This window comes from Aquarana catesbeiana, linkage group LG01 (assembly GCF_042186555.1).
Source record: "Aquarana catesbeiana isolate 2022-GZ linkage group LG01, ASM4218655v1, whole genome shotgun sequence".
In the NCBI taxonomy this organism is placed as follows: Eukaryota; Metazoa; Chordata; class Amphibia; order Anura; family Ranidae; genus Aquarana; species Aquarana catesbeiana.
The window spans coordinates 36,004,759-36,212,565 of NC_133324.1; the positions used below are offsets into that span (position 1 = coordinate 36,004,759).

The 207,807-nt window shown below is 41.9% G+C and overlaps 1 protein-coding gene across 1 annotated transcript; it reads right to left on the reverse strand.

The window, feature by feature from the left end:
* Nucleotides 1-2,714: 2,714 nt before the first annotated feature.
* LOC141140274 (vomeronasal type-2 receptor 116-like) lies at nucleotides 2,715-166,853 on the reverse strand. Its single transcript, XM_073627299.1, has 5 exons — nucleotides 166,674-166,853; nucleotides 165,089-165,871; nucleotides 81,332-81,550; nucleotides 19,470-19,593; nucleotides 2,715-3,607 (listed from the first exon to the last, which is right to left on the reverse strand). The coding sequence occupies exons 1-5, from the start codon at nucleotides 166,851-166,853 to the stop codon at nucleotides 2,715-2,717; spliced, it is 2,199 nt and encodes a 732-aa protein (XP_073483400.1).
* Nucleotides 166,854-207,807: the final 40,954 nt, after the last annotated feature.

Consider the following 207,807-nt stretch of genomic DNA (forward strand, 5'->3'; position numbering starts at 1 on the left):
GGTGATCATATACCACCAAAAGAAAGCTCTATTTGTGTAAAAAAAAGGACGTCAATTTTGTTTGGGTGCAACGTGGCACATTGCGCAATAGTGAGTTAAAATGACGCAGTTCCGGATCACAAAAAGTGCTCAGTTCAGGAAGGGGGTAAAATCTTCCGGGGCTGAAGTGGTTAAGGGCTCCCAGCCTCTCCAATGTGCAGATAGCACAGAGGGTCCACTAATCAGTTTATCCATGGAAATCTGGTGCCATCTGGCCTTCAGAAATTGTCTTTTTAACCCATTATAGACACCCCTCTCTCTACTCTCACCTAGGTGATATTCCGTGTAGCCATCACCTCTGCCAGGCAACTATCAATATTTTTTACTGCATTGCTTCCCTTTCTTATGGCTCTTGTTTCAGGAAGAGGGTAGTTTGATGTTTGCATTTATTTTCAGGTACGTTGATTATTATTTTGTGATGAGAGGGCCTTTCTTTCATTCTGAACTGATTTTTGCAGCAGGGCTTCTCTATAGAAAAGTGTGCTTTTGTGACTGACTGCATTTGTCTATGTGGATCCAAGTTACCCGGCTGATTTATGTATACACAACAAGTGCTCTATGACCAACTTATCTATTGAAGAGATCAGACTTATAAGGTGAGAAAATTACGGATTGGGGGGGGGGTCATGAAGAAATCACTTGAGGATTTTCACATGTTGCACATGATTTAAGGGAATTTGATCGTTTTGCACATTCTTTGGCACTTTTATTGCCTGATGAATTTTTGTATGTTAAATCATTGGAGATCAATGTACCGTATTTATCGGCGTATAACACGCACTTTTTTCCCCTTAAAATCAGGGGAAAATCGCAGGTGCGTGTTATACGCCGATCCCCTGCGATCCCGAGCTGTCACATTTTCAAAATCGCCGACCGCGATTTGAAAATGGCGCCGCCGGCGCCGAAATACACAGAGCCGATCCTCGGCTCTTCCCGGCGGCTCTCGTTCATTTTCGGCTCCACTCGTAGTCCCGAGCGGAGCTATCCGAACCTACTCGGCTAGGTTCGGATAGCTCCGCTCGGGACTACGAGTGGAGCCGAAAGTGAACGAGAGCCGCCGGGAAGAGCCGAGGACCGGCTCTGTGTATTTCGGCGCCGGCGGCGCCATTTTCAAATCGCGGTCGGCGATTTTGAAGCCCAGAATGGCAGGGATCACTGGGGCAAGGCTGCACTGGGGAAGGCTGCACTGGGGAAGGCTGCACTGACAAGGCGGCACTGGGAAAGACTGCACTGACAAGGCTGCACTGGGGAAGTCTGCACTGACAAGGCTGCACTGGGGAAGTCTGCGCTGACAAGGCTGCACTGGGGAAGGCTGCACTGACATAGCTGCACTGACAAGGCTGCACTGACAAGGCTGCACTGACAAGGCTGCACTGACATGGCTGCACTGATGGGCATTTAAATGTAAGTTTTTCTTTTCCCTTCAACTTCCCTCCTAAAAGTTTTTTTTTCCTTAAAATTCCCTCCTAAATTGGGGTGCGTGTTATACGCCGGTGCGTGTTATACGCCGATAAATACGGTATTCATCTTACACTGTTTGGGATTTTTTTGCACATTTAATAGTTTTTATGTAAAAGTGATTATATTTACTTGAGAAATATTGATTAATATTATATAATATTTATGGGCTTTATTTGTATATATTTTTTTATTTTTATGCAGCATTGTTCTTAGTGTGTATGGTTTGAATATTTATAGGAAGGGACTGGGGGGAGTGTAATTTCCTATTCTGTTTAGCTTTTTCTTTGACACGTCTGACTAGAAGATCTTGGTGATGGTGAAAATACCCTGTTATGGGGCCCATATGAGTAAGAACATTCATTTCAAAACATATTAAGCTAACATAATTCTAACGTTTAATGTCTTCTTCAGAATACATCTTATGATGGATCAATGAGCACCTGGAACCTGTTTTTGGCTTTAAAAGCTTTCATATCAGGATCTGGCAAAGTGTGGGGTAGGAGTGTTGTCTCTGCAGCATTGTATGGGGAAGCCGAATACTAACTCATGGAAGCAGTTTACAAAGACATTTATACAAGGAGACAGAGTTTTTATTAGGTCCTATGGAGAACATATTCTTTAAAATTCACTCACCTTATCATTTAAAATGTGAACTTCCTAAGAAGATGCTCTCATAAACTTTAACTAATATGAATTTCTTTTTTACTACACCAGCAAAATGTATTTATTAATATAGTGGATACATCTACATACAATATATTTAAAGTGACCCTGACACTAAAAATACATTACAAGCAGCTTATAAAAGATCATGTTTAATATTTATCTTCTGGAAGGGTGGTGAGTGAAATCTTCCCTCTCTTGAAGGGTGATGGGTGGCTCTGGTATCAAACACATTAGGATGATTTGGATAATTTGTCCCCCTCTGATCACCATGGTTACTCCTCACTAAGCGACTATATTGTTCTGCAGTGAAGTAACAGCTGTTGGGAGGAACCACTACTCCCAGCATGAGACAAGGTTTCCAACAAACCCAAAGTGTGCAATACCAGTGGTGTGCAGAGCAAAAACTAGATTTACTATCCATTGGAGAGGTAAGTATTAAGTGTTTATATTTAACAGTGTTCATTCTCAATACACTAGGAAAATACTAAAATTACCAATGATAGAGATAATGCTATAATTACTGGTAATCCAGTGTTGCTCCATACACATTAGCGAATATTCGTTTTTGTATTCAGGTCAGGTCTGAACAGAATTATGTAACATTTTGGGAAAAATATACAGCCAAGAAGTCCAGAACTTGAGGCCATTATAGCAAAGGACTCCACAGTCACCATGTATTTCCCTCTGGTGCTCAGATAGGCCGGGATCATGGCAATCCAGACACTGCAGAACACCAGCATGCTGAAGGTGATGTACTTGGCCTCATTAAAACTGTCTGGTAATGTCCTGGCTAAAAAGGCTATAATGAAACTCACAGCTGCTAGAAGCCCCATATATCCCAGGACAGAGTAGAAGCCGATAACTGAGCCCTGATTACACTGAATGATGATCTTCTCCTGATAAGAGTGAATGTCCCGATCCTGGAAGGGGGCAGAAATAGACAACCAAGTGACACAGATTATGACTTGAACCAGTGAGAAGACACAAATGATAAAATTGGGCAGTTTGGCACCCATCCATTTCCTCCAGAGGCTCCCAGGTTTGGTGGCCTTAAAAGCAATACACACCATGATACTTTTGGCAAGTAGAGTCGAGATGGCAACTGAGAAGATTACACCAAAAGAGGTTACACGCAGCATGCAGGTTACATCTATTGGATGGCCGAGGAATAAGAAGACACAGAGGAAGCTCAGCATGATGGAGACCAGGAGAAGATAGCTCAGGTTCCGGTTATTAGCTTTAACGATAGGGGTGTCCCGATAATGTATAAATATCCCCAATATGAAACCAGTAAGAAGACAACAGAGGATGGAGACAGCTAAAAATATTACAACAATAGTATCATCAGTGTAGGAGAGAAATTCTATCAATTTTGGAACACACCGATCATTCTTCTTATTTGGCCATTCTTCATCAGGACATTTCATGCAGTTCTCACTGTCTGCAGGAAGAACAATAGAAACACAATGAAAATCGGGGTCAGAGCTTCTGAGAAAATGAATTGTCTTGTGTTGTCTCACAGCTAGCAATGGGATTTCTATCAGTGCATTGTGGGGAAGAAAAAGAGAATATATATAATACAAATATAAATATAATAAAAATATAAATTATAATCTAATATATGACCTAAATATATAATTTACTGGCGTATTGGCACACTCCAACGATGCCCGTGTCCCTTGGACACAGCGCATCTCTGATCGGCAGATGGGCTCTATGATTGGTCCTTCTGATTGGCCTGTTAATTAACCATACCTCTGCCTGCCACCAAAACTGACCACACCTCTGCCTGATGCATTTACTGACCCTGGCCTGTTTATGGATCATGTTCCTGCCTGCTGCCTGGACCAATACTTTGCTGTGTTGACCATGTCTCTGCCTGCTACCTGTACTGACCTGGCCTCTTTATGGGTCATGTTCCTGCCTGCTGCCTGGATATCAGTCTGCTGCCTGCAATAACCCTGGATTGTTTATGGACCATTTTCCCACCTGCTTCCTGCATGTCAGCCTGCTGCCTGTATTGACTTTGTCCTGTTTACAGACCATGTTCCTACGAGACACTAGTCCCACTCATCCTCTGCCAAAAACCACACTAATAAAAGCACAGGTGGGTGTTTCTTTTTTAAAAATGTGGTTATTTTGTGGGTGTTTCCATTGTCCTGGTGCTCCATGGTCTCAAAAAAATGTGATAGGTAGTCAGGAATTAGATTTGTACTTTATGCCCCTAAAACCTATAGGTGCTCCTTAAATGTTGGCCTCTCTATTAGGGTTGCCACCTCATCCCTTTAAGCTCGAACACATATGAATTCCACAGGTTAAAGTGGTAATTAAACTCACTTGGCGCCTTATCAACATTAAATTAGCCTCAGAACCTGTGTAATTTATATGTGTTCAGGTTTAAAGGGATGAAGTGGCAACCCTACTCTCTATGTGGCCAGGCTGTGAAAAAGTCTCACATATTTGGTATTGCCATATTCAGGAGAAATAGAATAATGTATTTTCGGGTATAATTCTTATTATGTCCATGATGTTTCATTTTCTTTCCACATTTTCCAAAAATGTTTGGCAAACAATTACATGTTAAAAAGGCTCATTATGCCTCATAGAATATTCATTGGGGTGTTTGCTTTCCAAAATGGGGTCATTTTAAGGATAATTCCATTGTCCTGGTGCTCCAAGGCCTCCAGATATGGGATAGTCAGGAAATTAGATGTGTAATTTATGCCCCTACTCCTGAAGGTACTCCTTGGATGTTGGGTCTCTCTGTGTGGCCAGGCTGTGAAAAAGTCTCACACATGTGGTATTGCCATATTCAGAAGGAGTAGCAGAATGTGTTTTGAGGTTTAATTGCAAGCATGCCCTTTGCAGTGTGTTAGAAATATCTTGTTAATTTGACATTTAAAAAACAAAAAAATGTTTCAAAGAATTGTGGAAAAAATTATAGCCATTTGCCCGGTGGGCTGGGAGCTGCTGGGCCGCATGTCTGGCCTTGACAGGCAGGGCCAACCATGGGTTTTCGACATGCAGGGCCGGACATTCTGCATATGCTGGCTGTGGTGGGAGGAGCGGAGGCATTTTCCGCCTACCAAGCCGTTCCATGGCAACCTAGGCTGCCACTAAACAGAGAGTCCCTGTTCGCACATGCGCCCTGCAGCTGATGGGCCAGGAGAGGAGGAGGGATGGAGAAGCCAAGGAAGAGGCCTTTTGCACCGAAGACCCGCATCCTGCAAGTTAAAGCCGGCGAGGTGCTGCGGCTGCCTATAGGGAAAGCACTGAGGCTGGTGTATGCCCACTTCCTTTCCCACGAGTGAAGAGGTCGGATTTGAATGCTCCAGGCCAGAAAGCGCTACTAATGGTAATTTAGTAACTCAGTAACTGCAGTGCACCCACATGCTGTCTCTGGGCACTCCTCTCCCTCAGCAGCCATGTGCCTGGCTCAAGCTGAAGAGGAGACCATTCTACCCAGAAAAGTTGACTGTGGATGAAGTATTTAACAGACTAACAAGCCCTACTAAAAGTAATACTCAAAAAGCCAGTTACTAAGCAAAACTCCTTTATAACTGGCTTTGTAATGTTTTATAGCTGGCTCTGTGAGTAATGCTTTAACTGGCATTGCAGTACTAACAAAGCCAGTTGTAAAGCATTACTCACAGAGCCAGTTATAAAACATTACAGAGCCTGTTGTAAAACATTACAGAGCCAGTTATAAAGGAGTTTTGCTTAATAACTGGCTCTGTGAGTAAAGCCTAGTGCACACGGGCTGAATGTCAGCCGACATTCAGCCCGTGTGTACAGTAGCTGGTCCAACAGAAGCCGGCCATTTAGCCCGGCTTCTGTTGAAGGCTCATGACCGAAAAAGGTCAGCATTCTTAGCCAATGGATGAGAGCTCTGACTGGTATGTTCTGGTGGGGGGGCACTGTCAGAACACAATAGCTCAGCAGGGGAGAACGCTGTACTAACATTGGATTGTTAGTACATTGGCTCTGATTTCAGCTGTTCGTTTAGTGGTGTGTGCAAAGCTTAATAATTTATAACTGGCTTTTCAGTAGTCACAAAGTCAGTCATTACGCAGTATTCACAAAGCCAGTTACTTGCAGGTATTGGGGCTGATCTGAGGTGTGATGGTGCAAAGCTCAGTTAATTTATTACTATTATTCAAGTGGTTTACAGCATTTACTTAACTATAAAGATTCCTTTCCATGTGAAGTTGACAGTTTTTTTGTTTTTTTTTATGTATCTGGCACTCTCAATTTCTTCGAAAATCTTTTTACGTGCATTATGCCCAAAAGGTTGCCCCTGGATTAGAGCAACCCTCATCTTGTGCTGCTTCATACTATTTTCAGGACTCCACCATCAAAACCAGAGTGAAAGTAATCAAATCCACACATCCTGGAACCCCACATCCCGCCATCAACCGCCCCCACGAATGCTCCGCCCCCCCTGGGCTGCTAATTCTAAAATGCATGGGCCCATTTTTTGCCCCAGTCCCGGCCTGCCTCTTACTAAATAACTTTGGACTGTCTTCTTTCCAAAAAAGGGGTAATTTGGGGGGGAGGTGTTTGTACTATCCTGGTATGTTAGGGCCTCTAGAAATGAGATAGGCAGTCAGTACATCAGGTTTCATCAATTTTCAGTGATGAGTACCATAGCTTGTAGACTCTTGTAGACTGGCCACCCGGTTACGTAACCAGATGGCCCCGCCCCCTCTGACGCTACGGAAAATCCATAGGGATATCCCTGTGCATCAGAGGGGGCGGGGTCACCCGGCGATGTTATCGTGTGGCCTCGCCCTCAGTTATAAAAGATCTGTCACCTGAGAGGCCTGTCATTATGGCGGGTGCCTGCCATGGAGGCAGATCGTAGGCGGCTTGCGGCTTTTTTTTTTTTTCGGTTCGTCGGAGCGTGAGAAGAAGAAGAAGAATCCATGTGACAGTTTTGTTTTTTAATAAAGGACTAGTCCCAAGGCATGTAGTGTTGTTTTTTTTACCATTTTCATACATATTTTGTGAAATGGTAGGGGTACATTTGTCCCCCCTTACCATTGCACACGGGGGGGCTGGGATCTAGGGGTCCCCTTGTTAAAGGGGGCTTCCAGGTTTCGATAAGACCCCCACAATCACTGGGCAAGGGTTGTGGGGATGAGGCCCTTCTCACCATCAACATGGGGACAAGGTGCTTTGGGGGGGCGCTACCCCAAAGCACCCTCCCAATGTTGAGGGCATGTGGCCTGGTACAGTTCAGGGGGGGGCTCTCTCATCCCCCCTCTTTTCCTGCAACCTGCCAGGTTGCGTGCTCGGATAAGGGTCTGGTATGGATTTTTTGGGGGGACCCTACGCCATTTTTAAAAAATTTTGGTGAGGGGTTCCCCTTAAAATCCATACCAGACCTAAAGGGCCTGGTATGGAATTTGGGGGGACCCCCACGCATTTTTTCTTTTTCATTTTGGTTCGGGGTTCCCCTGTGGGGGAATCCCATGCCGTTTTTATCAATGACCTGTTATGTGTATTGCCGGACCGACAAAACCGCGAGTAGTTTTAAATTACTTTTTTTCCTTTAGAAATGTCATTTTGCTGTCAGACTGTTCTAAACATGGGAAACATGCGCCACTTTACAAGCATACTATAGACACCGCCCTGGTATAAAACTTAAAAGAATATTACACTTTTATTGTATCACTTTAAGCATTAAAGTCACTGCTCCCAAAAAAACGGACGTTTTTAAAACATTTTTTTGCATTGATACATGTCCCCTGGGGCAGGACCCAGGGCCCCAAACACTTTTTATGACAATACCATGCATATAAGCTTTTAAAATGAGCACTTTTGATTTCTCCCATAGACTTTTAAAGGGTGTTCCGCGGCTTTCGGATTTGCCGCGAACACCCCAAATTGTTCGCTATTTGGCGAACAGACGAACACTCGATGTTCGAGTCAAACTTACGTTTGACTTGAACTTCGGGACCATCCCTAATAGTGAGTTTCAAATTAAATTGTATGAAAACCTTGAAAATGAACACCTTTTAATTACTACCTTTTGGTCTGTTCAATTGATAGAGTTACATTGTGTGTAAAGTTGATTTCAGACACCAGTCCATCCAGTTCAACCTGTGTTAGTGAGTGTGTATGTGATTAAAATGGTTGTAAAGGTGCAAGGTCGTTTACCTTTATGCATTCTATGATTACTGTCAATCACAGCTAGTGGGCCATTGAGGAGAGAATGGGGCGGGGTCAAGCCGCATCTGTGTGTGAATGTAAACACAGAGCAGCATCTTGGGAGTGAGCTTGCAGCTTGCTATGGGGGAACTTGGCAGAAGGAAGGGGCCAGGAGTGCCGATAAGGGATCCAAGAAGAGGAGGATCAGGGCTGCTTTATGCAAAACCACTGCACAGAGCAGGTAAGTATAACGCGTTTGTTATAAAAAAAATAATAATCTGGCTTTACTATCACTTTAAGTCACTACCATTTCCAAAATTCCCAAATTCCTATATATTGTGATTGCTAGGATACCCATTTGAAAGTTTTTTGAAAATATCAACACTCACACATCCTTAGCACTTTTTTTACCCCCAACCTCATTGTGTGGCTGCATTTTTTTCTAAGTGACCTGGGACTAAATAATTTCCTCCCAATGCAATAATCAACATTTAGATATTTGTATATAGAGATGGGCCAAACACCCCTTCGTTCAGTATGCGCCTGAACTCTTGAACATCGCAAAAGTTTGGACCCGAACAACAAACCCCATTGAAGTCTATTGGACCTGAACAGGAACAATAAAAAGTCCTCATTTTGAAGGCTTATATGCAAGTTATTGGCCATTAAAAAGGGTATAGGGGCCCAGGTACTGTCCTGGAGGACATTTATCAATGCAACAAAAACTTTTAAAAAAGATGTTTTTAAAGGAGCAGTGATTTTAATGATGCTTAAAGTGAAACAATAAAAATAAAAAAAATCCTTTAACTATAGTGCCTGTGGGGTCCTCTTAGTCTGCCTGTAAAGTGGAACATCTGTACCATGTATAGAACCTGCTGCAGCAAAACTGAAATTTATAAAGACTAACAAAATTACATTTAAATTTATTTTCTCTGCAAGATTTCTTTATTTTGTAAACAATGGCTTGGGGAGTGTCAGAAACCATGAAGACCGAGGCAGAAGTACAGTTAAAACATATTTGTTTAATAATAAAAGTAAAAGAACAAACGTAGTTAAAACATAGCCAAAGTTCAGTAGCCAATTCAATGTAGTGGAACAGCAAGCCGGATCCGCAGCCAGAAGGGATGTTAGCAAAGCCAGTCTTTAAACAGGAACGCAGGAGATGTTTCTTGTGATGTTGAGCAAGGCGAAGGCAGAGCTTCTCTGGACTGGACGGCTTAAGTAGGCAGGACTGACGAGCAGGATATGATGAACAGCTGAGTAACTGTGGAGAGAGATGGGAGTTGGCAATTAGCCCACAGCTGAGCGGCCAGCTCAGAGAAGGAAGGGCTGAGCCCAGCCCTGAAAGGGAGCCAATCTGTATGATGAGGCAACATTTTAGTGCACTCAGAACAAGATTAGAGATATTTTGGATACATTCTGGTGTTGAATGGGTGCTGCCTCATTAGATATATATACAATGGGTAGGGGTGGGTACCATCATCCTAATTGAATATGAAAGAAGGGGCGGGTTACCTAAGGCTACTCCATTGCTGTTGCCCAGTAACACCAATATTGGAGATGGACTATCTCGGTACCCAGTAAGTGGACACATAAAGGTTAAGAAAATTTGTTAAAAAATAGACAATGTAAAGTATGTGACAAAATTGTGAAAAATAACACATTAACAGTTATTTTTTTCTAAAACCCATCAGGTAGGTGGGAGCAGGATGATGCAGGTAAGAGCAGGTCCTCGACTAGTTTTGCGTTTCACGTTTGTCGCTTCTTCAGGAGGTGTTACCAAAAAGCATCTAAAGTAAATAGATATAGTCTCATTGTTACATAGATGCTGGAGGGGACGTGGCGCCCTGGGGACCTTTGCACACCTATGGTGGGACTGTGTGAAGATCCAGCCTTATTGGGAAAGGATCATAGATAACATTTACCAAATAACAAGAGAGCATGTTTGGAAAGAGCCGTGGATATGTCTGTTAAATTATACGGATAAAACAGTAGCTCAATACAAGAATACCTTGGTACCCCACCTTCTGAATGCAGCCAAAAGCCTGATCCCAAGAGTGTGGAGAACTCCTGATCCCCCCTCAATGAAAGAATGGATAGTAAAAATAGATTGGTTAAGATCAATAGAGGAAACAATACATAGAAGTGAAGACTCCATGGAAGCATATAACAGTGTATGAGAGAGGTGGTTAGAGTTTAAAAAATCATCAGAATATATGATGATGGTGGAGTGTTAAGAGGAGTCATGAGGGTGGATGCATGGGGGGTGGGAGAGAGGGAGAGAGAGAGAAGGGGGGAGGGAGGGGTGGTTATGGGATTTATTTAATTATCTACTAAACTTTGAAATTTTCTTTTCAGGTCATGTGATGAGGGATGGTATGTCTAATATAGATTATTGTATTGAAAATGTAAGGCGGAGATATCAACTTTTGTAAAAATATAATAATTAACAAGGCTGTTTAACCTGAGTAACCTATACCAATAAAAAGAGAATATACAAAAAAAAAAGAAAGAAAGAAAGAAAGAAAGAAAGAAAGAAAGAAAGAAAGAAAGAAAGAAAGAAAGAAAGAAAGAAAGAAAGAAAGAAAGAAAGAAAGAAAATAGGTAAAAATATATATATGGTGGGAGCCACTCTTGTGCACAGACACCAGGATAGGAACCGGAAAGGAGGGGGAATAAGGGAAAGGAGGGGGGGAGAGGGATGGGGGAGGGATGGAGAGGGAGGGATGGGAAGGGGGAGGGAGTGGAAGGGGAAAGGGAGGGGGGAAAGAGGGAGGGAGAGAAGGAGGACAGGGGAAGGGAAAGAGGGGAGAAAAGGGGGGAAGGGGGGAGGGGAAGGGGGGAGAGAAGGGGGAGAGAGAGATGGGGGAAAAGGAAAGGGGGAGGAAAAGAAAAAGAAAAGAAAAGGGGGAAGGGGGAAGTAAAGAAAAGGGGAAGAGAAGGGGGGTCTGGAAAGGAGGTGGGGTGGGCGAATGGAAAGTTAGGAGGGGAAAAGGGGCAAGGTGGAGCAGTGAGTGCACAGGGGGTGACACTGTAAAAATACCCACCCTGTGGTGTCTGGTTAGATTTTAACACCCGGGAATGGCAACACACTGGGGGGGTCGTTTAAGGTAGATAGTAATTCAACCCCAATGGAAATGAGGTGTGGACAAGGAAGTCTGATAGCAACAGCTTCTTGTTGTAAGATAATAGCCTGGTGAATCTGTAAGTAATATACAGCACCGGAGTCAATATGGAATGTGGATATCAAAAAAGATAGCTGTTCAGCTATAATAGCTTAGAATTGAAGGCCATAGAATCCTCAAGGAATAGAGAAAACTTACCTAGTAGTGGATGTGTGGTGTCAAACGTTCCTGGGCATAAGCTGTACCGCTTAGGGGCCACTGGAGCCGCCTTATAAGCCTCCAATGCGGAAATAGTGTCAAAAACGGCAGCGCCGAATGATGACATCACCAGGCCCAGCACTCCCAGTGCACGCGCATCAACTGAAGGGTGCGCGCGCACTGACCCTTGTTGTGTCTCTTTGCCAGACTTCGGATTGAAAGTTTGCAAAGTTTTGCACCACAATGAGCAAGCCTTATGTGAAGAAGCAAAATGATAGTACACTCATGCCAAGATTAACAATTTTCTTTTAGATACAGTCTGGTGTTTCTTTCGTAGACTTTGGAAAGAAGTAACAGGTGCAAAAAAATTGTTTTTTGTGTGTTGTTAGTGCCATCACCCTGTAACCTTGTCAAGGTAGTTTTTGATGAATGCAAGAATTAGCCTTGCTGTAAAAAAATTGAAATTTGAAGCTCCTTTTAAAACAGTTTCGGAAAAATTGGTCTTTGGGTGTTGTTGGTGCCTTCACCCCATAACCTTCTAGAGGTAGTCTTGACGAAAGCAAGAAATGGCCATGCTGTAAAAAAATTTCACATCCCGTCACACAATTGTGGAAAAATAGATCTTTGGGCATTGTTAGTGCCATAACCCTGTAACCTTGTCAAGGTAGTCTTGATGAAAGCAAGAATTGACCTTGCTGTAAAAAGATTAAATTTGATGCCCCTGTCTCACACAGCTGTGGAAAAATTAGTCTTTGGGTGTTGTTGGTGCCTTCAGCCCGTAACCTTCTAGAGGTAGTATCGATGAAAGCAAGAAATGGACGTGCTGTAAAAAAAATTAATTTGATGCCCCTGTCAAAGTTGTGAAAAAATTGGTCTTTGGGGGATGTTGGTGCCTTCACCCCGTAACCATCCAGAGGTAATGTTTATGAAAGCACTAATTGGCCTTGCTGTAAATAATTAAAATTAGATTCCCCTATCAAATAGTTGCGGAACATCTAGTCTTTGGATGTTGTTGGTGTCCTCACCCCGTAACCTTTAAGAGGTAGTGTTGATGAAAGCAAGCATTGGCCTCGCTGTAAAAAACTTAAATATGACGCCTCTGTCACAGTTATGGAAAAAGTGATCTTTGGGTGTTGTTGGTTTCTTCACCCCGTAACCTTCTAGAGGTAGCCTTAATGAAAGCAAGAATTGGCCTTGCTTTAAGAAAAAAAGACATTTGACACCCTTGTCACACTGTTGTGGAAAAATTGGCTTTTGGGTCTTGCTGTACAAAACCTTAATTTTGACGCTCCTGTCAAATAGTTGCAGGAAAATTGGTCTTTAGGTGTTGTTGATGGCTGCACCCTGTAACCTTCTAGAGGCAGTCTTGATAAAAGCAAGAATTTACCTTGCTGTAAAAAAAAAAAAATGAAATTTGATACCCTTGTCACACTGTTGTAGAAAAATTGGCTTTTGGGTGTTGTTGGTGCCTTCAACCCATTCTACAAGTAGTCTTGATGAAAGCACTAATTGGCCTTGCTGTAAAAAAAAAATTGATGCCCCTGTCAAGAGGAATAATTGTTTTTTGGGTGCTCTTGGTGCCTTCAACCTGTAACCTACTAGAGGTAGTCTTGATGAAAGCAAGAATTGGCGGTGCTGTAAGAAAATTAAATTTGATGTCCCTGTCACATAGTTGTAGAAAAATTGATCTTTAGCTGTTGTTTGTGCCTTCACCCCGTAACTTTCTAGAGGTAATCTTGATGAATGCACTAATTGGTCCTGCTGTAAAAAAATGTAAATTGGATGCTCCTGTCAAATAGTGACAAATAGTGCCCCTGTCAAGAGGAAAAATTGGTTGTTGGGTGTTGTTGGTGACCTCACCCCATAACCTTCAAAAGGTAGTGTTGATGAAAGTAAGAATTGGGCTTGCTGTAAAAAATTTAAATTTGATGCCCCTGTCACACTGTTGTGGAAAAATTGGTCTTTGGGTGTTGTTGGTGCCTTCGCCCTGTAACCTAAAGCAGACTCTTCTGGCTTGCTTTAGAAGATCTTGCAATCCTGGGTACCTATTTAAGAAACGCTGCACCACCACATTGAGGAAATGTGCCAGGCATGGCACATGTGTCAACCTACCCTATCGAAGGGAGGACAGAAGGTTAGTTCCATTATCGCACACCACCATTCCTGGCACAAGTTTCCATGGTGTAAATCACCTCTGGGCCTGCCCTTCCAGAGCTGAAAGAATCTCTGCTCCAGTGTGTCTCCTGTCCCCTAGGCAGACCAGCTGAAGCACTGCATGGCATCTTTTAGCCTGACTGGTGGTTCATAGGACAATCTAGCAGAGGAGGGCATGGAGGAGGAGCAGGGGGTGGAGCTGACATATCTTGCATCATCACCACCAGCTGTATGGAGGTGTGGTGGCAAAATAAGCTCCAGCACTGAGCCCTGTCAAGCATCCTTCTTAGTTGCAAGCAGAGTTGCCCAGTGTGTTATGAATGAAATACATTATCCCAGATCATGCTTGCTGGACCACGAGCAGTAAGGTGGACCTTGTGGCTTACTGCCTTGCCCAACTATGCCAAAACATTGCCTTCCAGATGATGGTACAGAGCTGGAATGGCCCTACATGCAAATAAATAGCAACTGGGAACCTGCCATTGTGGTACAGCACATTCTGCGAATTCACAGAAGGGGGAGACTTCACCAGACATAAAGGCACGAGTTGTAAAGCCAGCAATTTGGACAAGCTGAAATTTAGACACTGGGCATGTAGGTGAAAGGGAGTATATATATATTTTTAAACTGCAACTGCTGGGGCAGAGAAATTTGCCTGCTTTTCCCCACAGCTGATGGTGTGTTGCTTGCAGACATGTTGCATGGACCTCTGACACCCTTTGCTATAGCATCATCCCTTCCAGTGGAGGCTGCTGAGAGGTCCTGAGATATTGCAGGGTTAAAGGGGTTGTAAACCTATGCATTAAGGTGAAAAAACACCTGGCAGTGACCGGTCCCCCAGCCCCCATTTTACTTACCTGAGCCCTAGAACTTGACCCACGGGGACACCCTGTCTCTCTGCCCGGGGCTCTTGGCTCTTGATTGGATAGATTGATAGCAGCGCAACCATTGGCTCCCGCTGCTGTCCATCAAATCTAATGATGCGTGGCCGAGTCCTGCATTTAGCCTCAATGGACGCCGAATGCTGGACTTGGGAGCGCACACGCAAGGTAACCCCCTGGGAGAGTGCTTCTCCCAGGGGGTTATCTGATGCAGGGAGGAGCCACCAGAGCCACAGAGGGACCCCAGAATGGCAGGTTCGGGGCCACTCTGTGCAATACGAGCTGCACAGTGGAGGTAAGTATGATATGTTTGTTATTAAAAAAAAATGAATCCTTACAATCACTTTAAACACCAAAGGTGAGGAATGAGGAGGAGAAGAATTTTGCCCCTCATGTGTGGCTTGCAGGTGCTCTTGCCAATGGGCTATGTGGTGGGAGGTTAAATGCCTTGTCAAACATGTGGTACCCAAATGGCTGGTGTTTTTGCCAAGCTTATTTGCTTGCGGTAGAGATTGCAAATTGCTGCACATGTGCTAAAAAAGGCCGGGAGATAACAGCTCCACAATTTAAAGGTGTAGGGTGAGTTCTCTCTACTCTTCTATGATGCCTGCCTCTAGAGGAAATCCTGCCTCATTGGGGTTGTTTCTCCCCCTCAGTTTCCTCCTCTGCTCTATCTGGCACCCAAGTCACATCAGCGACCTTATCATCAGCATCCCCTCCATCCTCATAATCACTGGAGCCAACTTGGCAAAACTTTGTGGCTGGGGGAACATGGCTGCTAATTAGTTGTTAAACAGTGCTCTCCCCTCTCTGTTGGCTCTTGTTAGTCCCTTCCTCTACCTCAGAACCAACCTCTGAATCAAGTAATGTCTGTGCATCCTCAAGCAGCAAGTGGCTGATGCTGTGTTCAAATATTTTAGCTGACTCCTGCATGCATGATGCTGGGGCTATGGCAGGAGTAGCTGTGGACAAGGAGGCAGAATAAGCCACTCTGGCAGCTGTGGTGGAGTCCACCACCTCCTCTGCATGCTGTGGCTGAATAGCATGGGCAACATCACTAAAAAGAGACAAAAGTGTCCTGCGTGTGGAAGGACCACATCCATCTTTGCCTGTGACCCCCTCATAGTGGCATGGGAACATTTGCCTCTCCTTGTTGACCTCCCAGACATTATGGGGAGCTTATTTCCCAAATGTTATAGATACTGGGAAATGTGTAATTAGATGCACTTTATTCAGTGAAAAATGGTGTTTGACAGACATTCTGACAGAAATGTAAAAGCTATAAAACAAACAAATAAATAAAAAGGGAGAACACCACATCACAGTCAGAAAATCCATGGCTGGCAATTTAAAAGATGAGGGACAGGCAGGGGACAAAAAAAGACACAAAGAAACATGTGGCGAAACTAAAAAAAGGGTATACAGCACTGTATACAACACTAATTGTATTGTAATGTTGTATTAAACACTGCACTCCACTAACACACTACACTGACACACTATTCTCACACACTATACTAACAATATAATTATTAAACAGTATAATTTAATACATGTAATGGGAGATTTACTACATGTAATGTGGGTTAATTTACTACATATACAGTAATAGGGGGATTTATTACTTGAAAATGGGGGGGGTACTATATGTAATGGGGTATTTACTACATGTAATGGGGGGGGGGGGGATTTACTACATGTAATGTCTTGGCTTTGCTACTTGCAATGGGGGGATTTAACGCATGTAATTGGGTGAATTTACTTCATATAATAGGGGGATTTTCTACATGTAATGGTGTGGATTTACTACATGTAATGGGGTAGATTTAATATATATAATGGGGGGTTTTTAAATATTGGTGCTACATTAGCTTTTCTCCAATCACCTGGTACCATTCCAGTCAGTAGACTGTCAGTAAAAATTAGGAACAATGATCTGGCTATTACTTGACTGAGTTCCCTAAGTACCCTCGGATGCAAGCCATCTGGTGCAGGTGATTTATTAATGTTAGATTTCCCAAGTCTAATTTTAATTCTGTCCTCTGTTAAGCATGGAGGTGCTTCATGTGATGTGTCATGATGAGGATAAACACTGCAGTTTTGGTTAATGAAGCCCCCCGATTCCCTTGTGAAGACTGAGGAGAAGAATAAATTCAATACCTTCGCCATCTCCCCATCCTTTGTAACCAGATGACCTTCCTCATTCTTTCATATCTCCAATATGGTGTGTCCTCCCTTTTTAACTGTTTACATACTTAAAGAATTTCTTGGGATTTTTTTTGCTCTCCTCTGCTATGTGTCTTTCATGTTCTATCTTAGCCACCCTAATTGCACCCTTACATTTCTTGTTGCATTCTTTATAAAGTTTGAATGCTGATGATGATCCCTCAACCTTGTATTTTTTGAAGGCCATCTCCTTTGCTTTTATATGCATTTTTACATTGGAGTTAAGCCAACCAGGACTTTTGTTCGCTCTTTTAAATTTATTACCCAATGGGATGCATTGGCTAATGCCCTTATTTAATATGCTCTTAAAGAAAACCCATCTCTCCTCCGTGTTCTTTGTTTCTAAGATTTTATCCCAATTCATGCCTTCTAACAAGGTTCGTAGTTTAGGGAAGTTGGCTCTTTTGAAATTCAGTGTCTTTGTATTCCTCTTATGTTTCCTATTTGTGTGATTTATACTGAAGCCAATAATTTATACTGAAGCCAATGTAATGGGGAGTTTTACTACATGTAAGGGGGGGGGGATTTACTGCATGTGATGAGTGTATTTCCTAGTAATGGGGGGGGGGATTTACCACACGTGATGAGTGGATTTCCTACATGTAATGGGGGAATTTACTACATGTAATGGGTGGGATTACTACATGTAATGTGGTGGAGTTACTACATGTAATGGGGTGGATTTACGGCTGCCAACCAATGTAACGAGCCCCTTTGCTCGCTCGGTTCCACTCTCCCGACACTCCTCTGCAGCCATAGAATCAGATTGCAATGTCTGATGGTTCGGTCATCCAATGCTCCGGGATTAGAACTTCAGCTATGTGCCATTCTAACCCAGTTGTGATAGCTTAGAACAAACACCAGGCAGGCTGTATGTAAGTTCAAACAGGAATCTCTCCTTATTGACAAAATACAGGCTTTTATACACTCAAATTGGAGATGCAGACCTCCTGCTCATATTACTCTAACAATACAGCTGTAACCTAATTAACCTAATAAACATGAGCTAATTAACTAATCCCTTTAGACAGCCTAGATGACTCAGACATGACCGTTAGGCCAGACTGGCCGTCTTGTAGTTCAGAAAATCCAATCAACGTTATCACAATCAACATAGACTCTTCTTCACACAATAGCAGAGTTAATTAACACAAATAACAATGGGGATCTAATGACTCTTAGATCCCATAGTAGACTTATTTACAATACACATTTTAGCAGACAGTAGACAGACAGGTGTTGGAATTTACATCAGCACTGTCTCCTAACAGTATCTGTCCCAGCATTATGAATCAGCCACTATTCCAATATGGCAAATCCAGGGTCCCCAGACATACAGCTCACAAAGAGCACCATTCCCTCAAATGCAAGGGCCCCCGATCGATCGGCAAGAGGCTAGCATACAGTCCCCTCCAAAAGTCTCTTTCCCGGCTAGTCTGTCACAGGGGGTATTTACTGCATGTAATGTGGTGGATTTTCTACCTGTAATGGGAGGATTTAATATGTGTAATGGGGGAATTTACTACCTGTAATGGGGGGATTTAATACATGTAATGGGCTGGATTTACTAAGGGCACATAGTAAAGTTAAGCAAGCATAACAAGTGATTTTGAGAGCGCTTAGTAAATGAGGGGAAGCTCTGCTGTCTTCCATCATCCAATCATGTGCAAGTAAAAAGGCTGTTCAATTTCTTCCTTGCTTGTGATTGGGTATTCTTTGTAAAGTGAAGCTTCGCCTCATTTACTAAGCTCTGCAGCAACTTGCACAATCCACATTCATTTTGCCTTGAAGTATAACTATCCTAACTATTTGCCCAGTGTCAGCATCCTCCACACAGTTACAAAACAACTCCCAGGGGACACATTTAACCCTTTGATTGCCCGTGATGTTAACCCCTTCTCTGCCAGTGTCATTTATACAGTGACAGTGCATTTTTTTTTAGCACTGATCACTGTATTGGTGTCACTAATCCACAAAAAGTGTCACTTAGTGTTCATTTTGTTTACCGCAATGTCGCAGTCCTACTAAAAATCGCTGATCACCGCCATTACTAGAAAAAAATAATAAAATTAAAAAAGTTCCTAAATCTATCCCATAGTTTGTAGACACAATCATTTTTGTGCAAACCACTCAATATATGCTACTTGGATTTTTTTTTTACAAAAAATAAGTAGAAGAATACAAATTGGCCTAAATTGAAGAAGAAATTAGATTTTTACATAATTTTTATTGGGTATGTTGTATAGCAGAAAGTAGAAAAATACATTTTGCACATGTCTATTAGTAAAAGTAGCAAAATATAACAAGGCGGGGCTGAAAATATCTCTTTTGATCTCAGGCACCAACCTCCTGTATGTTGCCTGCCCAAAAGGAGGTTGGTGCTGAGTGCATTTCTGGCAGGATCAACAGGTATCATTCTGTACTTGCAGGGTGTTTAGAAGGATAAAACTTGAGGAAATTTACACACATTGCAGAGATGTTCTTCTTTTTTTTCCCCTGACATACACTTTATCTACAGTAGTAACTTCTGTCCAGTTAATAACTTCCTAGCAAATACAAAATATACCGGAAATGTTGGATATCTCTCCTTCTGGACATGGGACACACTCATAGCAACATTTATGAATTGAAGATCCAAACTTTTTTCTGCTTCCAGGTAAACAGGGATCTGAGCATCGAGATACTGGAACCTGAAATCAGATCATATTATTATTATTATTATTATTATTATTATTATTATTATTTAAAGATCCATCATATCCCATGAGGTTATACAAACTGAATGTTACAAATAGGAATGAGGTTCTGGTTTGCCTCTACCATGGGCTCAAGGTGAATTCTACAGGTTTGAAATCAATTCAAGGTGAAATATTTTGGGGGTTTTCATTCACTTTGGGTGTTTATTCATCTCAATTGTATGGTGGCCTCTGTTTTAGGTTAAATTGCTCTTTTATTTCAAGGCTATGCTTTAAAAATGGAGGGTTTTGATTGCAGGGTTGTTGTTTTGGGCTTTTTAGAATTTCGTTTGCAATTTTTTGTATTTTTAGATTATGTTGATTGGGCTTTAAATTTTTTAAATACAGATGAAAGAAAGAGTTAAATTTAAAGAAAGAGAAATTAAATATAAGAATAGTAGGCAGCTAAACCACCTCACAGTATATGCCTCACATTTACATCAGCCCCATCCCCCCAACGTGCGTGGCCGGTGGCCACGATGTCCTCCGGCCACCCACGATCGCTCCACTGAGAGCAAGAATGGGGATCTGCCAATGTAAACAAACAGATCCCCGTTCTGTCAGGGGAGTTCAGAGTCGTCGTCTGTTCCTAGTGATTAGGAACAGCGATCTCTCTGTACTCCCAGTCAGTTCCCTTCCCCCACAGTTAGAAACATCTCCCAGGAAACAAATTTAATCCATTTATCACCCCCTAGTGTTAACCCCTTCTCTGCCAGTGAACATGATTGTGATAATGTTGATTTATACAGTAATCAGTGGCTATTTTTTAGATCTGATCGATGTATAAATGTCAATGGTTTCAAAAGAGTGTCAAAAGTGTCTGTCTGCCGCAATGTCGCAGTGCCGCTATAAATCGCTGATCACTGCCATTACTAGTAAAAAAAAAAAATTAAAATTAAAATCCCGTAAATCTATTCCTTATTTTGTAAATGCTATAACTTTTGCGCAAACCAATCAATATGCGCTTATTGCGATTTTGTTACCAAAAATATGTATAAGAATATATATTGGCCTAAACTGATGAAGAAATGTATTTTTTTTTTACTTTTTTGGTGATATATTATAGCAAAAAGTAAAAAATATATATATATTTTTTTTTATATTAAAACTGCTTTTTTTGTTTATAGAGCAAAAAATAAAAAAAAAGAGGTGATGGAATACCACCAAAAGAAAGCTTTAGTTGTGGGAAAAAAGTACATACATTTTATTTGGGTAAAGCATCGTACGATCACGCAATTGTCGGTTAAAGCAACACAGTGCCGTATCGCAAAAAATGGCCTAGTCATTAAGAGGGCAAATTTCCCAGTCCTAAGACATTAAAATGGTTCTAAAGCCTTAAAGGGGTTGTAAAGGTACATGTTTTTTCACCTTAAATTAATTCTATTAGCAGCCCCCCATTTGCTTACCTGAGCCCTCGAAAATTGCGCGTCGTGAATGCACTGGCTTCTCGACCGGGCTTCTCGGCTCTTTCATTGGATGATTGATAGCAGCACAGCCATTGGCTCCCTCTGCTGTCAATCAAATCAATGACGCGATGTGCCGGTGGGCGGGGCCGAGTGATACAGCAAGCTAACCCCCTTGGGAGAGTGCTTACCAGATGGGGTTTAGCGGTTGTGGGGAGGAGCCAAGACAGCCACTGAGGGACCCCAGAACACGAGGATCGTGCAAAACGAACTGCACAGTGGAGGAAAGTATGACATGTTTGTTATTTAAAAAAAAAAGTAACCTTTACAACCACTTTAAGGTTTTTCACCTTAATGCATTCTATTCATTAAGGTGAAAAACCTTCTGTGCTGCACAATCCCCCCCAGCCCCCTTATTCTTACTTGAGCCTGATTCGATCCAGCGATGTGCATGAGAGCAGTGGCTCTTGTTGCTGTCTCCCTTTTCCCTGGGAAGATTGATAGCAGCAAGGGCCATTATCAATGGCTGTGCTGAGGGAACAGGGGCAGGGCCAAGCCCCATGCTCTGTGTCAATGGACGCAGACAGGGTGGCTCGGGAGCAAGCCTGCACAGGTGGCTTTCCATGGGAGCACCCACCAAAGAGGAGGGGCCAGGAGCACCAGTTAAGTACCCCATAAGAAGAAGATTAGGGCTGCTCTGTGCAAAACAATTGAACAGGGCATGTAAGTATGCCATGTTTGTTTTTTTAATAAAAAAAAAGAAGCTTTAATGTCACTTTAATTCTTTTTAGTAAAACCCCAGTCTGTGCTCTTTTTGGCAAATTTTGGCCTAGGTTTGCTATTTAAATTAGTCCAGATTATGAGACACTAGTTTTCTCTCTACCTTCTCTTAAATTTGCTATGACAATGGAACCATCCTCCCCAGCATAGTGGCAGCATAGCTACTAAGTTTGAAGAAGAGAGGTGCTCACAGAAACACACAGCATTCATGTTCTAACTAGAAGACCTACGCAGGCAAGATGGCACCAAACCCGTGGGCTCAGCAGCCAACTCAGCTACTCTCCAAACATCACATCCTTTTGTATCAATGAATCTGCAAGATAACTCAATGGAAGTTCAGATTACCCCTGACAGCTCTTCTGCATCTCATCCAGGCACTCCTGTCACCAGCAGCCCAGATAAAGCAAGGATGGGGATAGATTCTCCTGTGACTGACATCCATGAGCCAAGTCATCCTTATATCTCTCATGGGTTCCAAGGGGCACAACCTGATGCCATAGCCTTTTTCCTACTAACATTCAACCAGTGTTGGACACTACCCTCAAGGATATGTTAATGTCCCTTAGACACAGTCAGATATGCTTTCTCTCATGCAGTAATTTAATCATGATATTACCTCCCTAGGGGATGGAGTGACACATATGGAAACAAAAATGGGGGACTGTGAATCCACTATAAATTACCTTATTGATACTCATGATGCACACATTGAGGAAAATAACTGAATCAAAGAAGTTGGCAGATCTATTCCAGATTCCGCTGGAATAACATCAAAATCCAGGGATATTTGAAGTTCTGACAGAGATTAAAAATATTGAGCTGGTCATTGACTGCATTCACAGGCTCCCCAAACCTCAACACCTGCCTGACTCTATACCCAGGGATGTTATTCTGTGCATCCCTTTCTGTAATGCAAAAAAAAACTTAAGCAGAATTCTAAAACCGCTGGGACTCTGCCTGAACCCTATACTTACCTACTACTGTTTGCTGACAATATACAATAGAAGTAGAGTTGGGCAAGCAAATTGGGCCGAGCAAAATTTTGGCCCAACATCGCCTGTTCGCCCTGTATGGTGAACACCCGAATTTACAGGGTGCTCAGCTGGATGTTCACCCGCCGAGTGCCCCACAATGCACTGCACACTGCACAGTGCATTCTAGGGCCCTAATTGGATGCAGCAATGCACCTCGTAGATCAGGTGCAAGGCTTTGCCCAACCAAGGCACAGAACACAGTCAAATCCATGATTGGGCAAAGTCATGATGGCTTTTTTCCAATCATGGCTCAGTGCTCATAGTCCCACCCCATACTATAAAAGGTTGCTTCCCACAGGAACTTTTTACAGTGTGTTGTTGAAATAGAGATAGTTAGAGCAGGGCTCTGTTTGCTACTAGTTAGCTAGTGTGTTCTTGTGACCCTGAGTGTAGAGTGTCAGTGTAGTGTTAGTGTAGTCTATGTATAGTGTAATGCCATGTACACACAGGCAGATTTTTCGACCAGACTGGTCCGGCAGACTTTCCAGCAGACTTTCGACGGACTTTTGACGGACTTCTGATGGACTTTCTAACAAACGGACTTGCCTACACACGATCACACCAAAGTCCGATGGATTCGTACGTGATGACGTACACCGGACTAATATCAGGAAGTTGATAGCCAGTAGCCAATAGCTGCCCTAGCGTAGGTTTCTGTACGTCGGACTAGCTTACAGACAAGCGGATTTCTGGGTCCGGCGGAGTTACAATGTAAAGATTTGAAGTCTGTTCCAAATCTAAAGTCCGTCAGATTTGCGACTGGAAAAGTCCGGTGAAGCCCACACACGATCGGATTGTCCGCCGGATTTGGTCCGTCGGCGTCCGTCAGACCAGTCCGGTCAAAAAGTCCGACCGTGTGTATGCCCCATAAGTTTTATGTAGTGTCAGTGTAGTGTGTCAGTGCAGTGCTAGTGTAGTGTGAGTATAGTGTGAGTATAAAGAGTGATAAAAGAGCGTGTCTGTCCACAGACTCCGTTGACCACCTGACATTTGTCAAAATGAACAGTCCTGGATTAGCAGCTATCAAGCCCCTGATACTGATGTCACTGATTAAATGTTTTTAGGATTTGGAATCTCTGCAAGATTGTCTAGGCTGCCTAGCTTTGTGGGTGTTTATTTTATCTTGAAGTAATTTTTTGGTATAGGTTTCATGGGCACAATTAACACCCAATGACCAATTTTTCTGCACCTGTTTGACAAGTTTGCATCATTTCAAGTTTTTACAGCAAGGCCAATTCTTGCTTTCATCAAATGTACCTCTATAGGGTTATGGTGTAAAGGCACCGCCAACACCCAAAGCCCAATTTTTCTGCACCTGTTTGACAAGTGTATATAATTTCATTTTTTTTTTTTTACAGAAATGCCATTTCCTGCTTTCTCTTGCAGTCTGCAGGGAAGTTTCTTCTTCCTTTCACTGGTCTGTAGAACAGCAGTGGCTTCAGGGGCTGAATGAGTTTGTCACTAAACCCAAAACCATTCCTTAATGACCTTACTGGTAAGCCAGTAATGGTGAAACTGAAGTGGGGGATAGAATACAATGGATACCTGGTATCTGTGGATGGCTACATGAACATGTGGTTCACCAATACAGAAGAGTATATTGATGGGGCATTTTCTGGACATCTTGGAGAAGTTCTAATAAGGTGTAATAATGTATTGTATATACGAAGAGTAGAAGAGGACGGAGAAGATGGCGAGATGAGAAAATAAAGCAATTTCCAAATTAGTTTTGTAAATTTATTTTGAATCTTCCCTTTTGAGGTTATTGTTAGACATTATTTTTGTATGTTTTGTTAAGAAAAATAAACAGATTTTTTTTCACGAGTACCTCTATAGGATTACCAACTCGAAAAGCCCTTTTAAAAAAAAAAACTCTTCTAATGGCCAATAACTTGTATATAATCCTTCAAAATGGGCACTTTTGATTTTTCAAGTTCGGGTCCCATAGACTTTAATAGGGTCAGAGGTTCGGGTCTGAAATTTAGTGATGTTCAAGAGTTCTGGTGCAAACCAAATCGGGTTGTGTTTGGCCCAAATTTACTTACAACGTTGCAGGAAGCTTAATACATTAACAGAAGCCCTGCAAAAGCACAAAGTCCCATATAAATTGGTCAACCCTGCAAAGCTGATGATTATATTCCAAGGAACCAAGCACATGGTATCCTCCCTAGAGGAGGGCCTACATTAGCTGCACGCATGGGGTATCCTATCAAAGCCTCCTGCTCCTCCATCCATGCAGCAAGAGAAGACCAAACCACCTCCTGACTGCCCACTGCCTCAATGCAACAACAATAGGCCTAGGCCTCGCTAAAACAGTGCCATGGAGCAGGTTACTGCAGGTCGGGCTGGGTGTTTCAGCAAGGTTGGGACTCTATCGCCTCCACCTGGTTCTGGAGCACCATAGAAGCTTCCAGAAGCCAGTGGACAGGAAGGTTGGAGACCTAAATCTGCATGTTTATGGGAGTCTGACCAATCCCAGGCTTGGAGGCCCTAGTAGTGTGGTAAGGCTAACCCTTAAATTTGGGAGAGGTGGACCAGCAGAGGAGTCGTGTGGAAGAAGGAGTGCCGAGGAGACTGTTGGTGCCCTGGGAGGGGTCCACTAGTTCTAGGGGGGCCTTTTCCTCCAGGCTGGTCTCAGACTGGCTCAGGAAGATCCATTCAGCATCACAGTTTAAACAGGATTCTTGCCTAGGACCAGTGAGAACAAGGAGGAGTAGAGTGAGTCCATCAATACACCCAGGGATTCACAAGGGGAGAGACTGCCATATATAAAGAGCCTTCAAAGGATGGCGCTATGCTTAACCCTTTATTCTTGTCCTGGGAGATCTACAGAAGTCAGGAGGGCTGATAGTGTCTGCAGGCTGTGGAGTTGGAAGCAGTTCTACAGGGGAGAGGAGATACTTCTGCATGTATTTTGCAACAATCTGTTCTAACTTTCAAAGGAGCCTGAGAGTCCCTAGTCCATGAAGGGCTTTTGCTACTGATCCATAAAGACTGACCATATCCAGGGAGGAGAACAGTCCAGGATCTTTCTCTGTACATATGAAGGAAGTTGTTCATGTGCATTGCTTCAGTCAAGTTGGGCTTCCCATGATCCCTATTACCCTATCCAAGTTATTTCCCCTAATAAAATATAAAAAATCAAGCTCATGGATTGTTCACTGACTGTGGAAGCAGTTAAGGAAATGCATGTTAACTGGCTGTGCAGAGCTTAGGGCAGGGTTTCTCAACCAGGGTTCCGTGGAACCCTACGGTTCCCCCAGAGGTTTCTAGGGGTTCCTTGCGCAATGGGCAATTTCTACCTCTCAGATAAGTTCCCAATGTGATCATTGACCTTTTTAGCTACGCTATATTGTCTAAAGTATTGGGACACCTGCCTTTACACGCACATGAACTTTAATGGCATCCCAGTCTTAGTCCATAGGTTTCAATATTGAGTTGGTCCACCCTTTGCAGCTATAACCGCTTTAACTCTTCAGTTTGACCATTCTTCCAGAAGTAAATTTGTGAGGTCAGCACTGATGTTGGACAAGAAGACTGTGGTCTCCGCTCTAAAAGTTGAAGCTGTCATAGCTGCAAAGGGTGGACCAACTCAATATTGAACCCTACGGACTAAGACTGGGATGTCATTAAAGTTCATGTGCGTGTAAAATACTAGTCCCAATATTTTTGACAATATAGTGCATCTGTAAGGGAGTAAATCTTCCCAATGACCATAAGTGTAAGGCGCTTTCTTCCCACTCACTGTCACACAAATGTATCATGAGTTGTAGTTTTAAAATTTTTGGCAGGGGTTCCAGGTGACTGGAAAGTTATTTCAAGGGTTCCTCTGTGTTGAAAAGGTTGAGAAAGGCTGGCTTAGGGGGACTCAGAAACACAGGGTCAAGAAGGTAATGCTACACTTGACACAAGGAGTGCCAGCAACCCAGGCAGTTTTTGTGGGTTATCAACCCACTTTTGGTTTTCAAGTTATTTTTCTTTTTTTTATTTGGATTCTTCAACAACTACTAACTGCGTTCACACCACTTGTGCTGTGTACTCCCTCTCCACCAACAGTTTTTATATTTATGAGGTGTACACCTGAAAACCAGCTCACCTGTGGAATCTGACATTTGCAAGGCAATTCCATGCTACCTACATTCACTGCTCTCTGTGAAACCTATTCCCCTCTTCTCTATTTTGCCCCCAGATTGACTACCATGACTATTAAGATACTCGTCACCATAAACGCCAAAGAACTCAATCATCTAGCAAAAAGATCTTCATTATGGAAGCTAGTTCTGAATGTTCATTGCAATGTTCTATGTGCACAGTAGACACACTTCCATGCTTCTCACCAACCTTCCTGTACCAACAAGAACTTCCCACATACTGTATATTCACAGTGAGAACCCAAGCCAAAAAGAAAGGTGTACTTCTAGCTATCAAAGCATACAGTATCTTTTCAAGTACATAACTGTACTGGAGACACAGAGGATCGATATATTATCCTTTTGTGCACTCTAAATAACTCTCAATATATGATAGTTAATGTGTACACCCCTAATACACTTCAAGTTTGTTTTTTTACGAAAGCTTCATAAAAAGATCACTGGAGTGCAACAAGGCTGCCACATGGTGTGGGGACTTCAAAATTGTCCCAGATCCACGGCTCAAATCCTTCCAAAATGGGAAAACCCCACATGGACCCTCTCCTATGGGACTTTCAATTGTATGGCATGTGGCACTGCCAACACACCATGGGGGGGGGGGGACTACACCTTCCTCTCAGCATGCCATCATTTTTATTCTCATATTGACTTTTTTCTCACAGAACAGTGGCTTCTAAAGAAAATATCATCCTCTGACATATTACCAACCACATGGTCAGACCACTCATCTGTCTGTAATTCCATTGAGGCTCTAATCCTACCTTTGTGTGGAGAATGAACACCCACCTTCTACAGTCAGTCAAATACATGCAAGAACTCTGATGACACCTACTGTAGAATATTTTTTTATTACTGATACCAACTCAGTATCTGACCCAACTACTGTAGGCTGTGCATAAAGCCTATATGCACAGTCTATTTATTCAGCTTAGTACAAGAGCAAAGAGGGCGAGGCACAGCACATTGAAAGCCTATTATCAGAAATACAAACTACAAACTTCCTGAAGAACAAAAAAAAAATCTAGACCTGAAGTCCAAACTGGGACTTCGTTTACAGCTTAAAACACTCCTAATCGACAGATTGGAGAAATTACAAAAATTCTTAAAAATTACCTTTTATGCATCAGGTAACAAGGTGGGCACACTTTTAGCCCAACAAATAAAAGGCCTCCGCCTCAAGTCCCACATTTCCTTTTTGTACCATCCATTCACTAGGGACTGATTAACCAACTCACAACCAACCTCAGATGCTTTTAGTGCATATTATAGCCCCCTCTACAATCTAAAAGAGGAACCATCCTAATCACAGCCTGACCTTGCTACCACCCAATCTTTTCTTAATGCAGTACAGCTACTGAGCCTAACCACCACCCAGTTAGAGCACCTTAATTCCTCATTCAACAACATAGAAATGGGTAATTCTATTGACTCCCTCTCAAATAATACATCTCCAGGACCAGGTGGCTTTGTGGTCGAATATGTTAAACTTTTTAAACACATTCTTCTTAATCATCCGACCCAGCTTTTCAATGCAGCTGCCACCTCACCTTCTTTTCCGGAAGCCCTAATTATCACACTACCAAAGCCAGGAAAGGAGCTCTCCCCTCAAAAAAAAACCCTTTTGCCTGATTTCCTTATTAAATCACAACCTAAGGTGTGTGCCAAAGCTGTATGCTAAAGTTATAACAAATCAATTGATAGATTTACTCCCAAGCCTAATAAACTCTGACCAGTCTGGATTCACAAAAGACGCCACACATCGCATTATTAATATCATCCATCACACACAGCAACATCAAATGCCTTCTCTGCTCCTCTCTTTGGATGCAGAGAAGGCATTTGACAGAGTTTATTGATCATACTTAGCAATGACCTGAAAAAATGTGTTACCCAGGGCCACATCTTTTCTGCAATCATGGCTCTGTACTCATGCCCATCTGCTCAACTCTACCTCTCAGCTTTGTTGTCTAAATCATTTTATATATCAAATGGCACTAGACAAGGGTATCCCCTCTCCCCTCTTGAAGGATTCATGATAATTCTGCAGTCTGTATTCTGTAAATTTGCATGATAATAATATCTGAATTTAACTTAGAATGTGTTTTTCTGTGAGATATGTTTAGGCTAAAAGATTAGAATGTCTGTAATTTCTATATTGTTTTGGAACGTATTGAAACATTTTGATATGACATTTCAATGTTTGCCCATCTCACACAGAATATGAAGAAATTGCACATTATATGGAAAAGAACACTATTTTGATAGAAATTGTTATTCTGTTGCTTTGTAGTCATGTCTTGAATGTATTGTAAGCCATCCCATTTGTATTCCTTTGGGCATCTGCCCACAATATAATTGAACATATTTTGAGATCCAGTGGTGGGAGTCAATCTGTGTTACCGAGGCCTCATGTAGAAACTATCCAGGTGTCCGGTAGGGGTCCCTTACAGGCTTGGTGGCGGCGGCGGAACACAATGTAATCTAAGGTGAGTGACCTGTACCTGATTTTGGCGCATTCTATCACCTCAGCTCTGGTCAGTTTGCAATAAAAGGATAGAAGTAGGTAGGCTAAAAGGGGCCAGGATTCATTTGGATCGGATATTTGTTATAGCTTTTTTAGCACAGATCAGATATTTATTAAGACTTGTTAACGGGTCAGATCAGGTAAACCAATTTGGTTGCACTCTGCATTAAGACTTGTTAACAGGTCAAGTCAGGCTAAGCTTTGCAGTAGTCTACACCAGGTGCTGTGTCTGGTGCATGGCTGATGTCTGGGTAACTGTACATATTGATGCCATTGTAAAAACTGTACATATTGCTTGTGTTATATGCTGCATGCTTAAAGTGGTTTTAAGATTTGTATATACAGTATGTCAGATACTTATATGTGGATGTATGCTCGGGTCTGAAAGAACACGTACGCACAGAGGGGATAGCAAGAAAAGAAGTCCTTTGGTACAGTGGCTTTTCTGCATCCTTATAGAGTGTTTAAAGTTTGTTTGGAAATGGGGTCTTAAAATGGTAAAAAAGCTCCTCCCATTTATGGAGAAAGTTTTTTTTTCCAAATAAAGCTTTATTAAGTTAAATCCATACAGAAAAGTAGTATACAAAAGCAAGGTTTGAGATAAAATGATAACAGTGTTATACAGAGTGAACAGTCCAGAGAGTAAAACGTTGTATTTTAACAAGTATTCAAATCTACGACTGTGGAGTTGTTGAAAAACACATTACATCTGGGGTGTGTATATATGGGATTACAGAGTAGTGTGGGCAGAAAATATAAAGAACATATATTAAAGCAGGTAAAACATTTTTTAAACATGTTGATTTTTGAGGGCGAAAAAGATTAAAAAGGGAGAGAGGAGTAAAAACCGTATTATAATAGATTGCCTATGGTAGCTTTAGTATATGAGTCTGAGATTTTTTGTTGGATTGTGTTTGGAATAATCGTAAATTACTATGTCTGTGTGAGAGTGTGAAATTGATCCTGGTGCATGGTGTCCAGAAGTCGGGTAATGTCTGTAGATAGAGATATAATCATAGCATACAACAATAGATACCTAACATAGCAAAGTTTCTATTAAATGGTGGTCAAAATATAGTGAGAAGTACAAAAGGAAGGTAGTGGAAAGTTATTTCCCGTCCCTGACTCAGCCATGGGCCTAACGGGAAATATCTATACAGAAGGACCAAGTGTCAGGAAGAAAAGCATAATAGAGCTTTTGAAGTGAATTCTGTATGCGTAATGATATAGTTGCTTCCTGAATTTTGTTTCATGCACGGCTATAGGGGGACTATAGACATTTGGGATGTATGATGTGTCTTATGGTGTGCTGGAGGAGGATTCCTGACAGATTAATTGGGTATATTCAGATGTTGTGCGGAAATGTAGCCAACAGGCCCAAGTGTTCCTGTATTTAGTATAGGAATCCTGTGCTTGATGTACAAGTTCCTCCATTTCAGCTATTTTGTTTATTCTTTTGAACCAGTCTGAGATTGTGGGTGGGTTGGGTGATCTCCAGAGAACTGGGATACAGAGTTTGGCAGCATTGATTAGATGTACTGCTAGGGATTTGTGATAAGATTTCATCGGTAGGGAGGAGTGGTGTAGGAGGGCTTGTGCTGGAGAGAAATCTAGCTGAAGTGCAGTGATTTGGGAGGAGAGGTGAAAAACTTTAGTCCAGAAGGCAGAAATCGCAGGGCAGTCCCACCATATGTGAAGGAGTGATCCGTTTTTGTCATTACATCTCCAACAATTAGATGGGATCTCTGGATTAATGGTGTGCAACTTGAGAGGCGTTTTGTACCATCTGGAGAAAAGCTTGTATCCGTTTTCTTGAGTTGTTACATTAAGGGAGCCTTTGTGTATGTTAGAGTATATCTTTTCCCATTCCTTATCAGAAAGGTGGGTGGAAAGATCTTTTTCCCATTTTTCACTAGCTATATTTGTTTTAGGAGTATGTTCGAGAAAGAGGTTCAAGTATATGGTGGATATCAGGTGTCTTTGTGGTTCAGTGGCAGAGCAAAGGGATTCAAAGTGTGATTGGTTTCTTGAGTATGCAGCCCTAGTTTGGGGATCAAGAAGAAAATGTCTGAGTTGCATATAAGACCAGAAAGGGATCTGGTGATTTGTTTCTTGGGAGTTCAATGAGGACAGTGGTTTAATATTCCCCTTAGCGAAGAAATCTCCCGCTGTCATCCTTGTCTGGGATCCTATTTGATGAAGGAAAGAATCAGCAATGCCTGGTGGAAAGTCTGGGTTATGTTTGATTGGCGTGAGAGGGCCTGGAGAGGAGGAAATGTGCAAATGTTTACATGTCTTTTTAAAGGAATTCAGTGTTGTACCGATAAGGGGATGTTGTTTGCAATGTGGAGAGATGTGGCGAGGGTGAATCCAGGGTAGATTATGGAGCGGGATTTGTGAGAAGGCTTGTTCAATTGCGATCCACGCTTTAGTTTTAGGGTGAACATTCCAGTCCACTATTCGAGAGAGTTGACATGCCCAATAGTATTTTCGAAGATCCGGTAGGCCTAACCCACCTTTCATTTTGGGTATGGTCATTCTGTTGAAACTCATTCTAGGTCGCTTATCGTTCCAGATGAATTTCATACAGGATTTGCGGTATGCATTGAAAAAAGATTGTGGTAGTGACACTGAGATTGTTTGGAGCAGGTATAGAAATTTTGGCATTATAGTCATTTTTATAATGGAAACTCTGCCAAACCATGAGAACAAACCCGTTGACCAAGTGTTGAGGTCTTTTTGAATTTTTTGGATAATGGGAGTATAATTTTTGCTGTATAAGTCCGATAGCGAGGTTGGAATGTATACCCCAAGGTATTTAATGGCGCTCGGTTTCCATTTGAAAGGGAAATTAGTTTGACATTGTTTCACTATATCTGGTGGTAGAGTGATATTTAAGGCCTCTGATTTAGCGAAGTTAATTTTAAGATATGTGAGATTTTCAAAGAGAGTAAGATCTTTGAGGAGATTGGGTAGCGTAATGTGTGGCTCTTTCAGGAATAGTAGGATGTCATCCGCAAATGCCGCTAATTTATAGGTAGATTTTGCGATGGTTATTCCTTTAACGTTTGGATTGTTTTTTAGATGCGTTAGACATGGTTCCAGTGCCAAGACAAAAATAAGCGGAGAGAGTGGGCATCCTTGTCTTGTACCGTTAGATATGGAGAAGGCATTCGACAGGTGTCCATTTATCCGGACTTTGGCAGTTGGGGTGGAGTATAGAGCAAGAATAAATTGTAGCATGCGATCTCGTATGCCAATGTGTGTTAGGACCTCTTTTAGGTAGTCCCAGGCCACCCTGTCGAATGCCTTCTCCGCATCAAGGGAAAGAAGGAATCCCGGTTGTTTCTTTGAAGTCAGCCAATTGTGAATACTGATTGCCTTTAGGGTGTTGTCCCTTGCCTCTCTACCTGGGAAAAAACCAACTTGGTCCAAGGAGATAAGGCCAGGGAGAAGGGGTAAAAGTCTATTAGCCAAAATTTTTGCATATATTTTCAGGTCAACATTTAGTAGAGATATTGGTCTGTAGTTGTGAACTAAATTTGGATCTTTATCAGGTTTTGGAATAACCACTATGTGGGCTGTGAGAAGATCTCTGAGAGGGGGGTTCTCAGATGAAAGGGAGTTGAAAGCATTTAAGAAGTGAGGATAAAGCGTAGCTATCCTGCTGTTAGGCCATCTGGACCTGGGCTTTTGCCTGTTTTGAGTTGTTTGAGCACAGTCTCTAGTTCATCCTTAGAGATGGGACGTTCTAGATGCGATGCTTCTGCATTAGAAATGGGTTTGGGACCATGTTGGGCTAGAAAATCTTTAATCAAGTGTGTTCTACGATCATTGTTTATCATGGGTTTATGTGGATTGATATTATAGAGCTGCGAGAAATAATTCACAAATTGGTCTGCTATCAGTGTATTAGACGTTACTTTAGAACCCGAAGGGTCATTAATGGAATGAAGTGTTGTAGATGATCTTTTTGCACGGAGGGCTCTGGCTAGAATTTTACCGGATTTGTTGCCATGTTCGTAGAATATTTTTTGTGATAAAATGTATTTGCGTTTTATTTGTTTATGTGACTTCTTTCAATTCTGTCCTCACCTGAGTAAGTTCCTCAAGCGTGGAGAGAGCTCGAGTTTTCTTATGTATTTCTTATGTATTTTTTCTAAATCCTGTATGCATTTGGAAAGGATAGAAATATGCGCTTGTCTTTCTCGTCTTCTCTTGGAAGCGATAGCTATTAGTTTTCCCCTTATGGTGCATTTGTGGGCTTCCCATTTCATCATTGGGGATATTTCAAAGGAGTCGTTATCCTGGAAATAAAGTTTTAGATTGTCGTGTATAGTAGACACTATTGAAATGTCTGTCAGCAGTGAGGGATCAAGACGCCATATTTGTGAGCGAGTCTGTTTGGATGGAAATTCCAAGGACATGGTTATCGGGTGGTGATCTGATATGTACATTGGTTCGATGGAGGTGTGCTTGAGCATGGTGAGATCGCTTTGTGAAATAAAGAAATAGTCAAGTCTGGAGTAACTGCCATGTGGGTTGGAGAAAAAAGTGTAATCTTTAGTTGAGGGGTTTAAAGTACCCCATGCGTCATGTAATGTCAATTCTTGAAAACATTGTTTAATTGCTCGTAACGCGGAGAAGGGTAATTTGGATGCACCCGAAGATGTATCTTGTATTGGGTTTAAGGGAACATTAAAATCTCCTCCAGTTAATAGTATACCCTCTTGAAACGATGCGAGCAATTGCAGTGTGTGTCGGAAGAACGGAACTTGTTTAATGTTGGGGGCGTATATGTTTGCTAAGGTTAAAGGTTTACCGAAAAGTGAACCTTTGACAAATAGAAATCTTCCATCTTCATCCGCTAGAGTGTCTTTGATTATGAGTGGACACTGTTTTGAGATAAGGATAGAGACACCTTTTGTTTTTGATTGTTTGTTGGTAGCATGAAAAGCTGTTGGATAACGTAAGTTGGAGAATTTGGGGATAGAGTCCGTTTTGAAATGCGTTTCTTGGATGTATATAATGTCTGCCTTGAGTTTATGCATAGAAAGGAGAACTTGTGTACGTTTCTCAGGGACATTTAGTCCCCGTGCGTTGAGCGAGACTAGTTTAGTAGTGATGTTGTGGTGAGATATTGATGCAGAATTGTGTGAGACCGGTGTCATTCTGTAATTTGGGAGGAGTTGTGAGTTAGACTGGAGTGGTGTTTACTGAATATAGTCCGCGTTGCAGGTGTATGAGTGGCAGAAAAAGAACAGTAGTTGGACTTGTGCCTTATGCTCTTATGTGTGGAAGGCGCATTCTAGGAGAGTGATGAGATTCTATTCAGGATGAGAGTAGATTGTTCAGGAATAGGGAGTGATGTGAGGGATATTGGGTATGCGGGGGAGAGGAAACTGTAAAGACCACTGTGTAGTGTTGTTAGGGGTTATAGGTAGTGGAAAGTAATCCGGGGACTAGCGATGCCTGCTCGCTAGGCTATGTACGAGTATACACTCGTGATATATGGTACCGGAATGGGTCAGTGGTGGTTTAAAGAAGGGTTGAGGGAAGAAATCAGGTAATCAGTTGAAACCACTGTTTGGGAAGGTGACCAAACGATAACGTAGAGAAAAGTAAAACCTGTCAGTAAGGGACAAGAGCCGCTGACATATGGGATAGATGTAGGAAGAAGGCATGGACTGAAGACGGTCCATGTGTGAAATGGTTGCATTGAGATTGCTGTGAATGCCGCCTATTAACTTTCTCAGTGGATTTGGAGAAACAGCATGGGTCAGATTTGCGAAAAGCAGATAAAAAATTAGGCGTATGGTCAGATGAAACATTAAGATAATGACATATTATGTGAGATCGTTCCCCTTGTGATCGTGAAGTGAGAGGAAAGAATGAAAAAACAGAAAAATAAAAAAAAATAAAAGAAATAAAAATCCCCATGAGTAGCACATAAAATAAGCATCTGGTGAGGCGCAGATATTCATAGCTCAAAAGTCTATGTAATAATTCAGTTAAACAGTCAGCCAAACAACTTGAACAGTTTGTAGAGCAGAGTATTCAACATAGGTAGAAAGTATTATCTCTTAAGATAGATAAACCGTGCCTGAACTAATTAATAATTAACTACCCCTTAAGGCTATGAAGAAGCTTGTCAAAATAATTAATAAAACGAAGTATCCATGTAGATCGTTATGCTAATTAGGAGCATATCTCAGTGGATAGGAGGGGATGATTATATGAGAAAGATCAGTGTCTGTGAAACTCTCTTAGAGTGCCTTTGTCTGAGAAGCCTTTCAGTTCCGTTTTGGCATGTAGACAGCTGTCCAGTTAGGGAAAGGCACTTGTAAGGATAAGTTCTATATAATCATACAGGGTAGTGAGTGCCCTAATCTTTGCGTAATTCATGACAGATAAGGTGATGTTAGGACTACTAAGGAGATGGATCATGTGTCACAATCATCTCGGACTGGGATGACACAGGTATCCTCCTATGGGAGGTGCGTGTGTGGAGGCAGGGGAGAAGGACTGCAGTGTGTCACCAAGGTAAGAAGTCAGGTCTCCAACCTTGTGAGAGCCAATGAGCGACTGCATGAGTCATGTTGGGGGAGAACTTGTTACCTCAGACCTTGGCTCCTCTCATGAATTCGCGCCGAAAGACAGCAACCAATAGAGCGATGAACAGCTGGTTGTCATGGCAATAAGATTGTGTGGTAGTTCTAGAAGTTGCCTAATAATGTAGTTGCTATCTAAGAGAAACAGAGAGTTAATACAGGATTAAAATAGGGGTGTCAATGAGTATTACTAGCAGCCTGTTGTTTGTAAGAGAAGGGCATATTTGCAGTTAGAATTATCAATCCGTGTAATCGGAGCAGGATGAAACCCTGTTAAACTGTCAGTGTACCGATCAGCTAGAGGAGGGAGAGATAAAGTAGATTGGAGATCTCTGAAGATCCTATACCTCATTAGATTGGAAAATACAGTCACATAAGAATTTAATTATAATAGAGCTCTAATGAAGGGTGGAACTGCTAGTGTAGGGCTGTATTGGAGAATAAGGTGTGACAGAACAAACCATGTAGGCAAAGCGCTGCTTTGGTAGTCAGCGTTAAGGGGGATAAAGATATGCCTGTGTGTTGTAGAACTATGATCTACCTAAACTAAACTTAACATATTGAAATACTTTAGGAACATATTACCAGCCGGGGCATGAACTGTCAATACTCTAAAAACGGCACATGGACAGTCAGAGGAAATCTTTCAGCCTATGTTGCAGATGCCATCTGTGTTCACCGATCTCTTCTAGCTCTTCTGGAGCATGGAGGTTTCGTCGGGCTGTAGATGGAAGGAGACTGCGGGTCGGGTTGAAGAATTCTTGGTTCCGATGGCGAACGGTGTCTTCGGTAGCTTGTGTGTTGGGTCTCCATTGCTTCACTCCTGGAAGGTGCTTTAGATGCTGTAGGTGTACGAAATTCCGCGTACCAATCTGGTACCTCCATGAGAGGGATTCCGAGTGTGTCACAGAAGGAATGTAGATCCTCAGGGACTCTGAGGAGAGCTGAGCGACCTTGTACTGTTGCCGCCAAACCAAAAGGGAACTTCCAGAGGTAAATTATACCCTTGGCCCGGAGTACTGACAGAAGGGGTTGCAGCTCCCTTCTGCGCTGCAAGGTTATATTTGATAAATCCTGGAATAGGTGAAGTTCTGTGCCGTTATGTAGTAAAGGGGTCAGGGAACGTGCAGCCCTCAGGATGTTTTCCTTCAAACGGTAGTCAATAATGCAGCATACCACATCCCTAGGCGGGTCAGAGTCCTTTCCCTTCGGTCTCAGGGCACGGTGGATTCTTTCCATCGCAATAGGAACATCTTTGGGTCTGCCGAGTATGTTATTAAAGAAATGAATAACTTCACTTTGAAGGTGATCCGCATCTACGGTTTCAGGCAAACCTCTCAGCCTGAGGTTATGGCGTCTGCCGCGATTGTCTAAATCTTCCAAGTGGCGATTGACATCTCTTAATTGCCGTGTATGTGTGTCAATCGCCAGATTCTGGTGACGGATCTTGGATGAATGGAGGGCAGTCGTTTGTTCCACTGCCTGAACTCTGCCTGTAATAGCTTGGATTTCAATTTTTAAATCTGAGATTGCTGCTGTCAGGGTATTCTTAATGTCCTCAGCTACGGATCTGAGATCGCTCAGGCTCGGATGCTGATGAGGAGTGAGGAGAATTCCCCCGTCATTGAGATCAGCGTGTGATGGAGAGGCAGCAGCATTAGGGTTAGGAGGATGCTGATGCTGGCTCCGTGAGGTGGGAGCCGGCGTCGAAGTTCCCATCTATGCCCGGAACATCTCCGGAATGTTCTGACTGGATCTTGCCGGTATTTCACGGGGAGAACGGGACCGGGAGGTCGACGAAGTTCTGGAGGATGTACCCATCGCTTTTCGGTGGTTTGGGAGGCCGTTGACCGTCCTTGGAATTCAGATTTCTATCCCTGTCAGCTGAGCTCTGAAGTTAAGCAGCCATTCTCTACGAGGTCAAGCCACGCCCCCCCTATGGAGAAAGTTGTAGGGATTATGTGCACAGAGTGTCATTAACAGGTTATTGTTATGTGGACCTTTGGGTTTTGATATTTGGCAGCCTGGAAGTAGGCTATGGGGAGTCATGATCCTTTTCCCCCTGGTCAAATAAGGAGTTCAATATGAACATGATAAAGGGTTTGTGTTTCGGTGACTGCTTTTTCATCTTTTGGACCCGATCCTGGATGGGATATGACATATATGAGAGAAGGAGATTTAAATTGATTGAATGTTGATCCTTGGTGGACAGCAATGCCTCCACCAGAGGATAAAAAGAAAGGTAGAAAGAAAGGCAGAGTAAGTGCACAGCCCAGTCCGTTACTGCCCAGCTCACAGCTTGAGAGAACGGTATTGCCTATTTCTCATAAAAACTCCTTCTGTACTACACAGCACAGGTATATCCTTCTGGATATAGTCAGATCTGTCCTATTTTGGGTAGAACTGACTCTGATGTTTTAGTTACAGAATATTTGTTCCCTGCTGCTCCGGCCCCTCAAGAGCAACAGGATGTCCTGCCACTGGTACCCGTGGTGGTCCCACCACCACCGGACCATGTCCAGGACCAGGAAGAAAGGATAGATGGTGGTGCCCAAGCCAACGGAAGTGAAGCACACCTAGAAATACAGCAGGAAAAAGATCATTAGATGGAAATGTTAGCTAAAATAGTTATATGTCAAACTGAAGAGGAAAAAAGAGTGAAGGATAGAGAGGTTAAAACTGGTCATGCGACTGAGGATGTGTGTGCCATAGGGGGGCACTTCTGCCTTTACTTCTAAGTCACTGTTCCCTTCTTGCACCAGGCTCAGATCTCAGGCCTGCCTGTCTAGCAGGGTAGCAGGGGAAGTTAGTGGGGAATTACAGTTGGAACCCCCTCTTCTACTCCCACTTCCACCTCCTTATCTTTTTGGAAGGGGATTTGTTTTAAGACCTTTCTCATTGGAAAGGCAGGGCTCAATTTTTTCATAGACAGTATTTTTTGTCACAGGAAATGATTGAAGGTATCAGACTTTTGATGCAATCTTTCCAGTAACAGGGGATAATAAAAGAGTGATATTTTTTTACAATGTTCCCATTGCAGAATGGTACTTACAGATGTGTACAGGATTTGAGAGAAATTAATAATTTTGTTGTACTTATATCAGCCACGATAACTCTGTGATATACCATAAATGTACATACCCCACACAAAGTATTATTTTTGTTTAAGAGTCTGAGCAATCAATATGTGTCCTTTCAGGAGGATAACCTCCTTTCCACTGCAGCTCTGACCGTTGGTTTTGTTTCGCCCACCTAGAAACCGACTCCTGTTCTGAGTACCATGTTTGGTTTTAAGGGAGAGGTGGATGAGGTGGTGGAACAACATGACTGTATAGAAGTTATGCATTCTGTGACCTCACTAAGGTCTGATCTAGTGTACTTAATAGTTTTATTATGTAGGTTGGAGCTGTCCGTGATCATGGATGGATCTAGCAGCAGAGAGACTTTGTAGCAGCAGATGGCAAATCAATTGAACATTCTGCTCTTATAAATGATCTCTTAAAAGCCATACAGTTCCCCTCACAGCTGGCAATTATTCACTGCAGGATACACAAGGACACAGGGAAGATCTATAAATCTTTTATATTGATATTCACAAAGTTTGGAAATGACTCCAAAAGGGGGCATTGACAAAAAGAGGGGGGTAGATACACCTTAAAGCATTATGGAATGGGAAGGAGGGGAAATAAGCAGCAAAGGTTTTAAATGTAGATATTTTTGTATATAGAGAGATGGGGCTGTCCATTGTGGATCAAGACAGACAATGGGCCAGCTTTCGATTCTAAGGACAAGATTAGAGAAGCTACTGGGAGCAGACTTGCCAGGTGGGAAGTTGTGCTGCCAGCAATGACATCTACTGAATGAAACAATTGAGCTATCACCATTTGAAGTGATTGTGGGGAGATCATTTCCAATACCCTGGGCAAAAGGCCAACCTGTTTCTATGAATTGAAATTGATTCAAGAAGAGTATTGTAGAAAATTGGTTTAGACCTTGAATGGCATCTATGATGATGTATCTGTCTCTTCACAGGAATCAACACACCCTTTCCAATCAGGAGATGGGGTTGTGATAAAGCTACTGAATAAAGTCAAGAGATCTGGATTCCCCTTTGGACCACGGACAATGGTGACCACAGTGAACAGAACAGCAGTTCTGATGGAACAGTGTCCCCAGTGGATCCAAGCGACCAGAGTAAAGAGAGTAACAAAGAGGGGTGAAGCAAGTGATACAAGACCCCGGAAGTGAGACAACAGATAAGCCAAAAGAAGACACAGAAGATGTCCTGGCTACTGTCTCCCCAAACTTCTAAGAAAACACTTTGTGGACTTAGCCTCCTGATCCTGGCAATATTTTTGTCAACATGAATCATAACCAACTGTATGTATCACCTGGAGGACTTAGCCCCATTTAGGTCTATGTGTTTTGAGGACAATTACAGTATGAATGAGTCAAAATTGCCCATGATACACACTGTTGCTCATAACACTATGAACAAGTCTGAACACAGAAAAGCAATGCAAAGACATTTTCAATTTATGACACTTTAGGAGTACCGAGTATATATTTTGGGGTAACAGAGGAGAGTTTTGTAGAGTGGATGAAGAGTGATTTAACCCGCACACATGGAAATTGTACTTGTTTGCCTAATGACTCGTGTCATTTTTGGAACTATGGTACCCCATGACCGGATAGTGTTGGAGGTAGTTGCAAAGCAGGGAGTAGTTGTGTTATTTACTAATGCTTCTACGTGTGTGATAAATGTTATCAGGAATTTGACGTTGTATGGAAAAAGTGGAATCATACTCACCCTCTTTCTTCCCTTTTTTATATAGAGGAGGTAAAAACCCATATGATGGACCCATAGATGGACCGGGTCTTCTATAATATGGCCCATAGGCTCCAGTATACTTATAACCAATGATTCAGAAATTACTAATAGCTTACACCTTGCGCTAAGTATTTAACTCCTAAAGTAGATAATAATACCCATGTACCTATAGCTAGTACCTGTACTAACACCTCTTTGTCTAATCAAGAAATCCAAGTAACTTTTAACATTACTACACCCAATTTATTTACCTGTAATCCTAGTTCACATAAGAGAAAGAAAAGAGCTTGGTATGACACACTTCTGGGGGGACAGGAACCACCTTAGGAATCCTGAATGGTATTGATTTAGAAACTGTCACAAGTAAACTTGCAGCTGCTGGAAAGGATAGTGTGGATGCCCTCCACACATTGAGTGACTGAAGCCCCACACTTTTGGCACCTCAGGTGGCACAGTTGAATCTAGATAAATCCATAGTGACTCAGATTGGCAATTTGACTGTGCTAACAGGGGATTTGAAAAGGGTCTTGCAAATTGGACCATGTGTGCTGTAAGGTTCCTTTGGATAAGTCAACAGAGGTATATGTTGGAAAACAGACTTGCATCCCCAGGTTGCAGACAGCTGAGTAGGGATGAGCTTGAGCTCGAAGAACAGCAAACATTATGGGGCCTTCGTGGCAAATTTGAGTGCCGTGGAATGCCCCATAATGCACTTCGAGTTTGCAGTGCATTGCTGTATGATGATTGGCCAAAGTATGCACCTGGCCTGCATGCTTTGGCCAATCACAGCGCCCTCTGCTAAGAGAGCCATAATTGGCCAAAGGCAGGGTGCCTTTGGCCAATCATGGCTCAGGGGGACTAAGTCCACACCCCACACTATATAAGGCAGCTTACACGGTGGCCCTGTGTAGTGTTGTTAGCGTGGACAGAGAGATAGCTTGAGTTACAGTAAACAGGCAGTATATATATAAATGAGTACACCCCTCACATTTTTCTAAATATTTTATTCTATCTTTTCATGTAACAACACTGAAGAAATTACACTTTGCTACAATGTAAAATAGTTAGTGTACAGCTTGTATAACAGTGTAAATTTACTGTCCCCTCAAAATAACTCAACACACAGCCATTAATGTCTAAACCGCTGGCAACAAAAGTGAGTACACCCCTAAGTGAAAATATCCAAATTGGGCCCAATTAGCCATTTTCCCTCCCCGTTGTCATGTGACTCATTAGTGTCACAAGGTCTTAGGTGTGAATGGGGAGCAGGTGTGTTAAATTTGGTGTTATCGCTCTCACTCTCTCATACTGGTCACTGGAAATTCAATATGGCACCTAATGTCAAAGAACTCTCTGAGGATCTGAAGAAAATAGTTATTGTTCTATATAAGGATGGCATAGGCCAGTGATGGCAAACATTGGTACCCCAGATGTTTTGGAACTACGTTTCTCATGATGCTCATGCATTCTGCAGTGTAGTTGAGCATCATGAGAAATGTAGTTCCAAAACATCTGGGGTGCCAAGATTCACCATCACTGGCCTAGGCTATAAGAAGATTGCCAATACCCTGGAACTGAGCTGCAAGCATGGTGGCCAAGACCATACAGTGGTTTACCAGGACAGGTTCCACTCAAAACAGGCCTCATCATGGTCGACCAAAGAAGCTGAATGCACATGCTCAGCATCATATCCAGAGGTTGCCTTTGGGAAATAGACGTATGAGTGCTGCCAACATTGCTGCAGAGGTTGAAAGGGTGGGGGGTCAGCCTGTCAGTGCTCAGACCATATGCCTCACACAAAACCTGCAAAAAGTTTGCTGAAGACAAGCAGACTAAGGACATGGATTACTGGAACATGTCATGTGGTCTGATGAGACCGAGATAAACTTATTTGGTTCAAATGGTGTCAAGTGTGTGAGAAGTACAAAGACAAGTCTGTCTTGCCTACAGTCAAGCATGGTGGTGGGAGTGTCATGGTCCGGGGCTGCAAGAGTGCAGCTGGCATAGGGGAGCTACAGTTCTTTGAGGGAACCATGAATGCCAACATGTACTGTGACATACAAAAAAGAAAGGGGGGTTGGGGTATGAATACCCCTGGGATTTTTAAGGTGCTTTTCAAAATTTTTGGTAGGTCAGTAGGAAAATAAATTAACCTCAAAAAGAGAAAGAGGCACTGTATGCAAATTGCCAAACTGACTAATAAACTTCTTAATTCAATATCTTTAATGGTTACAAATGATAACAAAACAATCATCTAAAAACATACACAATCTTGAACAAACATAGTCAGATAGTGAAATATTTAAAATTTGACACCACTTTGCGATACCAATCTCAACATGTTTCGCTCAATGACTGAGCTTCATCAGGAGTTTTTTGGTACAGATGTGGCATACTATAGATAAAGAGAAAAAAAGAAAACAAAACAAAATATAAATACAATGCTTACAAAACACTTAAAGATATTAATTTATCAAAAAAACGTAAAATACATTAAGTAGTGCTGAAAAAAACATCAACTGATGTATATACATTTGCATACAGACAATATATATGGGTAAATCTCCCATATTTTCCTACAAGTCTATAATAATAAACAAACTAATCAGTATGAGCAAAGAATTAGAAATTATTTATATACTGCGTATTCCATTAGTTTCCAGGTCCCCAAAAGGAAGGAACATCAATGTGGACATAGGAAAAGTATAAACAACATAAAAGAAAGAAAATGGATGAAAGGAGTAAGGGTTTGCTTACCAAAGCCAAAACAGATTCAAAGATGACTAGTAGACAAACAATGGGGGCCCTAGAGGTATCAAACTCCCCTTTTAGGATACATGTGCCCGGTGGCCAAATTAGCGAGATATTCCCCCTTACTCTAATTTTTCATTTTTTCCTTTCTCCACTCCCTTCCTTATTTATTTATTTCTATTTTTTCTTTGATCCTGTTAAATTGGGACAATTCATTGGCATTAAACATATCAGACAGTTTTTGATAATCTGCTGGTTATTTATTAATAAATTCTTTTAAAATATTAATTATTGTTCAAATGTTTTTTGATACACAGCCTTTTCATACCCCCTTTTTCTTCTTTCCCATTTTTTTTCCCTCAGTCAATATGGCTGACCGTCATTTGTCTTCTTGCTCTGCTCCTGACAAATATTTTATAACTCCCAGGGCCGTGAGTACCTAGCCCTCCTCCGGGCTTGCAGTGCGCCTGCGCGGCAACGGGCCTCGAATGACGCTCGTTCCCGGCGTGCGCATGCGCCTACTCACACCGTCGAAATAAATGACGGAAATATAGTCGTCAGTTTAGGATAGGACAGACCTTGGATGGTATCTGGTCTCGCCCTTTTGTCACCCATTGGCCACATGGAGCCTGGGGGAGGTGCCTCACAATACGTCCGCATCCCGATGGTGACGTCAGACGCCACTGGGATGGAGGAGCCTATTTAGTTCGGCTCTTTAGCCGCTATCTCCTGACAGTGGCGCTGAGGCTGCAAGGGGAGGTATACGCCGCTCTCCCCTTCCGTACACATCCACCCCACCTCTCAGGTAAGCTAAGCTCTTCATTTGAAGGGGGTTATACTCCTTTTTGAGGATCGATTTCATGGCATGTTTAATAAGACAATGCTCTCCTGAGTAATTGTTTTATTGTATTATTTCTTGTAGTTTACTGGGGCAGCATACACTTGGATCTTCTGATCTGACTCTCAAGGGTTGTCCTTTTGTGATTGCCACCTTGTGGTGAAACTGGAGTGTTGTCCTCCTTTATGTTTTTGTTCATATAGCTATTATAGCCCTGAACATTTACCCTTGATTCAACCTAGAAGGTAAAGTTTTAAACCTTTCATTACTCTACTTCACCGACTGCCCTGTTTCCCCGTTATTAGTTCAATCGCTCAGAAATATTCTCATTACTTTTTTGTAATATTCAATTTCAGTTACTCTACACTTGGGCCCCTCTGTGGACCAAATAACGGTTTGGGAGGCCCTAGACGGGTGAGACGCATCCTTTTGATTGGCATTTGAGCCACGGCACTTTATATACGTTCACAACTTGTTTGTCTACTAGTCATCTTTGAATCTGTTTTGGCTTTGGTAAGCAAACCCTTACTCCTTTCATCCATTTTCTTTCTTTTATGTTGTTTATACTTTTCCTATGTCCACATTGATGTTCCTTCCTTTTGGGGACCTGGAAACTAATGGAATACGCAGTATATAAATAATTTCTAATTCTTTGCTCATACTGATTAGTTTGTTTATTATTATAGACTTGTAGGAAAATATGGGAGATTTACCCATATATATTGTCTGTATGCAAATGTATATACATCAGTTGATGTTTTTTTCAGCACTACTTAATGTATTTTACGTTTTTTTGATAAATTAATATCTTTAAGTGTTTTGTAAGCATTGTATTTATATTTTGTTTTGTTTTCTTTTTTTCTCTTTATCTATAGTATGCCACATCTGTACCAAAAAACTCCTGATGAAGCTCAGTCATTGAGCGAAACATGTTGAGATTGGTATCGCAAAGTGGTGTCAAATTTTAAATATTTCACTATCTGACTATGTTTGTTCAAGATTGTGTATGTTTTTAGATGATTGTTTTGTTATCATTTGTAACCATTAAAGATATTGAATTAAGAAGTTTATTAGTCAGTTTGGCAATTTGCATACAGTGCCTCTTTCTCTTTTTGAGGTTAATTTATTTTCCTACTGACCTACCAAAAATTTTGAAAAGCACCTTAAAAATCCCAGGGGTATTCATACCCCAACCCCCCTTTCTTTTTTGTATTGATTTAACAGGGATGCGGTGCTAAGGGTTAACTGTCCATGCCCTCTAACAAATACTTCATGTACTGTGACATACTGAAGCAGAGCATGATCCCCTCCCTTTGAAGACTGGGCTGCAGGGCAGTTTTCTAACATGATAACGACCACAAACACACCTCCAAGATGACCACTGCCTTGCTAAAGAAGCTGAGGGTAAAGGTGATGGACTGGCCAAGCATGTCTCCAGATCTAAACCATAATGGGCATCTGTGGGGCATCCTCAAATGGAAGGTGGAGTAGCGCAAGGTCTGTAACATCCACCAGCTCCGTGATGTCATCATGGAGGCGTGGAAGAGGACTCCAGTGGCATCCTGTGAAGCCCTGGTAAACTCCATACCTAAGAGGGTTAAGGCAGTGCCGGAAAATAATGGTGGCCACACAAAACATTGACACTTTGGACCCAATTTGAACATTTTCACTTAGTGGTGTACTCACTTTTGTTGCCAGCGGTTTAGACATTAACGGCTGTGTGTTGAGTTATTTTGAGGGGACAGCCAATTTACACTATTATACAAACTGTGCACTCATTGCTTTACATTGTAGCAAAGTGTCATTTCTTCAGTGTTGTCACATGAAAAGATATAATAAAATATTTACAAAAATGTGAGGGGTGTATTCACTTTTGTGAGATACTGTATATATGGATACTTTGCATCCAGTATAGCCTATATCTACAGTACAATCTGTTATGTACTGTTTCTAATACACTTCAGGCAGTGTATACAGTACCTAATACAGTGTGTACAGTTTCTACTACACTTCTGGTTTTGTAAACAGTACACAATACAGTGCAGCCATAGTACAGTTGCTAATACAGTGCACGTGGTGTACATAATATCAAATACAGTGTGTACAGTGTCTACTACACTTCCGGTGGTGTACACAGTATAAAATACAGTTCAGCCATAGTACAGTTGCTAATACAGTTAATACAGTGCAGGCGGTGTACACAGTATCTAATACCGTGTGTACAGTTTCTACTACACTTCTTGTAGTGTACACAGTACACAATACAGTGCAGCTGTAGTACAGTTGCTAATACAGTGCAGGCGGTGTACCCAGTATCTAATACAGTGTGTACAGTGTCTACTACACTTCTTATGGTGTACACAGTATAAAATATAGTGCAGCCATAGTACAGTTGCTAATACAATGCAGGCAGTGTACACAGTATCTAATTCAGTGTGTACAGTTTCTACTACACTTCTGGTGGTATACACAGTACACAATAAAGTGCAGCCGTAATACAGTTTCTACTACTTTTCTGGTGGTGTACACAGTATCTAATATAGTGTGTACAGTTTCTACTACACTTCTGGTGGTGTACACAGTATAAAATACAGTGCAGCCATAGAACAGTTGCTAATACAGTGCAGGCGGTGGACACAGTATCTAATTCAGTGTGTACAGTTTCTACTACACTTCTGGTGGTATACACAGTACACAATAAAGTGCAGCCGTAATACAGTTTCTACTACTTTTCTGGTGGTGTACACAGTATCTAATATAGTGTGTGCAGTTTCTACTACACTTCTGGTGGCGTACACAGTATCCAATGCAGTGTAGTGTGGTGTTGCAAAACAAAATATACATCATGTCCGGAACACCACCAAGGAGAGGCAGGCGCTTACAGGCCACTAAAAGAGGGCAAGCTGCCTCTGTATCTACAGTCAACAGTGCTGGTCGTGGACATGGTGCATCCTCTGCAGGTGGCCGTGGGGCACGCTTTTCTTTTTTTTCTGCTGTTATCCGTGTTATTGAGCCAGAACATGTAGAAGAGTTGGTGGAGTGGATAACAAAGCCGTCCTCATCCTCCTCATCCTCTGTCACTCAGAGTAGTTTGCCTTCCAACACAGCTGCCAAAACGGCCTATTCCACTGGCTCCTTGTCCACAGTCAATTCCTTCCGTAGCCCCACCACCATGCACAGAGGAGTCCCCAGAATTATTCAACCACAGTGTCGGGTACATGCTGCTGGAGAATGCTCAGCGATTTGAAGGCTCCGATGTTGGTTCCCAGGTTGAGGAAGGGAGTAACGTGAGTGTTAAGTTGAACCTTGAAATAAAGGACATCAACGCCAATAGAGCTGCATTCGTCTCATGTATGTTTACTTCAGAATATGCACTGTACATACAGCGGATCACATCTAAATCAATCGTGATACAGATTACACAGTGGTTCAGACTTTTATAGAAACTCCTAGCATTACATTCTATGGTGGGCAAAAGCCCAAAGTTACACGTCACGCATTTCACCAAGTATGTCAACACAGCTTTTGGCCAGTTTTCTGGGTCATCTTGACCTGACTATTTCTAATTAAGAATTATTTTGACAGAAAAGGAAGAATAATTATTTGGGAAAGGTTAATTTGACTTTTACACAGGGACTTTCTATGTCAACATCTTCCCATATCACATCCTTTCCGAGAATTGTGTCAGGTCATTGGCAGAACATTTAATTGTCAGCTGGTCAGCCACTTGTGTTGCAATACCAAAAGAATTCAGAAACATCTTAAAGAAAAACAAGAATAATAAGAAAGAAATACAAATTCATGTTGAAGAGGAACTCTGGATACATAGAAAGATATGGTTCATATATTTATTGTACAACTCACGGGGGTTGCTATGGGCTCCAATGTTGCCCCGCCATATGCATGTTCCTTTATGTATGATTTTGAACAGAGAAATATTTTTACTAATGAAAGTTTTCGGGAACATTGCGCCACCTGGTGGCGGTACATGGATGACGTTTTTGCTATATGGCGGGGCAACATTGAATCTCTTGAAGCCTTCAATGAAACCATTAATAGTTTTTCATCTAATATCCAGTTTCAGATACATATCGGTGGGGACTCCGTCCTCTTTCTAGATACACGGGTATATGTTAAGCAAGGATTGATTGAAACGGATATATACACTAAGCCCACGGATAGGAATCAGTTACTAAGGTATGATAGTTACCATCCCCCTCATGTATTTGGGTCCATTGTCAGAAGCCAACTGCTTAGAGTTACACGTATCGTGAGTGACACTACAATAAGAGATCAGAGATTGGATGAGATGTGCTGTAAGTTTAAAGAGCGGGGTTATCCGGAGGACCTGATCAGACGGGAACTAAAAAGAATTTTACAACCATTTGATAATTGTCAACATAATAAAAAATATCACTCTGACAGACCCAGGATCCCATTTGTCTTCCAATTTAATAGCTATAGTGATAAAATATTTAATGTATTAAGAAAGCTTTGGTCGATTTTAAGATGATCATACCCACAGATAGAAGAATTCCAACAGATTCCCATAAAGGCTTATCGGCGTAATAAAACCCTACGTGACTTTTTGGTACGATCTGAATTCATACCGGAAAGTCAGGAGGAGAGAAGGGTTACCTTTCTCGGTAGGAAAAAGAAGGGCTGTTATCCTTGTCTTGGTTGCGTTCAATGCAATCTGATGCTCAAAGGCAATCACTTTGATCATCCTGTAACAAAGACTAGGATAACAATAAATGGCTTCTATACATGCCAATCATCTTATGTCATTTACATTCTTATATGCCCCTGTAATTTGATTTACGTAGGCGAGACGACCCAGAAGATAAAAGATCGGATTGCGCAGCATCGCAGTACGATCCGACATCCCCAGTCGGGTCTCCCCGTGTCGCGTCATTTTGTTGAGATGGGACACAGAGACACTGACTTAAGATTTATGATATTGGAAGATATTCCCCGTGACAAAAGAGGGGGGGACAGGATTTTAAAACTCAGGAGACGTGAGGTCTGGTGGATTAATAAATTACAGTCCTTGCATCCCGATGGTATGAACAAGGACTACGATTTATACTTATTTGTATAGGATATGACAACTGGCATATGGAGATCTTAGTCATGTTTTATATGTATTATACTACCGTAGATCGCTTGGAAGGAATTCCTGTTGGGAATGAAAAATAAAAGAATACTAGCTGAATCCTCAATGAGATCTGAGTTACGACCAAGAATGTCATTACTAATATGATAATATATTGTATGAGATGTATAATTAACAGAGCGTATTGCCACATAATATTCATGCTGATGGAAGATGCATTAAAAAAAATATATATATATTAGTAGGACAAATGTAGATATTAGAATGTATATTGAAGGTTAGGTCTTTTTTCACTTTATTTTATTTTTTTTGTTGTAACAATAAGGGTTAATTATCTTAATAGGTGGTTGTCTATCTGTTTTTTAGTAACCAAGTTGATACACATGTGTGCGGCAGACTGGGTGTGGATAAGAGAAAATCTGTGTTTTGGCTTTTCACACACAGCCAGATTAGCCTGACGAAGAGCGATGAGCGCTCGGAACTGTACAGTGGCTTGCATGTATTAATTGAAATATTTCAGTAAAAGACACTATTTGCATCAAGCATCGGTCCACGTCTTTTTTCTATACAAATTCATGTTGAAGAGGAACTCTGGATACATAGAAAGATATGGTTCATATATTTATTATCTTCACAGCCCCTCCTGTGTTTAGAATTCTTTCGGTATCCCTTTTAAGCTTCTTCTGTATCTTTAGGTTGATCTCCAGGTATACGGACCACCATCTCATGAGCAGTTCTGACTCGAGACCTTAAGGGCTCAGAAGAACCAATGTTAGTACCAGCACGTGTGATTATCTTCAAACAACATTTGCATAAAATAGGTGCGCATTTAACTATCAGGATTATGAGGACTATAATTCCTACGATATATAGAATACCATGTAAAATTCCAGAAAACCAGTTGAGAGGATTGAGCCAGGAAAGCCAGCTTTCCCAGCTACCCTCAACCCAAGCATTTTCTGTATGTTCTTTGCGAAATGTAACCTTCATTTGTTGTACCTTTTCTACATGCGAAATGATGGCATCTTCGGTCTTAGTACCATTTCCAATGTAGTTACAACAAGTAGTTCCCACTATGGTGCATATTCCTCCTTGACTGGCCGTGAGATAATCCAGCACCAGCCGGTGCTGCAAAACCTCTTTTTTGATCATCTTCAATTCGATAGCAAGGGCTATAAAGTTTCTATCATACAAGGCAGTAATGTTATCCATCAGGTCTGCAAATCAATGATGAAACTGAAAGCCTTTTTAATACAACATCTATTTACCCAAGGAATAGAAAACAATGGTTTAATCTCTCTGTCATGTTATTCAATATTTGTGAAGTTATCATCTGACTTAGGATAAAATGTAGGCCTATCAGGAGAATCGTCATTTTTCACATTAATTTCAGAGTCTTCTTCTTCTTCTTGTCCTCCTGGGGTTTCATCTTCTCCTGAAGCTGACTGATCAGGGAGATCCCTTTTAACAAGGTGCACAAAGTCTTTTTTAAGAAAGTGTACAGGTATTTTGTGGAGCTGTGTTTCTTGAAAGTCATTATCCTCCATATACCAAGTAGCAGGTATGACTCTACCAAAGTAACAAACCCCATTAGAATTCAAAGGAACACAAGAATATGCTTTCTTTCCACATATGAAATAATAACCGGGTGGGGCAGCACAAGCTTTATTGAAATTATATCCTTGCAGGCACATCAATAGCTTCATATTGTTCTGCCGGGAATGTTGACGATGTGTGTGGTCATGTAATTTCTGATATTTATCAGTTTTCCACACAATATCCTTACCATCAAACCAGTACTTGATATCGGCATTATCCATACAGTTGGAGTTCCCAATCGGTCGGGTAGTACTCTGGTAACCCTGGGAAAGTAACTCAGGTGTATAAGTTCGAGTAAAGTTAATGCAGACTGCTGGTTTTCTCAACGGAGCATTTGTGAACAGTAGAAGTGAAATAGCTCTGTCAATCATTGTTCTACTGACTTCACCAAAGTGTGCACTGTCTTCTATTTCAGCTAAAGTGCTAGATATTCCTAACAAAGGTATAGTCTTATGAGAAATAGGTGCATGTGTGCATATCCAGCAATTAGTGATATTCAGTTTCTTGGCAGCTTGCAGGTGCATAGATACAAAAGAGTTATGGAAAGGCTCTGCTAGTTTGGCATGATATTCATGTGCGGCTTCCCTCCGTGCTCTTAGATCAGCATCTGAAACTGGTTCAAGTTGTGACATTTCTTCCATTACAGTAGCATTAAAAAGAAAAGTGTCTTGTATCTTACCCTTTTCTTTCTTGTATGTCCATTCATATGCCATGACTGTAATCCATACCACCACTCCACCGCAGAGGATAACACTCCAGAGCTTCACATTCATCTTAGGCCCTAGGAGATTAATTCTGCAGTTTTCTTGCTCGCGCACGAGTCAGTGGAGGAGACCTGGAAGGTAAAGGTACAGAACAATTCTTGCCAGTAGCAGACCGGCTTATATTCTCTTTTGGAACCACAGACTTCTTACAGTGTGAACCATGCACCCAATACTTATAGTCTTTCAGCTTCACTGCAGTAGGAGACACAAGAAAGACCTGAAATGGTCCTTTCCACTTAGGGGACAAAGTAGTCCGGGGTGTGTGATTCTTGATATACACCCAATCTCCTGACTTTAGTCCATGAGTTCCTTCACTCATGTCCACAGGTTGTCCTGCTTTGGCTCTGGAAAAAGTATCAGAAAACACATTTGCCAATTTGGGAACATATTCTATCATGGAATCTTGACCATTTATTAAAATTACTGTCTCTGGCTGCACAAGAGATGAATGTAGTCTTTTAGGCAGTCGCCCAAACAATATGTCAAAAGGTGACAGTCCATGTTTCTCTTTAGGGGTAGTCCTAATGGTCGCCAAGGCTATAGGTAATGCTTCTACCCATGTGCTTTGTTCATTAGCAGTTATTTTGGCTAAATACCTCTTCAGGGTTTGATTGCTGCGTTCCATCATCCCACTAGCCTGGGGTCTGTAAGGAGTATGCAATTGCGGTTTCACACCCAAAATATTCATTACTTCTGCCATGAGTTTATTATCAAAATGTGTACCTCTATCTGAGGAAATTATTGACCCTATACCAAACCTTGGGATCAATTCCCTCGTCAGACATTTTACCACAGTTCTGGCATCATTTTTGGATGTGGGCCAAGCCTCTGGCCAGTTCAAAAAATGATCAATGCAAACCAAAAGATACTTAAATCGACCACAAGGGGGCATATCTGAGAAGTCAATTTGCACAATTTGAAATGGCTCCTCAGTATGTGGAATATGCTTCATGGGAGTGGGCACTGATTCCCAATGTTATGCATTTGACATATAGAACATTCAGTAACCTGTTTAGCAGCATATGCAGAAAAACCTGGAGCCCATCAATCTCTGGCTACCACCCGACACATCCCTTCTGTTGAGACATGGCAAGGCCCATGGCTCAAAGCAAACAAAGAAGTAAACAATGTCGGAGGAGCAACCAGTCTGTTTTTTAATCTCCTTAGACCATCTGTCCCACAAACAGCTCCCTTTGTGATCCAAGAGGATGTATGAGGCAAGCTTGCCTGCAAGGCTGATAGGATGTTCAGATCCACTTGAAGATCTGTGAGCAGGAATGTTGGAAGCACTGTAGTTGGCTCATAAGAATGTATAGCATCTTTAGCATACCCATCAGCCAAAGCATTCCCAAGTGATATACTATCATCTGCTCTGGTATGTGCTTTACATTTAATTACTGCAACTTTAAGAGGCAGCTGGACCACTGCCAATAATCTAACAATTATCTCTTTATGTCGTATAGGGGTTCCTGCTGCTGTCAAACAACCCCTTTCTTGCCAGAGTTGTGCAAAACTATGCAATATGCCTACAGCATAGGCTGAGTCACTATAAATATTTACAATAGCCCCTTCTACTTGGGGTTAATAAATTGCTGGCATAAGGAGCAAATCTAAAGTCTCCCTTTACTTCAAGTATGTTTTACTCCCATTCCTTCAGTGGTTAAAACTATAGTTACTCCTATATCTATTAGTATACCTCTGTCTAGTAGACTGCCAGGGGATTATGGCGATAAAACAAAAGAACATTTATGACACTGACCTCCTATTCTTATCTATAGAGGCTCAGTGACTTTGGCAGTAATTACATCATTACTTACACGGACCAAAATTACCTGCTGATTCGAAGTGGAAAAATTGGCATCACATAAATTTAACAAACTCTTTGAATCGCCTTTATCTATTAAACACAGGATAGATAAACCATTAACTGACACATCAATCGTTGGTTCTGTATTTTGTCCCAAATTCAAGACAGCAAGTTCAGGGAAGGAATGAAATTTTCATTAATCAAGGGGGGGACAGGAGGCGGAGCCTAGCGGAGCAGACATGCATTGTTAGAGCTCCACACCGCTGAGGAGAGAAGAGAAGGACAAAGCGGAGCCTGCAGGCTCAAAAGGTATTCATTTGAACCTTTTTGCCCCAGGGAACAAACTGTGAAAGTTTGGGCAGGAAATATGGTACTGGGAGGAAACCGTGGCAGAAATAAAAATCACCTCACAAAGAGCTCACAGGCACTCACTGCAACTAAAGCAGCTCCAGTCACCTCACAATATACAGCATCAGGGCGCTCTCACAGACAGAAAATGTCACAGCAAGACTCTCCATTTGAGTCAGATACAGAACAAATCCTCTCACAAACTTCTCCACAAGCCTCCTCAGCATTCCCAGTAATATTATTACAATTTGAAAAGATGCTTCATAAGGCGTTAAAACAAACCTCAGACCAAATAATAAACAGCCTAACCAAAGAAATAAGAGAGCTGGGAAACCGCACCGCAGCCTTAGAAATAAAAATTGATGAAATTGAAATTACAACCCAAGAAAATATAACAGAATTGGAACAATTAAAAGAAGAGAATTTAATACTTCAAACTAAGCTTGAAGATTACGAAAATAGAGCCAGACGTTCAAACTTGCGCATAAGGGGAATACCTGAAACTGTGACGGACCTGCAATCTACTATTACTGCTCTATTACAAGAACTAAAGCCAGATATCCCTATTGAACGTTTAGAACTGGACAGAGTACACAGAGCCCTCACAGCCAAAAAGAAAGACGGACCCCCACGTGATATAATCACAAAATTTCATTATTACAGAACGAAAGAACAAATACTAATTGCTGCAAGAGAAAAAAAGGAACTTAATTTTCAAGGACACAATTATCAAATTTTTGCTGACCTATCCCAACTTACTATTACTAAAAGACGATCCATGAAACCCCAACTAATGGAACTGCAACGCCACAACATTATGTATCAATGGGGCTTCCCCTTTTCAGTCAGATTTAACTACCAAGGTACAATTTACAGAAGCAGATTAGCAGATGAACTACAACAAACCCTTTTAAAATTAAATCTGACAGAACCCACAAGCAGCAACACTCCCACACGCAGAAGAATGGCATCATCTTCACCTTCAGGCAGCACCCAGAAAATTTCAGAACAAAATGGGAATCATCATTCTCACAAAAGAGGCCGTTATGCCACATCATCCATGGACCAAGAAGATTCAATGGACTGACATCCTAATTCCAGATATCTCTTCATTTATTATACTAAGAGATGGTTCTCTATAAAAAAACCTGTATTTATAACTGAATGTAACTACATTCTGATAGTCACACACTGTGTGGGATCAAGTTACATTCCAGTTATATTTCTTATTACTTCTGATTCATATAGCCTTAGAATATATAAGTGAAATAAGGAAATTCTTGTTCAGTTATATATTTTCAGGTAATAACAATAGATTTATTACTTTTTAGGACAAATATGTTCAATAATCCAGAAGTAATGGAAGCTTTTTCTTTCTTTTCTTAAAAAAAATATATTATTACCTAACTAGTTCCTAGAACTATGTTTTTGTTTATTCTAATCTGAAGCAATACAACCTCAATTTTATGAGTTAACATATCTAAACAGTTACATATGAATAAAATATGTAATTGTTTACTCTAAAAGGGTTAAAATCCCAAAATAATTCAAATTATCTTCATCAATACCAAAGTTATTAACAGTACCTTTCTAACTGAATTATTTAGCCTAGGGCAAGACTAACCATATACAACCACCCTGGAATAAATAATTTCAACAAAAACTATATTCTGCACTCCAATTAATGAAACATCATTTTGATGTCTTTTGACATAGCACTTCTCTCCTGTAAGCGGAAGATCCGTATACCCCCATTAGCCCTCCTCATTCTCCCAACCATATTATGTGGGAGTGTGACGAAGGCACTTATTCCCCTGAGAGAGATATTTATTCTCTTTCACGGGTAAATTGTGATTACTTGCAAAAAATAATTTATACAATGTATCATCTAATCTCATATGTTTTTTGTTTACTCTTTACTCCAGAATTCACTGGTTTCTTTTCTATCTTTTCATCTCTTCAGTCCACACAGGTTGATCTGCGCAGTCAGCTCTGCATAACAAAAAGTAAGTCAAAATTATTTGATCTGTTGCCATGGCACCACTGAATATACTTTCCCTGAATGTTCAGGGAATAAATGTCCCTCAAAAAAGGACCAAAGCCTTCCATACTTTCCATAACAAGAAGGCTCACATAGTATGCCTCCAAGAAACACACTTCACCAAAGATTCTACTCCAAAATATATTTCTCCTTTTTATCAACAAATTTACACGGCTTCTGCCTGTACCAAACAAAGGGGTACTCTAATTGCATTTCACCGATCCACACCATTCACCTTATCATCAGAAATTAAAGACCCAGAAGGTAGATACCTGATACTCATGGGTTATATAATGGATACAGCAATCACGGTGATTTCCTACTACGCTCCTAACAAACAACCTACACCATTCCTCTCACATATATTACAAGTGATTAATGCACACAAAATAGGAACAGTGATAATGTGCGGGGATTCGAACCAGGTCCTCCTCCCATTTCTAGATAAATCACCTTTTACACCATCCAAAATAACCTCTAGATTACCTTTTTCTCAACTTCTTTCCAAATACAATCTGGTAGATTCGTGGAGAGAAAGTAACCCAATGAAAAAGAAATTCACTTATTTCTCGCACCCTCATCAAACCTTCACCAGAATAGATCATATTTTTCTAACAATAGGAATGATACCAGAAATTATTGCATCAGATATAATTCCGATTCCGTGGTCTGACCATAATGCAGTATACACTACTATAGCCTCAGCCATACCAAAAGCGCATGACCCAACGTGGACATAATGCTCAAACACCCACTACATCAGATGGCCATTGAACAAGCTTTAAAGGAATACATATCAATTAATAATACAACAGACATTTCCCCAATAACACTGTGGGAAGCTCATAAGCCTGTCTTGCGTGGTACAATACAAAAACAAATGGCACTATTTAAACGGGAATGCAAAAATCTAGCAAAAAAACTAGAACTCAATTTTAATGCAGCCTACATATCATTCCAAGATAATCCATCTCAGAGTACAAAATCTCATCTGGAAAAATCTAGATTGGAATACGATCTATTTCTCACTGAGTCAGTTGATAAATCCCTCAAACGCTCCAAACACAATTTCTACATGAATACAAACAAACCAGGTACATATTTGGCTCGGGCATTAAATTCAACTAACAAATCTTTCAAACCAATACATTTGAAATTATCAAAAAATGTTTATACTTGTAATCCAGTTAAAATAGTCCATAAATTTCACTCACATCTCGCAACTTTATACAAGACAAACAATGAATTTAATCCTACAGAGGCTGAATCCTTCTTCTCAAAAATAACCTTACCTGAGTTGTCTCAGAATCAAAAAAGCAGTTTGGATGAGCCTATAACTATAGATGAAGTTGCTAACGCCATAAAAGACTTAAAACTTAACAAAAGACCAGGCCCAGACGGCTACTCGGCTTTATACTATAAAACATTCTCAGAAATACTCTCTCCCATTCTCACTGAAACTTTTAACAAACTTCTAGAAGGACATTCTTTTCGGCAAGAAACACTAATGGCAATTGTTTGTATGATCCCAAAACCCCTTTCTGATGATACTTCCTGTGTGAATTATTGGCCTATCTCTCTGTTAAACCTTGATATTAAATTATTAGCAAAAATAATAGCAAAACGCCTCAATAGCATTATAGGAAAATTAATACATAGAGATCAAGTAGGCTTCATGACAAATAGACAGGCAGGCGATAATATACGCAGGGCAGTGTTATTGGCACATATTGCTAAAAAACGGAAAATCCCTTTATGTTTTCTATCTCTCGATATTAAGATGGCATTTGACACAGTATCCTGGCAATATATGCAATATTCATTACAAAAATGGGGTTTTGGACCCCACTTTTTAACATGGATCAAAGCATTATATAATAAACCCAAAGCCTATATAAAATACGCTGGATACAAATCTGATGCCTTTAATATCGAAAGAGGTACCCGACAGGGTTGCCCATTATCTCCCTTATTATTTGCCCTTATACTCGAACCCATGGCCCAATACATCAGAACAAACCAAACTATAACTGGTATTGAAGTAGGAGGTATTACACACAAATTATGTATATTTGCAGACGATATATTACTTTTTCTATCATCACCACAGGTCTCTGGTCCTAACTTAATACCAGCTCTTGATGGATTTGCAGCCCTATCCGGCCTTAGGATTAATCCTAAGAAATGCCTAGTGCTTAATATTTCGCTCACAAACATGGAATTGATCCCGGCTAGGGCTGCACTCCCATTCACATGGGCAGAAAAATCAATCCCATATCTTGGAATTCATTTAACAGCATCTCATTCTGACTTATTCTCAACCAATTATCCTCCTGTATTAAGACAGATCACAAATCTAATAAAACAATGGTCGCAACTTCCTTTATCCTGGATAGGGAAGATTAATGCAATCAAAATGACTATTCTACCCAAATTGCTTTATTTATTCAGAGTCCTCCCTATTCCAATTCCTTCCTATTTTTTAAGAATAGTACAAAAAAGAGCAACTTCATTTATATGGGGCTCTTCTAAACCACGTATACCTATACACACACTACATCTTCCCAAAAATAAAGGAGGCCTGGGATACCCTAATTTTACTAACTACTACAGAGAAGCACATTTGGCCAGTCTGTCCAAATACCATGCAAAACAGGAAATCCCATTATGGGTATTTATAGAGGCTTCAGAAAATGACCCTCTATTAATATCAAACTTGTTACGGCTTGATCCTAAAGACCGCTTTAAAATTCATAATCCCATAACTAAACACTTCTTATCTCTCTGGGATAAACTAAAAAACAAATATCAGTTACTGTCTCCACACAATCCTCTCCTTTCTTTTATCAGAAATCCGGCCTTTTATCCGACATGGATCTACCCAAATTCTTTTAAAGCTTGGACAACATCAGGCATTCAGACACTAAATGACTTCATAGCATCTAAATCATTCCTTTCATTCCCATCGCTTAGAGAAAAATATGATCTACCAAACTCTGAGATATTTAGATATCTCCAAATCAAAAATTTCTATATACCATTCCTAAAGGGGGATACACCATTATCCCAATTATCCATTTTTGAATCAATCTGTACAAAAGATCCATTTGCTAAAGGTACAATTTCATCACTTTATAATCAATTATATGGAGTAGTAAATCTTAATAGACCCTCTTACGTTCAGAGGTGGGAGGAGGACCTGGGACGAACTTTAGAAGACACGGACTGGTCTAACATATGGCTCACATCTAAGTCATCCTCACCCAACATCTTAGCACTGGAGACAAATTATAAAGTCCTAACTCGCTGGTACCTTGTACCCGCTAGAGTGGCAAAATATTCACCTAATACCTCAGCTCTTTGTTTTCAAGGATGCCCAGAAATAGGCACATATTTACACATATGGTGGACGTGCCCAGTAATCCAAATCTTCTGGAAGGAAGTCTTCGTGATTGCATCTAAAATATTTAAAAAAATAATACAACCAGATCCATATATAACTTTACTTAATCCAAAACCGGAATGGTTAACACTCTCTCAGTTCAAACTTATGATCCAACTAACAACGGCTGCAAAACAAACAGTGGCCAAAGCATGGAAATCTCCTACGTTGGTACTAGCAGAAACAATTCACAGAATGAATAATACAATGTCCCATGCTAAGATGGTAGCCATCGATCAAAATCAAATTCCAAAATTTGAAAAACTTTGGCATCCTTGGATAAAACAATAATTCCTGTCAAATTTCAATGATTCTGTCCTGTTGCCATGGTAACAGATTAAATGACTTACAGAGACCCCCATTCTAAGGCTTCAAAGAGAACTAAAAAGAATAATAAACTGACAAGCGGGACAACCTTGTGGACCATACCTCTGCCTTTCTACCCTTTTTCTTCTTTCTCTTTCCTTTTCTCCACCTTACGATTAAAGCTCATTATCAGAATTTATTTGACCTATATACACTCTACCTGTAAACAATATATATAGTAGGTATAAATCATTTAAATACCTACAAAAGTAACTAAGGAAATGATATATATCTTTAATTTAGGTTTATGTGAACCTAATGTTTAATATTTGAAATTTCATGATATTTACCTATATAATCCCTACTGTAAAACAATGAGCTTACTTTATAGATCCTTGTAAACTTACTTTATGTATCTTTATAATATTGTATACTCAATAAACTTCTTTTGACAAGGAAATTTTCATTAATCAAATCACCACACTCCACTATCTGCTGAACCCGAACCCCCACTCTTGGGGCATGTCTAACATACATCTTAGTTCTGCTAGACTTAGCTCATCTTTCCCTTCTAATTTGAACAGCTAAGACCTGCACCTTAATATTTTCCATATGCAGTGCTGCTTTTCCCAGTACAGGAACTTGTTATACATTCATTATTATTTATTTTTATCTCTATCCTTATTAATCTCTCAGATTCTGTAAAATTCAATATTCGTTAGTTTTAGCGATAGCTTCTTTCTCCTGCTTTTATAGGTTTGGTAACTGGATAGATAGGAGTGTTAGCAGAACTCCTACAAGGAGTATGAACACCGTCTTGTAGTAACTCCTCTATTACTGGCTTAATACCTTCAACTGATTCAGGAGATAAGGGGTATTGAGGTAGTCTAGGTATTGGTAGTGTAGGGTCTCTATTTAACCACACAGGAGCAACTTGCATAAGGCCAGGAGTGTTTGCTCCTGTTACCTATATGGAGGGGTCAATTTTTTGTTTGGCCTCTTCTGGAATTCCTCCCTCTATATCAGTTACTAATAAAGACATGAACAACAGATCAGTTGCTGCCTCTTTTAACCTATGCAGTATGTCAATGACAGTTTTACCCGGTGATAAAGCAATAGTTACCCCCATTTTTGAAAGTAAATCTCGTCCTAATAAATTACAGGGGGAATGTGGAGACAATACAAATGAGTGTTCCGTTGAATGCTCTCCCAATGTCACCGGTACCGATTGCGTAACCCTTACCGAGATTATATTATTACTTACTCCAACCAAAGAAACCCTTTCATTGGAGAGTAAATTGGGGTTAAAGACATTCAAAAGGGACCATGAAGCCCCTGTATCTATGAGACCATACAAATCAGTACCGTTTACATTTATTTCAACCATTGACTCATCAACAGAATCAACTTCAATTACAGCTAAAGCTTGATATAATGGGTCATCCATATTGTCACCACATCCCACCTTATCCTTGCACCCCCTACAGTCCCGTGCTATATGTCCACTTAATCCGCACTTGAAGCAAGGTTGCAGGGTCGGGGGTCTTACTCTATTTGGGATGATTTGTTGGTATCGGGACTGAATTCTAGGGTTTATGCGTTGTCCCTTATTTTGTCTCCAATTGCCACGCTTTTGCCGTGGTGCCCCATAATTAGAGATATGTACCACTCCCGAAGGTGGATAAGGGGGGGGGGGGGGGCGCTACCGGTACACCCTGAGGTGTTACCTGTACTGTAGATACTGGTACCCCCTTGGGCTCTGGGACTTTTTCCTTAACCTCTGGAAGTTGTATATTCATCATTTTTGTTTTCTCCTTCTTTTCTACCTTGTCTTTCCTTTTCTGTAACACTTCGTAAGCTATTTGAGCAATCTCAACTAACTCAGGGGCAGGTTTCTTTCTCCATCCCACTGTACGAAGCTCTATTTCTTCCCTAATCTCAGGCAACATTCCACCCACCAATACATTCACTAACTCTGGTCATTTCATATCACTTTCATCATCTGGAATCCAATCAGTATGCTTCTGAATAGCATCCTTGAATCTATTCCAGTAATCTATCACCTTTCTTCTGAACAACATCCATCAATGCTCGCATATCTTGCAAATACATTCCATACATCCGCATACTTTTCTGGCACAGCACAATCAATCAAGATCCACATATCAATATATGTAGGCTGTTGCGTTTTCTCTATTCACATCACATAACTTTTTATACCATTTCTTTGGACATTTCTCTAAGTTGGGCAGATCAGCAATAATTGCCCTAATTTCATTGGGTTTCCAGGGGACATAAAATTTTCCTATTCTTGCGGTATAATTACCCTGGTCATCTTTTACATGTAAAGCAGCTTTCTCTGAGCACATTTTATAGGGGGGGGTGGATTTATATCCTTCCTGGATACTTCTTCCCAGGCTGCTAAACATTCAATCCCCCCACAATCAGACATTTTAAAAAGCAGATTAAACAATGCATCAATTGTAGGTGTATTAAGGGACCCTCTGGTGGCCACCATTTAGATGAGTCCTTCTTATACTCCTTTTTTGTTAGTTTACACCATTTTACATGATGTTTCAGGGCATCTGGGTCTCCACTCACCATTATTCTGATGATAAGAGCATTTGGTTGTAATTTGGCAATACTTAGCCCTGTTGCTTTTGCTATTTTCAATAACTTTTTTGCTCTATCTTTTGTTAACCCAAATGTATTCATGACAGGTAAAACATTTTTTTCAAGCAAATTTCCCATATTTATCACAATTTCTCATTAATCTCTTCAGAAATGACAATAATTTGGAACTCCGGACCGAGAGCTCCACCGTTTATCTTTATGGCTGTGTACCAGCAGCCCAGTACATAAATTAAGATATCTCGCTCGTTCTACTCTCAGAAGGACGTCTCCTTTCTGAGTGGCAATAGGCTAGTCCCTATCTAGACTCCCTATTCCAGAGAACATACAGCAGGTCATTCACCTCATTTGTGGCTATCCGCTGAAGGCAATACCTATCCACCTTAGGACCACAAACGTTCAAAAAATATCATTCACCCATTTGTGGCTATCCGCTGAAGGCAATACCTATCTGCCTTAGGACCACAAACGTTAAAAAAAAAACATACATAAAAAAAAAATTCAACACCACCACCAACTTCTATTCACTCTTTAGAAATTGTGGTGACTGCACTTATACATCCCTTCACAAAATATATATATACATTGTCATTTCTGGAGATAAGGAGAAAAGACAAGCGCTTAAAATGATCATTCTTTAGCATGCTTAAATTATAATAGGTACCTTTAATATTCTCAGTAATCATGCAGAGACAAAATGCAGGCAAAATCAAATAGGAAACGTGTTTACCTTCTGTGGCTGCACTCCCCCAACCGCCCCTCAACACCACACAGAAAAAACAGTATATATCATGAGAAGATAAAAGTTTTCTCACCTGAGGCCTCTTTGCTGCTGTCTGTCCTGGAGAGGGTGGAGAGCCAGTGGTGGAGATGCAGACAAGAAGACACGAATCGGGGTCACCAAACTGTTAAGTTGAACCTTGAAATAAAGGACGTCAACGCCAATAGAGCTGCATTCGTCTCATGTATGTTTACTTCAGAATATGCACTGTACATACAGTGGATCACATCTAAATCGATCGTGATACAGATTACACAGTGGTTCAGACTTTTATAGAAACTCCTAGCATTACATTCTATGGCGGGCAAAAGCCCAAAGTTACACATCACAAGTACGCATTTCACCAAGTATGTCAACACAGCTTTTGGCCAGTTTTCTGGGTCATCTTGACCTGACTATTTCTAATTAAGAATTATTTTGACAGAAAAGGAAGAATAATTATTTGGGAAAGGTTAATTTGACTTTTACACAGGGACTTTCTATGTCAACATCTTCCCATATCACATCTTTTCCGAAGTTGTGTCAGGTCATTGGCAGAACATTTAATTGTCAGCTGGTCAGCCACTTGTGTTGCAATACCAAAAGAATTCAGAAACATCTTAGAGAAAAACAAGAATAATAAGGAATATCAGAAATACAAATTCATGTTGAAGAGGAACTCTGGATACATAGAAAGATATGGTTCATATATTTCATATCTTCACAAGAGCCTAGAGAGAGGGGGTGCCCCAGAAGGACAAGAAACTGGCAGTCATGTTCCCCCAGCTGCAGCATACTGCCAAGTTTGCTCCAGTGACGAGGAGGGAGGGGATGATGAGGTCACTGACTTTACTTGGGTGCCTGAGAGAAGAGAGGAGGAGGAGGCACAACTCCAATGAGGCAGGATGTCTTCTAGGGGCAGCTTAAGGGCAGCCACCCTATTGCATCACACCACAGAGCTCCACAGGTGCAGGGTGTCACCGACTTTTAAAAGTTCCTTGGTGTGGGCCTTTTTCGACATGTGAGCAGCAGATCGCACCGTTGTTGTTTGCAACCTATGTCTGAAGTGGATCAAGTGTGGCCAGAACAGCAGCCGCTTCAGCACCACATGCTTGAGCAGACATATGACAACCTGCCATGCAGTCCATTGGCAACAGCACTTGGAACACCCAAATCAAAGAAAAAGGCAGACTTCTCCTTGCTCCTCATCTGGGATCTCCAACCCAACAATACCTCCAATCCTCTCAAAAACCTGCAATGAGAGGAATGAAGGTATAGCAATAGGTGTCCCAAGTACTTGCAGCCAATCTGATAGCAGTACACCACCATCTAATTTTAGCAGGCAAATTTCCCTACCCCAGTTGCTGAACCGGAAAAAGAAATTCGGTCCCAGCCATCCACATGCTCAGCATCTAAATGCTAGCTTGGCCAAATTTCTAGCACTGCAACTGCTGCCTTTGCAGCTGGTAGACTCTGCCCCCTTTTGTGAATTTGTGGAATGTGCTGTACCACAGTGGCACCTCACAGAAGGCCATTCCGGCTCTCTACCGGCATGTGCAAGGCATTGTTTTGGCCTTGTTGGACAGGGCGGTCAGTAGTACGGTGCATATTACCACTGATTTGTGGTCCAGCAGGCAAGGGCAAGGACGTTACCTTTCCTTCACGGCACACTGGGTAACTCTGCTGGCAGCTGAGAATGATGCAGGACAGGGTTCAGTATTGTTGGAGCTTGTTCCGCCACCACGCCTCCAAAATGCTAGTGGTGATTCTGCCACAGCTCTCTCCTCCATCCCCTCCTTTTCTTCTTCCTCTATGGCCTCTTCTGCAGATTGTCCTCTGAACCAGCGGTACTCCGTAAGCATTCAAGGGGCTACGCAAGCAGTCAGGCAAAAAGATGCCATGCGGTGCTTGAGTTGGTCTCTGCTTAGGGGACAGGAGCCACACTGGGGCAGAGATTCTGTCAGCTCTGCAGGGGCAGGCTCATAGGTGGTTAATGCCATGCCAGCTTCAGCCAGGAATGGTATCTACCTTCTCTCCGCCCTCCGACAGGGACACTTGACCCATGTTCCATGTTGTCATGGCTCGGGATACATAAACATTTTTATAATTCATAAAATACTCAGTGAGGGAGATTTCAGACCAGAGAAGCATTCCCCCCAGAGGAAATGTTGATTGAATTATGCTCACAGGTGGGAGGTGGGGGATTAGTACACATACTCTCATATACCGAGCAGGAACCTGGACAATGGTGTCTGCTTAACTCAACCCCAGCCGACAATAGTGAATTGATGGATTGAAGTCTGGATCTCAAAAGTCTTTGATCAGAGAAAGTCCATGTCAAACAAGCCCAATTGTTTCAAGAACAAGGTTGCATCCATGTATTTGACAAGGATTTGCACTAGTCTGTTATGGATAAAAGGTGATGCTGTTTAATTCCATAAATCTCTGTCAATCTCAATATATTTGGTTAGGTAAACATTTCTTATAGCCAGCAAGGTACACGATATTTGGACAGAAAAAGGCCGGAAATCGCCATATTATATTACCATGAAACATGTTAAAACACATTTCATAATAACACTAGAAATCAAATTCCGTATACGCCTTTACCATGATCACAGATGTGTGGGGGAGAATCAGGGCAGTTACCTCCCATATTTCGAACCAACCAATCACAAGATGGTAAACATGATGTTAGGGAAGTAACCAGCCAAGAATTTGCACTATACAAAAGGGTAGACGCAGATGATTTAGGGGAGGACCACAGACCCACACGCTGAAGACACTGACTAGACGAAAAAGAAACCTGCTGATAATTGACCACTTCCCATCTCTACTGGAGCTAATCAAATGTACTTGTAATTTGTTGGATATCTTCCCCTTTTAAACTGTGGTAAGATACAGACCATATGGATATTAATTAACCTTTTCCTCTCAAAATTGTAGGGATTGTATTTTACAGTCTATGTTTACATGAGGTGATTGTAGCCTTATTAGTGCAAGCTTTCAGGGTATGTCCCCTTCTTCAAGGTCCAAGCAGTACTCAGTACTGCTTGGACCTTGAAGAAGGGGACTTACCCCGAAAGCTGGTCCTGAAAAATTGTATGTTAGTGCAAATAAAAAAAGTATCACAGACAGTACTCAATTTTCTCTATCACAGTTCATATTTTAACCTTATCACGTACAGTGTGTAGGGCAGTTTTATAATTAATCATTTTCCCATATTATTTGTCTAGGCTGTGTGTTGAAGCCGTGCCTGGGTGAATTTAGGCATAGACCCGCATTACAACTAATTTGGCTAATGTGGTCCCAGGGAAATTACTTATCGCCCCATTCAATCTGGTAGCTATGTTAAATTTATATTTCCTTCAAATTGATAATATCCATCTGTTGACTCTGCGAGAAATACTTTGTATTCCTTCTGGCTGGAGAAATTCAGAGGATTGTTTTCCCGAGCGACAAGAGATATTGTGTTTTTGAACTTAAGGCACGATTACCGCAAATATTTTTTTTAACATAGTCATTTGGGCTACCCTTGGGTTATTTGTCAAATATTAAGGAAAATATTTTTACTGCCGTGTTGAATTCTTGGCAGGGTGTATGAAATATTATTCACCAGAAAATCCCAGTTCTGTATGAAATTGTATAATTATACTTGTAAATGAATAAAACAATATTTATTTATTAATTTTATTGGGAAATATTTATACATTGGTAAGAATTCCCCATAGATTAACAAACTCAGGAAATTGTTGTGATATGTTACTGATTGTCTGAACAAAGTTCACATTTTTACTGTAAGGTTGGAGGCACAGCGCAAAACACTAAGATCTTAATAATTCAAATTCCCCATATGTATTATTAAGATTCCATACCACACTCACAACAATGTTTGGCACATGTCTTGAATTTGGTGGTGCAGCGGTTCTTGAGCAGGGACCCAGGCTTACGGGATCTCCTGAAACAGGCCAGAAAAGTCTGCGGTCATTTCCGCCAGTCATACAATGCCAGTGCACGGCTGGATAACATTCAAAGGGAATGCAACCTGCCCACCAACCGCCTCATTTGTGACATGCCCACCAGGTGGAACTCAACGTTGGCAATGCTGCAGCTGCTGCACATGCAGCAGAGGGTCATCAATGAGTACCAGTGAGAGTATGGCACCAGGACAGGGTCAGGGCAGCTTGGCTTCTTTTTGTCATGTCAGTGGCTACAGATCAAAGATGCATGCAAAGTCCTGTCAACATTTGAGGAGGCCATGAGGATGGTGAGCAGCAACAATGCATGCATCAGTGACACTGTCCCTCTTGTCTTCCTGTTGGAGCACATGCTTCATGGAATAATGGACAGGGCACTTGAGGCAGAACAGCCAGAGGAAAAGAAGGACTTCCTTACCTCTCAAGGACCCCTTTATCCAGATAGTCTTCAAGGGATGGTTTTCAGTCCCCAGAAACCCAAGGAGTTGTACATGGCTAGGAGGAGGTTGTTACGGATCATGTGATACCTCTGCAAGGTTACGCTGCATAGCCTCCCTGATTCTGCAAAACCTGGGAAAGAACCCTAGGATTTGTGGTATCAAGGAGAGGGATCATTACTGGCTGGCAACTCTTCTTGATCCACGTTACAAGGGTAAGGTTGCAGAACTCATCCTGCCTTCACAGAGGGAACAGGGGATGAAAAATCTTTAGGAGGCCTTAAAGAAAGGTTTGTGCAATGCATTTCCAGACCCTGGGAGGTTACAATTTCCTGATGCTGGACAACATGTTGCTGAGGCTTCGTTCAGTCAGAAGAAGATCGGTGAAGGTGGCCGCCTGACTGATGCCTTTAAACAATTTTTCAGTCCTCAGCGCCAAGGTCTGATCGGTTCAAGCAACCATTGCCAGCGTCTGCATTACATGGTGCAGGAATATCTAGTGGCAAGAACAGACTTGGAGACCTTCCCAACAGAGCATCCACTGGGTTACTGGGTCTTGAGGATGGACCACTGGCCAGAACTTGCTCAATATGCAATTGAGCTACTGGCCTGTCTTGCATCCAGCGTTCTTTCTGAACACGCATTCAGTGCTGCTCGAGGGTTTGTAATGGATCATAGAGTGTGCCTGTCCACAGACTCTGTCTTGTATCAGCAGCTATCAAGCACCTGATGCTGATGTAACTGATTTAATTTTCTATGGATGTGGGATCCCTTGCCTATGCTGACTATCCTATTCCTCCTCAATCTTGATGATGCTAGCTTCCAACAATATTTTTGGTTTAGGGCACCACCACCCAAGGCCCAATTTTTCTGCCCCTGTTTAACAGGGGCATGTAATTACAATTTTTGATATAATATTTCAACGCAGGGCCGTTCCTGCAATCAACAAGAGTATCTGTGAGGCGTTACAGTGTTGTGTCACCACCACCACCAAGGCCCAATTTTTCTGCCCCTGTTTAACAGTGGCATGTAATTACACTATCTGATACGATATTTCAATGCAGGGCCCGTTCCTGGGCCCAACAAGAGTAACTGTGAGGGCTTACAGTATTGTGGCACCACCACCCAAGGCCCAATTGTTCTGCCCCTGTTTAACAGGGGCATGTAATTACAATTTTTCATATAATATTTCAATGCAGGGCCAATTCCTGCACCCTACAAGTGTAACTGTGAGGTCTTACAGTGTTCTGGTACCATCACCACCACCACCAAAGGCCCAATTTTTCTGCCCCTGTTTAACAGGGGCATGTAATTAAAGTTTTTGATATAATATTTTGCAGCAGGGCCTGTTCCTGCACCCAACAAGCATAACTGTGAGGGCTTACAGTGTTCTGGTACCACCACCACCACTACCAAAGGCCTAGTTTTTCTGCCCCTGTTTAACAGGGGCATGTAATAAAAATTTTTGATATAGTATTTCGTAGCAGGGCCTTCCTGCACTCACCAAGAGTAAGTGTGAGGGCTTACAGTGTTCTGATACCATCAAAGGCCCAATTTTTGTGCCCCTGTTTAACAGGGGCATGAAATTACAATTCTTGATATAATATTTCACTGTAGGGCCCATTTGTGCCAAACAAGATTAACTGTGAGGGCTTACAGTGTTCTGGTACCACCACCACCACCACCAAATTTTTCTGCCCGTGTTTAACAAGGGCATGTAATTACAACTTTTGATACAGTATTTCACCACCATCAAAGGCCCAATTTTTGTGCCCCTGTTTAACAGGGGCATGAAATTACAATTCTTGATGTAATATTTCACTGTAGGGCTCATTCCTATGCCAAACAAGATTAACTGTGAGGGCTTACAGTGTTCTGGTACCACCACCACTACCACCAAATTTTTCTGCCCGTGTTTAACAGGGGCATGTAATTACAACTTTTGATACAGTATTTTACAGCAGGGCCCGTTCCTGCGCTCACCAAGAGTAGCTGTGAGGGCTTACAGTGTTCTGGTACCACCAACACCGAAGGCCCAATTTTCTGCAGATTATATAGGGCAGGCCGTGTATCTATATTGCCGGGACCCGACAACGCATTACAGCCACCAGTAGTTTTAAATGACATTTTTTCCTTTAGAAATGTCATTGTGCTGTGGTATTGTTCTAAACATGGGGGGAATATGCTACTTTACAAGCATACTGAAGACACCCCCCGGCACGATATTTAAAGGAATATTTCATTTTTATTGTTTCACTTTAAGTATTATGAAAATCACTGCTCCCGAAAAAAAACATACGTTTTTAAAACTTTCTTTTGCATTGATTTTTGTCCCCTGGGGCATGGCCCAGGTCCCCAAAAAATTTTTATGGCAATAACTTGCATATAAGCCTTTAAAATTAGCACTTGTGATTTTTCACATTTGTGTCCCATAGACTTTACCGGTGTTCGCGTGTTCGAACAAATTTTTTGCCTGTTCGCACGTTCTGCTGCGAACCAAACCGGGGGGGGGATATGTTCGGCTCATCCTTACAGCTGAGGTCTCTTTTCAAGATTCCTGTGGATCATTGGCTAATATCCTTTCCTCAGGACATAGTGTGTCACACCAAGATATTTAGTACTATTCTATTCTTTTATTGTATGGGACATTATAAGGTATTTGTCCCTAAATATTATGGAATTACTATGTGCAAATTCTTTATTCTCCTTATCCCTATGCCAGATGTAATCACTGATACTGTCGCATGGTGGGAACCAAAGTATGATGGATCTTATATAGCTGTGGGTTCAAACAACACCTATAGTTTGGATGACTGTCAGAAAGCTAACAAGGGTCTTGTTTGTACACATAGGTCTACTGTGTTAGAACCCTATCTATTATCTAGGCCAGATGTTAACATGTGTATTTGAACTTTATATCCACAGGGTTATAATGCATTTATAGAAGTAGGCCCACAGCAGGTATTCTTGGCGACGGAAGTACGAGTAAACATCATTGAAGTGAATACTCATTTACCTTTTTCAGGCTGCATACACAATGTTTCATTTTTGTATTGGCGTGGAAATAATTATGTATTAGAAGGAGTCCCAGAACAATTCCAGATGCACTCCCAGTGGGTGATTTCTCATTGCCTATAGGCACAATTGTAGAAATACTCAGACAACAGAAGCAGTCTTTGCAATATAATTTGACAGTACATCAGGAAGTCATAAAAACTACCATTATGAGAGGTAAACTTGAAGCAGCCACTACTCAGTTATCACAGGACGTCCATCATTCATGCTACGATGCATTCGTGGGGTGGTCATCGACGGGAGGTCAGGTGGTGAATGGTGTCATTATTTTGGTTATGCTTGTCATGTACAACGGCTATTGGTTTGTACTATAAAGAGGAAAATTAACAGAATGATCAATGAGGCCGATGAAAAAGCCTGGGCAAGCTTATTTCCAAAATAATATGGAGAAAATTATCATATTCATGATAAAAGAGGGGATTGAAGGGTTAATTATATTTCTGCCATCTGTATTCTGTAAATGTCCATGTTTGTCTCAGAATTCTAATATCTGAATTTAACTTACGGTATGTATTTTTCTGCAAGACATGTTTATCTTAAAATATTAGAATGTCTATAATTGCTATATTGTTTTGGAACATATTGGAACATTTTGATATGACATATCAATGTTTGCCCATCTCACACAAAATATGATGGAATTGCACATTATATGGTAAAGAACACTTTTTTGATAGAAATTGTTATTCTATTGCTTTGTAATCAAGTTTTGAATGTATTGTAAGGCATCCTATTTTTATTCCTTATAAAACGGGCATTTGCACAGAAGAAGGTGGAACATATTTTGAGATCCACTGGTGGAAGTCAATTTGTGTTACCAAGGCCTCGTGTGGAAACTATCCAGGTGTCCGGTGGGGGCCCCATACAACTCTTATTAGTCATGGAACCCTTGGAGGTGATCTCATAAAGACATCTCAGGTTTCTGTAGAGGCTCTAGGGGGTACAAAATACATTTATTCACTGATGATGTAATTTCAATGCTAACCAACCTGGCTCCCTCCCTCCCTGGCTTCAGTACAACTGCTGTTATTTTCTTTCAATGTGATTTCATATTATAAAGTGAATGATACCGAAACCTCCATTTTAGATATGGAAGTGTCCCTCTCATGGAAAACCTCACTCAAAAAATGTTATCCTTACATATGGGCCACAGAATCTATAACCTATCTACGTGTACTATTAACCAAAAATATATCTTTCCTATAGCAGACAAATTACCCTCCTTTTTACATAGCCTACCCAGGGAGCTTGACCTCCAATCTAAGATCACACTTTCATGGTCAAGGCAGGTAGCAGTGTTCAAAATGCTCAAATTACCACAACTGCCATATATATCCAGAACACTGCCTATCCCTGTCCCAGCTTCATTCTTTAAATCTTTCCAATCCTTAACAGGTCATTTCGTATGGCAAAACAAAAAATCTCAGTGTTCCTACACTAAACTGATTAAACAGTTGGAAGAACAGGGTTTGTGGAAATTAGAGATGACTATTATGAAGCTATCATACCTTAATTTAAAGCCTGGTTCTCGCCCAATTGTTTATGCCTTTGGATAGACATAAAATCACCACAAGTCCTGGGGAAGGACTTATACTATTGATTACTTAGCTAGGCCCAACCCAAGTTTACAAGAGAATTTCATTCCCCTACTTCATTCCCCTACTATATATTCATTATTTTCTTAAAAAAGGCCCCACTAGGCCCCAAGTAAACAATCGCTCCACTTGTCAGTTTTTCAGCTCCTCATCCCTAAGCTCTCCCTACTTTCTTGGTTGGAAAAAGGTATTACTATTGTATCAGATCTCTACTCACAAAACTTACTCAAGTCATTCACTACCTTACAAACCACTTATGACTTACCTGTCTCGGAATATTATCAATATATACAACTAACTCATTGGCTGATCCTCAACAACCACTTACTTAGGCAGTGCATAACCTAGCCTGGAGATACTAAACTGACAGCACTATAGGTAAGAAGGAAATCTCACATTTTGTACTTCAGGACAAGCTCGCTTTTCACAAACTACCTCCCTTTCTTAAATGGGAAAATAATATTGGGCACACTTTCATTGGCTGGCAGCATTTAGAGCCACTATCAAGGCCACTTGTTCTACTAACCTATGGGAGCTAATGCATAAAATTAATCTCAGGTGATACATTAACCCAACTACTGAAGGGAATTCAGGTTTGTGAGTAATTTGTTCCTTTTATGGGAATGCACCAAGGTATCTACCTTCTGGACTAACGTTTCCCAACTAATATTTGAGATCACAAAATAACTTCCGAACTAGCTCTTCTGAATGTTGATATAGATGATCTCCCATGACACCCCCAAAAACTGATCACCCACATTTTGCTAGCAGCCAGGCTGGCTATAGTTTGCTACTGGCAATCACAAGCTTCCCCCTCTCGAGATAAAGTAATCACCTTGGTGCACACGGCGGAAAAAGATTGGTTTAACAGGTTTATCTGGTATGAACATATGCGTAAACTTAAAGTGTAACTGTTCCTTTTAGTCATGTTTTCTTCTTTTTTCTTTCTGTTCCGCAAATTGTGTATGACATTGGTAAACGTACTGTTGCCAAGTCCATCATGCCTTTTTGTTATAAGCACAACATGCCATCTATGTAAGACAACTCATTTTAAAACCTTGTTAACTTTGTTTAGACCAAATAAAACATTGGAGGGCCTCTGCCTAAGAGATAATTTTGGAAAAGCTGGAAGCACAATCAGTAATAAAGAACTATGTCTCTGAAATCTAATTTGCCATAAAATCAGGATCTCCTATCCCTAATGGCCAATTCCCCACTACTCAGGCCACTCTGAAAGTATGGTCAGAAATAAACTTGGCTCTAAATTAGAAGACAACAGAAAATATATACTCAGTGCTGCCTCTCTCAATCATAAATGTGCATACACTTGCATCAAATATGTGTCATATGACAACGTGTGTAACAAAGTGCCAATATAGTGCAAAAAAGTGCATTCAATAAAGTTCAAAAATTCAAAAAAATTACAAAATAAGGTGCAAACAATAAAGTTCATCAAGTGTGAGGTGCAGGGCTGGTGACACGTTGATGTAATCTTGGTGAATTCCTGTGCTCCCCTCCTGGATCCCCACTCACCAGATACAGATGAAAAATACGCCTGTGTATATCAAGATGGTGTTTTCTGTCCGGCAGATATGTAAATTGGTTGTGCCTCAGAGAATGGAATCTCCTTTCCTTCACCACTTGATTGTAGATCCTACATACTTTACTTAGTCAAAGACGATCGGAGTAGTAAAGTTTGGACAAGTGAAGAGAAGAGGGCATATAGTGTAATACTGCAAGGTTTATTAAAAGGTTTAAAATCATTACACTTACATCAGAATCTTTAAAATGTGCAAAAATTGCCGCCTTGGCATCCAAACAGCCTTCACAGATTATCCTTAGCTTATCACTTTTATCACTTTTATCTAAATTAGAAGAGTCAAACCCATAGAGTGCAACTACTGTTGAGGTGCTTAAAAAATATATACCAAATATTAATCTACAGTACATAATTGGTATGCTGGGGGTGTTTGTACATTGTCTAATAAATACACAAATGTCACTTTACCCACCTCACACCCCATTTGTGCATTGACCAAGTGAGACAAGTGTTGTGCCACGTGACACAGCAGAGAGCAGATCGTTGTACCGGGCTGCTATGAGTGGCCTTGATACCATGTGATTGCTATGACCAGTCACAGCTATTACTTGAAAAGTAGTAAACAATGGCTGTAATTCATGATGACATTAATGATGACACTAATATGATCTATGTGATTGATCACAGTGATCACATGGTATAGGATTGTCATGACTAACCAACCACAGAAATCACAATAGTAAACAATGGCATCATGAATGTATGTCAGGCAGGTATAAACTATTGCTTATATAGTGATTATCACTGTAATAAGCAATCATAGTGTAAAATAAATCCTGACCACCTCCACCCCCAGAGCAGTACAGTGTCATTATGGTGACATTGCACTACTCTGATGACACTGTGTAAAAAAAATAAAAAATAAATAAATGGTGCCTGACTCTCAGCTCCAAAAATATGTTCATGACTTATTCACTTCCCTAGCACCCCCATTGTTGGCTCTGGAGCTTACAATGGATAAAGTCCATATAGTTCCAAAACCCTCTTTCCTAACAGAGAGGTTCCCAGAAAGAATGCACTTCTATCACACCAAAGAACACTTTCTACTTACCGTACACTGAACACCCGAATTTGCAGGGTGTTCTCCAGGTTTTCACCCCAACGAACACCCTGCAATACACTGAGCACTGCACAGTGCATTCTGTGCCCAGATTGTGTAAAGCTTTTATCCTCCAAACTAAGCCACGTGGATGGTGGCGTAACACATAGAGCTGGAATCTTGCGGTGGGATTATACATGCATTACGTGAGATCTGTTGGACCTTGTTTTATGCTATGTTTTTATTCAATAAATATGAGTGCATTATATGAAGCTGGGGTGGCGAGGTTTGTTCTTGTCTTTTTATGTCATCTTGGAGCTGCTGGTGACCAGTGAGGAGCCACTTTTAAAGGGGAATCATACTGTTTTCAGAGCATACTTGACCCTTCTAGGGTCTAAGAATAAGGTGAGCTTGCACAGCACTCGGTGAAGGGAACACAAGTCATGGAGTGGAGTTATTTGCGAAGCATGGCTTCACAGAGATTTTTGCACCATTTTAAGAAGAATTCTCTTTTTTTTCATTATATATGGACTTTTTTTTATTTTTTTTTGCACAATTTTATTGCTTGGGGCTTTATATATTGGCACTTGCACTTTATTATGAATTGTGTGTCTTTTATAGTTATTTATGGATATATGCATTTAGGAGTCTCATTTAGCCACGCTCTAACATAGATATTTTGTATATTTGCTGTGGATGTGGGAACACATAGGTGATAGCAGCAGCTATTTTTAGTTATTTATTTTCACTTACCACTAGGTGGCAGCAAACAACTATTTGATTGTTTTTTATTGAATCCCTTACACAGTTTAACATTAAAAATGCTTCTCATCGAACTTTATTGAGTGGGCACATGTCTTCTTAAGCAACCTGAGACTAAATATATTCTGCCAATGATAGAATCACAATTTAGATATTTGTAAATTGAGATCATATCTCCTTGAGGTTTACAATGCAATAGCAATACATTAAATAACATACATTGTATTAATCTCAAGATAATGTCAAATTTAAAGCAGGAAAACAGTTATCTAACTGTCATATGAACATAACAGCAGATGACCGTAGGCTAATGTCATGAAAGAACAGTGAGCATTTATTGTCAGATCCTAGGCACCTAACTCTGGGTTGTGCCATCTATGCGTAGGCCTATTGCAGACCTGATGTAACAGAGGTAGCCGTATTCAAGAGGCAGTGACAATGCAACTTGATGAGGAATGCTGTTGGTATATCACCCCTGGAAGGGGAAGAGCAAAAACTGAATGATGCCAAGGGCTCAAAATATGTGTGGCATCATACTGCTGAACTTAGACAATGGTAAATGGGATCCTCCTAATAGTGGACAGATCCAAGAGTTGAGCCAGCCCCTTGTGGGATTCAAATTGGCCCATGCAGGAAAACACATGGAGATGAGGAGCAGGAAGAAAGAAGAGAAATGAGAGGATGATAAGAAACGAAAAATAAAAAAAAGGGGGTGAGGGGGTAGTGAGGATCAGGTTGGGCGTTGATAGGGAAGGAGCATCTCTGGCCTCGTCCAGTCAGTGTAGGGGGTAAGTGAACCAGGTAAGTCATACCAGGGGAGGAGAGAGTTGTTTGTGAAACAGAAATGTCCGGACATATGTGTATTCAGGGAGGGCCACCCATTATATGAAGATAGTTGTCAGTTGTTTGAAAGTGGAGCCAGCATGAGTTGTTCCATGTCTGCTATCTTGCTCAGGTGAGTGAACCAATCTGATATTGAGGGAGTATGGGATGAACCCCAATGCACAGGTATACACATTATAGCAGTGTTTACCACGTGCATTGCAAGTGATTTAAAGTATGTTTTGAAGAGAGTGAGGTGTGATGGACAAAGTACTTTAGTGGCAGAAGGTCTGGAGTGAATGTCATCACCCGAGCTATCGTGAACTGCTCTGTGGACCAAAAGGGTTGGAGTAGTGGGCATTCCCACCATACATGGAAGATTGTGCCAACGGCTCAATGGCAGCGCCAGCAGAAGTCGGGTATGGTTGAGTTAAATTTGTACAGCAAGGCAGGCATCCACTACCATCTCGTTTTCCTGAATCAAAACATTAAGGGATGCTTTATGTACAGACTTTCAAAGTGGGTAAGAGTCCACGACAATGTAGCTGAATGGTAGAGGGAGTGAAGAAATTGACGTTGGAGGTAGGTCCATGGGGTCCAGTGGACCTCAGGCTATTGGGTGACAATTTGTTCATATTTGAGAAGTTTTCCTAGGTGGAAGAAGTGGTGTGCACATAAAACAGAGTCATGCTCCGCACCTGCCAGAAATGTGTTGGCCATCACAGCAGCAAGTCTGGATTCGTGCAGACAGACATCAGGAGTCTGGAGGTCGAGGACACAGTTTAATACAGACTTCTCGGAAGCATGTCAACGTCGGCCCAATAAGCAGGTGGTCTTGCAGGGGGTTGGGGTTATGACGTCTCGTGAGCCAAGGAGTGGTGCTTAGAGGTGCATCAAAGAATGAGGCTTCTAAGCACACCCAGTTTTTCGCATGGGAGATGAGTCACGCCCAATAGGTGACATGCCCAATAGTAGTTACGTAGATCTGCTTGAATGACAATGGTACTGCAGAAAGGTAGTAAACAGCCTTTTATAAGAATGCAGGAATGTTTGGGTTAGTTGGATCAGGGCTGTCTGAATGGCATACAGTAGTCATGAAAGCACATTCATTTTGAGAATGACTGCTCCTCCAAACCAGGAGAAGAGGGGTTTATAGGCATGCAAGCAGTTGGATACCAAGGTAGCAGATGCCTTCCGACTGCCATGTGAAGAGGAAGTGAACCTGGGATGCTTGTAAAGTAATGTGGAAAGCATAAAATTTACAAAAATTGATTTTTAAGTTTGAGATATACTGGAAGAGATTACATTTTTTCAGAAGATAAAGGAATGTTATGTGCTGCTCCAAGAGAAAAAGCATAATGTCATTGGCAATGCCCTCTAGTTTGTAATGCCATCCTGCTATTGTCTTGCCATGAATTGTCATTCGCACAAAGGTGGCGTAAGAAAGGTTCCAGAATAATTATGAAAAGAAATTGGGACAGAGAGAGTTACACCTTGTCATGTACCTTTGAGGATGGAGAAGGCATTCAACAGATGGCTGTTGACCCAAACTTTCACAGTAGGGTCAGCATAGAGGGACATAATGAAGTGAATCAGACAATTCGCTAGGCCAATCATCTACAGAACTGCCACTAGATAGTCCTAGGCCAACCTGTCGAACACCTTCTCCAAGTCAAGCGACAGAAAGAAGCCTTGTTTTTTTAGACTCATAAGCCAGTGATGGATGTTCAGAGCTTTGGATGTGTAGACCCACCATTTGGTCCCCACAGGGCCCTAACTTGAGGTAAGCTGAAGCTGGGACTCCCAGCCACACTCTTTATATCCAAGCCAGGCATTTTTATACACACAAAGGACTGTATTAATTTGCTGTGCATAGTTTTTGCAATGTGGTCTCTTGATGGCTACCCAGGATCAGCTTTAGCTTTGCTTGGATTGCTCTGTGCTCTGAGTGATTTAAACCACCTATTTATTTTTGAGTCACAACTCCAGTCCTGTATCATCACTTTTTTTTCTTTTTACAGTAGATCTGTTTTCATTCATAATTTGACTGATACCCTGCAGTGTGAATTGGGGGGGGGATCCCATTGTGGACCACTTGGGGCCCTGAGTCTGGGGGTGCTCTGCAACATTTGTGGCAAAAGCAAACTCTGCTTTTAACCATTTACAGCAGTGTTATGTGCTTCTGTCCATCTTGGATGGTATGTATTCTCTGAACTAGTTTGCAGTGGAGTTCATTCCGTTATGATGTAATTTCTCTATTATGATTATTGTTATGTTTTGTCAGCCGTTTACCTTTTAATGTATTTGTTTTTATCACCTATATTGATGATTTTTATACCTTTTTACATTGATGTAATAAAACTATATGTTTTATATAAATTCAGAAGCTATTTTTGGTGAATTGCCCTTAAAGTCCCATTAAGTACTATGGGAATATTAACCTCTTTTCCATGTATCTATGGGGATGTTGACAACATAGATATGACTTTCTCTGGTGGATCTTCTATACTATATATATAGGGTAGCAAATACCCAATCCCCGCAATAATTCCACCACAGAGAAATCCATAACATTCAACCTTTATATGTACAATAAGTAAGCAAATATTGTTTTTGAAAACACGCTGTACTGTTCTACTGTTGATACGTATACCCTTGGCTTTTCAACTATGTTTTAATGGAAGGAATGGGAGGCATCAATGAAAGCATATTATAATGAATATGGTAAAAAGGAGTCCCAGGAATCTGAACTCTCCTCCCTATTTTTTCAAATGAAGAGTGCAGTTGAGAAGAAAGTTGTATTTTTTTTTGCATGCTGAAAGCTTTGAACAATGTATTAGGAAAGAGATAACCCCCTTTGGGCTAAGTATACACAATTTTCCCCATATTAGAAGAGGTTGATGGGAGGATAATATACAGCAATGTACAAAAATTGAAATGAAACTCCTTATTGAACAATACCGTAAATGCTTTGTTGCACTGGATCGGTCTATTGATCAACTTTATACTAAGCTAGAACATTTCAAATGCTCCCCGCAATTTAAAGAATATGAGGAGGGGATTAAACTCCATTTTGACCAAGTGATGAGCGACACCTTGGTCATGAAGGAGCCTACGTTTTGGAAGGATAAAATAGCCTTTCAGGAGAGAAATGCCTATACTGTAGATGGCACCATAGAAAATGTCAATCTAACCACAGACCTAAAGGGTCAATGGGAACTAAAACTAATAGAGGGTCTAACTCTCTTAATTCTTCTATTTCTTCCTCTTCACAGAATCCACAAAAATGCAGGAATCCGCAAATAACAAAATGTCTTTCACCAGGTGATGGATCAGCTAACCACAAAAAAAATCTATGAAACCTATTTTTCCTTTGCACACTATCACTCCTCCCTCCTTGGGATCCTTTGGTACCAAGGGTACAGGTAAACCACATGGTAATATTAGCTGTCACCTATATGGGCATTCGGGGGATGGTCGATCTACTTTAGTAAACGCTGCCTCACTTCCCGTTGAAGGGGCTTCCCTCACTACAACACTTCCTGATACAGATTTTTTAGATCCTGCTCACAATACTCAACGAAACATTGAAAATCGAGAAATAATGGACACCATTCCTGAGATGATGAATGAACTTAACATTATCAATCTCTCTGACTACAAAACTCTCCCCAGAGGAAGTCCAAGTACTTTCAAAAGGTTCAAGTTTCTGCCCAGACTCTGACACGGACAAATTTGAAATCATACAAGACCTACACCTAGCTGCAAGGAAACTCATACTTAAAAGTATGTATACTAAAAACACACAACAAGACCAAACTAGGGCACACCAAGATGGGGCTTTAGACAATCTATTAGCACTCTTGGAGGAACAACATTCTGCCTAACTGATTGATCTGGTATGATATTGAATCACTCCTACAAGAACACTTGGACAGCGAGGTAGATAGTACACGTATCACATCTATATTAAAGAAAAAAAATTAGATACAAACATCAATCCCAACTTAAGTGCAGTTTTATCCCTGATCACTAAGGAGAATAAGAAGCTGAAAACCAACATCTCGTCAGGGAATCTCACGACCCAAGAAAAACAAGCCCTTAATAAATTGATTAATTGGCACTCATTGACTATTAAACCTTCTGATAAAGGGAAAAATATTGTGATCATGACAAATATTTAATATAAGTCAATATGTATGAAAATTCTCCAAAACAAGGACTGGTACAGACCTATCCACAAGTCCATGATTTTGTTTTTATCACCTATATCAATGGTTTTATACCTTTTTACATGGATGTAAAAAATGATATGTTTTATATAAATTCAGAGAAATTTTTTGTGAGTTGCCCTTAAAGTCCAATCAAGTACTTGGGGGATACTAACCTCTTTTTCATTTATCTATGGGGATGTTGACAACACAGATAAGGCTTTCTCGGGTGGATCTCCTATACTATATATACAGTACAAACTGCAACATTATAGAAAATGACTCCATGAATAGAAAATTACTCCATGAGTTACCCCTTTCACTTACAGGTATATTTGCAAGTATATCATAATCTGAAACTAAACAATCCCTATAAATTCTAATTTTAAATCTCCTCAGCAAACAATACAAAAAGAAAACAATCAAGTAATGTCTTACTTTGCCTTTTTTCCAGAAGATGGGATTACTCAGATTGGTAAGTATTTCAGGCACAAAGTCTGGTCTTATAGCGGCAATTTCTTTATAGTTAAAATATGTACTGTTAACATAAACCCAGCTTTCTAAAATAAGATCGGTTGGAACTTCTCTTCTCTCATTGAAGTAGATCTTGACACCGGATGGTTCCATGTAATTAACATTTCTCACATATTTGTGCAGCTTTTCATGGAAGACAGAAATACAAAGTTTACCATATCACCATAACACCAATTTAAAGGATAAGTTAACCTTTTTTTTAAGTTTAAGATATTACAGATGCACCGGCCCACGCTTCCCCTGACCCCCCATTTTGACAGCTAACGGGGGATCCTCTCTCCCTGCTAGCTTCACTATTTAAAAAAAAGCAGCTGCGCAGGGCTCGGCCTGCCCAGACCTGTCATTCAATCACAGTATTTGTAAATGGGAAGACTATAAGTACCGACAGCCTTAGTAGCTGTCGGTACTTTCCGGGCTCCTAGGAAAGAAAAAATAAATAAATGCATATTTTTTTACCTGCAAAAACATGTGCATTTTATTTTATTTTTTTTTTACTTTTCACTGAACAAATTCAAATTTGTCAAATCTACTAGTGGGATAAAAACTGAGATATTAACTGCTGTAAAGGAGTATGGGGAGAGGTTGACCTCTGTAATCACCTCAATACTAGACATTTTCACCCCCTTCCATCCCAGGCCAATTTTCAGCTTTCAGCACTCTCACATTTTGAATGAAAATTACTCAGTCATGCAGCACTGTACCCAAATTACATTTTTATCACTTTTTTCAAACAAATAGAGTTTTCTTTTTGGTGGTATTTATGGTAATCACTACTGGGTATTTTTATTTTTTTGCACTATAAATGAAAAAAAAATCATATATTTTGACCAACATATTTACTGCTACATTTCTTTGGTAAAAATAACCCAAACCAGTGCATATTATTTGGTCTGTGTGAAGGTTATAGAGTCTACCAGCTATGATACCTATCATTGAAAATTAATCAATCCTGATGTACTGACTGCGTATCTCATTTCTTGAGGCCCTAAGATGCCAGGACAATGCAAATACGCCCCAAACCTTAAGAGGCATTGAGAGTTTTTTGAAGTTGTAATTTTGTAATTTTTTCACACAATTCTTTTGAAAAGGAAGAAAGTAAATAAAAAGTGTTTTTTTTTTTTTTTCTCAAAAATGTCATATTAACAAGTTATTTCTTAAACACGGCATAGGCAGTAAATCACTACACCATATCAGATGAGTGAGCCCATGTGCATTTGATGCACCGGTCTCACTCATCTGATATGGTGTAATGATTTACTCCTTCACTGGTCGGCCTATGTCACATCCCGATGGCTTTCCTGTAGCGCCAGAGGGGGCGGACCGGGTGGCCCCGCCCCCTCTGATGCTACGGGGGAATCCATAGGGATGTTCCCGTGCGTCAGAGGGGGCGGGGTCACCCGGTGACGACACAGTGTGGCCCCGCCCACAGTTTTAAAAGAGCTGTCACCTGCGAGGGTGCGTCATATGGCATGTGCCTCCCATGGAGGCAGATCTTCTTTATTTTTTTTCGATCAGTCGGCGGAGGTGAATGGACTACGTGGGACAGTTTTATTTTTTTTATTTGTTAATAAAGGACTTCTCCCACGGTGTGTTGTTTTTTTTTTTACCATTTTCACACTTTTTTTGTGAAATGGTACAATGTACCCGTTACCATTTCAAACAGGTGGGGCAAGGATCTGGGGGTCCCCTTGTTAAAGGGGGCTTCCAGATGCTGATAAGCCCCACACCCACAGATCCCCATAACCATGGCCTGGTATGGTTCAGGAGGGGGGCGCTATCTCGTCCCCCCCTCTTTTCCTGTGGCCTGCCAGATTGCGTGCTCAGATAAGGGTCTGGTATGGATTTTTAGAGGGAACCCACGCCATTTTTTTTTTAAATTTTGGCGTGGGGTTTCCCTTAAAATCCATACCAGACCCTTCAGGTCTGGTATGGAATTTGAGGGGGACCCCCATGCCATTTTTTTTTATTTTGGCGCAGGGTTCCCCTTAATATCCATACCAGACCTGAAGGGTCTGGTATGGAATTTGGGGGGACCTCCGCACATTATTTTTTTTTTATTTTAGTTCGGGGTTCCCCTGTGGGGGAATCCCATGCCCTTTTTATCTATGAACTCTTATGTGTATTGCCGGACCGACAATTCATTATAGCCGTGAGTAGTTTTAAATGACTTTTTTTTTCTTTAGAAATGTCATTTTGCTGTCAGACTGTTCTAAACACAGGAATCATGCACCACTTTACAGGCATACTATAGACACCCCCCAGGTACTAAATTTAAAGGAATATTACACTTTTATTGTTTCACTTTAAGCATTATTAACATCACTGCTACTGAAAAAACGGCCATTTTTAAAACTTTTTTTCACATTGATACATATCCCCTGGGGCAGGACTCAGGTCCCCAAATGCTTTTTAAGACAATACCATGCATATAAGCCTTTAACCACTTCAGACCCGGAAGGATTTACCCCCTTCCTGACCAGAGGACTTTTTACAATCTGGCACTGCGTCGCTTTAACTGCTAATTGCACGGTCATGGAATGCTGTACCCAAACAAAATTTGCGTCCTTTTCTTCCACAAATAGAGCTAAAGTTATAGCGTTTACAAACTAGGGTACATTTTCTGGAATTTACACAGCTTTTAGTTTATGACTGCCTATCTCATTTCTTGAGGTGCTAAAATGGCAGGGCAGTACAACCCCCCCAGATGACCCCATTTTTGAAAGTAGACACCCCAGGAAAATTGCTGAGAGGCATGTTAAGCCCATTCATTTTTTTTTGTCCCAAGTGATTGAATAATGACAAAAAAAAAAAAAAATTACAAAAAGTTGTCACTAAATGATATATTGCTCACACAGGTCATGGGCATATGTGGAATTGCACCCCAAAATACATTCAGCTGCTTCTCCTGAGTACAGGGATACCACATGTGTGGGACTTTTTGAGAGCCTAGCCGCGTACGGGGCCCCGAAAACCAAGCACCGCCTTCAGGATTTCGAAGGGCTTAAATTTTTGATTTCACTCCTCACTACCTATCACAGTTTTGAAGGCCATACAATGCCAAGATGGCACAAACCCCCCCCCCCCAAATGACCCCATTTTGGAAAGTAAACACCCCAAGCTGTTTGCTGAGAGGCATGTTGAGTCCATGGAATATTTTATATTTTGACATAAGTTGAGGGAAAATGACAAACTTTTTTTTTTCTTTTCTTGCACAAAATTGTCTCTAAATGATATATTGCTCAAACATGCCATGAGCATATGTGGAATTACACCCAAAAATACATTCTGTTTCTTCTCCTGAGTACGGGGATACCACATGTGTGAGACTTTTTGGGAGCCTAGCCGCGCACGGGACCCCGAAAACCAACCATCGTCTTCAGGATTTCTAAGGGCGTAAATTTTTGATTTCACTCCTCACTACCTATCACAGTTTTGAAGGCCATAAAATGCCAAGATGGCACAAAACCCCCCTAATTGACCCCATTTTGGAAAGTAGACACCCCAAGATATTTGCTGAGAGGCATTTTGGGTCCATGGAATATTTTATATTTTGCCACAAGTTGCGGGAAAGTGACAAACTGTGATAGGCAGTGAAGAGTGAAATCAAAAGTTTACACCCTTAGAAAGCCTGAAGGCGGTGCTTGGTTTTCGGGGTCCCGTACGCAGCTAGGCTCCCAAAAAGTCTCACACATGTGGTATCCCCGAACTCAGGATAAGCAACAGAATGTATTTTGGGGTGTAATTTCACATATTCCCATGGCATGTTTGAGCAATATATCATTTAGTGACAACTTTGTGCAAAAAAAAAAAAAAAATGTTGTCTTTTTCCCGCAACTTGTGTCACATAATAAATATTCCATGGACTCGACATGCCTCTCAGCAAATAGCTTGGGGTGTCTACTTTCCAAAATGGGGTAATTTGGGGGGGTTTTGAACTGTCCTGGCATTTTATGCACAACATTAAAAGCTTATGTCACACATCACCCACTCTTCTAACCACTTGAAGACAAAGCCCTTTCTGACACTTTTTGTTTACATGAAAAAATAATTTTTTTTTGCAAGAAAATTACTTTGAACCCCCAAACATTATATATATATTTTTAAAGCAAAGGCCCTACAGATTAAAATGGTGGGTGTTTCATTTTTTTTTTTCACACAGTATTTGCGCAGCGATTTTTCAAACGCATTTTTTTGGGAAAAACCACACTTTTTAAAATTTTAATGCACTAAAACACATTATATTTCCCAAATGTTTGATGAAATAAAAAAAGATGATCTTAGGCTGAGTACATGGATACCAAACACGACATGCTTTAAAATTGCGCACAAACGTGCAGTGGCGACAAACTAAATACATTTTTAAAAGTCTTTAAAAGCCTTTACAGGTTACCACTTTAGATTTACAGAGGAGGTCTACTGCTAAAATTACTACCCTTGATCTGACCTTCGCGGTGATACCTCACATGCATGGTGCAATTGCTGTTTACATTTGACGCCAGACTGATGCTTGCATTCGCCTTTGCACGAGAGCGGGGGGGACAGGGGTGCTTTTTTTTTTTTTTTCTTATTTTTTTTGCTTTTTTATCTTATATTTAAACTGTTCCTTTCATTTTTTTTTTTAGCATTTTTATTGTTATCTCAGGGAATGTAAATATCCCCTAAGGTAGCAATAGGTAGTGACAGGTACTCTTTTTTGAAAAAATTGGGGTCTATTAGACTCTAGATCTCTCCTCTGCCCTCAAAGCATCTGACCACACCAAGATCGGTGTGATAAAATGCTTTTCCAATTTCCCAATGGCGCTGTTTACATCCGGCAAAATCTAAGTCATAAAATGCTCATAGCTTCTGGTTTCTTAGGCCATAGAGATGATTAGAGCCATTCTGGTCTCTGATCATCTCTATGGTCAGCTGGCCGAATCAACGGCTGCATTCTCAGGTTCCCTGTTGGGACAGGAGAGCCAGAGAAAAACATGGAAGACGGTGGGAGGGGGGGGCATTCCCTCCTACTGCTTGTAAAAGCAATCTAGAGGCTAATTAGCTGCTAGGATTGCTTTTAAATGAAAGCCGACCACTGGCTGAAAAGAATGATACCAAGATGGTACCAAAACCTGAAGGCATCATTCTGGTATAACCACTTAAAGTCCAGCAACATACCAGTACCTTGCTAGTCCTTGTTGGGCATATATTGTAAACTTTTTTTTCATGCAGCCTGTGGGCTGCATGAAAAAAAGAGATTGATCGGTGGCTATGCCCACCATTAGAATACCTCCCTTCATCCACCCACTTCTAATGATGGGCCGTTTATATATGCCGAAGCATGGGGGCATCCTCCTGCAAAAGGTAGGAGCAAATCGCTCCTCCGCCCACTGCTGCCCCAACGCTTCGGTATATATGCTGAAGTATGTAACTGTGGTGGTGAAATCACCTCCGACAGTGCTGGAGTCACGGCTTTATATATCGTGGGAGCAAACACTGTTGCTGTCAAGATAAATAAATCCGCGCTGCAACTGAATGGCGTACCTGCTAAGCAAATGATGGTTAACAATAAAACAAAATAACATTACAGTATAACAGTAAGACTTACCATACCTGCAAAGCAAATACAAAACAAACATAGTAAAAAATAAAACATTTAACGCAACCTGTGCCTAAAATATATATATGCCGAAGCATGGGGGCATCCTCCCGCAAAAGGCAGGAGCAAATCGGTCCTCCACCCACTGCTGCCCCCACGCTTCGGCATATATGCTGAAGTATGTAACTGTGGTGGTGAAATCACCTCTGACAGCGCTGGAGTCATGGCTTTATATATCGTGGGAGCAAACGCTGTTGCTGTTAAGATAAATAAATCCACACTGCAGCTGAATGGCGTACCTGAAAACAAAAAAATGGTTAAAACACAGTAAACTATAAAAAAATTACATACCTGAAAAGCAAAAATGATAAAACATAATAACAATAAAACATTGCAGAATAGAATACAGTAAAAAAGAACAGAACAATAGAGAGAGAATAGAGAGAGAGAGAACAATAAAACAACAACTATTTTTGTTTTATATTTTTTTGTGTATTTATTTTTTTTTTACATTTTTTTTTATAACTGTAACTTTTAAAACTGTAATGGTTCCAGGTTTGGGTCTCCCAAAATGCGATGGCATCTTGGGAGACCCTGTGAAAGTGTGATCTAGTCTGTGCAATGCTGTACCCTATGCTAAAACTCAACTAGTGTATGGTAGCGCTCAAAACATTCACCAATGCAAAGACCAGGATTGCCAGGACAGGAGGGAAAATAATACCGGGTGTCACGCCTATATCTGCGCTTTCTGCAGACGCGACATTTTCTTTGGGGGGCTCGTTGGGTAGGGGTACTCGGGAGGACATAAGGAAAATGCCTCCCATGCAGCCGGCTTACTGCATCTGGTTGGGGAAGGTGAGGCGGAGCACCATCTGGATACAGAAGGGCTCTAACGATCTCTTCCTGGAATTTAAGGAAGGATCCAGTCTGTCCTGAAGCTCTGTATAACACATGAGCGTTCAGCAAAGCCAATTGAAATAAGTATACAGACACTTTTTTGTACCAGCTTCTGGCCTTACGGGCAACTAGGTACGGCGCCAACAACTGGTCGTTGAGGTCCACCCCTCCCATATTTTGGTTATATTCATGGACACAGAGGGGTTTCTCCACAAAAACCAGTTGCCGTAGTAATTTGGACCGTCGTGTCTGCATGAAGGGAGGTAAGAACGAAAACATTCTTATTGTCCCTCCACTTCATAGCGAGCAAATTATTACACCGCAAGCAGGCTCTCTCCCCCCGCCTAAGACAGGAATCTACAAGCCGCTGGGGAAAGCCCCGGCGATTAGATTAGGTGACTAAAAAGTGGCACGCTCGTGTAATAATTGTCCACATATAAATGGTACCCCTTTCCGAATAAGGGTGACACCAAATCCCACACTATCTTGCCAGCGCTTCCTATGTAGTCAGGGCAGTTTGTCGGCTCTACGTGACTATCTTTGCTCTCGTAAACCATAAAACTACATGTATAGCCTGTGGCCCTGTCACAGAGCTTATACATCTTGACCCCGTATCTGGCACACTTGCTGGGAAGGTACTGTTTGAATGACAAGTGGCCAGAAAATTTAATCAGGGACTCATCAACGCAGACAACTTGATGGGGAGTAAACAAGTCTGCAAAACGCTGGTTGAAGTGTTTTACGAGGGGCCGAATTTTGTAGAGCCAATCGTATTCAGGGTCTCCACGAGGACGACAGAGTTCATATCATTGAAGTGCATGAACCGCAAAATCTGCTCGTATCGTGCCCTGGCCATGGAGGCAGAGAACAAGGGCATATGGTGAATTGGGTCAGTGGACAAATATGACCGCAACTCACTCTTTTTAGTTATGCCCATGTTGAGGGAAAGGCCCAGAAAGATCTTAAATTCGGAGATCGTAATTGGTCTCCAATCTCTGGCAAGGGAGGACTGGGGAATAGTGGCGATGTGTTGACCAGCGTATAAATTGCTTTGGTCCACAATAGATCTATAGAGATCTTCGGTGAAAAACAGTGAATAAAAATCAAGTGGCATAAAATCAACTATTTCCACCTGAATTCCAGGTTGGCCAGTGAAAGGGGGAAGTACGGGTGCTGCAGAAGTGGTGAGTTCCCAATTAGGGTTGGTGAATGCAGCAGGAAGGACACTATGGGCACGACGGGCCTGTGTTCATCTTCTTGGTGGCAGCGGGACACTACTTGTTCTTGCCACCTCGCCAGCTTGAACTGCACTTATGGGACTCACCACGTCACCACGTGATACTGCAGTGCTGGATGTATGACCAGGGTGTACTAGGCAGCTGGTGCTTGCCAGTTCACCAGAAGGAATAGCGGCGCTAGTACTGCTCTGCTCCATACGAGGAACCTGCGGATCTTGCACTTCAAGGACAGAAGAAGAAGTTCGGGGTCTGGTACGCCTGACCTTGGCAGGGACCACAACTCTGTCGTCAGAGCTATCTGTCATGGAGCCGCTGTCGTCTACAGGATCGTATTCTGAGCCTGAATCTGACAGATGAGTGACTTCCTCTTCACTATCTGTCATGCTCAGAAACGTGTAGGCCTCTTCACTAGTGTACTTTTGATTTGCCATTTTGGGCTCTAAATTTAGGGGTACACTAGTGAGACTCACAGGCAAAAAAGCTCCTGACTGTCAGCGACTGTATCAAAACGCTACCAAAAAACTATTAGCGCCGGCAGGGATCAGGCCTGAATCTGCGAACGCTGCAGTTATGTGTGCTTAGTGTTTTGTAAGTGTCAGTGATCGATCGATACTGCACTTGGGTGGGCTGGGCTGGGCCGAGGGGCAAAACGCAGGTGCTAGCAGGTATCTGGGCTGATCCCGCTAACACTGCGTTTTTGGGGACCCTAAACTGCTGGGGATGCTAGTATAAATCTGATCAGATCAGATATTGATCCGTTCAGATACTATAGCACTGAGGGAGGTGTATGCTGCGTGTGTGGGTTTTAGCGGTACTGGCGCTAATCTGATGCTGCCTGGGGCGACGCAGACCTTATCTGACCCTAAAAATGTAACTTATATCACCGCCGGGCGATCAGAGGGTTAAACCTTTATTAGGTAATAAACGGCGGGTGCCCTAAAACTATAATAAACAAACTAACTAACCAGTGTCACCCGTAACAATTATATGGTGAATACTGGTGAAAGGGTTAACTAGGGGGCAATCAGGGGGTTATTAGGTAGTATATAGGGGTCCCTGTCGCTATAAAACACTGACGGCGAACCTATATACTTACCTCCCTAACTAGCGTCACCTGTGTCACTAATACAGCGATCAGAAAAATGATCGCTTAGTGGCACTGGCGATGGGGGGTGATCACGGGGTTAAAACTTTATTAGGGGGTGTTAGGGGTGTACCCTAGACCTAAAGGGGGCTAACCCTAACTGCCCTACCACTTATAACTGTCACAAACTGACACCAATGCAATAATCAGAAAAAAAAACTGCTTTTGGTGTCAGTGTGACAGGGGGTACAGGGGGGTGATCAGGGGGTAACTGGGGGGTGATGGTGGGGTGAAAAGTGCGCCTGCGTGTACTACTGGAAGTGTAGTGTTGCGCAAACTTACTTGGATGTCTTCTCTCTTCGGCGCCGGAACAAAAAGACCGGCTCGAGGAGAGATTGTTTACATTACAGAAGCCGAGGAAGCCTGTCATTCGCCAGGAGCGATCGCGAGGGAGGAGCCACAAATGAGTGGCCTCCCCCTCACCTTTAATCGCCCCTGACCTGAATCCGACCGCCGCAGGCACCGCAGGACCCCCCACCCATGGGAAGGTAAGGACGTACCTGTAAGTCCTTTTGACTGCCTGTGTCATTCTGCCGACGTACATCGTCATGCGGCGGTCGACAAGTGGTTAAAATTAGCACTTTTGATTTTTCATGTTTGTGTCCCATAGACTTTAACAGTGTTCATGTGTTCTACCAAATTTTTTGCCTGTTTGCATGTTCTGCTGCTAACCGAATCGAAGGGTGTTCAGCTCATCCCTAGTCACAAGGAATGTAAACATCCCTTGTAACAACAATAGGCATTGACAGGTACGCTTTATGGAGAGGTCTGGGCTCTATTAGACCCCAGGTGTCTCTTCTGCCCTGTCAATACAGAAGGCATGGATACTGTGTTCCTGATTATATAAATCTTTCCACCTACTCTTCTAATTTACAGGAAAAAAAAGAGACCCCCCCCCCGAGTGAAATACATAAGGTATGTGATCATATCATAATCAGGTGAGAAAACAGGAAGCAAACAGAGAAAAAAAAATTCACAGCAATTAATGCAACATAAAAACATAACCAACACTAAATTTGCACAACATATTATTCAATATATAATTAAGAAGGAGGCTTTGCAGCGCCCTATTAAATGTGTCAAACCCGATGCCAAAAAAATAAAAAGGAAAACAAAAATTATTCTCATCATCCTCAGTAATATTACAGTAAGTGTATTTATTTAGTGTAACCTCGCCCTCCTACTTCATTAAATATTTATTCATTCCTCACTTTATTCCATATCAATATCTCCTTCCACCCTCCTTTATGTGCATTGATAAAGTGTTACCAATCCCGTGCCTAATTCATTACTATAAATTATTATCTTCCTTTAACAAAATTAACCATCTCTCCATTGCAATTGCAAAAAAACTAACTCCCCTATCGACTATCCGATCCATAGCACAACAATGCTCCCCATAGGATTGTTTAATCTGCCCCTATTTCTGAGGAGTAATACAACCACCCTGCCCATATGTCTTTGAATTTATTATGTTGATCCTTAACCATATGTATCCATCTCTCTGCTTCCATTATTTTTCCCACCTCTCTTTTCCAGTCCATTTTAGTGGGACATCTGGACTGTTTCCAAAATCTAAGTATCAATATTTTAGCTGTATTTAGCAAGTGTGGAGTAATGCTTCTCCTATAGAACTTATCAGATGATGGCATCCCATGAAAGAGGAAATGTAATCGGGAAAGTTCTATAGGTCTGAGTGTCATTCTTTAAATCCATGGTGCTATTGCCTCCCAAAATACTTTAATCTTTGGGCAAAACCCCCATAAATGAAGAAATGAGCCCCTTTGGTTACAGCCCCTCCAGCAGTTAATATCTGCTGATGGGTACACCTGTGCCAACGGAACCGGTGTACGGTACCATCTTGTCAAAAGCTTATAAGATATTTCCTGTGTATGAGAGCTTATTGAAGTGTGGTGTGTTGCCCTAATAAACCTTTGAATTTGTTCAGATGTCAAATTATGACCTATCTCTCTTTCCTATTCTCTAATAAAATAGGAAGTTGTTGTACACTAGGCACTCAGAACCAATTTATACTTTCGGGACAACATGTGGCCTGGCTTTAATATATTAGCACACCATAATTCAAAAGTAGTAAGCGAGTTTGCTTATCTGATGCTTCCACTTGTTAAACAAATCCACTAATTGACGGTATCTCCATGTGGCCATTGGTATTTCTCCTAGAGTCAAAGTTAACTCCGTTAAGGGTAACAGTTTGCCCTGTAGGGCCCTGTGGGGCCACTCCAGTGCAATCAACCTTTCCATCCATTCCCCGTTTGATCTAAACTTCCCTTCTCTTCCCCTGGGGAAGACCAGGGGATTCTTTCTAATGGTGTCATGGGGGATATTGAAGGGGCAAACTTTCCAGTATTATTCATTCTATCCCATATGGATAGTGTTGTTTTTGTTAAAGGTGATACCCATTCTGATAAACCCCTATAAGAGGCCAGGATCCATGGGGCTCCCGCCAAATTTCTACCTGCTAGTGTCTTCTCCAAGGGCACCCAAAGTTTATGGACAGAGTCATGGCACCAGTTCATAATACGCACCAAGGCCATGGCTCTTTAGTACATCACTATATCTGGAAGCCCTACTCCTTCCTCCTGTTTAGGTCTCCTCAAAATCTCATATGCCAGCCTAGGGTGTTTGTCTACCTTCACAAATGTCATAAATGCCCTTTGTATCCGTTTAAAGAATATCCATGGGAGTACTATAGGTACTGTATGTAAAATGTAAGTGATTCTAGCAATAATACTCATTATAAGAGCGTTTACCCTGCCGAGCCATGTCAGAGTATGACTTCTCCATCTCTGCAAATTCTTTGATATAGAAGACACCAAGGGTCCATAATTAAGGTCATATTTTACATCTGATGAGATTTGAGTCCCCGAATAGGGTATAGGATCAAAACGCCAGACAAAGGGAAAGGGTTGTTGCAGGGTGGCTATCATCTCTGGAGAAACATGGCTCGGCATCAGCACTGACTTTTCAATGTTTATTTTAAAATGAGATATAAGACCAAATTTACTTATTTCTAACATCAATTCAGTTAGAGATTCTTGCGGGGAGGAAAGATATAACAATAGATCATCTGCATAAGCTGACATCTTATGTTCCGTTGATCCAATACAAATACCTCTAATCTTCCTATTTCCCCTAATCTTACACAGAAAGGGCTCTAGCACCATAGCAAATAATAATAGGGACAGTGGACACCCCCGCCTAGTCCCATTCCGTATCTCAAAATAGTCTGATAATCTGCCATTAACTTTAAACCTTGCTCTAGGGTCTGCATATAGTGCCATCACCCAACCCATCATCCGTTCTCTCAGGCCTAGCTCCCTCAAGACTCCGACCATAAACTCCCACCCCACCCTATCAAATGTTTTTTTCAGCATCCATTGAAAGTATTACACTTGGGGTTTGATTTGGTCCATTATCTATCCAGTGCAGTACATGCAGGCCCTGAATAGTATTACCTCTAGCCTCTCTGCCCTTCATAAAGCCTGTTTGAGCTGGGTGAATCAGTTTTACTATATGATCTTGCAATCTAAGGACCAAAATCTTAGCCAGGAGCTTAGTGTCGGAATTAAGGAGGGAGATGGGTCTATAGCAGGCACAACGCTGAGGGTCCTTCCCTGGCTTCGGGAGAACCGTCACGTAGGCCAACAATGCCTCTGGGGACAATGGGTTGGAGGCTGAGATGGAATTAAGATACCTACAAAGAGGGGCCAGTAAAATTGAGGAAAACTTTTTATAATACATATTTGTGAAACCATCTGGTCCCGGGCTCTTACCCATTGGCAAGGCAGCAATCACTCCACCCAATTCTTCAATAGAGATTGCTTTTTCCATTTCTTTCAGGGCCGCAGACATGATGGACTGCAAATCTGAAACCTTAAGATATTCCTGAATTCTATCTGCACATCTGCCCTCTACAGCTCCTGTAGAAAATGGCTCTATATTATGTAGAGTCCTATAAAAGCTGTGGAATTCAGCTACTATTGATTTTGTATCCACTATCTGTTTATCATGAGTCTTTTGAGTATGAACATGGCGTGAATCTTATAATAAAAGATACCCAAAAACCAGGTAGAAGCTGCGCTTGGATTAACAAAATAAATAAATAGAATAAGCTGCCAGCACCCTAAAAAGTCCTGTATCTGACTCACAAAAATGTAATAACCAGCAAAGTGCAGCGCTAATATAATGTATGAAAATAAAAATAAATTTCACCAAATGACATATGAGACAATCAGTGGAAAAACATAATTCAAATACAAACAATAATAAGCAACAAGAATCACAAACGTATGTGAGGAATTATTGAAAAAAGTCCAAAGATTCTTGATAAATCCACCAGAAATTTAGAAAACACCCATCCAAGAAAGGTTGTGATAAAAGGTGCCTATATATGATCCACCAAGGCGTGTGTGAATAAAGTCTGCTTACCAGACGGCGATGACTGCTATTACGGCAGTCTCGCCCAGCATAGGGATTATGGTCTCCCAAAACCAAAGGATGTAATGCAGGATCGGTGGTTCAGACGGCGATGACTGCTATTACGGCAGTCTCGCCCAGCATAGGGATTATGGTCTCCCAAAACCAAAGGATGTAATGCAGGATCGGTGGTTCTAATAATCCATCCAAACTGCGTCAAAGTATCCCATTATTAGTGGGTCCTACGCTATCCATAGAATGGAAGATCCTTCTATGGATAGCGTAGGACCCACTAATAATGGGATACTTTGACGCAGTTTGGATGGATTATTAGAACCACCGATCCTGCATTACATCCTTTGGTTTTGGGAGACCATAATCCCTATGCTGGGCGAGACTGCCGTAATAGCAGTCATCGCCGTCTGGTAAGCAGACTTTATTCACACACGCCTTGGTGGATCATATATAGGCACCTTTTATCACAACCTTTCTTGGATGGGTGTTTTCTAAATTTCTGGTGGATTTATCAAGAATCTTTGGACTTTTTTCAATAATTCCTCACATACATTTGTGATTCTTGTTGCTTATTATTGTTTGTATTTGAATTATGTTTTTCCACTGATTGTCTCATATGTCATTTGGTGAAATTTATTTTTATTTTCATATATTATATTAGCGCTGCACTTTGCTGGTTATTACATGGCGTGAATCTTGTTGCTACTTGAATTGTCTAGCCAATAACTTTCCACCCTTGTTCCCCTGTTCATAAAAATGGTGGGAAAAATACCTATGCTTATTCTGAACTTTCCGATCGAGAAACTGCTTCAAGTCAACCCACAATTTCTCCAGTCTCTGCAGATCCCGAGGATTTAATGGGTCTTATGTTTAAAGTCAAGCTTATGTATTTCCTCCAAAAGCTCTACCATTTCTTTCTGTCTCTCTTTTCTAATATGTGTACTCAATGAAATCAATTCCCCTCTAATAACCGCCTTATGGGCCTCCCATACCACATGATCAGACACCACTTCAGGTGTAGTATTTCAAAATATGAAGCTAATGTGTGAGATAGGGACTCCATACTCTGTTTATCATCCAATATAGATTCATTCAATTGCCATGCTCATTTCATACTACCCATGGATGCAGGACAAATTGTTAAACTTATAGGAGCATGGTCTGATATGATGATTGACTCAATAGTTGATGAATTCAAATAATACTGATCTACCATCAACAATCCTTGAATATGCATTGTGTATTTTGGAATAATAACTGAAATCCCTGTCCCGTTCCTTTAGCACAGTGGTTCTCAACTCCGGTCCTAAGGACCCACTAACAGGCCAGAATTTAAGTATTACCTTGGGGAGATGCAGACTAGAATACTGCAATCACTGAGCAGCAAATTATATCACCTGTGATGTATTTCAGTTATCCTGCAAACCTGGCCTGTTAGTGGGTCCCGAGGACTTTAGCACCTTCCAACTATCTACCAAATGCAGAGAGTGTAGGCGCTGTTTAAAATGCTTTAACCACTTGACGACCGCCTCACGCTGATATACGTCAGCAGAATGGCCTGTGCAGGCAAAATCACGTACCTGGTACGTGATTGCCTTCCCACGGGCGGGGGATCCGATCGGTGCCCGAGGCGGTCAGCTTTGGTCTGGGAGCGTTCAGAGATGAGGGAGAGGCCATCCATTCGTGGCCCCCCCCTTCGCGATAGCTCCCAGCCAGTGAGAATCTTCCCCTGCTTCTGTGTAGTACACAGAGGCAGGGGATGTGATGTCATCTCTCCTCGGCTCGGCATTTTCTGTTCTGGCGCCGAGGAGAGAAGACTGCAATGCGAGTGTAAAACACACACACATCACAGTAAAACATGCCAGGAACACATAACACCCCCCTTTAACCCCCCGATCACCCCCCGACCCCCCCCCGATTATCCCCCCCCCGTCACACTGACACCAAGCAGTTTTTTTTTTTTTCTGATTACTGCATGGTGTCAGTTTGTGACAGTTAGTGTGGTAGGGCAGTTAGTATTAGCCCCCTTTAGGTCTAGGGTACCCCCCTAACAAAGTTTTAACCCCTTGATCACCCCCCATCGCCAGTGTCGCTAAGCGATCATTTTTCTGATCGCTGTATTAGTGTCACTGGTGACACTAGTTAGGGAGGTAAATATATAGGTTCGCCGTCAGCGTTTTATAGCGACAGGGACCCCCATATACTACATAATAAAGGTTTTAACCCCTTGATCGCCCCTTAGTTAACCCTTTCACCAGTGATCACCATATAACTGTTATGGGTGACGCTGGTTAGTTTGTTTATTTTTTATAGTGTCAGGGCACCCACCATTTATTACTGAATAAAGGTTTAGCCCCCTGATCGCCCGGCGGTGATATACGTCGCCCCAGGCAGCGTCAGATTAGCGCCAGTACCGCTAACACCCACGCATGCAGCATACGCCTCCCTTAGTGGTATAGTATCTGAACGGATCAATATCTGATCTGATCAGATCTATACTAGCGTCCCCAGCAGTTTAGGGTTCCCAAAAACGCAGTGTTAGCGGGATCAGCCCAGATACCTGCTAGCACCTGCGTTTTGCCCCTCCGCTCGGCCCAGCCCAGCCCACCCAAGTGCAGTATCGATCGATCACTGTCACTTACAAAACACTAAACGCATAACTGCAGCGTTCGCAGAGTCAGGCCTGATCCCTGCGATTGCTAACAGTTTTTTTGGTAGCATTTTGGTGAACTGGCAAGCACCAGCCCCAGGCAGCGTCAGGTTAATGCCAGTACCGCTAACACCCACGCACGCACCGTACACCTCCCTTAATGGTATAGTATCTGAACGGATCAATATCTGATCCGATCAGATCTATACTAGCGTCCCCAGCAGTTTAGGGTTCCCAAAAACGCAGTGTTAGCGGGATCAGCCCAGATACCTGCTAACACCTACGTTTTGCCCTTCCGCCCGGCCCAGCCCAGCCCAGCCCACCCAAGTGCAGTATCGATCGATCACTGTCACTTACAAAACACTAAACACATAACTGCAGCGTTCGCAGAGTCAGGCCTGATCCCTGCGATCGCTAACAGTTTTTTTGGTAGCGTTTTGGTGAACTGGCAAGCAACAGCCCCAGGCAGCATCAGGTTAGCGCCAGTACCGCTAACACCCATGCACGCAGCATACACCTCCCTTAGTGGTATAGTATCTGAACGGATCAATATCTGATCCGATCAGATCTATACTAGCGTCCCCAGCAGTTTAGGGTTCCCAAAAACGCAGTGTTAGTGGGATCAGCCCAGATACCTGCTAGCACCTGCGTTTTGCCCCTCCGCCCGGCCCAGCCCACCCAAGTGCAGTATCGATCGATCACTGTCACTTACAAAACACTAAACGCATAACTGCAGCGTTCGCAGAGTCAGGCCTGATCCCTGCGATCGCTAACAGTATTTTTGGTAGCGCTTTGGTGAACTGGCAAGCACCAGCGGCCTAGTACACCCCGGTTGTAGTCAAACCAGCACTGCAGTAACACTTGGTGACGTGGCGAGTCCCATAAGTGCAGTTCAAGCTGGTGAGGTGGCAAGCACAAGTAATGTCCCGCTGCCACCAAGTAGAAGACAAACAAAGGAAGATTAAGGTCTGGTGTGACCCCTCTGACACCTCCATCCCTAATAGTGCACAAAAAAACAAGAAAAATAGCCCTGGGACTTTAGATGAGGTGAGAGAGGTTTAGCCAATGTCCACAGCGAACACTGAGACAAAATCAATGTATTCATTTCAAAATGTTATGTAACGGAGCGGTAACAACAATGATTGTGAGTTACCAGGCATAATAGCCAATGTACACAACACAGATGAACGTAAATATACAAAGATTTATTACAAATGTTATACATCAATGAGCAACAATAAAACTTGAAAGTTGCTGGGTCAGTAAATACACATACAAAATAAGATGATAAAATGTACATACATGTGGACAGGGAAGTATGTAAACATAATGCAGACATCAATAATACCCAGCATGTACCGGCATAAAACAAGCATCAATAAAGCCCTATGCATTTCGCGAGACCCTGCTCGCTTCTTCAGGGGCGGATGCATAAATGTTGTATCTGCAATGTAAGTAATAAGATCAATAAATGTATGTGGTTGGTAAATGGGGGCAGATGGAATGATTGGCAAGAGAGGCCTGATGCAGAGACCTCATACTTACCGAAGTCTGAGATGAATCGACAAACGCTGGATATCAAGATGGCAGCAGTGTAATGCATCCAGCTCGGGAGCTGAGGAGGTGGAACAAAACAAAGGCCACAATAGGGGAACATCCAGAGGATCAGCACGGTCTGGATAGGGGTATTTCTCACTGCGGTCTCCACTTAGCCCCTTAAAATTGTGTCTGGAAAATGTCTGCAAGGATGCATATATATCAGAGGGCATCATAAATGCAAAATTAGCTTATTGTATAGGGTTCTAAGCTTTAATTTATATATACATAAAGATGTAAGTAAGTGAATTAAGCTTATAAGAGTATCTTGGTATGAACAAACTAACTGAGATATGGAATATAGTAAATGCATGAATGCATGGTTATAAAACTGGTATGAGCAGAGAGACTACGGGGCAATGTAGAATGATATAGTATTACATGTGTATAAAAACAATGTAACAGACCCAATAGATGTCAGGAAAGTAAAAAAGTTGTACCTCAATGGAGTGAAAAACATCCAATGGTTGTCAGTTTGTTCTTAGAGATGTGACCGCTCTATCCAATCGCCAAGTAGTGAATCAGAATCCCAGCCGTGCTGAACGTCCAGATATACCCACAAGACCCCGAAGGCTACGCCCCCAGCGTCATGTACGGGCGGTGACGCATGGGCGTATATATAAATTAAAGCTTAGAACCCTATACAATAAGCTAATTTTGCATTTATGATGCCCTCTGATATATATGCATCTTTGCAGACATTTTCCAGACACAATTTTAAGGGGCTAAGTGGAGACCGCAGTGAGAAATACCCCTATCCAGACCATGCTGATCCTCTGGATGTTCCCCTATTGTGGCCTTTGTTTTGTCCGCCTCCTCAGCTCCCGAGCTGGATGCATTACACTGCTGCCATCTTGATATCCAGCGTTTGGCGATTCATCTCAGACTAAGTTTACATACTTCCCTGTCCACATGTATGTACATTTTATCATCTTATTTTGTATGTGTATTTACTGACCCAGCTACTTTCAAGTTTTATTGTTGCTCATTGATGTATAACATTTGTAATAAACCTTTGTATATTTAATGTACATCTGTGTTGTGTACATTGGCTATTATGCCTGGTAACTCACAATCATTGTTGATACCGCTCCGTTACATAACATTTTGAAATGAATACATTGATTTTGTCTCAGTGTTCGCTGTGGACATTGGCTAAACCTCTCTCACCTCATCTAAAGTCCCAGGGCTATTTTTCTTGTGTTTTTAAGAAGAAGACAAACAGGCCTGTTGTGCCCATAATGCCCTTCCTGCTGCTTTCGCCAATCCTAATTGGGAACTCACCACTTCTGCAGCGCCCGTACTTCCCCCATTCACATCCCCAACCAAATGCAATCGGCTGCATGAGAGGCATTTTCTTTATGTCCTCCCGAGTACCCCTACCCAAGGAACCCCCCCAAAAAAGATGTTGTGTTTGCAGCAAGCGTGGATATAGGCGTGACACCCGCTATTATTGTCCCTCCTGTCCTGACAATCCTGGTCTTTGCATTGGTGAATGTTTTGAACGCTACCATTCACTAGTTGAGTATTAGCGCAGGGTACAGCATTGCACAGACTAGGCACACTTTCACAGGGTCTCCCAAGATGCCATCGCATTTTGAGAGACCCGAACCTGGAACCGGTTACAGTTATAAAAGTTAGTTACAAAAAAAAGTGTAAAAAAAAAATATATAAAATAAAAAAAAAATAGTAGTTTTATTGTTCTCTCTCTCTCTATTCTCTCTCTATTGTTCTGCTCTTTTTTACTGTATTCTATTCTGCAATGTTTTATTGTTATTATGTTTTATCATGTTTGCTTTTCAGGTATGCAATTTTTTATACTTTACCGTTTACTGTGTTTTATTGTTAACCATTTTTGTCTTCAGGTACGCCATTCACGACTTTGAGTGGTTATACCAGAATGATGCCTGCAGGTCTAGGTATCATCTTGGTATCATTCTTTTCAGCCAGTGGTCGGCTTTCATATAAAAGCAATCTTAGTGGCTAATTAGCCTCTAGTCTGATTTTACAAGCAGTGGGAGGGAATGCCCCCCCCCACCGTCTTCCGTGTTTTTCTCTGGCTCTCCTGTCTCAACAGGAAACCTGAGAATGCATCCGGAGATTCAGCCAGCTGACCATAGAGCTGATCAGAGACCAGAGTGGCTCCAAACATCTCTATGGCCTAAGAAACCAGAAGCTACGAGCATTTCATGACTTAGATTTCACCGGATGTAAACAGCGCCATTGGGAAATTGGGAAAGCATTTTATCACACCGATCTTGATCTGGTCAGATGCTTTGAGGGCAGAGGAGAGATCTAGGGTCTAATAGACCCCAATTTTTTCAAAAAAGAGTACCTGTCACTACCTATTGCTATCATAGGGGATATTTACATTCCCTGAGATAACAATAAAAATGATTAAAAAAAAATGAAAGGAACAATTTAAAAATAAGATAAAAGGGGGGCAGGAGGCGGAGCCTAGCGGAGCAGACATGCATTGTTAGAGCTCCACACCGCTGAGGAGAGAAGAGAAGGACAAAGCGGAGCCTGCAGGCTCAAAAGGTATCCATTTGAACCTTTTTGCCCCAGGGAACAAACTGTGAAAGTTTGGGCAGGAAATATGGTACTGGGAGGAAACCGTGGCAGAAATAAAAATCACCTCACAAAGAGCTCACAGGCACTCACTGCAGCTGAAGCAGCTCCAGTCACCTCACAATATACAGCACCAGGGCGCTCTCACAGACAGAAAATGTCACAGCAAGACTCTCCATTTGAGTCAGATACAGAACAAATCCTCTCACAAACTTCTCCACAAGCCTCCTCAGCATCCCCAGTAATATTATTACAATTTGAAAAGATGCTTCATAAGGCTTTAAAACAAACCTCAGACCAAATAACAAAAAGCCTAACCAAAGAAATAAGAGAGCTGGGAAACCGCACCGCAGCCTTAGAAATAAAAATGGATGAAATTGAAATTACAACCCAAGAAAATATAACAGAATTGGAACAATTAAAAAAAGAGAATTTAATACTTCAAACTAAGCTCGAAGATTACGAAAATAGAGCCAGACGTTCAAACTTGCGCATAAGGGGAATACCTGAAACTGTGACAGACCTGCAATCTACTATTACTGCTCTATTACAAGAACTAAAGCCAGATATCCCTATTGAACGTTTAGAACTGGACAGAGTACACAGAGCCCTCACAGCCAAAAAGAAAGATGGACTCCCACGTGATATAATCACAAAATTTCATTATTACAGAACGAAAGAACAAATACTAATTGCTGCAAGAGAAAAAAAGGAACTTAATTTTCAAGGACACAATTATCAAATTTTTGCTGACCTATCACAACTTACTATTACTAAAAGACGATCCATGAAACCCCAACTAATGGAACTGCAACGCCACAACATTATGTATCAATGGGGCTTCCCCTTTTCAGTCAGATTTAACTACCAAGGTACAATTTACAGAAGCAGATCAGCAGATGAACTACAACAAACCCTTTTAAAATTAAATCTGACAGAACCCACAAGCAGCAACACTCCCACACGCAGAAGAATGGCATCATCTTCACCTTCAGGCAGCACCCAGAAAATTTCAGAACAAAATGGGAATCATCATTCTCACAAAAGAGGCCGTTATGCCACTTCATCCATGGACCAAGAAGATTCAATGGACTGACATCCTAATTCCTGATATCTCTTCATTTATTATACTAAGAGATGGTTCTCTATAAAAAAACCTGTATTTATAACTGAATGTAACTGCATTCTGATAGTCACACACTGTGTGGGATCATGTTACATTCCAGTTATATTTCTTATTACTTCTGATTCATATAGCCTTAGAATATATAAGTGAAATAAGGAAATTCTTGTTCAGTTATATATTATCAGGTAATAACAATAGATTTATTACTTTTTAGGACAAATATGTTCAATAATCCAGAAGTAATGGAAGCTTTTTCTTTCTTTTCTTAAAACAAATATATTATTACCTAACTAGTTCCTAGAATTATGTTTTTGTTTATTCTAATCTGAAGCAATACAACCTCAATTTTATGAGTTAACATATCTAAACAGTTACATATGAATAAAATATGTAATTGTTTACTCTAAAAGGGTTAAAATCCCAAAATAATTCAAACTATCTTCATCAATACCAAAGTTATTAACAGTACCTTTCTAACTGAATTATTTAGCCTAGGGCAAGACTAACCATATACAACCACCCTGGAATAAATAATTTCAACAAAAACTATATTCTGCACTCCAATTAATGAAACATCATTTTGATGTCTTTTGACATAGCACTTCTCTCCTGTAAGCGGAAGATTCGTGTACCCCCATTAGCCCTCCTCATTCTCCCAATCATATTATGTGGGAGTGTGACGAAGGCAGTTATTCCCCTGAGAGAGGTATTTATTCTCTTTCACGGGTAAATTGTGATTACTTGCAAAAAATAATTTATAAAATGTATCATCTAATCTCATATGTTTTTTTGTTTACTCTTTACTCCAGAATTCACTGGTTTCTTTTCTATCTATTCATCTCTTCAGTCCACACAGGTTGATCTGCGCAGTCAGCTCTGCATAACAAAAAGTAAGTCAAAACTATTTGATCTATTGCCATGTCACCACTGAATATACTTTCCCTGAATGTTCAGGGAATAAATGTCCCTCAAAAAAGGACCAAAGCCTTCCGTACTTTCCATAACAAGAAGGCTCACATAGTATGCCTCCAAGAAACACACTTCCCCAAAGATTCTACTCCAAAATATATTTCTCCTTTTTATCAACAAATTTACACGGCTTCTGCCTGTACAAAGCAAAGGGGAACTCTAATTGCATTTCACCGATCCACACCATTCACCTTATCATCAGAAATTAAAGACCCAGAAGGTAAATACCTGATACTCATGGGTTATATAATGGATACAGCAATCACGGTGATTTCCTACTACGCTCCTAACAAACAACCTACACCATTCCTCTCACATATATTACAAGTGATTAATACACACAAAATAGGAACAGTGATAATGTGTGGGGATTCAAACCAGGTCCTCCTCCCATTTCTAGATAAATCACCTTTTACACCATCCAAAATAACCTCTAGATTACCTTTTTCTCAACTTCTTTCCAAATACAATCTGGTAGATTCGTGGAGAGAAAGTAACCCAATGAAAAAGAAATTCACTTATTTCTCGCACCCTCATCAAACCTTCACCAGAATAGATCATATTTTTCTAACAATAGGAATGATACCAGAAATTATTGCATCAGATATAATTCCGATTCCGTGGTCTGACCATAATGCAGTATACCCTACTATAGCCTCAGCCATACCAAAAGCGCATGACCCAACGTGGTACTTACCGGACATAATGCTCAAACACCCACTACATCAGATGGCCATTGAACAAGCTTTAAAGGAATACATATCAATTAATAATACAACAGACATCTCCCCAATAACACTGTGGGAAGCTCATAAGCCTGTCTTGCGTGGTGCAATACAAAGACAAATGGCACTATTTAAACGGGAACGCAAAAATCTAGCAAAAAAACTAGAACTCAATTTTAATGCAGCCTACATATCATTTCAAGACAATCCATCTCAGAGTACAAAATCTCAACTGGAAAAATCTAGATTGGAATACGATCTATTTCTCACTGAGTCAGTTGATAAATCCCTCAAATGCTCCAAACACAATTTCTACATGAATACAAACAAACCAGGTACATATTTGGCTCGGGCATTAAATTCAACTAACAAATCTTTCAAACCAATACATTTGAAATTATCAAAAAATGTTTACACTTGTAATCCAGTTAAAATAGTCCATAAATTTCACTCACATCTCACAACTTTACACAAGACAAACAATGAATTTAATCCTACAGAGGCTGAATCCTTCTTCTCAAAAATAACCTTACCTGAGTTATCTCAGAATCAAAAAAGCAGTTTGGATGAGCCTATAACTATAGATGAAGTTGCTAACGCCATAAAAGACCTAAAACTTAACAAAAGACCAGGCCCAGACAGCTACTCGGCTTTATACTATAAAACATTCTCAGAAATACTCTCTCCCATTCTCACTGAAACTTCTAACAAACTTCTAGATGGACATTCTTTTCGGCAAGAAACACTAATGGCAATTGTTTGTATGATCCCAAAACCCTTTTCTGATGATACTTCCTGTGTGAATTATCGGCCTATCTCTCTGTTAAACCTCGATATTAAATTATTAGCAAAAATAATAGCAAAACGCCTCAATAGCATTATAGAAAAATTAATACATAGAGATCAAGTAGGCTTCATGCCAAATAGACAGGCAGGCGATAATATACGCAGGGCAGTGTTATTGGCACATATTGCTAAAAAACGGAAAATCCCTTTATGTTTTCTATCTCTCGATATTAAGAGGGCATTTGACACAGTATCCTGGCAATATATGCAATATTCATTACAAAAATGGGGTTTTGGACCCCACTTTTTAACATGGATCAATGCATTATATAATAAACCCAAAGCCTATATAAAATACGCTGGATACAAATCTGATGCCTTTAATATCGAAAGAGGTACCCGACAGGGTTGCCCATTATCTCCCTTATTATTTGCCCTTATACTCAAACCCATGGCCCAATACATCAGAACAAACCAAACTATAATTGGCATTGAAGTAGGAGGTATTACACACAAATTATGTATATTTGCAGACAATATATTACTTTTTCTATCATCACCACAGGTCTCTGGTCCTAACTTAATACCAGCTCTTCATGGATTTGCAGCCCTATCCGGCCTTATGATTAATCCTAAGAAATGCCTAGTGCTTAATATTTCACTCACAAACATGGAATTGATCCCGGCTAGGGCTGCACTCCCATTCACATGGGCAGAAAAATCAATCCCATATCTTGGAATTCATTTAACAGCATCTCATTCTGACTTATTCTCAACCAATTATCCTCCTCTATTAAGACAGATCACAAATCTAATAAAACAATGGTTGCAACTTCCTTTATCCTGGATAGGGAAGATTAATGCAATCAAAATGACTATTCTACCCAAATTGCTTTATCTATTCAGAGTCCTCCCTATTCCAATTCCTTCCTATTTTTTGAGAATAGTACAAAAAAGAGCAACTTCGTTTATATGGGGCTCTTCTAAACCACAATACCTATACACACACTACATCTTCCCAAAAATAAAGGAGGCCTGGGATACCCTAATTTTACTAACTACTACAGAGCAGCACATTTGGCCAGTCTGTCCAAATACCATGCAAAACAAGAAATCCCATTATGGGTATTTATAGAGGCTTCAGAAAATGACCCTCTATTAATATCAAATTTATTATGGCTTGATCCTAAAGACCGCTTTAAAATTCATAATCCCATAACTAAACACTTCTTATCTCTCTGGGATAAACTAAAAACCAAACAATCCTCTCCTTTCTTTTATCAGAAATCCGGCCTTTTATCCGGCATGGATCTACCCAAATTCTTTTAAAGCTTGGACAACATCAGGCATTCAGACACTAAATGACTTCATAGCATCTAAATCATTCCTTTCATTCCCATCGCTTAGAGAAAAATATGATCTTCCAAACTCTGAGATATTTAGATATCTCCAAATCAAAAATTTCTATACACCATTCCTAAAGGGGGATACACCATTATCCCAATTATCCATTTTTGAATCAATCTGTACAAAAGATCCATTTGCTAAAGGTACAATTTCATCACTTTATAATCAATTATATGGAGTAGCAAATCTTAATAGACCCTCTTACGTTTAGAGGTGGGAGGAGGACCTGGGACGAACTTTAGAAGACACGGACTGGTCTAACATATGGCTCACATTTAAGTCATCTTCACCCAACATCTTAGCACTGGAGACAAATTATAAAGTCCTAACTCGCTGGCACCTTGTACCCGCTAGAGTGGCAAAATATTCACCTAATACCTCAGCTCTTTGTTTTCGAGGATGCCCAGAAATAGGCACATATTTACACATATGGTGGATGTGCCCAGTAATCCAAACCTTCTGGAAGGAAGTCTTCGTGATTGCATCTAAAATATTTAAAAAAATAATACAACCAGATCCATATTTAACTTTACTTAATCTAAAACCGGAATGGTTAACACTCTCTCAATTCAAACTTATGATCCAACTAATAACGGCTGCAAAACAAACAGTGGCCAAGGCATGGAAATCTCCTACATTGGTACTAGCAGAAACAATTCACAGAATGAATAATACAATGTCCCATGCTAAGATGGTAGCCATCGATCAAAATCAAATTCCAAAATTTGAAAAACTTTGGCATCCTTGGATAAAACAACAGTTCCTGTCAAACTTCAATGACTCTGTCCTGTTGCCATGGTAACAGATTAAATGACTTACAGAGACACCCATTCTAAGGCTTCAAAGAGAACTAAAAAGTATAATAAACTGACGAGCGGGACAACCTTGTGGACCATACCTCTACCTTTCAACCCTTTTTCTTCTTTCTCTTTCCTTTTCTCCACCTTACGATTAAAGCTCATTATCAGAATTTATTTGACCTATATACACTCTACTTGTAAACAATATGTATAGTAGGTATAAATCATTTAAATACCTACAAAAGTAACTAAGGAAATGATATATATCTTTAATTTAGGTTTACGTGAACCCAATGTTTAATATTTGAAATTTCATGATATTTACCTATATCAGTGGTGTCCAAACTATGGCCCTCCAGTTGTTAAGGAACTACAACTCCCATCATGCCTAGTCATGTCTGTGAATGTCAGAGTTTTACAATGCCTCATGGGAAGTGTAGTTCCGCAACAGCTGGAGGGCCGTAGTTTGGACACCCCTGACCTATATAAACCCTACTGTAAAACAATGAGCTTACTTTATAGATCCTTGTAAACTTACTTTATGTATCTTTATAACATTGTATACTCAATAAACTTCTTTTGACAAGGAAAAAAAAAAAAAAAAATTAATAAAAATAAGATAAAAAAGCAAAAATATAATAAAGAAAAAAAAAAAAAAAAAAAGCACCCCTGTCGCCCCCTGCTCTCGCGCTAAGGCGAATCCATGTACTCGGCCTAAGATCATCTTTTTTATTTCATCAAACATTTGGGCAATATAGTGTGTTTTAGTGCATTAAAATTTAAAAAAGTGTGTTTTTTCCCCAAAAAATGCGTTTGAAAAATCGCTGCGCAAATACTGTGTGAAAAAAAAAATGAAACACCCACCATTTTAATCTGTAGGGCGTTTGCTTTAAAAAAATATATAATGTTTGGGGGTTCAAAGTAATTTTCTTGCAAAAAAAAAATAATTTTTTCATGTAAACAAAAAGTGTCAGAAAGGGCTTTGTCTTCAAGTGGTTAGAAGAGTGGGTGATGTGTGACATAAGCTTCTAAATGTTGTGCATAAAATACCAGAACAGTTCAAACCCCCCCCCAAATGACCCCATTTTGTAAAGTAGACACCCCAAGCTATTTGCTGAGAGTCATATCTAGTCCATGCAATATTTTATATTGTGACACAAGTTGCTGGAAAGAGACAATTTTTTTTTTTTTTGCACAAAGTTGTCACTAAATGATATATTGCTCAAACATGCCATGGGAATATGTGAAATTACACCCCAAAATCTCCTCCTGAGTACGGGGATACCACATGTGTGAGACTTTTTGGGAGCCTAGCCACGTACGGGACCGGGAAAACCAAGCACTGCCTTCAGGCTTTCTAAGGGCGTAAATTTTTGATTTCACTCTTCACTGCCTATCACAGTTTCGGAGGCTATGGAATGCCCAGGTGGCACAAAAACCCCCCAAATGACCCCATTTTGGAAAATAGACACCTCAAGCTATTTGCTGAGAGGTATCGTGAGTATTTTGCAGACCTCACTTTTTGTCACAAAGTTTTTAAAATTGAAAAAAGAAAAAAAAATGTTTTTTCTTGTCTTTTTTCATTTTCAAAAACAAATGAGAGCTGCAAAATACTCACCATGCCTCTCAGTAAATAGCTTGGGGTGTCTACTTTCCAAAATAGGGTCATTTGGGGGGGGTTTGTGCCACCTGGGCATTCCATGGCCTCCGAAACTGTGATAGGCAGTGAAGAGTGAAATAAAAAAATTACACCCTTATAAATCCTGAAGGCGGTGATTGGTTTTTGGGGCCCCGTACGCGGCTAGGCTCCCAAAAAGTCCCACACATGTGGTATCCCTGTACTCAGGAGAAGCAGCTGAATGTATTTTGGGGTGCAATTCCACATATGCCCATGGCCTGTGTGAGCAATATATCATTTAGTGACAACTTTTTGTAATTTTTTTTTTTGTCATTATTCAATCACTTGGGACAAAAAAATTAATATTCAATGGGCTCAACATGCCTCTCTGCATTTTCCTTGGGGTGTCTACTTTCCAAAATGGGGTCATTTGGGGGTGTTTTGTACTGCCCTGCCATTTTAGCACCTCAAGAATTGACATAGGCAGTCATAAACTAAAAGCTGTGTAAATTCCAGAAAATGTACCCTAGCTTGTAGACGCTATAACTTTTGCGCAAACCAATAAATATATGCTTATTGACATTTTTTTTTACCAAAGACATGTGGCCGAATACACTTTGGCCTAAATGTATGACTAAAATTGAGTTTATTGGATTTTTTTATAACAAAAAGTAGAAAATATCATTTTTTTTCAAAATTTTCAGTCTTTTTTATAGCGCAAAAAATAAAAACCGCAGAAGTGATCAAATACCATCAAAAGAAAGCTATTTGTGGGAAGAAAAGGATGCACATTTCGTTTGGGTACAGCATTGCTTGACCGCGCAATTAGCAGTTAAAGCGACGCAGTGCCAAATTGGAAAAAGTCCTCTGATCTTTAGGCAGCCAAATGGTCCGGGGCTGAAGTGGTTAAGGTGGGACAAAAAGGTTTTCCCTGAAGAGGTACCCAAACTGGGATCCAGTTTAAAATACCCTCTCACTACCAAAAAACCTTCCCTAAACTTCCCCAAAATATCCAGAGTTTTAGATAGAAATTTAACAGTATGGTTGTTGGGGGCATATATAAAAGCTAGGGCATAACACTGGACCTGGATCTTACCCTTAACAAAGAGAAAACGACCTTCAGGGTCTACTCGTATTTCTACGGGTACCAAGAGAGATGATTTGTGAATAGCATTTGTAACTCCTCTAGCTCTTGGAACAGGTGATGGTGCATGGAACCACTGATTATATGGAAGAAGAGGCATATGAGGGACCGACCCTGTCACAGAGTGCGTCTCCTGCAGAAACACTATATCTGCCTTCATGTGGCACAGTTCGTTCCAGAGACGGCTCCTTTTACCAGATGAGCAAAGCCCTTTCACATTATACAATGTAATCTTCATTCTACCTGTCATTATCTTAAAACATATAGTTCCATGGATCTCTTATTATATTGTTGCGCTCGATCAAAGTCTGTTCTAACCCTCTAGGTTTCTCCCCTTGGATGCATCTGATGAGAGAAAAAAAAATAGAAAACACAACAAAATAACCCCCCCACAAGCCACAACAAAAAACTTCCAAAACAAATACCATGATATGCCACCATGTGTGGAACATCCCCTAACGGGAAGACGAGTCCGGGCAAGGGTGTAACACCGTGTCCAGAGTCTCCTTCCCTTCTGAAATTTGGCAGAAAACAAAGTCCCTTGACTCGGGACCGACCTATTGGGGAAGAGATAGTTAAAAACATGAACAGAGTACCTCATACTCCCCGGGCTTCCTTTATATTATTCCTTTACCATTATTATTCCATAAGACTTCAGCAATTTACATCAGCGATTTAATAAGTAGAAGAGAGAGGGAGAGAGAGGCAGAGGAAGAGAGAGAGAAAAGAGAATATATCAGTGGCGGCCCGTCCATAGGGGGCGCCTGGGCGCCGCCCCCCCTCCAGGCAGCAAAAAAAAAAAATAAAAAAAAATAATAATTTTTTTTATTACTGGCCCTTTAAAAAAAAAAAGGGGGAAAAAAAAGGTCCATAAGTGCACTGTGTTCGGACGCCAGACACAGTGCGACGCCGGACACAGTGCACTTATAGGAAGCGCCACGTCTATGCAATCACAAGATTGCAGACGTGGCGCTGCATTTGCGGGCGTTTAGCCCGCCTTGTGGCACTTTCTGAAGCGCCAAGTAGCTTCCGCCCGGCCATAGTAATAGATACTACAGGCGCCGGGCGGAAGCTACACAGCACTTCAGATTTGATTGACATCTGCCCTGAGTCAGATGTCACTTCCTGCCTCTCTCTCTCATTGCGCCCAAGAGAGGAAACAGGAAGAATGCTGGTGCCAGTGTGAGGAGGACACCGCAAAAGACCCAAGGTAAGTACTGCTGGGACTCTGATGGGGACACCTGCTGTGGGGGGCTCTGATGGGGGACACCTGCTGTGGGGGGCTCTGATGGGGGACACCTGCTGTGGGGGGCTCTGATGGGGGATACCTGCTGTGGGGGGACTCTGATGGGGGACACCTGCTGTGGGGGGCTCTGGTGGGGGGCTCTGATAGGGGACTCTGATGGGGGACATCTGCTGTGGGGGGGCTCTAATAGGGGACTCTGATGGGGGACACCTGCTGTGAGGGGGCTCTGATGGGGACACCTGCTGTGGGGGGCTCTGATAGGGGACTCTGATGGGAACACCTGCTGGGGGGGGCTCTGATGGGGGACACATGCTGTGGGGGGGCTCTGATGGGGGACACCTGCTGTGGGGGGCTCTGATGGGGGACACCTGCTGTGGGGGACTCTGATGGGGACACCTGCTGTGGGGGGCTTTGATGGGGGACACCTGCTGTGGGGGGCTTTGATAGGGGACACCTGCTGTGGGGGGCTCTGGTGGGGGGCTCTGGTGGGGGGCTCTGATAGGGGACTCTGATGGGGGACACCTGCTGTGGGGGAGCTCTGATGGGGACACCTGCTGTGGGGGGCTCTGATGGGGACACCTGCTGTGGGGGGCTCTGATGGGGACACCTGCTGTGGGGGGGCTCTGATGGGTGACTCCTGTTTTGGGGGAGCTCTGATGGGGGACACCTGCTGTGGGGGGTCTCTGATGGGGAACACATGCTGTGGGGGACTCTGATGGGGACACCTGCTGTGAGGGGGCTCTGATGGGGACACCTGCTGTGGGGGAGCTCTGATGGGGACACCTGCTGTGGGGGGGCTCTGATGGGCGACTCCTGTTTTGGGGGAGCTCTGATGGGGGACACCTGCTGTGGGGGGGTTCTGATGGAGGACACATGCTGTGGGGGGTTCTGATGGGGGACACCTGCTGTGGGGGACACCTGCTGTGGGACACCTTCTGTAGGGGGCTCTGATGGGGGACACATGCTGTGGGGGGACTCTGATGGGGGACACCTGCTGTAGGGGACTCTGATGGGGGACACCTGCTGTGGGGGGACTCTGATGGGGGACACCTGCTGTGGGGGGCTCTGATGGGGGACACCTGCTGTGGGGGACACCTGCTGTGGGACACCTGCTGTAGGGGGCTCTGATGGGGGACACCTGCTGTGGGGGGACTCTGATGGGGGACACCTGCTGTTGGGGGACTCTGATGGGGGACACCTGCTGTGGGGGGACTCTGATGGGGGACACCTGCTGTGGGGGGCTCTGATGGGGGACACCTGCTGTAGGGGGCTCTGATGGGGGACACCTGCTGTGGGGGGACTCTGATGGGGGACACCTGCTGTGGGGGGACTTTGATGGGGGACACCTGCTGTGGGGGGACTCTGATGGGGGACACCTGCTGTGGGGGGACTCTGATGGGGGACACCTGCTGTGGGGGGACTCTGATGGGGACACCTGCTGTGGGGGGACTCTGATGGGGACACCTGCTGTGGGGGGACTCTGATGGAGGACACCTGCTGTGGGGGGCTCTGATGGGGGACACCTGCTGTGGGGGGCTCTGGTGGGGGGCTCTGATGGGGGACTCTGATGGGGGACACCTGCTGTGGGGGGACTCTGATGGAGACACCCTGCTGTGGGGGACACCTGCTGTGGGGGGGCTCTAAAGTGGACACCTGCTGTTGGGGGCTCTGATGGGGACACATGCTGTGGGGGGACACTGATGGCAACTCTGATTTGGGGGGGCAGAGGCTGCATTTTGGGGGGGACAGAGGCTGCATTTTTTGGGGCGGGACAGAGGCTGCATTTGGGGGGGACAGAGGCTGCATTTTGGGGGGAACAGAGGCTGCATTTTGGGGGGCAGGGACAGAGGCTGCATTTGGGGGGGACAGAGGCTGCATTTGGGGGGGACAGAGGCTGCATTTTGGGGGGGCAGGGACAGAAGCTGTATTTGGGGGGGACAGAGGCTGCATTTGGGGGGACAGAGTCTGCATTTGGGGGAACAGATTCTGCATTTAATGGAACACAGGCATGCTGCATTTGGGGGGCAGAGGCTGCATTTGAGGGGGACAGAGGCTGCATTTGGGGGGGACAGAGGCTGCATTGGGGGGGACAGAGGCTGCATTTGGGGGGGACAGAGGCTGCATTTGGGAGAACAGAGGCTGCATTTAATGGGACACAGGCATGCTGCATTTGGGGGGGGCAGAGGCTGCATTTGAGGGGAACAGAAGCTGCATTTGGGGGAGGGGGGCAGAGGCTGCATTTGGGGGGGTAACAGAGGCTTCATTTGGGGGGGGGACACAGGCATGCTGCATTTGGGGGGGCAGAGGCTGCATTTGGGGGAACAGAGGCTGCATTTAATGGGACACAGGCATGCTGCATTTGGGGGGACAGAGGCTGCATTTGGGGGAACAGAGGCTGCATTTAATGGGACACAGGCATGCTGCATTTGGGGGGGACAGAGGCTGAATTTGGGGGAACAGAGGCTGCATTTAATGGGACAGAGGCATGCTGCATTGGGGGGGGCAGAGGCTGAATTTGAGGGGGACAGAGGCTGCATTTTGGGGGGGCAGGGACAGAGGCTGTATTTGGGGGGGACAGAGGCTGCATTTGGGGGAACAGAGGCTGCATTTAATGGGACACAGGCATGCTGCATTTGGGGGGGCAGAGGCTGCATTTGGGGGGGCAGAGGCTGCATTTGGGGGGGAACAGAGGCTTCATTTGGGGGAGGACACAGGCATGCTGCATTTAGGGGGGGGACAGAGGCTGCATTTGAGGGAACAGAGGCTGCATTTAATGGGACACAGGCATGCTGTATTTGGGGGGGACAGAGGCTGCATTTGAGGGAACAGAGGCTGCATTTAATGGGACACAGGCATGCTGCATTTGGGGGGGACAGAGGCTGCATTTGGGGGGACAGAGGCTGCATTTAATGGGACACAGGCATGCTGCATTTGGGGGGGACAGAGGCTGCATTTTGGAGAACAGAGGCTGCATTTAATGGGAACAGAGGCTGCATTTAATGGGACACAGGCATGCTGCATTTGGGGGGGGGCAGAGGCTGCATTTTGGGGGGACAGAGGCTGCATTTTGGGGGGACAGAGGCTGCATTTGATGTGACAGAGGCTGCATTTGATTTGACAGAGGCTGCATGTAAGGACGGACTACTGGGGACACCTGATGGCGTCTGGTTGTAGGCGACGTGGCTAGTGACACGCTCAGGGCTCCCACTGATTCTGCAGTATGGTGAGTTGAATGATTTCACTTTATATTACAATGTAATAATAGTAATAATGCGCTTCAATCATCCTGACACCATAACAACCATGGTGCCGGGATGATTGAAGCGCTAACACCAGGAGTTTGGAGTATCTTTATCTGCTGATTGTTAAACTTTCTAGAATACACATTTCTATTGTTGTGTAGGATCTGGGCCTGCTGTCCCTCTCTCCCTCTCCCTCCATCCCTCGTTCATCTCAGACACTAACCACACCACCTTAGAGCCACGCCCACTATTTCGCTGAAACCACGCCCATTTTCACCAAGTGGAAGGGGTCAAAAAGGAAGGGCGGGGTCTGGCGCCCCCCCATCCTAAAACTTCACCAGCCGCCACTGAAATATATATATATAAATATATATAATGTGACAGTACAGTTCCCTGTCCTAGTAATTGTCGCCCAGGGTTTTCAAATAGGCAGGTTGAGGGTCTCCAGGGGTATTTAATATGGAGGAATCTGTTTTATCAGTTTCCTCCAAAGTTTGTAAAATCCAGTTGGGGATCTGGAGTGTCACGTACCTGGTAGGTTTTGAGCCTGAAGTGCAGAGAGAGACCTCCCTTACAGCTCCCCCTCCCATTCCTCTGGAATGGAGACAGAGGGCCCAGGAGTGAGGAGTGGTATGGGTGCCTGGCAGGATCAACAGTCACCAGAAGTTCAGGAGTGGTGGCACCCTCTGGAACCAGAAGCTGAAAAGGAGACTGGAGACTGGAATGCAGACTGGACCAGAAACCACAGTAGGTAAGTAGGCAGGAACTGAAGTGCTGGACAGGAAACGGGAACAAACAGTAGGTAGCAGACTGGAATGCTGGACTGGAACCAGGAAGAAGCAGTAGGTAGCAGACTGGAATGCTGGACTGGAACAAGCAGTAGGTAGCAGACTGGAACGCTGGACTGGAACCAGGAACAAGCAGCAGGTAACAGACTGGATACTGGAGCGCTGGACTGGAACCAGGAACAAGCAGCAGGTAACAGACTGGATACTGGTGCGCTGGACTGGAAACAGGAACAAGCAGCAGGTAACAGACTGGATACTGGAATCAGGCAGAGAGATGGTCAAATAAGCCGGTGGTCGGTATTGGGCGGACAGCAGAGGTACCAGGGATAACACAGAAGAATGGTCAGGCAAGCCAAGGGGGTCCGGTGCAGGCAGATAGCAGGATGGTCTAACAGGAAGCCGGGTCAGATAACAGAGTATACAGATCAGATCAGGTTTAGGCACACAGAACGCTGTAGAGCAGACAGCGGGGATTGAGTGTGACAAGCCGGTTTAAATAGCCCGCCTGACACCAGCGGGAGCGTGCGCGTGTGCCCGTGCGTGACAGCACCCGTGAACGCGCGCACATGCGCAGTAGAGCCCGTGGCCGTGTTCCCGTGTGTCTGGATCGCCGATTACTGGCAGGATCTTCATGACATGGAGCCCAGAGATTCCATAGCTTTATGGGTGGGACAGAATCTCCAATCCTAGGACCGGGTTTTGGGAACAGCCAGGAGTCTGGCCCGTTGATTGAGCAGGTGGGTCCTGGGCTTATAGCAGAGTCAGGATTAGGGTTCTGCGCTCCACCCTCCCGAGGAGTCCAGGTGTGCACTAGTGGAAGCCAGAGACCCAAGTCTGAGGATCAGAGCAGTGAGGGGCTGCTTTCTAGATAGACGCGTTGTGTGTGTTGAAGCTGTGTGCATCCAAGGAGACAGATGAGAGCTTGAAGTGGAAGGCCTGAGCAGCAAGGAAGCTGAAAAGAGGTGCAGTAGTTGTACCAAGAGGGCTGAAGCGTAAAGCCTAAGTGGCAGTACTGCTGAAGAGAGCCATGTGGCTTGGCATTTTTCATTTGTTGTTGTTTTTGGGAGAAGAACCCCTGTGTGGGGATCCTAGTGCATGTATGAACTTTCCTTTATTTTGTTCCTTTTAATTAAAGTGGGCTACCATGCCCTTAAACTAAAGTTGCTGTTAGCTGTGAACTTACTGAAAAGGCATCTACCACTGAGCTAGGCATCCCCCAATGTAACTATATATATATATATTTCCTCCCCCCCATCCACATCCCTACAATCCACACAAAATCCTCTCTACCCATTCTTACTCTAGGCAGTTAACTCCTTTCCTATTAACCTCAAACCCTATTCGAACATTTCCTTCTGGTACTAAATTATAATCCTGTCTATCCACATGATTTTTCCTTTGGCCTTTAGTTGGCACCTGTTGCCATTGTTCTGGTTGTTGTAGTGATGACTTGCAGCAAGGATGAGCCAAACACCCCCCGCACCAGAACATGCAAAAAATTTGTTCGAACATGCAAACACCGTTAAAGTCTATGGGACTCGAACATGAATAATCAAAAGTGCTAATTTTAAATGCTATTATGCAAGTTATTGTCATAAAAAGTGTTTGGGGACCTGGGTCCTGCCCCAGGGGACATGGATCAATGCAAAAAAAAGTTTTAAAAATGTCCGTTTTTTCGGGAGCAGTGATTTTAATAATGCTTAAAGTAAAACAATAAAAGTGTAATATTCCTTTAAATTTCATACCTGGGGGGTGTCTACAGTATGCCTGTAAAGGGGCGCATGTTTCCCGTGTTTAGTCTGACAGCAAAATGACATTTCAAAGGGAAAAAAAAGTCATTTAAAACTACTCGCGGCTATATGAATTGTCGGTCCGACAAAACATATAAAAGTTCATTGATAAAAACGGCATGGGATTTCCACACAGGGGAACCCCGAACCAAAATTTTAAAAAAAAATGGCGTGGGGGTCCCCCTAAATTCAATACCAGGCCCTTCAGGTCTGGTATGGATATTAAGGGGAACCCTGCGCCCAAAAAAGGTGTGGGGGTCCCCCTTAAAATCCATACCAGACCTGGAGGGTCTGGTATGGATTTTGAGGGGGACCCCCACACCAAAATTTTTAAAAAAATGGCGTGGGGTCCCCCGAAAATCCATACCAGCCCCTTATCTGAGCACGCAACCTGGCAGGCTGCAGGAAAAGAGGGGGTATGAGAGAGCGCCCCCCCCTCCTGAACTGTACCAGGCCACATGCCCTCAACATTGGGAGGGTGCTTTGGGGGGTCCCCCCCAAAGCACCTTGTCCCCATGTTGATGAGGACAAGGGCCTCATCCCCACAACCCTTGCCCGGTGGTTGAGGGGGTCTGCGGGCGGGGGGCTTACCGGAATATGGAAGCCCCCTTTAACAAGGGGATCCCCAGATCCCGCCCCCCTGTGTGAAATGGTAAGGGGGTACAAAAGTACCCCTACCATTTCACAAAAAAAGTGTCAAAAATGTTAAAAATGACAAGAGAGTTTTTGACAATTCCTTTATTTAAATGCTTCTTCTTTCTTCTATCTTCCTTCGGTTTCTTCCTCCATCTTCTTCTTCTTCTTCTTCCTCCGATCCTCTGCTTCTTGCTCCGGTGTTACAAAGTTACATAGTAGGCGAGGTTGAAAAAAGACACAAGTCCATCAAGTCCAACCTGTGTGTGATTATGTGTCAGTATTACATTGTATATCCCTGTATGCTGCGGTCATTCATGTGCTTATCTAATAGTTTCTTGAAGCTATCGATGCTCCCTGCTGAGACCACCGCATATGGAAGGGAATTCCACATCCTTGCCACTCTTACAGTAAAGAACCCTCTACATAGTTTAAGGTTAAACCTCTTTTCTTCTAATTTTAATGAGTGGCCACGAGTCTTGTTAAACTCTCTTCTGCAAAAAAGTTTAATTTCTATTGTAGGGTCACCAGTATGGTATTTGTATATTGAAATCATATCCCCTCAAGCATCTCTTCTCCAGAGAGAATAAGTTCAGTGCTCGCAACCTTTCCTCATAACTAAGATCCTCCAGACCCTTTATTAGCTTTGTTGCCCTTCTTTGTACTCGCTCCATTTCCAGTACATCCCTCCTGAGGACTGGTGCCCAGAACTGGACAGCAAACTCTTGGTGCGGCCAGACCAGAGTCTTGTAGAGAGGGAGAATTATTGTTTTATCTCTGGAGTTGATCCCCTTTTAATCCCTGCCAATATTCTGTTGGCTTTGTTAGCAGCAGCTTGGCATTGCCTGCCATTGCTGAGCCTATCATCTACTAGGACCCCCAGGTCCTTTTCCATCCTAGATTCCCCCCAGAGGTTCTCCCCCAGTGTATAGATTGCATTCATATTTTTGCCACCCAAATGCATTATTTTACATTTTTCTACATTGAACCTCATCTGCCATATAGTTGCCCACCCCATTCATTTGTTCAGATCTTTTTGCAAGGTTTCCACATCCTGCGGAGAAGCTATTGCCCTGCTTAGCTTAGTATCGTCTGCAAATACAGAGATTGAACTGTTTATCCCATCCTCCAGGTCGTTTATGAACAAATTAAATAGGATTGGTCCCAGCACAGAACCCTGGGAACCCCACTACCCACCCCTGACCATTCCGAGTACTCCCCATTTATCACCACCCTCTGAACTCGCCCTTGTAGCCAGATTTCAATCCATGTACTCACCCTATGGTCCATGCCAAGGGACCTTATTTTGTACAGTAAACGTTTATGGGGAACTGTGTCAAATGCTTTTGCAAAATCCAGTATATATATATATATATTCACGTGTGTTTGAGCTTCTGTTTGGGGTGCACACCCTAATGCAATAGGCTGCGCACACCTATGGTAGTGCAGTTTAACACAGCATTACATAACATTTGGTGCTGTATTCCCCTTTGCTGCATTTTTTTTTTCACGTGCCTGCCCCTTTTTTTAAATTGTCAGCCACAGTTTTTCTGACTAAGATGCTGTTGTTCCCCCTTTTACTTATATATATATTTTTTTTAATAATTTTTTTAAAGTGCATCAAACGCCACTTTTCATTGAATAAAGTGCATCCAATAACACATTTCCCAGTAGCTATTAAATTGGGGTAACAAGCCCCTCATCACGTCTGGGAGTCCAACAAGGGAGGCAGATGTTCTCATGCCACTATGAGGGGGCCAGCAGCGTCTGTGTCCACAGACAAAGGTGGGCGTTGTCTGTACTCAGGCAGTTCATATTTTTATTAGTTTAGTGATGTTGTCCTTGCTATCCAGCCACAGTATGCAGAGGAGGTGGTGAACTGGCTTACTAAACTATCCTTACCCTCCTCATCCACTATCACCCAAGCAGCTGCCAGAGCAACTCATTCTGACTCCTTGTCCACAGCTACTCCTGCCATAGCCCCAGTATCAAGCATGGAGGAGTCAGGTGAATTATTTGAACACAGCATTAGCCACTTGCTTCTTGACGTTGCACAGAAATTACTTGACTCTGATGTTGGTTTTGTGGTTGAGGAAGGGAGTAACACGAGCCCACAGAGACAGAGAGGAAGAACACTGAAAAACAAACAAATTGACAATCATGCTCTCCCAATCGCAGTGTATTGCCAAGTTAGCTCCAGTGATAATGAGGATGGAAGGGATGATGATGATGAGGTCACTGACACTACTTGGGTGCCGGATAGAGAAGAGGAGGAAAGTGAGGGGGAGCACAACCCCAACGAGGCTGGATGTCCTCTAGAGTTAGCCATCATGGAAGAGTAGAGTGCAGGCACCCTATTTCATCACATTGTGGAGCTGTTATTTCCCAGCACACATTCCACAGCTCAGCTGTCTGGGCTTTTTTTTTAGCACATGTGCAGCTGATCACACTGTTGCAGTTTGCAATCTCTGCTGCAAGCAGATCAAGTGTGGCAAAAATTTGGTTACCACATGCTTGACATGACATTTACCCTCCCACCCCTCAGCCCATTGGCAAGAGCACCTGAAAGCGGTCACAATTCTTCTCTTCCTCACTCCTCACCTTTCATGTCTACCCCCACTATACCTCATGACCTCTCAGCAGCCTCCACTGACAGGGATGATGATATAGCAAAGGGTGTCACAGGTCCTTGCAATACGTCTGCCAGCAGCACACCACCAGTTGTAGAGTATAGCAGGCAAATATCTCTGCCCCAGCTGCTGTATTGAAAAAAAATACACTCCCTGCCATCCACATGCCCAGCATCTAAATTCCTGCTTGTCCAAATTACTAGCTTTACAACTCCTGCCTTTCTGTCTGGTGGATTCTGCCCCCTTCCGTGAATTTACAGAATGTGCTGTACTACAATGACAGCTTCCCAGACACTATTTCTTTGCATGTAAGGCCATTCCAGCTCTGTACCATCACGTGGAAGGCAATGTTTTGGCATCGTTGGGCAAGGCAATTAGCAGCAAGGTCCACCTTAATGCTGACACGTGGTCCAGCAAGCATTGTCTGGGATGATATATTTTGTTCACAGCATACTGGGTAACTCTGATTGCAACTAGAAAGGGTACAGGACAGGTTTCAGTGCTGAAGCTTGTTTTTCTGTCACGTCTCCTCTGCTGAATTGTCCTATGAACCATCAGTATCCCCTTAGTGTTCAAGGGGCTTTTCAACGAGTCAGGCTAAAAGGTGCCATACAGTGTTTCAGCTGGTCTGTCTAGGGAACAGGAGCAACACTGGAGCAGAGATTCTTTCAGCTCTGCAAAGACAAGCCCAGAGGTGGTTCATGCCATGGAAGCTTGAGCCAGAAATGGTGGTCAGTGATAATGGCACTAACCTTCTGTCCACCCTTCAACACACTTCAAGAATTTTTTCTTTCAAATGTTATGATTAAAAAAATAATCTGTATGACTGGCTTTGTTTATCATGCAATCAATCTAAAGTTGGTAAGGTATTTTTATTGCGCATCTTTAAATGTTAATGTAGACCAAAGTGTCATATCTGAAGGATTATGAAATACGTGTTTTACAAAACAAAATAAGAGATAAAATCCATAGGATATAGGCAAAAAGAGTAGAGAAATTAAATAGATATAACATGGTAGTAATCCCCAAAAAGTTGTAGCTATAGCTGTCAATTTAGAAAAAGTGCTTTATAATCAGGTAAATCTTTGAATAGGTTTCAATTTTGCCAAAGTTTGAGAAAATGAGATAATGTATTCGAATATAAGGCTTTAGTTTCCTCCATGGCACGTATAGAATTAATTTTGTACAACCAATCTTTTACTGAGAGGATTGAACTTGATTTCCAATGTAAATTAATGAATGTTTTGGCCTAATTTAGAAGGTGGATAGTTAAAGAATTTTATAGTGATGTAACAGAATATTAGAAATATGTAACAAAGAGGCGCATGCGCGGCAGCGTCCAAGATGGCCGCTTAGTCCGGGAGCTCCGCACCACTCTGACCTAACGCCAGCCACAGCAGCAGTGTAAGCCCTCGTTTCAGCCCGACACCCGTACCTGTTAATAGGGGACACCTCCAGCCACGATTGGATGTCTTTCAATTCCACCCGGAGGAACCTCATTGCTGCGTTGAACGAATCCACGGAGCGGCCCAGTCCTTCCAAGATGGCGGCCGTCACCTCACAACTGCCAGATTCAATTGCAGACCAGGATCAAGGGGCCCTTCCATCATCACAATCCTCAGATGCCACAGTGAGTACGCTCCCGGGGTTCCCCTCACCAGCATCCACTGACTCTCTTCTAAAGAGGACATTTGGAGGGGCAGCTCTCACCCCTCAGCAGGATCTGCCTCACAGCCCGGACCCATGGGATACACAGGCCAGGGATCTCCCCCCTCCCCTACTGATTTTTTCCCTCCATGATGGCTGCTTTCTCTCAGATGCTCTCAAAAGGCCTATCTCACACAGCTGCACAGATCACTGCTTCTATACACGCAGATATGCAGCAGATTGGAGCCATAATTGAAGTGATCGAGCAAAAATCTGACCAGGCTGTCCTGAGAATTAACCAAAATACTTCCAGAATCCAGGATCTTCAGGACCAACTGGAATCCGCTACCTCCAAAATAGATGACCTCGAGAACAGGTCGAGACGTTACAACTTCCGTATTAGGGGGCTCCCCGAAACCGTCAAAGACACCCACATGGCAGTTCAGGACTTTATCAAAAGTTTAAACCCTACCATTCCAGCCCACCGTTTGGAGCTTGACAGAGCCCACAGGGCGCTACAGCCACCTCGTTCTGATGGACTGCCACGAGACATCATCGTGAAACCGCATTTCTATGCAGTTAAAGAAGAAGTGATGAAACTCTCCAGGGCGGCGGAGAAGCTGATGATCCAAGGCCACCAGGTTCAAATCTTCACGGATTTATCCCCATATACCGTACAAAAACAAAGGGCTCTGAAACCACTACTACAAGTCTTGGCAGGTAGAAATGATCACGTACAGGTGGGCCTTCCCGCTGAGACTGAACTTCTCATATCGCAACAAACCATATAGTTTTTCGACGTTCCAAGACGGGGAACGACTTCTCCTACATGTAGGCCTGATTACTCAGGAAGTTCCACAACCTTCTGCCTCTCGAGGTGCATCGTCTGTCAAGAGAACATCCCCCACCAGCCCAGTGTCGCCAGTGTGGCAGAAACAGCTCCCCAAACGTTTGAAAGAATCATTTCCCCCATGATCGGGCCTGCAGTCTGAATAGACTCTACCTTTGGTCCTCCCTTTGGACTATGCTGGTGCTTGACCTGATGCCAGCATTTTGGTGACTTCCCTCATCTGAGTTCTCTCCAGGACTTCCTTTCGGAACCTTACGGGTTCAGACTCCCCTGGGAAGGTGTTTCTCTGTTCCGTTTTTGTTATTTTTATGTTTCCTTCCTACACTATTCAAAGCTTTTTGAACACTACTACTATGTGATAGCAGGGCTTACACTGCAATGTTTATATACCGCCATAGTTTCACTCAGAGGCGGCGTTGACCGGAGTGATCGTAGTGCGCCTCCCTCTGGCTCTGATAGTTGAACCTTTGTTCTCTCACCTATCGGACCCAGACTCTCTCGACCCTCGGGTCGCAGACCTTTTTTTTTTTTTTTTTGGGTACCGGCCCAGGCAGGGAGGGGTCCCTCGCTGGTCCGTGGGGATTTGGGTAACGACTTTAAGATGCACTATCTAATGCTTTGTTTCTCTACTCCTCTCTTCCTCTCTTCTTTCTCGCTTCTCTTTACTCCCCTCTCTCCCTTCCTCTCCCCCACCTCCCCTCCTCTTCAGCTGCAGGTACTCGCTGTAGCACAGATCAAATTCACAATGCCACGGGGGTCGTCCCCTATCTGCTAGGTACAACTACGACGTCACGTAAGACTTACAAACACTTAGCTCCGCACTTATTACTTCCCCATGACTGACCCCACGCCGACGACAGGGACACTTAAGATTTTCTCACTTAACGCACAGGGCCTTAACTCCCCTGTGAAGAGACGCAAGATACTGCAACAGTTTCACACTCTGAAGGTTGATGTAGTAATGCTCCAGGAGACCCATTTCCCCAAATTCCTTCCCAAGAACTTCATGAATTTTCACCTAGCCAATGCTAACAACAAAACAAGAGGAGTGGCGGTCTGCTTCTCAAACAGAACTCACTTTGCGCATGCGCATACCATCAAAGATCCAGAGGGAAGATACATTCTAGTGACAGGAACGATCAATGGTGAGGCTTACACGTTTGTCTCATACTATACTCCGAACACACATCAGGACCTTTTTTTTCGACACCACACTGAAGGTACTAAAGCCGCATTTCGTAAAATGTTCAAAAATGTAGTATACCAATGAATGTGATACCCTGTATTGCAATTTCTTTCAATAAAATCTATTAAAAAAAAAAAAAAAAAAGCCGCATTTCATTGGCACAGTAATATTGGGGGGAGACTCCAATACCCCGTTTGACTTCTCCTCAGACAAATCCAACCCCCTGCAGCCCAAACCCAAATGGCCCCCTAAGTGTAGCCTTCGGGTGGCGCAGACAGTTCAATCTTTTGGCCTGGTTGATATATGGAGGGAAATGAATCCTCAAAATAGAGATTACACGCACTACTCGGTCCCCCACCAAACCTTCTCTAGGATTGACCACATATTTGTCCCACCACATGTAATCCTGAGAGTAGCCGCCTCCAAAATATGACACACCTCTATCCAACCACTCAATAATGTCACTATCGTTAAGGGGAGGGTTGAGAATTAAGGGTCCCTTTAAATGGCGCCTCAATGAAACTCTCTTGAGCAATCCAACCCATTGCACGATTATAGACAAGGCTTTATTCGACTACTTTAGTGAGTTTCACCAGGTTGTCTGTGGGTGGCACACACAACCTGGTGATGAGGGGCAGGCTCTTACAACTCTCCTCTCAACTTAAGAAGGAGAGCAGGGCAGAAGTTTTGCGACTCACAGCAGACTCCTGCTTATTAAGTAAAAGTCATAAACAACACCCCACGCCGGATAGCCTGGCCAAACTGGACTCGGCTCGAGTGAAACTCAACCTCTCTCACTACTTCCGTGGAGAAACACTTGCGGTGGTCAGGCGCTCGTTTCTATTACCAGTCAGATAGGATAGGCTGTAAGTTGGCAACTAAACTTAGCCCTAGGATCCGTACCTCGGTATTCCCCCAAATTCGAGCCTCGTCTGGCAATTTGACGCAAAATCCAACACTTAATTTGAATTCATTTCATAATTATTACTCACACCTTTATGAGAAATTGCCGTGCACGCATCACAAGGCCAGGGAACTGTTAGGTTAATGTCTCCGAGACATTAACCTACCTCACCTGCAGCAAATACACAGTGATCTGCTTGATGCCCCCTTCTCCTCAGAGGAAATATTAGATGTCATTAAATCTTTGAAAATGAACTCTGCCCCGGGTCCGGATGGTTTTTCGGTATGTTACTATAAGAAGTTTGGCCCTCGGCTGGCCCCTTACATGGCTCAGTTCTTCAACTCTCTCCGGGATAGAGCCCCTCTCCCTAGTGATTTAAACTCGGCTTTTATCTCGGTCATTCCTAAACAGGGTAAAGACCCAAGCGAGGTGGACAGCTACCGCCCTATTTCGTTAATCAATAACGATCTCAAAATAATGACTAAAATACTAGCAAACAGGATGTCTGACTTTATAGCGAATTATATACATAGGGACCAAGTGGGCTTTATCCTGGGGAGACAGGGCCCGGACCAGGTTCGCAGAGCTATTGATTTGATTTCCCTTCTACAGACCCAGTGGGACGGTGGTCCTGCTCAGGGGGGCTTTCTGTTGTCGCTCGATCTGCAGAAGGCCTTTGACTCTGTGTTGTGGCCCTACCTTTTTGACATTCTAGAACGCTGGAGGTTTGGGGAAGGATTTCGCACAATAATCCACACACTGTATTCCTCACCCTCAGCTCAGGTGCGACTAATGGGTCATTACTCGGATCCCTTCGATATTCGCAGGGGAACTAGACAGGGTTGCCCCCTTTCACCTTTGATTTTCACTATTGCGATCGAGACACTGGCTATTGCCATTAGATCAAACGAGAACATCAAGGGAGTGAAATGCGGTCCTGACATTCACAAATGTGCCTTATTTGCTGACGACATGCTATTTTTCCTCACAGCCCCTCTCATAACCACACCAAATGTCTTCAGACTTCTTAGAGACTTGTTATCTCCGGTCTTCAGGTGAATGTGTCTAAATCTGTGGCCCTCAATGTTTCGGTCCCGGCGCCTCTAATAGAACTCCAACAACACTTTCCCTTCACGTGGGCGGGTAACTCAATCCCCTATGAGACTTATATGCCGCTAACTACCCCCCCATGTTCCGCTCTCTAGAGCTGGATCTCCAGAAATAGTTGAGGGAGGGCTTGTCATGGTTGGGTAGACTCAACGCAGTCAAAATGAATCTCCTGCCACGACTTTTATACCTATTCTGCTCACTCCCTATCCCGATTAAAAAAATCTATCCTATCCAAATTTCAATCCAGGATGATCAGATTTGTCTGGGGGGACAGAGGTCACCATTTCGCTAAAGAAATTTTGTTCAGGCTTAGGTCTCAAGGAGGCCTAGGTCTACCAAATTTTTGGCTCTCCTACCAGGCAGCACAGCTAACACAGTTCTCCGCCATCTATACCAAGAATTGCAGGCCCAATTGGATTTCCCTTGAGAGACAAGCAGTACCACATTTCACACTCGACTTCTTAACATGGAGACCTCCCAAACATAGACCAGTGGTCTTAGCCCCCACCTTGTCTCACTCTTTAGTCCTCTGCGACCAATTACACAAAAACACCAACTTGATATCGCCCTTAAGGCCCCTCACGCACCTGTTTCACAACCCTGACTTTCCACCTGGGATGAACATACATGCATTTCCTTGGTGGCTGAACAAAGGCCTTTTCCGGATCGGTCATTTCTTTACTCCTAATGGCCCCATTTCGCTGGGCCACTGTTTGAGTACACTGGAAATGTCTACCTCGGAAACGTTCTAACTATCGCAAATACGACACTTCCTCCAATCTCTCTGTACTGACAAGTTGAACGCTCCCAAGGCAACGATGTACGAGCTATGGTGTTCCTCGACAGGCCCCCAAAAAGGCGGGATCGTTATTTCTGCTTCCCTGGCAGATAGGACGGACACCCCGGCATACGCGCGATCTTGGGAATCGGACCTGGACATCCAGTGGGACCCTGCTAAATGGTTCCAAGCCTTCAGCAGATCATCTAAAGGTATTTTAAATATTGCCTTGCTAGAGGCTAACATTAAAGTCTTTACTAAATGGTACTATGTCCCAGCAAGGCTCTCGAGGATATTCTTGGACTCCTCTCCCCTATGTTATAGAGGGTGTGGTCATATAGGCACAATGCATTCTATTTGGTGGACTTGCCCTTGCATGAGGAGTTACTGGAATAAATTCCTCCATATTCTAAGGAGAGTCTCTGGGATAGATGTTCCACAAGACCCCACATACATCCTACTGAACTGCAAACTACACAACACTTCTAAAACTACACAACAACTTATCTAGTTTATGTGTTTGGAAGCCAAAATTACTCTAGCAAAAGCCTGGAAAACCCCATCGGTATCCATTTTGGCCACCAAACGGAAGATTTCTTGGATAATGTCACAGGAACAAATAGTGGCTAAACTGCTTAACACGGACCCACGCTTTGAAGGGATCTGGGAACTTCACCAATCCTGGTCTTTGCATTGGTGAATGTTTTGAACGCTACCATACACTAGTTGAGTATTAGCGTACAGCATTGCACAAACTAGGCACACTTTCACAGGGTCCCCAAGATGCCATCGCATTTTGAGAGACCCGAACCTGGAACCGGTTACAGTTATAAAAGTTACAGTTACAAAAAAAGTGTTAAAAAAAACACAAAAAAATATATAAGATAAAAAAATAGTTGTCGTTCTCTCTCTCTCTCTCGTTCTCTCTCTCTCTCTCGTTCTCTCTCGCTCGCGTTCTCTCTCTCTCGTTCTCTCTCGCTCTCTCGTTCTCTCTCGTCAGGGCTTTGTCTTCAAGTGGTTAGAGTGGGTGATGTGTGACATAAGCTTCTAAATGTTGTGCATAAAATGCCAGGACAGTTCACCCCCCCCCCCCAAATGACCCCATTTTGGAAAGTATACACCCCAAGCTATTTGCTGAGAGGCATGTCGAGTCCATGGAATATTTTATATTGTGACACAAGTTGCGGGAAAAAGACAATTTTTTTTTTTTTTCACAAAGTTGTCACTAAATGATATAGTGCTCAAACATGCCATGGGGTGTAATTTCACATATTCCCAAAATACATTCTGTTCTTCTCCTGAGTACGGGGATACCACATGTGTGAGACTTTTTGGGAGCCTAGCCGCGCACGGGACCCCGAAAACCAAGCATCGTCTTCAGGCTTTCTAAGGGCGTATAAAATTGAATATATCCATGGCTGCGTAAAGTGAACAAACTCAAAACCAACTCAATATAATACACTCATTATATACTTTCTAAGGGCGTAAATTTTTGATTTCACTCTTCACTCCCTATCACAGTTTCGGAGGCCATGGAATACCCAGGTGGCACAACCCCCCCCCCCCCCCCCAATGACCCTAATTTGGAAAGTAGACTCCCCAAGCTATTTGCTGAGAGGTATAGTGAGTATTTTGCAGACCTCACTTTTTGTCACACAGTTTTGAAAATTGAGAAAAGAAAACATTTTTTTTTTTTTTCTTGTCTGTCTTCATTTTCAAAAACAAATGAGAGCTGCAAAATAACTCACCATGACTCTCAGCAAATAGCTTGGGGTGTCTACTTTCCAAAATGGGGTCATTTGGGGGGGGTTTGTGCCACCTGGGCATTCCATGGCCTCCGAAACTGTGATAGGCAGTGAAGAGTGAAATCAAAAATTTAAACCCTTAGAAATCCTGAAGGCGATGATTGGTTTTTGGGGGCCCCGTACGCGGTTAGGCTCCCAAACAGTCCCACACATGTGGTATCCCCATACTCAGGAGAAGCAGCTAAATGTATTTTAGGGTGCAATTCCACATATGCCGATGGCCTGTGTGAACAATATATCATTTAGTGACAACTTTGTGCAAAAAAAAAAAAAAATGGTCACTTTCCCGCAAATTGTGTAAAAATATAAAATATTCCATGGACTCAACATGCCTCTCAACAAATAGCTTGGGGTGTCTACTTTCCAAAATGGGGTCATTTGGGGGTGGTTTGTGCCATCTGGGCATTTTATGGCCTTCAAAACTGTGATAGGTAGTGAGGAGTGAAATCAAAAATTTACGTCCTTAGAAATCCTGAAGGCGGTGATTGGTTTTTGGGGCCCTGTACGTGGCTAGGCTTCCAAAAAGTCCCACACATGTGGTATCCCATGACTCAGGAGAAGCAGCTGAATGTATTTTGGGGTGCAATTCCACATATGCCCATGGCCTGTGTGAGCAATATATCATTTAGTGACAACTTTTTGTAATTTTTTTTTTTTTTTTGTCATTATTCAATCACTTGGGACAAAAAAAATTTATATTCAATGGGCTCAACATGCCTCTTAGCAATTTCCTTGGGGTGTCTACTTTCCAAAATGGGGTCATTTGGGGGGGTTGTACTGCCCTGCCATTTTAGCACCTCAAGAAATGACATAGGCAGTCATAAACTAAAAGCTGTGTAAATTACAGAAAATGTACTCTAGTTTGTAGATGCTATAACTTTTGCCCAAACCAGTAAATATACGCTTATTGAAATTTTTTTTTACCAAAGACATGTGGCCGAATACATTTTGGCCTAAATGTATGACTAAAATTGAGTTTATTGGATTTTTTTTATAACAAAAAGTAGAAAATTTCATTTTTTTTTTTTTCAAAATTTTCGGTCTTTTTCCATTTATAGCGCAAAAAATAAAAACCGAAGAGGTGATCAAATAACATCAAAAGAAAGCTCTGTTTGTGGGAAGAAAAGGACGCAAATTTCGTTTGGATACAGCATTGCATGACCGCGCAGCTAGCAGTTAAAGTGAGGCAGTGCCAAATTGTAAAAAGTGCTCTGGTCAGGAAGGGGGTAAATCCTTCTGGGGCTGAAGTGGTTAAGGAAGTCCATTCTTTCACATAGTTCAAAAATTTTACAATCACTGGGAAAGACCACCAAATATGGTATAAAGAGCCATGTCCATGTTGTCATCTCCAGCAGAAATCGGATGCCATTTTTAAATTTTTGTCTCAGGAGACACCTGGAGGCTACGCGGTACCTTGGTGACCAGTTGGCTGAGATTAATATGTCCCTACAGCGACTGGTCACCAGGTTGGGGGAGAATGTACTTTAATTTTTTTTTTTATTTTAATTTTTTGTTTGTTTATGTTAAAAATAAAAAAAAAAATTGTTCAGAAATAATTGTTTTCTTGAGTTTTGCTTTCCTTGTTAGATTTGTGTGATGTTTATCTAAATGAACTAGTCCATATATTGTTACCAACTTACTAGAGGCCTTATAATTGTAGTTTTTCTACATTTAACCATCAGGCTGAACTTAGAAAATTGATGAGATTTCTCTCTACACTATTTCAATGTGCAAAGGGTAATCCCATGTATTGTGTCCAGTCACGCCGTTCAGATTTCCCTCCACCAGAATACACAGCAGATAGTTACAGCAGGGGTTACTATACAGTCCTCAACAGTTCACAGGACATGTCGCAGGCTTGCAATCATGAGGGCAACAGTTAACCGGACAGAGGTTCACAGGCTAACGCAATCACAAGGGGCAACAGTTCAAAGGGCAATGTCATGGTTATGCAATAGAGTTTGTCTGTCAGCTTACCTGTCTCCATGTGTTCATCTCTAGAGACCAGCTGACCCCTCACCTGACTGCTTTTGTAAGCTCTCCTCTAGCATGGCTCCACCCCAGCTCCTATCAGGGAACCCTATATTAACCTGTGCACTGCAAGCCAGCAGTGCTGATCAACCATTGTGTGTTAGCTTTCGTGTGTACTGGCTGTGTTTCCTACTTCTGATTCCAGTTAACCGACTTTGGCCTGTTCTCTACTATTCATGTCTGCTCGTGACCCTGACCTTTGGTGTGTCCCTGACCATCCCTGTTTGCCTGTGACCCTGAACCTTGGCGTGTACTCTGTTGTCCTTGTCTGTTTGTGGCACCCGACCTTGGCTTATCCCTTACTTGCTTGTTGTTCCAGCCTGCTGCCTCTTTCCTCTTCTCCTGTAGTCTACCATGAGCATGAGCTGTGAGACCCTGGTGGCCACAACCTGGAGCCAGACTGCAGCGCAGTCCATCCTCACCACTAGAGGCTCTGGTGAACACCTTCTGGCTCTTAGACTCCGCGCCCTGGGAAATCTATGCTTTAGCTCCCAGTGGGATCTGTGTTAGTGATCCAGTAGACCTGCTTCCTGAACCTCCCAGGGTTCAATCCACAGCAGTCAGTCCTAGGGTCCACTACCTAGCGGTGAACTTCCGATTCCTATAGAGTGCATCTGTCACCTAGCCTCAAGGTGACCTGACAGGCAGTCATCATTTCCAGGGCTTGAGTAACATGGCAGCAGGGTAGATTACTCACTCTCACTGGTGACTATGGACAATTGCAGATGGTCATGAAACAGGCAGAGGATCAGAGAGGGCCCTGGTGTCCCCAGGTCCCCAGGGTCAGAGATCCTAGGCATCTGGATGCAGCTCAGCAGTGACCAACTAACCTATCTTGCATAGAATCATGTTTCCAACTGTATGCTTCTTTGTGCTATGTTGTGTTGGTAACATATTCTGATCCTTGAGTTGACAGTCTCTCCATCAAGAGGAACTGTCATGCTGTTGAGGTCATCTTTAATCATTGTCTCTTATTTCCAGACCATCAAACAAAAATGGTTAAATTAGCACATGTTGCTATTTGTATTTACAAAGACAGCAACACGTGAGCAGTAGCGCCATGTCAAGGCTTCAACCCTTGCTACTGTCCATTCACACAACATTCATTCATGCAATCACGCACACTCTAGTCACTCTACACAACATTCATTACAAAAAAGGGTGATGGAAGGAATAAAGGGAAAAATTTGGATTGCTTAAAACAATATAATTCTATTTAAATATTGGGGTCACACCAAAGTCAAGTAGACAACTGCTATTGTGTCAAGTGGTAAGAAAATAAAAAAAATGATTTTCCTCAACATTTGGATGGTTCCTTTGAGTCCCATCTATCTTCACTGTCCATTCACACAACATTCATTCATGCAATCACGCACACTCAAGTCACTCTAGTCCCATCTATCTTCACATGGTAACAATGATTCAGGTCTCACAAGTTAAGGGTAGGGTAACCCAGCTTGGGGAGGTTAAATTTGAGGAACGTTATTTGTTCCATCAAATAGGGTGTTAGTTGTGAACGGTGTGGATTAAGGATATTCCCAGTAATAGAGAAAACTCTCTCACTTTGCACAGTGGTTGGAGGACAGGATAATAGTTGCTGGGCAACCAGGCAAAGACCAGGCCACAAACTTTTCTTACCATCCCAATAGGTCAAAGGGTCCTCTGTAGGAAGCAAAGGTGCTTCATATAGGTAGGCCCTGACCATTTCAGAGGCACTGCTCTCCTCTCGATTACCTGCTGCTTGACCTGCATCAACCAGATTGTCAAGTGCCTCTACCCAACATGCACATGCTCCACTCTGTTGTTTTTGAGTGATGGTGCCAGGCCTTGGAATAGCAGACATGGCAGGTGAATCTTCCAAACCGTCCTCATCCGTCATACATCTCTGTTGCTGCAAATTCCGGACCTTTTCAATCAATTTTTCTTTCCAGTAAGAGAGGCTGTTGTCTCTGAGTGCCAGTTTACCTTTGACCCTGGGATCACACAGGAAGCCAGCATGAGTTCAGGGCTTTTGCGGACATGGTCATTTAGCCGATCTTTTAAGTTAGCTTGTAGCTTTCTGATGAAAGATGCTACATCGGTATGAAGTGGGCTGCCACAAACAGGCTCATTGTTTTCTAGGAACGATCCCATCTTATCTATGAGATAGGTAAACAAGGGTATGACCTGTCCTAGGCTGGCATTGCTCTGACTCAAGTTTTCCGTCACATTCCGAAAGGGTTTTAAGACATAAACGAGCTGCCCAATTATACACCAGTCATCACGTCCCAGTGTGGAATCAATCCCGATGCTGTGGCGGGATGATAGATTGTGGATGGCTGTCTTTTGCTCCAAAATGCGTTTTAGCATTTCCAGGGTATAGTTCCACCGGGTGCTGACATCTTGTTTCAGGCGATGTGTGGGGAGCCCTGATTGTTCTTGCTCCTCCCTCAACAGTTGACTAGCCTCTACACTGCGGTGGAAATGCCCTGCAATCTTTCTGCAAAGGTCCAAGATTTGAGCAATCTTGTTTGTTTTTCTCCACTGAGATTGCACCCTTGACCACTAAATGCAGTATGTGTGCAGAACAGCGCACACCGACAAAAGATCCATCTTGGAGAGCTTTAACCATGTTTGAACCTCCATCTGTCACAATGAACCCAACAGATACATTGGTGACTGCCCGCTCTCCAAACCTTTTGACCAACATTGATCTAATTGCCCGCAATATGTTGGCAGAGCTGTGTTTGTCATCATGGACTTCTGTGTGGAGCAGGAAAGCTTGATAACCCTGCTGGTCTTGCGCTGCAGACCTGCTTCCTGATGGAGTTTGAACTCTTACACCAGTGCCACCGCCAACAGGCACAGAGGCCTGCCACCAGTGTGCAGTCAAAGACAGGAAAGCGTGTTGACCGCTGGGAGCTGTCCACAAATCAGTTGTCAAATGAATTGTCTGACCCTCGGCTTTGGCCATTTTTTCCTTCAATAATCCAACGCATGAGTGGTATAGTGCTGGAATAAACTTTCTGCTGAAAGTTGTTCATGCAGGAACAATGTATCGTGGAGCAAGGGCATGCATGAGCTGTTTAAATGGCTCCCCATCAATCATGCGAAAAGAGGCCCCTCCAACAGCAATGAATTGGCCAATGAGGCGGGTGATCTTGTTGGCCTGCTGTTTTGACATGCTCTTGGAATTAAAGCCAACAAAACTATTGAGGGTAGGCTGATGATGTCCTTGGGAGGATGAGGAGTCTGATTGGGTCAGCAGTGGAACTACTGCACGTGGACGGGTTGTATTAATTGAACCCTCTCTATTGCCTCCTGTGCTCTGAGTAAGTGGTGTGCTTGAGGAGGTACCACCAGTACAGTCAGAGTCCGTTATGCTGCTTCCTGCGCTACCATCTTCTTTTTCTGCCTCTGCCCGCAGTAAAGTAGAGTGGTGGTAATTTTTAAGGTGTAGGTTCATACCAGCATTGGTTAAATGACCTAACTTTTTACCCCTACTTACTTTCTTCCCACACAATTTATACTTGGCAAAGAACCCGCCTTCCAATGTTTGAAAGTATTTCCAAATGTTGCTGCAGCCCCTTGACCCTGTTGATATCTATTTAGCTGCAGCAGGTAGCACACCAGTGGTGGAAGCTGTTGCCACTACAGTTACACTTGGTGAACTAGAACTAGTGCTGCTAATGGCAGGGGTGCTGGGGACTGGGAGGTCAGTGATATCATCACAGAATTCTTCCATAATAACAGAGGAAGAAGGGGAGTTAGCAGCAGATGAAAAAAGTGGACTACTACCTGTCCTACTCCTCACAGAATATCCCTCTTTCTCCAGGTCAAGCTGTAAGTCCTGTGGGCTAAGATTGTATAAAACATCCGCAGTGTTTGGGGAAAGAGGAGCATCACATTCTAAATCATCTTCTTGGGCCATTGAAGAAAAAGTCTCACACTCTGTCTCTGCTGCTGTCTCCCTCAATTGCTTCTTTGGGGAGCTGGGCAGTGGCACTGGTAGTGTGATTGGTGGTGGTGACTGTAAAGGCAACTCCACTTTACTAGGTTTCTTTCTATTCCATAAAAATATGCAGCCATGACACCTGTAGAAGTGGAAGGAGGCGCTGCACTGGCAGTGGAAGTGGCAGCAGATGTTGGTGGTCTGGCAGGAAAAGTAATATTAGAAGAACTGGGGGTGGTGGAACTAGCTTTGCTGGTGGCACTGGCAGTGACACCCACTGCTGTGGACGGCATGTTGGTGGCGGCAGAAGTGTCAGAGGCACTAGTAGCAGAGACCTTGCCACTTTTTTTAGCAAGGCGTCGACCGCGACCACGACCACTACCTCTACCAGCCTTCACTTTTATGTTAGAACGGTACATTTCTGAACTTTACAGCAACTGCAAGTCAGAAAATGGACTGGAGTGGAGATAGGGTATATAGAATCTCAATCTATAAATCACCCCCCACCACAACATGGGCTGCCTCTGAGGCTATCACAACACTAGCAGCAACACTAGTATCACTAGTCTATCTATCAAGTTCACAACACAGATGTAGCTTGCTTCACTACTGTTCTGCTGCTGTGCTTAGCTTATGCTCAAATGAAATAGTTCAGGTTCTCTGACAAAGTGACAATTCAAACGGACCAGCTAAGATTGACTGTTCTGAAATGAATCAGCGTGTCTGTCTCTCTCTGCTAGCAAATCGTAAGTGAAACTAAGTTGGCTGTACATGCGGTTCTAGCTATATTACTGCCCCTCCTCTTTGGTTACAATTGGCCAATAACCATCATCATCATTATTTTTATTTGACTTAATTTTTCTCTCAACGTCAAATCTTTTCTCTCTATGTCGAATCTTTTCTCTTTATGTCGAATCTTTTCGAATAATCTTGGACTACTATGGTGGATAGACTATAGAGTTAAGGTTAGGCACATTCGACCACAAGTTCGATAGACACAAATTGTTATTGTTAGCGTCATGTCGAATCTCCTATCTATATCGAACTGTTGTCGCAACGAAAATGAAAATAAAGCATTTGTTTATGTCGGATCTTTCGTTTTTCGGAATCTGCGCTTTCGTTATCGTTTGTTAAAACGATAACGAAAATACCTGAAATTCGGACGAAAATGCATTCGGACGAAAACGAATGCACATGTCTAATGATTACTAATAAAGTTACGAATTTGGAAATACAATCAGTTAGGTATATTTCCACCTTCTTCAAGTTCCGTATTAGTTTTAAATTTGTTGATATTAATACAATATTTGGCCAGTATAAGACTATCATTTGATTTTAAGGGGAATGATGGATCATTAATACCAGGACAGAATTCAGGATTATTAATAGAGTAGGATGGCCCAGAGAAGTTGATATCTTATACTGAAAAGCTGAAAAAAAAATCCCAATTAGTGTCTATTAATTGTTTTGTGTGAAAGTTAAAGCGTCCCCAAACTATGGTATATATATATTTGAAAATTGCTCAATTTTGATGTACCGACGACCAGTCTCATTTCTTGAGACCCTTAAAACACCAGAACAGTACAAATGACCCCTAAAAGACCTTGTTTTGGAAAGTAGACAGTCCAACGTATTTAGTAAGAGTCATGGTGAGTTTTTTAAAGTTGTATTTTTTTTTGTCTCCCACTGGGGTTTATACAGTACATGATTGGTCTCCCACAGAGGTTTATACATAAAATAAAGGCCTTGTGTTCTACTGGTACAGCTAAAACCAAGGTTAATTTTCTTTTATCTGATTCCTTGACCATTTCAAATAGCAATAAACAGGGGTACCCTTTATTGCCCTTTCTGTATATATTACCTATTATTAATGGAGTATTTTTCGGTTGCTCTTAGAGAAAATGTGTCTATTCAGGGTGTCATGGTGGGGGATTCCCCTCATAAACTAAGCCTCTTTGCAGATGATCTATGTTTTAAATCCCAGAATTGTGTTTCCATGTATCCTACAGGAATTGGAACAGTTTGGCTTTCTTAGTAACTTAGTAACTTTTCTTCTAATTTTAATGAGTGGCCATGTGTCTTGTTAAACTCCCTTCTGCGGAAAAGTTGTATTCCTATTGTAGGGTCACCAGTACGGTATTTATAAATTGAAATCATATCCCCTCTCAAGGTTCTCTTCTCCAGAGAGAACAAGTTCAGTGCTCGCAACCTTTCTTCATAACAATTTTCCTCCAGACCCTTTATTAGCTTTGTTACCCTTCTTTGTACTCGCTCCATTTCCAGTACATCCTTCCTGAGGAGTGGTGCCCAGAACTGGACAGCATACTCTAGGTGCGGCCGGACCAGAGTCTTGTAGAGCGGGAGAATTATCACTTTATCTCTGGAGTTGATCCCCTTTTTTTAATGCAAGCCAATATTCTGTTTGCTTTGTTAGCAGCAGCTTGGCATTGCATGCCATTGCTGAGCCTATCATCTACTAGGAACCCCAGGTCCTTTTCCATCCTAGATTCCCCCAGAGGTTCTCCCCCCAGTGTATAGATTGCATTCATATTTTTGCCACCCAAATGCATTATTTTACATTTTTCTACATTAAACCTCATTTGCCATATAGTTGCTATGAAATATTGGTAAAGCGCAAGATAGATGGAGGGGTGGGGTTGTCACATATGGAATTGTATTACATGGCTGCAATACTAACCCAGGCTCGCTCGAAATCTAAACAACCGGTCTCTATAGAACAACAAATCCCTGACTTCTCTCCAATTGGTAAGTAGTCAATGCCGTCCACCAGGACAGTCACTTTTGTACCTTATTAAATCTGGTATGAAGGTGTGGGACATGGCAGTGTGGAGATGGAGTATCTCCTCACTGTCTGGCCCACTCACACTGACACTGAGTAATCCAGACTTAGCCATGGGGTTTTCCTTCTCTCAATTTTTACGTGGGTGATTAGGGACACCCTCCCCAATCTATCAAGCATATAACGCCATAGTACTTCTTCCATTAAGTTAACTTACCATTGGGGAGCAACCTCTAATATACTGAGATCTTATTTATGATTCAGCCTACTTCTTGACTTGAATGTGAGAAGTCGGCATAACATACCTCAGTCCATAAGGTATGTGCTTCAAACCTTCTTTTTTTTCTTTATTTTCCCTTCTTCTTCTCTTTCCCTTTCTTGCTATTTGTCTCTTTACATGACTTAAAGTATGGAGATGCAAGAGGTTACACACAATCCTAAACTAGCATAGCAAATAGGTTTAAATTGCTCTTTATGCTCATCTATGATGTTGAATGTGTATTTTCCTTTATTTGGATATTGGTTTGTGTACTGACCAACTGCATTCTGTAAAAATGTTTATTAACCACCTCGATATCGGGCACCTTCATCCCCTTCCTGCCCAGGCTAATTTTCAGCTTTCAGAGCTGTAACATTTTGAATGATATTTGCATGGTCATGCAACACTGTACCCAAACTAAACATGTATTTTGCAAATAAATAATCTTTCTTCATGAATTTAGTCCAAAACTTATTCTGCTTCATTTATTTTGTGAAAACAACCCAAATCAGTGTATATTATTTAGTTTGTAGGAAAGTTATAGAGTCCACAAAATATGATATATATTTGAAAATTGATCAATTCTGATGTACTGACTGCCTATCTCATAGGATAGTACAAATATCCCCCAAATGTCCCCATTTGGAAAGTAGACAATTCAATGCATTTAGTAAGAGGCATGGTGAGTTTTTTTACGTTATTTTTTGTCATAGGTTTTTGTAAAAATTAAGAAAATAAAATGTATTTATGTTCATATGACGTCCAACTGGTTTGATGTGAGGTTCCCACCAGCATCATCTTGCCATAGGCTTTGGCAGGAAATGTTTAAAGTTCTGTTATTTACATTTTTTCACAATGTTTTTTTACATAGCATCACCAGAATAGTATAGCGTCATCATATAACTGGTGGAGCGGTGTTCAGGGATACTGACTGGAGGCAGTATGTTAGAAAAAAAAATAATAATAATTTTGTATTCAATACTCTACATTTTAAATTTTTTATGTTTTTAAAATATTTGTAAACATTTTTATACGTATTTTCATAAGAGCAGGGCAGTGTCTATGGTAACACTGTATTATTCTGGGGGTGATCAGGGATTTGTTTACACTTTGCTGTTACAATGAAAACTGTGGTAACAGCAATGTTTTATACTGTCATGATCGGATTACATTCATGACAGCTGTGCCTCTGTGATTTGGCTACAGCTAATAACATGGTACAGGGTGCTGTGATTGGCCCAAGTACCATGTGATAACTGTGGCCAAATCACAGCTCACTAGTAAAGGAAACAAAGCTGTTGATATTGTGATCATGTGATCGCATAGAGGTACTGTGAGTAACAATCTGCTGTGTCTGGACACAGCGGTCATTTAAAGGGGGCGCGCTGCCCACCTCAGTGGGCACACATCGCCCTCTTGAGTCTGTACAGGCACAACAACATGCATGTACCTAGACATGGGCCAAACACCTCCCTGTTTGGTTCACAGCAGAACTCCCAAACAGGGGGAACCCTATTGAACCCTATGGGAGCAGAACAGGAGAAATCAAAAGTGCCCATTTTATAGGCTTATATGCAAGTAATTGTCAATAAAAGGTGTATGGGGGTCTGGGTACTGCCCTGGAGGACATGTATCAATACATAAAAAACCTAGTCAAATACCATTTAAAATGACTCATGGTTACAATTGCCGGCACATGGCTATTAAAAAAAATAAAGAAAAAAAAGGTGTGGGGTCCCCCCCAGTACCAAAATAAAAAAACAGCGTGCGGTCACACCCAAAATCCATAACAGACTCTTATCCGGTCATGCAGCCCAGCAGGTTAGGTTAGGAAAGGGGGGACCAGCCAGCGCCACCCCTCCTGAACCGTACCAGGTCACATGCCCTCAACATGGGTGCTGGGTGCTTTGGGGCAGGAGGGCCCCGCCCCACAATTTTTTTATTTTTTAACGAAGGATGTGTCAAAAACTTGTCTCTTGTTTTTATTACTTTTTGACACTTATTTGGTGAAAGAGTAGATGTACCAGTTACCCAATACTCTGATACTCATTCACATGGAGGGGGATCTGGGGACTTGCTCGCCCCCCTCTTTCCTGACCTGCCAGGCCGCATGCCCAGATTATTTTGGCATGGGGTTCTCCTCCAAATCCGAACCAGTCTCAAAGGGCCTGGTATGGACTGGGGGAACCCCATGCCGTTTTCTTACTTCATTTTTTAACCAGCACTTAATTTTTTTTATTATTCAGCTGTCAGTGGGGAAACCCATTGACAGCTGATGACTCATCGGTTGTTAAGGACGCCACAGCCAGCTTTCTGCCCCTGCTCCTAAACAACCAGCTTTCCGGACCCGCTCCTTAACAACCAGCTTGCACTGCGCCCGGATTGGGCAAAGCTTTGCCCAATATGGGTGCAGATTTCACTGTGCAGCACTCAGCGCATTGCAGGGTGTTCGTCAGGGGGAACACCCAGCAAACACACTGCAAATTTGGGTGTTCTGTCTAGTGCTGCTATTTTATTATTACAGGTTCTGAAAGGGAGCCATTGATTTTTATTCTTGCCGTTGGTTGTTAGTAAAAGGAAAAAATCATATTCATCATTTTATGCTGTATGCCAATATGGGATAAGGTGGCTTTCATATAATCCCAGGCTACTGACCAGACTGCATCAGTAGACAGGAGAAGCCCTTCATCATTGCCATGAGATTTATGATGAATTAGGTTCAGTGCTTTAATTACATTATCTCTTGCCTCCCTCCCGGGCATGAATCCAACTTGTTCTAGATCTATAAGTTTAGTCAAATAGGGTTTTATACATTTTTGCCAACAATTTTAGGTCAGTGTTTAATAATTAAACTGGCCTATAGTTGGAACAATCAGTAGGATCTTTAAATAATAGTAATAACGTTGGAATTATTTGGCTATTTTTTCTGTAATATGTTCCAATTTCCTATCTTTTTTTTTAATGTCCTGTATGTTAGTAAGCATTTTGGAAGTCTTCAGTGCTTTAGCTGTCTGTTCCATTTTTTTTTTTTCTTTGTACGCCAAAAGAGAGTTGGTCTTAATTAGCTCCACTTTTTTTGTGCATTTAAATGTGATGAAATGTAAAAGTGGCACATTTTAGACCTATCTTAATTTGGTGCACGAGTCACTGTGAGAACCAAAAGTGTCACAAATACTTTATGAATTTGGCACAATACATTAACAAGAGGGATTTACGCCAGAAAAGTGTCACAGCAGCTTTTTTAATTCCACCCCAGAGTGTTATTTAGGGGTATCGATAGTTTAGTGTTTCTAGCCTCTGGTGACATTTTTAAATCTGCAAAAAAATGGCTTGAGAGAGTACCACATCTGAATTTAAGGTGAGTCGCCTGAGCACACAGTTAAACTCAGAGTCTCCACTTGTTGGATACAATGGTACACTTCCAGCATATCTTAGCATTTTATTAGTACATTATGTCTGTGGACTTCAAATTAAGGGGTGTAATATCCTTGGCCTCTTCATTGGTTACATGGGGTGGCTGCTTCACTTTGCATGAGGTCTTTGTACCCCCCCCAGATTTTTTCTCCTCCTCTCCTGTTTTGTGTATCCCTGCATTGAGGAAGTAGACCTGTAGTAAGGTGAAATGCCCAGAGTGAAGGTTAGATGCCAGGAAGGGAGGTGAAGTTTTGGGAGTCAAGGGATTCTGGTGAGTAGGATGTGTGGCAGGTGATGGTGGTGGAACATCTATTCCTTGTGGTACACCAAGAGTTGGAAGACTCACATGAATTGAATGTATTTTTTCATCATCAATTTTTGATCATTCACTTTGATTGTTTATTTTGATTATACATTTTGTGGACATTATACACATTCATTTTATTATTTTCATATCACATGTTTATTGTGTTTGTTGACTTTGGTACATGCATTTTTGAGCATTTGCACTTTAAAATATTGAGAGAGCGCGGTTCTAATTAATTAATTTTTAATTCCTTTTTTTAATCATTTCATTTTATTCACATACAACGAGCTGCTCTTTTTACTTTTTATGTATTATATATTACCATTACATTTGCCATTTGCGCAGGATTGGTGGTGGTTGTATATTTCCACATACACATATTTTCACCACTGCTTATTATCTTTATTAATATGGATCCTATTCTCCATGCATTTTTCCCTCCCAGATGAATAGCAAATCATTCCAGTATAGATTAATGAAAAACAAAACAATCCTCCCACTCGGCTATAAAAATGTTAGCAAGACTAGGGGGGGGAATTTAGCACCCATAGCTACACCGCTTTTCTGGCCAACATACATATTCTGATATCAGAAATAATTAAGCGACAAATAAAAGTCTAAAGATTTTTTGGAAATATAATATTGTACATGAGGTAAATCATCTCTCTGGTTGCCCATTAAGGGCCAGCAAGGCATCATCATGCTGTATAATAGAATACAGCAATGATACGGACACTGTTACTAAATAACTTGACCCGTCATTACTTAGTTTAATATCCCTTAATGCCACTAGTAGGTCCTTGGTGTCTTTCAAATAAGCCCTAGTTTTCAAGACACTGGGTTGTAAAAACCTGTCAAGGTATTCACCCGGTCTTGCTGTCACTGATCCTATCCCATTAACAATGGGGTGAGCTGGTGGACAAAAAGTGCTTTATGCACTTTTGGTAAAGTGTATATTTGTATTGCAACTGATGTGTTTTTTTATGTATATAATATACATGGAGTATATGATATATATATATATATATATATATATACATACATACATATGACTATCCCAGTCTCACACTAAAAAATTTGCTGTTTGCTTAGGCTTTTCTGGTAGTGGGACATTTGTTGAACAGATGTCCGGGAGTGCTTACACAAGATACCCTCTCTGCTACCATTGTTTATACGGGTGTTCTGGTCAACTCTAATTATCTAGCTTGAGTTTTTACTATTTCTGACATCAGTGTAATGGGGCAGAAAAGGATATGCACAGATGGGAATGCCTTCTTAAAACTTTCCAAATAAATAGCAAGAACAAAGAACTCTATTAGGACTTTGTAATGATATGACACCAAGGAAGGTCTCTGACAGAATCTGAAGACGCTTTTTGCCCAATCTCCTGCAATCGTCAAAGAGTCCTCATTACCAAGGAGATTGTGAAGTTTCTATAAGCGGAGCTAAGTTACCTTTTTTGGGTATTCTTATTGTATACAGACCAGATAGATATATTCCTAATATTGTAATAGTTTTGTATGTAAAGCATTTTTGTTTAGTAAAAACACTTTGATTTACCACAGAGGTCTAATGCCCCGTACACACGGTCGGACATTGATCGGACATTCCGACAACAAAATCCTAGGATTTTTTCTGACGGATGTTGGCTCAAACTTGTCTTGCATACACACGGTCACACAAAGTTGTCGGAAAATCCGATCACTCTGAACGCGGTGACATAAAACACGCACGTCGGGACTATAAACGGGGCGGTAGCCAATAGCCTTTCATCTCTTTATTTATTCTGAGCATGCGTGGCACTTTGTGCGTCGGATTTGTATACACGCGATCAGAAATTCCGACAACGGATTTTGTTGTCGTAAAATTTTATAGCCTGCTCTCAAACTTTGTGTGTCGGAAAATCCGATGGAAAATGTGTGATGGAGCCTACACACGGTCAGAATTTCCGACAACAAAGTCCTATCACACATTTTCCATCGGAAAATCCGACCGTGTGTACGGGGCATAAGTTTCCTTGGTTTTACTGCAAGAACCTTTAATAGATAGACGCAAGCATAACAATATTATAGAGAATCTACACACACTAGGGCCCAAGTATTTTCTTTCTTTTTTATTTAACCGCTTGCCATCCGCCGCATGTACATATACGTTGGCAGAATGGCACGGACAGGCAAATGGGTGTACAGGTACATCCCTTTAAATTTGCCGCCGTGTGGCCACCTGCATGCCGGCGCGCGCGCAACCCTGCCGCACACTCTGTGAGTGTGATCGCGGGTCCCGCGGACTCGATGTCCGCAAAGATACCCGCGATCGTCTCACAGAGAGGAAGAATGGGGAAATGCTGATGTAAACAAGCATTTCCCCATTCTGCCTAGTGAAACTGACACTGATCACAGCTTCCTGTGATCGTGAGCCGTGATCGGTGTCGTGTCACACATAGGCCCTCCCCCCCACAGTTAGAATCACTCCCTAGGACACACTTAACCCCTGCAGTGCCCCCTCCTGGTTAACCCCTTAACTGCCAGTCACATTTACACAGTAATCAATGCATTTTTAATCGCACTGATCGCTGTATAAATGTGAATGGTTTCAAAATAAAGCCAAAAGTGTCTCCAATCTGTCCGCCATAATGTCGCAGTCAAGATAAAAATCGCAGATCACCGCCTTTACTAATAAAAAAAAATTATTAAGAAAAATGCCATAAAACTATCTCCTATTTTTAGACGCTATAACTTTTGCACAAACCAATCAATAAACACTTATTGTGATTTTTTTTTACCAAAAATATATAGAAGAATATGTATCGGCCTAAACTAAGAAAACATTTTTTTTTTTATATATTGTTTGGGGATATTTAATATAGCAAAAAGTAAAAAATAATGCGTTTTTTTCAAAATTGTCGCTCTTTTTTTGTTTATAGCGCAAAAAATAAAAACCGCAGAGGTGATCAAATACCACCAAAAGAAAGCTCTATTTGTGGGGAAAAAAGGTTGTCAATTTTGTTTGGGAGCCATGTTGTTTGACTGTGCAATTGTCAGTTAAAGCGACGCAGTGCCGAATCGCAAAAAGCGTTCTGGTCTTTGGCCAGCCAAATGGTCCGGGGCTTAAGTGGTTAGTACATACGTTTTATAACCACACTCTACTAAACGTGTCAATTGATCTCTATAAGCTAATGTGGTATCTTTCCATAATTTGTTATACAAGCATTCATCAGAAAGCATTTCTGTCATCTGTTGATGGTAGAACCCTTTATCAAGGATAACAACACCTCCTCCTTTGTCTGTAGGTCTCACAATAATCTCTTTACGTTTTTCAAGAGATTCAATTCCCTCTCTAATATGTCTTTGATTAACACCCTTTTTTGGTACATTTGTTATACATTTTTTAACACCAAATTTTTAAACACCTCCACACAACACCGATTGCCTGGTACTGGTAGATAAAAATAAATTCATTACGCAATACACTATCTGTACCTACATTCTCTATAGTTTCCCTACTAACTGAGTTTAAAGGATTATTAAGAAAATACTTTTTCAGGTTTATTTTCCTAATGAACTTATGCGTATCAATAAAGGTGTTCAGCTCTCCGTGGAGCACATTTTAATCACAAGTCAAGTATGTGTAATTCTTTTGGGGTCAGAGTAACTTTACTGAAATTAAAAATACCTTGATTTTTATTATCTAATCCCTTATTTTTGGATTAGAGTTTTCTCCTGCTCTACAACCTCTCCTTGTCTTCCCATATCTCCTCCTCTCCCTCTTTCTGCTTGATGTGCATAATTGAATGGTCTGTTCCTTGCTCTTCCTTTCTCTAAAAAAAAGGGATTGGCATGGCTAGGGTAATATTTAGGATCTCTATAGTCTGAGAAGAGTTGGTAATGGTTATAGGTTGGTTTTGGTTCTTGGAAATCATATCGTCGACCAGTAGGGGTTCCAAGATGAGCTCTTTGTGGTCATCCTCTGGGACAACCTCTTTGTGGACGACCTCACAATCCAAAATCTCATCCCGGACGGGATGTATATGCATTATGCCCCGTACACACGGTCGGATTTTCCGATGGAAAATGTCCGATCGGAGCGTGTTGTCAGAAATTCCGACCGTGTGTGGGCTCCATCGGACATTTTCCATCGGATTTTCCGACACACAAAGTTGGAGAGCAGGAGATAAAATTTTCCGACAACAAAATCCGTTGTCGGAAATTTCGATCGTGTGTACACAAATCCGACGGACAAAGTGCCACGCATGCTCAGAATAAATAAAGAGATGAAAGCTATTGGCCACTGCCCCGTTTATAGTCCCGACGTACATGTTTTACGTCACCGCGTTTAAAACGATCGGATTTTCCGACAACTTTTTGTGACCGTGTGTATGCAAGACAAGTTTGAGCCAACATCCGTCGGAAAAAATACTAGGATTTTGTTGTCGGAATGTCCGAACAAAGTCCGACCGTGTGTACGGGGCATTAGAATATTTAGGAACACTCCAGTTTGGGGTGAGAGGGCTTTGAGTTTGGTATTGTGAAATCATACCTTCACTTCCCTTATTGAGGTTATTTTTATTTTTATTGTAATGTACAATGGTGCTATTTGGTCGAATCAGTGGTTTAATAGTGGAGGAAACCTCCATACATTCTTCCCCATCTGAATGGATTTCTCCTGCTTCGGGGGCAGCTTCCATAATAAGTGGTATATTCTGCCATCCATAAGCATTGTTGGTCCTAAAATCCACCAAGTCTCTACAAATTTTGTTTTCTTTTTTTGTGTATCCTTATCCACTTATCTAATTATTTTTTCTTTCTATCATTAAATTCAATAGTATGCGGTTTATCTCTAATGGGTTCTAACTTTAATTGAAGATCCTTAATCTTTTCATCTAAAAGTTCTATTTTCCTTTTTCTTTCTTTTAATTTATAAGTCTTGCTAATATTTTTATTGCCGAGTGGGAGAATCGTTTTTTTTCATGAATCTAGACTGGAATTACAATTCTAAAGGAGGTTCACTGATGATTTGCTATTCATCTGGGAGGGCACTGAACAATCTCTTCACCAGTTTATGCATCTTAACAATAATAAGAACAATATTAAATTAGACTACCAGTACAGCACCGGTACCATCAATTTCTTGGACAAGAGAACAAAAGGGTTAACCGCTCCAGGTGGTGTACTGAAGAAAATGCCCTCCTCAAAGTGGAAGCCAGGTGCAGGCTCAGCACGAGCAATATTAAAGAAATGGATTCTGGACAGCCGCACCCTGATAAAAGCCTTTATTGTAATGAATAGTCAACGTTCATATGACAACAGAAGCAGGACAAACAGCTGACACATTTCACAACATCATTGTTGCTTAGTCATAGTTATAAAGCATTTTAGCTATGACTAAGCAACAATGATGTTGTGAAACAACCATCATAGTACCATCAATTTCTTGGATCTGACTATTTATAGGAAAGATTATTTTTTAGCCACAAAAGTTTATTTTATAACTACAGTGCCTTGCAAAAGTATTCACCCCCTTGGCAGTTTTCGTGTTTTATTGCCTCAAAACCTGGAATTAACATGAATCGTTTGAGGATTTGCATCATTTAATTTACAGAACATGGCCACAACTTTGAAGATTTTTTTTTTTAATTGTGAAGCAAACAACAAATAGGACAAACTAACAGAAAAATTCAATGTGCATAACTATTCACCCCCCTAAAGTCAATACTTTGTAGAGCCACCTTTTGCAGCTATCACAGCTCCAAGTCACTTTGGATACGTCTCTATGAGCTTGCCACATCTTACCACTGGGATTTTTGCCCATTCCTCCTTGCAAAACTGCTCCAGCTCCTTCAAGTTGGATGGTTTGCGCTATTGGATGTGCTATTAGATTGATATTTGGGCTTTGACTAGGCCATTCCAACACATTTACATGTTTCCCCTTAAACCACTCAAGTGTTGCTTTAGCAGTGTGTTTGGGGTCATTGTCCTGCTAGAAGGTGAACCTCCATCCTAGCCTCAAATCACACACATAGTGGTACAGGTTTTGCTCAAGAATACTCCGCCATAAAGCCCAACTCTATCGAGTGTACGGCTTATTGTCGTCCTATGTACAGATACACCAGTCTCTGCTGTGGAACTCTGCAGCTCGTCCAGGGTTACCTTAGGTCTCTGTGCTGCCTCTCTGATTAATGCCCTCCTTGCCCGGTCCGTGAGTTTTGGTGTGCAGCCGTCTCTTGGCAGGTTTGCTGTTGTGCCATGTTCTTTCCATTTGGTTATGATAGATTTGATGGTGCTCCTAGGGATCATCAAAGATTTTGATTTTTTTATAACCTAACCCTGACTTGTACTTCTCAACAAAATTGTCTCATACTTGTTTGGAGAGTTCCTTGGTCTTCATGGCAGTGTTGTTAGTGGTGCCTCTTGCTTAGGTGTTGCAGCCCCTGGGGTCTTTCAAAAAGGTGTGTATATATAATGACAGATCATGTGACACTTAGATTGCACACAGGTGGACATCAATTCACTAATTATGTGACTTCTGAAGGTAATTGGTTGCACCAGAGCTTTTTATGGGCTTCATAACAAAGGGGGTGAATACATACGCACATGCCAATTATCAGTATTTTATTTCTGAAAAATAGTTTTATGTATATATTTTCCTAATTTTACTTCACCAACTTAGACTACTGTGTTCTGATCCATCACATATTATTCAGATTAAAAAAACCTTGAACTAAAGGCTATAATGTAACAAAATAGGTAAAAAGCCAAGAGGGGGGGGGGGGTGAATACTTTTGCAAGGCACTGTACAGATAGATAACTATTTCTATCAATCAGAAGTGGCCATCATCCTATGTGGTTGCGCAACATTCCACAAGGTCAGCTAATGCGCATCAGAAGGAACTGCACTTTTGACAGTGAGTTTCTAGAACAATCAAATACCATAAAAAGAAAATTTATACAGAAGGGATATTCAGAGGTACAGATAGATCAAGAGATCCAGAGGACATTGGCCATCCTGAGGAACCAATGCTTGTAGAATAGGATCCATTATAATAAAGATGATAGTAAGCAGTGGCGTTTTATCTGATATTTTAAAAGCCAGTATAAGGAAATGGAGAGCAAACTCTCCAGACATTGGCATATTCTCAGGATAAGGTATTAAAATCTGTAATCCCCAAAAAACCCTCCTTTATTTATAGGAGGCATCCTAATTTTGGTGACAATGTAGTTCAAAACATTATAGATCCTCCGTCCAAACTATCTTTCTGTCAGGGTTGAAAGGGTTTTATAGCCTGCAGGAAATGTAGAGCATGTCAGTTTGCAAAAAACAATGTACAGAAACAATCCACTATTTATTCAAACCCTACAGGTAGAGAGTATGAAATCACTGACCTCATAACTAGGGATGAGCTTCGCGTTCGAGTCGAACCCATGTTCGACTCGAACATCGTCTGTTCGCCCGTTCGCCGAATTGTGAACAATATGGGCCGTTTGCGCCAAATTCGTGTGCATTGCTGGCTGATGATTGGCCAAGCATGCACTATGACCCGCATGCTTGGCCAATCACAGTGCCGTCAGTAGAGAGAGCTGTAACTGGCCAAAGCCAGGGTGGCTTTGGCCAATTATGGCTCAGGGAGTATAGAATACACCCCACACTATATAAGGCCGCCTGCACGGTGGCCCTGTGTAGTGTGTTCCGGCGTGCTTAGAGAGAGAGAGACAGTGTCATTTCATTTATGTTAGCTAGATTAGGCAGGACAGTCAGTGAGTTAGCTGCACTTATGTGTATTGTACTTATGTATTGTGTATATATATGCATCCCAGGTGTTATATATATATATATATATGTATACACTGTATTCAGTTTAGCTAGATCCGTTCCTGTTATCTTCCTACTGACAGGCAGGCTTGTCTTGTTACAGTATTTACAGCTACCTGAAGAAAATTGCTGGTGTTCTTTTGATCCTATTCGTACCACAGTCAGGCAGCTAGACTATTTACAGTTAGTGTAGTGCGTCCTCCTCACAGTGTTCTGTTAAAGCTACAAGTTAGTTTAGTGTGACCTCTGCACAGTGTTCAGCTAAAGCTACAAGTAAGGGTAGTGCGTCCTCACAGTGTTCAGCTAAAGCTACAAGTTGGTGTAGTGCGTCCTCCTCACAGTGTTCAGCTAAAACTACAAGTTAGTGTAGTGCGACCTCTGCACAGTGTTCAGCTAAAACTACAAGTTAGTGTAGTGCGACCTCTGAACAGTGTTTAGCTAAAGCTACAAGTTAGTTTAGTGTGATCTCTGCACAGTGTTCAGTTAAAGCTACAAGTTAGTGTAGTGCATCCTCTGAACAGTGTTCAGCTAAAACTACAAGTTAGTGTAGTGCGACCTCTGCACAGTGTTCAGCTAAGGCTACAAGTTAGTGTAGTGCATCCTCCTCACAGTGTTTCGCTAAAGCTACAAGTTAGTGTAGTGCGTCCTCCTCACAGTGATTAGCTAAAACTACAAGTTAAGGTAGTGCGTCGTCCTCCTCACAGCGTTCAGCTAAAGCTACAAGTTGGTGTAGTGCGTCCTCCTCACAGTGTTCAGCTAAAACTACAAGTTAGTGTTATGCGACCTCTGCACAGTGTTCAGCTAAAGCTACAAGTTAGTGTAGAGCATTCTCTGAACAGTGTTCAGCTAAAGCTACAAGTTAGTTTAGTGTGACCTCTGCACAGTGTTCAGCTAAAGCTACAAGTTAGGGTAGTGCGTCCTCCTCACAGTGTTCAGCTAAAGCTACAATTTGGTGTAGTGCGTCCCCCTCACAGTGTTCAGCTAAAACTACAAGTTAGTGTAGTGCGACCTCTGCACAGTGTTCAGCTAAAGCTACAAGTTAGTGTAGTGCGTCCTCTGAACAGTGTTCAGCTAAAACTACAAGTTAGTGTAGTGCGACCTCTGCACAGTGTTCAGCTAAAGCTACAAGTTAGTGTAGTGCATCCTCCTCACAGTGTTCAGCTAAAACTACAAGTTAGGGTAGTGTGTCCTCCTCACAATGTTCAGCTAAAGCTAAAAGTTGGTGTAGTGCATCCTCCTCACAGTGTTCAGCTAAAACTACAAGTTAGTGTAGTGCGACCTCTGCACGGTGTTCAGCTAAAGCTACAAGTTAGTGTAGTGCGTCCTCTAAACAGTGTTCAGCTAAAACTACAAGTTAGTGTAGTGCAAGCTCTGCACAGTGTTCACCTAAAGCTACCTGTAGAAGGTTGGTGGTGTTTTCCCGATCCTATCACTACCGCAGGCAGCTAAATAAGCTACAAGTTAGTTTTTTGCGAGCTCTGCACAGTATTCACCTAAAGCTACCTGTAGAAGGTTGGTGGTGTTTTCCTGATCCTATCACTACCGCAGGCAGCTAAATAAGCAACAAGTTATTTTTTTGCGAGCTCTGCACAGTGTTCACCTAAAGCTACCTGTGGAAGGCTGGTGGTGTTTTCTTAATCCTATCACTACCGCAGGCAGCTAAATAAGCTACAAGTTAGTTTTTTGCGAGCTCTGCACAGTGTTCAGCTAAAACTACAAGTTAGTGTAGTGCGTCCTCCTCACAGTGTTCAGCTAAATCTACAAGTTAGTTTAGTGTGACCTCTACACAGTGTTCAGCTAAAGCTACAAGTTAGGGTAGTGCGTCCTCCTCACAATGTTCAGCTAAAGCTACAAGTTGGTGTAGTGAGTCCTCCTCACAGTGTTCAGCTAAAACTACAAGTTAGTGTAGTGCGACCTCTGCACAGTGTTCAGCTAAAGCTACAAGTTAGTGTAGTGCCTTCTCTGAACAGTGTTCAGCTAAAGCTACAAGTTAGTTTAGTGTGACCTCTGCGCAGTGTTCAGCTAAAGCTACAAGTTAGTGTAGTGCGTCCTCTGAACAGTGTTCAGCTAAAACTACAAGTTAGTGTAGTGCGACCTCTGCACAGTGTTCAGCTAAAGCTACAAGTTAGTGTAGTGCGTCCTCTGAACAGTGTTCAGCTAAAACTACGAGTTAGTGTAGTGCAACCTCTGCACAGTGTTCAGCTAAAGCTACAAGTTAGTGTAGTGCGTCCTCTGAACAGTGTTCAGCTAAAACTACAAGTTAGTGTAGTGCGACATATGTCTCAAGCGTATCTCGCGTGGCCAAAACATCTCCCGCTTGGGCACCACCAGCTTGACCAGACATATGTTGACCTGCCATGCAGTTCGTTGGCAAGTGTATCTAAAAGACCCACACCAAAGAACAGAGAGGACCTCTCCTTGCTCCTCATCAGCTGAGATCTCCAACCCCACTATACCTTCAGTTCTCTCTGAGACCTGCACTGAGAGGAATGAAGGTGTAGAATTAGGTGTGTCACAGCCAAGTACTTGTGGGCAATCTGCTTTCAGTACACCGACATCAGATTGTACCAGGCAAATTTCCCTGCCCCAGCTGCTGCACCGCTGAAAGAAGTTTGCTCCCAGCCATCCACATGCCCAGCGGTTGAATGCTAGCTTGGCAAAATTGCTAGCACTTCAACTGCTGCCTTTTCAGTTGGTAGACTCTGCCCCCTTCCGTGAGTTTGTGGAATGTGCGGTTCCTCAGTATCAGGTACCCAAATGCCACTTTTTCTCATGGAAGGCGATTCCGGCTCTCTACCGGCATGTGAAAGGCAATGTCTTGGCCTCGCTGGACATGGCGGTCAACGGTAAGTTGCATATTACCGCTGACTCATGGTCCAGCAGGCATGGACTTGGGATTTACTTTTTTTTTTTAAATTTTGTAGTATAGTTTTACACTATATATGCACCTCCCAACTATTGGGATATATCTGTTTTTTCAGCGCAGGCATGTTTATTTATATTTTTTGGTTTAAGCTTGTAAGAACATTTTTGGTTCTGGGCGCCGCCACCAGTGCCTAAGGCCCAATTTTTCAGCCCCTGTTTAACAGGGGCGCGTAATTACAATTTTTGATGCAATACTTTGCAGCAGGGCTCGTTCCTGCGTTCCAACTAGAGTATCTGTGAGGGGTTGCAGTGTTGTGGCACTAGTGCCTAAGGCCCAATTTTTCAGCCCCTGTTCAACAGGGGCATGTAATTACAATTCTTGATCTAATATTTCACAGCAGGGCCCGTTTCTGCGTCCACCAAACGCGAGTGAGATCTTACAGTGTTGTGGCACCAGCACCACCACCACCACCAAAGGCCAATTTTTCTGCCCCTGTTCAACAGGGGCATGTAATTACAATTCTTGATCTAATATTTCACAGCAGGGCCCTGTGAGGGCTTACAGTGTTGTGGCCACAACAACACCTAAGGCCCAAATTTCTGCTGATTATATAGGGCAGGCCCCTATTTTCAAACATCCAACTTACAAAGGACTCCTACTTGCAAACGGAAGGAGACAACAGGAAGTGAGAGGAAATCTACCCCTAGGAAGGGAAATTCTCTCCTGTAAGGGTTAATATGGGAAAAACATTTCTCCTTTCCACTGATGCTTTATCACCAATCTTTGTTTCACAAAAAACCCCAAATTTAAAAAAAAACATTTGTCATTGGGACAAAAAGTGAGGTGAAATCTTCTGAACAGGAGCACAGACAGCAAATCAAATGTCACAAGGGTGATAACCCTTCCCTATGTTTTCCAAAAAGCTTAAAATAGATTTTTTGGCTGGAGCTAAACACGTTAAAAATGTACCAGTTCAAAATTACAAACAGATTCTACTTAACAACAAACAGACCCTGTCTTGTTTGCACCACCTGTATACTGCTGTTCAGAGTACAGAGCCTGTATACTGCTGTTTCCTTTTTTAAGATACCCCCCAGGTACGATATTTAAAGGAATATTTCACTTTTTTTTTTTACTTTAAGCATCATTAAAATCACTGCTCCCGAAAAAACGGCCGTTTTTAAACATTTTTTTTCATTGATACATGTCCCCTGGGGCAGGACCCGGGTCCCCAAACCCTTTTTAGGACAATACCATGCAAATTAGCCTTTAAAATTAGCACTTTTGATTTTGAACGTTCGAGTCCCATAGACGTCAATGGGGTTCTAACGTGCGTGCAAATTTTCGGTCCGTTCGCAGGTTCTGGTGCGAACCGAACCGGCGAACCGGGGGTGTTCGGCTCATCCCTACTCATAACATGTAAAACTACTCATGTCATACATGCACTAGTCTGCCCATGCAGACTGATGTATATTGAACAAAGAACTCTGAACTCTGAAAATAAGAGTAAGTGAACACATAACCAATATATTAAAAGGATATACATATCATAGTGTCTCTGAACACTACAAGTGTTATCATGCAAAAGACCCCTCTTCTCTCCAATTTTGGGGTGGTGATAGAGTCCTCCCTGCATGGAGACGCTCTAATAGCGTTAGAGACCTCTCCAGAAGGCAAACAAAGTGGATTCATTTCATACAGACGATGAGCCCTGAGGGGTTAAACATCAAACTGTACATTACCTGCTTCATTAGTGATTATTAATGGTTAATACTTATCAGGTTCTAACTGAATATTTGGGGAATTTTTTGAGGATATAACTTATTTTAGTTTTTATTCTTTATTTTTGGAGATGAGATAATGATTATATATACAGTATATATGATTTAGGGATATTTTATATAGACTATAAAATAAAATTATAATTAAGTTTGTAAAAGCAACAGTATCACTCCTCCAAACGTTAAATTGGTAGTGGCGGGGGGGCGTGGCCTAGGCATGGCGGCGTGAGGACGCATCCTTACAGGGCTCCTGGCCAGTGGTTATCCCGCAGCACATTACCACACATTACCGGCATTTAACGGCTCCTCCCTGCCTCCTCAGACACTCGAGGAACCCGATCGCCACACACCCGCTCCGGAGCCGGCATGGACCGCTATTTACGTTCACTGCAGCCGGCGGCTTCCACACCAACGGCTGCAAAGATGGCACCGATCCGCCACACAGCACAGGGCACAGCAGAAGTCTCCAGCGTTGCTGATCCCCCTCCACAGACGGCAGATGATCACACCATGCTGCCCTTCTGACCACCCAGTGATCGTTCGCCTTGCCTTCCTAGATCTCTGGCAGCATCACCAGACAGAGAAGACATAAAGAATAAAGTGTGGCGCTAAAATCGACTTGTTCCTTATTGGGCAGGACCCACCAGAATAACAATCTGGGGGCCAAATCTAGCCCAGTGAGGTATTTAATAAAGTGGGATTTTCTCAAATCCTATATATAAGAAATTAATGGGAAGAAAATAAATTAACAAGGTAGTCACCCTTATATTCCCATATATCAAGTATATATTATGAATAAGATCCGATAGGGAACAACCAGATGGGAAGTTGGTTGTGTTGCCCCTAAAGGGATATCTATGTGGGGTTTAGTGAATGTGCTATTCAAACGTGAGAAAGAAAAAAGAAAACATGGTGCTTAAATTAGATCAGGTGTGTATAACCCTGAAATTTGTGAATCAACATCTATTGTGCTGATGGGCAATTCTGCAAACGTGTTTGCCTGCTCATAACGGGTACCATACAGGTGCGTGTGTATTAAATCAATATGTACACGAACAGAAGAACTTATCTTAATGTAAGTGCAAATATATATATAAACAATGTCCATACACGAACTCAATTAAAATCAGGTGTGGGTCCAAATGCTAGTCCTATAAAGGTACACTTAGAAACTTGGCCACTGGGGCTTCCTTCGGACAGCCAGGATGGATCCCTTGTATTCAGATGGTAAAACTCTAACTGTAGATATAGGTATGTAAAAAATACTCTTACCAAAGATGGTGGACTTACCAGCCAGCGGCTTCGGAGTCAGATTGAGCTTGTGGCAAAACGAACGGTGGTGGTTGAAATGCTGCTTCATCCGTTAGTAGAGACGCTGGAATGTGAAGATCTCCACAGAACGGCCTCCCACACTTCAATGCTCAATTCACCATACAAATCCTCAGGTGAAGAAATCAGAGAAGAAACTCCACATAGCGTAAAACTGCTTCCAAAAACTTTAATAAAAGTTTTGCGATAAAAGAATTACACTGGCTCGTGGCCCACAACAGAGACCAGGTATGATAAAGGTACAATGGCCCATAGACAACAACAGAGGCCGAGGTACAAAATCATAAAACATCATTTTTTTGGGACTGATGCAATATTATTTTTGATTTCTTTGGTTACTTTAGACAGAGAAGACACCCTGCACAGCCCAGCGCTCCCAGCTTCACCCAAAGCTCCTATCCCATCCAGCGCTCTGAGTTTCAGCCCAGGAGACATGGAGGAACAGAGGCAACTAACCATGCACCAGAACGCAGTGAGTACACTATATTGTACACAGCAAGCACAGGGTCTCCCTCTCCATGCCTCCTCTGAACAAAGACTGTGGGATTTCTTGCAGCAGCTACCCACAAGAACTGACCTAGAATCAATTGTTCAGAGGATGGAGACAGCCTTGAAGGGCGAAATACAATCTATCAGACAGGATGCAGTGGTGCTGGACTCCCGTGTCACTGTAGTAGAACAGGAACAGGTCATTGTGTCACAATCTGTGCAAACCCTGCAGACATCCCAATCCGAACTTACTGACCAAATCATACAGCTACATCTACTTCAGGACGACCTGGAAAATCACAGCCGCAGGCAGAACATCAGACTGAGGGGGTTGCCTGAAAGTGTTCCAAACTCAGAATTGCGCTCATCAGTGGTTAATGTCTTTAACCGTTACCTAGACCGCCCGCCAGACTCTGAGATCATCATTGAAAGAGTTCATAGGACCCTGGGCCCTCGATCGGATACATCTGACAGACCAAGATACGTCCTATGCTGTTTACACTCCTTCAGCCTCAAAGAGGATATATTACAGCAGGCTTGGAGGGTGGGAGTCCTGGAATTTGATGGCAAAGCTGTCCACCTTCTACCAGATATTTCCAGAAAAATCCTCCTTATGGGACGATCGCTCAAACCTCTCCTGGATGGTCTTGGGGAGAAAAGTCTGACGTACAAGTGGGGGCACCCATTTCACCTCATAGTTCGTAAGGGTCCAGATACCTTCTCTTTGCGTCACCCTTCGGAGCTCCCAGACCTGTTCTCCTTTGCCGACATGGAACCGTTCCCAGTGCCCAATTGGCTGCTGACAGTTATTGCCAAAGATCCGATGCACCAAGCTCTCCCGGGTAGACCATAAAGGGCCCACTACAGTCGCCGTGGCCGTGGGAACCACTCCCACGTTAGAAACTCTCGCTCACAACCCCTGAATGCAGAAGTGGTGAGCTGAACCTACACACACAAATTGCTGACATGCACCCAGATCAGTTTTGCCCTATTTCTTGTTTCTCAGGTTGAACTTTGAGTTTAAATTACCTCTCTGTTGCTTACGGGTGACATGCCAGGAACATTATGTGTAAGGCCTGCAAACTAGAGGCCTTCCAGCTTGACATTCAGCACACACTGGTCCAAGAATGAAAATAGGCCTCCCCTACGCACTGATCATCCCACATAATAGTTGGCTTGTTTCTAATGCGACAAACCCAGTACTACGCTTGGTACCTTCAACTTTGACCCAATGCCTTCACACTGGTGTGCTCTGAAAGTACAACTGGAGCAATGGTTCCTAGCCTACACGCAAGAGCAATTTCTCTCCTTTTTTTTTTTTAGGGGCGGACTACACTGCCGAGTAGATGTATATTGAGGGTGGGTGTTTTGTTTTTTTTGTTTTTTTGATCACGCCCAGGCCCGGAGTGTTGGATTAATGAGGTGACTTTGACTGCCTGATAATGGAACCGTAGACATAACATCGTATTATTTGCCATAGAGACTATACGTATTCATATTCCCTATGATGATGAGCATATAAATATGTATATAACTAGGGATATCTATGTTCTAACGAGGGGTTTTCTTCCCTTATTTTTTTTTTTTTTGTGCAAATATGAGTAGGTAACTGTTTCTTCAACTAACACCTTGCCTTTTTTACAGGTTGTACATTATGGTTACAGTTTTTTGGGTACCGCTGGGATGCCGTGGCCCTGCCTCGGGGTGGTCCCGGTGCCTAGATTTGGGCACCGTGCAGCTTCGGGGTTGGGACACGGGACCGGTGCTGTCCTAGTTTAAGACTTGCTTGTAAGGCAAATACTTTGTGATTACAGCCTGTTAATCCGTCTTCACCAACTTTTTTCCATTTTTTTTATTCAATTTTTTTTTTTTTTTTCCCGGCCGGGTAACAATAATGGTGCCTTAATGGCATGACCACAAAGGCTGCGGGGGCCCATATGGCCGGGGCCCGGAACTCAGCTGTGCCTTACTACTCCCCGCACTAGGCACACTCTGCCCAGGTGGCAGTAGTTTCTGTCTGCGGAGTACACATTTTTGACTACTAGATCTCTTCTCTTCTTATCTTTCTTCTTCTTTCTCTTGTCAATCTTTTCCCTTTTTTTTTCTCCCTCCCATCTCCCTTCACCCATTTCCCTCCCCTCCTCCCCTCCCTGTGCACTCCGGGAGTCAACGCAAGTTGACCTAGACTTAGACAACATGACTGTCAAGATCCTCTCATGGAACATAAAGGGGCTGAATTCCCCAGAGAAGCGTACTAGCTGTCTCGCCGAGCTCTGGAGACAAAGAGCGCATATTGCATTCCTCCAAGAGGCTCACTTTAGAACAGACAGGATACCTAAACTAATTAACAAACACTTCCCAATGGCCTATCACAGTCCGTCTTTGTCCTCTAAATCTAAAGGGACAAGTATACTTTATTTCTAAGTTCCTCCAATGGCAATTCCTCGAGGAGTTCCGTGATCGGGAGGGTAGGTTCCTCCTCATAAAAGGAAAAATTTGTTCTCAGACCTTCACTCTCGCGAACATCTACCTTCCGAATTCAAATCCTCTCCCCACCCTTGAGGCTTTCTTATCCACTCTCGACTCCTTCCTTGAGGGAACACTTGTCTTAGGTGGGGATTTCAACCTAACATTGGACCCTCATAAAGACTCCTCCTCGAACCTGTCTTCCCTCCCTAGGGGAACCAGACTTCGCCTAAAAGATCTTTTACACTCACACCAACTAATCAACATCTGGGGAATAGTGCACCCTCAAGAACGGGACTACACCTTCTATTCCACCATTCATGGGTCTTACTCCAGAATCGACCTTTTTTTCTTAAAACACTCAGCCATCCCCATGGTCACCAAGACGGATATAGGTCACATAGCTCTTTCCGATCACGCTCCAATTCTGTTGGAGATGTCTATTTCACAAGCATCCCCCAGGACATCCACGTGGCGACTTAACCAGACGCTCCTAAAAAAACCCTGAGATTGCCGCTGACGTCCCTCGGGAACTCAAGTCATACCTTTCTGTCAATAAAGATTCGGTAGACAACCCAGCCATTGTATGGTCAGCGCATAAGTGCATCATTAGAGGCATACTAATCAAACAGGGTCATGCGGCCAAACAACGTCGTGCTAAAACCTTGACTGACCTCTTGGCGCAACTCCACACTTTGGAACGTCAACATAAAAGTCGGCCCGATAGTGCTACCGAGACAGAACTTGTCCGTCTTCGGGAAGCTATACGAGACCATTCCATGTACGAGGCGAAACATGTACTACTGAAGGCCCGGCGTTCTTTTTACGAATACGGCGATAAATGTGGTCGGCTTTTGCAATAGCTGACACCCAGCCCGGTAAGGCTCCTGGACCGGACGGTTTTACCCTCCCATATTACAAATTATACCTGGACACTTTGGCACCTTTATTTCTTGCAGCCTTCAATTCTGTGTTAGACGGACACAATCTCCCTGCAGACATGCTGCGCGCCTCTATATCTGTGATCCCTAAGCCGGATAAAGACCCACTACTATGCGCCAGTTATAGGCCCATTTCACTTCTGAACTGTGATATGAAACTATTCACTAAAATCCTGGCCTCCCGGATGAATGCCTTACTACCACGTCTGGTCGGAATAGACCAAGTCGGTTTTATTCAAACTAGAGAGGCCAGGGACAACACCACCCGGACACTGAACATCATAGAAAAAGCGAAACGTTCCCGAATACCCTTACTGCTCCTTTCCACAGATGCCGAGAAGGCTTTTGACAGGGTGGACTGGTCCTTCCTTCGGGAGACACTTAAATTCGTGGGTATGCCAGATTCCATCCTGTCATGGATTTCGGCCATCTATGAGAACCCCACAGCGACTGTCTGGGTAAACGGCTTTGACTCCAGCCCTTTCTCTATCTCGAACGGCACCAGACAGGGCTGCCCCCTGTCTCCAATGCTGTTCGTCCTCTCCCTAGAACCTTTTCTACACCATATCAGAAGTAATCAATCCATAAAAGGCATCCAATCAGATCAATGCCAACACAAAGTTGCGGCTTATGCCGACGACCTTTTGTTCTACATTACCAAGCCCCTCACCTCTCTACCCTCCTTGTTACAGGAGCTAAAGCGTTATGGCACCCTATCTAATTTTAAAGTTAACTTACAAAAATCAGAGGCCTTAAATGTTTCCTTGTCAGATTCTACCATTTCTAACTTACGTCCCTTCTTTCCATTCAAATGGGCTGCCCGCTCAATACAATATCTAGGAACAATAATCTCTGCAAAACTACAAGACATCGTCACCCTCAACTTTCAGCCCCTTTTATCTACGCTCACTGTTGATCTTGAGAGGTGGAACTCCCTGGCCCTTTCCTGGTTCGGCCGCTGCAATATACTTAAAATGAATGCAATGCCCAGACTCCTGTACTTATTGCAGGCGCTGCCCATTAAGATACCTCAAACATTTTTTCACGCCGTTCGCTCATTATTCATTAGATTCATCTGCCGTGGAAAACACCCACGTCTCGGCAGAACACTCCTATTAAGACCAAAGATTAGAGGCGGTCTCGGATTCCCAGATCCAGCTCTGGCACATATGACCAGGGTCGTGGACTGGTGCCTTCACAGTGATTTGAAGCTCTGAGTATCGCTGGAGCAGGAGGCAGCCAGAGCCCCACTGGCGGGACTACCTTAGGCTGGGAAAACTCCTGCCACCCACTTGACTACTCACCCACTGATTGGACCAACTCTTATGGAACTGAAGAGGTTTTTCCGATTAGCCTCATTAAAAAACTTTCCATCTCCACTGACGCCACTTATTGGTCATCCGGATTTTCTACCTGGCCTCACTGAACCGTGCTTTCAATCACAAGCCCCACAGGGACTCATGAGGGCCTCTACGCTCCTGCGGTCCTCCGGTTGGCCAACTACAGAGAACCTGCTCTCAGGTCTGGCTCCACTCCGGTTAGACCACTGGAGGATCAACCAACTATTCCAATTTCTTGGCTCACTGCCCAAACCAACCCACTTTGTCAGAAAGCTCCACTCTTTTGAGGAACTCTGCTTGGGTGAGGGACCGATTCGGAGGTCCTTATCAACCTCCTATAAATCCCTCTTGGACCTTCACGCCACAGAGGATCCCCCATTCTTAGCAAAATGGGAGAGAGACTTGCAAGTCACCTTCACAGAACCCCAAAAAGAACGCATACTCTTTTTCGCACAGAAATCCTCTATGTGCAGCAAATATCAAGAGACCGCATATAAAATAGTGACGCGCTGGTACAGGACCCCTTCAGTGCTAGCTAAGATATTTCCTCTACAATCTGACCGCTGCTGGCGCTGCAACCTACATCCAGGCACTCTATTACATATTTTCTGGGACTGCCCTGTGCTCAAAACTTTTTGGCAGCCGGTGCTTAAGCTCGTACAGAAACTCACGGATATCTCCCTTCAGGATAATCCAGCTGCGGTTCTTCTTAACCTTACTCCCCTGTCAAAGAAATGTTACCACAAATCCCTCCTCAAGCATCTCCTTAACGCGGCCCAGGCTAGCATTCCACCTCTTTGGAAGCAACAGTCTGCACCAACGGTGGCCCAATGGTTCGCGAGGGTGAGGGACATTGAGCAGATGGAGGATCTGACCTCTGCGTTGCGGGACAAGTCAGAGGAACATAAGTCCAGATGGTTTCATTGGAACCTTTTTCGTTTCTCCGACGAATTCCACCAATACCTGTCAGGATCCATCATCTAGGATTCCCATCGACAGTTCAGCATTACCGAATTTGGCTCCCCGGGGGCAACCGTCTCTCCCCTCCCCCCCCCCTCCCAGGAGTGTTGTTTGTTTAATTTTTAATTTTTTTTTTTTCTTTCTTTTTTTTTTTTTTTTTATCCTTCTATCTCTCTTTCTTTTTCTCTCTCCTCAGTCTTCTCTCTCTAACTTTACTATTTTTCTCTTTCTATAAAAAAGACATAAAAAGTGATGGGCACAGATGTTTAAGTTTACATTATATTAGACTTCAGCGAGTGGTATCTCAGTCTAACTGAATAATGACCTTCACTCACATTTACCTGTTAAGTTTCTGACTGTTATACTTGACGTGTTCATTACAGTTTAAATGCAATGCGAAGCTATCGTTATATTTGTATCTGTGTCATATCTTTAAATAAAAAAAAAAATTGGTGGCAATTAATCTGAGATTTGGTATTTACCATTATTTAATTTATATATTGCGTGCTGCAGATTTTAGAATTGGAGAGACTATTAGTCTCCTCTTGCAGGATTTAATGGTTATTTCAAACTCTCTTAGTCAATGTGGTGTTAATGGAACAGTTGAACGATCAGGTCAGTCCATTTTCATTCCCACATGAGTAGTGTGTTATATTGGTGGAGTATGGTGTGACACAGTAATGTGCATGCCGCTGTTAACCATGCAGCTGGTTGTGAATATTTTATCATTTATAATTTATAATTACAATTTTAACTGGCAGAAGGCGGGTTCATTGGACAGATGGACAATATTGTGGTGGTCCATGTCCATTGACTTAAAAATCCACCAAATTTTCTCACTTAAAGTGATGAGGAGGGGGGTACTTAAACTTTGTTGCCAACCCCTGTGATGAAGTCTGAAGTGACAAAACACATCAGGTCTACACGGTAACGCTGAGACGGTGACTCCACGTGTACTTTAACCACTTAAAACAGTTTTTTTTGCTAGAAAATTACTTAGAAGGCCTAACATTATATATTTTTTTTTTCTAACACACTAGAGAATAAAATGGCGGTCATTGCAATACTTTTTTCTTGTGCAGCGGTATTTGTGCAGCGGTCTTATAAGCGCACTTTTTTTGGAAAAAATTCACTTTTTTGAATAAAAAATAAGACAACAGTAAAGTTAGCCCAATTTTTTTAATATTGTGAAATATAATGTTACGCCAAGTAAATTGATACCCAACATGTCACACTTCAAAATTGCGCCGGCTCGTGGAATGGCGTCAAACTTTTACCCTTAAAAATCTCCATAGGCGACGTTTAAAAAATTCTACAGGTTGCATGTTTTGTGCTACAGAGGAGGTCTAAGACTAGAATGATTGCTCTTGCTCTACCGGTCGCGACGACACCTCACATGTGTGGTTTGACCACCGTTTTCATACGCGTATGCGGTCGCTTCTGCACGCGAGCTGGTCGGGACAGGGCACTTTAAATTTTTTTTTTTCTTATTTATTTTACTTTATTTACTTTATTTTATTTATTTTTTCACTGTTTAAAAAAAAAAAAATTGGATCACTTTTTATTCCTATTACAAGAAATGTAAACATCCCTTGTAATAGAAAAAAGCATGACAGGTCCTCCTAAATATGAGATCTGGGGTCAAAAAGTCCTCAGATCTCATATTTGGACTAACATGCAAAAAAAAAAAAAAAAAGTCGTTTGAAAAATGACAAAAAAAAAAAGTGCCTTTAAGACAAATGGGCGGAGCTGACGTTATGACGTCGCTTCCACCCTCCTATGGTATGGAGATGGGTGGGGGCCATCTTAGCCTCAAAAAAACTGGTCTCCATACCGAGGAAGTGACAGGTCCTGATCGCTTCCGCCTCTACCGACGGCTCCGGTAAGCGGCAGAGGGCGCAGGAGAACCCGCCGCAGAGACCAACATACAACCGGCTCCTATAAAGATGGATACCTCAGTTGTGGCAGCAGCTGCTGCCGTTGCCGAGATATCCATCTTCAAAGTGCCGATGTATATGTACAGGAGCCGGACGGTAAGTGGGTAAGTACAAAGCTATGAGGAGATTGCAACACTAAGTCACCTGGAATGATTGGAATTTTAACAAGGTGATTTTGAATCTTTTATGATGTACAGTATATATTTGTGAATGCTTATGTTTCTATGCATTTCTAGCTATTACTTTTAATAAACTGATTACCTTAGGGTGTTTTTACACTATTGGAGGCTCTGTCTTAATTTCTATCCCCACATGTGGAGAGTGTCTTTATTAACCTGGATGGAGATTGGCATGTATAAGCGGCTCTTCAATAACATCTAATAAGGCAATATTTGCCAAACATGAGAGTGAATGACAACAGCATCTGGTGAGATTTATTCTTAAGGGAGTGGAATTTGAACACATTACTTTGGTGAAGGATTTAGTTTCACTATCTTTTCATCACTTTAAGTTGGACTGTATTACATTATTGATTTGCATACGTTGGAGCATATATATATTTTTGGATATGCCATATTGACACTTTTCATTATGTATGGGTGTTTTATGTTGATCATTTCACAATGCTAATATTTAGGAGATTTGTAGATTGATTTAGTGTGCTACTGTGGAATTATTTGTCTCTTTTTTTAAATTGACATTTGTTTCATCTCATTTACATATTTATTGAATATTAAGTGGCAGCACAAACAGATGTTTTTTATTAGTGCAGTGGGCACACATATATGTACTGTGACATACTGAAGCAGAGCATTGGAGACTGGGAGACTGGGCTGCAGGGCAGAATTCAAACATGATAATGTCCCCAAACACACCTCCAAGATGAATTGCTAAAGAAGCTGAGGGTAAAGGTGATGGACTGGCCAAGAATGTCTCCAGACCTAAACCCTATTGAGCATTTGAGGGGCATCCTCAAACGGAAGGTGGAGGAGCGCAAGGTCTCCAACATTCACCAGCTTTGTGATGTTGTCATGGAGGAGTGGAAGAGGACTCCAGTGGCAACCTGTGAAGCTCTGGTGAACTCCATGCCCAAGAGGGTTAAGGCAGTGCTGGAAAATAATGGTGGGCACACAAAATATTGACACTTTAGGCCCAATTTGGACATTTTCACTTAGGGGTGTACTTACTTTGGTTGCCAATGGTTTAGACATTAATGGCTGTGTGTTGAGTTATTTTGAGGGGACAGCAAATTTACACTGTTATACATCTGTACAGTCACTACTTTACATTGTAGCAAAGTGTCATTTCTTCAGTGTTGAAAAGATATAATAAAATATTTACAAACATGTAAAGGGGGTACTCACTTTTGTAAGATACTGTATATATGATATAAGTATACAGACTATAACTACATATAAATATATACAACACAGATAAAATTTGTGAAGTAGGAATATGAACTCTTTGAATGTGTCTCTTAATATGGCATAAACAAAGCAATTCGTAAAATACCATCAATCCTTCCCACCATTAAAAAAAAAATAGAAACAACCATTTATTTATCTATATTTAAAACCTGATGTTCACCTGATTGCCTATGAAATTAGATGGAGGGTGGAGATAGCTGTCCAATCACATAATTATTATATAATATAGGATAGGATCATCGTAATATAAACACTTATTATCCAACTTACTCTGTGCTGGAATCCATTTTGTTCAGATTTATTTTTCTTCATGTACATCCAGTGTAGAGCACTGGCCAGAACATATACAGCTCTGTATGCATAGAAAGGCAGAGTTGTATAATCTTCAAATGCCTTCCAATATTTTACACCTCTACAGGGTTTTGCAGAAATGTTATATAACATATGAAAAAAGTCATTTTTCCGTGGGTGAGGGGAAAGGCATGAAAACAAACTAATCCAAATATCTTCCAGTATTGGGTCAATAAGGCAAGAAGACAAGCTGACACCATATTCAGGATTACTGGATTGTACATATATTTTTTGCGCCCACAGAAATACAAAGCTGCAGTTGATTGCTGTTAAGTCCTCAAATTTTTTACTACTTATCTTACTCCATGAAGGTGGGAAAATAAATGTAATATTTTCTAAAGTAGAGGGCATGAGGTGAGAAAAGTAATAAAAGTGCGATGTGAAAGTTTCACACGCTATGACAACTTTAGCTTTTGATTTACTAATAATCATCAATCCTTCAGTGATATGTACAATATCTAGTGTCAGTTTAATTATATAATCTACGCAGATTCCATGTTGGCTCAATATTTTACTCAGTTCTTTGGACTCCTCATCACTGCTGCCATCATTTGATAGCATTATTCCAACCCAGTTCCACCCAAAATACTGCAAAAATGTTATAATAGCTGCATAACGTATCCGATCGTCTGGTGTCATGTGGAATAAAGTTGGATACAGTTTTCCATCTCTCAGACGAGTGTCGGTGACTCGGTAACTGAGCTGGTTGACATGTTGGAAAATATTTTAATGTGATGTTATTATTCAGACAATGAAAAAATGAGAAATGCAATTTATAAATGATGGACCAAGGTCTCTTCCTCATATTCTGTTCTAATAAAAAAGTAGTACTTATCAAAATTTAAATCATAGAAATTATTAAATGTTTTTTTTTATTTATATGCAGTGCCTTACACATTTTGTCATGTTACAACTAAAAGTGTAAATGTATTTTATTGGGATTTTATGTGATAGACCAACACAAAGTGGCACATAATTCTGAAGTAAAAGGAGAATGATAAATGGTTTTCAAATTTTTTTACAAATAAATAACTGAAAAGTGTTGCGTGCATTTGTATTCAGCCTCCTTTACTCTGATACCCCTAACTAAAATCTAGTGGAACCAATGAAACCAAATAGAATCCACCTGTGTGTAATTTAATCTCAGTATAAATACAGCTGTTCTGTGAAGCCCTCAGATATTTGTTAGAGAACCTTAATGAACAAACAGCACCATGAATGCCAAGGAACACATCAGACAGGTCAGGGATAAAGTTGTGGAGAAGTTTAAAGCAGGGTTAGGTTATCAAAAAATATCACAAGCTTTGAACATCTCACAGACCACTGTTCAATCCATCATCAGAAAATGGAAAGAGTATGGCACAACTGTAAACCTACCAAGACATGGTCATCCACCTAAACTGACAGGCCGGGCAAGGAGAGCATTAATCAAAGAAGCAGCCAAGTGGCCCATGGCAACTCTGGAGGAGCTGGATTTCCACCAGGGTAAAACCTCAGGCCTTACGGTGAAGGGCTTCTTTTCCCTTTCCCTGTCAGACTGTAGGGGCAATTTTGATAGGGTACTCTTGTGCAAAGAGAAAAACTCCGGATTTTCAGGCTCAGGACTCTTCAACCGAAGGGCTTGAATCATGAACTGAGCCTGAGTGTCTTTCTTGAACCAAAAAAAACTTTCACTATAGTACATTTTACCAGATCAATAGCCCTGTTATTTTGCCCCTGCCCCCGTTATCTGTTCTGTTCTTTTTTACTTTTTTTATCCTCCTTAATCCCCCTCTCCTAAATCCCCTCTCCTATATTCCTTCCCCTTCCTTCTTACCCTTTCCCTTCTTTTCCCTCAGATTTTTCTCTTCCTTTCCCTCCCCCCTCCTCTCCCCTCCCTATTCCCCTCCCTTTCCCCTTCCTTTTCCCCTCCCCCGCTTTCCCTTCCCCCACCCATTTCCCTTTCTCCCCCCTCTCCCTCCTCCTTCATTCCCCCTCCTCCCCCCCTCCCCCCTCCCCCTTCCTTGTTTTTCACCTATTCTCCCCGGGACCATTTGGGACCACTACCTGGACTGTTGACCAGGAATAAGGTTGGGTGTTAGACTGAGTCTACGAAGGCCATCCTATCATATGAGGAGATGTTTTGCTATGTTTATTGTACTCATGATTCGAGGTAAAATAAAATGGGAAAAACTTTTTTTCCCCTTCTTTTCCTATAAAGAGTGATCTACTGAGTATATAACAGGCACCTTTTCTTTTTAAATGACTGCATTATTTAATGTGACCACAAGATGGCACAAGATAGCTATTTGGCACGGATTGATTTGATTGGACACTGTTTCTTATTTAAAGTAAGACTTTATTCCACGCCAAATTGTTCTGAAGAAGTGCGCGGAGGTGCACGAAGCGTTAACACAGCCTTTGCAGGGTCCGACAGCAAGCTTTGAGCATGCCCTCCAACTCAGTAATGTAAGGGAAGTATTTCCCTATGACCTGTACGTAGTAACGTTTTTCACAGCCTACTTCCACAAAAGCAACTGAACTCAGCATTCTTGGATTTCCCCCTGAACAGACCTGACTGATCACGTGACTCCATATCACGTGGAACTTTCTCCTGGGGCGTCCATCACAGAGTGCAGCGGCGCGTTGTGGCCACATGCTGAGTGTCGCCTATAGCCGCCTTAGAGCTGCTCCACGCCAAGCAGAAAGTCTGCAGAGACTTGGAAGAATTTCAGCGGCTGAAGTGGTGAGAGCCCAGCTAGGAAGTCTCTTACAGTGTCTTTCTTTACCGCTGCTCTCTATTTCCCCCATGGAGGTCTGACTGACATTTTTTAGTGAAGTGAGTAATTACTACATTTTCTCCGGTTAGGACACAGATTTTGTTCATGTTGTGAAGCTTGCCTTCTTATACTGCATAAGGAACTAGACACTGTGACGCCTGTTCATGATTTGGATGTATTCAATAACTGGAACGCAGTTCTTCAACGTTAGCCAGCTGGCTAATTGTTATGCTTAGTGCACTGAGACTTTACAATAGCTTGCTAAGGTCTTCTCAAACAGAGCCTGAATATATTGTTTGATTTGGTTTCATGATGATTATCCCAGATAAGGACACACTCTGCCACTTCATTGTATTTCTATGCTCTAATATTTATCATTATATGACTATATGTGAGTTTACATTATCAATTAGCAGACTATAGGCTGTATTACATTACCACCTTTCTCTGGGTTAAAGCGGGATTCCGGCCGTAAAAAAAAAAAAAATAAATGTCAGCAGCTACAAACACTGTAGCTGCTGACTTTAAATAAGTAGACTTACCTGTCCTGGGTGCCCACGATGTGGGTAGCCCGAGGCCGGCCTGTCCCTCGGCTCTCAGGTCCTGGCACCACCATCCTAGGTAAGGGAAACAGGCAGTGGAGCCTTGCCAGTTTCCTACTGCACATGCGCGAGCCTCTGTGAATGGCCCCGTGGTGTTCTGGGAACACACACAGTTCCCAGAACACCACGGGGCCGCTCACCGAGGAGCAGAACATGCTGCGGAAAAGGAAGAGGAAGATTAGGAAGACTGCCTAGCAACAAGGGTTTAGGTAAGTTTACTTTTTTTTTTTTTCAAATTTTTTTTCACATTTTTATTTAGGATTTTTGGTGAATTTTTTTTCTCAGGGAGGCCCACCACTTTAAATAGGAGACAATATGCTTCTTTGACTGCAGGAGCGCTCTGCATATTTTATTCATTAAGTATTGTTTTAAGTATTGGTTTAATTTAGTGAGATATATTGTGTGTATTAGGATGTAATTTTTCCTTGCATATACTAGAATTGTTGTATATGTAATCCCTCCCCCTACGTTTCAATAAAGCCTATTTTGTATTTTTGTATCATAAGCCATGGTTGATCCTTCCCTTCAATTTTGCTTTCTTGGGACTTTCTTGTCCCTTTCTTTTGTTTTTTCATATAGTGTTTTTTGCTTTTTGGGCAGGTATCCCGTCTATCACCGATGAATCGGCTGATACTTCATTTATTAATACGGTCACTGGTGAGAGTGGATTCTTGGACTTTTTTATTTTTTCTTTTACAACTGTAAATCTACCAAGACATGGCCATCCACCTAAAGGCCGGGCAAGGAGAGCATTAATCAAAGAAGCAGCCAAGTGGCCCATGGCAACTTTGGAAGAGCTGCAGAGATCCACAGCTCAGGTGGGTGAATCTGTCCACAGGACAACTATTAGTTGTGCTCTCCACAAATCTGGCCTTTATGGAAGAGTGGCAAGAAGAAAGCCATTGCTGAAAAAAAGCCATAAGAAGTCCTGTTTGCAGTTTGCGAGAAGCCATGTGGTGGACACAGCAAACATGTGGAAAAAGGTGCTCTGATCAGATGAGACCAAAATTGAACTTTTGACCTAAAAGCAAAATGCTATGTGTGTCGGAAAACTAACACTGCACATCACCCTGAACACACCATCCCCACCGTGAAACATGGTGGTGACAGCATCATGTTGTGGAGATATTTTTCTTCAGCAGGGACAGGGAAGCTGGCCAGAGTTGATGGGAAGATGGATGGAGCCAAATACAGGACAATCCTAGAAGAAAACCTGTTAGAGTCTGCAAAAGACTTGAGACTGGGATGGGGGTTCACCTTCCAGCAGGACAACGACCCTAAACATACAGCCAGAGCTACAATGGAATGGTTTAGATCAAAGCATATTCATGTGTTAGAATGGCCCAGTGAAAGTCCAGACCTAAATCCAGTTAAGAATCTGTGGCAAGACTTGAAAATTGCTGTTCACAGATGCTCTCCATCCAATCTGACAGAGCTTGAGCTATTTTGCAAAGAAGAATGGGCATACATTTCACTCTCTAGATGTGCAAAGCTGGTAGAGACATCCCCAAAAAGACTTGCAGCTGTAATTGCAGTGAAAGGTGGTTCTACAAAATATTGACTCAGGGGGCACCATACAAATGCACACCACACTTTTCACATATTTATTTGTAAAAAAATTTGAAAACCATTTATCATTTTCCTTCCACTTCACAATTATGTACCACTTTGTGTTAGTCTATCACATAAAATTCCAATAAAATACATTTACACTTTTGGTTGTAACATGACAAAATGTAGAAAATTTCAAGGAGTATGAATACTTTCTCAAGGCACTGTAAGTGGTCACATGACTTCTGTTCTCAGCTACATATGTGGTTTAGAGAGCTGGGGGTGGAAGCTGCAGGGGATGTGTCAGCCAGAGGTAGAAATACAGCAGAATGCTGATCTTCCCAGTACAGAGCTGTGCAGGGGAGTGTATCAGTACACGTCTTGGGCATTGGAAGACAGACAGGCTTTTCTCCTAGAACAACTGGTAAACTGACTATACAGGGCTGGATGTGGTCTCTTGCCTAGCGTGGTCAGCTTCAATAGGAAAGCAGGGGAACTGACAGGATCACTGGGCAATTAACACAAAGTAACCAATACAAAGAGAACATGATACTTTTGAACACAAGTACATGATACCACAGACACATATCAGGAATATCAAATGTTGGGGTAACAAACACTTTCATTCATCTACAACAGTTGCTAACCCTAGAGCTGCTGTAAAGCAATAAGGTCACCCTGATATAGTAGTAGTATAAGATAAGGAAAATCTTGAATATCATTTATGCCTCCAGCAAGAGTGTGAACCTCTGGGAACTGCAAGGGTATTTAACACTGCACCAATTATCTAAAATGTATCCTCATACCTTCTCAGAATGCTGGAGGCTCTGTGGTTCATCTGACACCCTAATTCATATCCTGTGATCCTGCCCAAAACCACACCTATTATGGACCCAGATAGTGAAAATTATAACCATAGCTACAGGTCTAAAACAGGAACTATCTCCAGGAATGGCAATTCTATCCTTAGAACTTATGCTGCATACACGCGACCGGACTTTCCGTCAGAATAGACTCCGACGGTCTTTCCGAATGGAGTTCCGACGGAGTTACGCTGAAACAGACTTGCCTACACAGGATCACACCAAAATCTGATCCTTTAGAACGTGATGACATATGACGGGACTAGAAAAAGGAAGTTCAATAGCCAATAGCCAAACTGCCCTTGTGTCGTTTTTGGTCTGTCGGAATAGCATACAGACGAGCCGTTTTCCCGATAGGAACTGATTCCGTCGGAAAGATTTGAAACATGTTCTATTTCTAGGTAATTTTAGAAAGAAAAAGTCCGATGAAGCCCACTCATGATCGGAATGCCCGACGGAAAGATTCCGTCGGACCTTTTCTGCCGGAAAGACCGGTCGTGTGTACGCGGCATAAGATTTATTCCCTTATCCCATAGAACCATAATTTCTCATATATTACTAGCAGCACGCTTAATTATACTCAGATACTGGAAAAGGGCAAAAACCCCAGAGATTGCAGAAGTAATCCGAACAACCCATACTGACGGCACTTATGAGATCCTTTCCTCGTCAGCTGAATATGAGGTAGTTTTGCAGTGTTGGACATCGTGGCTCAAATGGTACTCGGAAGGCGCTATTTTCTGAATTTGTGTATATAAAGTCTTTAATAATTCTATAACTGTATGTGGCTCCTCTTCTCATGACTTGAAAGGTACTGCAATGTTTGTGGTGTAACCATTATCACTGTGACTGGTATGTTATGTTCCTGTTTCGTTTCATTTCTTTCTTTATTGGTAGTACATTCCTTCCATATGTTACATGAGTTGATGGAACATTATTGACAAGAAAATATATATATATATATATATATATATATATATATATATATATATATATATATATATTTAACATACAGCCACTCTGACCGTTAAAGAGAGATCATGAGTGGCCTTAACAATTAGCCTCTCCAATAACGGGGAAGCAGTTCTTTTCCTTGTTGCATCATAGTTTAATCAGAAACATGGTATACGTTTTACAACCTGATGTGAACCGAATGTGACTACAATATTAAGCTATGTCTTATTACAATTTGTTTGATTTTCTTTTTGTAAATTGTAAAACTCAATAAAAATCTATTGAAATTATGATGCGGACTGTCCTGTAGTATGTATATAAAGTAATTGAGGTACTTATAAATCTACAGAACGAAAAACAACTAAAATAGAATATTTAGAACAGTTATATTCTACATCCTATCCTCCTCTATAATGTAATGTGTTCTAATTTCACTTTAAGGCTCCAGTGTTGAATTTAAATGAGCAAACAGTGAGTATCCACCTCCAGCATACACACATTAGTCTCCCCATTATATCCTTCTCCAATGCACACAATCTCAAGTCCCCCCAAGCTGCTACAACACACATTGTACAGTGCCTTGAAAAAGTATTCATGCCCCTTGAAATTTTACACATGTTCTCCTTGTTAAATATATTTATAGAATTTTTCATAGATAACAGAGTAAATAAATAAGTAAATAAAAAAAAAGTAGTACATTAAATAAATAAATAAATAAGGAGATGAAGTAGACATATAAATATGAAGCATGAGCATTTCATATACAATTAGTATAAGATAAATAGTATCATTATGAAAATTTAAACTCATCTTATTACTTTAAGAATGATACAATTTATAGGGATACATCAAAGTGATCATGACATAGGAATTTAATAAATAAATAAACAAATAGTCGATGTGACTTTTTCTGCTCATGAATATATGTCTTATAAGGAATAAGAATATATAAAAAAAAAATAATATAGAAAACAAGAAGAAAAGAGAGGGGAGTATAGGTGGTGGTGGTCTGGCTCCTGAATTACACAATTTATTATTATATTGTATGTTCTATATACAATCTAATGAGGTAATAACAAAGATTGGTCAAAGTCATTAGGGTAATAGTGTTTAACCCATGGTTGCCATATCTTTCGAAATTTATTGATCTTGTTATCAGCTATAGCTGTCATTTTATCAAAAACAAGTGCTCTATTGATTCTATGTTTTGTTTCAGCCAGAATTAGAGATTTAGACTTCCAAGCTTTGGCAATTGTTTGTTTGGCTGAAGTAGTAATTTGAATGAGTAATTGGAATTGAGTATGAGAGAGTGTATTGGGTTTGAGGTTTAAAAGTGCTGTAGCAGGATCAGGAAGAATAGAGATTTCAAGAGCTTTAGAAGCCATGGAAAATATGTTTTTCCAGAATTCCTGGACTATCGGGCATTTCTACCAGATGTGAAAGTGAGTTCCAAGTGAATCGCAACCTCTGAAGCAATTAGGTGGGTATGTAGGAATGAATTTTGCTATTCCAGCTGGTACTAGGTACCACCGTGTAAGAACTTTATAGTTTGTTTCTATGGCATTACTATTAGGAGAAGAAGATTTAGTGGCTAACCATATGTTTGACCAATCTTTGTTATCCAAGGTCCGATTCATGTCAAGTGCCCATTTGGCAGTATATGAGGGTAAGTTTTTTCATCAGATTTACTTATAAGTTGTTGGTATAACAAAGAAAGCAGTCCTCTGATGTGTGGGTCACTTATACATATCCGTTCAAATTGAGTCATTTGATTAAGAGAAGAACCTGTAATAAGGAGTGGTTCATAAAAATTTTTAATTTGTAGATAACGAAAGATTTCACTTCTCGGAATATTAAAGGTTTCACACAAATCAGGAAAGGAATATATAGTATTTGCAAATGACAATCTGTATAAAGGATTCAGCTTCATAGAGGACCATATGGAAAAAGATCTAGGAAATTTCCATGCAGGGTAGAAAGCTGGATTCCCAAGGAATGAAAGTAAAGGATTATGCAAAGATTGGAGATTATGTAAGTTTTTGAACTTATCCCAAATGGCTAAGGTGTGTTTAGTTATGGGATTGGAAATGTTTTTTCTGTTGATCTGGCGAAGCCATAACATATTGGCTACTGATATTGGGTCAGTATCTACTGCTTCGATAGCTACCCAAAGGGGTGTTTCGATAGTAGCATGGTATTTAAGTAAAAGAGCCATTTGGGCAGCATAATAATAAGATAAGAAATTGGGTAGTCCTAAACCACCTTTTAATTTATTAAGGTAAAGTGTAGATTTGGGTATACGAGGCTTAGTGAAACCCCAGATAAATGATAGGACTCTTCGTTGAGTAAGTCTAATAAAATAAGATGGTAAAGTTATAGGTAACACTCTAAATAAATATAAAAATTTTGGCAATATTGACAGCTTAATAGCATTGATTTTACCTAACCAGGAAAGTGAAAGAGAGGCCCATTGCTTCATACATCCTGATGTTTGTTTCAATAGAGGTAGGTAATTAGCTGAAAACAGATCTTTAAGAGAAATTGTGAGTTGTATCCCTAAATAGGGTAGTTGTTTTGAGACCCAAGTAAAAGGTAAGACAGATTTTGTATGTTGAAGTTCACATTGCGATAAAGAAATATTTAAGGCATTTGATTTAGAAGGGTTAATATGTAGTCCAGAAATATGAGCAAATTTATGCAGTAATTTAAGAAGATTTGGGGTAGATATATGAGGATGGGACAGGAAAACAAGGATATCATCAGCAAAAAGGCTTATCTTATGATGGTAACCACCTAATTCAATCCCTTTGATATCTATATTTGTTCTAATTAGTTGTGCTAAGGGTTCTATTAATAGGGCAAAAAGTAATGATGAAAGGGGACAACCTTGTCTTGTACCTCTATTTATGTCAAACATAGTGGATTTATAACCAGAGTATTTAATATATGCTCTTGGTTTATTATATAGTGATGAGACCCAGGTAAGGAAATGGTTACCAAAACCCCATTTCTGTAGTATATAATCCATATATGGCCAAGTGACAGAGTCAAATGCCTTTTTTTATATCCAATGAAACCAGACATGCTGGTATATGTCTTGTTTTGGCTGCATGTATGAGTAAAAGTGCTTGTCTTATATTGTCACCTGCCTGACGTTTCGGGAATAAAACCTGTTTGGTCTTTATGGATTAAGTGTCCAATAATACTATTCATTCTGGTAGCCAGGATTTTAGCTAATAGTTTAATATCTAAATTAAGAAGTGATATGGGGCGATAATTAGACCAAGAAGATGAGTCAGATTGTGGTTTGGGAATCATAGTGATAACAGATGTGAGTGTCTCTGTTCTAAATGAATGTCCTTCAAGAATTGAGTTAAAGGCCCTAGTTAAGAATGGTGTAAAGATATGCGTAAACTGTCTGTAGTATAATGCCGGGAACCCATTAGGGCCTGGTCTCTTGTTAAGTTTTAGAAGTTTGATAGTATTCAAAACCTCTGTAGTCGTAATAGGACTTTCAAGAAGATCTCGTTGTTTTTGGTCGAGATACGGGAGTTTAATACTAGAAAATAAAATATCAGCTTTTGACTTATCAAATGTTGGGGCTGGGGAATATAGTTTAGTAAGATTGGTACGAAAAATCTCAAGAATTTTAATCGGATTGCTAGTGTACGCTTCTTTAGAGATTTTCAAACGGAAAGGTTTCTTTTCGTGTTGTATAGTTTGCAAGCTTCTGGCCAAGGGTGTATCTGGTTTATTAGCCTTCAGATAAAAAGTATGTTGTCTTTTGCGTAAAGATTTATCAGCGGAATCAGTCAAAAAAAGATCTAAATCTAGGCGGGCTTTTTCAAGATTAGAATTATTAATAGTCGTTGGGCAAGATTGAAAGGTCTGATGAGAGTTATTAAAGTTAGATTCCAATTTTGAGAACATTATTTTGCGTTCTCTTTTGAATTTAGTTGCTAGTTGTATCATTCTACCTGTAATGACAGGTTTATGAGCCTCCCACAGTGTGAGGGCTGAGATATCATTTGTGTCGTTATCTTTAAAATAGTCAGATATTGATTTCTCAATTTCTTTATTAAGAGATGGATGAGTAAGCATGAAATCTTTCATACACCAAGTGTCATGAGCAGTGGCGTAGCGTGGGTTGTCAGCACCCGGGGCAAGGCAAGTAATTTGCGTCCCCCCCAACCTGTGGACTTTTATCACTCCCCGAGTCCCTTCAAATACAATAGTACTGACCTACCTGATTCCTATACTGACCATTACACACTACACTGACCACTATAATATACTGTCCACTACACTAAGAACTACACTGACCACTATAATATACTGTCCACTACACTAAGAACTACACTGACCACTATACTGTCCACTACACTGACCACTACACTATACTGTCCACTACACTAAGAACTACACTGACCACTATACTGCCCACTACACTGACCACTACACTATACTGTCCACTACACTAAGAACTACACTGACCACTATACTGCCCACTACACTGACCACTACACTATACTGTCCACTACACTAAGAACTACACTGACCACTATACTGTTCACTACACTGACCACTACACTATACTGTCCACTACACTAAGAACTACACTGACCACTATACTGTCCACTACACTGACCACTATACTGTCCACTATACTGACCACTACACTGAGAACTACACTATACTATACTGACCACTACACTGAGAACTACACTACAGTGACTATTAAACTGTCCACTACACTACACTGACCACTATACTACACTGACCACTACACTAACCACTATACTGTCCACTATACTGACCACTACACTATACTGTCCACTATACTGACCACTACACTGAGAACTACACTACACTGACCACTATACTGTCCACTACACTACACTGACCACTATACTACACTGTCTACTACACTACACTAACCACTATATTGACCACTACACTATACAGACCACAATACTACACTGTCCACTACACTACACTGTCCACTACATTATACTAACCACTACACTATACTGACCACAATACTACACTGTCCACTACACTACACTGACCACTACACTATACTGACTACAATACTACACTGACCACTACACTGTCCACTACACTATACTGACCACTATACTGTCCACTATACTACACTGACCACTACACTATACAGACCACAATACTACACTGACCACTACACTACACTGTCCACTACACTATACAGACTACAATACTACACTACACTGTCCACTACACTACACTGACCACTACACTACACTGACCACTACACTAACCACAATACTACACTGTCCACTACACTACATTGACCACTACACTATACAGACTACAATACTACACTGTCCACTACACTACACTGACCACTATACTACACTGACCACTACACTACACTGACCACTACACTAAACTGACCACTACACTATACTGACCACTACACTATACAGTATACTGACCACTACACTGAGAACTACACTACACTGACCACTATACTGTCCACTACACTACACTGACCACTATACTACACTGTCTACTACACTACACTGACTACAATACTACACTGTCCACTACATTATACTGACCACTACACTATACTGACCACAATACTACACTGTCCACTACACTACACTGACTACAATACTACACTGACCACTACACTACACTGTCCACTACACTGTCCACTATACTACACTGTCCACTATACTACACTGACCACTACACTATACAGACCACAATACTACACTGACCACTACACTACACTGTCCACTACACTATACAGACTACAATACTACACTGTCCACTACACTACACTGTCCACTACACTATACTGACCACAATACTACACTGACCACTACACTACACTGTCCACTACACTATACAGACTACAATACTACACTACACTGTCCACTACACTACACTGACCACTACACTACACTGACCACTACACTAACCACAATACTACACTGTCCACTACACTACATTGACCACTACACTATACAGACTACAATACTACACTGTCCACTACACTACACTGACCACTATACTACACTGTCCACTACACTACACTGACCACTACACTACACTGACCACTACACTATACTGACCACTACACTATACAGTATACTGACCACTACACTGAGAACTACACTACACTGACCACTATACTGTCCACTACACTACACTGACCACTATACTACACTCTCTACTACACTACACTGACTACAATACTACACTGTCCACTACATTATACTGACCACTACACTATACTGACCACAATACTACACTGTCCACTACACTACACTGACTACAATACTACACTGACCACTACACTACACTGTCCACTACACTGTCCACTATACTACACTGACCACTACACTATACAGACCACAATACTACACTGACCACTACACTACACTGTCCACTACACTATACAGACTACAATACTACACTGTCCACTACACTACACTGTCCACTACACTATACTGACCACAATACTACACTGACCACTACACTACACTGACCACAATACTACACTGACCACAATACTACACTGTCCACTACACTATACTGACCACAATACTACACTGACCACTATACTACACTGTCCACTACACTGTACTGACCACAATACTATACTGTCCACTACACTGTACTGACCACAATACTATACTGTCCACTACACTGTACTGACCACTATACTACACTGTCCACTACACTACACTGTCCACTACACTACACTGACCACAATACTACACTGACCACTATACTACACTGTCCAGTACACTACACTGTCCACTATACTGACCACTACACTACACTGTCCACTACACTATACTGACCACAATACTACCCTGTCCACTACACTGTACTGACCACTACACTATACTGACCACAATACTACACTGACCACTACACTACACTGACCACAATACTACACTGACCACAATACTACACTGTCCACTACACTATACTGACCACAATACTACACTGTCCACTACACTATACTGACCACTACACTGTCCACTATACTACACTGACCACTACACTACACTGTCCACTACACTGTCCACTACACTACACTGTCCACTACACTACACTGACCACAATACTACACTGACCACAATACTACACTGACCACTATACTACACTGTCCACTACACTACACTGTCCACTATACTGACCACTACACTGTCCACTACACTATACTGACCACAATACTACCCTGTCCACTACACTGTACTGACCACTATACTACACTGTCCACTACACTGTACTGACCACTATACTACACTGTCCACTACACTGTACTGACCACTACACTGTACTGACCACAATACTACACTGACCACTACACTACACTGACCACAATACTACACTGACCACAATACTACACTGTCCACTACACTATACTGACCACAATACTACACTGTCCACTACACTATACTGACCACTACACTGTCCACTATACTACACTGACCACTACACTACACTGTCCACTACACTGTCCACTACACTGTCCTGCCTAGTCTTCCTATACTGACACTACATATACGGCGCCTGTCTCTTCTCTCCTCCCCCCGTGTTTATCTATTTCTCACCTTATTGTCTTGCATCGGTCTGGAGGATAGGAGGAGGAGAAGACAGCTGCCCCGGCGCTCACACTCTCCAGTGCTCGTCTCCCCTGCGCTCCGGCCGCCATATTCATTTGATTGGGCGTATGGGGGTCATGTGCGGAGGCAGGACTTCAGGAGCAACTGTGATCGCGGATAGGCCAGCCCCACGCCGCACATGACCCCCATACGCCCAATCACAGGGCGCCAAACACTAGACATGGTGGCGGAGCGAGGGGGACACAGGAAAATAAATTAGGAGGAGGCAGCCAGTAGTGACACTACTGGCACGAATTTGCGCCCCCCTAAATGTCACGCCCGGGGCCACGGCACCCCCTGCACCCCCCACGCTACGCCACTGGTCATGAGATCTAGGGAGCGTAGAAGCTATATTAATGGAAACTGCACAATGGTCAGTCCATGGGAATGGTATAATTTTAGCTGAGATAATTTCTGGTAGCATGCTAGAAGGGATAAGAATATGATCAATCCGAGAAAAAGATTTATGTGGGTAGGAGTAGTAAGTAAATCGTCTATCAGTAGGATTAATTTCACGCCAAGTGTCGACCAAGCTATGAGAGGTAAGTAAACGTTGAAAAGTTAGATTTGTTGTACCTGTTGTAGGCCCAGGGGGAGATTTGTCTAGAAATGGGAAGATTGTTGCATTAGAATCACCACATATAACAACTGTTCCAAATTTTTGAGACTCTATGACTTGAAAAAGGTGTGACAAGAACGCCGTTGGGCGTTTATTGGGAGCATAATAAGATACAATAGTTATAGGGTTGTCAGAAATATAACCTGTTAAAATTAAATATCGACCTTCCGGATCTATCACTTGCGTTTTAAGGTTAAACGGAGTGGTACGATGGAAAACAATTAGCGTACCCCTTTGTTTACTTGCAGCAGAGGCAGTATAAAATTGTGGGTATGAGGGTGAGAGAAATCTAGGCTGAGCTTTTTCTGTAAAGTGTGTTTCCTGTAAGCATATAATATGGGCTTTTTTGGATGAAAAGGATCTTAGAGCTTTAGTGCGTTTATGTGGGATATTAAATCCCTGTACATTTAAAGATAATTTATTTATTGGAGCCATAGATTAACCAAGGTAACTGATCTATCATAGCATAAAAAATATATACTTTGAGCCAGATCCACCACTCTGAGAAACATGAGGAAATCGGGGTTCAAGAAAAAAGAAGAAAAAAATATATAAATAACGAAAAAAAGAGGTAAATAGAACAATCGTATTAACCCGTAACATAGATAGTGCTGCTTAATTAGAAAACAGAATAATAGGGTTAGGGAGCATCTCAAGAAAGTTTCCAAAACTTCCTGAGAGGATCCAAGTCCATCAGCAGAGTCCTCCATAAAAAAAAGGCAGGAGTCTGCAAATGGAAAAATCAAAGGGGCAGCAAGAAATTCCTATAGGAAGAATGGCCCCGGAGAACCACAGGTACCAAAAAATAGAAAAAAAAAGGAGAATAAGAAACCCAGCAAGAGATGTGTGATGCTTTGCTTAAAAAATATATTATATATAGAAAAAAAAAGGACTGAAGAGAAAAAAGTCGAATAGACTATCTTATTAGGGCATAACCTCCGTGTCTAGGCATATCTTTTGCCTAGTGAGAAAAAAAAAAAGGAGAAAAATAAAGAACAGGTGGTTATGCTAAAAAAAAAACACAAAACCAGTTTCGGTAATAAAACCTGTAGTGAGAGAAAATTATTGGTAGTAGGTTTCTTCTTTTCAGTCCATTGAGTCATCATTTTTTGGCGGTGAGTGTTCATATCGGCCGCGCTTGTGGAGAGTTTGGTATGAAGATGAAAAAGAGTTGGAGTCTGAACTTTTCTTTTGCTGAGGAAAATGAGCCGTTGAACGTCTGCGAGGCTGATCTTTAGGTAAGGCTGTTTCTACTAAGCCTAATTCCAATAAAGCCGATTGTAAGTCCTCTGAAGAGCGACAGACATATCTAGTTTCCAGGTGTGTAAAGCGAAGGCAAAAAGGAAACCCCCAGTGATAGGTAATATGATTATTCTGAAGTACCTGTAATTGGGGTTTGAGGGCCCATCTTTTTGCAACTGTAAGAGGAGACAAGTCTGTGAATAACTGATAAGAATGACCCTGGAAGCTGAGAGATTCTTTTCTTCTAGCAGCTGATAACAATTGTTCTTTAGTTTTGTAGTAATGCAATTTAGTTATTATGTCTCTTGGGGGGCCGTTGGTTTTGCGTGGTGCTAAAGCTCTGTGCACTCTGTCCATTTCTAATCTCTCAATAGTAATTTCAGGGAGTAATTCTTGAAAAAGTGTGGTAATGGTTGCCTGCAGGTCTAGGATGGATTCAGGTATACCTCTTATCCTTAGATTAGATTGTCTATCTCTGTTTTCTTGTTCCTCCAAACAGTGGCGTCTCCAGCTTTCATATTTAGGGGGGGCACATGGGGGGACAGGGACAAAAATAGGGGGGCAATATAAAATGCAAATATATATAGATATAGATATATAGATAGATATATCGATATATCTATCTATATATATTTTATCTATCCTGGGGCCCTTTACTACGATCCCACAAAGGCCCTTTCACATGTTCTGCAGTGAGCTCCCTTCCTACTGTATTGGGGCCCCCCAGGGTGACAGAGAACAAGAGATATATGTCACCAACATACCAAGAAAATATAAGGGTCCAAAGCAGTGGGAGAACTATCAGGGTTGCAAAGGTTGTCTTGCCCCGGGGCCCTGGTGTTCTGTCACTGTGGGGTTCCCCAGGCTCCTCTTGCTGTCCTGCCCCTGCTATTGACAGCGCTGGTCTGGCATTTCTTGGAATTTACAGGCTGGTTCTCCTGTCCTAAGGATGGGAGAAATCAGTCTGTTTTTTCAGTAACTGAGAGTCCTGGTGGAGTCCTTCCTGCAACTCACTCTTCTCCATGCCAATGAGGATGCAGGGGAAGGAGCAGATCGGGCGGCCGTGGTTGTGTGAGCGCTTGCATTATGCAGTGTCAGCAAGCAGAGGGAGGGGGGAGGAATCACCCGCAGGAGCTGACTGGGGACGTTCTCCCTCTCAATAGAGACTGTGTTACCCCAGCGGTGGCCCGAGTAAGATGCGGCACATCCGATATGAATACAAACAAAAAGAAATTGCCTTTTTGTAAAAAAAAAAAAAAAAAATTAAAAAAAAAAAATTTTTTTTTTTTTGGGGGGGCACATGGTGGGGCCCAGCATAATGTTGGGGGGGGTCAGGGCCCCCTCTGGCCCCCCCCTAGGGTCGCCATTGCCTCCAAACGTGACTGTAATAGGGTATTTTCCTCTTTAAGGGCTGTCAGCTCAGAAGTGCAATATTGTGTTTGACAGTCAATATCATCTACCCTCAATTCCAGTTCAGCTGTTCTCTGACCAATTTCTTTAATTTACTTTGTTAATTTATCTGTGATATGGTCAGAAGTCTGTTTCAATGCTTTCTGTAACATCGCTTCAAATGTAGCAAACATATCTGCTTGTGATACATTTTGAGCTGGATTAATAACAATGTCAAGTTTTGTTTTGTCAGCCTGTGTTTTTTGTCTGGGAGGCTGTGGTTTCCCAGCCTGTGAAGCGCTGTGCTGTGAGGAGATAGATGATGCTGCCATATTAGCTGCCAGTCTGAGAGCCGCCTCAGTTTTGTAATTGGCTTTTATTTTGCTTTTTGGTCCTTTCAGGACCATAATATATGTTTAGAAAGGCGCTGGGGAGGTTTACCTACAATTTTGTTGTTTTTTGTAAGCCGCTGGGACCTGTAGTTCTCCGATCTGAATTCCTGTGGAGCGGAGCTCTAAGGTGGCATTACCGTTCCCTCAGGCATCCGCGCATGCGTCCCCTTTACACATGTTCTCATGTTACAACCAAAAATTTAAATGTATTTTACTGGGATTTTATATGATAGACCAACACAAAGCGGCACATAATTGTGAAGTGGACATAAAATGATGAATGGTTTTCAACATTTTTTTACAAATAAATCTGTGAAACGTGTGGGAGGCATTTGTATTCGGCCCCCCTGAGTCAATACTTTTGTAGAACCGCCTTTCACTGCAATTACAGCTGTAATGCCCCGTACACACGGTCGGACTTTGTTCGGACATTCCGACAACAAAATCCTCTGATTTTTTCCGACGGATGTTGGCTCAAACTTGTTTTGCCTACACACGGTCGCACAAAGTTGTCGGAATTTCCGATCGCCAGAACGCGGTGACGTCAAGCACGTACGACGAGACTAGAAAAGGCCAGTTCAGAACCAAGCGCGGCACCCTTTGGGCTCCTTTTGCTAATCTCGTGTTAGTAAAAGTTTGGTGAGAGACGATTCGCGCTTTTTCAGACTCGTGGCTTTCAGATCGTTTTCTGCCGTTCAGTTTGTGCTTGTGGGTTTGTATCTGCTCTTCAGTGCGTGCAGTCAGTTCGTATTGGAGTTTTCTGTGCGATCTTGTCCGCTCGTTGCTGTTTTTCAGGTCGCTCTTCACAGGCCTTGCTGTTCTTCAGTGCGTTCTGTTACTTCGTTCTGAGCAGCCGACCGTTTTCTAGCCATGTTTCGTATGCTTACTCCTCGTAGAGTTCGTGCTGTGCGGGGGCTTGGTGTTGGGGTCCTGACCTTGACACAAGTCCAGTCCATGAACAGGGTGGGGAGGAGTTCATGGACCAAGAATTGGTTGCTTCAGCGTGACCAGTTCTCTCATATGCCTTTGCTCCGTGAGATCCGTGAGAATAATCCTGATGATTTCAGGAACTTTCTCCGGATGACGGACCCCGTATTTCACAGTTTGTTGGCTTCGCTGACCCCCTATATTAGCAGGCAGGATACCTGCATGAGGCAAGCCATCACTCCGGAGCAGAGGTTGGTCGCTACCTTGCGGTATTTGGCCACAGGGAGAAGCCTGCAGGACTTGAAGTTCTCGACAGGCATCTCCCCCCAGGCTCTGGGTATCATCATCCCAGAGACCTGTTCTGCCATCATCCAGGTCCTGCAGAAGGAGTATATGAAGGTAAGATTTTTATCCTTTTATATCACATTTTATTGTATTGAATGTTTGATAATATATTGTATTTCTTCCCTCATTCCATAATTACCATGATTGTAATATGCTGTGAATGTCCCCTTTGTCCTCATGCATGCTGGATTTTTATGTAATTATTATTTTAGGTCCTTCATACATATTTGCCCTTCAATAACCTCCCCAGCATGGTGTCTCCTGCCCTATATTCACCTCATGTAGTCACTTAACAATGTATTTTATCAGCTCTATAGTAGTGCTTTACCCCAAACACCCCCTAAAATGTTTTGAAATGTTATTTTTGATTTAAATTCAGGCAGAGTGGCAGAGGCTTTTTTTTGTGGTGTCCCCAAATGTTTTGTAACCCTCCCTCCCCCAACTGCTAAGTCAGCTGATCCCAATTCTCTATCTTCAATCATCTATCTGCTGACTTTGCCAAACCCATACACACTATACCCATCTCTTTAGTGCTCAGATTTATGGATTAATTCCCCAAAGCATGTAGTGCAAGGGCCTGCCTGTATACTTTCCAATGGTACTGTTTAAAGTTCTTGTATCCTATTATGATCTTGATAGGTAATAGCAGAATGTCCAAATGTGCTCAAATGTGTACAGTGTGTATTTATATCTTTGTATTATGACACTTCTTACCTGTCCAGTGGGCTGCCAATAGTGTAACTAAGGAGGGGCTGTTCCAAGTAATACCCTGTATTTAGGCATTCATCTCTCAATGAAGTGAAGAGGGTTACCTGTCCAAGAGTTCCCCCCCCCCTATAATGTTAGAAATGGCCCATGAGGGGGGGAGGGGGAATATGATAGGTGTACCTTATACTTTGTTGTTGTTAAATTCCCCTTAATAAATGCTATCTGGAGGTTGACCCATAATGTTTGTGTCTAATCTGCTTGCCATGTTTCTGTGAAAAAATAGTAATGTTTATTGTTTTTTCCTCAACAGTTTCCTTCCACGCCACAGGAATGGCAGACTGTGGCCTCCCACTTTGCCCAGCGGTGGGACTTTCCTAACTGCGGAGGGGCAATTGATGGGAAACACGTCCACATCGTCCCACCACCCAACTTGGGGTCGTACTATTATAATTACAAGGGGTTTAATAGTATAGTGATGTTGGCGGTGGTGTCGGCTAATTACCACTTCTTGTATGTGGACGTGGGGAAGAATGGCCGGATGTCCGATGGTGGAGTCATCGCCCAGACTGAGTTCTACAGGCGTCTCCAGAATGGCAGCTTGGACTTGCCACCTCCAGAGGACAATGTTGAAGGTCTCCCATTTGTGTTCGTTGCTGATGAAGCATTTGCGCTGGGGGACCACCTGATGCGGCCATTCCCGATGAGGACCCTCACCCCGGAACAGAGGGTTTTTAATTACCGGCTGGCCAGAGCCTGAAGAGTGGTGGAGAACACATTTGGAATCCTGGCCAGCCGGTTCCGATTATTTATGACACCCATCCATATGGCGGAGTATAAACTGAACCATATAATACTTGCCTGCTGTGTTCTCCATAATTTTCTACAAAAACATTCAGCCAACTATGCTGGCTCAGTTGGGCCTGAGGCCGGAATCCCAAATACATCAACAATGACGGCACTTGAAAGCGGCCGTCCTGGCTTGCCCTCCCTGAATGCCCGTGATGTCCGGTTACGATACCTGGAGTTCTTTGCGGGTAGGGGGGCTATCAATATGCCAGACAATCTGTGACACCTTTTTCAAATAAAAAACAACCAAAAGAAATTCTTGGTGGACATTTACTGCTTGTGTTTGTTTTAGCTGACCCTGACAGAAATGTGTTGAGTGCAGAAAATGTCGTGATTGGGTAACCTTATAAAAAAAAGTGTTGGCTGGTACTTCCTAAATGCAAAAACACATTTCACTACAAGTGCACTTGCAACTGCACTGAACCTGCACTTGTAGTGCAAAGAGGATTTGCCCTTAGGAAATAACCCCCATTTGTGCATAAAACAACAATTACATCACCCCAAAAGTGTTGTAGTGTTGAGACAATAATCCACACATTCTTGAGTAAGGCACTTTTTTATACCTGCACAATCACATGTGCATTTACCAAAGGTTTTTAAAACAAACCAACATGTTTGTTGTATTAGTAGCAGTAGCATTATGAAAAATCAAAATATCCATTTCAGATAAAACAAAACTGTGTAAAACCAACAAGAAAGCCAAAAAACTTGAACTTACAAAGTTCACATTAGGTAAAACCTGAAGGCTAGATCAGACATCAGTATTTAGGAACTGGGTTTGATCTAGCGTTCAGATGGGGGGAAATCACCCCTGGAAAAGCCAAATTTGGAAGATGCACACCAATTTACGAATGGCAACATGTGCTATCTGCCATCAGGGGGGATCAAGGGACGTGTTTTGGGGGAGAAAGCCTTTCCTCAATGCGACTTTATAATTGAGGAAGGTGTTGCACCCCCAAAACGCGTCCATTGATCTCCCGTGATGGCAGATAGCACATGTTGGCACACTGTGTGCATCCTCCAAATTTGGCTTTTCTAAACATTTAAAAAATTTTTGGAAGATTGGACCACGATAAAACAGATGATTTTGTGGGGTTTAAATTCTCCCCAAAACATCAATGATGTTATTATTTTTTTTAATAACATCACTGATTTGGTTCTGTATGTTTTGCAATTGGAGATTACACCCCATGATCTCCCCGATAAGTATCTGGGCACTTTCTGAAGTAAAGCGTTCAGGATCCCTCACATCACGATCACCTAAAAAGAGATAAAGAACAAAAAAAAGGTCTCAAAAATCTGCCACCATCCATCTTTTACCTGAGCCTGTGGTCGCAGACACTCACCTGTTGTGGTGCCAATCTCCACCACGTCTTCTTCTTCCTCCTGCTCTTCTTCTTCGTTTGGGGGTATTTCACCTTCTTCCATAGGTGGGGGGTCTGTGGTCTCCTCGGATGAGGGCTGTCCTCCGAGTCTTTTCTCCCCTATGTAAAACAAAAATGGTATAATTAGCACACAGATATTTGATGGCAGAACTAGAAATAGGAAACATTGCTTAGAAGTGGGGTACAATTGTCTATTTTAGCCGAATTCCAAGATGTATATTTTTTTTATTGCCCTTTGTCAAGCTGCAATACTTTACATGTTTGGTACAAGCTTCACAGATGTAGCCCTCCCTATAGTATACACTGGAGCACCTGTGTGCCCCCCTAATAAAAATGGTGTTCTGGGGTCCCACACTAGTGCTCCAGTGTCCAGATGTGAAAACAGCTGCTCAGTGTCCTCTCTTTACACACAATCTAGTTGTCATTTCATTCTAGTAACAAACCCATCTACACAAACAAATCTTTGGCATCCAAGTAGGCCCCAAAAAATGTGTGAAAATGCATATGGCCTAAACAATGGTGTTCTAGAGGCCGAAATAAAAATGTTTGATACGAACGAATAATGGGCCCATGAACATTAAAGTTGCCCTTTTAAACGTTACAATTAATAAAAGCATATGGAGCAGAACGAACGTAATAAAGACAGAAAGAATAGGAACACAGCACAACTACTTACTTTTTTGCAGCACTCTCCGGATCTTTCGGTACTGCTCTGGCTCTCTCAACTTCAGGTCCGACCACCGCTTCCTGAGCTGATCTTTAGACCTTCGTACCCCGAAATTCCGCTCTAGACTCCTGACCAGTTTACCAATGATTTTTGCTTTTCGGATGTTGGGGTTGGGGTAAGGCCCATATTTTCCGTCATAGTCGGACTTCCTCATGATGTGTACCATCTCCAACATCTCCCCAAACGACATATTTGTGGCCTTAAAACGTCTCCTTCTGGATCGGGACGTGCCTGGATCCGGCCTTTCCTCCTCCTCCTCCTCGTTGCTATAATTAGCATGCACCTGCTGTAACTCTGCCATCATGCTCTTCACCCACTGCGCCGAACGAAAAGGGGCGGGGAATACACTAGAAAGAACGTCAGGGGCGGGCGGAGTTACACGCATGCGCAGTGTGTATAAAGCGTAACACGCGTGCGTATTACGTACGATCTGTGAGCGGAGGAAGGAGCATTGGACGCGCCGATCGTAAGAACGAAGGTAAGAGACAAACTTGTGCCTATACTGCTTCTAGATTGAGGCCTATATTGTAACAAGATTAGGAGAGTTTTGTCTGACATTAGGCTTTGTCTTGTGTTGTGTCTTGCAGTGAACATGGATATCTTAATGAGAGATACTGACTTCATGTCACTATTCATTGATATGCTAAGTGAGCTGCCCTGTCTGTGGGAGATTACCCACCCCCATTTCAAGAACCAAGCAAAGAGGAAGGCAGCACTGGAGCAATTGTGTGAAATTGTGAAGCAGGTGATCCCCACGGCAGACATCACTTATTTAAAGATTTTCATTGGTGGCCTGAGGAGCACATATCTGAGGGAGCGCAAGAAAGTCCTGGATTCACAGAGATCCGGAGCAGCAGATGACATCTATGTCCCCAGGATGTTGTACTACGACAGGCTGCACTTTCTGGCAGGCCAGACTGAACCCAGGCCATCCCTCTCCAGTCTTCCTTCCACGCTTCCTTCCCCCCTGGCTGAGGCTTCTGACGCCCAACCTGGGCCTTCCAGGCCGCATGTGGAGGAGCCCAGATTGAGCCAGGTATAGCATTCCTCTAAATATTTCTGCTTGTCCAATCAATGATGTTAACTAGATGTTAGTTGGGAGTACTAATTTAGGATTGTGATTGATGATGCAAAACATTACAACTATGTCCCTTTTTCATACACAGGGAAGTCTCAGCCAGGAGGTGGCCGGGCTGAGCCGGCTGGCTGATCTGCAGGTCCCTCCACCCCCCTGAAAAGAAAAAGTGGCAGTAGGACGAGTGCCCTAGAGGAGGCGGCTATCAGATTCTTTTGGAGGGCTACAGAGGTCCTGGGAGCACCCCACACCAGGCAGGAGAACATTGCTGCCTTCATAGCATATAAAATGCAGAGGATGGAGGAGGGCCAAAAAAGCCTTGTGTGAGGCCCTCATATCAGAGGCTCTGGAGAAAGGTATGAGGGGCCAAATTACACCTCACACACAGCTTTGGGATGGTCCTCCTCCTCCTCCCTCTCCTCCAGGTCCTCCCAGTCCTCCTCCAGGTCCTCCCAGTCCTCCTCCAGGTCCCCCCAGTCCTCCTCCTCCTCCAGGTCCTACTCCTCCTCCTGCCACATCTCCAACTGCACAGCCACAGCCCGGAAGGAAGTGTGAAAGGACGACCAGAGAGTGATTGCCCTGGATCCAGTCTGGTCGGCCAAAAGATGCAGCCTCTTGTGGTACCACAGCCTGGGGACACAGATGTCATCTGCTGCTATCCGAGTCTCTGAGAATCCCGGACCAGACTGCCCTCCCTTACATATGGACTCCTCAGGCCACCAATTTTGATGTTGAAGAATTGATGTCTGCCGTGGGGGTCCCAGGCTTCGCTAATTTCTCCTGTTGGGAAACAGATATTCCGCGCTTAGGATCAGTGATAACAAGGAACTGCAGCCCCCCAAGCAGAATGGAGACACCGAAGTGAAATCCACATAACCAAAATATTCTAAAAGGGGAATGGCGCTGTTCGCAAATATAAAAAAATCAACAAATGTAATGTGCAACCCACCAAAAAATATTTTAAAAGGAACAGTAAATGTGCAGAGTGCACCAAGGTCACAGCAACATGTGTAAGAAAACTCTAACTAAAATAATGTAAATTAAACCAATATGTAGTGGCATAGGGTGTGAATAAGTGGGTTACAACCATAAGTAAAGAATTGTTGCAAAATCGTGCATGGTAGAAAATATCATAAAAATATCAAAAAAAGTGATGTCGTTGTTTAAAAAACCCACTCAAGTGTCCAATATCATATGTAATACATAAAAAATGCATATAAGTGTCCCAAATGAACTATAGTGTTCTTCCTGATGTGAATAGTGAATGAAAACATGTGTTATGAAAGTAAAAAGTGTAAAAAATAAAACATAAAAAGTGTTAAATAGAATATAAATAAATTAGCATATGTAATGCAATCAAAATCGTCCAATATAAATTGTCCAATGGAGGTATGTCTGACAGGTGTGTTATCCTCAACGAATATTGATGTTTGGTGTATCCGTGATTGGCAGGCCCCCTCTTGTGCCCCCACTCACCAGAAAGCCCAACCCCTGCAGGGGTGAAGGGCAAAAGTAGATCCTGTGTCCGGAATCCTGGAGACCCGAAATCCCCCTCTCAGGTTCAGCGAGCCCCCTCCTTCTGGATCCGCGTTGTTCTTCACATAAGTATCCACCGGAACAAAATGTGTGGAGAAACAAGGAATCCTCATAGTGTAAATCCGTTCGGAAATAAAAGTTTATTATCAAAAGAATACTGAATAAAAGTTTAAAAACGGGAGCTGACAGTGCTCTCCTAGTAAAACAGAGGCGGATGGTGTATAGGTAGCGAGGTGACGGCGTGCGTTCCACCAGCTAGGCTACCGAAACCGGAAGTGCAGAGTAAAAACGTAGAAGCGACGTGTGCGTACCGTATGACCACGCCTAGACTGTTAGCTCCCGTTTTTAAACTTTTATTCAGTATTCTTTTGATAATAAACTTTTATTTCCGAACGGATTTACACTATGAGGATTCCTTGTTTCTCCACACATATTTTGTTCCGGTGGATACTTATGTGAAGAACAACGCGGGTCCAGAAGGAGGGGGCTCGCTGAACCTGAGAGGGGGATTTCAGGTCTCCAGGATTCCGGACACAGGATCTACTTTTGCCCTTCACCCCTGCAGGGGTTGGGCTTTCTGGTGAGTGGGGGCACAAGAGGGGGCCTGCCAATCACGGATACACCAAACATCAATATTCGTTGAGGATAACACACCTGTCAGACATACCTCCATTGGACAATTTATATTGGACGATTTTGATTGCATTACATATGCTAATTTATTTATATTCTATTTAACACTTTTTATGTTTTATTTTTTACACTTTTTACTTTCATAACACATGTTTTCATTCACTATTCACATCAGGAAGAACATATGATATTGGACACTTGAGTGGGTTTTTTAAACAACGACATCACTTTTTTTGATATTTTTACGATATTTTCTACCATGCACGATTTTGCAACAATTCTTTACTTATGGTTGTGACCCACTTATTCACACCCTATGCCACTACATATTGGTTTAATTTACATTATTTTAATTTCTCCTGTTGATCCAGTGTTGCCTCCCTCTTTGTTTGGTTCTGATCCCTTAATAAAGGATTTTTGTTTTGAATTATACTCTCCTATGTGTTTTACTTCAAAAATGACAGTTTGTTTGTGAGGATTCAGGTACATTTCTAATATACAATGTGAAATGAACAAGGGACACCAACAACAAACAATCTCCTTGAGATTAAATAATAAAAGATATCAATGGTGTTGGGGTAACTTGCCACACAAAACACACACAAAAATATTCTGGAGTAAAAATAAAAATAACATTGAACAAAGATCAGCCTTGGAAAAAATCCAAACATTAAAGAAAAAAAAAGGCTTAAAAACAAAATAAAAAAAACATAAAAAATCTAAAACTGTCAGATGTGACAACTAATAACATTATATTGAGGGAATCCCACTAAAAAAACACAAAAGTTTGTGAGAAGTGTGTGTGAATATGAGCAGCAAAACTACTTAATTCTTGTCACATTATAAAGAAGAAGAGATTGCGCTGTATTAAAACATTTTTTACATTGCAGCGTGACGAAAGTGCTGTATGCACTGCGAACGCTAAGTTTACCAGAACGAGCTGTCCCGTGTCGGAATTTCTTCTGAGCATGCGTGGCACTTTGTGCGTCGGAACAGGCCACACACGGTCGGAATTGACGCGATCGGATTTTGTTGTCGGAAAATTTTATCTCCTGCTGTCCAACTTTGTGTGTCGGAAAATCCGATGGAAAATGTCCGATGGCGCCCACACACGGTCGGAATTTCCGACAACACGCTCCGATCGGACATTGTCCATCGGAAAATCCGACCGTGTGTACGGGGCATAACACATGAATATGCTTTGATCTAAACCATTCCATTGTAGCTCTGGCTGTATTTTTAGGGTCATTGTCCTGCTGGAAGGTGAACCTCCGCCCCAGTCTCAAGTCTTTTGCAGACTCTAACAGGTTTTCTTCTAAGATTGTCCTGTATTTGGCTCCATCCATCTTCCCATCAACTCTAACCATCTTCCCTGTCCCTGTTGAAGAAAAGTATCCCCACAACATGATGCTGCCACCACCATGTTTCACAGTGAGGATGGTGTGTTCAGGGTAATGTGCAATGTTAGTTTTCCGACACACATAGCATTTTGCTTTTAGGCCAAAAAGTTCAATTTCGGTCTCATCTGACCAGAGCACCTTCTTCCACATGGCTTTTTTGCAAATTGCAAACATGACTTCTTATGGCTTTCTGTCAACAATGTCTTTCTTCTTACCACTCCTCCATAAAGGCCATATTTGTGGAGTGCACAACTAATAGTTGTCCTGTGGACAGATTCCCGCACTTGAGCTGTGGATCTCTGCAGTTCCTCCAAAGTTACCATGGGCCTCTTGGCTGCTTCTCTGATTAATGCTCTCCACGCCCGGCCTGTCAGTTTAAGTGGACGGCCATATCTTGGTAGGTTTTCAGTTGTGCCATTCTCTTTCCATTTTAGGATGATGGATTGAACAGTGCTCTGTGAGATGTTCAAATCTTAGGATATTTTTTTATAACCTAACCTTGCATTAAACTTCACAACTTTATCCATGAACTGCCTGGTGTGTTTCTTGGCCTTCATGATGCTGTTTGTTCACTAAGTTTCTCTAACAAACCTCTGAGGGCTTCACAGAACAGCTGTATTTATACTGAGAATAAATGACACACAGATGGACTCTATTTACTAATTAGGTGACCTCTGAAGGCAATTGGTTTCACTAGATTTTAGTTAGGGGTATCAGCGTAAAGGGGGTTGAATACAAATGCACGCAACACTTATTTATTTGAAAAAATATTGAAAACAATTTATCATTTTCCTTTCACTTCAGAATTATGTGCCACTTTGTGTTGGTCTATCACATAAAATTCCAATATAATATTCAAGATGGCACTACATGCTTCTCCCACAGACCTGCTGCCGATTTCCTGCTCTGAACTTTCCACAGGGAATCCATGCACAATGATCCAGCTCCTTCTCCACCCTGAGAGCAAGCTCTAGTGCTGTCTATATTGGTGCCCCACCCCCTGATCATCTCTACGGTCCAGTTGCATAATAGTGCATTCATTTTTTTCTCCCCATGATCTGCAGACAGAGCCAGCTGCCACCTCCTCCATGCTTCCCAGCTTCTCTCTTGCATTCACAGAACCTGGACTGTGTCATACCCTCTCCTGCCACAGATCTCGAGGGAGCAGGTGAACAGCCACTGCATTCTGTGCCTCATGCCTCTACTACCACCATTCCCACGTGTTCTCTACCATATGCAGAGTCTACCATACATCTTTGCCTCATACATCCAAGCAACAGAGACAGCCTACATGTAAACTATCTCAATTGCACACCTGCTCCTCTAGTGTGCCTCCACAAGTAGGGGGTCATACCATTATTTCTACACCTCTTCAGAGTGACTGCATTAGCTGACCTGCCCTCAGATCAATGGTGGGAACCATGGGAGAATGTGCATACTCCTGCTGCGATTTCCACTGCAGCTTCTCAGCAATCTCCAGCATGCCCTTCCACCTCATTGTGGAAAATCCCATGGGCACCCCACTTCACTATCCTATGTCCTCCATCTCTAATTCATATATTAAGGAACCATCTATTTATTCCTACAAAAAAAAAGATTTCAGAATGCTCATACAAGAAGTCTGTGACACCTGCCACACTGAAATCACTGATCTGCATGACAATTTTCAGGGCCTTACTAATCATGTGGAAATGGTGGAGGATGAGGTCCAACCGTAGATCCATACTCTTCATACCATGATAGCAGTTCAAAACCCCACTATTAGAGACATTTAACGAGATCTAGAGTACTTGTACAATTGTGGGTGTAGAAATAACATCAGGCTTTAAGTCATTCTAAAAGCAACTAGCCCTGAGCATCAGAAGAAGACTCTGGAAGCAATTTTTAATAACATCCTGTGAGAACCGGCTTCTGATAAAATTGAATTCAATGGGGATCATAGATCATTACTCCCTGTGGGTTATCTTCACAGCCAAGAGATGTCATCTGTAGTATTTATTTCTATATCATTATTGAGGAAATTGTGCACAAGGCTCACAATATGGGCAACCAGGAATTTGACGGAACTCCCATTCAACTGTATCTGGATCTCTCCTGGTTGACTCTGAGCAAAAGTCACTCTCTGCAACCAAAATTGGCAATTCTCAGGGAATCTGATATGTCTTACCATTGGGGGTTCCCATTCAGCCTTATCCCAAAGAGAGATGGTAAATAATCTATACTCAGGATTCCTGAAGATCCTCCCTCCTTTTTTACAAGGACCTGTACATTCCTTGTCCCAAGCTTTCAGGCTGGGAACCTCTAACATCTATCCTGCCTGAACCACAAGTTTTGCAAAAGGTAATTTTTGATAAGCGCCTGCACTCATCTTTATCTACCCCCCACTTAAAGAGTTACTTTAGTCATGCTACAATTGATGAGCCTTATATATATGCCCTTGTAAAAGGTTGCTGTTTTCTTTTACTGATGATATTTTACTGTTGAGGAACGTATTCCTTTCTAAGCTGATTAGCATAGCTGATATGACCTACAATTTTTCTTGAGACTTGGTTAATTTTCAGCCTCCCCCTTTTTTTCCCTTTAATTGCCCATCCCTCACCCCTTCCACCCTTTTATTTCCAGGGTCCAGTCATATCAGTTACTTGAAAACGTACCTAAGGCTACCTCTTTAGCTTTGTATACGGAATTGAGTTTATGCTCCAACTGTCTCAGGATTTCGATAGTAGCATACTATTATTTTTTTGCCCTGCTGCTAGAATATCAATTATGCAAAGATTTATCTAGAGCTCTCAGATACCTTAGGCCTATGGCCATGATGTTTATATTGCATACATTACCACGACAATATGTCTCCTGTAACATGGCAACTATTCTTTTGGGAAACTTCTTCTTTTTTCTTTCTTTTCCTCATCTCTGACTTTCTTTAATTCCCAAGCCCCTCTTTTTTCATATTTTACCCTCCCCCCTCTTCCTAATTTATGTGGCTATACCATTTGTGAATTGTACCGGGATTGGACAAAAATATGGAAACACTACATGATTTGCAGGTGTGAAAGTGACGTCATGTTTCTCATTGAAAGTGGAAGTAATTTAACATTTTGCTTCCACTGTGTGTTGAGACACCAAGCTAACAGGTGGGAAGCCTCACTTTTGTCATTCACTGTACGCTGACTCTGTACGCCCAACCTGTGGTAGAACCGGAAGGCCTGAGAGGGCCAGAGATCACACCCTAAAGGTGGAGAGGTGTTGCAGCCTGGCGACCCCTCAGTGAATACTGAGGACAGCGGGAGAGAGACTGCCGAGATCTGTGGCCTGGCCAGGGGCCTGGTAACTATGAGTACTATATTATGGAAGGCAGAGGCTTCCCCTAAAGAGACAGTCAACAGTAAGCCCTTCGGCCTTGTAGTCCGTAAGGAGCCTTTAGAAAGTTTTGGTGAGCCGGGTGAAGGGGCGAAGGGCCGGGTCATTGATTGGGGTTCCCCCAGAGTGCAGGCAGAGTTTGGGTCCCTAGATAGGTTGGCATAGTGGTCATCCCCTGAGGAAGATACTGATGACGAGTGGGAGACTGGGGAATCCCATGGCCCTGACAGCGGGGATGGACCAGAGCCAGCATCAGAGCCTGAACAGCCAGTAGGAACTCCAGTCAGCAGCGTGCAGTTCTCAGAATCCAGGCTTTCCACCACCCAGACCAGGGAATTCTCCCATCAGCAGTGGGTCAGTGGTGCCCTTACTGTATGTGTCCTGCCTGGAAAGTAGAACCCTAAGGAGCTGCCTAGGTTCTCCAGATTTCAACGGCTGGTGCAGAAGAGAGTGGCCCTGGAGTGGGGCTTGGATTTCCCTTACGTCCCGTCCCAAATCATGGAGGACATTGAGAGCTCCAGGGGAGAATGGGAGGATGATATCATTTGGGACTACCTATGTGTCCCCAAGCCATCACGGTGTCCAGACAGTGCAGTCTGGGTCCAGTTCCTGGAGATAAAGGAGGAATGGCGACTTGGGAGGACCATCTACAAGGACCGGGTGCTGATATGCAAGATGGGTCAGCTTGCAGAAAGTCATTTGGTTCCCAGGGAGAGAGGAGAAAAGGGTTGGAAGAGACTACCAGACCCTTGGTTCTATGCTTAAAATGTGGGCATTTGAACTATGGGAGAGTCAGATTGTGTTCTTTTCTTTTCTTCCCTGACTCAGCAAGTATGAATTAAGTCTGCCACCCTATGTGCCTGACAGAGGGACTGTCTGTTACATGGACACTTTGGGTGAAGTTGTTCCTGCTTTACCTCTTTGGGAGCCTGTTTGTTCGGGGAGGGGCCCCTGCCATCTGGAATTCTAAAGAGGATTGTTCACCTATTGTACATATGTTTTTTTTATTCCTCTGTTGTTGGTTATAATCCTCTTCTGACAGAACAAGACAAGGAAAATATGTGTGCTTTTTTTGCTCAGTATTCTCTACTGAAAGGATGCTAACCCCCTTTCAGTAGAGGTTGTGTACAGTGTAAAGTTAGGTGTAAGTGTAGGATGTGGTTTTTTTTTGTGTCTTCTTTTAGGATCCTCATTGGATGGGATGGCTGTCCATCTCCATCTTCCTGGAAAGACAAGAATTTCTGCGAGCAGAGTATCTTTTCTGAGGAAGAGATGCTCTGGCTCAAAAATGTGTATATGTTCTTAGCTGCAGGGACCTGTAGTTAGGAGTTTCTTAGTCATTCTGTGCAGATGTAAATACACATATACTAGGGCCAATTTATAGACAGGATCTGATTAATCTACCAGCATGTCTTTTGGAGTGCAAGAGGAAACCGGAGTACCTGGAGGAAACCCATGCAGGCACAGGGAGAACATGCAAAATCCAGGCAGATGGTGTCGTGGTCGGGATTTGAACCAGCGACCCTATTGCTGCTAGGTGAGAGTGCTAACCCTTACACCACTGTGCTGCGCTATGTTGCTTCAGTTGAAGTCGGGCTGGCAGAGTTTGCAAAGGACTGACTGGGACCAGTAGTCCACCTAGATACAGCTAGCACAAAAAGGACATTTTCTATTGCTATTGGTTGCTACACCAAAGGGTCCCCCGGTCCCCTGCCAGCAAATGACATATCTACAAAGTTAGGCCTAATTCAGAGTTGGGCGTAGCCATGTGCTAGCTGCAATAGGAACCAAGTATTGCACAGTAGAGGAAGTTCATGCAAGAAGCGTTATGCTGGAGCAGTCCGGGGCTTTAGAGACTGTGAATAGAGGTTCCAATCTACATTTTGATCGATTAGATGCTATTGATCTGGGCATCCCATATTCCCTTTACCCCATCCAAGTTTAATCCCTCAATAAAACAGCAAAAACAAAGCTGATGGACTGTTTATTGTCTGGAGAGTAACTGGAAGTGAATGCCAGGCTGAGCAGGGTGACAGGTGGAACTGCTACACTCATCGGCCCCACGGGGGTACCGCTACAACTTCAACAAATGGCACCACTTGTTCTGTGTACCTTAATTATTCAAAGTTCTGTTCATTCTGATCTGCACTCATACTAGAAAAGTAAAGCTAAAAAAATTCACCTAGACTGTACTTAGTGATCTATTGGACACATTATATTACATACATATAATACATTGAAGTGATCACTTACCTGTGTATACCGATACAGACTAAGTATCTGGGCCATCGCATGACTTGAATGGAAATTACTGTCACCAATAAAACCAGCCACTTCTCCATGTCCCTTACAGTAATAGTTAGGAGCTTCCTTTTCTCTAGACAATACCTTTGTGGCATATGCCAACGTTTTCTTCGGATCAGAGCAGGTACTAAATATATGATAGCCCAGGGTAACATTCGGAAGAAGATCTGGGTCCTTGTTAATTTCCCTAACAACTAATTTCATCAGCAAGATGCTTTTGTACTCTTCCTGGTCAACGCTGCAAGATATTGAGATGTTTTTCAAACAACACCAAATAGTTAATTATGAGATTACAGTTTGGCCACATCCCACAAAACTAACACAGAAAACAAAGGAAAGAGAAAGGGATAGAAATAATATGAAAAACTAAAATCGATAAAGCCACTAAAGTATGGATGTCCTGGTTTGGAAATCAGCAAATCCCATAATGATCATTATGAGAAATTTCTCATGTACCTTTTGGGTGCTTTTCCTTCTGACAGTATCCATACTAGACAGTGTTTCCCTATTGCATGGGCCCACAGATCTCCTAGTCATCTCCCCTTGCTTGATCACTGGCCTGTGAGCGATATCATCTCTGGACTTAGGTAGGTTTTATAATTTTTTTATTTGGATTTTTTTTCCATGGAGGGGGAAATAACCTTTCCCTTCCCAATCCCCTATCCGTTCCATTTGTGCACATTGATACCTATTTTGCCATCCCCCTTCTGTTTGTCTTTTCCAGACTCCCTATTGGCTGGGCCACATGCCAGCCTGCTGTTTATCTGGAATTTTGGACTTCAGCGGGGCTGGTGGGTGTGACTTAGGGGATATTTATCCCCCCACATTTCATGGCCCCCGTCCTTCTCCTTAATAGCCAAGTCGACTAGCACCTGGTGCATGGGATTTGTGAGAGACTCTATGCCACAATGTTTTTTCCACTCTTTTAATCTTTTTGGATGCTCTAATGTACCTGCTTAGCGATTATGATGTAAGTAGTGTAATGCATGTACTATTTCATGATTATGTAGTACTATATGTTAGGATTTGTTGGCTGACTACTTTGCATTAAAATTTCATAGACATTGTACTCTCTGTGAAAACCCTGATGCAGGAGACAACAACTCATCTCTGAAATGTCGTTGGGTTCAGGAAGTTGTATCATTTCTCTTTGCCATTTTTTGTACATTATATTGCATCCTTGGTAATGTGTCATTTATGTGTTTTTAATATGTGTATAATAAATTCAATATTTTTTCTATAACTCCGATGTGGTAGTGCCTCTAAAGTCCCATCCATAGGGGGTTCCTCTCTTTCCATATTTCATTGGGATGTGGCACACCTTTTTGAGCAGATCCTATCAGAAACCCTTTTTCAACCTAGGACTAATGGACCACTACACACAAAAAGGACTTGCCCCTATCCCCACATCCCTGGTCCTTTAATCCATTTAAGCCCTTGGTGTATTTGCTGTAGAAACAGATATTTTAGAGCTTCAATTATTGTTTGCTCACCTTCCAGTTTCTGACAATGATAGATGAGAGCAGCGGGGAGCTCTCACTGTCAGATTTGTTATCAATCTTCTTTTTATTACATTTTTTAAAAAAGACAAGTAATACACATCATACCATCTTTAAAAATACATACATTAAAAACTCCTTTTACATAATAAATAATCTTAATGATACCCACTTCCTCCTGTTTCTACAGAATCATCTAACTAAATTCCTATTACTTATACATACCTCAAAACATTCATTTCCTATTGCTCATACAAACATCTAAACATTAAAAAAAAAACCCTTCCCCTTTTTCTCTTTTCTTTTTTTCCTTCCTCCCCTTTCTTCCCTCCCATATCCTTCCCATTCCCCTCCAATTATAAATACTCCATCAATCTATTCAAGGACCAAAATTCCGCCCATTTTTGCCATATTTCTGGCATCTGACCCCCTCTATACCCTTCTTCTCTTATCTGTTTTTCCATATATTCAATTTCGTTCATTTCACATATCCAATCCAACACAGTTGGCTTATTTGTTTGTTTCCAATTTCGCGCTATAATTGTTCTAGCTGCAGTTGTCATGTGGTGAAGAATATCTATTTTGGTTACCCTTATTGTATCTGATGTAAGGGAAAACAATGAGGTGCTTATATTTGGACTCCTTTCTACTCCTGACACTTTCTAATATATCTCAAATATTTTGTCCCAGAAGCTCCTCACTCCTTGACAACTGTACCATACACGATCCATAGTCTCTCTTTCTACCTTACATCTCCAACACGTTTCTGTATTAACTTTGTTAACTATATTTAAAGCTACTGGAATCCAAAACCATCTCATTGCTATCTTATAATTTCTTTCTTGATATTTATTTGCTATAGATGTTTTATGTATTATTTCAAAGATTTTCTCCCATTCCTCCTCTGATATAGGATTTTCTATTTCCTTTTCCCATTTCTTCATTCCTATTAATTCTCTAAGGGAACTGGAGGGGAGTAATACGTTATATATCTTTGATTATTTTTTAGTTGGTTCTTGTTCCTCTACTAGTATTGTTTCAAATTTTGTTTTTGTTCTAATTATCAAAGGTATTTTTAACTCAATGAATGTCTTTAATTGATAATATTGTAACCATTTGCTTTTATATTCAGGCCCCAAGTCCTGCAATTTTGGTAGTTTACCATCCACTAGGATCTGTTCCACCCTTGCGTTCTCCAAAATATTCCCTTTTAAGTAATTTGTAGTTTCCAAAGCTGGCGGAAATTCAGAGTTGGAGAATAAAGGTGTCATAGGACCAGTCATAGTGGAAAGTTTCCCCCTTTTTATTATAGTATCCCATATTTTTAATGTAGCTTTTACAAAAATTGTTAATTCTTTCTTCTTTGGTCTTAAATGGGGTTTAAACCAAGGCAGGAACCTAAGTTGTGGTCCTATTAATTCCTCTTTTAGATTTACCCATTGTTTAGTTTCCTTATTATGATGCCAATCAATAATGCTAGTTAATGATGCTGTTTGTAAGTATTTTGTAAAATCTGGTAATGCTAAACCTCCATTTTTTTTATTTCTAATTAAAATTTCTCTTTTTATTCGAGGGGTTCTATGAGCCCAAATAAAGCTCGCCATTGCTTTTCTCAGTTCCATCATCAGTTTCTTAGGAGGGACTAGGGGAACTGTTTGAAAAATGTATAATATCTTTGGTAATATATCCATTTTTATTATGTTAATTCTTCCCATCCATGAATATGTTATTTTATCAAATTCTTTTATTAAGTTTGGAATTGTTATGATAGGATTAGTTACATATATTAACAAATCGTCTGCATATACGGCTGTCTTATATTCTATATCTTTGATCTTTATCCCATTAATATCTTTATTTTTTCTTATTGCCATGATAAGATGTTCCATTACCAATATATATAATAAAGGGGAAAGGGGACATCCCTGTCGGGTTCCATTTGATATTTTTATATATTCTGATAATATTCCATTTACTCTTACCTTAGCTCTTGAGTTGGAGTATAATGCAAGGATCCTACTAAGCATTTTGGGACCCATTCCTATCTGGATTAGTGTTTCCTCCAAGAACCACCATCCCATTCTGTCAAATGTTTTTTCCGCATCAATGGCCAGAAGACATGTGGGGAGGGCGGTTCTCTGAACATATTCCACCAATGTGCAAGTTTTTATTATATTATCCCTAGTCTCTCTTCCCTTTCTGAACCCAGTTTGATCTAATTTTATATGCTTAAGTAAAATAGGTGCTATTCTATTAGCGATAATTTTTGAATATAGTCTTATATCTATGTTGATCAATGAAATTGGTCTGTAATTATTACATAATGTATGGTCTTTCTCTGGCTTTGGTATCAATACTATATGAGCTTCTGTACTTTGTGGGACAAAGATTTGTGTATTGGATATAGAGTTATGTGTTTTTTTAAGGATTGGAATAATTAAGTCCTAGAATGCTTTATAGAATCTAGAAGTATATCTGTCTGGCCCCGGGCTTTTTCCCGGGACCAGCTCAGCAATGGCTTGCTGAATCTCTTCTGATGATATTTCTTTTTGTAGATCCTTAATTGTTTCCTCAGAAAATCTGGGTAAAGCTGTTTCCTCTATATATTTTCTAATCTCTTCCCTATTCTTTTCCTTTTCTCTGCTCCCTTGTTGTTTATTAATGGTATACAGTCTGGAATAGTATGTATGGAACGTTTTAGATATTTCTATTGGGTCGTAAGTTAGATCCCCGTTTGTTTTTTAAGATTTTTACTATGGAGGTCATGGATTGTTGTTCTCTTATTGTTTTAGCTAGTATTTTACCAGTTTTATTTCCATATTGATACCATTGTGTTCTGTTTTTATCCCTTACTCGAAGGGATTCCTCATCCAGCACGGCTTGAAATTCCATTCATTTATTTTTTAATATGATTTTATCACATGCGTTAACACTCTGTTTATGTTTTTTTTCCAAATTCTCAATTTCTATCATAAGTTGAAGTTTCTTTTTCTCTTTATCTTTTTTTTAATCTTGAGCCGTGCTTGATGAACAACACCCGCAACACACGTTTTAATGCTTCCCATTGCATGGGAATTGTTGTTTCATCTTTTTCGTGTATTAATAAAAATTCCTTTATTGCTTTTCTGATATCGCTTTCACAATCTTTGTCTTTAATTAAATTATCATTTAACCTTCATATCCCTCTAATTTTTTTATGTTCGCTTATCTTAAGTTCCAAATATATCGGGGCATGATCTGACCATAGGAATCCACCTATATCTGTTGAGGGAGTCATCATCATACCTGCTCGATTTATAAAAAAGTAATCTATTCTTTGATATGAATCTGCTTTTCCTTTATTCAATTCCTATTATAAACTATATAAATACTCTTATTATTTCTATATTTTTCTTCCCCAGACACCGTTAAAGTACATGGATAACCAGGGGATGGTGGGGCCAGAGGTAAAAAAAGAAAAAAAAAAAAAACATTACCCATAGTGTGGGTTTATAATTTCTCTATAATTAACTCTAAAATATACCATAATACAAAGTGCATATCCCTTTTAGACAGTGACCCACAAAATACATTTCAAATCACATTACCTCATGCATTTATCGTCTCCTTCCCATCCCCCCCCCACCAGGTTACCCATACCCCAAGTGTATAATATATAAGTATTACATCTAATTACCCCATACCAAATTATAATTATTATTAAAACATTAAATATCCACACTTTCTATTAAGGGAGAGAAGAGGAAAAAAAAATTTGCATATTTTCACTTAATGCCGCGTACACACGGTCGGACTTTTCGTCTACAAAAGTCCAACGGACGCTGACGGACTAAAGCTGGCTGGTAATCCGATCGTGTGTGGGCTTCTCCGGACTTTCAACGGACTTTTTTAGCCTCAAATCCGACGGACTTTAGATTTGAAGCATGCTTCAAATCTTTACGTCGTAAGTACGACGGACCCCGAAGTCCGCTCGTCTGTATGCTAGTCCGACGGACAAAAAAACGACGCATGCTCATAAGCAAAAACTAAACGGAAGCACTCGGTCTAGTAAAACTAGTGTTCGTATTGTAGGTAGCACATTCATCACGCTGCAAAATCTGTGATCGTTGAATGCAGCGCATTTTATTTCTTCTTTACGAAGGCTCTATAAAGAACGAAGGTGTTTTGCTGTTCATAATCAGAGTTCTCCCAAACTGATTTCTGGATTCTTTTTCTCTTTGATCTCATGAATGATATAGTATGCATTTTAAAAACAATGTTTCCATACTAATAATACTTTTTCCCCTTTTTTTTTTTTAGGTTTGTAAAGTTACCACAAAGAACCCATTATTCTGTGTTTTTTTTTTTATAGTGATTATTTTTTAGTTTTTAGATAAAGTTAACCCAAAGCACCGTTTTTGGTTACGTAAATTTTTGGATTTTCAAGACTTACCACTTGAACATTATTAACATTAGTAATGTATTTTTGGTGTGTTTTTTTTCTAACTCAATGAGATTGTTGTCCCTTGTTAATTTAACATTGTGTGTAAAATCAATGATTTCAAAGAAAAAACATAAAAAGTCTTTTGCTAAACTCAAAAAATGATCCATTTATTCATGGTCAAAATAAAATAAAGAGGAAGTCAACGCTGGAAAAAGTCGGTGTACCAGAAAATTGGGATCTTGCGGAGTCCATATAAGAGGGAGCACAATCTGGTCCAAGAATCCCAGAGATCAACAGCACCAGCAGATGATCTAGATGTCCCCAGACTGTGGTCCTACAACAGCCTGCGTCTTCTGTCAGACCAGACTGAACCCAGGTCATCATTTTCTTCTCTTCCCTGCAGCCTTTCCTCCACGCTGCCCTGCAGCCTTCCCTGTAGCCTTCTTTTGAGGCTGTGGCTCTGGTGTTTCAGTTGTGGCAGGAGGAGGAGGAGGAGGAGGAGGAGGAGGAGGGGGGGCTGCCTCATGTAGTTGGGTGTTTTGTGTTAGCGTGCCCTGCAGCCCCTTATGGATTGTTTCCCCAAATAGGCGCTCACAAATGAGGCGCTGCTCCCTATTCATCTGAAGAAGCCTGCTGGCTAAGTAGCAGCCATAGGATTCTTCCGCTTCGGGGGGGCTCCTTAAAAAACGGGTGGCCTCTTGCATGAGGCGCAGGGATGCGTCCTGTGTGACCATCCCCTTCCTGGCCCTTTTTTTGGGAAGGTGGAGGGGAGGCACTTGGGATTCGGTCAGGCTCCTACTGGGCCCAGCCACCTCACTTGGCCCAGCCACCTCACTTGGCCCAGCCACCTCACTGGGAGCAGCCACCTCACTGGGAGCAGCCACCTCCTGCCTGACACTGGGCCCAGCCTCCTCCAGGATGATGGTGAATCCGGCCTCCTCCAGGCTGTCCATGGGCCTGGTCTCCTCCTGCCTGCCACTTTCCCCACATTCCTCCTGGATGGACTCATCCTGTGTATAAAAAAAGGACAATAGTTTGAGTATATTTTTTTGGGTTCATCAATGACACACAGTTTGCTTCTCATGAATAGCAAATTCAATGTGAATACTTCTCTTTAATAAAAGAGTCTAATCAGACACCCTAATTATTTCAAGCAGGTGCCAAACATATTTAGCTACTACTGTCAATTGATATGTATACACAATTTTGAGTGCCAAATTATTTTAGACAATTATAACATCCAGTTAACATCATTAATATTAGTACAGTAAATATTTGTTAAAATAATTTACCTGACTCCAGATGGTCATATCTGGTTCATCCAGGATGGAAGACCCAGCTTGCTCCTCATCAGCCTCTGCTGGGGTGGAGGGAAGGGTGGAGGGAAGGGTTGAAAGTGATGGCCTGGCTTCATTCTGGTCATCCAGAAAACGGAGTTGATTATAGTACCACAGCCTGGGTACATAAACATCATCTGCTGATGCTCCTGATCTCCTTGATTCCTGGATCTTCTTATGCTCCCTCTTATACATGTTCCTCAAGACCCCAATTTTCTTGAGCAATGTCTCCATTGTTGCTTCCGGGATGGTCGCCTGGACAAAGGCCAGAAGTCTCTCCAGCGTTGACTTCCTCACATGCTTAGCATAATACTGAGGGTGTTTCACCTCCCACAAATTCCTCATCTCTCGATATTTGGAAATAAAAGATGTAAGGAACTCTGGATCCTTAAATAGGGGATTCATTATATCTGGAAAAGATGAAGTCACAAGACAAAAAACACTTTTATTATAGGTTTCGGCTAACCCCTCATCATCTTCTCCCTATGTAGGCCTCATCAATCTATCAAGCCATATAGGCCGCTTGCTACAAAGTCATGACCATAAAAACCCAAAAAAAATATATTTAAAATTACCTTCGTTTTGTAACGTCCTGGTCCACTATCACCTACGCACAGAACGTACGTACGACACGTGCGCAAGGCCCCTCTTTATACACTACGCATGTGTGAAACTCCGCCTGCGTCGCCCGCCCCTGACGTTCGAAATTAACTCATGTTCTCCGCCCCCTAATTCGACGCACAGAACGTACGTACGACACGTGCGCAAGGCCCCTCTTTATACACTACGCATGTGTGAAACTCCGCCTGCGTCGCCCGCCCCTGACGTTCGAAATTAACTCATGTTCTCCGCCCCCTAATTCGACGCACAGAACGTACGTACGACACGTGCGCAAGGCCCCTCTTTATACACTACGCATGTGTGAAACTCCGCCTGCGTCGCCCGCCCCTGACGTTCGAAATTAACTCATGTTCTCCGCCCCCTAATTCGACGCACAGAACGTACGTACGACACGTGCGCAAGGCCCCTCTTTATACACTACGCATGTGTGAAACTCCGCCTGCGTCGCCCGCCCCTGATGTTCGATTTTAACTCATGTTCTCCGCCCATTTTTTGTTACGGCGCGTAGTGGAGTTAAAGAATGGCGGAGACACCTGAAATGTTGACGACCTCAGGTAGTGGAGACAGCCCGGAGGCTGGAACGTCAGCGAAATCTATGAGGCCTAGATTTAAGGCCTCTAATATGAGTTTTAAAGAGATGGTGGAGATGGTGGCCATTCTTCACAAAGACGACTATGATGGCAATTATGGGCCGTACGCACGGCCAAATTTGCGCAAGGCCAAAATAATGGCGAAGGTCGTGGAGACTTTGCAGGCATCTTTTGGGGTCCAGCGCTCCAAAGATCAACTGCGAAAAAGATGGTCTGACCTGAAACTCAGGGAGCCGGATCAATACCGACGTATCCGGAAAGTTCTTAAAAAAAGTAAGTACTTGTCGTGTTTTTCTCTTGTGTTTATTACCTTGTATACTGCTCCATGTGCTTTTCCTTCCTATCCGATTTTTTGTTCATCGTTTTAAACGATCTTTTAAGAAACCTCGTTACATATCTATAGATATATATCTATATATACATATACACATATATATACATATACATATATATACACATATATATATATACATATATACATATACATATATATATATATATATATATATATATATATATATATATATATATATATATATACATATATATATATATATATATATATATACACATATATATATATATATATACATATATATATACATATATATATATATATACATATATATATATACATATATATATATATATATATATATATATATATACATATATATATATATATATATATATATATATATATATATATATATATTATATATATATATATATATATATATATATATATATATATATATATATATATATATATATATATATATATATATATATATATATATATATATATATATATATATATATATATATATATATATATATATATATATATATATATATATATATATATATATATATATATATAT

Coding starts and splice junctions, on each gene's coding strand:
- LOC141140274 (XM_073627299.1), bottom strand. CDS start 166,853: ATGTACTATAGTGAAAGTTTTTTTTGGTTCAAGAAAGACACTCAGGCT. Junction 165,872..166,673: donor GGGAAAAGAAGCCCTTCACC/GTAAGGCCTGAG, acceptor CATGTCAACCAG/CTCAGTTACCGAGTCACCGA. Junction 81,551..165,088: donor AAAATGGATTCCAGCACAGA/GTAAGTTGGATA, acceptor TTCCATGAAAAG/CTGCACAAATATGTGAGAAA.